This window comes from Syzygium oleosum, unplaced genomic scaffold, assembly GCF_021117445.2.
Source record: "Syzygium oleosum isolate NSW1041296 unplaced genomic scaffold, Sole_v2.1 Sole_v2.03, whole genome shotgun sequence".
In the NCBI taxonomy this organism is placed as follows: Eukaryota; Viridiplantae; Streptophyta; class Magnoliopsida; order Myrtales; family Myrtaceae; genus Syzygium; species Syzygium oleosum.
In genome coordinates this window covers 17,304,512-17,583,208 of record NW_026607487.1, presented here as the reverse complement: position 1 = coordinate 17,583,208, position 278,697 = coordinate 17,304,512, and the positions used below count along the sequence as shown (strand labels likewise).

Below are 278,697 nucleotides of genomic sequence, written 5' to 3'. Positions count from 1 at the left end.
CGTGCCAGAGAGTCCAAAGATTGATGTGGAAGCACGAGACGAGCTGCGGGAACTGATGGAAGCAAGGGAAGCTGGAGTTTCCTACATATTGGGACACTCGTACGTGAGAGCGAAGCAAGGTTCGAGCTTTTTTAGGAAGATGGTAATTAACTTAGGGTACGACTTTTTGAGCAGAAATTGCAGGGCACCCACCAACGCATTTAGTGCGCCTCATGCCTCAACTTTGCAGGTAGGCATGGTCTACCCTATTTAATTTTGGCATTATTCAGATGTATGTATATAAGGAATTGCAATATCAAAAGGAAAGATGAAAAGAAAGCCTGGAAAAAAGAGGAAAATGAAATCTTCTATCCAGTTCAGTTTTGGCCAAATAATGCGCGAGAAGAGACGATGAGCATGCTACTTGGGCGATGCGATGATGGTCGGCGTAGACGGCCAAACAAATTTTTCGTGTAGAGTTTTGGGAAATTTCAAACGGTGCGGATGATTTTATACATCGTATAAGCTACGCATCTTTATAGTAATGCAGCATGGATGTTACTGGGTCTCATGTTTTAATTGGGCCATCGCGTGTCGGTCCCTCTTGATCTGGCACATCCAAAACCAATGGTAAATGGTTGCAGCGTTGCGACTTGTGAGGACTCATGCAATCAGAGAACTACTGAACTTATGCATTCTCTTTGTTTCCCAATCTTGAACTATTGTAGAAAGATTCATGATTGGCCGGACTTGGTGAAACTATGGACACTTTCTCCGACCCGATCGAGTCTATTTGCTGTTTGCTGCAATGAGAATCTACCACCGATGGGTTTCCGCGTAATATTATAATTATTGTTTCATGATGTCGAAGGAATGACTATTTCACAGGAAGAGCTATTTCTATACAGTTCTTGAAGTAAGGATACAGCAATTCGTGCGAACCAAACGTGCCATTAGTTGCGGGCACTTCCAGCTCTCTCGAAATTGAATTCGATCAATCCAGGCCCACGGGAGGCGTGAATGCTCTCCGACTTTCGGCCTCTTTGGGCAAAAGGGATCTTGATAAAGACAAGCTAAAAGATCTGGATACTCATTCTTCTGCCCTCAAATTTCAGTACTTTTAATTCGACGGGGATTTGACTACCCCATTGGCATTTCCGTTCCTAGTGCTCAACGGAAGGACTAACATCGACACAAGTTGAAAAAGTTGGAGAACCCGGCTCGGCCGGAAAAACAGTCCAGGGAGGATTATTGCACAGATCCGAAAAGTTCACGGTGCCCCCTTGCCATTATCCCTTGTTTTACGTCTGTAAAGAGAAGAAGCAGGAATTTCATAGAATAAGCAAGGAGATAACAATCGATTCGCCTAGCATCATGATTTCTGCTCTGTTTCTCCCTCCAATGACTAAGGTCAGAGTATGAAACGGAAACGAGAACCTCGATGTTAATGGCGACTACGACTTCAGTCTTGAGGCACAAGCTAGGTGTTCCATCACAAATCTCTCAAGATATCTTAAAAATGGAATCACCGTTACATGCCTTAGAATGCACCATTTCCGGTTGATTCTTAATCTGCGATTTCGAACTATCTGCTCCACTGAAATCATCAATTCAAATGTGCTGATACAAACATAATCGTCTCACTTTCATGCAATACATGCAATTCTTCAATGCTGTCTTGATCTACACATACATTTTAACAAAGAATTTCTAATTTTAATGAGGAATCTGGTCTTTCTTTTAGCTATGCATCAGGCACGTTAGTACAAATATTACCTTGACTCTTGAATAAGATCAATGAATCCCATCTTCAAGTACATCATCCGAAGAAGACTATGCCTCTCGTTCTTCTTCATGATGTCGCATGATCACTTCATGTGTAGTTCTCTTGGCAAATGATAGGCATCAAATTACAGAAAGATAAGCTCAAAAAATCCCCGTCGATTCAAATTTGGAAACAAATTGCAGACTCCAACTAAAGACACATTTCTTCGCAACCAGAATTCTGCGATTCCAACTTTCTCGATTGTGAAAGGAACAATAACAGCCCGATGTCAAGAACAAAATGGAGAAATGATAATGCTCGGTACCCATGTCTCTTTATCTAGACGAAACTCATTAGATTAAGCCCAAGAAAAGGAAAGACAATGGAGAGATCAAACTCATTAGCTCAGTGTCAAAAGTGCATTTGTCAATTAGAGAAGCTCTAAGAGTAGTACCCAGAAGTTGACTCAATTTATTATGGTATTCATAACTGTATGAAAGATCTGTGTCCAGGGAACAAATTGTGCTGGGGTATCATGGGGGGACAAGCTTATGTAGGCGGCTTCAAGCAAAAAAGAGAAAACCGAAAATATCTTCAAAAGATGATCGAAAATTCAAGAATGCGGTCCATATGCGGTACCATATAGTTAGATGCGCTTCAACTATCTCGCCTGACACAAAAAGCATAGGCCAAACTTGCATATCATAGAGGCCTAAAGGTAAGCGAAGAACACTGCAGCTGTAATTGCAAAATTCTTGCAGTAGATGATGTTTTATGTCAAAGCTGGAGTTCACAAGTACGATTTTCCTCCATCGATTGGATAATGGGTGTTGCTAATGATTTCGACACATAGCATGACATAGGAATCTAGTTACATAATCGTCTAAATTCGATGTCAACTTTGGGAGTCTCCTAGCATTTCAACTCATGAACAGACAGAAGACTCAGATCATCCCCCCACCCCCAAACCCCCCCCCCCCCCCCCCCCACACACACACACACACACAAAAAGAAGATTGAAGGAGACTAAAAAGAAAGGAAAGTTGCATATAGGAGGGGAAGGATAAACGAAATGACCTTGTTTAGCTTATAAATTCATGCATGTAAGTTTTTTGGTAGAGAGTCTTAAACGAGTTGAAGTCTGCCAAAAGCATAACCTCATAATCTTATCCTGTTCAGCTTCGACCAAGAAGTAAAATATATCCTGTTCAGCCACATACCTGAGATCAAGAATTCTTATAAAAAAAGGAATAAAAATGACATGAACCGAATGAACAAGCTTCCAGGTCCTATATAGGATGCACAGTAAACCCTAGAAATGCAACTTCTTGGACAAAAGAACAGAAGAGAGCACTTATATGAGTAAATATTTAAAAACGAGAGAAAAATGAATGGATAAAATTAAACGTGAGTTCTATTATTCTTAGTGTAGAAGGGGCTCGTCAGAACATAAATTCAAGAAAGCGCGTATTCAAAACCAATTATAACAAGAGTATAGCCGGAAGAAATATTAACCAGACAATATATAATTCATGATTGAATGAACAACTTACATTTGCACAAATAAAAAGGGAGAGAGCATCAGAGTTTTTGCAACGGATGGACCCTTTTTATGTCATACCGTAATATATATATCCCCTTGAACATGGGCGAAGAAAAAGCAACAACAATACGATAAACAACTGACTTTGTTGAAATGGGGGATGTACAATGCACATCTTAATGGGGTTATATGTGATCGTAAAGCTTGGAAAGAGCTTGCAAGACATTGACTTGAGACCTCAAATGCAGGATGTAATCAGCTGTTCTCAAGAGAAGGCGATCCGGCTGCAACTCTCGGCCTCCCGGAATCAGCTTCTGAAGCTTCTTCACCTTCATCCGGACTGTTAAATCATGAGCGGTCATTGACGACGGCGGCAGCGGTGCTCGCCTCGTGGGTCTTCTCTTGCGCAGCGGCTTAGGCTTGCTAGAGAATGTTCTGCATCTAATGGACATTCTCATTTGCAGAGACAGAAAGAAAGGAGAGGAAAACGCAAAGGGCAATGAAAAGCAGTTGGGTCGATATTGTTTTGGGGGCGTGTGTGTGAAAAGCGAACGAGAGATGAGAGAGAGCCTTAAATGATGAGAAGTTTACGAGGACGGGCCATGTGAGCCGAGCCATGTTGTCTTTTGGCACATTTGAGAGAGAGAGAGAGAGAGAGAGAGAGAGAGAGAGAGAGAGAGAGAGAGAGAGCCCATAATTACTTGTTTAGGGTTTATTCTGCTGATATAACTTTGGAAAACTTTATGTCGTTTCCTTTTGTAAGGTTATATGCTTTATTTTGCCATTTTTCTCTGGCTAAGTTAAAGAATATGGCTCAGAATAACGTATCCTCTCCTCCCAGTAATACACTTCACTAATGAGAGGACTTAAAACCAAAGAGGAGCAGAAGAAGAAGAAGAAGAAGAAGAAGAAGAAGAAGAAGAAGAAGCATTTGCTCTCATCTTTTAAGAACAATAAAGTTAAAAACTTAGCTAATTTCTTTACATAAACAAAAGGATAGGATGAATGAAACAACCAGAGTTACCGAAAGCATGCATGCATGCATGCATGTAGTGGAGTACGCACGGCCAAAAGCTGATGCAGTCGTTTAACCCGGCTCGCGGAGAGATCTCACGAACGAACAGAACGACCGTGCGCACCAGAATCCTATGTTCCAGCTGTTCCCTTCCCTTTGCGCGGCCACGCCGTCCGCGTTCATCGCGTCACATCAGACGTTAGTGCCGTCGCAACGACGTCGCTGGCGTCGAACTGGTTTTCGTCGCGTAGCGGGGCCCGCCGAGCAGCACGCACGGTGTCTGACAGCTCTTCTCTCTCGCGCGCGGCCGCGCCAGCCACTCCCCCCCGGGCCGGGTCGACATCATCCGTTCTGTCCTCGTAATCCCCGAATCCCGACCGCCGCGGAGGCCCCCTCGCACGTGTCCCGATCTCGACGCGTTCCCGCTTGACGGGGGCCCCACCGCCACGTGCGTCGAGGCTAGCGAGGGAGGGAGGGAGGGAGGCGAGGCCGTCCCCAGCTCGCCGGAGGGGGGGGGGGGGGGGTTGGGCATTTTCGATTCAAGTCGGCTGGGCTTACGTGTGCGGCGCAGAACGCGTGTGGGGCCCACAAGCGGGAGGCTGGTGGGGAGATGCGATGCGATCCTGGCCGTTGGTGCTCTAGTGATCGAAATCTGCGAAGCTCCGGTGGGGCCCCGCTCATGACTTCTCTCTCCGAAGAGCTTCTTTTCTTTTACCGCAGTTTTGAGCTGGAAATACGGTGGAATCTTTCAATCGTCGTACGAAAGTCTACGTACTCTTTCTCTTCTTCAATGTTCAAGGTCGCCGTAAGGTCGAAATCGCCCCTAGCTTCGATTGAAGTAGATGCTGACGATATATGAATTTTGTAGCTCGAGTTTCGCATGACGTGGCTGATTTAAGAATTCGTTGTTCATGATAGATTTTATGACAATAAACTTAACAATTTATTGCCTTTGGGTTTTGGGTATATTACGGCAACAAATTATTTATTTTTTTTGTTGAAGAAACTTTTGTTCGCTCGTGGTGTTTTTCTTGCGGTGATTGTTGATGTGGCTGTCGATACATGCAAAAACATCAAAAAGTAGGAGTCTTGTGGCCGAGTTGGATTTCGACGTCCGATGCCGACCGAACCAAGTTTACTTAAACGTGAGGGATGGAATCGGTTCCATCGTTAAGAAAAGTTTGAAAATCAAGTCGACTACAACTGAAGTTGAATGACCAATTTGAGTATTGAAATACTCCTCTTGACGGCGTCCCAAGAAAAGACGAAACCGAGCCATAGTCCAGCCGAGCTCAGAACTCGGAAGCCATATGTGCGATGCACAATGAAAAACCAAGAAAAGAAAATGAAAACCAAAGAACAGAACAAGAACTGCAAAGGCAGCACGAGTCAACCTAGTGGATCGCTAGAGAAGGACGAAGAAAACAAAGGATGTGCGGGGACGATCATGGGGGGAATATTTGGTGAATGGGCAACATGCAAAGATTAGGCACTCTACCGTAACATGCATTGAGCGGTCCCCTACGGCACCCACAAACACGTTATTCAGAAACTTCCAGGGTTCGAGAGAAGACACACAACTTCAAGTTGCAATCCATTCCCATGTGAAGTAGAATGATGAATGATAGCTCTCTCTCTCTCTCTCTCTCTCTCTCTCTCTCTCTCTCCCGAGCACTTAAAATAACCCTAGACATGATCACGTGTATGAAAACAAGGTGCGATTCGTGCATAGCGTACTACACGTAAAGCTTGATATATCGCAGTGGCGCTTGGGCTCACAGCATGGTACTGCTGTGATAGCCATACGTGCGTGTAGTGTTGTGTGTACCGTATTTGTACTTATGTATACGTGATAGTGGTGGCCTCGTGCAGTGAGTTAATGCAGTGCGCAGGCAAGTTGGGAGTAGGCCGTGTGGGTCGAAGATGATGGCCAGAGGAAAATAAGAAAGAACCCACATGTGCTTTTGTCCCCGAAGCTAACATGCCATGCCTTGCTCTCTCTCTTTCTCGCGTATGTATCCTCTTACGACCCATTAAGGGTCGTGTTACGAAACGCTCGAATTTTGTCACTCCCATGATATCTCCAACTATCATTATGTCACGAAACAACCCCTTATGGGGATGTCCACGTTAAGGCTTTATCAAGGAGAGCACTTGGGGGGTTACCCACCTCTAAAGAGGAATGCTTAGGCCAGCTTAATTTGTCCGCCGGATCGGCTTCCCGGCCCCTTCACCACATGAGCTTGTGGCCCCTCCGATTGTGGCTGCTTGTGCGGTCGTGTTGTTGCCTTTTTTTTTTTTTATATTTCCTCCCCAGTGTCGACTTCTTGGCCTTCGACGTGGGACTCCATGGTTGAGGATTGTATCCATGGAAATGAGAGAAAGGGAATGTCCTAGCCTTAAAGGTTAAGATCAAGCTAACATGGCAAGTTGCATCTATTTTGCTGGCTAAAAAGAATCGGTATCTTTTCAAATACATTGAATGGACGAACGCCTCATAAAGTAATCTTGGAACCATATAACTTTACGACAGTACCCGTCAAACTTGCCCATAGGGGCGCGGTCGTGGCGCGCTTTGCCGACTGTACTTGAGCAATTCATGCGACAGATCCTCAACCATATAGTTGGTGCACCTAGAGAGATACGTCCAGTCGGCCATCTTTTTCTTTTAGAGGGTTTTCATGACGATGTGCATCATGGGGACCCTCGAGCTGGTTTAGACCGCAAACCCCATACCGCGCATGTGGTTTGACAACTCATTGATCTTGACCGTTCCATCGGTTGAATCGAACATATGATGTGATCCTCTCCGCGGGTCACGTGTTGATCATATATGATATGATTCTCTCCGCGGGCTACGTGTTGACCATATCAGCGATAAAAGATCACCAACCTGGAAAAGTAAAGGTACCTGCATTGCATTTACAAAAGCTGGTGCGTCATCGCGTCGAGGAGGTGCACTCCCACTGCTTCGCTTGCGGGGCAGGCTTGAATCCACGAAACATGCAGTCAAATTGATGCTTCCTTTTCGGCCCAAAAACTTATGTTCTTTTTGTACAGAGTACGATGTTGTCGAGGCCCATGGGCTCGAGTGATCGTGGGTCGTGGAAGTCGAGAGTGGATTTGGACTGATGATGGTGGATTTGGACTGATGATGATGATGCGATGAGGCATCGCAAAAGGCCACTGCTTGTGCTTGACGCCCACGCAACAGACACCCCCCCCCCCCCCCAAAGAACTTGTCGATCCCTCCTCTCGGCTCATGCAGTCAATTTGGTGAATTTGATTTTGTGATCTGTGATAGGTTTTTTCAGCACATTTTAAAGCACTGAAATGTTACTTTCTCTTTCCCACGGGTGTACGTGGACTGAACTTGTCCTCTCCAAAGCAATCACCTTTGGAAGCGAGCATCAAGAGGCGAGGAGAGGTATCTATTTGTCGTCGGAACTCGGAAATTGTAATCAATTTTTTAAGATTTTTCTTTAGCTACACTACCAAATGAGGTGAAACTAACCGCTTTCTTCCTCGAGTGTAATTTTTTAAGAAAACATTTTCCTCTTATAAATACAATCAAGTTATTGCTTAAATATTTCTTATATTCTATTTACAGGCATCAAACAACAATTGGGACTCAGTTCCCAAAAATAACTCATACTTCTCTTTCTTTATTAACTCTCTTTTTTCCATTTTTGTAGGCACCCATAAAAGTGTGCCTTAAGGCTAAATTCCATCCGCAAGCAATCAAATTTAGTACATTTTGGTAATAAAACCCATTCACCCGTAATTTCAATGACTCGATATATTAAACCTTCATTTTCTTTTCGATCGATGCAAGAACTCACTAGAAAAATGCTGATTTGACATATACTAAAATGTTACTTGGATTTTAGTCAAATGCATCGATTGCGCACAAAAAAAAAAAAACGGAACAAAATTAGTGCAGCGAATACTTGGAAAATAAAATTCAGTGAAAAAACAGTAAAACAAAAAAGCCCAAGAGCTCCGGTGGAGAAAAGCCCTAATGAAAAGCACAAGAACCCCCGCATTTCCCCCAAAATAACCACGCCGGCCATATGCTATGTGCTAAAACCTTGGGAGGTTTCCGTTGCCGCCGTTTCGCTCTCTCCTCCGCGTCCGATCTCCTCCTGCGCAACCGCCCCCTCTCCTCCGCCGCCCCCGCCTCCGCCTCCGCCGCCGCCCGGCCGGCACCTCCGCCCTGTCCGTCGCCGTCGCCGTCGCCTTCGGGGCCCGCCATGGCAGCTGCTCGCCCGAAGGACGAGAACTACCTGCAACTCGTGATTCCCAAGCGCATCGCTCTCTTCGAGTCCATCAAAGCGCGGCAGCTCGCCCAGCGCCAATCCTTCGCCGGCGAACCTATCAAGTATGTTCTCGATGCTCCTTCGCTTACCGTGCATCTGCATACGCGGGGATAATGCCCCGTGGTTTCGGCAAGTCTTCGTTATGCCCTTGTTTCGTGAATCTGTTTGCTGGACGAGGACGCATTGCGCGCATGAGTAAATGTATTGTAATTGATGCGGGGTCATGTATGGGGCCTTGCTTGTGTTTGTGCGTTTGTAATGTTATGTTGGGGTACGGTCGTATCTGATTGTGACAATGTGGATTCCTTTATGTTCTCGGATTTAAGGATAACATTGCCGGATGGGACGGTGAAGGAAGGGAAGAAATGGGAGACTTCTCCACTGGATGTTGCTAGGGAATTATCGAAGAGCTTGGCAGCGAATGCTTTGATAGCGCAGGTGGATGGAGTCCTGTGGGACATGTCGAGGCCACTTGAGTGTGATTGCGAGCTTAAGATATTCACATTTGATAGCGATGAAGGGCGCGACACTTTCTGGCACTCGAGTGCCCACATTTTGGGCCAGGTTTATGAGCATTTTTATTTATCTGTTTCTGCGGTTGTTTAAGGACATTTGAGTTTCTGTACATATCTCTGATGGTGAATCTTACTTTCCATGTAGTCACTTGAAATGGAGTATGGTTGTAAGCTTTGCATTGGGCCCTGCACCACCAGAGGAGAGGTACCTACACCTGCTAATTGCATTTTGCTATTTGTTGCTTCATTTTTTGCTGTCTCATAGGTTATGTATGCTGCACAAAATTTCCTGTTGCTGTCAGTATGCAGTATGCAGCATGCATATCTAGGTTCTTGAGATGAGCTAAAGAGACCAAGTTTGGGTTATGTCTGCCATCAGAATTTGGCTAGATATATCCACATAAATCGTTCATGTATACAATGGCGCCTTCGATTTTTTCATGCAATTTTATTTGTATTTATAGCTATAAAATGTGCAGTACTGCATGCAGTAGTTGTAAGATATTGGAGATTCTTAAGCTATACCATGTATGAAAAGGACATGCACGTTTGCATCATGTGAATTGCATGTCTAAGTGGTCATTGACCTGCATATTCAGCATTACATTTATCTTAGATTTTAATGATGGAATTTAAAGTTTGTTTTCTTGTTTTATCACTTTTCCTTGGTCATCTAGTTTTCCTTTTTATTAGATTTTATGTATAGAATGCTTCACTTAAAAACAATGAAATGGTTATACAGGGATTCTACTATGATGCTTTCTATGGTGATTTGGGCTTGAATGATGACCACTTCAAGCAAATTGAGTCTGGGGCAAGTAAAGCTGTTGCGGTAATAATCATCCATCAGAGATTTATTATCTTTATAGTAGCTTTGTCTCTTTTGTAATCCATTGAAACCTGCCGAGTGGAAAACCACAAGTCCACAATTATGTTGTTATAAGTAGCTTCAGAGAAACATTTAAAAGTTCATGCTGTGAAGATGTTGACAAATCTTATGCTCATTAAACATTTTTTCATCAAGTGAGGTCTCAACTTCGTAATTGATATAAACGTGGAGGGAGGATTGCGGTCCTGGTCATAAGACTTCTTAGAGGATCCCTATGTTATTGAACATTGTACCTCATTCAATAAACCTCTGTAGTTGGATTGTGGCCTCATTTTCACTAACTCATGGACTTCTTGGTCCACCACCGGCCAAATTTAGTAATTAGAATTTTTCTGCGTAGATTAAGTGCAGGAAAGCTACTATACAAATAAGCTGCCTCTCTCCATTGTAGTAATAGAGTAAGCTGTGCTATTAAACTGGATTTAAGCCTAATCGACATGATGCTGCTGTTCTACTTTATCATGCCCCCATTCATACCCACTCTAGTATGTGTCACTGATCTGTGGACCAGATTTCTTGTAAGCCTTAATCTTTGCGATAATGCCTTTGGTACATTGAATGATTATTCTGTTACTATCTTGATCCAGGAAAAACAGCCATTTGAACGCATTGAGGTGTCAAGGGATCAGGCACTGGATATGTTTTCAGATAATCCTTTTAAGGTCAGTAAGCTGACAAATGACCTCGTTTGAATTTTTCTCCTCTCTTTTCAAGTACTTTCTTTTAAATTTTGCAAACATGAAAACCTAACATCAAGTCTCTCTCTCTCTCTCTCTTCTGCTTATGCAATCAGGTTGAAATCATTAAAGATTTGCCTGCCGACAAAACTATCACTGTGTACAGGTGCGGTCCCTTGGTGGATTTGTGTCGAGGGCCACACATACCAAATACTTCTTTTGTTAAGGCATTTGCCTGTTTGAAGGTGATTGATCACAAATGTGCATAGTGATGTTATTTTTTAGACCAAGGTGTCATTTGATACTCTCAATTGCATGTAAGCTGGTTGAACGTCTTTTCATTCACTATTCCAATTTCAGGCTTCTTCAGCATATTGGAGGGGAAATAAAGATCGGGAAAGTCTGCAAAGAGTATATGGGATATCTTACCCAGATCAGAAAAGATTGAAGGTAACATTGTTTGTTTGTCCTTTGTACTTTCTGAAACAGTTGTGTTAGGACGTGCAATTGAACAATAGTCTAGTGTCTTCTTTCACAGCTCAAACTTGTGCTAGAACGTGCTCTACTGTGCAGCCATCTTTGCCCAAGTCTTAATGTGGTGCCGAAGGAATTTTCTTTTTATGCATGTAATTTTTAGTTGATCGATTGAAATGATTTATCTACACTTGAGTGGAGCGGGCCTATACTGTTTGGTGTGTTCATTTTCGGGCTTCATGCAAATCTTCCCTATGTGTGCACAGCCTCAAAGATTTGCATCAGAAAAAGAAAAATAACTAAACTCTGTTAGTGGCAGTGCCTTGACTTTTTATGACATGAGAGAAGTTGACATCTGGCAGTCTTAAGTTAACTAATTCCAGGTGCTAGCTTTAGTTTGCTTATTTGATATTTGTGCAGGAATATATTCGTCAGCTTGAAGAAGCAAAGAAATATGATCATAGGTTATTAGGTACTAAACAAGAGCTTTTCTTTTGCCACCCATTAAGGTAAGCTATATGCCTTGATATCTGGAATTGACAGTGCCTGCTGATTTCCCACTGTTCTGATGCTTAACTTGTTATGGATTTCAGTCCTGGAAGTTGGTTCTTCCTTCCTCATGGAGCACGAATCTACAGCAAACTTGTTGAGTTTATAAAATCCCAATATAGAGATCGAGGGTACCAGGAGGTTGATATCCTGATGAGTTGTCATATTACTTGAACATAAACACTACTATTTACTAATCAATCAACTTATTGTTCCAGGTCCTGTCACCAAATATGTATAACATGCAACTGTGGGAAACATCTGGTCATGCTGCGAATTACAAGGAGAACATGTTTGTTTTTGAGGTGAGGTTCATACTGCTTTGTGAAATAATGGCTATGACTTCTAGAGAGAGCTTCCAGGGAATATGTATCACTACGAGAGGCGTCGAATGGCAGGTGGTTTTTGACAAGTTGTGATTTAAACTATCAATTATTTTCATTCGTGTAGAAAATAGCTTGAAAAATCAAATCGAGAAGAACCAAATGTCTGGAAGAGAGTAATCGGTTGAGTGACGTTTTCCTGTTTTGCTGAATGGGCATTGAATAACAATCTGTTCTTAATTGAAATTGAAGATTCATATTAAGATAAACTTTTTCTAATGTTCTTTGCCCTTTTACCATAATTTAATTTGTGATAAAATTTATTGAATTTGTTGTAATTTTAATTGAAAATTGTTTTGTACACATAAAAGTATGCTGTTAATAGAAGACTCTTTTCTAAAAAATTCTTTTGGATCCTCTGTTTCAAAACTAGCCAGTACACAATTTATTGGGCTGGTCCAGAGCTACATCTTTTACTGCCTAGTTCCTACTGTGATACTTAAAATTTTGAAAAATATACTCCAATGTGCCCATACATATAGCCCCAGTTTCATTAGACAATCTCAGTCCTTTGGTTATGTATTTTATGCTTTGAGAAACTGACATTCTTCCAGAGGATCAACTTCGGTGTCATAATGCTACAAACACTTGACTAGTTGGGCTGTGTTGACTGTAATTAAAGAGTTGTTATACCTAGCCCACCTTTCTGAAGAGGTTGTTCAATAGTTGCCAATTGATTGGGACTTTTGTCATGATATGATGGAATATTCCCCGAGATAACAAAATAGGTGAATTGATGGCAGAGGTATACATGCTGTCCCTAAGCTGTTGAGGGCTTATTAACTTTATATCTTGATTGACATCTTATAATACTCCAATTGATATTCCTCATGGATTATATGTTGGTAGTGAATGTTTCCTTTTGTTGCACAGATTGAAAAACAAGAATTTGGATTGAAGCCAATGAATTGCCCGGGCCACTGCTTGATGTTTAAACATAGAGTTCGTTCATATAGAGGTGAGCTGATGTGATCCTGGTTGTTTTAACTACCTTTTTAGGAGTTGCTTAGAAATGTATAGTTTTAATCTCTGATGTGCTTAATCTTCTTAAGCTGAGCAATAGCTTTACTGCCTTGTGAGATAAAAGGTGCATGCTGTAAGGTGAAATGACTTTGCATAGGTGAAATATTTGCACATAATGGATATACTAAATCTTTGCAATTTGCAAACGATACTTTAGGAAATGCAAACAACTTTCTTTGGTTCTGATTTTTTATTTACATCTCCACTTCTTTTATGTCATAGGTTGTGACTTTTTTTGTAACGACTATGGTACAACGAGAAATTTCCTTTGTGCTAGATCTTTTTTTAGGTTTTCATGGTGAAAATTTTGCTATACAGATCCTTTTGACTTTTGCAATAAACTGCAATTTCTTCCACGATGGTTAATTTTATTTAGTTGTCATGGCAATGTTTTTATTCTCATTTTCCATCATTGTTTCACAGAACTTCCTCTTAGGATTGCTGATTTTGGTGTCTTGCATCGTAACGAGGCCAGTGGTGCTCTTACTGGATTGACAAGAGTCAGGAGATTTCAGCAGGTGTTCTTTTGTTCAATCTACTGACAATATTGCTCCTTGGTTATCATAACACTAGTTTGATCCCAACCTTAATTTAAGTTTCCTCGTTGAGCTTCTCCAGTACTATCTTTTAGGGAAAGATGTTCTGTGGAGGAACGTGCTACTTAGGTTTTTAGATTTTACATCACTTACAGTGCAGATGAAAAATATTTGATTGGCTTATAGATGGTTTTTTCGCCTGAACCTCATACTAGCTTGCTAGCTGTTTCCCTGTTTAAGAGTGTTTTTCTGTTGTTTGCTACAGGATGATGCTCACATCTTTTGCAGGGAGTCACAGGTGAGTGTGATGTTTCTTGACATGAATTTGCTGGACCTCTTGATACCATTTCTTGGCATAATTCTTGATTCTTGTAAATGCAGATAAAAGATGAAGTTACGAGCGTCTTAGAGTTTATCAGTTATACCTATAAAGTATTTGGGTTCACTTTTGACCTCAAGTTGTCTACAGTAAGTAATTTCTCTTTATCTGCTTTTGGTATTGAGCTATTCTTATGTATTGTTTCCTGTGAGTGTTTGTGCTAATAATGATTTGTGGTGGAACTCTTGATTTTGTCATCTTTTTCAGTAGAAATTAATTCAAGGACATCCTGTGCAAGATGCAGGGGAACTGGAAAAAACTGATTAAAACTATTAGATGAATATGGGATGATTAGTTACCCAATTCCCTGCCTAATATTCTCGGAACCTTCCATGTGAGTGAGCAGTTCCGCAGCACACGTATAGGGCACCATTTCTAGATGTATATTGTCATTCCTACTGAAGCTGCTAAGAGGGACATTTCTGCTAAAAGCAAACCTTTGTAGTTTGTCTTCGCAAGTCTCAATTTAAATTTATTTGCTGCTGCATAGGTGTCCTGAAATATTTCTTGCTTACCTGTTTTTAAGTATGTGGACATCCCAGGAGTTATAACAGGTTCTTTATGGTCAAGAAATGCCCTTTCTCCCACCATCTATATAGAACATGGCACTTTTCCCTGTATAGATCATTGATGCAGTGCAGATGGAATCCTCTTATGGTGGATGCAATTCATGTGCTGAATACTTTCCTAGTTTACGTATTTGGCTTTTAAATTCTAAAATACTTTTTGTGAAAGAAAGTTGATTATTGGCTTCTTGAGGATTTAAATTAAGGCTCCGTTTGTTTCGTGAAAAATGGAAAATATGGAAAACATTTTCCTAAAAGTGATTGCTCTTGTATCGCTTAAAATAATTAGTCAATGAAAAATGTTTCATTATTGACAACAATTTATATCTTTACATTTTCGTGGACGACGAAATTTTTTTTCCTTTGTTCATTTTGTAAGCAACATAAGCAATTATTTTTAGGAAAATGTACTCTAAATCATTCTTTTTTCGCGAAACAAATGCACCCTTAATCTCTACACTCGCCCTTTCAATTGGAATGTGGGATGCAGTTGTGTTGTTTGTTTGTCTACTATTGTGTCTTGTCTACTAATTATGTCACAGTCTATTGTGTCTATATGTTGTTACAATAATTTATTATGTCTTGGACATTTTTGATGTGTAGAGACCTGAGAAATACCTTGGAGATTTAGCAACATGGGAAAAAGCTGAGGCCGCCCTTGCCGAAGCATTAAATGAGTTTGGGAAGCCATGGCAGGTAACCTTATAGTTCTTTTTGTCCTTAATCAAGTTAGGCAACAATTTTTCACAATTAAGTTTGGTTTTTTGTAATAGGAAGGGAACTATAGGTTCATAACTGTGAATTTGTCACGAAATTATCATAATCAATTTGTTACTGCTTTTGATCAAAGGTGTTGCATAATCTTTTAGAACATCTGCTTCCATTACCTCATTTTGTCGCTCTTTTACTTGATTCTTTCACAATGAATGCTTCGAGGATATGTTGCCTTACTCCCATTTGCCTCCCTCTTTAAATCTATCGTTGAGTTGCCTGTCTACATCTATCTGCAGAACCTAATACTTTTGCGGAAAAAACTATTCTGCTCTTGCAATATATATCTGTCTGTGACACTCTTATGCATATGATCTATACCACTCTATTTTTCTTTATCGATTCTTACTCATAGGTCACATTTCGCAGATAAATGAAGCAGATGGTGCATTCTATGGACCAAAGATAGATATCAGTGTTTCTGATGCCTTGAATAGGAAATTTCAGTGTGCGACATTGCAGGTATTCATTCTTTTCATTTTGTACATTCAACTTTCTTGCTTGGTCATTGATACTCTTCAGGGTTTGAGACAGATGAATCCTTGTGATTGCAGTTGGATTTCCAGCTCCCCGCCCGTTTCGAGCTGTCTTACTCAGCGGAAGATGAAGGCAAGACAGAGACTCCTGTTATGATACACAGAGCCATCCTCGGTTCTGTTGAGCGCATGTTTGCTATACTATTGGAGCATTACAAGGGGAAATGGCCCTTCTGGCTTAGTCCGCGTCAAGCAATTGTTTGCCCTGTGTCAGAGAAGTCTCTCTCCTATTCTCTAAAGGTAATTTATTTAACGGTCCTTAGCTTGTTAACAACTGAGTACTTAAATGTGTGTGATTTTGCTACTTGGTATTGTCCTCTTTTTCCTGTCTTATAGCATTTAATGTTCTCTCAGAAATATAGGAGGGAGAAAAACATATGGCATCATTATAAATTCAATGTCAATTCAAATAATACTGGTTTTATTGTATCTGTCGCTATTTGAAGGTTTTATGTTGATCCTAGGTGGTGATCAACGTAGCTTCAAATATTTGTTTGCATCACTCTCCTATGAAGTGCTCTCTAATGGTATATTTACTAGCTTTTTAGATAGATGTAGGCTGTAGCAGCGCTCCTCTAGTTATTTACAGTTGCATGAGATGCCATGCGTGGATATTATTGGTTTTCCCGAGTTGTGAATGATATCTCTTCTTGAGCTCTCCAGTTTCGTAATTATCAGCCATGTGCCAAGGTTCTATGGAATAATCAGGAAAATGCTTCTTACACTTGTTAAAATTGTCACCTTATAGGTGCGGGATCAAATTCATGATGCTGGTTATTATGTTGACGTTGATGAAACCGATAGAAAGATTCAGAAAAAGGTACACTCAGAACTCCTTTTTCCACTGAGGTTGAGCCTTGCAGATTCCATAGCTTACTTTTGAAATTATCAATCTGCTTGCATAGCATTTAAATTGGATTTGTCTCCAGGAAATCTTTTCTTAACTTGAACTATTGAAGCTTTCAGTAGCAGATGAAGGGACGAAGGATGATATTTTAAAAGGGAGTAGGGTAATTGCTCTAATTGTGGAATGTGAAATTATCTTCACAATGGAGAGCTTCTGTATTTGTTATGGCACTTGGAGGATGTTGGTTTAAAATGGAATAAGAATTAATTTGCTGTTGTAGATATCCTGTCCAATATTACCTGATTTATTTTGACTCCAATTTTTCCTTTTCACCTGCTTTCATAGTATGATCCTTCTGTTTTTGTCATATTCTAGCCACTTATTGTTGTGCTGTATGTGCCTGCAGGTAAGGGAAGCTCAATTGGCCCAATACAATTATATACTTGTAGTTGGTGAGGAGGAGGCAAACACTGGACAGGTATTCAATCACATTAATTAGTGCAACACCTTCTCTGTGTAGACTTGCTTTGGCAAAGGTTGCCCCCTGAAAATTAGGTTTCCTTATGGAGTAATGCTGATGCTGTTTTTCTATCAGTTAATCATTTCGCGTTTTCCTAGTTGGCCTTCTCAGAAATTATTCTTCTAGTTTTACTGATGTCTGCATTGGTAAATAGGCATTATTGATTAGCATTTGCTTTCCAATTTGTTAAAATCATTTATTGCAAACATTTAGCTTGTCATCTTTACAAGTAATTTCCTGGCAATTCACGTTCAGTTGCTTAGGCCCTAAACATGTCAGTTGCCTTTTCAGTATAGCAAGAGTAGACAAGATGACTCAACTTCCTCTCGAAGGAGGGCCATAAGTTTATGTCCTTTACAAACTCTGTGGCATCCCATTTTGACTCGCTGAACCAGAATTTGTGGAAATTTTGGAGTTCATTCAACTTGAAATCCCAGTTTATAATTACTTAGACAATTAGGTTTTGCTTTAGCAATTTATGTTGATTGCATTATCTCATCGTAGCTTGTTCGTCTGGTGTGCTATTCTCCAGGTTAGTGTTCGGGTGAGAGACAAATCCGACCATTCTGTCATGAGTGTTGGGGACTTGCTGAAGTTCTTCAAGGAGGAAGTTGCAGCTTTTCACTGAAGAAAAAATGATTTCAAAGTATGATCCAGTATTTCCTTTCCGCATTGGAGTTTCAGAGATACACAAATATTTATCTTAATGTTAATTTTATCTCCATTTAGTGGTCCACATCACCTCGTATTGTAGATTACTTGTAGGTTTTTGCTTTTGGTTTGAAATTTAATTTAATTAGTCATCAACTGATTGACGGGCTTTTACCCTGTTATAAATGGACAAATATTGTTACTTTAGAATGATGCTGGATATCATTTCTGCTTGCATTGAGGTTTTGTATCATCTTCGCATTGCTGGGGAAACTTGGTGATGGTATTCTTCGTTGCTATTGTTTTTAGCTCATTTTAAGTCTCGGGTTTCACTCACATTCTAGTTTATCTGCTATGCATCCCATAATGTGAATTAGTCAGCCTACCCGTTTCTCACAGCTTCCCGATAAATTCTATTTAGTCCAGAATTTTATATTTGTACGTTGTCCTGATTTCATAAGATCATTCCACCAATTACTTCCACATGTAGGATTGATAATGGTATTCTAGTCCGTATATCGCAGGAAAAATTACCAAAATAGTTCTAAACATATTAATTTAGTCTTAAGTTTTTTTTTTGTGCCATTTCAGCCCTAAATCTTTTGCATTTGTGTCAATTCAGTCTATCCAGCCGATTTTGGTCGGCCAGTATTGACGTGGACATCAGCCGTTCAGTGTTGATGTGGACATCGGCTATCTGGTCAATGTTGACGTGGATATCGGCTGTATGGCCAATATAATTTTTATAATTTTTTTATTAATTTATTTTCCTTTTTTTTTTTTCCGTTTCTCTACACTTCATCTTCAACCTCTAGGCCAACGCCCAGCTAGAGGCGGAGGCCGGTGAGGTTGGCCCCGCTGGCCACTGGTGAGATAAAACAATGGATTTTTGACTCAACCTACACTCAAACCCGATCCGAATTCGACACATGAACAGGACGCAAACCACAGTCAGGCATGGGACGGACGAGGACCAAAGCCGCGTGTGCCGGACGGCCATGAGCTCCAATTCGAGCTACCCAAAAAAACAGGGCCAAAACAGGGGGGGGGGGGGGGTCGATGGAGCAAAACAGGGGCGCGGTGGTCGCCGGCTTGACCCGGCTCGGCGTAGGGAGAAGACGCGGCAGGGAAGGAGGCGTCAGCCGCGGCTGAGACGTGGTGGTCGCCGGCGAGGGCCTTTCCTCCTCTGGTTCTCTCTCTGCTCAGCCCTCTCTCGCCTCGACTCTGTCTCCTCTCTTTCTCGGTTTCTCTATCTCTCACGGCTCTCACCAAAAACCGACTCCCCACCAGTGTTCTCTCCCTCTCCTTTTAAGGTCGCTGGCCACTTGCTCTGCTCCTGTCCTTTGCCCCTCTACTCTGCCCCTGCTCTGCTCCGCAGCCTGCTTTGTTTCGCTCGTTTTTGCTTGCGCTGAACGTTGGCCATCCCTTGGCTGTGGACCATCCAGCGCACAGGGAAGAAGGAGCGAGGAAAGAGAGGAGAGGGAAAGAGAGAGAAGCTGGGCTGGGCTGGGGGAGAAAGAGGCACAGACGGGGCCGGCCTTGGCCCGGCCCGGTCTGATTTTTTTTATTAATTTTTTTAATAATAAATTTTTAATTTTTTCAATTAAAAAAAGAAAAGAAAATATACATTTTAAAAGTGCAAAATGTACCTATTTCTGTATACATTGCAATTAAAAAAAATTATTTTAGGAATTAAAAATATTAATTCTTAAAATTTTACATAATTAATTTTTATATAATTAAAAAATAGATATCAACAACCGTTCGATTTCCTCGGCAGAGAAAAGGAAAGAGCGCAAAGCGGCGGAGGAAGAAAGATAAGCTGAAAAGGCATTGCATATTCATATACAAGGAATCCAAAGTCATTATAAATGACAACGACCGGAGCAACACAACTAGAGGATGACCAGTGCATAGAGGGAAGAAGTAGTCAATAATTAACAAAAAGAATGAATAAAAAATCAAATGGCATAAAGAACGAAGAACAAAACCAATAATGGCCAGTTGGCTAGCAAGCCAAAAAGCCACACCATTATTGGAGGTTCTGATTTCTTCGTGTGCGAGATTTTTTCTTCCTCCAGCCGCGTCTCTATCTGCTCCCAGTGAACCAGGAGCGATCTGCACCTTGTGATTCTTCGGAGGAGACACATCATCTCCTTCCCTGCGAAACCAAAGTAGAGACCAAACAGCGAACTTTCACTTGGATTGAGAAGAAGGGACAAAGGGACAAAGAGAAAGGAAAGGAAAGGAAATGGTGGGTGGTGGTGGTGCGGGGCTAGTGATGGTGCTGGTGGTGATAGAGTTCTTGGAACAGGGGCTGAGCACCATGAGCAAAGCGGCCATGAGCAGAGGCATGAGCAACTTCGTCTTCGTTGCTTACTCCAATGCTCTCGCCATCTTCTTCCTTTTCTCCGCTTCTATCCTCTTTTACAGGTTAGTAATAGACTAGTTTCCAGCTACTAGCTCCTCAGGTCACGCCATTCATCTTGAGGACTTGCTAAAAATACGCTCTTTGTTTTCTTCCTTCTTTCCTTTTCTCGCAAATTTTCCAGGAAAAGAAGGCTTCCCAGACTCACAATCTCCATAGCTCTCAGAATCTTTCTTTTGGGTCTGATAGCGTACGAATTATTCCGTTTCTTGATTTGTTGGCTTGCGGTTGTTTTGTATATTTAGCATAGATATGTCTAATTGAATGTTGCCGTGGTGGTGACTGGTGATGGGGCATAAATGAATTTGATACATGGGAATTTGTGAAACTGCAAAACAAGCAGGACGTGTTTGCAACTGTTGATGTATGTGGGGATCGGATATAGCTCTCCTACTTTGGCCTCGGTCATGACCGATCTCGCTCCTGCGTTCACTTTCATTCTTGCTCTCGTCTCCAGGTATGCTCTTATCCAATGTTCCTCCACTTTCTATTCATCATAATCATTCAAGCAAAAGCTTATCCTTTTTCTCTGGGTAGAAAGTTAGATATATACCAATTGTTAAGACCGGTTTACAATGTAGGTGTACGAAAACGATGAGACGAACTCTCATCGAGTGTCAGATATGGTTAATTTGTTTGAAGGTTCACTCGCAGTTTGTCACTTCAGTTGATGTACTTTGTAAACCAATCTTAGCACAGTAAGATTAGCATTACCCAAAGAAGATTTTATGTACTTTGTTAGTAGTGTCACACAGCTTCAACAAGTAATGGAGCATGCTCCTAAACACTCCAGCTGATGTATAGTGCTCTAGATTCCTTCTTCTTTGTTAACTTTGAGTATGTTTGACATGGATGATTGATCACTGCCGCGCTAATTCAAGCAAGAGAATGCTCTAGATTCCTTTTTCTTTGTTAACTTTGAGTATGTTTGACATGGGTGATTGATCACTGCCACACTAATTCAAACAAGAGAGTGGAATGTGATTCCGGAAAAAAATGAATATAACTTGCCCTTACCAAGACATGAAACAATTGGTTAATAATGCAGGATGGAAAAGATTGACTTGAGAGTGCAAAGCAGCATGGCTAAATTCATGGGCACAATAGTATGCATCACCGGTGCTCTCACTGTTACACTCTACAAAGGCCTACCGCTCACAAATGTTTCACCATCGATGCATCAAGAGCTCCTTCTTCAGCCGCACTCCAGCTGGATTATCGGCGGCTTTCTTCTCGCGTGCGCTGCCTTCTTGCTCTCGGTTTTACTAGTTGTTCAGGTATGTCGATCAAAGTGTGTAAATTACTCGATCATTTGTGTAATTAATTATATGAATATGATAAGGTCTAAGTATACCAACATCACCAAAATAACATTGACGTTACGATGCTCAATTGTGAATGGTGTGGATAAAAATTAGTTCCAACAAATCTGATGGGATCAGAGCTATTTCCAAAGTCAGGACACAAAAACCCTTGAACATCGGCCAAGTACAAGGACAGTCTATAATATACCATCTCGTTGAGCATTCCAACACACACGGAGGGTACTGCAAAGTCCCTCAATCTCTCTAAACCATTGAGCATACAGTGACTAAGTTTCTATTACAATCTGCAGACATGGATAGTGAGGGATTATCCTGCAGAGCTAATGTTGACACTCCTAGCTTGCGTCATCGTGACAATACAGTCCACCATCGTGGCTCTGATCGTGGAGAAAGACGTGAATGCTTGGATGTTGAAGCCCGACGTAGAGTTGTTGACCATAGTTTATGCGGTAAGCACCAAGCACAGAGAATGCAACTATTGCAAATGTTAAAGCTAAAAGCACTCCTGACTATTAAGTTTGAGCTTGATTACTTCATGGGCAATTGATCTTTTATAGGCATTTTTCGTGGTAGCTATAAGGAGTGTGACTTACACATGGGTGTGCAAGACCAAAGGGCCTCTCTACATCTCCATGTTTAAGCCACTTGGCATGATCATTGCCTCTGCGATGGGGGTTTCTTTGCTTGGCGACACTCTTTATCTCGGAAGGTATGAGCAAATTAAATCTTTTTCTAAACAAAAAAAGAAAACCTGGGTTAAAATATCCGTTGCATGGACTAGAGTCAATGTCTTGTTAATCTTTTTTCAAGACAGTAATATATGCAACTTGATTCAATTTGTGGGTGTGCAGTGTGATTGGAGGAGTCATAATAGCTATTGGGTTTTATGCTGTCATATGGGGGAAAGCCCAGGAAGAGAAGGCGGTCCAAGAAAGTGGAAGTTTCAGCTTCGAGTCTTCCTCTCCTAAAGTTCCTCTTTTGAGCAAACACGTGGAAGCATAGCACTTCTCTCGACTTGACTGCTGTCTGGTTTCAGATTCAGATTTGGATACATAGCCAGGCTCAAATAGGAAACTTTTACAGAACAATATTTTTGTTAGTTCATATGTTTGTATGGTTAGATGCTTTTTTGAGATAAAGCAGACTAGCTTGTAAGGCTTATGACTGCTGATACTTGTAAAGTTGCCATTGCCAAGAATCTTTCTGACATCTTGGCATCGTAATGGTTTTTTCTTTTTGATTAACCACCGGTGGATGAAAGAAGAACTTTTGTCTTTGGTTGCGAAATATAGTTCAACAGGAAGTCAATTTTCCCTTAACGTTAAGCAGGACTGTTTAACTGATGTTGACTGAAGAACCGAATGAAAAGGTCCTTTCAACTGATACCTTTTTCCTTTTCTTGGAAGCAAACAAAAAAGCAACCAAAGTTGAGAGATTTGTGAAATTGTTGGTTCACAAGCAAAATACAATAAACAACTCACAATCCAAATGGAGTATGAGCAATGCCAACTCTTTTCCTTCTTTTCCTCAATCTTTTTCTTAAAGCACAATTCTACTCCGTGTATGTGTGTGTGTTTATGGTGGTTGAAAATGGAGGATGTTAGTTCTTTTGACCCATCTCCTAACCTGTCTTCATCTATACATACTAAAGAGCTTATTCATGTTCTGATGACCAATTTCACTCTCTTTATAAATCTCATCCCTCTTTTTATCATACTTCTATATCTAGTCCAACCCATTCCCTTTTGATGTTATGTGAATCGTGATTTGTCGTCTGACTTCTCACCACCAAGAATTTGGTCCACCTCCTGTAGACAAAACTATGCCATTTGGGTTAGTTTCGGCTTGGAACAAGCGCAGGCGAAGCAAGTCTCAAGATTGCAACGAACCCTGTATGTTCGTCCCGCTCCCGTTACATCCAATTTTGTCCATCCCTACAATTTTGCTTATTATTCTCTTTTGTGCATACAATCACAGAATGGAGACGCATTTTTTCTTAGCATAATGTGTTTGAGTTAATATGAAGATGTGTAGCTCATAGTTTAGAGTCCTATGGACCTCACAGGGACTTATAAGCCCGTTGAGTTGTGGCAGCTGGACGATCAAGCTCTACGACCTGCAAAAAGACACCATGTATCATCAGTCTTTACTCTCAAGGAAATGGAAGAGGCAACTTCTTCTTTTAGCGATGAGAATTTTCTCGGCAAAGGAGGCTTTGGACGAGTTTACAAGGGAACCTTGAAGTCGGGAGAGGTATAAATTAAACCAAGGGCAAAATAATTTAGAGAACCAAAGAGAACTCTCTAGTGGCCTGTTTGCACAATTCAGAATGCTAAGGGTAAAAGAGCCGAAAAATTTAGGGGAAAAAGGGAACCTGTGAGTGTTCTTGCAATATGAGACACTCAGAATGAATGTCATGCTGAAGAAAGAATTAAAATGTGATTTCTGGAGTCTTCATAATCCAGTTAATGTGATTTCTCGCTTTGTCTATATCCAGATTGTTGCAATTAAGAAGATGGACCTACCACACTTTAAAGAAGCCGAGGGCGAGCGTGAGTTCCGTGTGGAAGTTGATATATTGAGCAGGCTTGACCACCCAAACCTGGTTTCCTTAATTGGCTATTCTGCTGATGGAAAGAACAGATTCTTGGTATATGAATATATGTCTAACGGAAACCTCCAAGACCACTTGAATGGTTGGTTTTTCAGCCCATAATCTCTACGTAGGTGCATAATTTGTGGTCGAATTCATGCTAATTGCTAACTGTAAGCGTAGGAATCAGAGAAAAGAAGATGGAGTGGCCTCTAAGGCTCAAAGTGGCACTCGGTGCAGCAAGGGGACTTGCTTATCTCCATTCAGGTTCTTCCATTGGGATTCCGATTATTCATAGAGATATGAAGTCCACTAACATTCTTTTGACAGCTGATTTTGAAGCAAAGGTATGTAGCTGAAAATCGGTTTTACAGATAATACAGTAGTATTTTTCTTTGGAATGAGATTCACCTACGGTTTCAACAGATATCTGATTTCGGGCTCGCAAAATTTATGCCGGAGGGCAGCGAGACATACGCCACAGCCAGAGTGCTTGGCACTTTTGGCTATTTTGATCCTGAATATGCATCGGTATGCAGTTGCTACTTCCACCATTTCTTAGTGTAAAGCATGGTCACAAAGCATCAAAAGGCATTTCCACAGACTTGGTTGTTTTTTTGGATTGCCAGAGTCTCTTATCTTGCCAATAAAAAGTTGGCACGAAGGCATCTGCGTAAGAACTCATATTTGAACTTTGATACTATCTGTAAGGATAATAAGATGCGTTCCTAAGAAAAACTGCTACGCCATCCGCATGTTTATCTATTTAAATCACAATACCTGCCGCACTTAGAATACAGAATCTGGAACTGTAAACTTGACTGGTGGATAAAGAAAAGTGTCAACCGAACATCAGTCTCAAACAATGTTATATGAGACAATCATTGGGGCTAAAATGTTTCGGTTTATTTACACTTGGCGCGTGCTCGCATGTGTGTTTCATTTTCGCTTCAAGTGCCGAAACAGATTCACTGTCTCTCTTCTGGCAACAGACGGGAAAACTCACATTGCAAAGCGATGTTTATGCATTTGGCGTGGTGCTTCTCGAGCTCTTGACGGGGCGAAGAGCCGTGGACTTAAACCAAGGACCGAATGACCAAAATCTGGTCCTACAGGTAAAATATTAACATTTCTAACGATTTCAAGAAAAATTTGACACTCCGTATTTCATACAAAAATCAAGTGACTAAACAATGCGCGGCGAATTTCAGGTGAGGCACACATTGAATGACCGGAAGAAGTTGCGGACGCTGATAGATCCCGAGATGAACCGGACTTCATATACAATGGAGTCCATAACCATGTTCGCGAACTTGGCATCACGCTGCGTCCGTCCTGACAGTGGGGAGAGACCACTGATGGCCGAATGCGTCAAAGAGCTTCAGCTGATACTGTACACGAACTCGAAAGGCTTAAACATGGCTTTGCATAAATCTGGTTATCAATGGCTCAGACCTAGTTCTGGAGGTTTTCTTGTATAGAGACAGAAGAAGATAGAAAAACAGGACACGATCTAGAATATACGCTAAAAATATGGTTTTTTTTTCCCACTGTTTCCATGTATTATGGAAAGCTTTACCCCGCGGCAATTGTTTTCGAATATGCAACGGTGTATAACATGAACTTATGCGTTCTACCAAAAAAAAAAGAAGAATTTTATGGTACTTTTGAAAAGTTGCCAACGTGTCTTGAAAAGTACTTAGCACATTTGAAGAAATCCTTAATCTCAATTCAGGAATTAATGAATCTTCCGCAGATATGAGCTCAATGAAGAAACTAGGATATCTGAACGGCAGTGCAAGAGATGTGCAGTTGTGAGGAATAGAGAGCGTGAGATATATTACAACTCAAAAGATTTCACTCCACACTAGGGCCACATTTGCAAAAATCAATTTCTTTTTTCAAGTGGTGCTAAATTACATCAAAACTGTCCTCTTCAATTCTCTGTATAATTGGAGACTTACGTCGACTTATTGCGAAGATCAAGCTTCTTCGAATCACCCAGATGTTAAATTAAGACCAGGAAGATATGGCCAGGCATAGGTTCTGGCTTTAATTTGTTGAGGTGCTCACAGCACACGTCTTTGTTTGTCATTCACATTGTGAGACCCTGATCTGATAGCCTTACAAGACGATGAACCCTTTCACTCAAACAATCTGGCAGGAATAGGATGGTCCCATTATGAACCTGTTGACTTGATATCAGTCCCACAAGAAGGACATGGACATGGACATGGACACCCAAAAGTAGCAAAAGGTAAAAAAGAAAAAGACATGACCTTCAGCTTTCTTGTAGATGACGACGCTACATGGCTAATGTAACTATTTCTTCTTTCTTGTTTTCTCTCCTTGGGAGCAACTAAAGTCATGTGTTTTGTTGATATCTGAAAATGGGAAATAAAAAAAGGTTGCCTTGGATTCCAATGGCTAGAACCTAAAACCGAACCATAGGGCCCACCGAAGATTTTGATTGCTTTTCTGGACTTTTGGGAGCAAAAGGCAAAAAGCAGATGAACAGAAGACTCGTGAAATTTGCCCCAGCTCCCTTCGCTTGTGGTTCCTCGTACTAAACCCCGGAGTGGAGAATGAGATTTTACTAAAGAATAAGATAAGTCCTCACGAAATAACAGTAATACCGAACGAGATTAGTCCAAATCAGCGAAACATCATAGAAGAATGTGCTGCATGAAAGATAAAAAGGAAATAAAGTGAGAAAATCCGATGTGCAGATCGAGCCACGCGGTGTCCGAATCATGGTATTAGCATTCGACCGACCAGTACATACTCGCTGGAATTTGGAAGAACATCTTGTGGATCTACAGATAGCGGCGCTCGTGTCCCATGAGTAATCTCAGAGTAATCTAAACTTCAGATGGAGGGTGGAAAATTCAAGAGCCAGAAGAAGTTTGAATTCTCAAAATAAGACAAACAAGTGTGGTGGAGCCACGACTTCCTTTCAAGACAAAACTGAATACGAGCATATTTGCCCAAAACTAACCGAGATGAAACTTTCTGTACACGAACAGGACAAAAGAACTGGCCAAGGACAATCGGTTTATGATTTTAGCTGTGGAATCATTTTGTGCACAAGGCAAAGAGCACACTATCATCCAAACAATCCCTTTCTCTGGCAACATTAGAACCTTCTTCCTTTAGTTTCCTCAATCATTCCCGTTGTCTTCCTTCTCAGTGATCAATATTTGGTCACCGAATTTCATCGGAGACAGAGCTGCATCATCATTCTACCTCATCTATTTGTCTCGTTCCAGAGATAAAAATCACCACCATGCTGCTGCCAAAGTCATCGAATGATCGATAATCTCGTCATGCTTGACCTAGAGATCACTTGTTCATCTCTCCGCCGTTCCATCTCTTGATCACCTCTAACAATATCTCGTTCCATGTGTCTATGGGCCCTGGCAAGCACCAATGGACGCAATCATTCTGCACGCGATCCTTTACCCCGTCAGCGAACGGGAACGGGTACATGTACGGTCCCGGGTGGCCGTCTGGCCGCATCAACGACAATTTGGTTATGTCCAAGGCATCGAACCTAAACCCCGAGAAATCTCTTGCATCTGCCTTCGCAGCCTCCACTTCCTCCACCTCCATTTTTCTCATCTCTGCATCCATTCCTTCAAGCAGCTTTTCACCTTCTTGATAAGGCTTCGTCTTGGGACAAGCGCCGAACTTGTCCCAGTCGCCCTCAAAATGCGAGGGCGAAAACGTCGTCACAAGCACATCCGTCGCTCTACCACTAGCCCTGGTCCTAGCAATCAGGGCCTTAAGCGTTGTCCTCAAGGCCTTCCTCAACACATCGTAGAAGCCGATTTCGGTATGGTTCAAGCCGGGGCAGTAATGGCAACCCAGGGCAGAACCACCCTCGTAATACACAGCAGGATGAAGAAACCAATGCCCAACTGACAGAACCACCATGTCCAGTGAACCCAAATCACCTGCCCACCTCTCATCCACAGAGTCCAAATACAACTTGTTGTGATCAGGCCCTGAGCTTGATTTCTCCACACCCTTAACTAGAAAAGGTGACCAGTAAACCGAAATGGTCATGTTGTGACCGGCAAAGTTCCACTTCCTAAATTTGTTGTCCTCTCCATCTCTATACACAAGGGTGGGGTCAGAAACGGAGGACAGCATGCAGAGGAGGGACTCCAGCTGGTTCCTGGCCATGGAGTCACCAACAAAGGCGACATTTTTGTTCCTGAGAAGTTGGAGAAATTTGGTTGGCTCAAACCTGGGCAGGTAGCATTGATGTGGCTTCCACCTCCAATAGAGGTACTCCACATCAGGCCTGCCGTGTGCGATGCAATTCTGGCCATCCTTTATCGTGCCACAAGTCGTCCCATTGTACAGAGGGCCCGACTTGTCGCGGACCCACTTGCCATTGGTGTAGTCACAGGGAGGAGGAGGACGAGGAGGAGGAGGAAGAAGAAGAGGATGGGCTTCAGTGATGGCAGCACCTCCTGCCTCTTCAGCTGAAACGAAGAGAAGAACACAAGATGGGTGTTAAGAGTCGTTACCCAAATCCCAGGTTCCACGAAGCAAACCACACCCAGCATTGCAAATGCGGTCCCATCATCCTAGAACTAAAAAAAGGCGAGAACTTGGCGAGCGAACCGCGAGAATGTTACCTTGAGGGGGAGAGGAGAGAGAAGGCGTGACGAGGATGTGATCGGAGCCAGGGAGGTGGTCCGTGGGGGACCAGGGGAGAGGGAGAGTGTAGAAGTAGAGGCGGAAGAGAGCCAGGGGAAGGATGGCGTAGATGGTGTAAGGCAAGAACCTCCAGAAGGAGAACAAGATCGAGTGTTGTTGGTGTTTCTGGTCGTTGAATGGGCCCGAACCACCCATCTTCTGCATCTCTCTCTCTCTCTCTCTCTCTCTCTCTCTCTCTGGGGAGAGGGCGCTGTCTTGCTTACGGTTCAGCTACGTTAGCGGTTGGTGTTGAAAGTTTCAGGCTTCAAACGCAGAGGAAAGCTGAGGGAAGGAGAACGAGAGGGAGGGAGGATGGATGGATGGAGTCGAGACGCAGGGGGAAGCGGCATCTCTCCAATCCAAGGATTCCTCGCCCGCTATCTATGGGGGGGGGGGGGGGGAGTTGGCCAACTAAACCAATACTAAAGAAACGAGGGATCTGTCGCGTGCTTTTGGCCTCTGCTCTTTCGGAACGTGTCCTTCTCTCTCTCTCTCTCTCTGTGCTCCGGTGCTGTCGAGTGTCATCATCACTGCCATCATACATTACGTACCCACAGTTCCTTCTGGTTCATCTTCTCCTTTCGTTTTTGCTCATCTTGTTGTTGTGCCCCTCCCGAGTAATCAATCCGTCGTCGTCCCCCCCATCGTTCTGCGAGCGATCTGTTTTAGGCTGGGTCGGTCGGGCTCCGATTCTTCAATAATTGACTTTTGGAAAAGTAAGGAAAAGAATATCGAAAGACTCAATCATTAGGTTACAGAAGCACCCTGATGAGTAGCCAAAACAATCCGTCCGATTATGGTAAATCATTGGTGAAATTTAATCAAGTCCGAATTTTGAAAAACTCCGCGTTACTGAAAGAAGCGATAAAATAATGTCCCCGAGTCGATAATGTACAACATCCAAGACTCAGACAGGATAAAAGAAAAGCTCTCATATTTACCGCTCTAGCCGGAGAACACGGTAACAAAGAACGCTCGAAATATCGCGCGCGGCTTGAAATTCGGATGCGACCGACTCGCATTTCCAAAAGAAAACTCATCGCACCCAAAAGAAAGTTTCGATCGACATGATCAAAACATTTCGTACGTACAGTTCTTCCGGTTCATCTTCTTCTTTCATTTTTGCCATATTATCAGGGTTAATACCACGAAATATCTCGAACTAATGTATTTATAATAAATTAAGTACTAATTGATTTTTTTGACCACAAAAAGTCACAAACTGGTGTACTTATTGCAAATTTACCCCGAAATAAAACTCATCGCACCCAAAAAAAACTTCGATCGACATAATCAAAACCGCCGCCGTGGCACATATAGAGATACATATATATCATCGGATCGAAGTCTACAAACATTGCTTAGCCTTTACATTCGATAACACCTTTTGACAACAAGAAAAAAAAAAAATCGACGACATATTTATTTTTCAAAGAACCAAAAGTCCGCCAGCTCAGCATTCCTATTATTTGGGGGGGAGGCATGTCGTACGATGTATTTGTCGCAGCGGCGACTTGTCGGGCTCGGGGAGCGGAGTGGGATTTTCTCGTAGGAGAAGAAGCCTTTTTAAGACCACAAAGTTCGGTCCATTTATTATTGCAATCATTTTCCCACAACCCCTGATGCTTGCTAGGGTCACCGCGCTCCCTCCGAAAGCTCCCAATCGCCCGGTGCCACGTGCCCCGTCCCACCCCGGGCGCGGGTGCCGTGGGCCCCGCCTTCGGCATCACAATGACACCGTCCGTCCTGCGATGCCATGGCGCGAGGTCGGCCGGAAGAAGTGCCGATCCCCCCCCCCCCCCCTGCCAAAACCTTCGCATCAATCAAGCCGCTAGTTTATGATTATCTATTCGTCGTTTTATCGATTTTTATGAGAATTTATATTTAATTACCGATCTATCACTTATCGCCGGCTATGCGATTCTCGATCCCTTGCAAGCCTCGTGCTTCGCATAGGAACGACACAAGTGGACAACGGTTACGTGTCGACGGAAATAGAAAATAACCTGTAACGACGCCAATGTACGCCGATATGATGCATATATATATTCATACATTTTCCATTAAAAGCGTGAATTTCATAAGGTACAAGACTCGACCAAAAGCGAGTTATTATGTAATTGGAGACGATGCACATTGAGATTTCGCAATATTTAGTTTGGAATAATGTGCACAATCTTTTCCCGCCTTGACGGTTCGATCCTACAACACCGCGATCCCTTAACCCCGAACCGATCGAATGAAATCTCGTACGCTCATAACTAATATTCTCCTTATTTATTTCTCCCGCAAATTATTTTGCTAGCTAGTGCCGCAACACTTGTAGTGGGATTGAGATTAATTAGGTGTTTATGTCCAGTGCTCCACGTTCTGACAGCTAAGGCACGACGTAACTATGGCTTAAAATATAGCATTAATCAAATTGCTCGGCATGCTCGAGATTGGATCTACACCAAATTAAATAATAGACATTGGTTATAATCATGGAGTGCACTGCTTACAGTCGACATCGATAAGCTCGATATTCATTATTTAAATCCGACGGAGGATGTCCTCATGAGATCTATCTTACCGACACAATTATGAGGTGCTGCTAGTAAACCTTAATTACGTTTGATTTTGTTTTTGCTTAGCAATATTATAATCGCTCTCTCCACTCATAGGTTCCTTATTTCTCTTTAATTACGGAAAATCCCTTCTCGATTTGTTCTCAAGGTTTAAACTGCTGGTAAAGAATTCAAATTCATGTATTCGGTCTTACAAAACCCTAATGGTCACCCCGTGGGCTTCGGGCTTCGAGAGGGTCGAGACATTCACCGGCATCGTAAAAGCCCTCGGCGATACTCTTCCCGGGAGACGTGCGAAACGGAACTCGTTCCCGCGTAACGCGTCGAGGATTAATCCGTGACTTCGCAGGCGAAGTGAACCCATCCGTTGATCGCGAGATCGGTGATCCAGGACGGTATCACGTGGTTCGCGAGGCACGAGCGAAATGGCTTTGACTTTGGCGCGCTCATCCGCGCCCAACCCACGATGCGTGAATGCGATTTCGAGGAAGGATGGAGCAAATGCATCGTGCATGTGACCCACAAACGTACGCTCTTGCTTTCTCCTTAATTTATTGCGTCCCAGGATAGGACCACGCCTCGTGCACGAACCCGAATTGCAAGGCCGGAAAAACAAGAGACGAAAATCGACAAAGCGGTATTGCATTTCGGTGCTCCATCTTCCTCGGTCACGAGAGGCATCGTGGACCGCCGGCTAGCTACACTTAACGGCCATTCTAATGATGCTCCTCTTGCGGTACCTAATAATAATAACTGCGTCGATGGAGACGTGCTGAAGACAGAAGACGACCTGCTCGAAAGGCGTGGTGTACCGATTCTGCTCAGATGTCGCCCTCGCCACGAGACAGAGAGAACTGGGACATTGACATTTGGAGGGGACCCAAGCGTGGTTTAATGGGTTTTAGCTTTGCTTACGAAAGACATTGACATTTGGAGGGGACCCAAGCGTGGTTTAATGGGTTTTAGCTTTGCTTACGAAAGACATTGATCATCTTTGGCCTTCTGCTTTGGATCCACATGAAGAGAGAGCCGATGGATACGCCGATGCAGAGATGCATGGTTTAGCTGCACTGCATGTTGCCATCAGCAACGTCATGCTAACGCGGTATTTCCAAGAATACGTAGCTAGCGTGACACAGAAATGCTTGATTTTCAAAGTATCGATTTCAAAAAATTGCACAAGAGAATAGCAAACCTGTTAAAATAAGCCATAAACCCATTTTTTAACCCATATATAATGGGCACGGTTGTAATATTCAATAATGGGTCATAAATGGGTTTAAACATAATATGAGTATTGAATGGGTTATAAATGGAAGACCCAACCCACCTCTATGACTCTCTATTCGTTCTCTCCCGATCTCGCACTCACCCATTCTGCACTCTCACCTCAGTTTGGCTATGAATTTTCGTAAATTGGGTTGAATATGGAAGTGTTTTAGTAATATAGGTTTGAACGGATATGTGTTAGGTATGAGTTGGGTCTGGTATGGGTCACTATATTTGCATTGCATAGAAATGTGTTAAAACGGGTTAAATGGATCTATTTGGGTCGGACCATATTTGTCCTTACCCAATCCGCCCATTTGACGGGTCTAAAAAATAATGCAATCTATCCAACAGGGGTCATAGGAACCTCTCTCTTTTTTTTACAACCATGGATCGGGCTGACAAGATAATCAGGCATTGGGTGGCCCAAGAGATGTATAATGTAGAAGCTTTTTCTCGGCATATTGTCTGTGTTCATGGCATGGCCCAATCTCTCTCAGGAAGAGCCCAAAGGAAAGGATCTTAATCCAAGCTGTCCCACCATTACTCTAACTTGAAAGACAATGATGCATCACACAAATTATTATCGATAATAATTTATGTCTAAGTATTTTCATAAATGATAAAAAATATTGTTCGTTTATTCATTTTTGTAAGTGATACAAACAATCATTTTTTAGGAAAATATTTTCTAAATCATTATTTTCCGCGAAACAAACGAAGTCCTAAATGAAAATTATCGATATTGCAAAACCTCTTGCCATCTTCTCTCTCCTTTTCCCTCTCGCTAATTAACTAGGTGACTGCCACCGCCGACCTCCGAGAATCGGAGCTCATTTTTTGTTTGGGGAGAACTTTTAAGCTAGAGCCTCCTTCGTTGGCACCAAATTGTGGTGGAGCTTGATATGGACAATATCCTTGTCCACAAGATCTTGAACTTTCTACATAGAATTGGTCGGACTGGTCCAACAGTCAAGGTCGGCAAGTTGGGCTTGGGAAGGGAATTGGTTGCTCAGAGGACCCATTTTCCATCCGGATCCATCAGGTCGGGGCGAGCCCATCTTGCCCATAGATCACGTCGGGGTTAATCATGTATTTGATCAAACATATCATCCGTTAATATATAAGATTGACACGATACATAGAGTCCGAAATTGATAAGTATATACGATTCATATGACTAACGACAAAATTGCATTGTTTGATGGTTTATTTAGACAATGATGAAGATCAAATCGAGATCCTCGGCCATTAAAAAGATCAATAGATCGGATAGACGTATGTAAGAGCAAAAAAAGAGTGAAAAGTATCAAAAAAGTTTCAAACATATTGTATTGGTACCAATTCAATCACAAATCTTTCAATTTAACAAATTTAGTCATAAACCTTTTGCATTTATGTCAATTTAGTTCATTCGACTAATTTAGACCGGAAATCACTAATATTGACAGCAGCCGTGTCACAATCGACATCGACGTGGACAAATTTTACAAATTTTTTTCCCTTTCTTTTTTTCTTTCTCTTTTCTTTTTGGCAGTGGCCGGTTGCCGGCCACAAGCCATGGCTGATGAGGGTGAGGGCCCCCCTTGCCAGATTTGGCGAGGCTGACCCTAGCCCAAGCCAGGGCAACCTCGCCCTCGCCCACGCTCTCAAGGTCGATCTTTGGCCAAAGTCAGGGCGACCTCAGCCTTGCCCAGATGACGCCCGGCGAGGCCGCCCTTGCCCTCGTCGGCCATGGCCTGTGGCCAGCGACTGGCTACTGCCTAAAGAAGAGGGAAAGGAAAATTTTAAAAATTAGTAAAAATTACAAAAACAAATATCCACTTTAGTGCCCACGTAGTATCATCGGCATTCACATCAACGATTATCGGCTTGAATTGGGCGGGTGGACTGAATTGACACGAATCCAAAATGTTTATGACTAAATTGATCAAATTAAAAGGTTTATGACTGAATTGGTATCAATGCAATAGATTTAAAACTTTTTTTTTTGTACTTTTTAAAAAAATTTGACAATAATGTCATGATTTTAATGCAATCTTCACTTATTTTTTGACATGAGGATAAGGTTCTTGTGGGATTGTAGAACCTTTAAGCAAATTGGCCAAGCAAAGACAGGAAAATGAAGAGCAGCCCAACCAAAACGCACGGAACTGGGGAACTAATTAAAGGCACAAATCGATCGATCAGCTGGGGCACTGTGCTAACCATCATGATGGACACACGGTCCCAATTGTCGCCACGAAGGAGCTCCATTATTGCCTAATGATGTTGAACTGTCTCCGAAACCTCAGGCAACCTCCGCCTACGATGTGATCAGACAATGAGCACGGAGGGGACACGACGACCGACACCCGTCTCGTCGCCCTTTGTTCTTTTCTAGGATTAAAGCTCCACGACGTGTCGTCTCGCGTCCCTGCGCCCAGCCCCTCGTTCAACTTTGCAATCATCGTGCCAGTTCAGGTCGCCCAATTTGCTTCCCCCATGCATGCAGAGGGACGATAAAAGTCCCGTACGTAAAGTGAAGCTCGGAAAGAAAAGGAAAGGGGGGGGAAAAAGTTGGTGCCGCTTTTCATCGTGCGTGAATTTGCCTAGGAGCATCGTGTCCCCAACATGGATCGAAAGTGCTGAACAAACGTCAATCGAGCCATTATTGCCATCGTCTGATTGCTGCTTTTGTTTTTTGTCTCCTTTTCGAATGATGTTAAATGTTGAACTGTTATTTATCGAGTTACGAGCGTCCTTCTGTCAAGATAATATTATATAATTACTAAAGCTAAGAATCCTCCAATATAATCCCAATAAAGTTGCCTTCGCTAAATTTCAAACCCAGGAAACTCGCGACGTTTGAGTCGATATAGAAACTATTTTGAACACTATCCGCGCAACGTGGGGACACATCATAAGAAAAAAGTGTCAGAAAAGTTATAAATTTATTACATTGATTCAAATTGAGTCATTCAAGCTAATTTTAACCTAATAATGCTAACATGGACGCTGACCAGCCTACGTGGCACGGCTGGCGCCAGCACTGATTCGAACAACTTTTTAATAAAATTTTACTATTTTTTTCTTGTTTTTTCTTTCTTTTGTTTCTCTTCCCTTCCTTCTTCCTCCAACAAGTTGTTGGACCTCGTCGACCCTCACGTTCGGCCGGTTGCCGAGGTCCAACAACCAACTAAAGGAAGAAGGAATGGAAGGAAAAAAAAAAAAGAAAAAAAGGAAAAATAAATAAAAAAATTCGAAAATATATATAAATATTATTAAAAGTTGTCCATGTTAGCACCGGCTGGCCACGTTCTGGCCAAATTTAGTTGGAAGGACTAAATTGGCTCCAGGTCAAAATGTTTAGGACTAAATTGGATCTAAGTCAAATTGTTTAGGACTAAATTGGCTCTAGGTCAAAATGTTTAAGATTAAATTGGCATCATTAAAAGGATTAGAACTAAATTAGCACAAATGCAATACGTTTATGACTTTTCCGATAATTTTCCCCACATTATAGTTTAAGATAGGACCGAGCCTTAATGGGCAAAATAAATGGTATCTTCACTAGTTTTTCTTCATTTTGTTTGAGCACAGTATCTAATGATTCCTCATTAATTATTCTAGTCCCCAATCTTGGCTCTCCCACAAAATAATCCTGGATTTTCCCATGTGCTATGAACTTATGGGCACGACTTTTCCTCGGCGGCATAATCTTATTATTCCTTGTAATTTAGATAAGTCATTTGCTCTCTTTTTTTTTTCTTTAATTTGCTCTCTTGTACCTCGTGTAAATACATTTAATATATTGCGATTGCGACGCAGGATCGGACCAAGTCCAATTCAATCTGGAATAAAGCTGCGCAGGTTAATCTTCACTGGAATTTGATTCCATGGACACTTTATGAGAGTCCTTATCCGTTTGTTTGTTCATAGAGTCATGTAGAAGCGAGAACCTTAATCTTTTGGCACGGATGCTTTATTAAAAAAAGTTATCCAACAAAGGGATTAGCGCAAAGATAAGCAACACTCGCCCTTATTAAGTTCGTAACATTATAATGTGCGAAATTGAGGTTCGTTGCTTGGTGGAAACCGGTACTAGTAGTATTCATTAGCGAAGGGTTGTCGATCATAACGAAGTTTGGTATTATTATCCGCTCAAACCTATGCTTAAGATGACATTTATTGCACAACTTCTATGCTCTGTAGATATAGTTCTTGTTACGCAGTCATGTATCTACGAAAAGATGACTTTTACATCAAATATGTTCTGAACTATTGATTTTGAGTTAAAATTGGCATCGAAAATTTTCTGGCCTTTCGTCTAGCTGGAAAGCATTGGATAATGGTGCATTATCGGATTAAAATAACCTTTTTACTAGCACTAAACCACACGAGAATAGGATCCACCAATCAGATCAATCACATTCATGACATAGAATTGATTCTTTCCTTGGTTCTACCGCCATCTTTATGTGTTTTTTTATGCTTGAACATTCTGTAGAGAAGTTGGACGGATATGGATTAGAGGATTAAATGAAACCCATGATATCAAAAGTTGCACTCCGCAAAATAATAATTTGGAATAAACGGCGGATAAGCTCAACAGATATATTCGAGAAAATCGATTAGTTGTATTTGTCTTAAAGGGTTCGAAGTGTTAAAAAATAACTCACATCACTTAAATACGAGGTAATAATGGGTCCCGTAAAAGTCTAATATTCGCCTACGAATATTTGGAAAGAGCGAATGAGAAAAATACTTTATGCATCTACTCTAGCAGAGCTAGGGTTCTCTTTGCAGAACAATGTAGCTGCAAAATTGTGGGATCGATTAGTCCCCGCTGTATCTAAGCTCTTGGTCTCTTCCGAAGTGTTCCTTAGGTTGATTCCAAATTAAGGTGGTCCTTTGGAATAAATACAATGTCCATGGACAGATGCAACCACCGTTTCTCTGTCCTTCTTAGATTTATAGTATCCTGAGGCCTGCATTGTAGTTATTCTTCATCGCTTCAGCTTCAGACATTCTTAAAGACCCTTCAAATCAGTTGCAGTTTAATTGTTGGGTGTGTGTAAGGGAATGTAGAGAAAGCAACTGGCAAGTCAATTCTGCTCATTTAGATGGAAAACAATGTGTCCCCCTCCCCCACTGGCTTGGTCCTGTTGCTAGGTATTTAAAAGCTTTTCATTTAGTTCTCTGAATTAAAGTAGTCATACATACCGATCGACGTCAGGGCCATTGCTCAGTGCCGGGTGAAACGAGGGTCAAAATCAAGTGAAACCCCAGACCCATGACATACCCTACCTATATCATGGACTAGATAAGACGTGGTTCAAAACTCGAATTGATAATTTATATGCAGAATTGTTTGTAGTTGGTATGGACCCTTTTGTTTTGGCAAAATGTCCTACTAAGAGTACTTAGAACTTGACTATCTAACTCTCTAGACATTGCGAGATTATTAGAAACTCCTCGTATATACTTCCTTCCTCTCCCATGTAATATAATTTTAATCACATATGATCGACGATCATATGAGAGGAGGAGGGTGTATACACCAGATGTATAAGAGATTAAGTCCTTCAATGATGGCCCTAAACATTCTCAAATCAATTAAATACTAGTGGCAGTGGGAAAAGTACAAATCTTTTAATTGTACCAATTGAGTCATAAAATTTACGACGATTTGCCAAAATAGTTCATCCGGCTAATTTTGACCGAAAATCTCTAACATGGACATCAGCCGTTTTACATAACACAACCAACGCTGACCAGACAAATTTTACAAATTTTTAATATTTTTCAAATTTTTTTAATATTCTTTTCTTCTCTTTTCTTCCTTTATTTCTTTTAGAACTCTGGGTTGGTGAGGTCGCTGGCCACAAGCGAGGGCCAACGACCCTCATTGACCACAAGCGCGGGCGTTGGGCCCTCACTTGTTGGTCGGCATTCAGTAAGGGCTCCGATGCCCTCGCTTTGTCTGGGTGAGGGCATCGCCGCCCTTGCCAAGATCCTGCGAGGGTCGCCACACCCTCGTTAGCCACAAGCGAAGGGCTCATGGCCCTCGACCGGCGAGGGGTGGAGGCCTTCTCCTGTGGCCGACGAGTGTTGACTGGCGACCTTGCCGGCCCATAGTTGGGAAAAAAAAAAGAAATAAAAAAAAGAAAAAGTAATAATAAATTACGAAATTTTTTTAAAAACTTAAAAAATTGTCCATGTCCATGTCGGTGATTACCAGTTAAAATTTGTCGGATGGATTATTTGGCAAATCTTCAAAAATTTTGGGATTCAATTAGCACAATTAAAAATTTTAGGATTGAATCGATACAAATATAATAAATTTAGGATTTTTTTTTTGTGCTTTTCCATGTAGGCAGTAGTCCCCTACACTAGTCATGGTATAAGTTTAAAGAATTGAAACCGGTCCATTCGTTCATTTAATGCTGGAGCCACATATACCGGCACATCACATGGCCTTACATTTGAGTAAGGCTTATCAGATATATACGATGGTCCATGTGAATCATTGGCGCAATCTCAAACACTTGGATTCAGCTAATTAATTTAGGATGATCAGCCTGATTTACAGGAGTCAAAGATCCTCCCCAAGATTTACTTCCTCTTAATTAATTAGTTATTCAATTAAGTTATGCATTCTCTCGTAATCAACCCGGCCGGATAGAGAATTTTTTTTTTTTAACATTCAAAGATTTTTTTCGCGACATAAGGGTTTTAAGAACTTTCATCGATGATAGCCCTAAGGTTATTCTTTGCATGGACAATGACATGTAGACGTTGCTTTGTTTTTAGGGAAAATACCACAAAAAATTTCGAACTATGCCACTTGTGATAAATTTACCGTGAATTTTTTTTTGTGACACGAAAAATCCCATACTATGCCACTTGTGACACATTTACCCCACAATACTTTAGCCCAAGGGCATTTTCGTCTTTTTCCTTTTTTCTATTTTTTTTTTTCCTTTCTTCTCTCTCCCCTCCGCCGGCCATGGCGGAGGGAAGCCGGCGCGGGCGATCCTCGCCAGTGTTGGGGTTGGGCGAGGGCGACCCTCGCCGGCTTCGGGCAAGAGTCGGCCTCACTTGGGTAGGCGAGGGCAGCTCTCATCCGACGCCGGCGAGGATCGCCTGAGTCGGGCGAGGGTGACTCTCGCCCGACGCCAGCGAGGGCAGCCCTCGCCCAACCAGCGCCGATGAGGGCCGCCCTTGCCAGCTTCCCTTCGTCATGGCCGCCGGAGGGAAGAGAGAAGAAAGAAAAAAAAAGGAAGAAAAAATAGAAAAAGGAAAAAGACAAAAATGCTCTTGGGCCAAAGTATTGTGGGGTAAATGTATCACAAGTGGCATAGTTTTGAGTTTTTCGTGTCAAAAAAAAAATTAAGGGTAAATTTATCATAAGTGGCATAGTTTAGGATTTTTGGTGATGTTTTACTTTGTTTTTATCATTAAATTCACGAGATATGCGAAAGTTGACCTGGACACCGCCCAACCGTTAAGCTAGACAAAGGAACTAATGAAAGCAATTTTGGCGATATTAGCGGGGCATTCTTTTGGCTTCAAAAAGTCTCATCAATCAAAAGATGGCTCAGACAAAAAGTCGAGAGTTCGATAAACTAGCTAGGTTCAGCTCATTCGGAGAGATGGATTGCTCATCGTTTCAATCACTTGATTTGATTAATCAAAAGACACGGTACTGAAAAAGATAAAAGGAAAGGGTCTCGTGGATTACTGGATTGTAATAAACATCAGCCGATCATAATGAGACCATCCCGCAAATTATTTGTGCATAATTTACGGAGCATGTTGCATTCCATCAGATTAATTCTAGTTGGCCTCTAGCTTATTTATTTTTGTTTACATCATTGCATCTAATACCGAGTTGTGGTCACTATTGCTATGTCGATCGAGACATGGCTAGGAACATTGAAACTTCAACTTAGATCATAATTCTTCACAAATTATGCAAAATCCATAGACGACATTCGACGATCAATCTCTGTACGTGCTAAAGAACAAACAATTATATTGAGAGTAACTAATAATCAGCACATATATACTTTTTGGAAAGACCCTTTTGATTCTAACCTATAAGACTGAATTATGCTTATAATTACCGTAAACCCACTAAACAAAAACCAAATGAAGTCTCTCTTTTTCCTCTTTTTAAAAGGAAAATCGACCTAGATAGATAGGATGTTAGGTTGTTGTTGTTGTCCTTCCAAAGGAATCTGATTCTCGTTCCCCACGCATGGTTTTTCGTGTCATTACTCATAATACTTAATTTGTTTCACTTTTTAATCAAATTTGAAACCCAGAAACAAGATCTAATCATGCCCTAAAATGCAAATCTTGACCCTGTCGACAGTTCCAGGCACACCCCTCCAAGTTTTGCATATCCTGACAATTGACGTCACGCCATATGGCAACCTCACCAGCTTCCAAGACCGGTGCCGCTGACCGTTTTCTAATACAATTATTTTTTCCAAAAAAAGATTAATCAATTGTGTACACTCATATTATCTTATTATGATAAGCTCTCCTATTAATCTTGACACCCATTGTAATATAATATGATATGATATAAAGTTTTATATGCCGTGCCGCTTTGATGTCAACTTGATTAGAACTCGGCCTGTGCATGCCAATATTGTTAGTTGGGAATCGAGGGACGGCCTTCCTTATGTTAAAAAAAAACAAAGAAAAAAACCTCAATTTTTCCAATTTTTTTATAAATTTTTTCAGCGTTTTTGGAAATAAGGGATGGTGGTATGATAATTGGTGGGTTGTGCGAGTGCATAGAGATAAGAGACTCTTGTTCCTTTCTTAACCCTCCTTCCTCTCTTCTTCCTTCTTGTCTATCTTCACTCTCTTCTTCTTCTTCTTCTTGAGAGCGACAGAGAAAATGGGGAATTGCCAGGCTATAGATGCCGCGGCTCTAGTGATACAGCACCCTGATGGGAGGATAGAGAGGCTGTATTGGCCCGTGATGGCGAGCGAGGTCATGAGGAACAACCCCGGCCACTACGTCTCCCTGATAATCCCGCTCCCGTCGCCGACGTTCGAGGAAGATAACGGCGACCCGAAGGCCGTGCGGTTCACCCGCGTGAAGCTTCTCCGGCCAAGCGAAACTCTCGCTCTTGGTCATGCCTATCGCCTTATTACTTCTCAAGGTATCATCGACATCCTCTTGCTCTTTTTACTTAACAGCTTTTACGAAGAGACATACTTGCCATCCCAGAACATCAGAGCGAGGTGTTCGTTTTGTTCTTCTCATCTGCTCACAATAACTTCATGAGAAGCTCAATGCAAGAGCAGCTGCTAAATTTTCATGAACTCTGGTTTTTTAGAGGTGATGAAAGTCCTGAGAGCCAAGAAGTATGCAAAGATGAAGAAGCAGCAACAGCAGCCAGAGACATTTGAGGAATCAGAATCCGAGGTGGGGGTATCAGCACTTAGGGACGCAAGTTGTCAGACAGGAGGAGGAGGAGGAGGAGGAGAGAGCTCTGACACACAAAAGACCAACCAGGTATCTGTCACTAAGCAACTAAGGCTTTTCATTACATTATCGAGTCCTCAACTTTCCAAGATCTGTCAGCATCTTCCCAATGTTTTTAACAGTCTGTATTGCATCACTTTGTGGTCCATCGCTACCGCTTTCTCTCCAGACAAGAGAATCATATAACTTGAATCCTTACAAGCAGCTAGGGAGGAAATATATCAAACAGATTTGCACGAGTCTCAATACTCCTCACGATCAGCAAGTCATGTGTAATTCATGATCTTTCTTTGCAAGTGCTTTCGGTAGAATGAGATTAGAAAATGAAAACCTCAAGGACACGTGACAAATTCGATTCATTGTGGACACTGCAATCTGAATTAACTCTTACTTTTGACTTGCAGGATGGTCGGTTGCGGAAACATCAGAACCTAAAAAACCAGAACAACAGGCCGACAAACTCTGCCTTGGCGAAGTCAAAACTATGGCGCCCAACTCTACAGAGCATTTCCGAGGCAGGGAGCTGACCACTGCTGAAGTATACATGTGCCAAGTTCTTGTGGAGATAAATGTCATGTGCCAGAATTTGTCTTAATGGGTATGCAGAGAATGATTAATTGCTGCAGAACCTTTGCCTTGTTAGGTGTTACCAGCCCTCTGTACAGTCAAGTCATAAGCAGCAGCAATCGAATATGTTTTCATGAAAATTCACGAATACTCTATTGTTTAATCATTATCACGGTCATAATGCATTAAGTGTACAACATTTGAGACAGCACAATAATACAATTCAGCTCGATCGTCTCGTGTTCCAAATTTCCCAGTCCTGATCAACAAAGTTTTGAGCCCACAGCATCGATGCTCGCACAGCGAGAGTAGCTCCAGTCAAATTGTTCTCCTTAAGGGCGACGAGCATATCTGTAAAAGGATCCACCAGCAATGTCCCAGGTCCTCCATATTCCTCATGGAGAAATTCGCTGGATAGCTGAGCTTGAAGACACAGCAGTCTAAGTTAACAATCCTGTGAATCTGAAGTTAAAGTTCTTATGAAGATTTGAATCTTCTGCAAAAAACAACGGATGAAGATATGAAAAAGTTTGCGAGCGCTGGCCCAAGCATGTACAAAAAGCAAGGACAATTTGATGGCTATGTCTGAGGAATAGTGGTTAACTTGATGTCAGGTCGTATTTCCTCTTTCAGGCCTCAATTATTTAACACTTTCCAATTTGAACACGAGGACCTTCACATGACAACCGACATGTCGCATGGATTTGAAGAGGTAGAGTATTGTCAATGTTTTTCCAATCAAGTTGCCTTGTAACGAACAAGATGACCTCAACTAGTTCAATCGGCAAAGCTCCGAAGAGCCCTGCTAGAAATGCAAACTCGTTCCAGAGTAAAGTATCGATTTTCACTCCTTAAACGCATCCGCTGCGTGATTGTGCAATGCATTCCATAAGAATTCTCAGCAGGATAACCCAAATGAAAAGAATTAACGGGCCGTTACACACCGAGAAAACACAAATCAAATTAGCCTCGCTGAAAAAACAGAAAAACCAAGAGGCAGCAGGAGTAAAAATACCTGAGAGCGTTTCTCCAACTTAACCAATATCCCCTAATCGTGGGACCTCATGTTTCTCGTAACACGCACATCCATATATATATATATATGCAGATTACTATGTACACATGAATCACCCAAGTTCCACATGGAGATATAAGACCACAATGATCGACTCGGACCCTGTTACTCATTTGTCACGCTCTAGGCGTTCAGTCCCATCGTCCTAGAGTGAGCTGGAGGGGTAAATATTGCCCGAGACCCGTGCAAATAGTAACAAATCGAGCCAACCATTTTTCAAGAGCGCTCAACCCCCGACCGACCCCACAAAATAATGTGCTACGCTAATAATGGCATGAATCTTTCGTCGGCCACATTAACCATGAAATGGGTCTGTAGTATCCAACGTTTTCCCCAGACAGGGTAAAAGAATGCCCATCCATGATAACTTTTCACCCACTTCTTGAAAGTGTAATATATGCTCATCAACCATCCACACCAGAGCCGGCTTACAATTGTACAGTCGTTCTAGGCGCAAGTTTTCCAAAGAAAAGCAAAGAGAATGCTCGTGCGCTTCATGTACCGGTGAGAATACGAAACCAATCGCAGCAAAAGTGAGAATTGCGACGATTATACTCTTCCCAAAACTGCGAACATATCAACCAAAGACATAAGAACAAGAACTAGAAACAGTGTTGAACCTGGGTGCGCACTCGTATGACCGAATCAAGATCCTCCCCAATTGTGTCAACGTCCCCGGACAGCTTCTCCCTGAGCTCACCCTCGAACTTGCGCGTCTCCTTGTGGAACGCAACACATTCACAGACCACACACGACTCATCAGGTCAAAAAACGAAAAAGAAAAGACAAGAATCGCGAAATTCAGGCACATGACGCGACCACGAGCAGGAGAGGTTTATGAAGGAATAGGAAACACACAGATGCTGCGAATTCCGGGATGGGATCAGGGTACACGTGCTTCTGAGAAGATGTGGCCCTCACCCAGCTCGGAGAGTTTCTGGGTCTTCTTGACAAGATGGGCTTGACTTGAAAACGCGAAGGAACGCCATGTGAGCTCATCTCGGGGTCGCATGTGGACGGAGGGAGCGGAGGAGGAGATGATAAGAAGAGAAGAGGAGCTTGAAGAGCCATCGCCGGTAGCTCTCGCGGCGGCTCGCTCGACCGAGCCAAAGCATCGGCGGCGGACGCGCCGATGAAGATAAGCGCGCGAGCGCGAGCCTCGCGACTGGGCCTTTTGAGCCGGTTCAAGTTGAAATGGGCCGCATCTGCTTGTCCTGCACAAGCCCACTGGCGCTCGAGCTTTCTGGATGGCGGTCCTCTTTTCGGCCTTCAGGAGGTTCCGGTCGGAGGCCTTCATGTCGCGCGGACTTGAGCTCGTTCTTGATGTGCCGCTTGGCCTCCTGCAGCGTGTCGATCTCGTCGGAGGTCTTTGTGTAGCTCGCCGCGAGCTCGTCCAGGTCGTGCACGAGGCGAGAGATCTTCTGGATCGCCGACATTTCTTCTCGTTCAGGTCGGAGTCTGTCGTCGAGCGAGAGAGACTGATACTGCAGAAGGGCATATATAGCGAGACAGAAGGACATGGATAGGGCTGAAAATTTGTCGTCCTGGCGGCGGAAAGACTTCGCCCCCCATGAGGACACGTGTCACGGCTCATCTTAAGTCGGTGCTATTCCGCTTGCTGGTGTTTGGAGAAGAAGTGGCAAGCATTTTTCAATCTCGAGACCGATCTATTTGAATCCAATGATCCTCTAGACAATTGATTTATGTACAGCGTGTGTAATTTAAATGTTAAAGAACTTAAAGACACTTCGATTCTCAGTTTGGCTCAATGACCGCGTGTTCTATCCGTCTTTCGAGTCGTATCGATGAGCAATCTCTAGCGTACTTGCACCTTTGAGCCCTCTTATCTTGTGTGATATCTAGAGTGTCTTGCGAACGGTTAAAAAGCAAGTCGGTTCATGCCGATAGCTCGTCAATCTCATACCTTAATATTCGAGAGTGTGAAGTAGCTATAAGTCCAAATGAACAGAGCGCGAGCCTTCTAAAGAAATTCACCGAATAGACGATCAACACCGGTCTATACTTTTAACTTCTAAAAAGAGCATATCTAGTTAAATCGATCATTGGTCCGAATAGCAACATCGATCAACTTATAAAGTACTTCCTATCCATAGAGATTTTGATAAGTTTCTAAAGCGTCGTCTAACTGTTTCATTAGAAGGAAGTATATCGTGTATCTATTATAGGCTCGTGCCTTACAGGCTTTTTTCAGTTAAAACAATTCCTTGTTATGAAATGAATATCTATTTCTTATAATCTTAAAGATGGCAAGTCTACCTAAGCTCCGTCAAGTTAAAAATGGTCAATCATGATAAATTATTTACTTTAAGCATGAATTGGGTGCACTCAAATTATGTGAGCTCTTTTATCAAAAAGAAAAATTACGTGAGTTCAAACTCACATTCATCGTTAAATCATGTGGGTCTCACGTGGAACTCATTTCAATTAAAGAATGCATGTATGTCGGGCTCATATGCACCGGGCCTAATTATTATTATTATTATTTTTTCGTGCTTCCATTCAACCTCACAATGTTTACATTTAACATGTATACTTTCTTAATTTCTGTTTTTTGATACGGAATAAGGCTTTTTAGGCTTGATCTCAACTGGATCCGCTGGAGCCGCGAACCCGCGTCCGCCCCCGGAAGAGAGGATCCACCCGACCCGCAATAAAACCCAATCGCAGCCCAACCGCCGGATCAACGGCCGGAGCTCCGAAGCCCCAAAATGGGGTCGATCGACGGCGGAGCTTTGTAGCTGTTCCAACGCAGAAGGCGCGGGGTTTAAGCTTAAACCCTAGAAATTCCAATCCTCCGCTCCCAAATTCAATCGCATGAAATTGAGAGAGATTTGCCCAAAGATCCCGAAGCGTTTTCCATCTTCAATCTCAGATGCTTCTCCATCGATCTACCTTGATCCTCCATCTCCACAAGCTCCCGCCGCCGCCTCACCACCTTCTCGCCGCCCAGTTCAACCTCTCTCGTTCCTCCTCCCTCTTCCGTTCGTTCTCTCCTCCCTCCTCTCCTCGCCGATCGCCGTCGCTTTGGCTTATCGGACCTCGCCACAGCCGGGCCAGGAGCTCCGCGGCGGCCGCCTCCGCCGGGGATGGCGGGGAGACGTTTTACGCCGGAGAAGGCGTCTCGTGGAAGTCCCTCGGCGTGTCCGACAGGCTCTCGCGAGCTCTCTCGGACGCCGGCATCGGCAGGCCATCTCTTGTTCAGGTCCTCCTCCTTCGATTGTTCAATTCTGGCCTTCGTAGAATTTGTCAATGTGTCGAACCTATGCTGATTGTTCTTGTTCTCGATTTAGGCGTCAAGCGTACCGTCCATACTTTCAGGGAAGGACGTGATCATAGCTGCAGAGACTGGTAGCGGCAAAACGCATAGCTATCTGGTCCCTTTGATAGATAGACTGTGCGATGCACATGATGTCGGTGCGGGCGAGGAGTCGATTCTACATTCTAAGACTCTTCTCGTCCTTTGCCCGAACGTGATGCTATGCGAACAAGTGGTGCGTATGGCTAGTGATCTTTTCGGGGAAGATGGCGAGCCGCTTCTCAGGGTTGCTGCTGTATGCGGGCGAAATGTAAGGATGATCTGTTTGACCTGCTTCTGCACGCTTACTCTGCCCGTGCATCCGATATCTGTGTAGCAAGCTTGTGGAGTTTACTGTCAGTCGAAGGTTCTTGACTCGCTTACACTGCACATGCATGGCATTTCTTGTTGATGTCGGAACATTGTTTCAATGTGGTTCTCATTATTAAACCGAAAAATTTAATGCAGGGATGGCCAGTTAACAAGCAAGATATTATTGTGTCGACACCGGCTGCGCTGTTGAACAATATTGACCATAAAACCCATTGTACAGATTTTTTGCGAGGAGTTAAGTACGTGGTATGTTTTCATCATCCACTCTTTTTCTTTATTTACTTCCAGAAATATATTAGCAAGAAGTATAGAGAAGTTTGGATATTTTTAGTTAATCTATATGTGTTTACATTGGCAGGTGTTTGATGAAGCTGACATGCTTCTCTGTGGAAGTTTCCAGAACCAAGTCATTCGTCTCTTTAATATGCTGCGGTTTGATGAGAAATTACTGTCTCGGAACAAAAGTTCTGTCCTCCATCAACCCATAGCAACGAGTCTTGATTCTGCACTTCCCTCAGTTTTGGAAGACGATGAAGAAATAGAATCAGATGCTCACATCACTTCAGATGAAGAGGAAGATTTTGAGGATGTCGTTCCTGCAGAATTAGGAGACGAAAATAAAGAGGGACATCTGAAGAGAAGAGACTGGAGGAGAGTGAGGAAACACTACGAAAGGAGTAAGCAGTACATCTTTGTTGCAGCTACACTTCCGACAAATGGCAAGAAAACTGCAGGAGCAGTGTTGAAGAAGATGTTTCCAGATGCTAGTTGGATTAGTGGAAACTACCTCCACTATCACAACCCCAGGTGCCTTATATTTGGAGAACAAGTTATTTTTGTCAATTTATGCTTCTTGGATGGCCCTCTCTTCTTGCCGTTGCCCTTTTTACTCCTCCATTTGCTTGACAACAGCATGTTATCCTTGACAAATTCAAGCTTTAAATTATTATGCGTGTATTCAGGGGCTGTTTAAGACGTGGTGAATGATTCATAACAAGAACATTTTCAAGATAATGTTTTTGAGTTAACTTAAGGCATATAATCTATTGCCAAGATTTTGTTTGTCTTAAGCAGGATTCTTTTCCAATCACTATTCTGTTGACATTACACTGTACTTATGTCATTCCCTCTTATAAGGTTTGTGTGTGTGTGTGTAATTTCTGAGATGGTACCTATGTTTGCAATGTTTTGGTCAATTGCATGCCTTGTCTTTCGAGTGTATATTGATACTAGGATTCTCTTCTTCTTTTTTCCAGATTGGAGCACCGGTGGATCGAGGTTGATGTTGATACACAGGTTGATGCACTAATAGAAGCTGTAAAGAAAGGTTCGAAAACTTCAACTGATTGCTCTGGTGTAAGCCGAACCATGGTATTTGCAAACACTGTTGAGTCTGTTGAAGCAGTGGCAAATATACTGGAAAGAGCTGGGATAGATTGTTACCGGTACCACAAGGATAGTTCTCTTGAGCAGCGTGCAGAGACCATAGTTTGTTTCCGGGAGAGAGGTGGAATTCTTGTGTGCACCGATGCTGCAGCACGAGGCCTTGATGTTCCAAATGTATCACACGTTATTCAGGTGCATTTGTGAAACCACCTTTTTTCCTCTTTGTCCTTTGATCAATTCTTCATGATTGGCCAGGCTTAGAAAAGGGGAAATAAGATATCATCTATTATAAATCCGATGAGTATGTTTTTTACACCATGGCACCACCTGCTGATAGTTTGCTAATAGTCTAGTACAGTGTTCTTTCACTGATGCCTTCTCTGGTCGAACTTTTATACTAACATCTTCATAAGCAATCAATTTGGAGATTCTGAGACGACTGTTTTACCTATAATCGTTCTAATTTCAGATGAACTAACTTTGTTTCTAATTTATAATGCACGCTGATGCAGTCCTAGCTTGGGAATTTTAGACAAATTTGTTAAGTCCCTGCTAGTGCTGATGTGGAATTTTTTCCCTTTTCTGCAGGCAGATTTTGCTACTTCTGCGGTGGATTTTTTGCATAGGGTCGGCCGTACTGCTCGAGCTGGTCATTTTGGAGTGATCACAAGTCTCTATACTCAATCAAATCGGGATCTTGTTGATGCAGTTCGTCAAGCGGGGAAGCTGGGTCAGCCACTGGTAAATTTTTGTTCATTTCAACTCTCTATATGGATCACTTGGGTACCTGCTCTTCGCATCACGACTAAAATTTGTCTTGGACACAGGAAATGGCTTTCAGCAGGAAAAGAAGCTTTAGAAATAAGCTCAAGAAGCGAGGTAAACATTTTGAATCTCTATGCATCTGTATTTTTAATCCCATCATCATAAAACCACTGGACAGTATGTGGTGTAATCACGTGGTTCCATGCAATGGTGTCCACCTTTGGGCTGTTACAATTAGAACTTGTAATTTAGGCCTTTGAAATCCAATAACTGATGTTTTGTATGATTTTTTACTCCCAGTGGATTTTTCGGTTCAGATTTGACATATACTTTTGGTTGGCAGGTCTATTAAAGTCGGGAGCATCTGGGGTTGAAATGTCACATGCGTAAGAAATTTGGTGGGAGATTACAGCAGGTGCAAGTGTGTACATTGCTTTTGTTGCTTCAAGGTCATCACCTCTTGTAACATAGCTTTTAAGTGATTATATAATCAAAAGCATGCAAGCCCACTGAATTATTAAAATTTCTCTTTGTTGAATCGATTATGAATCGCAGTTTTATCTCTGTTTCAAGTCTGTTGTCATCTTTCTGTATTGTAATATATTTGCGGTTCTCAATTGCTCCACTCTGCCACAACTCTGACCATATTGGTGAAATGAGATGGCTTGGACCTTCCTTTTGTGAAATCTGCTTAATGACCTGAAGAATAAGAAGACTGAGAAAGAGAAAAAAGGATCTGCTAAGAGTTGCAGGAGCTTCAAGATTGATTCCTTTTGAGTTCCTTACGATGTGGTTTGGACTGCGGGGAGGGTGCTCTAAGCTATTTCATCATACTATCTGACAGTACAGTAGGTTATATTTCTCGTGGGCCTGTGTTAGTGTTGATTTTACAAAATTAGATGCCAGAAGTCGGAAAAACAAGAGAAACGTCTTGTTTGATTCGTTAACCAGCAATTCTGGTTTGCTCTTCAACCTTTCTGTCCACAGAAGTCCTGGTGGCACCTTGGACATATCGGTCAACTCTGTATGAGCCATTTCATTAGCGAAGGATATTCAGCTAAAACACAGTCCAAGATTGGACTCGGGGCAAATTGCGCAGTTCGCACGCGTTGCAGTCATAAGTTCCATGTCTGTCACGTTAGAAAAACCGACTTGGATGCACTTTCAAAGAGTAGCGTAGATCATACATCCACAATTTCTACTGAAATAGATGACATTACAAAGTTGGTCTCGAGCAGTGCTTACTAGCATAGAACACACCATATATACTAATGCCACTGTCACAACATTACAACAGGATAGAGAGGATCCGTGGACGCAACAGTTAAGGGCACTTGGTCTGATTGTTGTGAGTGGTCATATCGGTGTAGCACTTGCCGCACACCTCTCTGTTTCCTGAAGTCCCCGGAGGAACGCATTTGCACCTGTAGCAGCAAGTTCCGCAGGCCCTCGTGCACACGTTGGGCCTCGAGTGCAGGCTACATCTCTCCTTGCACAGCCCTCCACAGTCTGCACATTGGAGTGGTGGAAAGCTTATTAGCGAAAAGGCCGGGCATGTTATTCCTTGAAATTTAATTATCGAGGAAGTTTATTAATCATGGGATCCTGTTTTTTTCCCCTAACGATCCTGGTTTTCTGTACGTGCTGATGCGACGATGTTGTGTAGGTGCGGTTCATGTTCTTGCTCTAATGGTCCGCTAGTAGTCGAGAATGACTACACATGCTTTATATTAGTGGAATTCGAGTCTCAAAGTAAGTGACTAGGTAACTACTATAATCTAGATTAATTTAGCAAGATCAAGACGATCCCATAACATGAAATGATCATGTTCACGCGGGAAGTAAAACGCATCGCGTATTTTAACAAGATAACTGACTTTGTCAATCCAAGAGCAAAATAAGATAATTTTTTGGACCGAAAGATTTGATTTTCCTTTTTGGGACAAGACGGGGTTGGTGAGGTGGTGACTTCTCTTGGTATGTAAGCCTTCCAGAGACAAAAAAAAGTTGCTTGCATGAGTGTAGATGCTCATTCATGTTAACGGGGGAAAAACAAAACCTCAAACGTGGAATGAAGAGTAAATTGAGTGCTCTAGATTACAGACGAGTGAAGATGAGCACATACCCATGGTCTGCAAAAGCCTCCTGTTAGCTCCCTTCACAATCTGAAAAAAGAGAAAAAGAACCACTGAAAACCTTAGTCACAACACCACTTACAATTTCAAAGATTGGAAGTGCTGGTCGAGGTGTAATAAAGTCGAGATCAAAAGAAGGTTTGGTTTAAAAAAAGAAAGAAAAAGACCTGGGCGTGAGAGTTCTCTAGGTCGATATCCGATGACACCTGCAAGTTTTTTGTTCAAGGAAAATATAAGTTGTCACCTCAAATCAAAAGAAGGAAAGAGACCCAAATGAATTTCGAAGATGAGAATGGCGTTCTTCTTTACTTGTATTGTGCAGACGAGCAGAAATGCGACAAGAAGAAGCAAGCGCAGTGCCATGACTTCAGGTATCTCCACACTTCAACACTTCCACCAAGTGAACAGTCAGAGAGCCAAGCTGGGATTTTTCAAGTGGGGGTTTGACAGTGAAGACCAGGGTTTAAGTAGTTGCCTTGGTGCACATGAGTTTACAGGATTGGCCAATCCACTTGCTCTTATTTACAGGATGACCCGGAAGATCAGAATCTCTGTCTTCCAAAATAAAAAAATCAATAAATAAATAAAGAAACGAAACATAACATAACATAACAAAACGTGCAAACTGGGGCTTGTCAGCTTAGTGGGGCAAACAAATTTCTCCCTTTGTTTTCTTTATGCATTGATGATACATATATCCCAAATAATTTCACTTGCACCGTATTTCTTCGTGCTTTTTCCGCGGTTCGAACCGGGGACCGCATGCCCTCTCCAACCCCTACCGCTAAACCAACCTCCATTTGTATTCTTTTAGCTCTTCATACCTCTCTACTCACAACATCATTGTGCAATTATGTCTGACCCAATGTCTCACGGGCAGCTTCGAATGGTCACTTCCTCTCTCTTTTATGGCTAGGTAATCGTCACTTGCTGCCACCGTGTGAAGAAAGTATGTTAGCACGGTGTCGTAATTTTTTTACTCTCTCTTTTCCCCTTTAGACTCGTGTACGGATCATAGCAGTTTAGTTAAAAAAAAAATAAAACCACTGTCGAATCACGTGTTCTCACGAAACTGCGACTCTCGCAGCTTGAAACAATACCAAGTGGGTGAGCAGCACGGTAGTAGCAAGGCAAGATCAGTGCGCGCACGAGAGAGAACTACTGTTTTTTTCTCTCTCTGGTCTCGTACAACAAGGGGAAAAAAGAAACAAATATATAGTGGACTGTCGTACGTATGATGAATATTGTTAGAGATGGGTCAGTGGGGTACATAAATTTATTCTGGGTTTCAGTGTTCACACTTTACGGCCTTTGACCGCCGGGTCTTCCTCTGCAATGTTTTTTTTCCATCTGATTCGTATTTCCGGCTTAGAATGATGCTCGAGTTCTCGATTTTCTGACTCCGTGAAGGTTTCTTTAGCCCTTCCGTTGCTACATTTAGAGATGGGAGTTTTTCGCATATACTATCGCGAAACAAATTCGTACTCGACCCTAGTATCCTCCTACCTAATCATCTAACATCTAATCATTTCTTCGTAAACAATCCGACGGGTGCCCACTACCATCTGGGAAGCAGATCCGAATGATTAAGAGTCATTCACTGGGCATGAACATTTTGCAATGCGAATGAAAGACGAGTCATGTACCGGCCTCGTATTAAATACTGCTGAGTGTCCTTGGTCCGAACCTATGAACCCCACAGGTGGGGCTGGATAACTGAGCTCGGGGACACCGATCAGGAGGAAATATGGATGGACATCACCCATCTATTCTCTATTTAGAGGACAGCTCTGCTCCAGCTGGAAGGAGGTTAGCATAAAAAACACACACAGAGACGTGGGGAAGCGTGAAGAAGACGTTCCAGCTCATGCCTCCACTTCCAGAAATAATTATCTTCGATAGGACCCCAAGTCGCCTGTCCATCTTACCAACCGCGCCGCGGCCCACGGTCCAGTGGGCGCTGTATAGTAAATGGGCACGAATCCTTAACCATGAGGAGGTGACCTAGTTTGACTACCTCATACCTTGCACCTTCCCCTGATCTCACCTTGATACGTGGGGGATTCCTCTTATGCTGGCCAGATCGAATGAACTGAAAAGAGCACACGATGATGACAGCAACCGCGTCCCTCCCTCCTGCTCATGCGTAGCTGGCTCCGATTTCATCCAGGACGGCGATCTCACACTACAACCGAGCTGCAGGTTTAACACTGAAGACGACGTTAAATAGAACATATCAAACATAAATCAGTAGCAGCAGGCATACTGAGTGACCAAGTGGAATGATTCGATGAGAAATGAGAAGGAGATTTTATTATATCCTTGCGCGTTTATTATCTGCAAAACACAACTGTCATATCCTTTGAACTAAAAATTACATTTCCCGAAGCTAACTATGATCTCTCACAACTCAAAAATTTTCCAACTCTAACTCCTCTTGGTCAATCTAAAGACCACAACCACTACAACCAAGAAGAGCTTTGGGTCTTCTCCTTTACGAGAGAACTGCCGAAAGAAGAACGAGTGAAAGAATGGGAATTCCTGCTATACTGTCAGGACAGATGCATTTTAGTAAAAGGACTGGCTACCGTCTAGAAGAAGATGTTGATTTCCTTTTCGCTCATCTCAAAAACATGGTCCCTCGCATCTGTCAGAGCACTCTGCAAAATATTAAAGTCAATACAACCAAAGGGCAATGATGATGCGCACGATAAGCAATTTAAGCACACAAAAAGAACAGTCTGAAAAAATTACCTGTCCAAATTTAGTAAACAAGTTGCTGGCAAGATTTAAGGCGGCAACTGCCACATCTTCATTGGTCTTAAGTGCTTGGGCAATGGCAAAAGCACCATCATCCTATATGAGAAAGACAAATATTATTCGCAAGCATGCATGTCATCCTTGCTAAAAACTCCACAAATGAAACATTCACAATACCCTTATTTCATTAAATCCTAAGTCAAGTGAAGTCAAAGCTTCATTAACCACTTTTAAGCTTCGAGCGAGGCAAACTGCACCCTGCAAAATCGAGAGCACTGCAGAATTAGGAAGTGCACTGAACATCAACAACTAACATGACATCATCGTCGGCAACTAACCTCATCTCTTAATCCATTAGCCCGCAAGTCCAGAACGGATATGGTAGTATTATATCTCAACATATCTGCAATAGACTCAGCACCCTTGGCTCCAATCTGCAAGGCAATTTACTTAGATCCCTTGGGGATAGATTAGTAAGGCAAAGTTAGGAACTTCTGAATTACCTGACACCAACCAAGCTTTAGGGTTTTTATATTTCCATGAAACTTGAGAACTTCAGCCAAAGCCTGTGCTCCATCTGGACCGATAGGATTATAACCAATTTCCAACTGTGGAAACGAGGAAGAGAGAAGTGGAACGCAGTAAGATAAAAAAAAATGTCCAACCATAAAATCAGGGATCAAGATTTAAAAAACTATTAGATGCTATCGGGATTACAGTTGTAATAACACTGTTGTCTTTCAACACTCGAGATATGGCTGCAGCTCCCTTTGCACGGATGTTATTTCCCCCCTGCAATATTTTGAGTCAACAAGCTGCTGTTATCAACCTTAGGCCATATTTGGTGCACAAGTATTTAAGAAGGTAGATCCGGTGATCATGTAGTTAAGAAGATAGCACATATTCATTACCAGGTCTATTGTCGTTAAAGTCCGGTTGTCCTTCAAAGCATCAGCAATCTTCTCTGCTCCCTGGCAAGCTAGATATTAATCAGAATGTAATGATGAGGGGCGAAAAAACAGAAATTCGGAGTCTTCAGACCACAGCAGAACATATACTAACACCAACAAATTACAGGACTTACTCCTAGTGAATTTGTAAATGGAACACTCAAATTGATGTCAATAAACTAGTGCTTTCCTTTGGTAACAATGGCTTGGGAAAAAGGAGCGCTTTATGTGATCTTCAAGTATCTCCACTAATTAAAACAGGAGGAAGTCTTATAGCAGAATTAAATGACGCCAGAATGTGAACTTCCTAGCAAAGATATACACTTGAATGCTGACCCAGAAACAAAACACTAGAAATGAATATAGTGAAATTTTTCGAGGGAGCAGCATGCTAAACTAGATCATAGGTGGATAAGACCATGTGACAAAAATATCACCAGGGGCATGATACGAACTTAAGGAAAGAATCTGTTGTTACCTCGTCACCTATATCATTCATGTAGAGATTCAACCATAACAAGCTCTTGCTTTTCTTGATATATTCGGCAGCATGAAAGGCACCTTTTGAGCTAATTGAGTTGTTGCCAATATCTAAAAGAGCGAGTTTGCCTGTAGACAGACATGTGACAATTGAAACCGCTAGTTTTGAAGCTAAAACGAAATGCATAGCTCAGAACACCAGCCAATATGACAAAGGTGCAAACCTTTGTGTGAGGATAAACCAGACATTAGAGCACGTGCTCCTTCGTCTCCAATGGAATTACCATGCAGATGAAGTTCCTGAGTATTTCATCTTGACAAAGTCATGATCTCACAGTATAGAGCTGGGAAGGGCCATCTTAGGAATGTTATAGTTGTATTAAAAGTAGAAGACAACAATAACATTCATCTCCAAACAAATAGATGATCAACTAAAGACAAGTACAACTAAAGCGTCTACATGCACTAGCAGCACCAGTAAGTAAATTTATTTTCTACTAATGTAAGTAAAACAAGAAATCGAATAAACATACATATACGAATACACTTAATGGTTTTCAACATTATCGAAGCTTCACACAATATCACAAGAGACGGAATTTTTTTACTCCTGAGTTGAAAAGTTGCCCATCTTTTTCTGTCCTACTGGTTGGTTTTTCTTTTACTTCTTCACTGACTGGGAGTTGAGGATGGAGGAAAGAAAGTACAGATGGCCAACCAAGTCTAATTCCATTGGCTCAAAAAAGCAGCCCACATAGTTAGCACGATATATATAAGTCAGTCAATTCTACCATCTTATACCTTATTGACAAGACATTCATAAAAGGGACAGCACCAAAGACAATCTGAGTAAACCAGCTTTTCCGGTTTCTCCTCTTAAGACCTTAAGGCAATCCATTATATTACGACTGACGAGAACAATAGCAAGTCAAACAACATCGTATGAATACAAAGATATAGAACCTGTTGACAGGAGCATGCGCTACATTCTCATGACAGAATTCCCATCTAAAATTCGAATTGTTTATCCTTAAGAAAGCAAAAAGGAAGAAATAAGTAGTTTACCCTCAATGACTTGTTTCCCTCCAGCCCTTTACCCAAAGCATTGGCCCCCAGTGCACCACCATAGTTGTTGCTGAAATTACATCCATTACAATCTTCAGTAAAGCATGCCACTAGACACATATCAAAGATGTGCCAACCATGGAAATGCAAATCCACACATGCAAACCAAACTCAGAAGCATCTTTGTAGTGGAGACTAAGATTCGCAGATAAACTTAACTGATGCAAATATTAAGATTCGCGGAAAAACTTAACTGACGTAGATAAGACAACAAGAAGTTTCAAAACGGTGAGGTACAATTTTTTAGGGGCCATCATTGGAAAGTTAACTTACTTTAGATGTAAATTTCGTATGGTATTATTCTCGAGCAATGCTCCTGCAAGACTTGTAAATCCCTGACACCAGCGAATAAATGATGAACAATTGATAAACAGAATAGCCTGGCAAACCTTTGGTTGCTAACAAATAACAACTGGTTAAAATCTTAGATGATAAAGTAAATACATACAGAATAATCAATCATATTGTTGTTGAGTTCAAGAATTCGCAACGTTGAGTTTTTCTTCAACAACTCTGCAATAGCCTTAGCTCCCTGCACAAAAAAGTACGATGACATCCACAGCCTGTCACTATTTGGAAGGCTTCAATCTTCATCGAAAATTCAATACTTATTGAACATGTTGCAGTCAAGACAAAGAATACCTCATCCCCCAAATCAGTACTGTTCAGTAGGAGCTTTTGGATACCCGTATTATTCACCAATACATCACACAGACTCTGTCAACAAGAACGTGTCACTAAAGAGCTGTTCCGAAAACAAGAAAGTTCAAATGAAATGGGGCAAAGAAACACATATACTAGAGAACCAATGTGATCAACCATGTTGTTATTAGCAAAAGTAAGCCATAATAAAATAATGGAAACACTTAAATTGATCCATCGCGAGCTCTTGCAGAAACATTCTTTGAAGTCAGGTATGGCAAAGGATAGGAACTCTCCAAGCACCATAAACATATTGGCAGATTAGAAAGTGTGTGGCCCAAATTTAAGATGACCCAGAAAGTTTATCCCAACAGGATTGATCAGCAACTGATACAAGCATCTCCAAATCAAGAAAGAATTTTAGCAATATTATGTCTATAAACCACAAGGAGTTCAAAAATATTTCCAGGGAACAGTAAGCTAGGAAAATATATAACTAGGGATGAATCTGACATTTTAAGGAGAAACGGGAAACCAGGACTGACCTTCACTCCTTCATCTCCAATTGGATTTCCAGATAGATCAAGAGTCTTTAATACAATATTTGATTGAAGAACACCATCGAAGGCCTTTATTCCAGCGGCTGTAATTCCATTGGCAGCAAAACTTACTTCCTCTGCAGTCTGATAAATACAGGGTGATATCATGTTTTTTTTTTTGGTCGAAGATATCATGTTCAAGAGCACATTATATGCACATTCAACTCCTTACGCAAGAGTCAATTAACATTAAGGCTCAGGACCCTCTCAACGTAGAAGATACGTTGACATCCTCAATTAACTTCGTTGGAGGTCATCATATTACTTTTTGAAGGATCCTATGTATCCGCATCAGGAGAATAACTACCACGCAACTTTGAAATTTAAAATTGGGGTTAGTTTGTCTATGTTTCCGTCGGGAAAAAAAAATGCTCTCAATATCCTTCCACTAGACATTTCCAAGGAGATGTTTGTCTCTAAGGAGGTAAATTAGGTGAAGATGCCAATTTATCCCTTACGGAATCATAAATTAAGGTGCATATAGAGGCATGGTTAACATAACACACCAAAGTTGATAACTCTCATCATAACATCTGAAGGATATACTGGTGGCTTACTTAAAGTACCTGATTGTAACCCAAACTCTCTGCCAGGAAAAATAAACCTTCATCTCCAAAGTTACGACCTGATTAAGCAAGTTTAATCACAAAAAATGGTTATAACACGTTCAAAATATGACAAAAGCCACAAGCAGATGATGTGGAGCCAGTTCTAAAAAAATCAAAATATGCATGAAGAATAGGAAAAACAGGGGGAAATCTGACAGACTGTAAGAAATCTACCAAGCTTGCGGTAAGTCAATATCCGGAAATAGCACTCCAGTTGAGTGATTGAAAGCTCTCAAGTTCTTAGTAAATATGTAGATCTTTGACAGGGTTACATTAAAGTTCATAAATTATCATTCAGTAAGTTATCGGCAACCGATTTCCTTCTTCACAATGACCCCAACAGCATACCTGACATGTCAACGCTACTGAATGACCTAAGTTCCTTAGCAAACTCATTGATCTTCAGATTTGACTGTCTTTCAATCTTTGCATTGAGGTTAGATAAGAGATTTGTGCCCGCAGCAAAGGACCATTTCATTCCCTGTGTAGGAGATTTATTTTCAATTTTTGAAGGCGTCCCCTGCTTTGGCATCATAAGTTTTTCCACCAGCTTCCATAAAACTGTCAGCTGAAGACATTAATTAGTACAACAGATATACAAGACAACGCATACAAAATATTAAAACAGGGCGATGCATGGTTTTAGATACATAAATGAATCATGCAATGCCTCTCTAACCAAAAGTCAACCACGTGTAGATGTTATTTTACAAGGTGAATGCTAAGAAAGGATATAATCCTGAACAAGCAACTAATAAAAACAAATAGACTTCAAAATTACAAAGTTGATCAAGCATAGTAAAGTGTACAGAATTTTTCCTGCCCTTGTCACTTTGCTGGAAGTACTAAATCACAGAATTCAGTTGTAGGAACCGTCATACTGAAACTTCATTTGTCTGCATTCCTTGGGACTAGCTATCCCTAAATTGCTTTCAAGAATAGATAACTCTATTTCCCATCTTCCAGTTCCCAACGCATTCCCCAAATGAAACAGATTTCCCCACTGCCCTTCTATCCCAGGCAACCCAAATCAAACCATATTCTCAGTCCGCATGCCACCCACATAAGCACACTTTTCTCCCCATTCAGCAGGGATGGATCTGTATAATGGAATGTGGGGGCTCTTGCCCCAACTCACTTCTCTAATATTTGGAAACAGTTGAAGGTTTTAGAGTTATGCTCCAATATTTTGAACCCAAAAAAAGGTTTTGCCCCCATCAAAATTTCCCAAAAGATACATTCCTAAGCCAATATTTTCAATTCCCTTCCTGTAAAGGAAAGCGAGGGTGAAAAGCGCATAGACCTTATTGATCAAGGTTTATGACATATAGATGAATTCACGCTCACCATGCCCGTTATATGCAGTTCCTTTACTTACGAAACTCCACACTCATAGCCGCAGCTAATCTTAAACTTGTCGCAAGGACTCACAAGCTCTTGACTATGGAAGATGCAACGCCAAACCTTAAACAACCATGTTCTAAGCGGTTCCAAACAGGAAAAGATTTCTCATTATAGACAATAATCACTCCTATTGTCTTCGTCACAGCAAATCAACTATAACATCAAAACTTTCATACCAAAGGTCACGAAGACAAATACTCCGGCGGGAACAGCAAAGGACGCGACCTGCTTCACGGGAGCAGCAGCAGCCAGCGAAGAACCCTCCCGATACGCTCTCCGACTCCGGCCGGACCTAGAAGCCGAAGCCGCCACTATCACCAAGCCTCCGTACCTGAGAAACCTCGGTTCATCTCGCGACGGCGGCCCCGGCCGAGCACGCAACCCGCCGCGCGCGCGGTGGCCGGAGCACGGCACGCCGAAGAACCCGAGCTCCGGCCCACGGCTCCGGCAGCTCGCCCGCAGCGTCAACTGTAGTAGATGCAGGAACAAATGAATCCGATAGGCGAGAAGCGAACAGGATTGCGAGCATGCGAGCGAGCGAGAGAGAGAGAGGATTACCTTGGGAAGGGAGTGGAGAGAGATGGAGGAAGTGGAGGCCATGAACGTGTAAGCCCGCTTCACATGTGCATCGACGAAGAAGAAGAAGGAAGAAGACGACGACGACGACGCCGGTGTTGTCGATGCTCCGACTGCTGGAAATGGCGAGGAGCTGCGCAGGGAGAGGGAGAGGGGATAGAGAAAGCGGCAGGCTCGGCAGTGTTCTCTCCTCCTCTGAGAGTCAGCGAGGCGTTGTTGAGTCCGGACCCGATGGACCCGGGTCACGGGTCAATCTCGGTCAAATCGGGTTTGCTCCCTCTGCGGCCCGTTTGGGTGGGCTTCTCTTGACGGGCCCAATCTCTGATCTGGGCCATTCATCTAATTGGTGTAGGAACCAAAAGGATATAGACAAACTCTGAACATTTTGGTGAGGAGCACACAAATATACAAACAAGAGAGAATAATATTCCAAATGCCTTTTTCCTAGGCTTTACATAGAGAAATACAAGCTTAGCTCTCACAATTCTCAACTCTCTTTTTCTATGGCTTTTCACACACTAACACAAATGAGGAGGAGACAATCTATTTATACTACTCTTAAGGTGGTGAAGTTTTTTTGAAGACCAAGTTTGACTTGTTAAACTTGAAGACCAAGTTTGATCTACAAGCTTGAGGACCAAGTTTGATCTACAAGCTTGAGGACCAAGTTTGATAAAGACAAAAACAATTTTAATATTTCTAATAGCCTCCCTTAAAATTGATTTTGGAAATCAACGACACCAAGCAACGTCTTCAATTTCTCGAACAAATCTGCCTTCAATGGTTTCATTAAAATATCTGCAATATAATGCTCGCATCTACAGAAATCAAGTTCAATCTCTCCATCTTTGACCAGCTCACGAATATAATGATACTTGATATCTATGTTTTTGCTCCTGCCATGAAAAACAGGATTATTGGCTAATGCAATCGCCGACTTGTTATCACACTTAAATTTTGTGGGAGCTTTCTGTTCATGCATCAGTTCACAAAGCCATATCCCTTGACACGCTGCCGAAGCTATTGCCATGTATTTTGCTTCAATTGTTGAGAGCGCAATAACTTGTTTTTTCGAGGACCACGAAATTACTCTTGATTCGAGAAAGAACACATATCCAGAAGTACTCTTCCGCATTTTAATATCTCATGCCCAATCAGTATCTATATACCCCACTAAATTGAAATTGTCAGTGTAAGAATATAAAATTCCATGATCACGAGTTCCACTGACATACTGTAGAATTCTTTTTGCTGCTTGCAAATGTGATTGGTATGGTTTTTTCATGAACCGACTAATAATTTCCACGCCAAAAGTAATATATGGCTTAGTAGAAGTCAAATATCTTAAACTGCCAACAATACTTTTAAAATAAGTGGGATTTACTAGTTCACCGGTTCCTTCTTTCTTCAGATCCAACCGTTCTGCTACGGGGGTCTGAATTGATTTGAGCGATTCCATATTGAGTCGCTTCAAAATATCATTAGCATATTTTTGCTGTGAAACAAATATGCCATCATTTGTCTGCTTCACTTCAAGGCCTAGAAAATATGACATCAATCTCAAATCTGTCATCTCAAACTGGCTCGTCATGGCCTCCCCGAATTCAACAAACATCATTTCACAGTTTCCTGTAAATATCAAGTCATCAACATAAATGCATATAATTATAATATTACCATTAGTATTTGACTTGATATATAATGTAAAACCATGCTCCAACAGGTATGTGTCGATCCTTGTGTACCAAGCTCGAGGTGCCTGTTTTAGCCCATACAGTGCTTTCTTCAATTTGTAAACTTGATTTTCATGCCCTTTCTTCTCATAGCCTTATGGTTGCTCCACATACACTTCCTCTCATCAAGGAACTCATTTAGAAAGGGAAAATTTCAAATCAGTACCCAAAGTGGGGTCATTTTCTCAAAAAGGGGTTTAAAGTGGACATAATATCAAATAAGGGCATGAAGTGATCAATTAGTCTCAAATAGGGGCTCGAAATGCCCAATTAGTCTTAAGTAAGGATCTGGGTTTGCCAGCCGGTCAAATGCTTACCAGCCGGTGAGCACGTCACTATTCTGACGATCAGAACAAGGGCAATTTTGTCTTTTACTTTTACTTTTTTTTTTTTTCTCTTTTCCTTTTCCTTTTCTTCTTCTTCTTTTTTTCCTCTTATCCCTCCGCCAGCCATAGCCGGGGCCGGCGGAGGTTGCCGGCCTCAAGCAGAGGTCGCCCAACGCCGGTGAGGGCTGACCCTGGGTTTCCCTCGCCTACCCACCCCAGGCGAGGGCGACCCTCGCTCGACGCCGGCGAGGGCGACCCAAGGTCGGCCCTCGCCCGACGCCGGCGAGGGCGACCCTCGCTCGACGCCGGCGAGGGTGACCCAAGGTCGGCCCTCGCCCGACGCCGGCGAGGGCGGCCTTCGCCTGAGGCCGGCAACCTCCGCCGGCCCCGGCTATGGCCGGCGGAGGGAAAAGAGGAAAAAAAGAAGAAGAAGAAAAGGAAAAGGAAAAGAGAAAAAAAGAGAGTAAAAGACGAAATTGCTCTTGTTCCAATCGCCAGAACAGTGACGTGCTCGTCGGCCGGTGAGCATTTGACCGCCCGGCGAACTCAAGCTCTTACTTGAGACTAATTGAGCACTTCGGGCCCCTATTTGAGACTGATTGGGCACTTCAGGCCCTTATTTGACACTATGTTCACTTTGGACCCCTTTTTTAGAAAATGACCCCACTTTGGGTACTGATTTGAAATTTTCCCATTTAGAAATGCTGATTTCACATTCATTTGATGGATCTTCCAATGGTTATGAGCTGCGAGTGCTAAGACTATCCGAATGGTATCCATTCGAGCTACTGGTGCAAATACTTCAAAATAATCAATCTTTGGCCCAGTCTGGCTTTGTAACGATCCACCTGACTGTCGGATTTGTACTTTGTCTTGTACACCCACTTAATACCAATGGGCTTCTTACCAGATGATAAAGAAGTTAGCACCCATGTGTCATTCTTTTCAATGGAGTGGATTTCTTCATCCATTACTTGGATCCACCTTTCATCTACAGCGGCTTTATCATAGGATATAGGGTTACATTCAACAAATAACAAAAGTTTATCATAGTTTCATCAATGATTTCATCACTATCACTGTTATCGTTCCTTGTGACCACATAATCCCTGAATTTTGCTGGAGTCTCTCGCAATCACTGTGAACGACGTAAAGGTGGTTCTGAAACTGCTGTTGGGGAAGAAAATGCACCACCAGTCGAAGATGATGAAGAAGATGCACCACTGGTCGAAGATGATGGAGGTTTTTCTGTATCTCCCTCCAATGGTTCATCTTCGATGGAAATGTTTTTCTGGTCACCTTTTTGGTTCCAGTCCTAAGCTTCATCTTCTAAAAACTGGACATCCCTATAGATGATTTTCTTTTCAGTGACTGGGTTATACAGCTTATAACCTTTAGTTGTGTCACTATAGCTAATGAAGATGCACTTCTCGCTTTTGTCATCCAACTTCTTCCTCCGTTCGTCTAGTATATGGGGTTATGCCAAACACCCAAATACTCGTAGGAACGAAACATTTGGCTTGTTGTCGCTCCAAGCCTCTTCTGGGGTTCTTTCAAGAACACTCCTTGTTGGACACCTGTTTAGCACAAATACAGCACAAGCAACGGCTTCTGCCCAAAACTTCTTTGGTAAATCTTTAGCCTTTAGCATACTCTTTGCCATTTCAAAAATCGTTATAGTCTTTCTTTCTGCTTTACCATTTTACTGAGGAGTATAGCTAGCAGTTAACTGACGTTTCACTCCATGAATTTTACAATATTTGCCAAATTCATTTGAGGTAAATTCTCCACCTCTATCTGATCTCAATGTCTTCAGATTAAAGACACTATGTTTTTCAACATAGACTTTAAATTCTTTAAACTTACCAAAAGCTTCAGATTTTTCTCTCAAGAAATATATCCAAGTTTTTCTGGTAAAATCATCCACAAAAATTAACATGTACCTTTTTTGTCCAAATGATTCAACCTCAAGAAGGTCACATATGTCAGTATGTATTAACTCCAATAGTTGTTTTGCTCTTCTGGCTTTTCCAACTGGAAAAGTTTCTCGATGTTGTTTTCTAACAAGATATTCTTCGCATGGACGATCCGAACAGTCAATATAAGGCATGCCGATCATCATCTTTTTTTGGACAAGTAATTTTAGTTCACGAAAATTTAGGTGCCTGAATCGAAGATGCTACAACCAATTGCTATCTTTCATCATCGCTTGAAGACTCAAGAGATCATCGTCTAAAGAGTCAGGGGAAACATCCGGTTCTTTGTCATTTGCACCTTCGTGATCAACTTGTCGTTGACACTTTTGATGGTGCAAACTCCATTTTCAATATGAACCTTGTAGCCTTTTTCGGAAAGTTGCCCAACACTTAGCAAATTCCAAAAAAGTCCTGGCACAAAGTAAACGTCTGCAATAGTAACATTAGTACCATCTTTTGACTTGATATTTATGTTACCTTTGCCTATCAAGGGAACTTTTGATTTATCCCCGAAGTTGATTTCACCTCGACTTGTCTCGTCCAGCTGCGAGAACAACTCCTTCCGGCCAGTCATATGATTGCTGCAACCAGTATCTAGGTACCACATGTTGGTGTCTTCGATACTCAAGTCATCCTTCTTACACGCTAGTAGCATGTGTTCTTTTAGCACCAATGGCATGTGCATGTTCCACATGTTCATACGTCACCTTTGCCTGGCATTTGGATTTGTAATGTCCGAATTTATTGCATTTAAAACACTTGACTTTTGATTTGTCATGTGGTTTAAATTTTCCGGTGAAATTTGGATTTCCATCTCTACCTCGGCCTCCTCCGCGACCTTGATTGCCTTGATAGCCTCATTGACTTGATGGAAAGAACCGACTATACCGATGGACTTTTGATTCATTCTTTGCTCATGCGAGCACAATGAACCCATCAAGTGCTCCAACGTCATGGTTGATATATCTTGGCTTTCTTCAATCGTTGCAACAACGTAGTCAAATCTCTCAGTCAAAGACCTTAAGATTTTTTCTACAATCCGAACATCTTGAAGTTCTTCACCATTAACCTTCAGTTGGTTAATAATGATTTGCACACGATCAAAGTACGACGAGATAGATTCAGAGTCATTCATGCGTAAAGACTCGATATCTCCTCGAAGTGTTTGGAGCCGCACCCACCTGACACGATCATCGCCTTTGTAGGATTTTGCAAAATATCTCATGCTTCTTTTGCGGTCTCCGCTCGATATTTTTTCAAATATCGTTTCATCCACAGCTTCAAAGATCACATATAATGCTTTCTGATCTTTCTTCCGAAACTCCACCAAAGAGTCTTTCTCCTCCTTTCTTAAAGCCTCAAATTCTTTAGCATCGGCTACTTCAGTGTAGCCATTTTCCACTAGATTCCACAAATCCTGCAATTTGAAGAGAACCTTCATCTGGACGGACCAATTGTTGAAATTATTTCCGTTCAACTTTGGAAGTTATAATTGAACGGAACCGGTGGATGTCATTGCTAGCTTTGATACCAATTGTAGGAACCAAAAGGATATAGACAAACTTTGAAGATTTGGTAAGGAGCACACAAATACACAAACGAGAGAGAATAATATTCCAAATGCCTTTTTTCTAGGCTTTACACATAGAAATACAAGCTTAGCTCTACAAACTTAGCTATCACAATTCTCAACTCTCTCTTTCTATGGCTTTTCACACACTAACACAAATGGGGAGGAGACAACCTATTTATACTCCTAAGGTGGTGAAGTTTTCTTGAAGACCAAGTTTGACTTGTTAAACTTGAAGACCAAGTTTGATCTACAACCTTGAGGACCAAGTTTGATAAAGACAAAAACAATTTTAATATTTCTAACAATTGGGCCTTAGCAAAGGCCCAATAAAAAGCAGGACTGATAAGATGATTTGCCCTGATATTACTTTTCAACACCATCTTAAACTTTGTGGGTAGATTTACTATAACAATATGATGGGCCTCCTTTTCTCTAAGTGCATCATCAACTCTTAATAAGCTTGTATTTCTTGGTTAAGTAGATTGGGGAATTTCATATTTCAAAATTTCCGAGGCATACAATGTGCGGAAGAGAATTGCACGATTTTTGTGTGTTTCATAATGAATAATGGTATTTATAGGCTCGACAAGACGACAGTTTAAGGTAACAAGATATTATGACAAAGAAAAAGGTAACAAGATATGACGATATCAATTACAATTAATTAGGATGAATCGAGGATATGCATAATCAAGAAAGCTATATGCACAATCGTAAGAGATATGGAAAATCTCCTAATTATCTTAAACATCTGGCTTTGCAAGATAAGTTTTAAATGTGATGGGCCTCCTAATCGTAAGAGATATGGAAAATCACCATATTATGTACGCGGCTTTCTCGATCAATTTGACAATTAACCGACTTTGTTTCTAGACAATTACCGGGAATTTTCACTCACCCGACCAAGTAATCCTCATTAGGCGCGACAATCTCCAAACTCAATGTACTTTCGAGTGATTATCAAAATTGACGGGTCGTATCCATAGAGTTGTCCCAAAAAAGAAAGTGAAAATCCGATAAGTCAATCCAACCGTCGAATTGAACGAGAAAGATAAAACACGTTTATTGCAAAATGTCAACGTATACTATGGCATATCTACATGCCATTATTGATTAAGCATATGAGTAGTCAGTCATCAAAGTATCTCATTTGCCATGGCACATCACCTCTTGACATATAAAAGAAAAAACCTTCATCATCATCTCAAGTCTCACCATATAAGAAAGCAATTTTATAATTTTGATAACTAGAAAGTCAATTTCACCTGATCACATTGCTATATCCAGGAACAACTCAACTCAAGGCCAACTTCATGCCGTCCCTCCCTCGATGCGCAATCTCTTTGTACTTTCTCCTGAACGTTCGTATGTTCTATCTCGCCCCCCCGCCTGCCTTGACTCGAGTATATATAGCAGCTTTTCATTCGTTCTACATCAGTAGAATGGTCGGAGAAAGAGAGAGAGAGAGAGATCATGGCTAAGGTGGCGATGGCGAAGATGGCGGCGGCGGCCTTGGCCGTCTGCTTGTTGGCTTTGGCGTTGGCGGTTGCCAATGCTCATGATGGTCCGCACGATATGACCCTGGGCATGGTCATGCCTCCGGGCATGGACATGGCTCCTTCCCCATCAGACCACAACCACGGCAGGGCGAGCGCCTCCACTCTCCCGTCCATGGCGGCCGCGTTGCTCGCCGCCGTCGTCTGTCTCTTAGTACACGGGAAGAGGATCTAACGGAGAAGGGATTTCCGATGCCGGTTTGGATTGTATCATGTGTTTCCATGTCGCAACGATTACCGGCAGCGATGCTTTTGTTATTTCTTTTCCTGCATTGGTGGTATATTGTGCATGTTCGCGATGGTCGCCAACCGAATTTGGTTCTTTTCTGGAGTTGATCTGATCTTCATTTGAACTTGGGTGAAACATGTTTGACAAGCAAAACTGAACTCCTATTCTCACTTTTCCTTACAGAGAGCTGATTGAAATGCTGGTGTTAACAAGCGATGTGAGCATATCTGTCTATATAAAGAACAACATTCCTGAAAGAAATTTCCATCAAACTTGCAAGGAACAAACATATGAACGAACATAAGTAAGTTTTATGTATTGACAACGCTAATTTAGCGGACTACATTGGCTGCTCTTGTCGAATCGGAGATATACGAAAGAGCAAACGTGGCATGTATCGCGGCCCCGATCAAGAGCACGTCCTCGTCGATGGTGTAATAAGGGCTGTGCGGAGGGTGGACGGACCCGATCTTCTCATTCCTGATGCCTAGGAAGAGGAAGGACCCCGGGACCTCGTTCAGATAGAAGGCAAAATCCTCGCTCCCCGTGAAGCTCGGAGACAGCACCGTGTTGTCTTCCCCGACGATCTCGGTCGAGACGCGGTGGACGTGATTGTAGATCCTCTCGTCGTTCACGGTCGGAGGGACAGAGGGTTGATCGTTCCCCTCCAGGTCGACCTCCGCGGAGCAGCGGTGTACCGCCGCCTGCGCTTTTATCACCTGGCATTGTGAAGAGAAAGCAGTAGCATAAGAATGGCTGATTTTCTCGGCATACAATAGAAGAAAACGGGATCATTCCGCGTTAGGTTCTCTCTTTTGATTCCATTGAAACCTGGACTCATCTAACTTTTCTGTTGTGTCCGTCTTTTGGCCAAACATATGTTAAATCATGGGAGAAATTACCAAAAAAGTCCTAAACATATATTACACCCGTGTTAATTCAATCCTAAACCTTTCGATTGTGTCAATTAAATTATAAATATTTTCAAATTTTTCCGGTCAATTTTAGCCAAAAATCATTGACGTAGACACTGGCTATCCTGCATGGCACGATCAAAGCTAGAATGGAGAATTTCTGATTTTTTTTATTTTTTTTTCTTCTTTTTTCTTTCTTCGTTTTCTTCCCGCCCAGCGAGGGTCGCTGGCCTCGCTGGCCAACCTTCGCCGGTCACAAGCGAGGGCCGGCTAACCCTTGCCAACAAGGGTCGACCAACCCTCACCTATGGTCGGTGAAGGTCGGCCGGCCTTCGTTTGTGAATGGCGAGGGTCGACGGTCGGCCCTCGCCGAACTTGCTAGAAAGAAAAAGAAAAGAATATAACATTATAAATAAAATATTATTTCTTTCATAAAATTTGTTCATGTTAATGCCGATTGTCTTAAGTAGCACTACTGGCATCCAAGTCAGTGATTTCCGAATAAAATTGGACGAATGGACTCAATTGACAAAACGTGAAAATATTTAGGACTTAATTAGCACAATTAAAAGGTTTATGACCGAATTAACACAAGTGCAATAGGTTTAAAACTTTTTTTTGTATTCTCCCCATAATTCATTCATATGAGCCCCAAAGTTTCTCAGGACTTGGCAACTGTGCATCCTCCTAGTATACATAGCACAAGAAGTTCATATAAATTACCTCTTCTATTCTCTCCCCTAAACCATAGAAGCTCTTCCTGCTGAAAGCTCGGAAAGTCCCGCCGATCGTGGCCGCGTCGGGGATCACGTTGAATGCAGTCCCGCCTTGTATCATTGCTACCGAAACTACCTGCATGAATTGCTCTGTGAACAAAATGAATCGTGCAATTCAAATGCATGCACTGTTGCCAGAATTTCATCGAACTAGCTCTATCGGTTCAATCTTCGATCCCATTGACATGTAGCAAGTGAAGTACCTGAGATTCCAAAGGGTCCACCTCCCTGGAAACAATGTTCTGCAAGCTGACCACCGCGGCCGAAGCAGCCAAAATCGGGTCGATCGAGAGATGCGGGATCGCCGCGTGACCCCCTTTCCCCTTGATCCTAGCCTCGAAGCTGCCGCACCCTGCTAGGAATTCCCCGGGCCGGGACGCGACGACCCCGATTGGGTACTTGTGGACCAAGTGCAAGCCGAAGATTGCTTCCACGTTCTCGAGGGCACCATCTCGGATCATATCCTTTGCGCCTCGGCCGCTCTCTTCGGCCGGCTGGAAAATAAGAACCACCGTTCCCTGTGAATTTCGTAGACATCCCGTGAGCACGAGAAAATTATATGTGACCGCTGCTTGATAACAGTAAGGCCGGTCTGGAATTGATTTTACGTTTCTAAACAGGTGACCCATACTAGACATTCAATAAAACTCCCTCCACATCACTTAGCAAACCAATTTAGTAAAAAGTATACGATCGATCGATCTGAGAATTCGACATTATCATGTCGATGATTACGATCCTGAAATGACCTGCAAATGGTCTCGGACTTCTTGCAATATCTTGGCAGCTCCAAGGAGCATGGCGACATGAGCATCATGGCCACAAGCGTGCATTTTCCCATCTACCTTGCTCTTGTGCTCCCACTCCACCAACTCCTGATGAATATAAACAAATTTCATCATGTATTTTGAGTGAAAACAGATGGCAAAAATTCGGAGTTGTTCTAATCGTGACCAGACAATACATCTAGCTCTCTCTAACCAATGAGCCATTCATCAATCAATTTCCCCACGCCCGAATTAGAATCACGAAGTTTTTGCTCATCCTCAATCTGTAATTGATGTACGCAAAGCTTAGCAAGTTGTGGTTCTAAGAACACATTGCCAACAACGCGTGACATATCCGTTGCCTACGGTGCTTTCTTGTGTCGACAAGAGGAACAGTTAATCGAAATGACGATGTCTATTACGCGAACTGCCACTGATCTTTGCTTGAGTCCTGCCAAATGGCGGACGGAAACAGAAAAAGTTGTGGCTCACCAATGCTCCAAGAAAAGAAAAGGAGCCTGTCATGTTCTTGTAAAGTGTTGGGTTTTGGGTTTGATTCAGTTGTCAGGCTTGATTAGTTTTCTCGTGAAAAGGTTTGGTGATAAGTGATGGGATTCTTTCTTCTTGCTCATTCATTGACGTCTGAACTCTGCAAAGTTCATCATCAATTTCCTTTCTTCAACTATATATGGTCGGTTGCTGTATCAGTCGATCAAGAGGCATCGCTCATTGATGCTAACATCTCTTGTTTTTTATTTCTCGAAAACAAGACACGGGAAAGTGCTCGTTTGGCAAACGCTGATGACACCCGACCAAATCACGTACCTGAATAGGCAAAGCGTCCATGTCGGCCCTGAGGGCGACGAACGGCGGCGACCCCGAGCCGACCGTGGCCACGACCCCCGTCCCGGCCACGGGCCACCGGTACGTGATGCCCAGCCGGTCGAGCTCGCGCCTGACGAGCGCGCTCGTCTCGAACTCCTCGTGAGCGAGCTCGGGGTTCTCGTGGATCTCCCTCCTTATCTTCTTCATCCAATCCGCCAGGCTCGCATCCTTAGCCCTCCTAACCACATATTCTCTCAACGAAGACTCGGAAGAAGAGGAAGAAGAAGCAGAAGAAGAAGAAGAAGAGTTGAGCGACGTGAAGAGCTGCTTTTCATGAGCTGAGGCTTGAAGGTCCAAGCGACGGCACAAGAGGAAGAAGGAGAGGAGTGGGAGGACGATGAGGAGCTGAGGAATCTCCATGAGCTGCAGAAGACGAAGTTTTGTGTGGAGCGTGCTCGCTTCAATGCGTCCTTCCCATACTTATAAAATTGCAAACTGACAGTGCACTTCCGACCATCGCGTCATATGTTACGTAAAAACGACGTGGTGAGGCACTCCGATCAATAAAGAAAACGTCAATTCTCTTTTCTCGGTTTTCTCGTGGACCCACGTTTTTTTAAGTGAACAATATCATAAATCGGGCGCCACGGGTTAGCGACTCCTTTTCGACATGTGAAATGATTTTGCGGTATTTTCTTTTCCATGAGTAAAAAGTTTCTCTCCACTTACGTCGCCAAGTTTAATTCTTTGTCCAGAGTCAGACGATGATGAAAAGGGTTCCGAAATCGTTTCTCTATTTTCTTCTCATAAAAACAAATGTCGAATTATCGTTTGATCTCCCGCATTCCCTTCCCTATTTGTTTCTAGAAACCAAAATCGAAGTTTTCGGATCTCGATACACGTCCCTTTAAACCAGTTTAGAACATGGTTGAGGTAGGAACCTATTTGAGGAACGCCGGTCCTAGGTTAAACTGATATTTATCTGAACCGGGTCCATAGAAGCCGTCGATTACATGGTCTCCACATTGAATCTCGCACGGCCGCCCATTGTGATTGCGTAGAATCCGGAGACCCTTCCAAATTCAGCTAAGAGTGCTTTTTACCATTTCGGGGCGTGGCTACGCTGTCATGAGGAAAAGCACAAGTTCCAACATATAACATACATATATAGTCACGTGTTTTGACAGAATGGGCACGCCGGGATTGCACATTTATGGCGTGGACCACGTGCTGGAATACCCAACGCCGTGGTGTTTCCTGCTTCTCGTCGAACTTTTCCTCGGCGGTCGTTTCGAGACATCTTCTTCTGCTTCATCTTGGCCGGGTCGGTGGCGTGGAAGTAGAAATTGACTTCGTATCGTGCGGTGACTTTTCATCCCTCCATCTTAAGCCAAATCGTGGATAACTCTTGCTGCATAGATATATCCCTTGTCAAGCGTTGTGCTTAGCATGAAGTAGTATCTTGTTTCGTAGCTTCAAACCACTAGAGTAATATCCAGGAATCGTGCCCTATACACACACGCTTGCGCACGCGCGAAAATAAGTGTGAATTCCGCAATCAGAAGATATTAAGAAATAGCGTGCGTGAAAAGAAAATGGAAAGCCCGACGAGATAACTATCCGAAAAGTCTTGAACCTATTATACAGTGGCCAATTTAAACTTAAACCTTTCAGTTATGTCAATTTAGTTCTGGATAATTGGTCGAAAGGATTATATTAACAAATCGTTCAAAAGGTTTAGGACTCAATTGGCACAATTGAGAAGTTTATGATTAAATTGACAAGTTGTTAAAAAATTTAGGACTAAATTACCGTAATTAAAAGGTTTCGGATTGAACTGACCACCGTAAGATAAGTTTAAGACTTTTTGGATAGTTTTCCCTGAGCATGACTTATTAATGCACTCTGTGAGAATTGAGGGCGAGGATGGTGAGATGTTTAGGTGCTTTTGAGAGCCCTTCATGCATTCAATTAATGACTAGGCTCAAATGCTACGTTACTAGCTTCCCTTCGATAAATGTTATCGCCCGACATCTCCTCCTCCTCGATTCGCTGAGTGAAGAGATGGCGTGGTCCTCGGCGTACCTAGAGGGTTGGCACAGTGGATTAAGAAGTCAAAAACAATTTTTTTTAAGCATTGCTCGTACTTTCGGATAATCGGGTCTCTGCATTCGTGTTTCTAGATTAAAATAAATAAATAAAAAGAAAGCTCACGCTTATTTTAGGGACAAGTATAGAAAAGACGATTATACCAACGCTATCGAATGTGGAAATATCTATATTATTTAATGTTCAACAAATCATCATAGTTTGTTTGTTTGGAGTGAGCTTTTCCTTTTGATTTTTTTACTTTCTGCAGTTCGTGCGGCGCACGCACATTGACCTTTTATTTTTCAAACTTAAAACACTCGAAACTTCTCATAATATATGTACATGTACACATAAATTCACATATAAATTGCTATAAACTTTTGGGTTAATACCGCGAAAAAATCTAAACTGGTACACTTGTGACAAATTTACCTTAAACTAATTTTTTGACCACGAAAAGCTTCAAATCGGTACGCTTGTGACAATTTTACCCTTCGTTAGTTTCCGTTAAATTATACTCTCAAATTTCTTAGTTAGATGACACGTGGCAGTTGTTTGGAGTTTTACCCTCCGTTTGCCACACGTGTACAAGTTCGTGATTTTTCGTGATATTAGTCTAATTTAATAGATGGCAAATTCGTCACAAATGTACCAGTTTTGAATTTTTTATGGTTAAAAAATTAATTTTGAGTAAATTTATCATAAGTGTATCAGTTTACAATTTTTTGTAATATTAATTCTAATTTTTTTGAAATTAGAGTAATGGCGTGGATGGATATTGACAAATCACCTTTATCAAGGGACTTAGAAACGCCATCCCACCAACAATCAGTCACGCGTGCAATTTAATGAATGGACGAGAATGAAACAACGAGACGAGACCGAACCATTATTTCATTAGCTTAGGTAGCATCTCAAGGCATTTTCCGACTAAGTACCAAAAACTTTAGGGCACCACATACATATATGCACGTGAAGATGATGCGCCATATGTGGTTTCTTCATTCATTGATGATATCCGCAAGACGTAACGATGTTCTCGAGTATAGGGTGCCACGATTTTTCCAGGAAGTTAATCAAAAGAAATTGGAATGTGGAAAATTACCAAAAAAGTGGTAATTATAGTGCGCTTGTACCAATTCAGTCCTAAACCTTTTAATTTGACAAATTTAGTCATAAACCTTTTGATAGTTTGCCAATGCAGTCCATTCAGCCAATTTTGATCAGAAATTGATAACATGGAAGCCGACCGTTGTGCATAACATGACCAACGCTAACGTTTTTTTTGAATTTTTTTCGTTTTTTTCATTTTCTTTTGTTATTGTTAAGGGCTTGAGGGGGCCGCCGGGCCTCAGCCACTGGGGGAGGGCTCGCAACCCTCGCCTAGATTCAAGCGAGGGCCGTGCCCCTCATCAAGAGCCTTCTCCAGCCACTAGGTGAGGGCTCACTACTCTCGCAAGTGGCTAGCAAGGGCCACGAGCCCTCACTCAGTGGCTGGCAGCCCCCACAGGCCCTTAACAATAAAAGAAAGAAAAGAAAAGAAAAGAATTCGAAAAAATTAATAAAATAATTCAAAAAAAATTCGCGTCAACGTGACCGCACCACGTACAACGGCCAGCTTCTGCGTCATCAATTTTCAGATAAAATTGATCGGATAGACTATATTGGTACATTATCAAAAGGTATATAACTAAATTGGCCAAATTGAATGGTTTAAAACTGAATTGGCACTAACGCAATAAATTTAGGACTTTTTTTATAGTTTCTCCTCCATTATTTCATTAGCTTGTGTAGGCATCTCAAGGCAATTTCCAAATAAGTACCAAAAACTTTAGGGTACCACATATATATATATATATGTATATGCACGTGAATATGATGCGCCAGATGTTGTTTCTTCATTCATTGATGATATCCGCAGGACGTAACGATGTTCTCGAGTACAAACTTTAGTGCCCCGATTTTCCAGGAAGTTAACAAAAAGATATAGGACTCTTTGCTATAAGGTCCCTACGGGTACAAATTGAAAAGTCTTCGATGTGACATATTTGCAAATTTGGCTTTTTTTATTTATTTCATTTTGCCCCCTCTTAATTGTGACTTTACTTGGTAATGGGAATGCTCTTCCCTTTCGGTTGCATATGTAACCATCACGATTCAATGTGCTCGGCGTTGGGGTCGCGCTCGAACTTTATGATGAATCAAGTTGCCATAGTTCATCCACGTCACTCGGAGTACCGGGGGCATAAAGAGTTTCGCGCTCGATACTGTTGGAGTCGGCCACGGTCAGACACTACCCCCTAATCCAACTCGGCTCGAATTGAGAAATTCACAAAAAGAAATTCAAATTCAATACGAGATATGTTATGTCAATAAGGATGAGAGGTTTTAAATGAACTTCAATACGAGCCGGCGAAAATTGAGAATTACGAAAATGAAGTTTCGAAAGGACTCTGGCGGTTTTTCTTGAAAGATGTACAGAATCTTTTCCGACACAAACCTAGACTAGACTGCCATTGAAGGGGACTTAGCTTAGCCACAAAAATGCAACAAACATGTTGTCGTTGTTGGACCACCGTAGCATCCTATTACCACCTAACTTCACCAACAAGACGGATGCATTACTGAATATGGCCGGGGCCCAGTAAAAATAAAGATTGGAAAAATTATCCAAAACGGCTTAAATTTATGAGTTAATATCACGAAAAATCATAAACTGATATATTTATGATAAATTTATTCCAAACTATTTTTTCGACCCCTCGCCAGATCTGGCAAGGCTTGAACTCACCGGCAACTGGCGAGGTCGGCCTCACCCAGAAGCGGCGAGGTTGAGCCTCGGCTGACCTCAACTGTTGCCGGTGGGCCGAGCCTCACTAGGGACGGCAAGGACAACCCCTTGCCAAGGGCGGGCAAGGCCGACCTCACTAATTGTCGGCGAGGTCGACCTCGCCAGCGGCCGCCGGCGCCGACCTCGCCGGACCGGCAACCCGCCAAAGGTTGAAGATGAAGGAAAAAAAAAAGGAAAGTAAAAATAAAAGAAAATAAAAAAAATAAAAAAATTCGAAAAAATAAAAAATTATATTAAAAAATTAATTTTGGGTAAAATTATCGCAAGTGTACCAGTTTGGGGTTTTTTATGGTCAAAAAAATAGTTCGGGGTAAAATTGTCACGGGTGTACCAGTTTGGGGTTTTTTATGGTCAAAAAAATTGTTTTTGGTAAATTTGTCACACGTGTACCAGTTTGGGATTTTTCGTGGTATTAACCCTAAATTTATTGTACGACGGGCCAATTTAGTTTTGAACTTTTCAATTGTGCTAATTTAATTATAAACTTTTTGACGGTTTGTCAATTTAGTCATTCTGACCAAATTTGGCCGGAAATCGCTGACGTAACGATCTAGTCAGTGTCGACCATCCTATGTGATACGGCTAGCGTTAACGTAGATAATTTTTTTAAATTTTCTAATATTTTTCCTTTCCATTCTTTTCTTTTCGTTTCTTTTTCTTTTTTTCTTTTCCTTTTCTTTTTTTCCCTTTTCCCTCCATCGGACATCATCGAGCCTCATCGATGGCCAACGACGGCCTGAGGCCAACCCTCGCCAAATCCATCACCGGATGTGGCGAGGGCAGCCCTCGCCTAAGAAAAAGGGACAAAAGAAAAAAGAAAAGAAAACAAGAAAAAAATTCATAAAATTTTAAAAAAAATTTAAAAAATTGTCCACGACAGCATTGGCCGTGCCATGCAGAACGGTTGACGCTGACTAAATCGCCATGTCAGCCATTTCCTGCCAAAATTAACATGAAAGACCAAATTGGTAAATCGTCAAAAGGTTTAGGACTAAATTGGCATAATTAAAAAGTATATGACTATATTAGCAAATCATCAAAATGTTTAGAACTGAATTTGCATGATTGAAAGGTTTAGAACTGAATTAAAAGCTGTAAAATAGGTTCAAGACTTTTTACACAATTTTCCCCATTAAGATTGATATGCAAAATTAATCAACAAAATGATGTATTAATTAGATTTTGTATATCGAAATTCGAATGCACTTATTTAGCCTATCTAAACATATGCTCAATTTTAATGGAATTTTGTGACTTCATATTGTACATCAATTTTGATAGCTCCACATAACAACTCTAGCATATGATTTTAGCCAATCTCATACTACGTCGGCTCAGCTCATGTGAGCCAACAAAATCTTCGATCTCAACCCTTCAATTAACCAAACTTTTATGCATCTCGACGAAATGTGCAATCACTGGCAATGTCTAAATCATATAGTACCAATCAAATCTCGCACGAGATTCACTTGATCTTAGGCCAGTTGCACCCCACGTTTGAGCCAACAAAATCTTCGATCTCAACCCTTCAATTTGCATGAATGAACCAAACTTTTATGCATCTCGACGAAATGTGCAATCACTAGCAATGTCTAAATCATATAGTACCAATCAAATCTCGCACGAGATTCACTTGATCTTAGGCCAGTTGGACCCCACGTTTTTGTTCTAAGGGCTGAACAACATGCGATAAAAAGGGTCCACACACTTTTGTAATGTGTCAACTGCCAAACATACTATGTTGTGTTATAGCCTTTCGAAATGGAAAAAATGGTTTTCTCGTTCATTCCACATCAGAACCAGGACAAAAAGAAGATGAATGCGCTTGAAAGTCGAAGAGGGTTTGCTTGAAGAAATGCTATTTGCCCTTCAAGGCAAGTGTTACATTTTTCTTTTTGTGGAAAGGATACGGAAGGCGAATTTGAAAATCTCGTACCCATTTTCAATCCTCATCTATCAAATTGTCCCCTTCCCAATTTCCACACAGAACCCTGACATCGTGCAAGTTAATAATTGAGGGAGAATAGAATAAGGAACCTCTTTCACCTTTACTTTGGATGAGTCTCATTCACCTAACATTGATGCTTCCTCTTAGAATGAGATTCCTCTGTAGTTAAACAGGTAAGACTATATCCAGCTATTTCAAAATAACGAAAATAGTCCTATGTTTTGTGAAAATAATCACAAAGTTCCAGAAACCCTAATTCTCTTTTCCTTATCAGTTAATTCTCCGACGTAAAACTATTGCATCTGAGACGAGTAGAGGCTCGCGACCTTTAATTCGAGGTCGTGGACCTCCAATGCTCCTCCATCAGCGACCACGATTAGGTCATGATGGGGATTGATGACACTTGATAACCCGATCATGTTCAAGGGCAAAAACTAATGTCGAGAGAGAGAGAGAGGAACGGAGGAACCCTCCCCTCCGGTGGTAAGTTGGAGGACCGGCGAAGGCAATGACGCAATAAAGGGTGGCAATGGCGCGGCGTCACGGGGAAGAAGGGAGAAAAGGGTTTAAAAAAAGGGAAAAAAGGAGTAAAATTGACAACAACAAAAAAAAAGGTGAAAAACACTTCTTAATCAAGTTTAAATTGTCTAATAATGGAGAGGATCCTCTCTCTCTCTCTCTCTCTCTCTCTCTCTCTCTCTCTCTCTCTCTCTCTCTCTCTCTCTCTCTCATATGTTTTATTTAGTAATTCCAACAGACAAACAACCCCCCAACCTCACTAACCTCTATTGAACCCACAAATCTCTATTTCTCTCTCTCCCTCCTTCAATCACTCTCTTCCACAATGCATGCAGCCTGTACAAACAACCCCCATGCAAGTTTTTTCTTTCTTTAATTTTTCTTCAAACCACAGAAAAAAAGAAGAAGAGGTTTTCCTTTTTACGTTAATTCGCCACCTCCAAATATTACATTCTCCCTCTCTCTCTCTCTCTCTCTCTCTCTCTCTCTCTCTCGGGACAAAGCGCAAAGAAATGACGCCCTTTTACCTCCTCTTCTTCCTTGTTTTCTTCAACATTGCAACCTCGGAATCGAAGCTCACGCTCGACTACTACAGCAAGACATGCCCCCGTCTCCAGGACATCATCCGACAAGTCGTCACCGACAAGCAGATTGCCGCCTCCTCCACCGCGGCCGCCACCCTCCGCCTCTTCTTCCATGATTGCATGGTGATTGTAGTTAGCGAACCTTCTATTGTCTTGAATTTTTGTAGTCTTGTTTGTGGGTTAGCATCGCTCCATTTTTTAGGCATACGAAACTGATTTACAAGATCATGTTGATGACTGTGTATCGATTCGATTGTGTTCGTATCATGCCGGGCTACATGTTAAGGTTGTTCTGAGTCTTCCGGTCCAATTTAGATTCATCTTGATCGGGGACATAGATCGACGCTTTGCCAACGTAATGATACATGGAGAAAAGAATCTTGATAGCACATGCAAAAAATGCAACTATTGATTTGTTGCGGGAAATTTGCACTAAATAGAAATAAGTGATCTTGACAAAATTAAGGATGTCTTTCTACATAATATGAGATTCGATCTGCAAGTTATTGATGAATCAATGGCACGCACTTTGATTGGGAGTGAGCCCTGATAGTACGTGGATTCGATGGATATTAAACTTTGTCTTCGTTTAATCAAACAAGGTGAAACTGAATTATCCCAACAGGTAAATGGTTGCGATGGCTCCATCCTCATCTCCTCCAACGCGTTCAACACTGCCGAGCGCGATGCCGAGATCAACCTCTCCCTCCCCGGCGACGGTTTCGACGTCATCACGCGTGCCAAAACCGCCCTCGAGCTCGAATGCCCCGGCGTCGTCTCATGCGCGGATATCCTCGCCCTCGCGGCCCGCGACCTCGTGACCATGGTCGGCGGCCCCTACTACAACATCCGCTTGGGCCGAAAGGACGGCTTCATTTCGAAAGCATCCGAAGCCGAGGCTGCCATGGCGAAGCCGACGATGCCCCTGACTCAAATCATCAAAATCTTCCAGTCGCGAGGGTTCAACACGCAAGAGATGGTGGCTCTGAGCGGAGCGCACACGATCGGCTTCGCGCACTGCAAGGAATTCAGCAAAAGGCTGTTCAATTTCAGCAAGAAATCGGACTACGATCCCACGCTCTACCCCAAGTACGCGGAAGGACTGAGGAAGCTCTGCGAGAACTACACCAAGGATCCCACGATGTCGGCATTCAATGACGTGATGACGCCGAACAAGTTCGACAACATGTACTACCAGAACCTCCAGAAAGGGCTGGGGCTGCTGGCCTCGGATCAAGCGATGGCAGTGGACAAGAGGACGAAGCCGTACGTGGACCTGTACGCGGCGAACCAGACGGCGTTCTTCCAGGCGTTTACTCACGCCATCGAGAAAGTGAGCGTGTATCAGGTGAAGACGGGGAGGAAGGGAGAGGTGAGGCACAGATGCGATGCTTTCAACTCTCTCAAGACTTGAAATCTCAAAAGGTTCGATGGATCTACAAGTAATTTTACTACGTGTGATGATGAGGACATAAAAGCAAAGCAAAACAGCAATGTTGATGAGATGAATGGCAATGTTTTACTATTACACGAGCGATGGTATCCTCGCAGATGCTGCCCGATCATAGACTGCTTTCAATTGGCCTCTCTTTTTCCTCCATTTTTCCTTGATTAAATACAGCTTTCTAGTGTTATTGCTATTTTCGCCATGGCAGCATGAGTCTTCAGAAAAACTGAACTGATGGTCCATCGAGACCACCTTAGATCACCATTTGGATAGAGAGTAGTTGAAAAGCTATGTGTATGAATTGATCCACGAACAACTCTTTTATTTTCTCTCTTCTTCTTTTTTGATAATAACGTAGAGTGAACGTAATCATGGTTACTTGTATCGTGGCAAAATTAGTATTAGGAAAATTTTAAAGTTAAGTATCAACTGTAGAGCATCAACGCCAAAGATCTTATTGAATTTTATTTTGGGTTGCTGCTGCAATACCAAAGGCATATACGCACACCCTTGTAATTGTATTCTTTTATCACGTTCAAGTCTTCTTGCTTACTAGATCGATTTTAAACCCCAAGATACTTTTGAAACTTATATTCTCTAGTATTCTCTTTTATTTACAAAATAAATTATCACAAAAAAAGTCCGTGGAGAAATCATGAAGTTTAATGATAATAATTGATTAGATGTTTGACAATGGAATACTAATTGTTTAATTTTCAAACAAGAATGAATTGTTCAGGCAAAAGATATTACATTTATATAGGCACACCAGCAATGAAAGAAATATATCTGCACAATCGCCGACACAAAACGTGCAAGTAGAAAAATTGCAAAGCTCACTTGGCTATATTTAAATCATTTGTTTGAGGAAATATTTTTGAAATAATATGTTTTCAAAATTAATTTAATTTTGATTAAATAGATTAATCCACTTTACCTAAAGTTGATACTTAACACTGGGCAAAGCCCTTCTATGATCCCTCAAACAACAGATTTCGATTCCGAACACGTGGCATGAATGTATTCTATGGCGACGTACAAATGCTTGAAAAGTTTTTGAATGAACAACTAAAATGTATTCTTTTGTTATCAGACCGCTACCGATCCTCCGAGCAACCGTTCCATGGGAATCTAAAAGCGCCCGTCATTCAATAGCGAGTCAAGCTGTTCCTTACTTCTATTGCCTGTTTCTGAGACTTCAGCGATTGAAATTCAGTTTTCATCTATAGCCGCCGGGAGATTTAGACAAAACAGTGATCCAGTTTCAGAACATGAGACAAGATTGCAAGAGGATCTTCCAGAATATTAACGAGAGGACAGGAAGATAAATGTATGCAAACACATCACCGGGACACCCAGAGTCCGCAAAGAGAATCTATTTGTCCAAAGTGAAGAAGCTTCATGAATAAGTTAAGCGATTTACAGGTGTTACCAGCTCAAATACTGATAACAAGAGATCAAGGGAATGAATGAAGGAAAAGGGGAGGAACTTTACAATAACAATGAGCTGCTGTCGCCTTTTAAGCAGTAAACTAAAGATTTTCGCAGAACCATAACCTCCACAGCATCATTGACATCTCAGCCAACAAGCATATGTCTTTTAGCCTGCATGGATAAACCAACGGGTAGCATTTTGTTGAAACAACAATATGAAGACTTAAGTTGTCCGTCCATTATTGCAAATATAGCTCCGTCGAGCTCATTATCTCCTGCGGTTATGCAATGCCGATACTATTGTAAATAAAATCGTCGACTAATAACTCTTACCCTCTAACAAGCCTTCCTCTTTTCAACTTTTAGATGAATATTGTACCATTTCTTCTTCCTTGGCCTCTCCCTTGCTGTGGACTTCTTCTCTCTCACTTGGCTTTCTTCTCTAGCCTCCTTAGAAGATCCTCTACTCTTGCTTTTACTTGTACTTCGCTTCAAGGGTGGACAAGTTGTGTAAGAGGAGTGAATTTCATTTCTCTGCTTTAGAAGCTCATCAATCTGCAAAATAACATAGACAATTAGTCGAGAAAATTGAAGCACGTCATTGAGCACATTAAGTGAACGAAGAAAGACAACTATTAAGTGCTCAGCTTCTGCTATCGACACTCACTGCTTGCATTTCTTGTGCATATCTACTAGTCATCTCTGTAAATTGTGCCAGCACCTGTCAATAGCCTTCATGAGAATCAAGAAACAACATTATCCCGAAGAAAATGATGGTTGCTTGAATTGACATGAAAACCTCTCTGTATTCAGTTTCAAACTTCGACAACTCGGCCCTTTTTGTCAAAATTTGAGCTTCCACAGCTCTAAGGTGTTCCTTCTCTTCTATAAAAGGTGCCGCACAAAGAGCTTCAATTGTGTAGCTTGCACTTTTGAAGAAGTTGTCACCTAATGCAATTAAAAAGAAGATCAACTAAAACTTACAGATGCCACTGAAATCCTTCCTACTGCAAACTCAATGGAGAATAAGCCGAAAGAAAGTATTATAAGCACCAACCATAAACAGCAAATACATGCGTGCCAGCCTTCAGTTCAGTTATTTCACATGGCTGAAATCCATCCAACTTTTTGAAGAAGGCAGCGTCTGGATCCTTGGCAGCAGTCATCTACAGCGATCCGAAATAAAAATCCTAAGCAGTGAAGCAGATTTAAAATTGGGATTGACTAGGGCTCTTTTTATTTAAATCATTAGCTCACTGAATTGACTGTCTGATCCAACCGATAAACGGGAAAGCCAAGAAAAAACATTCCAGCAGATGTAGTTTTTCCGGTTTTCGCACCATCCTCCTGCACAAGAATGACAAAGGTTTAAAGTACTTGATCACCTAAACATAATTCTGCACAAAAAAGTAGCAACTAATGAAGCTATAAAACAAAAAAAGTTTATTTGAGAAAAATACAATAGGGTGTTACCTGTAGAGCGAGGTTCAATCCACCATTACCTTCCTGATCGAAATACAACAACTGCAACAAACCAACCAAATAGGATAAGATGGTAGTTCGTTAATAGCTGTACAATCCATTAGATTTTCTTTATCAATATCAACTGAAGCAAAATGTCCACCAATATCAAATGAGAAATAACTACTGAAAACCAAAAATTATAGAGATAAAAAAAAAAAAGGCATAACACGGCAAAACTCTAGGTGATTGAGAAGTACTCTCCTCATATAGAGTCATAGTGAAGGTAGTGGATGAAAAAAAGCAGTTATAGAGATTCAGCATGGGACAAATATTTCCACCAAATGATAACAGGTAAGTCACCCAATTAGCTAAGACACATTAGACACTAAAATAGTCAATATCCAGACCCTTTCATGTTAACCAAATGCTGATAGTGTCGAGCAAATATTTGAAATTGCATGGACAATGAAGGCGATTCTATGTTCATTAACATGTCAACTGATAGGACACGTAAATAAAAAAAGATAAGCTATCAGAAGCTTGAAAGTTCAGTAATTTAATTGGTCCCACGATTCATTTTAACATTTCGACAGATCAAAGAAAATGTGGATACTTAACTCATTTGACACGACAAGTATAATTCCCGATAGGATATTATATTTGATGAGTAAAACTTCAGCATATAGCTACACAGCTATCCAGAATTTTAAGCTCGTTACAGGGTGTTAACGTCTGGCATTTACTTCCCTTGGTAAAACATACGGTTGGCAGAAAAGATATGAAGGGTATTCAGAGACCATACAAACAGAGACTTTGGCAATAAGACCATAACATGCAAGCAATTGCCTTCTTTACAGTATTAGTGAACTTTTCATTGCCTACTTGGAAAAAATCACATGGTATATGCAACTCTACAAAAGTACTTCTATTAGGAAAGTGTGAGGTGAATGGACCTTGAATTTGCTTTTGTCGGATGATTGAACTCGGCATACAAATCCAGATTGGGCTTCCTCCTCTGTTATTGTGACAGAATAGAAGTGAGCACATTGCTTTTCAACCTGTTTGTTCACAAAACATACACTTGAGCATCATAACACCAGCAAATACAAAATAAAACATTTAAAAGAGCACCTCACTTTCTTAGAAATAGGCTTCCCAAGCAGAAGTGGACGAATGGTGACCATGCCATTGAGAGCTTCCTCCAGAACAGTTGCAGATACAGTTGTCTTAATCGGTACACCAAGTTTACTAAAAGCCCGAACATAGATAATAATCAGAACTATTACTTATTTTTACATCATATAGCTCATGAATGATGAGGATCATCCAGTGATATACTTGGTAAAACATTACCTGAACAATGCAGCAAACATGGTATTCACAGCTCCCAAGCTTGAAAGATCTAATTCTAGCTCTTGACTTTCTGATTCAACAGCCTACAAACACAACAGCGATATCTCAAGCGGCATCAAACAACACAAAAGATCAGGAGAAATTCTGGTAAGCTTATCTCACCTCAAAACCAGCAGTGTCATATTGGCGCCTTTTGTCAGGATCAGACAGGATGTTATATGAAAATGTAACCTCTTTAAACATATCGGCAGCTTTAGGATCATTTGCATTCTTGTCAGGATGATACCTAAAATTGCAATCATCTATTTCATATTAAGCACTATCTCCAACAATGAGAAAATATTGAAGAATCATCTCGAGACAAAATGGAAAAGGAAACAGAAACTTCTTTAGCATGCTCTTCCCATCAGAAATATATTTCCCACAGTAGAAGCTTTCACACTACAAGAGAGTTAGTCAAAACCATATCCTATGAAACAAGCAACATAAGAAAGTATGGGATGTCAGAGACATTAAATTCAAGAAGCAGATCGCCGCCGCCACATGGTTCACGTATAGCTAGCCAATATCCCAACACAAAATACTCTAGCCACTAGCAACCAATTGCCCATTATCAACCAAGTTTGTAAGGACCGTCAAGATGTAGATTCTGAGATTATTTTATGTCCATCAAATCTAGTTCTCGTGTCTTCATTAATTTCATGAGAACAAATAATCATAACTTACTTCCACCTCGATTGCATGGAGAACATTCTGCTCAAGATGATTGATTAAGCTTCAGAGATCATACAAGCTTGAGTCCATTGATCAATATGGGCATCTCCTTAATACGATACCAGTCTTTTCTTTTCTTCACGAAATGAACAAATAGCATAACACTCTGGGATGGGCTTATTGGTACAGCGACAAACTTGTGTGTGTGGATTAGGCACACAAAATGGGTTTTATTCTCCACACCACCAAATGCAAACGACCGAACTTTGGCTCGCCTTATGTAATTGATGATATTAATAGGCATCTCATGAACTCAGGGTCTACCGACCTAAGGTGGATTTCCTTGTGATAGACCGTGGATTTCCTTGTGATTGCAAAAAAAAAAAAATAGCATTTCACTTTCAAAGTAGCTTAATCAAGGAGTCAATTCACCAAATCAATCTCCCGTAGTGGGCTAAAATACCTCCAGATATAAATTAGCCAGGTGAAACAACTCAGAGCTCTAGCTAGAACCCAATTTTCAGCAAGTGGATGGAAAATAATCATGTGATTAAATGTCAGGCTATTAGACTCACGGGATATCTGTCTGATGCATAGATGAAAGCATCAAGTCCTTAGCAGACAATCATCGTGAAGTTGCTCTGATCAGGTATAAACCCAGAAAAACAAGATAAAGAGCTGCACTAAGTTTTGTTCAAATTCTTCATCCGGGTACACAGACCGTAGCAAACTTCAGCTCACCGTACATCCTTTTCAAGATCAAATAAACTACCTGAACAGCACACCTCCACATTCTTCTATTTACAGGACAAACAGAAAACAAGCCAAGCTAACACTAAAACCATACGAGTGAAGCATGACTGCTGACCAATCGCCGTAATCAAGAAATAAAGCCCGGAATGCTCTCTGGTAAATGTTCCACAGCAGCTTCACTATATCTTCCCGAAGCTCACCTCTTTCCACTATAAATCAAACTCGGCTTTTCGACACAAGCTCGTCGTACTCTAGAACTAGACAAGATCTGCCCACTTAGAATTCACCGCACATCGTATATATGCATCGCCATAAGGCTACTCTTCTCCACTGGCTACACACACAACTCAAATAAAAAACCTTATGTTCGATACAAATTAGACCAGTTCTAGCAATTGATAATCACAGATGTTAATAGAACTGGTTCCAGAAACCAATGAGAGGCCGCTAACGGCTCGTCGGCATCTACAAGCAGGCATAGTTGTCGATCGCCAACCCTCGAACAGTGACTCATTCAGTCACAAGGAAGACAAATCCAACCACACATACGCACGAATCCCCCCGGAGCAACACGCATCCAAAGAACGAGTTAGGGGAAGGGAAAACACGGCAGAGAAGGCCATTAACGTACTTGAGAGCCATCCTGCGGTATGCGCTCTTGATTTCCTGATCCGTGGAGTTCTTGGCGACGCCGAGGACCTCGTAAGGGTCCCGCCGGATCTGCCCCGCCGCATCGTGCTTCTCCGACCTCGACCTGTGAGCGGGCATTCTCGCGGAGCGGGGCGGCCTCCGGAAACCCTAGAAATCGCTCCGGCGACTCCAGAATCGGCGCGGGATCCGCCGGTCGCCCCCCATCTCCAGCCCTGCCGCGGCGGCGCGTGGTTGCTTCGGACGGGACTGCGGACGGAACGGGCGGCGCCGTAGGGCGGCGGAGGACGGCGGAGAGAGAGGGAGAGGGAGAGGGCGAGAGAGAGCAGCGACGCCGCGAAGATCTCTCCGAGCTAGAGCTCGAGAGAGAGGGGAAAAGAGACAGAGAGGAGCGAGAATTTGGAGGGGAACTTAGGTGCTAAAATGTTTGTTTGTTTGTTTGTTTTTCGTTTTTCCGTTTTTTTCTTTTTTATTTTTTCGGGTTCAAAATTTATGTCTCAAAATCTCCAGGAGCTGATGAGTGTGGGGCCGTGGGGGCTGGGGACGTTACGTTGCGCCCCCGTGCGCACTGCGCCACCGCGTGAGGTGCTCGCCGCACGCGCCACGCACGTGGTGCGATGCTTCCGTGATACGAAACTTTAATGGCGAAATCCCCTGCGAAATTAATTTTTTTGGGGTGAATGTGAGATTAATAAATTTCGGTTACTGCTGAATGCAATTTCCTCCTTTAGAAGAAGTGATCTTCTTATAAAAGCATTGATTCTGTTTCGATCTTTTTATAGAGAAAAGTTATTTATTGCCTTTTTGGTCTAGATTAAAAATACTTTGAGAATACACACGACCCTATATTGATCAATATTATCAATTCGGAAAAAAATTTAATGTTCCGTTGAAAATAAATTACGGGTTTTGAGAATCGTAAAATATTGCTACTTTTTTTGGTCAGAAAAAAATATATATATTGCATGATGGAGTTAAATCTTTAGAAGCAAAACATTCCAAACCATTTTTTTGTCTCTTCAAAAGCCATTTGGATACATTTATTTTTGTCTATATCTTGAAAATGATAAAATCATTTAACTTGTATCTAGTAAGGGTGAGTAAAAGAACCGGACCGAACCGGCCAATTATGGACAGTTCCCACGGGAACCAGTCCGATATCCAGTTCCTAAAATTTGAATCGATGAATATCGATATGGTTCCCTATTTCAAGCGTGGACTGAACCACCCAAACAGGACCGATATATTAATTCTTATTATTCAATAACCTTAATTCACATTCTTTTCTCGCGACTCGGTCACGCTCGTTGCTCTTGCTTCTCACTCTCACTTCTTTCAGTCACACAGCATCACGCCTCTATCACAGCTCGACGCCTCTCACTCACACCTAAGTCGTGTCCCTCTCACTCAATGCCTCCCTCTCATGGTCTCATTTCGAGACTCGACTCTCACCTTCCTCTCTTGGTCTTGCCTCTTATCACCAGTTCAACAACTGATAGTGACCACAATCGCATCTTGTCAAGGTAAATACTCAATGCTCTGTTTTTTTTCCATTCTTCGTACAAGGTATAGGTTAAGAATTACAGTTGAGATTTATGTGAAATACTATTCAATTTAGGATTTGTTAATGATCTCCACTCATTTTATGCAGCTGTGATAAGCTTGGATCGTAATAATTGTTTCAATGTTGCGTTTAGATATCTTCTTTGAACCAATTAGTTAAAATGTATTCTTGTGCTTAGTGTCTGGATTGATTATTGTTCGGTATAGACGTGTAGTTAACTCGTTGGAACTTCAAATTACGACACTACAATCCACAGCCGATACCTTACACGATTCGTGTTAAATTGTTTGGATACATGTTACCATTGATTCTGGCTAGCTTTTGCACCTATATGACACATTTACCCCCTTCAAGATCCTGTCAATGAGCACCGTTAAAAATTTACTTACCTAGACAACGAAAGGTAAACGATATTGACATGGTGCGTCACGTGACTTAAGTGAAATAAGAACGACATCGTTTCAGCTGCAAAAATCATCTAAACTTTGATGGAGTGCAAATGTGTCATACGAGTACAAGCTTGTAGTTTTTGCCGTTATAAATATAAAAAAAATTTAGGGTAAATATGTCGCAATAAATATTATTTGATGTTTTTTGCGTCAAAAAAATTTTTTTTAGATAAATTTGTCACAAGAATTCGGATTTTTGGCGGTTTCTTTTATTTTTGCCCGAAGAGGAATTTTCGTTTCTTGTTGTGCGGCGCTCCTACTGGCGCCAGCCTCATCACCGAGATGCGCAGTGCGCACCGGGGGCGCACGGAGAGCGGAGCGCGAGGCACCAGAGGCGGGGCCGGGCGCAACCAGTAAAAATACAGAGTTTCAAAAATCGCCCCCGAGGGGAGGGGGAGGAAGGGGGGGGGGGGGAGGAGGGGTAAAATCGGGAATCCGCAACAACAAAACAAAGACAGATAGGGTTGATTGGATTGGACGTTGAGCCTATTACAATCGAAAGGCGGAAATCGCAATCGATGCGGTGGACTGACGATGAAACCTCATCCCGTAACACAACCATCGATTTCCATCGTGATTATCAAAAATCATTGCCTATTTTTTCACCGTATATTATTATTATATGTGTCTGTGTGTTGTTGTGTCGATCAATGATGACGCAATAATTTTTGCTGGGGGCCCGCGTTGGAAATCGTTGTTGTGACGTTTTCCCATGCTGTCTAATCCAACTTATGTTCAATTTTAGTGGCGGGGTGACGCAAAAGCTTCGTGGGGATTAAAGCTCCGATGATTAGGACGTTTCATCCTCTTCTGCACAGGAGCTGGTTGGGGTTGGGTTGGGTGGAGTGACGATGTGTTTTTTTTATTGAGTTCCTCTTTTTTTTTCCTTGAGGGGATTACAAAAATTATAAATAAAAACTATCCTCCTAAAATTGAGAGACGATATGTATATAACAGGTCTATAAACTTCGTAGATGGGAGGGGTAATTCTCATCTTGCACGCAAGTCGGGTCACAAACAAACACGTGGAATTTTGACGTATTGGGGGTCATGCACTCGAAATAAGTTACGGCGAAATTGACTCTAACATTATGTTAGAAAATCCAATCGAAATACTTAACCTAATAGGTGGTGAAAGATACGATATGAATACCGTAAAATAGTGTGATATATTATGGCAACGCGTATTCATTATCATGTAAGTCCGTGACAAAAAGAAAGAACTAGACGTGGAATTAGGGTTAAGGGTCGGGGTGGCATTGACGTAATTGCATGGCACGATTTGGTCGATTCATTTTAGTTTCAAAATTTCATCAAAGCGCAACAAAGTGGATTCCATACTTTGTGTAAGCTTTTCAGAGATAATTTCTTTTTTTAATCTCCACTCCATAGAGCAATATAGAATGGCATTGCTAATGAATGTGTGAGTCAAATTACATAAACTAGGGACTAAACTACGTACCATGTCGAAATTAGGTAATGCAAGGTGCATTAGTAAAGATGAAAATTCGATGTAAATTGTAACGACCCAATTTTTCGTATTTATTTTATCAATTGATTTGAATTGAGTTTGACTTTTCGTTTGCATTTACAACCCTAAAGGTTCCTAATGACCCACCTAATGCCTTGACCCCTGCCAAACAAGTAATTACATGTCTCGTGCATTAATTATCCGTAATTACAATTTAAAAGAACCTCACAGCGTATTTTAGGTTTGAAAGCCTCTAGATGTTAAACACATATGTACCTGCTAATTCTATCATATCTTCTTATAATTACGGGGCGAGATACTCTATAAAACAGCTTGAATTGTATTATTTTATGATTAATAACATACTTAACGAAAAATGATCTCGGTGTGGTGATTATACTGTAATCGCCTCTCATCGTTGTGATTGATCAACCGCATCATTCAAGATAATACCAAGGGGTCCCTTTACTTTACGAGAAATGAACGATTTGGAAAATATTTTCTTAAAAAATGACCGATTATATCGCTTATAAAAACGAATAAACGAAAAATATATTTATCGTCCCGAAAATTATTTAAACATAAATTTGTTGTCGATAATGACAACATTATTTATTGACTACTTATTTCAAGCAATCATTTTTACGAAAATATTTTTCAAATCATTCGTTTTCCGTAAAACAAACGAAGCCTTAGTCAACATAGGATTCGTGTATTTTGGTTTGAATAATCTCTATATATTAGTATATATATCATGTGCGCATGTATATTATTAAATAAGACTCTATTCATAAGGTGTCGCGCATGTGTTCCAAAGTTACTTTAAGTGGATGTTGTCATGATCAAATTATGGGATCGGGCGCATTCAAATCAAGCACTTAACCATTTGATATTGTCCCGGAAATTGTCGAAATATAAATTATTGTTGATAAGGAAAACATTTTTTATGTATTAAATATTTCAAGCAATACATACGATCATTTTTAGGAAAAAATCACGAATTTTCTACGAAACAAATGGAGCCTCAGTATCAAAATTTTTTTTGTGAACACATGATTCGAGTATTTTGGTTTGACTAATCTCTATATATTCGTACATATATCATGTTCACGTGCATATTGAATAAGACTCCATTCATAAAGTGTCGTGCATTTGTTCCAAAGTTACTTTGAGTGGATGTTGTCATGATCAAATTATAGGGTCAAACATATTCAAATTAAAGCACTTAACCACTCGATATTGAGGTTTATTAATCTCAAAGTTTCTGCCTTCACCTTGGAAAACAAAAACGGTGTTTCCAAGATCTTTTTTGACGAAACCTCAACTTTACTCGCGTTTCGATGAGTGTGGTCACCCCGAAATCAAATTGCAACAATTTAATAATAAAAGGCAGGACTTATGTGAGCACTGAAGCTGATGCAACCATGGAATCCGCTCCTCACGTTAATCCGACAATACATGTCTAATCCTACCCAAAGGAGTTGGAGACTTTAAGCTAACCCAACGTCACAAGCAACTTAAATTAAAAGCGTGTCGGTGCCAAAAACAATTTACACGAGCGGCTTTATACACTAGTAGTTTAAGATAGTAGCAGTTGTTGATACCAAAAAATGCCCAAATTCCTGACCGACGGCACGACTTAGGAGAGGCCGAGCGATGCATAGCAGAAGTAAACTTTGCTAAGCGCTGGGAGCTATTAATCGGTAAATATGGACGGTTGACGGGACAATGAAAGTCATTGCCGGCATCAACAACGAAGGGAAGTTACTAACTCCTGAGGTGCGAGCGTCGACAAATGAGGCTTGGTTTAGTCGACAAGAGACTCGAGACTGAAGTAATTTGCAATGGATTAGAAACAGAGCAGTTGTCCAAGCTGCGGAGCCGGCAATCTCGAGAGCAGTTGTGAAGATCGACACGGTTATAGGATCAGCACAATCATCAGATCACGGAGCCGCTGATTTCGAAAGCCACTAGCCGTAGTGGCCAAGAAATATGGGTTGTTGTAACCATCATGAAGTAGAATTGTAGGAGTTGCGGCCGGTGTTGGGCACAATTCAAAGAGGGTTTGTTTAGTAACTGCTTGTAAATACATGTTGCCGAATTTTAGGAGTCGCATAGTGTGTGTTTTGTTCTTTTTTGTAACTATTATTAACCGTCGGTAGTAGCCATAAGTATTAGAAATGTAATTCGAGCAAAATACCATCAATCGATCAATGTATACTGCTTGTTCAAATATATCTTCTTGTTATCTTTACATTCCACTGCTCTTTATATGATTATTCGCGATTGCCTCCAGTTCCCGTGCTTTTAACTTTCTTGTCAAATCGCGTTTCCTGTCCAAGAATCGACAAAGCACCCCTTCGCATCCTTTGTCAGTTCTCATATCAATCGACAGTTTGAAAGGTCTTTCATTGATAACTTTTCGACGAAACAGTAGTTATAATCTTCAAATCAACGACGGATAGGGTCGTGTATAGAATTTTCTTTACACCCTTTCCACAGACGGTGTATGGTCCATCTCTTCCTAAGTTTAATCCAACAATCGACGTCAGGCAAATGATGAACAATTTTCTAGTGCACACTTATAACAGGAAGCGTGATTTCAGCTCACGGTCCATTATCGAATTAACATGTGGTTCCACAACTAACGGGTTGTCATTTTGCACAGGGGCATATGAAGCACGAAGATTATTATAATTAGCACAAAATAAGAATATAGTATGAAGCACGAAGATCAATATTATACGCTTAGTGATTTTTAGGTTGTTGTTGGATGTCGATTAGAGTTGACTTGTTTAGATGCTAATTTAGTATATTAATTTTAGTATACCTAATGTTACACTTTTTAGTATCTATATGGGATAATGACACAAATAATCCTCGAACTTTGACCCATTATGCAATGTGGTTCATGAACTCTTAATTTGTTCAATGTAGTCCCTGAACTTTGGCCCAATATGCAATGTGGCCCCTAAACTTTTAATTTGCTTAACGTGATCCCTGAACTTTTGGTACATGTTTAGTTTGGTCATTGAACTATATGAAAATGTTAAATGTTGTCAACATTGAACATTTTTATACAGTCCAAAGGCTAAATTAAACATGTATTAACAGTCCATGGACCATATTGAATAATTTGAAAGTTCGAGAATGACAAGTACATTAGGCTAACTTTTCAATTGCGTCTGGTATTGTTCACTCGGAACTGTGCAGCTTTCTCTCCCGTTTCTGGCGATTCTGGCACTATTCATCCGCTTGGATGTTCATCGATTCTGGGCTCTTTGACCGATGATTCTTGCTGTTCCTTGGTGTTGGGCCTCACCAGCAGCTGTTCTAACTCTGGACCGGAGGATTTCGCTTGAGGAAGCCCTTGTTATTCTGGTAAACAGATCTGGGAATCAGTTTCTTCACTGTTCTTAGTCCCTATTCACTCGACTGGTTTCTTCCTCCGATTCTGGTAGTTCAGATAGTCGAATATTGTTGTTCCCTGGGTCTGGGCTTTGCCAGTTGCTAGATTGCCTCTTGTCCAAAGGATTTCTCATAAGGTGGCCTCTGGTAGTTGGGTCTGCAGTTCTGGGTTTTTCTGGGTTTCGTTGCTGTTCTTCGGCTACTGTTCACCCGACTGGTCTCTCTTCGATTTTGGTCATTCAGACTGGCTTTTCTGTTTGATTTTGGTTCTAGGCTTGGCCAGTTGCTGTGTTGTATCGGTGGTATTCACTCAAAGTAACCCCTGTTAATCGGTGTGTCAAGATTCTCGGTGGCCTTCCTTCTGGTTTGCCCTTCGAATTGCTCATGGCATTTCTGTTCTAAGCTTGGCCATGGCTGGAAATCAGTGCATTGGGGGGTCTCTCCTTCAATCGAAGGCACCTATGGAATTGGCAGAACCTGTGCAAGACAAGGTACTCTCAAAGATCCCTAAGCATCATTCTGTTGCTAAGACTGGCTCATCCAAAGCCATTCAGAGAATCGCACCTTCTGTGGAAATTGCGAAAGTTGATGTCCCTGGTGCTTCAATGGAAACTGGTAATTCCGATGCTGTGGCTCGTCAGTCACAACGTCCCGGTAGTCGTGGACATAGCAGGCCCCAATCGGCCGCTGTGGAAGCTATGGCAGTAAATCCCCCTAATGCTTTAGATGTCCCGGGTACCTCTAATGCCCAAACCCAGCAGGTACAGAAGCCTTCTAGGCGAAGCAGAAGCCGGGGAAGAAATCTGTACAAGCATCCTCGAAATGACTCAGCTGTTGCTAGGCAAAATAGCAGAGATGAAGCGGTGGCTAAGCCACCCAGTAGGGACCCAACACAGCAAACCCAACGTTCATTGGCAGCTGTTGCTAAGTCAGCAGTGAAGGGGTATTCTCTGTCCTATATTCCTCCATCTATGGTAGATGGAAAACCGGTTGTTAGAATCTCAGAGGAAATTCTAGAGGATACTAACCCGATGTGGTTGGAGTGTATTGTTGGCTATTTCGTTGGCAAGAAATTGCCCTTTAAATTGACGGAGAGTACAGTTCAAAATCTATGGGGGACACAAGTGGTAGATGTCCTAGCAAATGTAGATGGATTCTTTTTCTTCCATATACCTGATAAAGCCTTTCGTCGGAAAATATTGGATAGTGGCCCGATTACTATCCTTAGGGTGCCTATGATACTCCAACAGTGGAACCCGGCATTGAAGCTCAACAAAAACCAACACTAGGCTCTCCCGGTCTGGATTAAATTAAGGAACTTCTCTTATGCCTTGTGGTCGGCTTCGGGCATCAGCGCGGTGGCCAGTCCAATTGGGAAACCGCTGCATGTTGATATGCAGACGGAAAAAATGAGAATGATCTCCTACGCTAGAGTGTGCGTAGAGATCAAGGCGTCCCAGCCTCTTCTTGATTCTGTGGATGTTATCTTAAATGGGGAAACTTGGTCGATAAAAGTGGAGTATGAGTGGCGCCCAATATCCTGTATGACTTGTGGTACTTTTGGCCATAGGTGTGCTACTCCCACTGAGGCGCCCATGGAGAGTCCTAAAGTTAGTCCAATTCCTGATGCTGCTATTAACAAGCCCTCTCTCGTGGATGGTGCTTGGGAGACGGTTAAAAAGAAGCGGGGACCAGCGAATCCGTCCTCTGCATTGGTGCCCCCCCCCCCCCCGATCTCTAATGCACCCACTCTAAGTCTTGCAAATGAGGCTGTTAATACGTTCCCTGTCCCAGAACCTGATATGTCCTCTCGGGATTCTTCTAACGCCTCCTCTGTATCAGAAGCTAATGAAGAGGACTCAGCCAGCAGTGTTGGTAGTGATAAGGAGGAGGACTCTTCCTCCCCTGTCCCGACGGTTAGATTGAAAGTGCCCCTACGTGATTCTGTCATTCCTACTCAGTCCAGGGACGCCCCTAATGCTCATGGTAATGCGCCCAGGGGTATTGACCCTATCCAGGGCGATTTTGTAGCCCCCGTGTCTGCTCCAGTGGAAAACCCCAGTGCAGCTTCCAATCCTCCTTCCACCAAGGTGGCCAAACCGAAACCAAGAAATCGGGGCGGCTCTAAAAGGCGGTAGTCCCATCCTCTTATCTCTATATGTTTTTTGGTATTTAGAATATTAGGGGCCTTGGTGTCCCCCTTAAGCATGCCGAAATTAGAGCCCTTGTTAGAGCTCATAATATCTCTTGTATTGGTATACTTGAGACGAAAATTAGTCCGACTCTTTTTGAAAAGATCTCTACTGGGCTTTTACCTGGCTGGGTGTGGACTGCCAATTATAATTGTTCTCCTCATGGAAGAATTTGGATTGGATGGAAACCTCATGAGGTAGACCTGGAAGTTATCTCTTTGTCCTCTCAAGTTATCCACGGCCATGTCCGTATTTTGGCTCTCAATAAGACTTGCTTCTTCTCGGTTGTGTATGGGGAGCATACCTTTATTGCTAGGCGTTCTCTATGGGCTAATCTTATTAGGTCCAGCGAATTTTTTGAGGCTGAACCTTGGCTGGTAGCAGGCGATTTTAATGCAATCCGATTCAACTCGGATAGATTGGGTAGTTCTAATACCTGGATACTGGCGTTTGATGAACTTGGCCATTGTTTAGATCAAGCTGGCCTTGATGACTTAAGATATATTGGCCATCGGTTTTCTTGGGCGACATCTTTTGGTGTCTCTCGCAAGCAAAGGAAAATTGATAGAGCATTGATTAACGATCAATGGCTCAGCTCGTTCTCCTTCTCGGAGGCCAACTTTCTAGCCCAAGGAGTCTCTGACCATACTCCCATAATTGTTAGAATTGCTCTCGCCACCTTCTCAAGGAAACCATTCAAATTTTTCAACTGTTGGATGACTCATCCTTGTTTCCTACGATTGTAGCCCAGGTATGGGATTCTCGCATTGGTGGAACCCCTATGTATGTCCTCTACCAAAAACTTAAACTGCTCGAAGGGCGTCTCAGGCAGCTCAATAGGGATTCTTTTTCGGATATCTCAACGCGTACTTCTCAAGCCAGGGCTAATCTTACGTCCACTCAAAACGCCCTCGCTCTGGACCCTCTTAGCATGGACTTGGCAAACCTGGAAAAGGAGCATCTTCAGGTATTTTCGGATCTTAGACTCCAGGAGGAAAGTTTCTTTAAACAGAAATCAAGGATTAAATGGTTGAAAGAGGGGGACATGAACTCCAAATATTTCCACCATTTCGTTAACAAGAGACAACTTCATAATCGGATCCTTTCGGTGTCGGATGATGATGGAGCTGTTCTCTCTGACCCGAGATTGATTCACAGTCATATCGTCTCATTCTTTGAGACTCTTCTTAAGGCGAACTCTCCAACCTTGCGTCCTACGTGTGCAGAAGTTCGGGCTGTGGTGGATCGTGCCCTTAGTGCTAATCAGATTCTCTTTCTCTCTAGAGAAGTAACTGACATTGAAATTCGGAACTCTTTGTTCTCCCTTGCAAAAGGTAAGGCCCCTGGGCCCGATGGTTTTAATGTTGATTTCTTTATATCTTCCTGGGAAACTGTGGGTCCTTCGGTTGTGCTGGCTATTAAGGATTTCTTTCGGTCATGATCGCTTCTAAAGGAGATCAATACTACGATTCTCACTCTTGTGCCGAAGATTCCTAATGCCTCGTCTATGAATGATTTTAGGCCTATTGCTTGTTGCAACACAGTCTATAAATGTATTACCAAGATCTTGGCTAATAGGCTAGCCTTTGTTCTGCCGTCCATTATTAGCAACTCCCAAAATGCTTTTGTTAAGGGACGGAGGATAGGAGACAATATTCTTCTTGCTCAGGAGCTCTTTGCGGGGTTTCATCATGAGCCTTATCGGCCAAAGTGTGCAATTAAGGTTGATTTTCAGAAGGCCTATGACACAGTAGATTGGGCTTTCTTGGAAACGGTTTTGCAAACCTTTGGTTTCCCTCAGTTGTTTGTTAAACTTATCATGGAGTGTGTTACCTCTCCAAAATTCTCCATTGCTATTAATGGGGAGTTACATGGATTCTTTGCAAGTGATAGAGGTATTCGTCAAGGGGATCCTATGTCTCCCTACCTTTTTACACTAGTGATGGAAGTACTCTCTGGGATTCTCGACACTTAGGCGTGGCGTCCGGGTTTCAAATATTTCTGGAGGTGTAAACCCATGGGTTTAACCCATTTGTTCTTTGCTGATGATGTCCTATTATTTATTGAGGGGAATATAAACTCTTCTACCTTGTTGAAGGAAGGCCTGGACCTATTTTCTAAGTGGTCTGGATTGAAGCCTAATGCCAACAAAAGTGACATATTTTTCTCTGGTGGGACACCGGAAATTCGAGGACAGATCCGGAATGTGTTTGGCTTCAATGAAGGTATGATTCCCTTTAGATACCTTGGGGTTCCTATTATCTCGACCAGGTTGAGTAAGGCGGATTGTATTTCATTAGTGAACTCCATTACTGCACGTGCTCGTTCTTGGTCCCAAAGATTTCTATCCTTTGTTGGCCGATTACAACTCATTAAGTCAGTCCTTCATGCTATTCAAGTATTCTGGGCAAGTGTATTCACGCTCCCACTGTCTGTTCTGTCTAGAATTGAATTGATCCTTAGACAATTCCTCTGGAAGGGTCCGGACCTTGGCGTTGGTGGGGCTAAAGTCCCCTGGTCTGATGTTTGTCTCCCTAAAGAGGAAGGTGGCTTGGGTATTCGTAGACTCCTTGATTGTAATCATTCAGCAATGCTCAAACATATATGGACTCTTTTCACGGATAAAGAATCTTTATGGTGTAAGTGGATTCACTCCACCTTTCTGAAGAACAAGAATTTTTGGATAGCGCCCAAGCCGACTTGTTGTTCTTGGGCTTCGAAAAAAATTCTCGACATCCGCCGGGATTTTCAAATGTTCTTCAAATGGCAAATTGGTGATGGTGCAACCACATCATTCTAGTTTGATTCTTGGCATCCCAAAGGTCCTCTTTCAGATCTCTTTTCCAATAGGGACATTTATTGCTCTGGTATCCCGAGGGAGGCCTCTGTTCGGGAGTTCTTTTCCGGTTCCTGGCATAGCTCGTATATGCTTCAAACCTTCAACTCCTGGCCGGATGCTATCCCTGATCTGGATGTACAGAGACCTGATCGATTACTGTGGAAGGGCCACTTGTCGGGTATCTTCTCTGTGGCCTCGGCATGGGAGCTGATCAGAATCAGCAGACCTATTGTCCCTTGGTGTTCCTTCGTTTGGGACCAGAGCATTGCGCTGAGGTATGGCTTTTTGTTGTGGCTTATATCACTGAATAGGCTCCCAACACAGGTCGTTTTGCTTAATTATCGCAGAATATCGGAAGGTGTTTGTGCCTTTTGTAAATGTAGACCCGATTCTGTTGATCATCTATTTTTTAGGTGTCCTATCATGGGTACCCTTGCACTACTCTGGGCGGATAAATGTAATCTTTCTTGGAGAAACCAGTCATGGCAAGATAATCTCCAATGGGCCATCCGCTTCATAGGCGGCCACAGTTTCCACCAGCGAATTGCTCGCTTCTCATTTGGAGCATTATGACATATTATCTGGATGACACGGAACAATATCCTCTTCAGAAATCAACCCCTCTTTGTGCCGGCCCTACGGCAACATCTTGCTAAGCTCATAAGGGATAGAGGTGTAGGGTTCAACAACGAAAAACAATGCAGCGGAATATAGAACCCTAGACAGGATCCATGTGTATATTGAAATCGAGACTGAAGTTCGATACGTACCTTTTACAGATCGAAGATAAATCAGTAACTGATTGTGTCTGGATGAGCGCCCCAAGTGTTGCGCCTCTACCGGTATCCACACACACGAACGGAATTCTCCAACGATCCACGTGCTAGCGAAAGATCTTGAAGTTCCTTTTCTTGAACGCCTTTTGATTTTCGATACTCTTTCGAAAAAACCCTAGACAGAGAACGATTCTCTATCTATTTATACAGCCTCATTATCTAGAGGAATTAAAAGAAGTGGGCCGGGCTATTTGGGCCCGCCAAACCGTCCACCTTCAATCGTACGTTTAATCGTTATCTCATAACGCGTACGACCGCATAGATAATTTAAATAGGAGAATAAATTAAAATCTACTTCTTAAGTAGATCAAGGCGCATAGACAATATTAAGTCCGTTCGCTATTGTGTGCGACCCTGTAGGTTCACTAAACATTAGCAGTGTGCCCAAAACTCTTTTGGCCCACAAGTCATAAGCGGTCTCTAGCAACACATTATGACTACCTAAGTATAGTGAAGATCGGTTTTCCGACACAACCTAATCCACAACTAATATTAGAGTATCAACCTTGATTGATTCCTAGGGCAGACCACTAACAATCTCCCACTTGCACTAGAACCAATCATATAAACTAAGTCTCTTTTGTCACTTGATTTCCGAGTTAAGCATAAGGCAGGACAAGTGTCATTCTTATATAGCTTAAACTCATTTTCCCGATACCGCAGTTAGACTGTCAAAACAAGTAGTTGACTCTTCAACTCACTTGAGCATGGCCATGCATTTCACAGTCTCAACTCTACGGGAGGCCAGGAAATCATACCCTCGTTATATGAGAGGGACAAATCCCATCTTGTCTACTCACATCACTCAGCACGCTTCATGACATACCCAGTCATTACCTTTATAATCACCTGTTACGGCTGACGTTTGGCAATGTTAAAGCATGCCAATCCATGTCTAGTAAACTATGGCAGACTCAGGTCAAAGGACTATACTCTATAGCTGTGATGAGAAATATTGATGACATTATATAACAATCCTACAGTATTCTCATAGCGGGTCGGTCCAATACAATGTTCTCCAACATGTATTCCATGTGATCAACTTTATATCTCTATATTCATGACCCGTGAAACTTGGTCATCAGTTGACTCACATGCTAGTCTCATATGCCATTTGCGTCCCAATGCACAATGGCAAATTGACTAGGGACATTTAGAACATTAATAACCACTCTATCAATAGAATTTCACGATCAAATCACGTATTTGATTATCTATTAAGGATATTCAATATTCAGGGGATAAAGATTTCGCATTCAACTATATACTCAAATTAAATCGAAATCAAATATAATATATATATTATTAATGAACAATGAAAATGTATATCACATATACTCCCACTCACATCAAGACCAATCACTAATGTGTCTAAGGCCTAAAGCGTTACAATGACGCTCATGCTTAGGTTGTGGAAGAGCCTTCGTCAACGGATCAGCTGTATTCAACTCCGTTGCAACTTTACACAACTTGACATCACCTCTTTCAATGAATTCTCGAATGAGATGATACTTCCTGAGTATGTGTTTGGTCTTCTGGTGAGACCTAGGCTCTTTACCCAAAGCTATGGCCCCATTGCTGTCACAATAGAGGTCCACTGGAATCGAACTAGTGGGACTGATTCTCAGTTCTTCTATGAACTTTCGAATCCAAATAGCTTCCTTTGATGCTTCTGAAGCAGCAATATACTCAGCTTCTGTTGTAGAATCTGCAAGAGTTTCCTGCTTGGAACTTTTCCAGAGACACCGCTCCACCATTCACGCAAAAGACAAAACCTGACTGCGATCGAAGGTCGTCTTTGTCGGTTTGAAAACTAGCATCAGTGTAACCATTTACAGTGATCTGTTCCTCACCTCCATAGACTAAGAATAAATCCTTAGTTCTTCTCAAGTACTTAAGGATATTCTTGACAAAGAATCCAGTGAGGTTCCCCGGATCTCGATCGGTATCTACTTGTCATGCTCAATGCATAAGCAACGTCGGGACGAGTGCATAACATAGCATACATGATGGATCCCACGTGATGCATAAGGAATCCTACTCATGCGGTCTCGCTCATCTTGTGTTGAAGGACACTGAGTCTTGCTAAGACTTATGCCATGTGTCATTGGGAGAAAACCTTTCTTGGAATCTTGCATATTAAACCTATTGATGACTTTGTCAACATATGTACTTTGACTCAGTCCAATAAGTCTCTTAGATCTATCTCTATAGATCCCGATCCCCAAGATATAGTTTGCTTCTCCCATGTCCTTCATGGAGAAAAATTTTCCTAGCGATGTCTTAACCGGCGAAGCATAGGAATGTCGTTTCCAATGAGTAGTATGTCATCCACATACAACACTAGAAACACAATTGCACTCCTACTAGACTTCTTGTATACACAAGCTTCTTCTTTGTTTCTGATGAAGCCAAACTCTTTGACAGTTTCATCGAAACGAATATTCCAGCTCCGTGATGCCTGCTTCAATCCATAAATAGAACGTTGAAGCTTGCATATCTTCCCAGTGTTATCTGGTGATGTAAAGCCTTCAGGTTGTGTCATATACACATCCTCCTCAAGATTTCCGTTAAGGAAAGCTGTCTTTACATCCATTTGCCATATTTCATAGTCATAATATGCAACAAACGCTAGGATAATCCGAATGGACTTAAGCATGGCCACTGGCGAAAAGGTCTCGTCATAGTCAATACCATGAGTTTGTTTGAAACCTTTAGCTACTAGCCGTGCTTTATAGATGTGAACATTTCCATCCATATCAGTTTTCTTCTTGAAAACCCACTTGCACCCTATAGGTTTGACACCTTCGGGTGGATCAATCAAAGTCCAAACTTTGTTTTGATACATCGAGTCCATTTCGGATTTCATGGCCTGAAGCCATTTATCGGAGTCTGGGCCCATCATAGCTTCTGTATAGGTCGTAGGTTCGTCATTTTCTATTAACAATAGATGACGGTGTTCTGTCACGTGAAAACCATATCTCATAGGCTCACGATGTGTTCTTTCAGACCTACGAACTATAGGTGCCACTGGAGTAGACTCTACAACTCTTTGTAGATCTAATTGAGGTTCCTCATGAACTGGAACATCCTCTTGTGGCACAATAACTTCTTCGAGGTTTACCTTACTCCCACTGGTTCCTTTAGTAAGAAACTCTTTCTCTAAAAAGACACCATTTCGAGCAACAAACACTTTGTTCTCTGATGGATTATAAAAGTAATATCCTTTCGTTTCTTTAGGATATCCGACAAAGAAGCATTTATCATATTTGGGTCCAAGCTTATCAGAAAATAAACGTTTTACATAGGCTTCACAACCCCAAATCTTTAGAAAAGACATACTAGGAACTTTTCCTGTCCACATCTCATATGGTGTCTTCTCTACAGCTTTTGATGGACTTCTATTTAGTGTAAACGTAGGCTGTCTCGAGTGCATATCCCCAGAAAGATAATGGAAGATCTGAATGACTCATCATTGATCGAACCATGTCTAACAAAGTTCGATTTCTCCTCTCAGAGACACCATTCCACTGTGGTGTTCCAGGGGGAGTGAGCTGTGAAACAATTCCACACTCTTTGAGATGGTCATTGAACTCTTGGCTTAAATATTCTCCTCCTCGATCAGATCGAAGAGCCTTGATATTCTTGCCAAGTTGATTTTGTACTTCATTCTGAAATTCCTTGAACTTTTCAAATGAGTCAGATTTATGTTTCATCAAGTAAACATATCCATATCTACCGAAATCATCGTAAATGTAATGAAGTACCGATAACCTCCTCTGGTAGAACTTAGTGGTCCACACACATCGGTATGTATAAGGGCCAATAATTCTTTTGTCCTCTCACTTTGATTAGTAAAAGGAGCTTTTGTCATTTTTCCAACTAAACAAGATTCACATGTATCAAATGATTCAAAATCAAATGAATTTAATAGTCCATCGCTATGAAGCTTGTGAATTCGTTTCTCGTTTATGTGGCCTAATCGACAATGCCATACGTAGGTTGGATTCAAATCATTAGATTTAAACCTTTTTGTATTTATATTATAAATTGGCACATCAAGACTTAGAACATATATCCCATCCACAATATGGGCGCTACCATAAAATAATCCATTAAGATAAAACGAACAACTATTGTTCTTTATATCAAAACAGAAACCTTCCTTGTCCAAACAAGAAACAGAAATAATATTCTGCGTATAGCAGGTACAGAGTAGCAATTATTCAGTTCTAAAAACATGCCAGAAGGTAAAGCTACATCATATGTTCCTACGGCTAATGCAGCAACTCTTGCTCCATTCCCAACACGTAGCTCCACTTCACCTTTTGTAAGTGTTCTACTTTGTTTTAGTCCCTGCACATTCATACAAATGTGAGTACCACAACCGGTATCCAATACCCATGAAGTAGAACTAGTAGTAGCATTTACTTCTATAACATAAATACCTGAATCGGAAGTCTCACTTCCCTTTTTCTTCAGATCCTCCAAATATTTCTTGCAATTCCTCTTCCAATGTCCATTCTCCCCACAATGGAAGCATACAGCAGCAGCAGTCGGACCCGGTTTGGTCTTGGATTTGGGTTTAGGCTTAGTGCCCTTGCCCTTACCCTTGACCTTACCTGGCTTCTTAAAGCCTTTCCCCTTTTGAACCATGAGAACATTAGGGGTAGGGTCCTTCTTGATATTCTCGCTCAGCGAGCTTTGAGCATCCCATGCAGTTCGTCAAAGACTTATTCAAATTATGCATGTTATAGTTCATAACAAACGTGTCATAATCTTGAGGCAATGACCGAAGAATAATGTCGTAGCCAACTCTTGGCTAATGGGAGAGCCCGATCGCTCCAGGTTTTCAATATAACCTATCATCTTTATGACATGTGGGCTAACTGAGCTCCCACTTGCTAGCTTGCACTCAATTAAGGTCTTTACCGTTTGGTATCTTTCAGTGCGTGCCTGCTCCTGAAACAAATTTTTCAGGTTCATGATCATATCATAGGCATCCACGTTCTCAAACTGCTTCTGAAGGTCTGAGTTCATGGTAGCTAACATTAGACATGATGCATCCAATGCATCATCTTTATGCTTCTGATAAGCATTCCTTTCAGCATGGGGAGCATTGGAAGGAGGTGCCTTCTGAGGGAGTGGTTTCTCCAGGACATAATCCTTTTTCTCTTGCTTGAGAACAATTCTCAAGCTTCTATACCAGTCCAAAAAGTTTGAACCATTCAATTTGTCCTTCTCAAGGACAGATCGCAGTGAAAAGTGTGATGCAGAGCTATTTGCCATTATCTACAATAAATATGCCAAGTGAATTGTTCATTAATATTACTTATAATAAACTCCCACTATACTTTTATAATATGTGTCCCAATAAGTATAGTGGACCAAGACCCATATTTTACCAAGACTCGAGTAAACTTTGGCTTACCGCTCAAGACTAAGTTATTTAGGTAGACAACCCTTTGTCAATTGTATCGAATACAACTCTTGGTTGTTGGGGTTGATATCTCATATCATATCCCCAAACACTATGCCTCAAGGCCCAAAACCGTTTTGATAGCCTCGTTAAGTAAACCAATCTTAACATATGGATAACCATTATCCATCCTATTTTACTCAAATAGTTAAAGACACCCTGCTTTGGCAGGCCCATCTTTTGACGATTCGAGTCTTAATAGGTGTATGATTGGAAAGGCATCATATTATTACTTAATTTTATTAGGGACTCTTAATGTTTATTTAGCGATGAATGCATGCATGTTATAAACAAAAACGAAACATCACTTATAATAACAAAGGTACATCAATCATACGGGAACGACCAATTCCATGCAGGGGTCAAGGGGGCTGCGCCCCCTTGCGGGGTCGAGGGGCAGCGCCCCTCGCGGGGTCAAGGGGCAGAGCGCCTTGCGGTGGTCTCACAATTCTGTTTCCTAGGAGAGTCCCGAAAACATAAACAGAAGTCTCAATTCTGTGTTCTCGGGAGACTATCCGTCGCTGCCGCCTCCCGCGCCCTCACCGTATGCAACTGGCCGAACGCCTCGAGTCCTCGACGCGCCGGAAGACTAGGCGCGCTGCCGTCTCCGCCTCGGGCAACAGACCCAGACGCGCCCCCGTCTCCGACCGCCGTCTCAGCCTCGCGCAACAGCCCAGACGCGCCGCCATCTCCGCCCACTGTCTCCGCCCGTGCGTCCCCGCCTCGGGCAATAGCCCAGGCGCGACGCCGTTTCCGCCTGCCGTCTTCGCTTCGCCGTCTCCGCCTCGGGCAACAGCCCAGGCGCGACGCCGTCACTGCCTCGACGCGAGCGGAACAGGATCGACATCGACCCATCCACCTTCGTTCCTTTCCGAATTGATCATATCAATTCGTATTTCAAATTCTTCTAACCCTAATTTAGACTCACTTCAGGCATACATCATATGTATCAACAATTAGGGTTTCCAATTCAACTTCAATATATCACAAGCAGCTCTGATACCACTGTAGGGTTCAACAACGAAAAACAACGCAGTGGAATATAGAACCCTAGACAGGATCCATGTGTATATTGAAATCAAGACTGAAGTTCGATACGTACCTTTTTCAGATCGAAGATAAATCAGCAACTGATTGTGTCTGGATGAGCGCCCCAAGTGTTGCGCCTCTACCGGTATCCACACACACGAACGGAATTCTCCAACGATCCACGTGCTAGCGAAAGATCTTGAAGTTCCTTTTCTTGAACGCCTTTTGATTTTCGATACTCTTTCGAAAAAACCCTAGACAGAGAACGATTCTCTATCTATTTATACAGCCTCATTATCTAGCGGAATTAAAAGAAGTGGGCCGGGCTATTTGGGCCCGCCAAACCGTCCACCTTCAATCGTACGTTTAATCGTTATCTCATAACGCGTACGACCGCATAGATAATTTAAATAGGAGAATAAATTAAAATCTACTTCTTAAGTAGATCAAGGCGCATAGACAATATTAAGTCCGTTCACTATTGTGTGCGACCCTGTAGGTTCACTAAACATTAGCAGTGTACCCAAAACTCTTTTGGCCCACAAGTCATAAGCGGTCTCTAGCAACACATTATGACTACCTAAGTATAGTGAAGATCGGTTTTCCGACACAACCTAATCCACAACTAATATTAGAGTATCAACCTTGATTGATTCCTAGGGCAGACCACTAACAAGAGGTCTGTCATTCAAGCCTGTTGAAGATAATCCTCGCAACAGAAGGATCCAAGTCAATTGGGGCATCTCGCCTACCATCTTTGATTAATCCTCTTTGGTTGTTGTTGGCTCTCTTTTGTAGTCGGTTGGTCGTTTTTCGGCCCTGCTGTATTTTGCGTTTGATGCTTTTGAGCTCACTATCCGTTACACCTTTGCACCTGTTAGGACACCTTGGGTGTCGTTTCAGGTACGAGGTTTTTGTGTTTCGGTTACATCATATGTAGGTTACGCTTTGAAAAGTCAATATACATCTTACCTTACCAAAAAAAAAAAGTACATTAGGCTAAAGTTCATGAATCACACTGTACATTGAGCCAAAGTTCAGAGACTATTTGTGTCATTTACTATATGTACATTAAAAGCTGCCATTGCAAATCTGAACATTAATCCTGAATATTGTCTGAACTGATTTCGAATTCGGGATAAGTCTGTAAATCCAAATGAAGTTTGGACACATTCCAATTAAGTGTGGAAGAACCCAAAGCCCGCCTGTAACCTGACTAATGGTTTTTTTTTTCACTATTTCGAATAATTAAATCTACTAATTAGGACATAAACAATATGAGTAATGATGGAACATAATGTATCTTATAAGAATAATAGTATCTTCGATGATTTTGGCTAATCTAAGATAGGGGCGAGGTCGTCATGTGCTGATACAGTAAAGGCTCACAAAAAGCCATTAACGAGGTTCTCCTTTTAGGGATTTAGCCCAACCACGCGAACAATGTCAAGTCGTGACAAGTTCATTTCGAAATTCGGGCTACCCCTTATTAAATCCCCTAATCGTCCTAGGCCCCGAAGAATTTAATTTTCAAGCAAGGCCTAACATCGATTCCGCGATTAAATCCGACTATACTTTTACTAATGTTGAGGTATTCGCTAAGCGCGTACGTGATCATTGGAAGGCTTACGTATAAAGAAAAAATAAATCATTTTATTATGGAATCGAATAATTGTTTAATCGAGTGTTAACTTGACGAAAGAGCGGATGATCGATAGTTTTACCTTTTGATGCGAGGATAATTGCGGAAATATGACTTAAACATATAGGTAAGAGCCCAATTTATGGGCTTGGATTTAGCCTCCTAGTAAGCAGCCCATTAGTGCTTTTCTTACTGCTTGGTCGAGCAGCAGATGATATCACAGAACCCAGGTCGTTTATTCGAACATGGGAACATTGAGCATAGAGTATATTGAGTTCCATAAGCTTAAAATCGGTTTGTGCGAGTCGAGCTCGAGTACGTTTAAGTTTAAAAAAACAACTACTCGATCAAGTTCAAATTGAGTTTCGAGCTTTGAGTTTACAACTTGAGTCGGAGTTGAGCTCGAGCCCGGTATCGTATCGACCCAATTCGACTCGACTTGATTGCACAGTATGTCCCAACTCCGGACCTAATCTACATGGACAAAGTTTAGACACAGAGTAATCAGGTGTCGATCTTGAGATGATTTGATATTCATGTGTCTCATGCAACATCGTACCTCCCTTCATGCGGGAGATGAGGTCAATACTAGCGGGTTCGAAAATGGCACAAATTAGCGATAAATTCATCTCTTAGGATATATATATATATATATATATATATATATTTAGAACAGTATTGACACGAATGAATAACTCGGGTTTGACAAGTAATCACAAACGTGCAATTGCCACTGCCATCCCAGTCAGAGTCGCTCCTTCGTAAAGGTTAGATATGCTACGTATGTCTCTACTACATTGCAAAGGTTCAGGATGCTCCGTGGTCACATTGACCAATATCCCAAAAGATAATGCTCAATCAAGTGGTCATCTTTTAGATACTTGTGCATTAACTATACTTATAAGGAAGAGGAAAATTACCAAAATATTCCTAAACCTATTATATTTGTGTTAAATCAATCGTATACCTTTTAATTTGACCAATTTTAATCCTAAATCTTTTGACTAGTTATTAATTCAGTCTTAAACCTTTCAATTGTGTTAATTTAATCCTAAAACTTTTGACAATTTACCGATTTAGTCCTAAATCTTTTGACGATTTGCCAATTTAGTCATTCTGGCCAATTTTGGCTGAAAATCGCTGACGTGGTGGTCCAGTTAGCGCTGGCCATGGTACGTAGGCACGGACGGCGCTGACATGGACAGTTTAATTTAAATTGTTTTGAATTTTTTATCATTTTTTTTCTTTTTCTTTTTTCTTCTAACCCAAATTTGGGTGAGGGCCAGGCCCTCACTTGCGGTTGACAAGGGTCCCCGGCCACTGGCCAAGGCTCGGCAACCCTCACTGGCATGGTGGGCTGGTGATGATGAGGGCCGTGCAAGTCCTTGCCGCTTGGTTCTCCACCATTCGTTTTTTTTTTAATTCTAGCTTATTTTTAAATTTAATTTATATAAAATTTGTATTAAAATAAGATTTGGGCCAAACCGATATTATTTTAGTCATATCATCGCCACGTAAGAGAGAAAATAATATAGAAAAGCTAAGTTGGCATTTTCCATTAACCAGGTTGGACACTTGGTTAACGGAAGAATTCGCTTGCATCAATTTGAAAAATTTTAGAACTTGATTATACTTTTTACAAGTTTTAGGACTCAATTGCATTTTCGTAATAAGTTTTAGGATTTCCAGTATACATGTTGCTTAATTATACCTATAAAGAAGGTACCTAATTAAAGACAAATGTCCATTTCAAAGTTCAAACTCAAAATTAACTATCTTCATATTTGAGGGATGCGTCGACCTGTTCGTCGTGATAAGTAAATTGTCTGTCATTTTTTTAGGTGCCTATCACTTGCTTAGATATCATTCGACACGGTCTCTCTCTTGTTCCGAGTGAAACGTGAGTTTCCTATACAAAAAGAAATTATTGCATGCATCCCAAGACATCTGAACCATTCAATTTGTTGGAAATATGGGATAAATTGATGGGTGAATGAATGAGAAATTGATGCTCAAAGAACACCCTTGAGTTGGAAGTGGGAAGTGGGAAGTGGAAAAACACTATTCCCACATCGGAAAAGAAAGAAGGCTATGGAGTGCTTTATATACAGTTACACTTATTTGAAGTGGTAATTATCATAGCACAAACTCTCTGCCTCGCGCGCAGGCGCAGGGGGTGCAAATCCGACGCCCGACAAGTTGAAACTTGGGCGCGAGCGCACATCCCGCGTACACGATTGCAGGACCGAAAAGTGGGCCTCGCGACGAGCCCAATTTTGCCTTCTGATTTATTTTTTCAAGTCAAACTGTTACGAATTTCGTAACGTGCGGCAGATTTAATCAACCGTTATTCCCATGCGTATTGATTTTATAACGGCAGAATTAATCGTCCGTTATTCGTATTGATTTTATAACGGCAGATTTAATCGTCTGTTATTCGTATTGATTTTGTAACGACAGATTTAATCGGCCGTTATTATTCCCGAATTGCTCTCCCCTCTGTTCCTTTTTATCGAAATCATTCTTCCTCTGGTTTTAAACTCTCTCTGCATTTGCACTGTTTTTCGGTAGTGTTCATTTCGAGTTTGTTCAAGTTCGCCGGAAGCTTGGAAGTGCCGTGCTCTCTTCTTCGCTGTCAACCGTTGTATCCTGGGAGACAGACGTTCACGAAACCTCGGTCGCGTACTGGAGGGAACGAATCTGTTTTAAGGAAACTGTGTCAAACACAGGCCTCGGTATTCATTTGTATCGATTCCAACTTTGTTATTGCAATTTCGTTTCTTTACAATACTGTATTGTTTGTAAAATTTATGCTAACGCCGATTTGAATTTTCGCAACACAATTTAGGGTAGATACGCGTGTTTTTGGACGTCCAAGACTCGGACACAATTTCCCAACATGTAAATGTTTGAACACTTCGTGCAAAGTTATCTACTGCAGCTGCTGGAGTTAGAGACCAAAATAATTTGTATAAATAAATCTCAAAGTCATTACATGACAATACAACTGTCAACGATGATCTACCTTGTCCATGTTTCAGCAGACATTCATTTCTTATGCTGATAATAACCGGTATTAGCCGGCAGTACAGCAGGAGCATGCCAGGTTTGAACTCGAGTCGATCCTCCGAAAGGAAGACCTTCTCGACGATCTGCCGCGTCGCCAAAGCTAATCTGGGGCGCCTGATCGCAGAGCGCAAACTGATGATCAGGACCAGAGACATAGCATGAGGAAGAGTCAAGAGACCACTGATCATCATTGGACCCTCCGAAATTAAGAACCCCATTCGAATTGCAATAGTAATAATCTCGATACGCTTGGAGGTAACTGTTGAGGCTCGCTCTCCTGGCCTGGAGCTGCAACTTCTTCTTCCTCATCCTCTCCTTCTTGTGGGCGTTCTGGTGACCGCCCAAGGCCTGCGAGTTCGCGAACGTCTTGGCACAGTATTGGCACTCGAAGAGCTTCTTCACTCGGTCGTCGTCGTGCAGGTCGGAGGTCGAAGCAGACGGTGATCTCTCGTTGTTGTTGTTGTTGGCCGGAGGTGTCTTGCTCTTGTTGTCTCTCGATGAAGATGGGACCGTGTTTGATGAGTTCACGCTCTCGTGCTCATCTCTCTCCACAAGATCTGATTTTGGGGTGTCTTCTTCTTCATCTTGGTACTTGCAGGGTCCGATCGTCGTTAGGTCAAACCCGAACAGCTTGACCTTCTTCTTCTGCTGCTTCTGAATGCAAGAAGACGAATCATCATCACGAAAAGAGCTACTGTCGTGTCTAATATCAACGTCCCATGTAGGAGGAGTGAGATTGGAGACTGATTTGCTTGACATGATGATAATCGAAAGGAGCAGAAAAAAATTGTGTTTGTAGGCGGCTAGTATGTAGGTAGGTTTGATTAGCACTTCCGCTTGTGTGTTTATAGCTTCATCACTGCCTTTTTATAGGATAACCCACGTCTTCCAACCATTAATAAATTAAGACTATGATGAATAAACAAAATCGACGAATGAGTTGTGTATTTCATGCGAGCACCCTATTTTATTCGTGGATACAGTAGCCGCACCCTTTGGTCAAGGCAGATGAAAAGTAGGAAGAAGGAATAGGAAATGATCTATTTTGAACATGAAAATGAGTAATTTTTGCATCGAGCCTATTCGTGCGAGTCCGATACGCACGAGCCCTTAAATCATGTGCGTATCGAGTGAGTCCTACAGAATTTGACGACTCACATTAATCTAGTGCATGCTATATGAAGGCTCGCATCATGTGGACTTGAAGTTAAGTTCTATTTCCAAATAAAAAAGGTTTCAAAATGGACCAAGATCAATGGCATTATCGATCAACCTTTCAATTAAATGGCCACCACACAACTAAGCAAGCAAACAAGAACTATTATATGGGTCATACTTTGTGTGACCCATTTGTTATGTAATTGTTTTTGGTACGAGCAATTATAATTTAAAAGTTTGATCAACCGATTAAATCAATAGGAGGTACAATTTTACTTTATAATAATTTGTTTTCGTCCATTTATTAATATGTTACAAAACCAGAGGTACACTAAGCTGGTAAATCGTAATGAAGAAAATGTTGCGGTGCTGCATAGGAACTTAAACGATATGTGATGTGTAATATTTTATTACTTAAAGTCGGAATTTTGTTTTTTTTTTTTGGTTATCTTGCAAATTGGCAGCTGGACATTTGAAACAAATATTCCATGTGCGAAAAGACAAAAAAACAAAAGGCAAATATTATAATATTTATAGTCACGGAAAAAAAGTCAAAGAAGATGGGAACGTAATCACCCCTAAAGTAAAGAGGATCTAACTTTTGCAACAAAATCTAATAGTGACTAAATTGACACCCAACAGATTAGTTGACTGTAATTCCAACCCAAGAAAAAAGATTAGCTCGAGTTAAACTAATCGATTTCGTTTGTCCTCTTTGGAAGCTTATATTTAATAAATTATAAAAAAATAAACCAAGAAAAAAAATTACTTGTTTTGGTGCACGAGGGTGCACATTTCCGTCGTCCCCACTTCCACTAATGGATATAAAAATCACGAAATCGTGTCTAATTCTCGTATTCAACTCAAAAATGATTTCTTTGGCAACATTTCCTGTCGAAAAACATTATTAAATAGGCGCAAAAGAATTTGCCCATGTTGACCCTTTTCGGAGTTGCTCTTAGGATACCCGAATTTAATGATAAAATAATGAATTCGCGAACAAATTAAAGCAAGCGTTGGCGCTTGATGTAAGCATATATGCTACTAAAGGTCCTCACGAGATCTTGGCAAATCTTCCGAAAGCGGGCTAACCCTCTATTCTAAGCACCTAAAACCATGTTTTTCTCGGATTAAACTAGTCTTCAACTAACATCATTATCGATAAAATTATGCCTTGTTACACGACATTTGGCCTAGGTTTGGACCCCACCTTGTGTAACTTTAGGAACATATAGTTAAATAAAAAAAAGAGCCTAGATTCTGCTGTGTTTTTCTATCGTCTCTATCCATATCTTTCAAGGTGGACTTATCCTCCTCCAATCGATCACTCTCTCTCAAGCTCATCTATTCCCACTCCTTTTTTCTTGCCTTTGAAGTTTAATGAAAATTCGATTCTTTCTTTAAGGGAGGGAATCCCAAGTAGGCATGCGGTTCATAAAGCATCAGTTCAATATGCTAACGTGTGAAATAAATTAATAAACGAGGTGAGGCTATTGAGATGAGGGGGAGATTAGATTATGGTGCTCTTGGTTGGTTGGTTGATCGATTGATTAATTTGACCATACTATTTGATATTATACTTAAGATGATAATTAAAGAATCGACCAGATAGTTGTCCCTACTATCAGCTTTTGGGGAGACCCACGAGAATGCCAAATTTGACAAACGCCAAAAAAAAAGCAAGAGAAGGACCGGGCATTTACGAGGACTAGTCTATATTAGAGTCGAGCATGCGCTATGCGCTTGTAAAATGTTGAATCATATGTAAAAAGGAAAAAAAATAGATCAAGAATTGCCTCAATTTGCAAATGGATCATTTACATGGATCATTACTCAGTTCTCTTCGCTTCATTGCCTTCCAATGATTGTGAGTTCTGATGCTACGATGTGATTAGTTCAATCAGCAATTGTTGGTTTTGCTTTGTGGAACATGCTCGCCTGGGAATGTCCACCTCGATCAGGACTAATGTTAACTGGTTTTCATGTTGCTTTGGTCTTTATTAGGATGAGATGGAAGCAGCAATGGCTCAAGGGTTTGAAAAGGAGGGAGCAAAAGCTAATACTTGTGAAGAAGAGGGGAGCAGAGGGTAAGAGTCGTGAAGATGAAAAATACGATTAGGGCTTGTGAAAGAGTGAGCAATAGAGGGTATAAGTAAGGATCAAGCAGAGGGTAAGATGAAGAACATTATTAGGGCCTTTTAGTTTTTACAGATTTCGAAGAAATTAAAAAAAAAAAAAATCGTTCTGGTCCTGATGGGCAGTTCCATACATGGAATCGGGAACTGTTCAGAACTAACCGGTTTAGTCCTATCCGGATGATTCTTTTTGCTCACCCCTAATTTTGTATAATTTAATTGCTAATTTTTTCCTTCTTAGTGCATTAAGGGTAGTTTTGAAATGAATAAAAAGTAAGTCAATCGAGTTTTGTTGAACGGTCCATATGTGCTTCATTATTGGCAAAGTTATCTAATGTTCGCATGGCTAACTGCCAAGATGACCCACCTGACATTATATGGTATTCAAGTATATACCTAGGCATAGCAATATGATCTACCTAACATTAAATTTCTTCATCTGGGGGATGCTTTTTCTCTTCTAAATAATGTGGCTTCGCATTTTGGAGTTGAACTGCGTGCCAGTCCCCTCTTTTTCCCGATCTGTTGTTTTTAATTGCTTGGATAAAGTGATGTGACAAGTGGAGATATATATCGATTATCTAATTCTTAAACTATATTGGAATGCTTGCACATATCATTGAGGATTGCTAGGAACATGAAGTGGCATGATAGCTCTTTGCCCATGGTATTCGGATGATTTTGAGATGGATTTTTTAGAGATATTAGATTTTGCAAAGTGCTCGCCAAAATAGCGTTTCTCTTGTAGGTGAAAAGAAGACAAATATATGTTCCATTTATCTTCATTAGTGTTGACACCTAAATTTTAACGACCTAGTAGTCGTTCGTTGCATAAAAAAATTAGGAATCGATCCCGGTCCCTAGACAAAAAAAAATTAGTTAAATTGCATATAAATTAGGAGCATTTGAATTAGTATTTAGGCTCATATAGTTTCATTTACATTGGACTAGCGGCGGATGGACTTAAGTGAATGGTTTTGAGCTTAATTGATTGAACTCAGCCCAAAAGATTAAATGATTGTCCAAGCCCATTGAATACATGTATGGCCGAAATTTGCATTATAGAGCAAGTTGGAATAATTGAATTATCGAATTATTAAATAATATACTTGGAAAATAATTCATATTATTCTATGAACATTCAGCTAGAGAAAAAAAGCAGAAAATTGCCTAAGTTGAGCATCAGAATTAGGAAATAATATATCTTGGCTCTTGCAAGATAATCCTGGCTAACTCTTATAAATAGATATGTTAGGGTTCATAATTGGGAGGTCACAGAATTTCATACACGGCCACCATTGAGAGAAAAAGAGAGAGAGCTTGAGAAAAGGAGTCGTGACGGAGCATCCTCCTTCTCAGTCGTGACCTTGTGCCGTCCGCTCAGTCGTGACCTTGTGCCGTCCGTCGAGTTTCGCTGCCGTTCCCGACCCCATTGATTGCCCTTGAGTCGCTTTCGAAGACAAACGACGGTCGCCCATAGTATAGTTGGTCATATCTAGAGCATCCCGTTGCTTCACGCATTGACGAATTTGAACAAATTCTTATGCAAAGACACCCAAGCATCACAGCCACTTGACAACTCCATTACGTGTGAATTTCTTCTTGTAGGACTTTTGGAGAACTGAGCGGGTGGCTGTCCTTGGCCGCGCGTCCCCTATCAGCACCACATCCTTCCAGCGATCCAAGTGCTTCATTGAATAATCCAAGTGAACTTCACCACCACCGCGAGTCCAGCCACGTCGTTGACCGCCCACCGTCGCTTGTGAACTGCCGCGAGCTACCGGTCCCAAATCGTGAATTGCCGTGTGAATCATCGACAGTCCCCGTCCCTTCCGTCGCCCATCGGGTTTGGATTTGGAAGCAATATCCACGAAATAGGTAATAATCCCTATCCGATTCGGTTTGAATATTTCGTCGCCTGTTTTGATGGATTGTTATCTAACTTGATATTCTTTGAGATGTTAGGCATTATCCAATTAGAATTTTATTGGTAAAAATCACTATAATTATTAATTTGATCCGCAAGACTTCGGATCATTTTATTAATTATTTTGATTTCTCGTGGGTATTGGTGATGTTAAGGTTATGATAATTGTTAATTTAATCCGTAAGATGATGGATTATTTTTTCCATTATCGTAATCTTTTGTTTGGAATCTTGATGAATATCTTGAGGTGGATTGGATATTTTGTTTATCTTTAATGTTTTTAAAATACAAAAAGATTGCATGTTAGATAGAATAGACCAGATAGAGTTTTCCTCTATACGTTGGGATAATTTAGATATCTTTCTTGTTGAATTAAAATTACATGTCTAGATGATATTTAGGTTAGATAAGTTTTTCTCCATAGAATTCCGTGTTGAGATAGGTTTCTAAGTTAAGACAGGGTTAAGGATATCCGATTTCCTAACTTAAACTTGATAATATCTTGATTTAGATAGACTTTCATTTTTATTAATTTCTAATTACGAATTTTAATAAAAATGCCAAAAATATCATATGCATGTCATATAGTTTGCATGTTAGGAAATTGCATGTAATGTAGATTAAACTTTATTTTAAGATGAAAGAAAATCCCAAAAATATTTGATTGTTTTGATGTGACCAATTTCTTTACTTTCTTGCAATTTGCTTGCTTTGTTATTTGAGTGTTAATTTCATTGATTGCGCACCGCATGATCACCTCTCGCATGATAGTAAAAAAGTTAAAATCAATTCAAGCTACCTGTAAAATATTTTTTTGAAAATAAAAGAGAAAATGTGCCGAAAGGGCGTTACAGTAATCTAGCGTAATCAAGTCCCCGAACTCATTGAATCTCTGATTCGTAGGAGTAAAGTAAATCTCCCAATACTTTACTTGGGTTTCTAATCTACCCACCAAGAAATAGATTAGTGGCGACTCCAAACTGAAATAATTTGCATGTTAATAACTTGAACTATAAGTCACGAATTGGTATGAGCTTAGGAGAGCCCGAGCTAGGTTTAGACTTAGTAATCCATTAGCTGAACCCTTAGCGGTGCCATCCCAAGGATACGTCGCGACAATTAGAATATTTAATATAAATCACGCATTCATCTAAAATCTTAAATTTTTAGAATAGTTGGTAGCGGTCCCACAAAAATTTTCACATGATATTAAAGCATGAGATTCCGGCAAAAATTGTCGAAAAAGTTATAAACCTATTACATTTTTGTCAATTTAATTTTATACCTTTCAATTGTGCCAATTGAGTATTAAACATTTTCACATTTTGCCAACTGAGTCCATCCGGCCTATTTTGGCCGAAAATCGCTAGCCGTCCTACGTATCATGGCTGACACTAACGTCGATATTTTTTTAAAAATTTTAAATTTTTTTTTTTTTTATATTTTTCATTTATTTTTCCTATCTCCTCTTTTCGTTCTTTTCTTTTTTACTGTGGCTGGTGAGGGTCGCCAAGCAGCACTCGACAAGGGCGACGAAGCCCTTGCCAGTTGCTAGCGAGGGCCACAACGCCCTTGCAGGCAGCGGGTGAGGCCAGCCTAGCCATGGCCTCGCCTAGACAATCGCGACCGCAACCCTTGCTCGCGGCTAGCGAGGGCTCGGCGACCCTCCCCTTGTAGTCAATGAGGGCCCGGCGATCCTCGCCAAAATAGGAAAGAAAAGAGAAGAAAAGAAAAAAAAAGGAAAAAGAAGAAAAGAAAAAAATTGAAAAAATATTAAAACATTATTAAAATTTTCTATGTCAACGTTGGCCATGTCATGTAGGATGCTTGGCGTCCATATCAGTTATTTCCGACTAAATTAATTGGACAGATTCAAATAGTAAAATGTGAAAATGTTTAGACTCAATTGCAAAATTGAAATGTTTAAGACCGAATTGGCACAAGTGCAATAGATTTAAGACTTTTTTTGTAATTTCCCATGATATCCCAAGTTCAAATCGTCCAGGCCCCTAATTACCTTCCCAATTACATATTTTCACGCTTAGGACAAAATATAGCCTACGCGCAAGGGGGAATCAAAGCCTTACAAGTGACGGGGAGTGTAAGAATAATTAAATATTAACAGGATAAGTGCATTGAAAATTTTAAAGCTTATCAAGAAAGTGCAATTAAGTCTTAAAACTTACAAAATGTGTAATCAAGTCCTAAAAAATTAGTGTAATCGAGTCTTTCCGTTACCTTCTTCTAACTTGGCTAACAAAAATTATTGATGTGATTTTTTAAAAATATTTTTATCGTCCTACGTGGCGATCAAGCAACTAAAACACGAAACATAAGGCTAAAACGACGTCTTTTTGGTTTAAATATGAATTTTAACATAAATTTTAAAATAAGTTAAAATTTTAAATAGAGAGAAAGAGGTGAAAAACTAAGCGACTTGCCTCCCTGACCACTGTCGTCCCACTATCGCCAGGAAGGGCCAGCGATGGTGGCGGATGACTAGCAAGGGTCACTGGTCCTCTGCCAATGGCCGACGATCCTTGCCGGCTGCAAGCAAAGGTCGCCATTGGTGAGGATCTGCCGCCAGTGGTGGCCCTCGCTCGATCTAAGGGAGGCTGCGTTCCTTGGCTAGATATGGGCAAGGGCCTACAAGCCCTCGCCTGCGGTCGGCGAGGATTGCCGGCACTTCCAAGCGATGGTGGGGTGACGGAGCGCTCACCGCTAGGTTTCTCACCTCTTTTATTTTTCAATTAGGTTATTTTTTAATTTAATTTAAGTAAAATTTGTATTAAAAATCCGATTTGGACCAAAACGATATCGTTTTAGTCACGTCATCGCCATGCATGATAGATAAAATAATGAAAAAAAATCACGTTACCATTTTCCGTTAGTTAAGTTGGATGGAATTAACAGAATGACTCAATTATACCAATTTGACAAGTTTTAGGATTTGATTGCATTTTTTATAAGTTTTATGACTCAATTGTACTTTTGTGACAAGTTTTAAGACTTTCAGTACACTTATCCCAATATTAAACTACCCTTTATCTAATAACTCAAACTATTAAAACATTTAGCAGTGGTACCACAAAATTCTTACGTAATATCAAAGTGTGAGGTCCTTCAAATCTCTCCAAATCCCTCTTTACCTCCCCATTTACATATTTCTACCTCCCCAACTTCATATTTCACGGGTTAGTTTTAAGCCAAAAACCAACATATGCGTGAGAGAGAGTGTTAGAATATTTAAATATTAAATTTCGAAAGTCACTGCTCCCAGGTTCGATTCCCCAGCTGAGCACTTGTGATTTAAGTGGAGGGTCATGGCGGTGGGTTGCTGTGCTAGTCTCCCCCGAGGAATAGTTGAGGTGCGCGCAAGCTGGTCCGGACACCTCAGTTACAAAAAAAAAAAAATAGTGATCTTACAAAATCTCATAATGATCTCTCCTTTTTTTGTTGGTTGGGTGCGAAATTTGCATGTTTATCTCGTACTTGTATTATAGAAGCATATATCTCGGTATTTCGATAGAATAATATTTTACTCACGACGGGCACCTTAACTTTTTTGCTATCTTTAAACCCTCATTCCCATTAGCCAACCATGGCCAAACGAATAACCCTCGGTGCAACTGCCTCAAACTCACTCGAACAACCCTGAAGTCATGATACATAAATACTTTTAATCGTAAAGATCATTTGGACTGTATGCAGTTAATGAAAAGATTAACAAATAAGCGACAAATTAATGCAATTGGCTTCGACAAGCTTTATGCATTGAAAGGAGGCATCACTTTGGCATATCAGCCTTTGAAATTTTACAAAAAGATGTGGTTATAAGTAATCTTATGGTAAACGAAGAAAAGCACGTGCTGATGCTTTTGTGTCGTGGTAGGCGATTTGCACCAATCAGTGAATTCTTTTGAGGCCATCTTTGCACCCGTTTTGGAATGGCATCTAGCGATTTTATTCCTGATAGTGGGATTATTATGTCCCTAAGTGGAGGGGCCTGGATTATTGTTAATAAAAGACGCCAGTTGGACTAAAAATTAGTGGGTTTCTTTTGGTACATGTGGCTCATTGTGTAGTGTTGTACAAGGTTGACTGAAGCAATTCAAAACAAAGTCAAAGCACGCTTTGCTTACTACTGGGAGAACGAACAGATAGCCGCCAATCTGATAGCAAATTTCAGCACATCTGTGGGCATCTTAGGCTGGCTCTTGCTGAATATCAAGAGTTATAAATCTTATTTCTTGTGAAATTCGATGGGAGATTAGTTTTCAGTTCTTTTTCAGATAATAATATCAATGATGATAATAACGATAATAATAATGGATAATAAAGAACAGAATTAGTCAACTTTTTTGTTTTTGGGGTACAGAACAAACTTGGAATCAGCCATAATATAAAGAAGTATATGTTGGCAATGGGACTTTGCGGGCCTATTTTGCAGACTAGCCTGCTCATCTATATCTAAATAACTACATAGTTAGAGACTGTAACCTTATTTGTTATCCTCAATGGTTGTCGCGCGGATTGTTAAAAACTCACGAAAGAGCTTAAGCGTGTCTGCAGAGAGAGGGTTTCTAGAGTTCTCCTTATTTTATGCAAATTTTCTTAATCGCATCGAAGAAATCTACACGTTAGGGGATACGCCCCTCATGGGGCACAATGCTTTTGCAATCTTTATAGAGTTCTCCTTATTTTATGTAGTTTTCTGAAGTGCATGCTTTCTCTCTCTCTCTCTCTCTCTCTCTCTCTCTCTCTCTCTCTCTCTCTCTCCAATTTAGCTGCTGTCGTCAGGCATCACCGCCATGCAATCCATAGTCAGCATGTCTCTAGTTTTTGGACAGATGCGAACGCGAGATAGCAGCAACTCTCCATCAACTCGGAAGCGACAACAAAGTAGTGGAGGCGGGGGCATCGGCAACCGCCATGTAGAACAACAGTTAATCATCTTCGCGCTCATCTTTGCACATTAGAAGAAAGGACGGGCAACGTACTTCAGAAGTAGCTAACCAGAGAGCACATTTCATGACCTCAATTACAGAACTTCAACTTCTGGTCGAAATATATCAATAAGCAGCATGTGTCAATTGCATAACATTCCGCATAACTAGGGACGCTCTTTGATCGGCTGCTGAAACATCAACTTGTGCATGCAATCATTTGGTGGCCATAAAGTGGACTAACTTTATATGGAGCTAAGCTGGAAGTAGCTCTAACCCGATTCGATTGTAGCTGGCGGGAGTGAGCGCCTCAAGATCCTTGAATTAAATATTTAAATTTTCTATTTCAATAAGTATTTATTCTCTACAAAATTTTTTTTTTTTAAATCATCATCAACTTTCCCCTTAACTACAGTTGCACCATCTAGTTTCAAAAGATATATGAACTTTGAGGACTATGGCCCCGTTTGGTTCAGCATTCCCAATGCTCATTTGGCCTCTAAAGTCCCTTGGCCAAATGCAAATAGCGTTTGGCAATTTTTTTTACTCACTTTGGGGAAATGCAATTGCATTTGGAATGCTGGCCAAGGGACCTTTGGCCAATGCACCTCTGAAGGTGCTTTTGGGAAGTTGCATTTTCGGAATGCAACTTGCACTATTCATCGACACTGTTCATCTTCCCCAAATCGACGTCCGGCAGCCGGCGGCCGCCGCCTGAGGGCTAGCCCGACTCCGGCGACCACTTGCCCGGGGTCGCGCGACCCGGCGACCGCCGCCCGGGGTCGCCAGAACCTCGGCGGTCGCCTAGGTCGCGCGACCCAGTAACGCTCGCCTAGGTCGCGAGACCCAGGCGACCGCCCGAGGTCCGGTGACCCAGGCGGCGGTCGCCGGGGTCGCGCGACCCCGGCGGTGGTCGCCGGAGGGTCGCGCGACCCGGCGACCGCCGCCTGGGTCGCCGGACCTCGGGCGGTCGCCCGGGTCGCGCGACCTAGACAACGCTGCTGGGTCGCGAGACCCGGCGACGCCCGAGGTCCGGCGACCCAGCGGCGGTCGCCGGGTCGCGCGACCCCGGCGGTGGTCGCCCGAGGGTCGCGCGACCCGGCGACCGCCGCCCGGGGTCGCGGACCTCGGGCGTCGCCCGGGTCTCGCGACCCAGTAACGCTTCGCCCGGGTCGCGCGACCCGTGCGACCGCCCGAGGTCCGGCGACCCCAGTGCGTCGGCTGGGGTCTCGCGACCCCAGGCGGTGGTCGCCGGCGACCAGATCTGGCCGTCGGCGGTTGGCCGGCGACCAGATCTGGCCGGAGGCGGTGGCCGGCGATGTAGCTCCACCGGAGTTTTTTTTTAAAAAAAAAATAACCCAAAGGTCCTTTAGCCCAAGTTGATTTTATAAAACACTTACCAAACACTACTTGCATTTCGGAAAACCCCTTTAGCCCAAAGGTATTTGCATTCCCCCAAATGCATTCCCCCAAAGCCGAACCAAACGGGCCCTATTTATGTGCCCATTTAAAAGCTGTCTATTGCTGTGTTTTCTGCATGGATATTTGTGCCTATATTAAGCTAGATGATGTCGTTTTAATCACCATGTCAACGGTCAAGGAGACAATGCTACCAAGTGACAATATAGAATGCGGGAGAATTAAAGAAACATTATGGTCAGAATCTGAATAATGCAGTATCTCAGGCAAAACCTTTGTTATGTGGAAACGATCAATAAAAGGAAACGTCGCATGGAATATTGCAAGATAATTGATGCATGCACGCACTACAATATAGTTTGAATTGATGGTGTCAAATAGATTGCAATCTATGTTTGATTAATTTGTTTGATTGAGAATAACCCTGCATGCAATGGCATTGTTACACCTAAGAGGAAAGAATATAAATATAAATATATATAAAAGATTAAAGATTGTAATTCTCTAAATTTAGAAGGCAAATGTATATGTTTTAAAGTGTTCCTCCTTGAGTGACGTATCAGCAACCCAAATGAAGCTCATATTAACCTTCATCGTCAAACAAAATATATTAACATTATAGAAAGAGCATTGCTAGTATAACGGCATTTTTACTGGCTTGCTTCCAATTAGTAACGGTGCAAGTTGGACCACACATTCTATTTTGTATAGGATGGGCAACCGGAGCACAATATCTGTGAGTGAGCAATAGTTTCAAAATTTCATATTCATGTAGATTTCATATAGATTTGGGTTTTACGCTGAGAGATACTTTAACCGGTGTCATTATTCTAGCCCAAAAAAAGGCACTCCATAGGAAATTCTATAGTAAATTTAGGTGATATTGCCAAAAATGGAAAAGAATAATAAAATTTACGAATTAATAAATTCCAAAAGTAGATATCCTATTGATACGCTTAAACCATTTTTTCCTAGTTTGTTTTCGATTTGGAGTTCCTTTTACAATAATTGGGTTGATGAAAATATTTTGCAAGAATGGCTGAGACGAATATTCAATTAAAGATGCTAACGAAGAAGATATCACTACAATAAGGAACAAGGAACCCGTCTTATCTTAAATAGGTATAGAGTTCGACTCTTATCAGGTGACATATTTAATTATATCTATGCCAGAAAGCTAAATTTGGCATTAGAGTTTTAAACTCTAACAAAAGGAAAAATAATAATGAAAGTATAATTCTTTAGCATGTGATAGAAGATTGATGTAATGAAAAAAGAAAAATCAACTCAAAATGTAACATAAGAATTAGATCTAATGTAAGCCGAATATTAGTTACACATGAAACATGTGATATATGGACATAATTTAATCTAATGATTAAGTGACTGTCGTTAATCCACTGTGAGATTAACAAACTATTCTATGTCAAAAAAAAAAATATCAAATAATTATAAATTATTGTGAGGTATACTCGTTTAAGAATTTGTGGCTCACAATATACCGTTACTCCCATAGTAGCCTAAAGACTGTTATGCTAGCAAAGCCCATAAATAGACAATCGACAGTAGGAAAATACTGGATATCAAGAGTGATAAACTAAAATACATGAAAGAGATAGTTGGGATTTGAACCCATGAATGTAGCCAAATACCCCTGTAAAAAAAGACAAGCAACATATTCTAAAAGTTTGGCTATCAAGAAACCGAGAACATATACTACACAATCATTTGCATTCTCCTTCTAAAGTGTTTAGTCACAGTTCAATAACAGACCGACTTGATATCGGGGTGTGTTTGTTTCGATGAAGATTTCACGATAAAAGAAAATATTTTCCGAAAAATGCATTCCGCTTTGCAGATTACAGAATTCATTTTTCTAACTTTAAGCATGTGTATTTTCCTTACCCATAAATGATTTTCTGTTAACCGATCATTTTCAGCAAACCAAACGAGTGAAAATCCAGAAAACGAATTTATGGAAAATTCTTTCACTCAAACAAATACGCCCTTATTTTCATATCTTCTACCACACACGTGTGTTTTGCGAACCTTCAAATCACCTTCCAGTAAAGTAGCGATCAATCTGAAACAAGATGACAGGAGAACACATATCCAAGGACATCAAGCACGATAAGATGAAAATCAGGTATTAAACACTAGTATCGTATATAAATCTAGAGTGTAGAAACAAAATAAATACCTAAGAAATGCTAAAACACCAACAGTTACAGCTTGGACATATACTGAAGGTAATCGTTGAATCCATAAGAGATACAGAAACAAATCCAACTTTCATTTCCATAGTCTTCTTGTTCTTCTGTTGCCTTTGAGATCAAACAATACATACTACAGTCCCTAGACAAACCGTTTGAAGTCAGAGAATCACAATACGCAGACTAGGAGGAAATACACACAACAAGCTCTCGCACTCTCTCACACTCGCACATAGTTCAAAAGGTCACATAATAATGATTCAAAACATAATCGACATACCTTAGTAAGTTGATGCATCTTCCTTAATAACAACCTAATTAAACCACCTCAGACATGATTCAGATTTAAAGACAATATTAGATCCGTAAATATAAGGCAAAGCTCCAACTTTATAGATGTAGATTTGCTTCAAACGGGACAAAATAAACAAATCGATCGGACCGTGATGCTTCGATTCCCCGGATAGAGAGAAGAGACGATGACTAGAGAAAATGAACTGAAGTTCCTTGATCTGGAAGAAGCAAAGTCCTTCCACTCACGAAAGATAGGGTTTCTTCTTCTTCAGCGAACCCATCCTCATCTCCTATCAAGCCTCGTTCGAATCTGATCCTTTCCCTCTTCCTAGTTCTGAAATTTGGAGCGAATGATGGTGATGGTGACTTTTGTGGGCTTGGTGGAGGTTGAGAGATGGTGTGTGGCGGACTAATGTGAGGGGTTAATGATGAGAGAAAGGAGGAGGAGGAAGGGGAGGAGGAGAAGCTGGAGAACATGATGATGATGATTGCTTCAGGCTGTGTTTTGCCTTTGAGTAGATGAGATATGGGTGGATATACGAGAAAGAATTTCTTTTCTTTTGCCTGCTAATATTGTCAAGCCTTTTGATTCCCACACATGGAGGTAATTATCTCTCTCTCGGGTCAAACAACCCTTTCACCTATATATATATATATATATATAGAGAGAGAGAGAGAGAGAGAGAGAGAGAGAGAGAGAGAGAGAGAGATCACATTGCTATAATCTCTTTTCATGAAAAGGAACAAAGGAACTTATGTGCGTTTTGTTGGCGGACAATAGAAAAACCTGCAAAATTTTTTGTGGAAATAGTTCATTACAGATTTTTTCTTCCATCGATTCTAATGAATTCAAATGCATCTCTTAGAGTATGAATTGAGAGTCTATTCACACTGCATCTTGAAAACTTTTTCAGTTTAACCCGACTGGTTTGTCTAGCACGGTATTCTTTTTGAGCATGGCACTGATTGAAAAGGGTGTTCTTCTTTGAAAATCTGCGGTAGATAGGGAATGGCCAAGCTGAAACTAATTGCTTAGGTTATTAGAACTTCCAGTGTAAGTTTTGCCATGCATCCACCGTTTGTGTTGCAGTAGAGATCGTAGTAAGTTGTGAGAGATCTCGATGTGTATGGGCAAGTAGGGTAATACCCGTAGAGATGGAGAGGCTCGCGGCTAAATCACTGGGTGTTTCCTTACGATTTATCTTGCATTTTTCACTTTTCATTTGTTGCGTCATTTTTGCCCAACAAAATGGAAACATGTGCTTTGTACATGCGGTATCCTGACCTAGATTTCAGAATTACTCACGAGATTTTTTCACTCAACTTAATGTTGATGAAACCCTAATCTCGTTCTTTTATCGTTTTGCATTTGAATCACTTCAATCTCCTTTTGCCAACCGATGTGCTGGTATTAAGTGTACAAATTTCATTCAAGTCGGTCGTATTAATTATCTACATTTCTTTAATCTGTGTTTATGTTGATTGGAAAATGTTAAACTCAAGGGAAAGAGAATCACTTCCTCCGCAGCAGGTCCGAGGTCAGCGCTTAGCCCTAACGCGTGAGATCTCAGAAGTAAACATTACATACAGTGAAATTAGACTAGCCCGGTTCAATCCCCAACTAAACTTTAGAGTTGACCCTTTACAAAGTTACCATTTTCACCGGCTTTTGTCATCTATCTGCTTGACTCTGGGGACTCTCTGGCGTGCCTCTTCTCCCTTAACTTTAAGCAACAGATTGATCATTGTTGGCTTGGCCCTACAAGGTTAAAAGGACAAGAAGACATCGAATGATCAAGCGGCTGTTAGTAAAGCTTGTACTGTGAGTTGTGCATCTTAGACTGAAAAAAGTGAGTCCAACCAAAAATGTCAACTACAGTGGTTTATATTTGGAAGCAAGATTCGCGGAAGTATATAACAAGATCGTTCGAGATAGATCGTATTCTTATCGGTCGTGAAGGCCATGAGGCAATGAGCTGGTGGAGTCAAGTCTTTGGTATATACATATAATAAGAAATATTAATGACATTGGTTCTAAGCTTTCCATTCATCTATAGAAGTGCCTTTTCAAGATGAGCCTCGGAATCGACCCATCTCGAATATCACAAGTATCAACGATCAAACTATCTTGCGGCGCTCATCTTAGAATCAACCAATTTCGCACAACCGGCGTATTGAACATGTCTTACTAAATGTGATTAAGGAGAGCACTTCAGATCACTCGTTAACAAGGGAATTCTGCAAACCTCGACGGAGAAGAACATACCCATCCCTACGTCAACCCACTTTGTCATTTATGAAGGCAATGATGATGCCTCCATTTGCTGGGGCAAGCAAGAAAAGGTGAAGGGAATGTAGCTTTTTTTGTGGTGGGCGAGGTGAAAAATGATTGATGTTTGGGACCGGTGAGAGGAGCCATGAGGCTTGTTGCTTCCCCCAATCATGGTGTTTTGCGGTTCCACTCAACTTATCGTACCCCTCCCCACTCGATGTTTGTGTTGTTCCTTGGCATATTTTGGCTCCCATTTCAAGCAAGAGCTACTCATAAGATAGGAAAAAAGATGCCTCTATTTCTTTTTACCCCTTTGAAATTATGGTTCTTTCTAGATTTATCATTCGCTTGACCAAGTTTTCGAGATAAATCACCTCAACACTTGCTGAAGTCTAATGAAGATATATTGACAGATAGCTTTTGTCGAATTCGAAATTCTTGCCCTCGAATGAAAGCATGCCCAGTTCATGAAATTTCAAAGGGTATAGATTTAAGTGACGTTGAAACGGTCACTTCAACAGCTCAGCATATTATTTGTCTTTCGTGGTTGAACCACCTCTGGAAAATGTTGCAGTTCCCCTTGACATACTTCATTTATAATTTTATTCGAAAGTGTAAATTTTATTACGTGGTAAGGTGCAAGTGGGTTTTTTTTCCTTTCCTTGCATCATACGTTATTTTTCAAGTTTCAAAGTATGTCGATGAGCGTATTTTGACTAATTTCAATCGCCTACACAGTGCTTTATATAGGCATTTTCAACGCAGAGTGAAAGAGAACTCACACATTTACTGAAAAATTTCAATTGACAAAGAGCTTCACAGCTGTCAACGCACCACAATTTCAACCCTTCAAAATGTTACCTCCGTGAAGAAGTAATGTTTCGTGACTCATTTCGCGAGTTATGTCGTCGATAGGCAGTATAGGAACTATACGATAATTTCTATTTCTTCCAAATGAATTTCAATTACAAATTCTCGATTTCAATATAGGATCTAACTTGTTCTAGTATAACCGGCCGAGATAAAATCTTGAAAATAATCCCAGAAATCTCTATCTCCTGTGGGATTATTGTCAGCTGGACTCCTTTTCGATATGGCGATGCTGGATAGTTGCGACTCGCTTTCGCAACAATAAGAATGTTGGGTTAAAGTGGGGAAAATGATTGCGGGGTTAGACTCAAAGGGCTCTTGATTAGCACGGACGAAAAGTCACAAAAACGCCATCGTTGACTTGAATGCTCCGCCATTTCCTTCTTTTGTCAGCTTCTGCAAAAAATTTCGAATCTTTACCATTGTTAGAAATCTGTGCAGACGATGATGTGGTAAGTGGGCGATTCTAAAGCAAGGACATAACGTAAGATGAGGATTTTTCTGCCGACACATGTAACATTTTGCTCCCTAATTGCAATGGTAAGAAAATGTATAGGTTAGTCGAGCTGATGAGATGACTATAACTTTGCATCCTAGGTAAGAACCTGTCTCGAACTGAATTTTCCACTCGACGCCGCATCTTTGAATCGCGTCACAGACCTAAACTTTCCAAAAGTCTCCACGTCCATGACCTGCACCTGTTTTTCGCGACTTTTCCGGCACTTATTCCCCATGCAAGAGGAAAAGAAATTCATTGGTTATTTGATATTTATCATTCCAGAGAAATTTCATACGCTGTCTAAAAATATGAATACAGAGTCATGGAAAATACCGGAAATGTTCGCAATCGGTAATTTGTAACATTAGAACTCATCAAAACTCTTTTTTTCATTTATGTATTTATGCATATAGCTTTTGTCTTCCCCTTGCAGGGAGACCACATGTGCATGAGCATCATTAGCTTCCTATATTTGAACTTCAGCAATTGCACCGGAATGTGTACTTGCTGGAGCTATTTGGTGAAAACCTAGCATAGCTCCCTCCATTGAAATTTCTCACCTTACCAAGAGGATTTTAGGTGAGACTCCATCATAAGCTGTCCCAAACATGGCCCCTCAAAGGAAAATAAGGAAATCTTTGGATACCCATTTGTCAAATGATATCGTCGAAAAAGCATTATTTTTCCATTTACACTATTTGGTATAAACTCTTTCTGATTGTACCTCTGGCCAGTTGTGGATATCAGGCACATACAAATTCTTAATTGTACGTGAGGGGCGATGTTCATGCTTATAACTGACCAGTCAAAAACATGATTGGAGCGAATTTTCTCTAATTAGGGTTATAGTCATACCACGAAAAACGCAGAGAGAATCATCTCCATTTGTTTTGCGAAAAATGAATGATTCAGAAAATATTTTTTTTAAAAAAATGATTGCTTAAGATATGGATAAACAAAAAATATTTTCATCGTTCGCAAAAATGTTTAGATATAAATTGTTGTCGACGATAAAAATATTTTCCATCGAGTAGTTATTTTAAGCGATATAAATAATCATTTTTAGAAAAATATTTTCTGAATCACTCATTTTTCGCATGACAAAGGGAGCCCAAGTCATTATGTCATTAACTTCGTATTATCACAGCAGCTTGTCAATGATGTTCATTTGCTAATGGGCTGAATGGGGAGCTGTCGCATATTCAGTGGAACATATACAGGCTTTAAATTCCATCGAAGAATCCGTACGGGCCATTGGGCCTTATGGGCCGAAAAGACGGGCTTGAAGGCCGGTTGTTCTGGGCCGACCTTAACCGAACGGGCTCTGACCCGTCCGACCCGATCACATTCTTTCTTGCCTAATCACTGATTTAATAGTAGCAGTAGTAGCTGTTAAAAGCTGATTATGAGATCTCGTTATCTTTTTAATCAACGTTATGCTGATGACTCAGCACTCACCACCAGATCTTTGTGGAGTATCCCGGTACGGAATCCATGTTATTTTATGCCGATAATATATCAGAATTCTCTTGACGGGGATGAAGCGCGATGTAACGTGGCGAATCATCGAAAGTCTGTGTACACTTTGCATGCGTGTTTTTCGATTCCAAAGTTGACATGACAAATCCAACAAAATTGAAGTTAAGACGGTGTGAAAAATCATTGCCGCCTCTCTAGCTCCGGACATATCACAAAGCGTACATTTTCAGTTGATTCTTAATTGATCTTGAAATTGGTCTCTTGCAATCAATAACGGACCGAGGTGGTGGTTGGCAAGAGGAGCCATTGCATCCCCCCTCGGTCTACTTGGTGTTTGGTATAGTTTCTCACGAATATATTCTATTATATGAAATTCAAATGAATAAAAAATTGTCAAAAAAAGTCATAATCCTATTATATAGTGGCCAATTCAGTCATAAACTTTTTAATTTTGCTAATTTAGTCATAAACCTATTGTACGCTCTCGCCCAGGGACCGATGGGGGTCGCTGGCCCTTGGCCAGTGGTCGGCGGCCCTGCAGGCTCAATAAGAAGAAAAGAAAAGAATAAAAAAATATATAAAAAATTGAATTTTTTTTAAAAATAAAAAGTTATCAACGTCAACGCCGGCCGCGCCACGTAGGATGGCCTGTGCCGAATGCACCGCCACATCGGCAATTTCTGACCAAAATTAGCCGGAAAGACTACATTGGCAATTCATTAAATGGGTTAGGATTAAATTGGCAAATTGTTAAAAGATTTATGATTAAATTAGCACAATTGAAATGTTTAAAACTGAATTAGCAAAATTGAAAAGTTTAGAACTGAATTAACTACCGTACAATAGATTTAGGATTTTTTTGACAATTTCTTCAAATGAATTTTCTTTATATCCGTCTCTTCGCCAAAATTTCTGCATCTGTCACCATTGTAAAAGTTAAGGATCATCTTTTGGCAAGGATCAATCGGCACCGTCCACGTGCACAAGATATAAATATTACGTGGACGCCAATAAACATCGGATAGTTCATCAACATGATATCGAACGGAAAAAGAAAATCCGGATAACCTCGTAGTCTCTTCGACAAATCATTTCTTTATCTCTTCACCATATATGCTTCCAGCTTTAGGTGATCGTGTTTGAAAAGAAGGGAGAGGATTGATTGCTTGTCTGGCAAAGAGATCCAAAGTTTCCCCCAAACAAAATTCGATTAGTACAAAGAAAACACGAAGGGAGACAAAACAAAAAAACAAAACAAAACAAAACAAAATCGAAAATATGATGCTCCATATCACGCTCAAATATGCGAAAAAGCAGATGCAAATCTTCCACGACATGATAGACAGACAGACCCCGAACCCAAATTTCAATCTTTTCCTCTTCACCCCTCATTCCAAACTTTTCTTTAACAAAAGAAGGAAGAAAGAATACGACTTTGGTGAGCTAATTCTAGCTACGCTTGTGTCAACTCGCCAAGATCCTCCTCATAGTTTTCCATATCCTCCGTAAAGAAACACGGGATCTCTTTTGATCTATACAGTTAGTTCAGTTGGTCGGCCATACATCCAACTCTCACATAGGCCAAGCATCGCCATCATCATGCAACGCATACAAACATAAAATAGTTCTCGAAAGTCTTGCGTGGTGGCGATCTATAAGACCACCCATGAAACCAAGCCGGTGAACCGGATCCTATGTATCTCCATCTCTCTCCCTGTGGTTGGACAGGCCCCCACGAGATTTCGATTGGGTCAAATTTGATAATCATGGAAAAGTAAACGGGACAATATAAATTTGGTGGGGTCGAGGGAGAGATTCTGTTTGACTTGAGGGACAGAATTTGTTTATTAATCTTTTGATTGAGCAATTTGGGATAAGCTGTAATTGATCATCATCGGTCGGTTTAGCTTTTTGCTTTTCGTGAGATTAAAATTAGGAAGTCAACTCATTGTTAATGCCCTCGATGAGGAGAACTTCTGCTGGGGGAGCTTGTGATGTGGCGCCATAGATTTGGTGGGACTGTTCAATCCGTTGCGCATTGTATTCGCTAGAGATAATGAAATCTACTAAGGGCATATATATATATATATATATATATATATATATATATATATATATATATATAATAAAAGGCAGGTCAAAATGCGTGCACCTGTCCAAACATGAAAAGCTTGAAATTTTACGAATGGGCATGGGATATGGCTGTCTTCTAAAGCTCGAACTCTAATTGGTTTAGTGAAATTAATGCGGGTCTTAGTGTCCTCCCCCAATAGTATATGTTCAATGGTCAATGATGCTTTATTTTAGTTCAGCAATAAAATTGATGAAAAGAAGAAAAGGTGAGAAGACCTAGAAAGGAGGAAATAACCAGAGTCTATGTGACTCCAAAAACCCCGCCGAAAGATAACGTAGGAATCTGTTTGTTTCACGGAAAATGAATCATTTGAAAAGTATTTTTTTCAAAAAATAATTGCTTGTATAGCTTGAAATAATCAGCCAATGAATAATATTTTTAGCATCAATAACAATTTATGTACAAATAATTTCATAAACAATGAAAACAGCTTCGTTCATTCATTTTTGTAAGTACTTCAAGCAATCGTTTTTCGAAAAATATTTTTCAAATTATTCATTTTCCGTGAAACAAACGCACACTAAATTTGTTCTATGGGCGACATAAACATTCACGATATGAGGAGTGTGTTCGGACTTGTGTTCCTAGGGAACTTATTTTAGATTCTTTCTATTTTCCGGATATGATTTGTTTGATTTAGTGAGATGCTTATATTTATACATAGTAAGTTTTAGCCTCTGTTGCGCAAATATGTGGTCAAGCTTTAAGTGACGGGTCATAATACACACAATTGATAATTCTAGTCACAAAATTCGCCAACCGTAATAAATCCTATTCTTTTCTCTCTCTCTCTCTCTCTCTCCTCAACCTCTAGAATAAATCCAAGTATAGAGCAGTGAGAATAAAATCTTATAGAGTGTGAAAAAGCTCAGGATTGTTAATCTAATGAAGATCATATAGCAAATTTACATATCGCCTACCAAAGAGAATTGCTGGCAGTGAGAGTCGAACTTGAGCATGGTGCACGGAGCATTCAAATCTTATCAGTTGGGTCAATCCACTATTGGCTGATTTCTTACATACTACAACTTAAATTCAATTACAATCTCATATTTGCTATCTTTACAATAGTAGATTCTTTACCATTGCATTCGGATCAACCTGCCATCTAAGTGATGGAAGCAAGTTTGCTTATTCAAGGTTCTCATCTTATGCCCACTCTAATTGGGCTTAAACATGTTTCAAGTACTTCAAGGAGACAGAGTTGAGATCTTATGTCCAAATTTGTAATGAGTTTTTTCGGGGCGACAACCGAGAGTCACTAGGGACATATATTGGGTGAGGTTAACCCTCTCAAATTCGTTCCGCTTGCACTGTCTCTTCGGCTTGTGAGTCTATGTCGAATTTGTTTTTGTGATGGACACAGAAATCTAACTTACTCGATTTATTTAGCGCCAGACAACAAATTTATCTAAGAAGGCCCGAGATAAAAGATTTCCTCTCTCTCTCTCTCTATATGACAACAGGAGCTTCTCGACCTCGCGAATCTCAAGGCCACTTCACAACTCTGGAGAAGGTGCTTCTTTCTACATTCCAATGTCGTTGGGACCCTGTCGATATCTTGATGACAATAGCTATATGCCGATTGAGCGAGCAAGAGAGACCTTTTAAAAATGGGATGTCGAGAGAGAGGGATCTAAATAGTCTCTATGGTGAAATCGGGGTGACTATCTTTACACATCGAAATTGTAATTTGGTGCGGCAATTTCGAACACGATATGATAATACGACATGAAGTTAGTAGATCTAGGTTAAGGCGGCTTTTTCATATGGGCCTCCGGTAAAATCTCAAGAATCAAGCTCCGTAATTAGTGAAGCAAATAGGGACGAGTCCCGATTGATTGCTTTGGGATAACATCGACATGAATATTTCCTCGGGGGAGAGAATCTAGGGTGGACCGTACAAACGATCTCCAAAAGATTTGATCCAGGCGAGATGCCTTGGGCCCCGCTCCCAGATCGTCCCCCACCTCCTCCTCCTCCTCCTCCTCCTTTGTCCTTTTGCCTCCTCCTTTCCCACCCCCAAATTCAATTAACCCCCTTCCCCCCACTTGCTTCCCATGAGCCTTATTTTGAGACATTTTCCTCGGGTTAGTTTAATCATCCATGGCCGGTCGATCAAACTAACAGCAAAAAAAACAAAATAAAGAAAGAAATGGAAAAGAGATGCATCACGGCCCTCGGCGAGCTTCCCTGAGGTCGGCCGCGACCCATGGGGTGCTTGCAGAACCGTTGTGGTGGCCGGACCGTTACTACTGAGCATCTTTCTCGCTGTGATGAACAGTGCAAATTGAAGAAGATGAGGGTATTTTTGGGATTGAAAAATCATTTCTATGATAAAGTGCGAGATAGAAATCTTTAATTCTTTTGTCGAAAGTAAATATCATTCGTATATCAAGAACTCAAGATGATACGTGGAAAACAAAACAAATGCATAAAATGCCAAGATAAGCATACTCTCATCCCACTAAAACAAATCTGTTTTCATATCAAAACCGAACGAATGGCGTGAGCACACATCATAATCTCCTTCTCCAATAGTTACGGCTTGCTCAGTGGGTGGTGCATGCTTAGATTTAGCATCCCCAACACCATCACCATACGAAGACACCAAAAACATGTTGTACATGCTCCCAAATCTAGATCTAGTTTGGGAGCGATAAAATGCGCATGGAAATGTATCTAGAGAACTCCGGATCTAAATTTAGATTGGGAGAGAAATGCTCTCAGATTTAAATCTAGATCAAGAGATGAGAGCTTTCAAAACTCAGAGAAGTCGTAAAATTGCTTCCAATGTAGTATGAACCCATCGCCTTCCTCCTCGATCCTGTTGGACTTCTTGGTTTAGAGGATTTAGTGTAGTAGATTGTAGAGGTGAGCGGTTCCAGGTTGTAGGTTTCCAAGTTCCTTACTGGTTTCACCTGCGACCTGGAACTTACCATCGGGTACAAATTGCTCATTTTTTGGAACTTGGAACCTACTCGTCGGAACTAGAACCTAGAACCTACCCTATCACAAATTCTAAAGTCGGTTCCAGGGTCCCATAAGTTCTTTTTTTTTTTTTTTTGGTTTCATTTTTAGTCAAACAAAACGAAAACGAATGCAACAATACCGAACAAGCTTATTATTCACCAAAGAGAATACAAAAGACTAGTTTTCCTAGCATTATAGTTCAAATAAATACAATTAAAATGATAAAGTCATTGCATAAATCGATGTGCAATAGAATTCATGAGGGGTTAGCATGTCGATCAAGACAATATCCATATCTAGAACCACAAACAAAATGGAAAGCAGGATAAAGGAAAGAAAGATGAGCTTTTGGTCCTCAAACATCCATGAAAATCTATTCCAAATTCTGACCACCTAAAATCAAAAGAAACAATAATTATAGTTGATAACTTGATAATAGTTTTAAATTTAAAATTAAAGTGTCATGTATCGATTATTTGCAACTGCAGCTACAACTTTTTCTTTTCTCCTTCCACCATCCATTATCACCATGATTCTAACTATACAACCATCAAGCCTAAAATGTTTCTTGAAAGAGTGAATAACGAAAGCAATCGACCTCACTAAAGAACAAAAAAACATAACAAGTTAAGTAAAGCAATGAGGATGCACATGGTGGGTACTCCAAAATCACAATAAATCAAAGGTCTAAACAAACCTTAGGAAATGTTCTACATGACAAGTTAAGCAAAGTAATGAATATGCGGACAGAGATGAGAATTTTTTAGAGTTAAGAAATGAGAAGTGAGGACTAGCTAGGTTGATTCCTAACAGTGGAAGCGGAAGATACTCCCCCCAGCGAGCAGAGAAGAGCATCGGTAGCGAGATGCTCTCGGGAGTGAATATTAATTCAAGTCAAGAAGATCTAGCCTCCTTTGACCGAGAGCTATTTCTCAGTCAAGAGAACTTGGAGCGGAGGAGAAAAAAGGAACCAGAGAGAAGTGGGTGAGTAAAAGAAGCAACTAGGGTTTTTCTATTGCATGATTAAAAAAAAAAAAATTCCCGAAGCCAAAGCAATAGGTAACTGCCTTGGGTTTTGCCAAAGCAAATTTTAACCCAAGTGGTCCAAAGTTTTTTTATCAAACACAAAAAACTTTCACTTGAAAGACTCCAGAGGGTGAAAACTATTATATAAAGCGCTCCCAAATGCACCTTACGTCGTTGTCAAATTCAATTCTTATTTGGCACAACTACTTGAGATCATTCTGCAAAGAGGCAAATTCTTTGAGACTCTTTAGTTTCGAGATGAGTATTTTTCTATATTTGACCGGACCAGGGAGATCGAATTGAGGTGAGCTTGCCAAAAGATAATTAAAATATGAGTTTGGATTCTCAAAGCAACTACTCTTTGCTCTTGCTCAAAGTTTAAAATTGTTTTGGAAAATTCTTTCGAACTCGTCCCGAATCGGGTGCGTGAAGCAACAAGCTAACTCATGATCACAACATCAAAAAAATCAAAAGGTGATTTTTTATTTATTTTGTGAACAACTAACTAAGAATCTATATAATGTGCATAAGCTTTATAAAATCTACCATTAAAAATAGTCGTAAGTGTGTTTTCAATGATTCATTGATTTCCACCTTTTTTAATTTTTGTTTCTCTATAGAGTCTTTTTAATAAATGCCGTGAGGGCACTTATTAAGGCTACATTTATTTAGCGAGGAATGAGTGGTGCTGAAAACATTTTCCTAAATTACTTGTATCTCTCAAAATAATTAGTTAATGAAAATATTTTCATTATAAATAATAATTTATATCTAAACGTTTTCACAGACAATGTAAATACTTTTCGTTCATTGATTTTTATAAACGATACAAGCGATCATTTCTTGAAAAATATTTTCAAAATTATTCATCTTTTTCACTAAAGAAACGGAGCATAAATTATTTTAGGGAAAAAAACGAAGGCATTTTAGTATGATTTGCATTACATCTTTTTAATAAGGGAAAAAACTACTAAAATTCAAAACTATGTTTACTATGACACATTTATTCTAAACTTTTTTAAGACTTGCACTTGAGGGATACATTTACTCTCTGTCAAGGTTCTGTCAATAAGTACCATTAAAATCTACCTGTGTGGATGGCAGAAGGCAAAAGGTATTGACATGGTGGGCTGAAATAAAAACGACGTTATTTTGGCCGGAAAATCATTTGACGGAACCTTAATGGAACGAAAATGTGTCACATAAGTACAAATTTAGGGTTTTAGAAAAAGTTTAGGATAAATGGATCACAATAGATATAATTTGGAGGTTTTGGTATAAAAAAAATTAGAGTAAATGTGTCATGGTGGATATAATTTATGATTTTTGGTTTCTTTTTTGCTTTAAAGATATACAACAACTTCCTTTGCCCGTTTGAAAAGCGTTGAGCATGAGCCTGTTCACCTTGTTGTCCGGTTTGCTCGAAAGCCAAGGCAACACGTGTACATATGTGATGCATTTACCTTCTGTTAATGAGTATTATGATAATTTATCATGAACTTTTTTTCTAAGTAATGCAAAATATCCCAAATTTGTACATGCGCAATATATTTTATCCTCCATCAATGAGTACCCTTACAAATCTGTTTCCATAGATGTAGGAAGGCAATCTGTACTGAAATGTAAAAACAGATGTTATTTTAACTATAAAACTATCTGATGAAAAGTAAAAGTTTAGGATATAATTTAGAATTTTTTTGTGATTTATTTATTTAAAGAAATACAGCAACTTCTTTTGCCCGTCTGAAAAGCGTTGAGCACAGGGGCAAAATAATGAATGAGAGGGAAAAAGGAAACGAGCCTCTGTGCTGTGGGACTCTGTTGTCCGGTCCGCCCGGAGGCCGAGGCAACACGTGTAAGGCAGGCGCACTGACCAGTGGGTAGATGGCAAAAATCACAGAGATCGTGTTAAGATCCTGTCTGTCCCCCTCCCTCAACCCAACGCTGTCCAAAAGCCCTCGAGAATCTGAACTGTTCAGCTCAGCTCGAGTGTGAAATTACAGTACAGGATCGCAAGTGGGGGCGAGCGAAGCAGAAGAAAAGATTTAAATCCCAATATGAACTCGCGACCCCTTTTCAATGCCGCCGATTAGGAAACCGCGTATCGCTCGTTTCCGAGTTCCTTGATTTGACGGCGGTGGTCCTCCTCTTTTGACCCCTGGTCAACCCCCCCTGCCCCTCCCCTGTTCCTCCGACCCGACCAATTTCGCTGACACCCATCTCGAGATTGACCCCAGCGTCTTTTGTCGAGACGCCACAGGACAAGCGATGGGGCGTGAAACACACGGGGGCTTTAGTTGATTTCGGAGATCTCACCAAAACCGGAGAAGAAAGAAAGAAAAGAAGAAAGGAAAAAGAAAAGAAAAGTTGGATTTCGGAATCTCAGCGCTGTTGTTGTTTAATCAGAGCTGGCTTTCGGGAAATGAATAAATAAAGGAGAGGGAGATTTGAGATTTTCTCTGAAAGTGAAAGAATCGGAAGATTTTGGATTTCGGTATTCTTTCCTCACGATCTTGTCTGAAAAGAAAATAAGGACACTGACACTGACATTGACATTGAGTCTGTGTTATTTACAATTACACTCTTATTAAAGAGGGTGTATATAAAGCGAAGGGCACCTAACGGCACGGCCCTGTTTTTGCTCTGCTTCGGAGGAAAGAGCTTCGAAAGAGAAGCCCGAAAAGGAAGGGAAAGAAAGAGAGAGCCCCGGGATCATTTCTGCCTGCGCTTCTTCAGTAACTAGTATTATGGCCAGGAACGGGGTGGTCTCGTGGCGGAGGAGGTCGTCGGACCAGCTCGACGGCAGCGACCCGTCGCCCTGCGGCTCCGAGGAGGTCCACGTCCTCGCCGTCGACGACAGTCTCGTCGATCGGAAGGTCATCGAGCGCTTGCTTAAAATCTCTTCCTGCAAAGGTACCACTCGTGCATGGATTTGCTAGAGATATAGTGCCATTTCCTTGAGCTCTTTTAAGAAAAAGATCGTTCTGTTTTTCAATGGAATCCGCAGTTACAGCAGTGGATAGTGGAATCAGAGCCCTGCAATTTCTTGGCCTGGATGAGGAGAAAACGGCTGGAGATTTTAACGTGAGCCCAAATTTTCATTCTTTCTCCTCGTTAAAGATTGCACCTATGAAGCTTAGAACAGGCTTCCTGAACCGGAATTTGATGATTATTCCTGTGTGCTCTGCTTCGAAACAGGGGTTGAAGGTGGATCTGATAATAACAGACTATTGTATGCCTGGGATGACTGGCTACGAGCTCCTCAAGAAAATCAAGGTAATTCAATCATTTCTTTTTATAAATATTTCTTCGAAGTGGGCATCAGAGCTTCGGAAATTCCTCGAATGCATGAGAATCGCCTCCACATGTATCGAGTGGAAACAGATTGTGGGACGATCGTTTGCTAAATGAGGAATCATTTGTTGTTGAGCAGGAATCCTCTGCTCTGAGGGAAATTCCGGTGGTGATCATGTCGTCCGAGAACGTCGTGGCACGAATCGACAGGTACGTCTTTCTTTTCACGCACCAAATTTCGAGTCTTCGGTAAAAAATTTGATCTTTTTAAGGATCTAACACATGGGATGCAGGTGTCTGGAGGAAGGTGCGGAGGATTTCATCGTGAAGCCGGTGAAACTGTCGGACGTGAAGCGGCTGAGGGATTTCATGACGAGAGACGTCGGGGACAGAGCGAGGAGCGACGGGGGAGGCACGACCCACAAGAGGAAGCTGCACGAGAGCTCCGACGCGTCCTCGTCCTCGCCGTCCGTCTCGTCCGCGTCGTCACTGTCGTCCTCACAGCCTACCACGCCGTCTCGGTCGCCATCGCCGTCGGTTTCTTCGTCCGATCCGTCGTCCCCGTCGCCGCCGTCCACGAGGTCGTCGGGCCCGTGTTCGCCGTCGTCGCTGGAATCTCCGACGAGACGGCTCAAAATGACTAGCGGCTGTGACTAGCATCGTCCCAAATTACATATATATTTTTTCCTTTATCTTAGAATTTTTTTGGGGTTTGGGCTGTAATTTTGGCAGCTCAAGTTTTACAGTTATATTGTCTGTTGCATCTTCCTCTGTCCCCTCGATCTCTTTCTTTTTCGGGGTTTCCCACTGCCCATATTTCTATAATTCTTTCGCTTCTTAATATGACAACTTTAGAAATAGAAATGAAATGTGGATGGATCGATCGATATCGGTCACTTTTTTCCTCTTCTTGCTAGTGACACATAATGTGATCGAGATAGTCGAATTTATTTCCGCTAAATTGACAAACGGGTCCTTTTGAAAAATTGAATGGACGGGTTTCATAGAACCTCATATGTCATTTAAGTAATTGGAAAAATCTCAATCCGTACATAATCTGATATATAATTCACATGAAGGAGATGAACAGGTTCTCTTCTTTACAAGAAAATTTGCTAAAAATGAGAGACAGAGACAGAAGGAGACTAGAGAGGGAAGAAAGAAGAGGGGTTTGATATGATATGATATGATATGGTATGATATGTCTGGTGGGAAAGAATATTTGGGGATGGGAATGGGATCATATGAGATGTGGACAAATCTCTGGACGAGCATGTCATGTGTTGCTGCACTGATCCGAGGTGGGACAGCGTTTTGTGTCCCGATTGTCTCTTGCTGCGATGCATCGCATAACAAGCACGCACGCGCGCACCGGCAGCTGCTGTCCTGAAGTGGGTAAAAAGAGCAGACAAGGCAGATAAGAAGAAGGAGGGCATGCGTTGGAATGGCCCATGACTTTGCCCCTTCACACCTTCAACAGCTTCGAAAACAGCTACAGGTGCACCCAGAAACAGGGCGTGGAAAAAGAAGAGAAAGGAAGATCTTCGGACCCTACAAATATATCACACACAGAGAGAAGAGAGAGAGAGATTGGTTATGATTGTGAATGTGGGGGGATGGTGTTGATTTTTCCCCTCAAACAAGGGATGTGCTGGGGGGGTCTCGAAGATCGGACAGCTCACAAAGGAGGAGGAGTGGACCATCTAGAAAGATATGAAAGCAACTCCCCTTGTGTTGGTACATCCACTTACATCCCTGATCCTTCCTGTGTGTTTTCCTTTTCCCCCTCCCAATTCCCCTGTTCTAGCCTGTTAAATCTTTAGAGTGTTTGGACAAAAGTAGAAAAATGAGCACATCACTTTTTGATTCTTCTCATTCATGCGTGATATAAAATGAAATATGAATTTGGTCTGCTTTATTTCCGCTAGTTTGTTTGGAGCAATATTTGTTTGTAACTCTCTTCTCCTTCTTCTTTTTTGTTGAAATTCTTGGACTCGCTATTTGATATTTATTCGGTGGGAAACGCAAAAATCTCGACATGTTAAATCATATGCATCTTTTTCATAGCATTTGAAAACATAACACGATCTCATTTTTTTTTAGGAAAGTAAAATGTTAGAGAAAGCACTTTTTTATGAACAGACGAACCAATTTTTCAAGATCTTGGTACTTTTGTTTTTGCTTCTCCTAAATGGTACGACTTAAAGAAACATTTAACATATCATGCCCTGTTCACCAAAAATACCTTCACATTGTGGGCACCATTCGATTGAGCAAGATGGTAGGGGTGAGCATGGTCCGAGTTGGATTGATCCCACACCTAACCCTGGGACCAACCCGTACAGTGTTGGTACTTTTGTTTTTGCTTCTCCCAAATGGTACGACTTCAAGAAACATTTAACATATCATGCCCTGTTCACCAAAAATACTTTCACATTGTGGGCACCATTCGATCGAGCAAGATGGTAGGGGTGAGCATGGTCCGAGTTGGATTGATCCAACACCTAACCCTGGGACCAACACGTACAGTGTTGGCCCCCAATTTTTTGGACCAAGGACCGACCCTATTGAGCTTGGGATCGAGGCCTAGACCAATTCTATGGGTCTGGTCCGGTTCTAGGGTCAACTCTAGACCAATTGATTTTTTTTATGTTTCATTTTTTTTATTCCATGAAAGGACAAACGGTACACTTTGAAAATACATATTAATCGACAATGCAATATTAAGTAACCAAACTATGGACCCCGTACAAATCAAATAAAAATCTAAGATAAGGGTACAACAAAAATCTCCACTTAATAGTATACAAACACGTGAAATAAAATTAAAAAATAGAATGGTAAAAATACATAACATAAACCATGAATTATACAATTTCATTTATTGTTCATTCTCAAAAGATTGCTTCAATTTCTAAAGACCTGAAAACAAAACAAACAACTTCATATCTTGTTCATTTGTGAGGTTCGCCGTTCGTGAGGTACCAAGGAGGGCCAAGTGAGGTGACTTGCGTTCGCCATTCGTGAGGTGTCGAGACGGGCCAAGAGAGGCAAGCTGGTTCATGAGGCGAGCAAGGAGAGGCAGATCTAGCGAGCAGCACAGAGAAGCAAGGGAAGAAGAGAGGTGATGCTCAATAATCAGTAGTGTTTCTATTTTCAACGCTAGAAGAAGAGGAGGGAGGGACCTTAGGTTATTTAGAAAATAAATAAATAAATATATATATATATATATATATAGGGTTGGTCCGAATTGGACCAACCCTAAACTCCTAGGACTGAGGACTGACGCGCACAGTGCAGGGTCCAGGGGACCTAGGGCCAAGGATCGACCCAATCCCCTTGGAAACCGGACTAGGACCGGCTGGGTTGGGCTGGTCCAGGGTCGGTCCCGGGTCAACTCCGGACCATTGCTCACCCCTACAAGATAGGTCCGTCGTCGCGCTTGATAGACAAAATTAATCACTTTACGAAATCGCAGAGTCGCGAGTCTCAAATGTAGCCACCCTGCTTTTTCTCTTTCTATTTGGTCGTAAACCTTCCCATCCCAATCATGCTATTCTGTCCATCGATCTTTACAATATCGCAAGCACTCCCCGTTTTCCCCCATTTAGTTAGCTGGGCCGAGTAATTGGGCTCACGGCCCAAAAGTTTGAAAGGAGATGATGGGCTTCCTCATGCCTTTCGTTTTTTCAGCAATTAGCTGTTCAGTGAGGGTTCGAGTTTGAGCGATTTCTCATGGCTTTCTCTTCTAGTACAAGAGCTCGGTCAGAAACTGAATGTAAAGCGCCAAAGTACAATTTTGACTCTTTCCCTCATTTTTCTAAAAAGAATAGAATGTTGGTTGCTCTTTGCGATATAAATGGATAAACACCACAATAGAACGTAGTTTTTTCATTACGAAAAGTGTGTGCAAATCAACCGAAGCGTGAATCGGTCGAGAGGCACGCGATCATAAGGCCCGCGCCACACACCTCCTCGACTAATGACGCCATTGATTCGCCGGACTTTCATCGAAAACCTTGCTGGATTCACAAGTAATAGCCAATGAAAACCATAGTCCCTAAAACCGATCGAGAGGTCCGAGTTCACCTTCCCTAACCATGCCGTGTAATTTGCAACAACCAAATGATCTCCGCAAGGAAATCCATAAATGTATCCTTCTAGAGCCAACCCCGTCAATGGGAGCAGTGATTGCATCATGGCTTTTCCACACGACAAGCAAGTGGAATCAAGAATCAAACTGAATCAGTCGCTGCCGCGCGTAGTCCGGAAGTTGCAGAACTTGGAAGGGTCTAATGGAAACAAAATAAAGTGGGGTAGGCAGATGGCGGTGTTCGAAGGGGCAAGAGGTGCTTTACAATAAGGAACCCATAAGCGAAATTGCATCAAGTGGCCTTTCAATGAGTCATCGTGTACATCGAAATCCCAATGGCCAATAGCCTTTCGAGCAAGCACCTTAGTCAAATTGTCCAAAAAGTCACCAAACTTATTGCATTTTTGTATTCGATTCTAAACTTTTTAATTCTGCCAATTGAGTGATAAAACTTTTCACTTTTTGCCAATTGAGTCAATCCGATCAATTTTGGTCAGCCGAACTACGTGGAACTAACATAGACAAATTTTAATAATATTTTAATATTTTTCGATTTTTTTTTTATTATTTTCCTCCCCTTTTTCCTCCTCTAGCTAGTCGCCAGGCCTCGGCAACCGGCCAAAGGTGAGGGCCGGCGAGGTCAAGCCCTGCCCAGCAACGGCGAGGCTCGACCTTGCCCAGCCATGGCGAGGCTTGCCATCGCTGAGGCGAGGTTGGCCTCACTCTCGCCGGTGGCTGGCGGGAACGAGGCTCGGTGATCAACTAGAGGAGAGGAAGAAGGGGAGGAAAGTACAGAAAAAAAGTATAGAAAAAAGAAAAGAATTTTCAGATTAAAAAAATTATTAAAAATTATCCACGTCAGCGCCACGTACACCCCCGGCATCCACATCCAAAATTATCCGGATGAACTCAATTTGCAAGAAGCGAAAATATTTATGACTCAATTGACAAAATTGAAAGGTTTGTGACTGAATTGGTAAAATTGCAATAGGTTATAGGAATTTTTGGGCAATTTGGCCGTCAAATCGAAGTACAAGCGCCTAGAGGAGAGATAATCACGGCGATTCAGTTCTTGCGTATCAGAAACTCTCCCGTCCGTTCAGCGATACGTCAGGCTTTTGTAGCAATTTAAAGAATTTCTCTTTGTTGCTCCACCTCGAGAGGTGAAGTTTGCGCAAACATGGAGATAGCAGAGAACGAAGCTTAATTAGCCAGCATGAAAAAAAATTCGTGAAATCCCAGTTCCGATCTTGAGTCCTAGAATCTGAGGATGACAAATTTTACTGTTGTTTTTTCTCAACCGTCTTGCTACAGTTCCTCAGTCAGTAGCAGTATTCAACCTTCGTCAACCAAATTTTCCATTTTGACCAACATTTATGTGGTTCCTTAACTAACACACAAACTCCAGATTTGTCAACTTGCACCTGCGATCTTGGGCTGCCACTTTTCATGGCCGGTTGGTACTTCGCCATTACAACAGTTGAGAACACCGAAGGTGAATGGAGAGCAAAGTCCAGTTATTAGGTAAACGGAACGAAGTCTTCTGGTTTTTGGTTTCTTATTCCGACGTCCACTTCGGAGCAGAAGTCGTTTCGTTAGTTTAATCCAATGGCATGTGAATTTTTGCCCGCGATGCAAGCTTATTAGATTAGTCGTCATCGGCACACCCACGGCAGTGACGAATCGATGGGACCGGAAATTATGTCTTTGTACCTCTTTAGGTACCATTTCAACTCCTCCTCATCCTCGTCTGACGGAGTAATCACCGACCATTTCTAGAATGACATCGCGTGCCTTTCTCGAGGTGAATATAAAGAACAAAGCCAGAGTCACAATGCGCGACCGATTCCGTGTCAGTAACAACGGTCGTTCTTAGCGTGAATTGCTGCACTGATGAATTGGGTATTGACCAAAAGGGAAACGAAAGAAAAGGTCAACCGGATGACTGGGGTCGCTGCAGTTAGGAACAGAACCACGTAACGATAAAAATAAGGTGAAAAGGGTTTTCGAAGTGCATGATGCTTTGTGCCGAACCGGTCAACGCTGCGTAACGCGACGATGGCTTTGAAGTTGAAGTCGAGCCTCCCTCATTGCTGCGTGTGACTAGAAAAGCAGACGACTTGGTACCAGATGTTTTCTCTTCCTGTTCGACCCAGATAGCAAATTACCATGTCTCTGATTCTTCATCTTGAGCCCAGGTGGTTATTGCTCTGCAGGTTTTTACTTCTTTCAGCTTGCTGGGTCGGCCTCGCTTGTTCTCAACAGAACATCGAAACTTTCTTTCCTCTAACCCCCGCCACCACCACCACCACCGCCATTACCACCACCAACTCTACTCCTCCTCCCTTCAGAGGCCCGTGCCAAGCCCCTCTGCCTCCACCTCCGCCGCCGCCGCCCCTGCCCTCGTTGTCCTCACTCAAGACGGTCATCAAGGCCGTGGCAGCCGCCGCGGCCAGCTCGCTGGTTGTCGCCACGCTGTTCTTCTTTGTGATCCAGAGGTGGAGACGCCGACGGGGTCCGGATCATGGATCGGCGGAGATGGGGCGCTTTGCGCCGATGCCTCGCGGGGACTTCATGAGATTCGGAGGAGGTATCAAGGGGCTGATTGTGGATGAGAATGGATTGGACGTTCTTTATTGGCGGAGGCTCCAGATGCAGGGGGAGAGGACCGGGAGTTTCTTGGAGAAGAGCCCGAGCAAAGTGTTCGTGCGGAGTCCAAGAGGCCATAAAGAGGAAGATGTGAGCGAAAGGAGAGACGGGGACACGAGTTTTGACAAGCACATTCAAGAAGTGCCCTTACTGAGAGAGAAGCGATCATCATCCCGTGAAGATAACGATGTTCAAGTTAGACAAGTAGATGAGGATGCAATCGGCGTGAATGCAGCTTTGTATCCATTACCACCCCCTCCATCAGCCCGAGTAGCTGCCCTCAAGGCTGTTGAGAGACCCAGACCATTTCAACAGCCGACGCCGACGCCGCCTAGGAAACCATGGGAGGCATTGACTTTCTCTGCGGTTTCCGCTGCTGAACTGCCACCGCCACCAATACCAGCAGCACCACCACGTCCACCATCAGCAGTGCCACCGCCCACGGCACCACTTCAAAAACGTCCGCCATTAGCAGCGTCACCACCAGTGCCAGGGTCCCCGGCAGCCCGAGTAGCTGTCCTCGAGGCCGTTGAGAGACCCGGACCGATTGAACCGCCAACGCCGCCACCAACGCTGCCTAGGAAACCACGGGGGCCATTGACTTTCTCTGCGGTTTCAACTGCCGAACCACCAATGCGACCAATACCAGCAGCACCACCACGTCCACCGTCAGCAGTGCCACCGCTGATGGTACCACCTCAACCACTTCTGCCATTAGCAGCGTCACCACCGCTGCCGCAGTCCGTGGCAGCCCCATCACATCCACCATCAGAGGTGCCGCCACCGCCACCGCCTAGGAAACCACAGGAGACATTGACTTTCTCTGCGGTTTCAACTGCTGAACCACCACGGCAATCCCTACCAGCAGCACCACCACGCCCACCATCAGCAGTGCCACCGCTGCCTGCACGACCAACACCACGTCTGCCATCAGCAGCGCCGCCGCCGCCGCCCCCACCCCCGGCAGCATCATCACGTCCGCTATCGGCAGCACCACCGCCTCCCACACCGCCAGCAAGACCGTCACCAGTAGCACCACCACCACCTCCGCCAAGTAAACTGCGCGGTTTGGAATCATCAAAAATACCACCCACTCCAACAAAAGGACTAGAAAAGCAGGGGAAACAGGGAGAGCCTTCAGCTTCACCTGGTCAGGTGAAACTGAAGCCTCTTCACTGGGAGAAGTTTGAGGCCAATGCGGATCACTCCATGGTTTGGGACAAGGTCGGCGACGGTTCTTTCAGGTAAAACCCGATTCTTTTCACATACTTTACAGAGTTGTTTCTGAATCAATGTGTCTGCAAGCAGTCACATTTATAAACATCACACCAATACATGTAGACTTTGATCGAAACCTCAAGTTGTGACAATTCAACACTGAAGGCTCAGATAGTGTAACAGTTAAGACTATGTCCATAATTATGCAGGCTCGACAAATCTAGGATTAATGTAATTTTGGGTGCACTTGCAGGTTCGACGATGATCTTATGGAAGATCTGTTTGGGTTCGTTCCGGGCAATCGGAACTCCACTCGAGAAAAGGAGACCTCCTCGGGTTTGGCTTTGACCGGCAAAACCAACTCGAATCCATCGTCAAAAATTTTCATCCTGGACCCTCGCAAGTCGCAGAACATTGCGATTGTGCTCAAGACCCTGGGAGTTTCCCGCAACGAGATCCTCTATGCGGTCACGGAAGATCAAGGCCTAAGCATAGACGTCCTCGAGAAGCTCAACAAGGTTGCGCCAACAGCAGAAGAACAGTCTCAAATCCTTCAATTCGACGGAGACACCACCAGGCTCGCGGATGCGGAGTCCTACCTGTACCACCTCCTAAAATCAGTTCCATCGGCCTTTGCTCGCTTTAACGCCATGCTTTTCAGATCGAACTTCAAGTCGGACATCCTTCACCTGAAGGAATCTATCCGGACACTGGAATTCGCATGCGAGGAGCTTCGTACTCGTGGACTCTTTGTAAAGCTACTAGAAGCGATCCTTAAAGCCGGAAACCGAATGAATGCAGGAACTTCCAGAGGCAACGCGCAAGCATTCAACCTCGACGCGCTTAGAAAGCTGTCGGATGTCAAAAGCATTGACGGGAAAACCACGTTGCTTCACTTCGTAGTGGAACAAGTCGTGCGATCCGAGGGGAAGCGGTGTGCTCTCAATCGGGATTATAGTTTGAGCCGAACGAGCAGTCGTAGAAGCACCAGCTCGAGCACAGATTCGGAGAATTCGAAACCCAAAGATGAAAGAGAGAACGAGTACATCATGCTGGGATTACCAGTAGTAGGAGGACTTAGTGCCGAGTTCTCTAACGTGAAGAAAGCAGCAATGATCGACTACGACAGCTTCGCCTCCTCATGCGCAGAGCTAGCACGCGGTATTGCCGAGATTCGGCAGGTTACGGATCTATGCGTGAGCGACGGCAGTGGATTAGGCGAGGAACTAAGGAGATTCATCGAGTCGGCAGAAGAAGAATTAAGCTCTTTAAGGGAAGAGCAGAGGAAAGCGATGGAATTTGTGAAGAGGACGACTGAGTATTATCAATCGGGAGCATCTAGACGAAATGGAGAAAAACCGCTTCACTTATTCATCGTGGTCAAAGATTTTCTGGGCATGGTCGATCAGGTGTGCGTCGAAATCACTCGGAACTTGCAGAGGAGGAAGACCGCCATGGCGAGCTCCGCACCATCGTCGGTGTCGCCAAAGTCACCGACGAGGTCTCCCGCAAGGTTTCCAAACTTGTCGCATATCATGTTGGAGAAGCTTAGGCGCAGCACTTCCAGCGATTCTGATGCAGAGTTCTAAGGAAGAACCTCGACGATGACGAATCGATTGCTGTACATAGTTCTCATCACCATATCTCTCATCACCATATCGATGAACTTTTATATTTTGGTCGAACATATTGATGAATTGACCAAGTGATTTTTTCCCCTCCATATAGACATCAGATTCTTTCATAAATCATCAATGTACATTGGCCCATTCGGTGATTGTCAACAATTTGGATCATATCTACCAAAATTCTTTCATTTTGTCTCAGCTTCAACATGGTGTCTCCCACTCTTTTTTAATTTACGGCTCGATTACAGAAATACACATGAACTTGTTTTCTTACTGAACAGAACTCAGATGGTATTCACATCATTTCCATGATGTTTATATGTCGAATCAAGATCATGAGAAGAAATCTTTCATAATTGATATCATATAGACATCAAAGTTCACTTGCTCAGTGCATATGATTTCATGATTAACTACAGACATGTAATGTCACTAATGACACTAGAAAGAGAGCTAAACCTTAACTTCATTAAATTATTAAGATAGACACTGACTTATCGACTTTGACTTATATTATTGTCTGTTCTAGGTATTCCTATGTACAATCCGCCACTCACCCTCGACTCAACGTCGGATAACAGAGTCAGGGCATCGGTCCAACTTGTTCAGATATATTTCCTGTCTGCTTGACCAGTCCGTGCTTCGTATCAGTAACACACCTTTCGGTCTCTCTTAACAACCATCTGTTCATGGAGAGCTTGTCCTTCTCCCCAAATCAACTTTCGTCAACCACGGGTTTCACTCTTGTAACCTTCCTGTAAACAAACAAGCGCCCATCTTGTGAAATTGAATTCATAACCATCTTCTTCAGCAGTGTTAATTCTGTTTCTGAAAACGGCAAAGCTTGAAACACCATAAACTGAATTCATGCCAAAATTATGTGATGTTCGAAAACTTACTGGTGGTTCTTTGTAATGTGTAATTGTAGATTCTCTTTCTCTCTCTTCAGAGAGATTAACAAAATCAAAAGAAAATAAAACCACTATATTCTTATTGGGGACATTAGGGCAACTAGTTAATAAATAAGGATTCCCGATCTCTTGGAATTTGAGTAGCAAGGGCCTAGAAAAATCAGGGTTGAATTTTTACTTACTCTGAATTGGCAAAGCAACGAGGGGTTGCACCAAATATGACAGAATGAAACTTTCAGCCTCACCCATACCCAAGTCATACATTGGTCGCTAAGTCTTACTAGATGATAGTAGTTGTCAATGTTCCAGAGCTCAAGAACAATACAATACGATGCCCACTCTGTGTAAACTACATAAATAGAGATAATTTACCTTAGCAAGATAGTTCTTTGATTTAGTTTGCCCGTGGTAAAAAGCCGGCAAGGGCGTAGCCTTGAAATTGAGACTTTGCCTTAATTTTTTCATCTCCTCCTCCTTTTTTTCCTGGAAAGAATCACTCAGGTTCAGGAAAAAAGGCCGTGAATCATATACTTATTGCACGACCATATGGACAGAAGCAGTGGATCAAAGGAAAAGAAATCATCCAAAATCATCCAGGCAAGAGTCATAAAAGGCTTCATCACGAAGACTTTCAAAATATACCACGACCAACAAAATCATGTGAATTGTTTATTTGTACCTTTGGTTTTGAATGAAGGCGTATCTTCTCTACTTCCTTGATAGTAGATTTCTCCTCCAGGTTCTTCCTAAACTGGTGTGTAGTCATAAAGAGAGATAAATTTACACACGATGACAAAATAACAAGAGGGGAATTATAAATGATATTTCCTACGATACCTCTTTCCTCTTCTCTGCCCGTTCATCACTTCTTGACCCAAAAGAAGACGGGAGAATCTTAGGAACCTTTTTACCCACACTTCCAGCTTTGGTTTGCCTGTTGTACGAGTTTTCCACAGCGAGATTTTGAGAGAATAGAAAGATAACACCGAAACTCTAGACCGACGAGCAAATCGACTCTTGCAAACAGAAATGTGCGTCTTATAAAGTCTTCAGCCATAATATGGACCACGTTTTTGACATATGTCAACATCAGGAATGGTGTAAATAGGGATCAAGAGAAGTTCATAATTTCCCAAACTATTGTGTTGTTGATGCATCAAACCCATGCAATGGGACCATTAACAAACAAAGAAATGACAAAAGCAGATGCAGACACATTTTGACATAATATGGTTGCTAAATGTCAAATAACAGGAAGAAACAGACAATTCTCAAGAATGGATATAGTATGAACGCAGTTATTCATGCTGGACCAGATTAGGAGGAAAAAACAACAATAGGAATAAAAAAATTTAAACTGGACAGTCTCTCATAATCCAAGAGGCTGAAATGAAAAACATGTATATTACCCATTACATAAAAAGAAACACTAATCATATATGGGGCGCTCGAGGGACCAAGTCCCATGAACCAACAATCTTGCTATAAAAGGAGAAAATCTCATAAACTTTTGGAAATTTATTTGCAAAAGCCAGTACTGGATCCATAATTTCGTCATCATTATTATTGTAAAGGAACTGAGACTATTTTCCTTTTCAGTCCAATAACAAAGTAAGCCTGCCAGCTCTTTCTATGAGCAATTAAACTTTCCAAACAAGACTTCTTGTAAACTTGAATAAGGTAAATGATTGTTTCAGTTTGAACGTAGGGAAAAACACCATATGACTATATATTATTAGCTGGTCCGTTTTATATTAACAACACAGAGGAAGACAAGTTGCTCAGATACATCACATTGCCCCCTTTCAGTAGTTTCAGTTTCTGTTAGTTGCCCTATATCCGAGATTGCACTAAGGCCTTACGACGCTGGGTTAAGAAATAGCTGCTATTTACAAATTCAAAGGGACTATCATAATTTTCTATAAGCAAGCAAGCTTCTTCAACATAATCTCCAATTATTGTATTCTAACTTTACCCTTCTTTGCATTTCCGTTCGGTCGCAGAATTAGAATTCCTCGCTTCAGTCACCAGTGAAGGGGCCTGCACATGAAAAAATTCCAAGAGAATTACACATTAGAAGTCTGGTTCGACTTCTTGCAGAGTAACATACACCAAAGTCTGGAAATGCAAACTAGAGCCGCTCAAGAGTTCTTTTCATGGGAATATATGACAACTCACTGGCTTTGGCACGGAAGATCTCTCTCCACAGAACGATTTCGACAGCGCCGGACTGCCCTGAAAAGTCTTGAATGCCCGTTTAACAATGTCTTTATCGCCCATTGTCTCCATAATTAGAGATTTCCTCGACATGGAGATATCGGATCGACTGAAATTTGTAAAATCCGAACTAACGGACATGTTCAGTGATTTAGAAGGAACTTTCTTGATCTCTACATTGAGAGTGTTCTTCTTCCGGGGTAACGTCGGGACTGTTTCCTTCTTTGCCGAAGGCTTTGCTGTAGATCTTGCAGTGGAAGCGGAAGTTGGCTTAGATAACCTCAGGGCAGATGCTCGTAACGATGACTTGACAACCAGCGAATCCGGCGTTTTCTTTGTTTTCGTCATGTTTCTCTCCTTATTTGTTGGATTAAGCTATACAAAACATAAGCACAAGGAGATTAATGACCAGGTCAAACTTAGAAAGCATATAAAACCTGATTATATACAGCCAAAATTTAGTAGAGAAAGAAAAAGAAAGCAAAAGAAAGACACTTGATTGCCTCACCTTTTGAGGTTTTCTGATCAGATTCAATTTCACATTTTCCTGTTGAACCTTTTCAGTCTTGACCATGTCATTCTTAACATTATGATGAAGTTCCTTCACTTCTGAAGATCCAATTTGAACTTCTTGTACTACCTCCTTCACAAATTCATCGTCTTCTAGCTTTTCCAAGTTTAGGCCGTGTGCGCTCCGGCTCGAATCTGGTTCTTCTTTGACTCCCTCGACCGGTACCATTTGGTCTTCTACTGCGACGACAACATCATGAATCTGCTTTTCAAGAGAACTTTGACCCACTTCATCAACCGAGTCCTCGACTTGCTCGATCACCGCACCCAAATTCTCATCCTTCGACCCATCAATCTCAAAAACGCCCTCGTTAATTTCACTCCCCGGATCTTCGCATCTTCCGTCATCTGATCCGGAAGAGCCATCCTCCATCTGCTTCTCCTGATTCAGCAGCTCTGCTTTTCGAGCAGCAATCTTCTTGTAATGGGCTTCAAAGTAGGCCTTCTTCTGGGCAACTGATCCGGGAGTTGCACACTTCTCGACCTCTTCCAAGTACTTATTCGGCGAAAAAGACGACCATTTTTCCCAGGAGAGCGAATCATTCTCGAACCTACCGAACGAAACCGACACCTCAAGAGCAGCATTTGAAGCTACACTCTCACCCATCTGTTCGGATCACGTCCCATGAAAAAGAACCACAAGATGGACAGAGTTCACCAACAGTCCAAAACTAATCAGAACAAAGATATGCTCATATAACAGTGACTAAACCAAGATTCAACCAACTGGGTTCTTTTACTAAACAAATTCAGAGCACAAACGGGTGTTACCTTGATCAAGATTTGCACTGCCAGGGGGGTTAACTAGACAAGGGACAAACTTTATTCAGCTAAACGCACGGTGACACGATGATGAATCATGGGCCATTTTTTTTTTTTTCCCATGAGTCAGAAGAAGGAGAGATCATCGAGAACAGTGAGGACAAGAAGAAGAAGAAGAAGAAGAAGCACATGAACATGTGTTCTTTTTTATTTTTTTGGTCAAAACATGAACATGTGTTCGCGTAGTGTTGCTTGTCCGAGAGACTTGCACCCCGTCTCTCTCTCTGTCGCTCCTCTCCCCCACAGGCTTTTTTTATTTTTTTTTGACCAAAAAAAAAAAAAGAGACCCTTGTCCGCTTGTGGTACTTTGTGGAGGACACCTAAGATGATGAATCCCATGATAAGAAAGGGAGAGATTTTTCACCACCACCTTTTTTAACTTTTGTCATGCTTTGCTTACTGCTTTTCACACCAAGGAAGGGTGACATCGTTTTAGTAATAAATCTCGTGAAGACATTTATTTGAGAAATCAAATAATAAATACTTATAATTTTTAATGTGCTGCTTTTTCAGTGGTATGGGTGACTAATGCTATGAAAATCAAGAAATCTATTATTAAGTAGATTTAACGAGCGTCGAAATCATTGCTTAAAAGATGCCCATTTCCAATGCCTAAATCTCTTGAATTACCATAGTAATCTAATCGAGTAACAACAATCCCTTGTCTCATGGTAATGAATAAAATACTCGACCATGTGTTTCTAGTGCCGATTGTGTGAAAGTCGCCTTCGCCGGAATTCGGACCACCCCTTCCACGCTTCCTCGAGCGCAATCTCTCGAGTCGAGTCAAAGAGCGGTTTCCATAATCGGAAATTAAGCATTTTTCCCTTAGTTGCTACTACGAACTGTTCGGTTCAATGATGAAGCTGAGCAACACGAACTTCTACCAAAATTCCAAATATAGGGTGACCTCTTCTTGCAACCCTTTTTCTATGGCTCCCCTTTTAACTCTTCTGCATCATATTCGTGGGGATCAGCTGAGGCCCATCTTCTGAGATCAGGGAGAAAAGCGAGGCCCACCACTGAAATTATGAGCCAGTGATTTAATGACGGATCTTGCGTCTCAACTCCTGTGGGCCGCGAGATTGAATTGCTTCAACTAATACGACGTGGACACTTTATCCCCCTTCAAAAAAAATTGAAAATTTTTATCATGATCATGACCACGAATGCCCAAAAACCAAAAGGGTCGTTCCATCAACGCATCTGAAATGGCGAAATACCGTGAGCTCGCCTCCATCTCTCGTAAGGAAATTTTCTCAGGATAGCCAGTGGTTTCATAAATACAAAAGACAGCTTTAGATTGATTGCGGTCGATGGAGGGTTAGGAAAGGCGTGAGCTGCGCAGGAAAAAGGACAGCTCACTAGTGTGAAAGAATCTCTGTGCATACTTCAACGTGATGCAACTACGAGAATTGAAGTGTAAGTCCAGCAGAAATGGAAAAGAAATGAAAGTCGAAGCGTAAGCAAGAGTGGGGTACAAATGGGATGTTATTGGTACATTTATCGCTGTGGCATTACTTTGGCAATAAGCTCTAATCCAACCGAGATCGCGGTAAAGACCCGTTAATTGTTCTTGCTAATTTCTTTTAGAGCGAGTCAAAATCGATGCACTTTGAAAAGTTGGGTGTTTGACGTTGGACAAATGGAAGATTTGACCTTTCTTTCACTTATTACCGAGATCTTGAAGCAAAGGCCGCGTCCAAATTTCCAACTTGTGTTTCTGACTTTTGCGCTCCTGGTCGTGTGCTCCTGAAAAAGCTTATTAAACGCCGGATTACAACCAACAGCATAAACCGCAGAAAAGGTTGAGTTATGCAAGATCTTTAGTTGGGCACTTATGTCTGTTTGATTAGTGTTTATGGAATGGTCGTAAGTCGTACGTAGTGTAACATGTGGAATTTGCACAAACAGATTAGATCCAAGCATACTAACTTTAAGGGTCCGTTCGTTTATTGTGTTGGTTATTGCAGTACCTCATGTTCTAGTTCTGAAGTAATTAGCTTTTAATTTGGCTATTATCTTAAAGTTATTAGATGAAATTAGAAAATATCGTTCGCTCTCTACAGAAATAATGCTAGGCATACAAAGACCAATTAGTAGTATACGAATTGGGAGATTACATATGGGTATCGAGACAAGTGGGTTATACTCGACCACTAATAAGGATCGGCAATTTCTTGATATACTAACTTAAAGGGTCCATCCGTTTGAAGGAAAAACGTTTTCACGGAAATTGTTTTTCGACTTTCCGATGTTTGGAAGATAGAAAACTAATCGATTTACGAAGAACATTTACCACAAATTGAAAATAACAAATTTAGATTAGAGGAAAACGACTTCCTCTTCTAACAAGAAGGAAACCGCTTTTTCTAAATCACTAAACAAATAATAATTAATAATTAATTTTCAGTAAAACAAACGCATCCTAAGATACGCACCGAACATTATCCCTCAGAGTGAGCACAGTTGATTCCACCATTTCACTCCACGAGGGACGTACTAAGACCCAATTATTTTGACTCTGTGTATGGCTTTGTCTGGTTATTTGTTTGCCCCCACGCACATGTCAAACACACTTTTATTTCCTCCTTTGCCTTTCTTTTGGCTGCAGACATTGAAGGGAGAGCATGCTAAAGAAGCTTCTGCTGGTCTGATCCACTTGGCCAATGAACACAGAGCACATGCTATCACAACTTGTGGCCTTTTTGTGACTTGAAACTCAATCCCTTAAAACTTGCCTTTGCTCCTTTTTCCCCTCTTTTTCATGCTCTTAAGTTACTCAATCCCATGACATCAGAACATATTCATTTTCATTCCATCAAAGCATCACTCTCCCACAGCTTCTATATATAACATGTCACAGCTTCTCTTAAATCCTATCCAGGCACCGAAAACCCACATCATTTACACAAGGCCAATGGCCGTCATTAGGATTACACCTTCCCGTCTTCCGACGCTGGTCGTCCTAGCTCTTATATTGAGCCAGGCCCAAACTGACCCCGATCCGCTTCAAGATTACTGCATTGCGGACATGAGAAACCGGCATTCTTTTTGGGTCAATGGTGCACCCTGCATTGACCCAGATTCAGCTAGCATTTCCCACTTCACCACCTCTGCTCTATCCAAGCCAGGCAACCCAAAGGCCAACCGATTTGGGTTCAATGTCACGCTCACAAACATGGCCAATTTGCCGGGGCTCAATACGATGGGCTTGACCATGGCTAGAATCGATATTGTGGGCAGCGGGCTGGTGCCACCCCACTCGCACCCGAGGGCCTCGGAGGTGACCATTTGCCTCGAGGGGGTGATCGGTGTCGGCTTTGTGGACACTTCCAACCGCCTGTTTACGCAAATACTGCGACCGGGCGAGTCATTTGTATTCCCTAAAGGTCTGATTCACTACCTCTACAACTTTGATTCGACAAACTCAGCATTGGCCATCTCAGGGCTCAGTAGTCAAAACCCAGGTGTCCAAATTGCTTCACTTGCTGCGTTCATGTCAAAACCAGGGATACCTGACGAAGTATTAGGAACAGCGTTCCAGATTACGCGGCAAGACATAGCCAAAATCCGCAAGAACCTTGGAGGATGAAAACTGTTAGGGTTTAATTGTGTAGGATGGATTTGATCAGTTGACTTGTATTAATGGTGAGCTTGAATATGAGAGCTTGTTACGTTGTGCTATGGCTTAATATTTACAGGATTGTGGTGTGAAAATGCTTTGCACTACTTAAAAAGCATCGCAAATGACGACATGACCAACAAGAATATATGAGACCGACCAAACAGAAGCCAGGATGAACTCCATGCATTTCATTTTCATGCATTAAAGTTTTCACTGCAATTTTCCGAATTCTTGCAACCATTACTTTTTTCTTAGGAAGAATATGTATTTCTACACTCAAATCAAGATAATTGCAATTATAGCTATGATGATATATGTTGCGAATCGACAACAACGAATCCATCAAAGACCTAATTCCTCCCATTACATCGTCAAGCTTCAGAAATTCCACACTGATATACTTGTGACAATTTTACCCCAAACTAATTTTTTGACCACTAAAAATCCTAAACTAGTACACCTGTAACAAATTTACCCTCTGTTAGTGTCGGTAAATTGGATTAATATCATGAAAAATTACAAATTAATAAACTTGTGACAAACAGAGTGGTAAAACCCCAAACTGATACACCCGTCAACTACCACGTGTCATCAAACTTAGCAATTTGACAGTAAAATTTAACGGAAACTAACGGAGAGTAAATTTGTCACAGGTGTACCAGTTTGGGTTTTTGGTGGCCAAAAAATTAGTTCGGGTGAAATTATCACAAGTGTACTAGTTTGGGATTTTTTGTGATTAAAAAAGTAGTTTGGGGTAAATTTATCACAGGTGTACCAGTTTGGGATTTTTCGTGGTATTAACCCAAAAGAAAATTGATTGTTTAATTTTTAGGTGGAAGTCGACTAATCTCTTTTCAGACACGACCAAGAGCAAGAAGTGAACAGCATTACCCCTCAACCAAATATCAACAGATTCGCCAGTGGCTACTTGGTGCATTGTTTGCATGTACTTATCGTTTTTTCATGGAAAGCCAGTAAGGACACGGCGAGACTCAGAAACCACTAGAAAGAATACTCTCTACAGAGTAGACCTACCCTTTATCTCACTATGAATCATCTGCCACAAAATTATAAGCAGCAGACTCTTCAGTGCCGCTTGTAAAGTATGAGAACATGCCCAACCGTTTTCTTTCCAACTTCTTTAGCTGTTAGCATGGATTTGACAGAGAAAAATGAGCAGAAGTCCAGAAGCCTATTGGATGAAGAGCGCCTACTGCTTGTACTTGGTGGAAAGAAAGAATTAAATTAGAATATGTTTACTTAGTTATCTATTAAACGAAGCATATTATTACGCAAACACTGCTCAGGATTTCCAGGTGACCGCGCCACTATCACAACAGTTTCAGCTAGCAAACATAAATTAAGTGAATTGAAAGGTACTGACTAAATTAACACGAGGAAGGTAACATTAAAAGATGAGAGATCCCCAGAATTGCAACAAGGATGGCCAAGGAAATATTCAAGTCCTACACGGGAAAATCAAGAGTCTGCTCACTTCAAAGCAATATAAGCTGGGACAAATTCACTGGACTTCATAGTGGCACCCCTATCCAACCAATAAATGAAAAAAAAAAAAAAAAAGGGAACCAGATGTCTCCTACTAGGGGCCCGTGCAAGCAATATCCATACCAAAGGACCACGGCCCAAAGAATGTGAGAAATAAATTCATAGCCCTCAACGGCTGGTCCCAAACTCTTATTGTGCTCGGAGTAAAAGTGAATTCCATTAATGCTCTTTTATTTTTACAGAGCACAAACAGCATGGCAACTGCTAAATCAAACGGACCTTTTTAGAAGGTCACTACAATGTGTTCAAAACATCCTTGGCACATTCATTGAACTTTTCGAACCCAAGAAAAGAAGTAACCGAGAAAACCACAAAAAATAGACAAAGCGTAAAAGGAAAAGCGAAAAGTAAAAAATAATTTTAGTTCACCTCTGCTGCACATACCAAAAGAAAAAAAAAAAAAAAAAGACAACAAGGAGGCCACAAATTGGCAGTCATCTTGGTCCCACCTGTTATTCTTCCTTTTGTTCGTGACTTTGGCATCTGCAGAGGTCAAAATACCTTTTTGATACTTCCCAAAAAAATCCGATTTCATGGAAGCACGGCTCTCACTTCTTTCCTATCTGCTCCAAAGCTCTGCAATAGATCCAGAAACCCAGGATTACAGATTGAAATATAAAGATAGTCATCTACAGCATGTCTGGACCTTATACACACACTTATCTTCTCTACGAGGGGTACATAGTGAAAACAAATTAATTAATCTTGATACCAAATTTATTTGCAGTAAGTCTCCAAGTTAACCACGTTAAAATTCGATCTTCACTCGCTCATTCCCTGATTGCAGATTTCTTCTGCATATACAAGTAACTTCATACATCCAGGTGCAGAAATTGACCCTATTCCACTCTTTGATTTGCCTCATTCATACAAAAGAATTAATTCAAATCCTAAAAAAGAAAAGTTCCAACAACTTCACTTGTATAGTATTCTTATCCAAAAAAAATATTAGTTGGACTACAAAGAACACTAAGATCTCGTGTTCATCTGATGCAAAAACTAATACCAGAGCATTCTGGCACTCAGATAGCTATGAACAACATCACATTCTTCACTGACCCAACTGATTTCATTACGCATCCTCAATTCATGTTGCTAGTTTGTTATAGAAAAAGACACACTTTTAACAAATAAAGTTTGACGGTATAGCTATGCGAACACGGAATTGTTTCTTTTTCAAGACAAAAAGCAATTTTTCAAGTTAACCCTTCAAAATGATGGACCAAAGGAGACGTATCTCCAATAACTTGGCCCACAGATTGTGTGTAAACCTTATCACACAAAATATTCAGACAATATTTGATTGAAAAATATCTGTACAAGCATGTTTCAGCATATCAAGTATCTGCTCTAATAAGCAAAACACATTTCGTTGTAGTTGGAATTTGGAAGCACTACCAACTACCATATCGCATTGTGCCCCATCTCACTGGCGAAGCCAACAGCAGGCCCTAATGAATGATAAATGACATGAAACAAATCTAATAAGAATTACCTCAACTCCGTAACCTTTCACGTACACATTGGTGAACAGTTCAGATGGTTCAGGCATTGGACTTTCCTGGAGAAGAGGAAAAAACACATGTTATGGTGTCAACAATAACAAGTGAGGGCAATTACTTCCAACAAATGCTAAGCAAAATGACCAATTAGATTATTGATTTTGCTCAAGATAGTTACCTCCCAACAATCAGAATAATCTAAACATAATTCTTACCTTGGCTTGAGCAATAGCTTCATCAACCTCTTTTCTTACTTCCTTCTCGATATCCTAACAGATGGAAATATGGACAGCAAATTAGAATGAGAAAGGAAGGTAAAGGCTTCAGTATCCGCATTGCACCATTCTTTTGAACCATAAATGCTTCTTCACTATCTTCGGCATAGATGAACTTTTTAGACATTTAAACGTGCAATTTACAGAATATTCAGTGCTAACCATGTGCTACGTATACATAAATCCAAATCGAGAAAGTTACCTTCAGCTCCTTTTCTGTTGCCAGGTCAAGAGATAATAGCAGCTTTCTAATCCTTTCAATTGGATCACGCTCCTAAAGGGGAAACATTATAAATATTAAATCCCAAAATAAAAAATGGGACAAATCCTTATCAAACATAACCATGTATTCACCTGTCGTACACCACTGATTTCGTCACGAGTACGGTATGTGCTCCCCGGGTCTGACATGGAGTGGCCATGATACCTATAGGTGTCCATTTCAAGAATCTGAACACAGCATCAAATGTGATGATGAATTGGTATTTGCACTAGTTTGTAGACACAGAAAAATCCTTACTATCCATCCACTGTGGACACACGATAAAGAACTCTCTTAGCTCAGCATGGCTATAAATAAGTAGGTTATATCAAACTTAAAATGTTTTTAAATATGAGATTGAAGGTACAGACTACAAATATCAAAGAAGAAAGTTAAACATAAGCTAACAATAAGTTGCCCTGCAGCCTCAAGTATTCTCTCACTCACGCAAAGCAAGAGCAGATGGCAAAGAAAGGACACTGATGCTTCCTGGTGTCGCAAGACCAGAAAAGAAAAATGCGAAATAGCGAGAGAAGCTTTGCTAAGCATCAGACAGCTGGAAGGATCCGCTGCTTGAGAGGATCTTGCATACGATGCCACCAATTCAGCACCTAATAACATCTTTCTTTCTTGGATTGAAGATACAGGTGCCATGAGAAAATGGCTTGTCAGAGTTCTCTAATTCTAAGTTTGATCGCATGAATCCACAAAAGAGTATTTAGAAACCTGGATCTGTGGATACATTCCCCTGTCAGAGAACATCTACATGGTGTGGATGATCTCCTGAAACTCTGTAAACTTCAGTATTTCTCTTCATCATTTAAGCATGGCGTGATTTCATGCAAGAGTGATTTCACAATGAATTCTCAAAAGGCATGCCCAACCTTGAGATAGAGAGACGAAGTAGATCCATACTCCTACCTATTATCTAATTCCTATCATGTCAAAACAAGTGTGTGGGGCCAAACAGTTGAACTAACAGAGGTCAGAGGAAAACTCGAGTACAGCCAAGGCAAGTATTTATCAGTCGGAGTAACTGACTACTTACATCTCAATTTGCACCTAACTAGAAACCTCAAGCAAACACCAGAAATTCCATACTAAACCTTCCCGTAAGAAAAGAGTGGACAGAGAACAAGCCAAGAACCATGAGTCTTTGGGTTGCATTCCTATGAACAGGACAATATGACAACGAGGATGCGATGACAATAGCCAATCACCCACTTAACTCCAGGAACTTCTTATTCTTCGGCGTATCTATAATGATATTAATGAATGAACATGTATCCTCCTTGGCCATTCCTGGCTCTACGTTAGCAAATTTGTTTGTGTACTTAGTCACAGAATGACACCCTGACTATGCAGCACCGGAAGGGGAAAAAATGGATGCTGCATCAATAAAACCCAGCTCCCATGTCCAAACATGCTCAACACTTGTCAAGCCCACACGTTCCCATGAAGTTGGGCTGAGTAACAACTCACCTGCCACTATTCCCTCCCAAGAATGTCCTAGATATCACATCCTTAATTGAACATTACCTCAAACATTTTATTTCTGTACTGCTTGATGCTGGTAATGACCATTTAATAGCTCCTTAACACAATCCACATCATCTAGGAACCAACACATACCTTCAATTTCTGTGTTGCAGGTGACTCGTTTATGTTGTTGGAATCTCAAGCAAATGCCAGTTCACATCTCTAAATTCGATCGAACCTCTATCCATGTGATTCACTTTCAGTAACATGGGTGCTAGAAGCCTCCAACCTATTCTCAAGTCATCGAGATAATATACCCTCATCATTCTCCACTTCCTTACTTTGCAGAATCCAGAAGTCTATCTTTTATTGTGGAACAAATCCTGGCAACTATGGTAGCAATTTGAATATCTCGAGAGGGCACTAACTAATAGTAGTAAGAGACTACCGGTTAGTCGACCAGATACTAAAGAAGTGTCACTTTTACTTTGATGAGTCTAACAAATAGGGGTGCATGCCTGCATGGCGGGCAAATCAAGGGAAACATATAGATTGCACCGATTGCAAACAAATTGAAACTGTCCTCGTCTCAATGACTAACAGCCTCCTCGTATAACTAGTGGACAGCTCTAAGAGGAAGAAGATGCTATCTCTAAAGCTGACACTAGTAGCAACTAGCAAGTACAAGCATCAAGATCGTGAAAACACCAGTTGATGATGATTAACGAGCAGATAAACATGTAAAAACAAAATAAATCACTCACAATAGGGCCATTCTTCAAAGCATGCTCCTTAGCAAATTTGCATGCCTGTTTCACAGCAAGGGCATCCATGCCGTCCACCTGCAGTAAAGGATAAACACTGAACTAAATGAGTCTGAAGAGAGTGAACATTGCAAAAATACTCAAGTGTGGGAAGAAGTGTATCACAAAAACTTGGGTCTATGAACAATGATTTAGCGCTAGAATTGTTACAAAAGTAGAGTACATGTTCCACCGACCAGTTAAGAAGATAAGGGTATACCTTTGAACCACCACTATTCCACAACATCAAAAATCATAGTAAACTGCTAGCTGTTTTCTTCATAAATATAACCTAGCCTCGTAAATTCTGTGCACTACCTAACTTCCCAAAAATCATTCAATTCAGAACTTCAGCTGTCAGCACGCCAAACAATTCGTATAAAAAATTTGGACCTCCATAACAGCTACAGGGCAAGATCAATTAAAGGTCCTCCCAAATCGTGAAGATTAGATACAATTTTGAATTCAAAGCCAGCACATACTGAGTCACTCTTTGAGGTGATATCATCAATATGCTACTATTTTGAACAGCATAGGATCTACGCTCCTGTAACTGGAACAACTTTAAGAGCAAGGCCAGTAACGTAGAACTTGCCTACATATGATTTATTCCCACCCCTCCCTCATTTATCTGCTAACAGTACAGGACCACTCAACACAAGGGAGATCCCATCTCATTGACATCAATCAATTCACCTTAGCACCTAGTAATATTGTAATATGCATACTACTGCTCAGAAAGATCAGAATCCAAACAATCCTCTCGACGTATATGCACACGAGCGCAGTGCACCCACAACAACTTAGAGAGTTAAAATTACATATACTAACCCATCTACAATTACACATTGCACCAACTCCGAAACAATTGGAACAGCCAGCCGCAAAAACAAAAAAGTAGGACAAAAGTAACGAAAATGCAATTCATTAAACAAACAGAAAGCTTATTGATGTGAATGCGAACAACCGTTTGGAAAGAATCGAATGAAACTCAGAAATCACCTTTAAACCCGGTACATAATCCCCACGTTTGTAATATGAAGGACTCTTCGCAGCTCTCCACTCGGCCGTCCCCATTCCATCTGCAAAATACATACGATTGCATGACTGACCATCCACCAACGCAAAAGCAATCGCACAAATCAAGACCCTCAAAATCTTACAGTGATTGTTCTCGCAGACCAAAATAGCTGGCAAATCCCATAGCGCGGCCATGTTAAGCGCCTCGAACAACTGCCCTTGGTTCGCAGCCCCGTCGCCATACAAAGCAAAACTCACGCTCTCGTCCTTATTATACTTCTGCGCAAAGGCCAATCCAACACCCAACGGAACCTGAGCCCCGACGATTCCATGACCGCCGTAGAATCCAGCTTCCTTCCTGTAAAAATGCATCGATCCTCCCTTTCCCTTGGAGCAGCCGGCCTGCCTCCCCATGAGCTCCGAGAACACCTCCAGGAGGCTACCCCCGCGGCCGAGGAAGGTGCAGTGGTCGCGGTACGCGGTGATGATGCAGTCCTTCTTGGTGATGGCGGCCTCCATGCCGATGGCGACGGCCTCCTGCCCGTCGTAGAGGTGGCAGAACCCTCGGATCAGCTTGGCCTTGTAGAGGGAGTCGGCGGCGATCTCCGAGCGGCGCATCAGGGCCATGATGCGGAAGAATCCGACCAGCTCCTGGGCGGTCGTCTCGACGGTCCGGGAGGGGGCCTCGCATCGGTGGGCGGTGAAGGGGACGGAGGTCTCGACGGTGATGGGGGTGGCGTCCGTGGAGATCGGGCGGCGGAGGAAGGGGGAGGAAATGGCGGCGGCGAGGGGCTTGAGGAGGCCGGCGTGCGACGGAGACGAAGCTGCCCGCGACAAGGCCATGTCCGGTTGAGCAGAGCCGAACGGGGGGAGGGAGCGTCGGGATGCGGACGCGAGCGACGGGAATGGAGGGGAGGGGAGGTCTGGTTTGGTGGGCGTGAAGAGGCAGGTGGAGAAGAAGCAGCACGCGAGAATAAATTAAAAAAAAACAAGAAATTGCGCTGCCGTTGGACGATTTCGGAGTTGAAATGACATCGTTGCCCTTGTGGGCTTTTTCAAGCACTGAACGCTGACTCCCGGCGTTTGGTATTGGTCACGTGTCGCGCCAACTGCTTATGTTATAGAAAAAATTGACACCGATAGACCCTGAATTTTGATATAGTATATAGTATGTTCTCTGAAATTTTAATTTATTTAATGTGATTCCTGAAAATTAATTCAACGTGCAATACCGTTTCTGAACTTTTTGTACGTATGGAATGATAACGCTTGAGAACTAGTTTAAATATTTATCAAAAATGCAAAGACCGTATTGAAAAAAAAATTAAAAGTTCATGGATAATATTACATGTTAGGTTAAAGTTTATGGATCACATTGAAAAAATTAAAAGTTTATGGACCACATTACATACTGAACAAAAAATTCGGAGATCATTTAAGTCATTATCCTTATGTTATATTCGTGCAATCAACCTAAACTCGTCGGCGGCGATGTTCAAGCTTCGCAAGATTCCAACCTTTCATTAAATTAAGCATGAGTTCGATCAATCCAACCTTTCGCCAAATTAAGCATGAGCTTGACCATAACAATGTAAATTTAGGCATGGGTCAGGGATTCCTAGATAAAGAGCAGAACTCTGTCATTGGTGGTGTTCGGGCTTCACAAGATTCCAACCTTCCAACAAATTAAGCACAAGTTTGATCAATCCAACCTTTCACCAAATTAAGATGAGCTTGACCATAACGATGTAAAATTAGGCGTGCATGATCATCTGAACCGACCCCATAACTGATTAATTGAACCTTAATCATTCTTCTTGATTGATCGCGATATCCAAGTCTTATTCTCGATTTATTCTCGTGATCAACACTAACAATAATGGACGGTAAAAAGTAAAAGCCCTAAGTTCTTTTGCAATGTAGTGATTGAATTAATGCTTAATTTGCTCTTGACAACTGGGGGTCATCTATGGCGAGCTTAGAAATTGAATGCATGCATTTGAAAAAAATACAAGTTTTGATTGTACGTTTTGGAATGTTTAGCACTTAATTATGTTCCGTACTATTTTTTTTAGGATTTCTATTGTAGTATTTCCTAATTCAAAAAAATAGGCAGCACTTTTATAAAAATAAAATTATCATTATACTTCCAAAATAGCCTTTGTGCTAAGGTCCCCGGTTTTTCCTAATTATGAATGTTGTTGACATGGATTATGGAATTAGTTTTGTTGTTTTATAGTTAATGGTGAAAAAGGCTGCAAATGATTTATATACTTCTTAAAGTTTACCGAAAAGTACGTGTGCATTTTATTGAAGCCGTGCCACGGTGTTGTTAAATGAGAAATGGGCTAACCTAGGTATGGCATGGCTCAGTTGTTGTTGAGCCGTGCTGGCTAGCTCGATGGTGATCGGTTCCCTGGATCGCGTCAGACTGGCCGGCCCCATCTTGTGTCGTGGTCCATATTTTCGTATATTTTTATCATCCCCACTTTTCGTTTTTCTCCCGAACGTTGTTTCTTAGCTTCTTTGCTTCCATTACGATGCCGAAGTTTTATTCATTTGGATGTCAGCCGAGTTCTCGTCCCATTTGCAATTTACATTTTGAAATTTTTTCAACGCCGGGAGTTGACCTTTGACCATTCCAATCAACAGGGGCAGGATGGGGAAGCCGAAGCGCCCTCACATCCGGACCCGCCGCGACGATACTTTTTCTCAATCCCGAAACGACGTCGTTTCGCACACGTCCCCCCCTGGAAGTAAAACAAAGATGTGCTAGCCTGGCATTTTGGCAAATGGTTGGTCTCCCACGGTCCCACGGACAAGGGACAGACCGCGACAGATGCGCCCCAAGTCGAGAAGTATAAAAAAAAGAACATGAAGAGGCTCGTGGGGCCCAAAGCCGTGATGGATGATGCGCTAAGTTATTTGGGCTCCAAAGAAGAGCAAGAAGACCAAAGCCCACATGAACAACATGGGCTCGTTTTACGATTTTCCGGCCCATTTAGATCCGTCGACGTGTTGCGGTATCCGACGGGATGTTCCTTTGTTTTCATTTCCACGCTATTTGATTCTAGCGTTAATACCGTGAAAAACTTCAAACCGCTACATTTATTATAAATTTATATCGAATTAACTTTTTAATCATAAAAAAACCCTAAATTGGTACATTTACGATAAATTTATTCTCCATTAGTCTCTGTTAAATTTTAACGTCAAATTACTGAGTTAGATGGCACTTGGCAACTGACGGGTGTACCAATTTAGGGTTTTACCCTCCATTTGTCACTAGTGTACCGGTTTATGATTTTTCGTGGTATTAATCCAATTTAACGGAAACTAACGTAGGATAAATTTGTCACAAATGTGCCAGTTTAAAGTTTTAGATGGTCAAAAAATTAGTTTATGATAAATTTATCATAGATGTACCGATTTGAGATTTTTGGTAGTACAAAAATTAGTTTGGAATAAATTTCTCACGGACATACTTATTTGAAGTTTTTCATGTATTAAACCTTGATTCCATTGTACATTTGGGTAGCAATTCCTTATGTTAAGGCGAGAATCTGACTAGAGGCAATTGAGAATGCAAAACTCAAATTCGAAATTTCACGCTGTGATCTGCTCTACACAAAAAAAAGCCTTGAAGCAACGGCAAACTCGCGAAAATTTAAAAGAACCGAAAGTGTAAACACAGGTAGAAAATAAAGTTCAAGAAATTCAAGTGCTAGAAACCATAAATTGCAGAGAGAAAAACTTTGCCCATATAGGAAATATTTTCCAAATCATTCATTTTTCACGAAACAAATAGAGCTTAAATTGAAAACTAAAGGCATTCACTAGTGAAGTGAAAGGTGCCCACGGGGGTTGAAGCTCTCCGATTTCATTCCTTGTGTAATCGTGGATCAGGCTTTGCCGAATTATGAACCTTGATTTTGATCCTGAACATGTATCGAATATTCGTAGAATTTGATTACACATTTTGAAAGTTTTATAGCTCAATTGCATTTTCGTGATAAGGTTTAGGACTCGATTGCACTTTTTAAAAGTTTGGGAACTTGTTTGCACTTTTATGACAAGTTTTAAAATTCAGTACACTTATCCCCTTTACTTATTATTAAGGGTATGCAACCAGATCGGGTTTACCCGGGAACCGAATCGAACCGCTCGACAAACAGGTCCAGGAACTGCTTCTATTTTTCGGGAACCGGTTAAAACCAGTCCAGTTTTCGATTCTAAGTGAAGACCCACTTGGGAATCGGACCGGTTTCGAAAGCGGTTTTTAACTTGTGGTAAAAAAAACCTGGATCATACTATTACTATATCTTGGATGGTTGGTTTTGGTATATAGTAATTTCCATTGCTTATCTCGAGGATTGTTGCTTTTGGCGGATATGACTGTTATTATTCATCTTTTACTTTAAACTGTTTTATTATTACTCATATTATTTTGCTAGAAAAAATGAAACCGAACTGGAAAAACATGGTAGGTTCAAAAAACAGATTTCGGGGAAAATACGATAAGTTTTTCTAAAAATTAGAAATCGGTTATAACCTATCAATTTTCAGGACTAGAATCTATTCATTCTTGAATCGATCACCCCTACTTTATTATTATGCCTTGAAAGCGGACTGAACAACTATGGTACGAGACCTTGTGATTTTGCTATTTCAAAGTTGATTATTCACAAACAATTCTATTCATCAGTAATTAGAATCGAACGTGAAGATCACTTGTGTAAAATCATTTTTAGCTTCAAAAAAAAGAAAAAGAAAAAGAAAAAGAAAAAGAAAGAAACGACTAATTTCCGGAATAAAAGTCACATGGAGTTTCTGCGGCGCCGGAAAAATCTCCCGCCATGCGCAGCCTCTCCTCTATCCTCTCGCCCCTTCCTCTCTCCCTCCCGATCCCCCGGAACAAGGCCGGCCACCTCCCCCTCCGCCACCTTCCCTCCCTAGGGTTTTCGCGCACCGGACCGCTTCTTCGCGCTCGCTACGGGACCCCGACCCCCCTGCTTCCCGACGATTCCCAGCTCTCCGATGCCGACGACGACGAGGACGAGGACGAGGAGGACGAGGAGGAGGATGGAGAAGAGTTCGCCGCGGATGAGTACGACGACATCTCCGGCGACGCTTACGAGGACGCCGAACAGAGCGAGGGCGAGATCGAGGCCTCGTCCGATGATGCCGCGGCGAGCATGCGCGCCTCGTTTAGCGAATCCAAGCTGCGGAGAGTGGAAAAGCTCTGCAGCGAAGTGAGGGAGTTCGGCGCTGAGCTCATCGACGTCGACGAGCTCGCTTCGGTCTATGACTTTCGCATCGACAAATTTCAGGTTCACATCTTCATCGAGTATTGCCGCTTATGCGTAGTGAAATTTGTGCTTTTTTTTTTTTGGAGTATTTTGTCTTGTAGGCAAGACTCATAGAGCTTTCTTCGAACTTTCCGGTTTTTGTAGTGATTTGTGAATTGGTTTTGGTAGCGATTGGCGATCAAAGCGTTTCTAAGAGGATCTTCTGTTGTGGTTTCGGCGCCTACTAGCAGCGGAAAGACATTGATTGCTGAAGCTGCGGCAGTGGCCACAGTAGCCAGAGGGAGGCGGTTGTTCTACACCACTCCTCTCAAGGCACTATCTAATCAGAAGTTTCGCGAGTTTCGGTTTGTGGATTGGAGTTTCATCATCTGTTTCCATCACAGCCACAGTTAATAATCTGCCATTTTTCATTCTCCGTACTTGCTTGTTGCAGCGAAACATTTGGAGACAATTATGTTGGCCTTCTAACAGGAGATAGTGCAGTAAACAAGGATGCTCAAGTAATAATCATGACTACAGAGATACTGCGGAATATGCTGTATCAGAGGTGCACATCTTGTTAAGGAAGCTGTTATTTCAGTATAGCCGTACCAATTTATGACTTCGTGGGTTTATTTTGGTCGTGTGCGACTAGGATGTTTAGGTGTAATGATGGCTCGATCGGAGAACAGGCTTTAGGTATCGTGGAAATATCTCTCTCTTGCTTAGGATTCACAAATTCATTCAGCAGTGCTTTTTGGGTTCTTGATTGTTGTGCCTACTCCTTGTATATGAGGGGTGGGTTAAGTTCGTAATCATCATTTCGACATTGCTATATTGAATTTTGATTTTCCTTGCATAACTTTGTCTTGCTTTGTATATTTTGAATAATGTAATCTTTCTTCTCGCATAGTGTTGGAGAGGCCTCTTCAAGGAGTGGACTTTTTCAGGTGGATGCTATTGTCTTGGATGAAGTTCACTATTTAAGTGATATTTCTCGGGGGACAGTGTGGGAAGAAATAGTGCGTAATCTCCCTCCCTCCCTCCCTCATCCTCGTCCTCCTCCTCTTCTTTTATCCCCATTCTATTCAGCAGCTCGCAAATTTTCTACTTAAGCTTTTATCCATGGAAACTCAATAGTCATGAACGTGCCAGGTTATTTATTCCCCAAAAGAAGTCCAACTTATATGTCTATCAGCAACAGTTGCAAATGCAGATGAGCTTGCTGGCTGGATTTCCCAGGTACTGCTAAGTACTCTTCAATGCTTATATTTTGAAATTGTCAATATGCTGCCCAGAAAAGGTTTCATTTTGCTTAAGCAGTCCTGTAATAAACTAATTCAAATGTTTGTTAGATTGCTTTCCTTTAGCAATTACCAAGTTGCTTGTGTTGTATATGGAATCTTCTTTAAAAAGATTTCAGATTTTCCAATTGAACAAACAATGAGGAAACTGCCGATCTCTTGGGTCAACTGAACTCCTTAATGGAAACATGGTAAAAACTGGTTTACCGACTAATTGGTAACTTTGGTAAATCAATCAACTTTGTCGAGCCCATTCAGAATCTTCTTTTCGTCCTAAAAAAACTCAAGCATGAAAACTACTATGTCATCCTAACAGAAAGTATTAATGTGGGAATACAATAGTAAAAAATGTAGGACAACACATAGCTGAAGTGTTCTTACTAATACTTGTGTTCTTCTGCCTCCAGTGATATTATGGCAATGGCATGGATAATTTGCTGTGAGCTCAGAGCAGACAGTTGATCTTGGCCTTGCCTCTAACTGTTTATTTGACTGGGCTAGTTTCAAATAGTCGTCATTTGCTGTGAAATCTAGTGAATGATTATAGTCAAACCATGCTCTAAAACTTCTCCTATGTTTTCTGGCAAAGTTAGTCTGCTGACTAATGATATCTATGTGAAAGATAGATTAAAGGTTGCAGCTTCACGTGGAATACAGATTACATTTGCATCAATTATTTTCTTCTTTCCACAACCTTGAAAAGGGAGTCATTTATTTTTGAGGGAGAGTTCCAGATCCAGAAATCTGTTTGAATGCATACTAGGAAGACAATAATGCCACTAATATGAGGAGTATTTGTTACATTTAATTTCTAACCGAAGCTCCTGACACCATTTTCTTTCTCAGCAACATGGTACTTTGCCATGACTCACCCCTTTATCTCGCCAGCCTTTCTTATTTGGGCTGACGTTAGCGATGTTCCCTGTCAATTTTTGAGATATTGGAAACTTGAAAATGTCACCCTCCCTCAGGGTATACTTGTAAAGAAATTCACTAGTTCAAGTAAGTTGCTTGTGCTACGTCAAATGATGGTAAGTCAAAAATGATATTGTTAAAATCGCAGTCTGTTAAACTGACTCTTCGTGGAGGTAGGAGATAATTAACTGAGTAAAACTTGAGGATAAATATCGCGTGAATTTGTTCATGGACCAGTTGGCAAGGACATTTAGAATTATGTCTTTAGTAAATTTAGAGTGGGAAGGACCATCCGGAGCTGGAGTTTGGAGTTACAACAGGCTTCTCAATATATGAAACGGAAGCCCATCTCTCTTTTGATATTTCAGATAGCTTGGTATGCTGCAGTTTGTTATATTTGGGATGCTAGGAATTTATTGATTCATGTGGCTAGCTTCAATTTTGACGGTAAATCTATTTTTGCAAAGATTCATACCGATGTATTGTATAGATTGACTGATGTTAAAGGAGATAGGTCTCAGTTTGCAGCATGTTGAGATGTGCGGGAATTAGAGGCCGCTATAGTTTTGTTTGCTTACACATCATATGTACATATAAAAAAGTAAGACATAGGTTGATGATGAGCAGATTGTAAGAGTTACTGTAATTGTAACAGGCTTATTCCACCTGTTAATGAGTAACTATTTGGAATACAACACTTGCTTACCAAGTAAAAAAGAAAAAAGAAAAAAGAAAAAAGAAAAAAGAGATCTCGTGATTTTCCTGGAGCCGAGAGGTCTAGAGCTGATTGGTAGAGATTGATGGTCTTACTCTATTCATCTGCACCCCTTGGGGTTGTGCCCAATCCAAACAGATTGATTCACACACATGTACATTCGCTTAAAAATTTCCTGGGGTAGAATCATTTACATGCTTGCATTATTGTTGTCAGATCCATGGTAGAACAGAGTTGGTTACATCATCAAGACGTCCAGTCCCTCTGACTTGGCATTTCTCCACAAAAACTTCCGTGTTACCCCTTCTTGATGAAAAAGGAAGGCAGATGAACCGGTATGTTATAGTTAATTGCAGGGCTTTATATTAACCTTGAACGCATATAGAAATTTTACTCCTTCGCTTAGATGCTCTACATGAACATTCTATTCCGGTCTACTCACTCTTAGGCTGTGGTATTCATTAGATGATGCTCTTTTTGTAGTTCTTACAAATTTTCCAAGTATGGTAGATTTAGAGAAGTGAAATGAAATAACAACCATTTTTTCTCCCAGATGGTTGTTCAAAATGAGTTAGTGGCTGCAGCCATGGCAGTTTTCTTTCATGGTTTTGTGTGCACACAGCTGATTATAATCCTTTGTAATGAAAATTTTTTGCAGTGTTGGTGATGTGCTTTTCTTCTCTGCGTAGCTTATGTTCTGTACTCTCCCCCTAACCCTCCCAAAAGGAAAATTATTCATCATAGTTTTCGTGATTCTTGGAACAGGAAACTATCACTTAATTATCTGCAACTTTATGCCATGGAACGTAACTCATACAAGGAGGATAGTATCAAAAGAAGGAAATCAAGAAGACGGGGGGGTGATATTAACATCAACAATGTTGATAGTATCACCATGGAGGCGCCTCTTTCAAAGAATGACATGAATGCTATTCGCCGCTCACAAGTATGGACTAAGTTCATCAATGGGTTAAAAGAAATAGTCTTATGTGGCCGCAGAAAAGAAAGAGTCATCTATAGTCTTTATCTCTTGTCTCTCTTCTTCTCAAGTAGTATTAAAGAATTTATATTTATCCAATTCATATAGGGTTAAAAAGCACGATCATACCAATAAAAAAAAGTATATATTTCAGGTTCCTCAGGTGATTGACACTCTGCATCAAATCAAAGCAAGGGATATGCTCCCAGCCATTTGGTTCATATTCAGCCGGAGAGGCTGTGATGCAGCTGTTCAGTACCTTGAAGGATGCAACCTCCTGGATGGCTGCGAGATGAGTGAAGTTGAACTGGCTTTGAAGCGGTTCAGTATTCAGTATCCTGATGCTGTTAGGGATTCAGCTGTGAAAGGACTTATGCACGGTGTTGCTGCACATCATGCAGGGTGTTTGCCTCTATGGAAATCATTTATTGAAGAACTTTTTGGACGAGGACTTGTCAAGGTTGTCTTTGCTACAGAAACACTGGCTGCGGGAATCAACATGCCTGCTAGGACAGCAGTAATTGCAGCTCTCTGCAAGAGAAGTAGCAGTGGACGTATTCAATTAACCTCAAATGAACTGCTTCAAATGGCCGGTCGTGCTGGTCGTAGAGGCATTGACAAAAGTGGTAATGTCGTCCTTGTCCAAACTGCTTATGAGGGTGCTGAAGAGTGCTGTAAGCTTCTTTTTGCTGGGGTAGAGCCTCTGGTGTCACAGTTTACTGCTTCATATGGAATGGTGCTGAACCTTTTGGCTGGTGCAAAACTTACAAGTCACTCAAGTGAGTCAGGTGAAGTGAAAATTTCTCGAGCAGGACGAACACTGGAAGAAGCTAGGAAGTTAGTGGAGCAAAGTTTTGGTAACTATGTGGGCAGCAATGTTATGCTTGCTGCCAAGGAGGAGCTCTCAAAAATAGACAAGGAGATTCAGAAGTTAACATCTGAAATTACTGACGATGCTATAGACCGAAAAGCGAGAAGTCTTTTGTCAGACGCAGCTTATAAGGAGATCGCTGATCTACAGGAAGAATTAAGGGCTGAAAAATGCCTCCGGACTGAACTACGCAAAAAAATGGAATTGAAGAGAATATCTGCTGTGAAACCTCTACTTGAGGAGTTGGAGAATGGACAGTTGCCCTTTATATGCTTGCAATATAAGGATTCTGAAGGAGTTTTACACTCTATTCCGGCTGTTTACTTGGGAAAAGTTGACTCTTTGAATGGGTCAAAAGTCAAGAACAGAATTCTTGGTGACGATTCTTTTGCGATAAATGTAGTTGGAGTGGAGTCGAGTGATGGTCATCTGGCAAGACATGAAGGATTTGAACCATCTTATCACGCGGCCCTTGGTTCAGATAACTCATGGTACTTATTTACGGAACAGTGGATTAGAACAGTCTATCGGACTGGTCTTCCTAACGTGGCCCTAACTGAAGGAGATGCTTTGCCTCGGGAACTTATGGTGACACTTCTAGATAAGGATGATATGCAGTGGGATAAGCTTAGTGACAGTGAATTTGGGGGTTTATGGTACAGAGAAGGGTCACTGGAAACGTGGTCGTGGAGTTTAAATGTGCCCGTCTTGAATAGTCTTTCTGACAAAGACGAGGCATTATTCATGTCTCAGGATTTCCATGATGCTGTAGAATGCTACAAAGCACAAAGGACTAAGGTTGCACGGTTGAAGAAAAAGATAGCGCGTACAGAAGGCTTTAGAGAATATAAGAAGATCGTAGACATGACCAAGTTCACTGAGGAAAAGATAAAACGCTTGAAGACTAGATCGAAGCGCCTAATTAATCGTATAGAGCAAATCGAACCGTCTGGATGGAAGGATTTTTTGCAGGTAAGCCACGTTATACATGAAATTAGAGCACTTGATATCAACACAAACATTATATTTCCTCTTGGAGAAACTGCCGCTGCGATAAGGGGAGAAAACGAGCTCTGGCTTGCGATGGTTTTGAGAAGTAAAATTTTACTGTGTTTGAAACCAGCCCAGCTTGCTGCTGTCTGCGCTGGTTTAGTTTCAGAAGGGATCAAAGTCCGACCTTGGAAAAACAACGCCTATATATTTGAACCATCCACGACAGTGACTGATGTCATTGATCTCTTGGATGATCAAAGAAGTTCCCTTTTGAATCTGCAAGAGAAACATGGAGTGCAGATTTCTTGCTGTTTAGATAGTCAATTCTCGGGTATGGTCGAAGCATGGGCATCTGGATTGACATGGAGGGAGATAATGATGGATTGTGCGATGGACGAGGGAGATTTGGCTCGTCTCTTACGGCGAACGATTGATCTACTTGCCCAGATTCCTAAGCTGCCCGATGTTGATCCGCAGTTGCAGAGGAACGCGCTTGCAGCATCCAATGTAATGGATCGTCCACCCATAAGTGAGTTGGCAGGTTAAATTGGTGCTCACCACTCAACATTTGTAACAGTTCTTCCGAATTGTTTATCACAGAAAAAAAAAGGCTTATGCTGCGATTATCCACTGACAACAACCTGAGCTAGTATTTCCCGTTAAGATTTTGCATCTTCATCGAAAGAGTTGATGCGTAGATTTCCTATCAAGATTTTGCAGTTCATGTATTTCCTGTCTGGTTCTGACTTGCCGAGTGCTCTTTCAGATGAGCCCGCAACTTTGAAGACAAAATAGAGTAGGACCAAGTAAAGCGTGCATCAAGCTTTCTTCCCTGCTCATCTAAATCAGCACGTTATGTCAATCCACCGTTTAAAATCACTGTACGCTATACATTGTCCCAAGTGGATCCACTCTATCGCGTGTTAGTTCTGCCTCAATTTTGCACAGGAAAAAGAACACAGGCGCAAATGCAACCGATTGCACAAACAATAAGAGGCGCAAGAAACGGTCAAATAACTGCAAGATCCTTCATTAGCTTAGTGACAAAATGATGTCTAACCAAGCATAGTTGATGAATGAAAAGAACCGAGTATCTCAATTTTACATCACAATATGACATTATTTACACAATGGTGGATCAAAACCCCCCCACGAGATTATGCTACTCTACAAATTCTGAACAAGGTTTGCCCTTTCCTCTCGATCCCTTATTCTGTTGGCGAGACAGTAAAATGACCCGTCTGAGTGAAAGATAAAAAACCTGAAAATCTTACAATTCCCACGAAAGGATTTCCCAACGTGGCACCATCAATAAGTTTGTATGGCTCCCGTGTACTCAATGCTCGCGGAATGATTCTGCAGAAAAAAAGATATCAAGAATCCGGATCTAATGTCTTCAAACTTTGACAAGCCGAAAACAAAATGACCACAATATACAACAAAACCCCATGAATGATACAATCCACGGGAAATCAAAAGCATCATTCTGTCATTTGAGACGTTCACAGTTTCCATATTGTCAAATATCGCTGAACTGAAGAAAATAGTATAGGATGGGACTTTCATCTGGATATTAGGACATACCTAATTGGAGAGACAGTGACATCACGTCCAACTATGAGCCGCAGAGCAATCTATGAAACCTCTGTATTCTAATTGAATCACCATTCTCGGACTTCATCTGGTCCTGACACGAGTTCTTTCTAATGGAAGCTTTCCTTTTCCTTTTTGTGCGGAACAAAAAATCTTCCGTATCCAAAACATATGACACCTGCTACATTCAGAATTCCAACTCACAATGCGGCAGTGATCTCCACCGGTAGATTTCTATAAGAATTGACAGTTATATCTAAAAATAATGGAGAGACTGAGGAATCAGAGACCTTCGATGAAGTGCAAGCAATCTTACACTCCAAACCATTGATGACTTTAACTCCTTCCAGAGCATGACTGTCATCATCATGCACAGATTTCCGTTTGTTTCTGCAACCATGTGCAAAGGTTAGCCACAGCCAGATGGCAAAGTCCGTTAAAAATTCACAATTTTCTACCTCTTCAAGAAAATCCCAAATTTCTCCTTTTTATCAGGAACAATAGAGAGAAAGTCAGTTTGCAGATACGTCGCAAAATTAGGATCCATGGACACTGGAGTCACTTCAGGTTTATCATGTCCATTATCCATAAGTTGTATCGACAAATGCGCCGTTGACTGGAAGTAAATAAGATTTATTAAAAATTCAGCTTCATGCAGAAATCAGAAGAAAATCAGTATCAACGACATTAGACCTACACATTCAACGCGGTATATGTTCTCGTCGTGAAGGAGAAAGCGTGCATTTTCGTGATAAATAATATCGACAAATCTTCCACGTTTTCTGGATTTTTCATACGAATATAGTTGGAGCAGCTTGTTGTCCATCTCATCAGTCGCAATGGTTTGAAGCTGGAAAACACAAGATTGAGAAAAATATGCATTGGAAAAAGGAGGAACGTCTAAAGGTTTGGAAAAGAGAGAATACTAGCTCACCTGTTTAACTACCTTGTATATCAACTTGTCTAAAGTGAACAGAACGTAGGACTGAGTTCCAATAATAGCTCGGCAGTCATCCTCAAATTTTGTATTATCCGAAGAACCATCAAGCAAGTTGTAGAGAGCACTCATAAACCTAGGAAAAAAAATAAAAATGAGCTCCAATTTTACATGCACACTTATGACCCCTTTTTTTTGGGTCATACAGTCATGACCTCTTTTGACACACCAAATTTTGTCAATTTTCCAGTCTCAATTCAGTTCCCCCACCAAAAAGGAAAAAAGAAAAGAAAAACACGCATGCTACCTGGCATAGCAATCAGTAGGACAAGTGTCACTTGAAGCCCTCCATTTCTTCTCAGCAGATGATGAATTGATTTTTGCTGATTGTATTCGCTCGTACAATGTCTATAGTGTAACAAAATGTTAACACAGTAACATAATAATATTAAACACTTCAATAGATAAAAAAAGGAATATAGACAAGAATTTGAAGAGCCATACTTGATGAAGCCTAAAAAGAACATAAAAGGAATCATTTCCATAGAAAATCCGAGAATCCCCTTCTTTTTCACGCAAAGCCATCGGTACATGCTTCACCATAGGCTTCACTGTTTGCAGGAAACGTTCTGAACCTGGTAATATAATTCCTTCTCCTTCAGGATCATGAGCATCCGCCACCCCTTCAGCCTCACCTTCACTCTCTGCCCTGTTGTCATGTTCATCATGATCGCCATCTTCTTCATGCTCTTCACGAGAGCATTCATCACTGCCTGAGACCTCCCCATTCTCAGAAGCATTATCACTGTCCTCTGATGACCTCTGTGCACTTTCCTCGCCTTCATCATCTGCATCCTCATCATTTTCTGCCGCCACCTCAGGACAGCTAATAACTTCTCCGTTTCTGGTTTGGTATTGCCTACTGGTCGCACCATCCTTCACTTTATGTACAGCTTCTAAAGTAGCTTCCCCATAAGCGGCAAAATTATCCTCCTCAAAATCCCCATTAGGAGATAATTCACCCTCTTCTCTTTCAACTTTCAAGTGCCCAACTGATTCTTCATGGTATCTATGAATGCTGCTGGTATCCTTCACCACACCATTGGCAGACAGATTGGCCCGCGTACAGTCATCACCCTAACCATTGCAAAGAGAGACAGATCAACAAACACAAGACATCAAATGCAAATGCTGAGATTTTGCCTCTACAAAAACGTAATCTACAACCCCAACACAAATTAAGCAATCTTTACAACCATCTGCCCTGACTCACAAACCATGCTCACACCTGTCGCTCTCAATTTTAGCAAGACTGTAGTTCCTTGGTACCCAACTCAAAAATCAAAAGTCCAATTAAAGGAACAGATATAAGTGGTAAACCAAAATCTATCCTTTAAAAAAACTGCTTTCCGTGTTGAAGAAAAAATTGTATTAATCATACCTCCGATGAATGTAAGTTATCATTACTTGATCGCATATCAACAGCAGTCTCTGCAGCAACAGTACCCGGTCTAGAAGGAGCAGCATTTAGCCCTTTAAAATCAGCGTAAAAAAAACTCTTCAGAAGTTCAGCCATCATATGAGAAACCAAATGGTTTCATGATAAGTTAAGGCAGCTAGTCCAAGATCAATCAGCAAAGTGCAAACCTGGTGTATTCTCAATGCCAGATTTCCCCTTACTTTGCTCCACCCCCGCCAATCTTTCATTTGAGTTGACTGGTCTACTGACACCCGACATTTCATCAGCTAGAGATGCAATATCATGTATTTTTCCTTGTTCAGAAGTTCTACAAGCAACATGATCCACACCAAGTGAAGGGACTTCGGCATCCCTGCCATCTCCATTATCCAATGCCCTGCAAGTAATTGATGGTTCTGGTGGAATTACATCATCCCCATTTTTTAGAGGATTAACCTGTCTTCTGTTCAGGACAGTGGCACTACCATCCAGAACACTGTCATCGTGGCCACCATTGGCAGTACCACTTCTGCCAGCTTGTCTTTTAGCCTTTACCCCATCTTCTGTGTCTTCGACACCCTGAGGCCGGGAACGAACACCCAACATTGGTTCCAAAAAAGTGGTCCAAATCTTCAAAACTTTATCCACTTGCTCAGTTGTACAAACTTCTCCACAGGAAAATTTGATAATCGTGTACAAATCTTCATGAATGTCAGGATCTGGGAACTCAAATTCTAAATCTGGAGCAACGCTTCGTCGATTTCCAGCAGCAATGGCCAGAAGTATATCATCTTCGTTACGTTTTTTCTCATTAATTTCTTTTATCTCAGCCAACAGGGCTGCAAAACATAACAGGGGAAAAGTGGACATCAGAATTTGAAAAACTATTCAATGTTTCACGTCATCAGGCAAATTGGACAAACTAGTCCTCCAAAAATTTCAATAGGCATGTTCAGGACACTCATACTACCTCAATTTCAACAAGTAACTAATAAAATCATTTATGCAAATAAAACAGCTTATAGAAGCGGACAAGCTACTGAAAAATGAGAGGTACACAAGGATAATTTAGCCCAAGCCCAGGAAGAGCAATTTAAAAAAGGAACATATTAAGCTTTGAAATGTTCAACGGGTCATGTACTTGCTTTTAACAAGCTGGCCATGAGCTTCTGGTATATTAACAGGAATTACAAATCACGAAGAGGTTGTGCATTGTACTAAGTAGACATTATAGCAAAATCACTATATTTCCGATACCATTACCTTTTGTGCTCAAACTTTTGGTATCCTGCTGCTTAAAGTAGAAACTGCGATGATCAAGTGATTTGTGATAGTTCTTGGCATAAATTTCAGCCCAAACTTTATTGAAATCCGAACGACATCTTGCCCACTCTTCTTGCTTCTGCTTCAAACGAGTTATTATTACAGGCAGAGCAAGAAGAGCATTCTTCCTTAGTACATCCATCACATCAAGCCCATGGTCACCATACAAGCGCTCAACGCATCTCAAATTAAGAGCTGAAAGAACAACAAAACAGGAGAACCACATCAGAATATGACATAAAAAGGACATAACTAGACTATTTACACATAAAAGATCAATCGGCTATGACCTGTAAAGTGCTCCTCAATACGAACTGGGCTGTCCTGTTTGATCGTGTTATTATTAATCTTCTCTAGCAGTTCTTCAACACGCTTAGTAGTTACATTCACAGACTCCAACAACATGTCCAATTCAAACCTGAAAAGATTGTCACAGACAAAATAAAAAAAACGCAACGAAAATTGCCCATATCAATTCAAGCAAATCATGCAATCAGAGTGACTAGAATGCACATTGTTTGTAAACCATGTTGCCGGCAACTTCTGACCTGTCATCTTCACAACGAAACAGGCTTTCTTCATATTGGTTTTTGCGCATGTGTTTGAATGAGTAGTCCTCACTTCCAGAAGTTACAGACACCCAATAGTCATTCAACACTTCAACACCAAGCTCTGTTCTATCGCTCACGGAGGGAATAGGATACTGAAGGATGCAGGTGATGAAAAGTTTTAGTTCCCACATCAATAACTCATCACTTGGGTATAAAGATTATAAGATGTAAGTTCACATACATTCTTAGGCAGTAGGCGATAACTGGGAGTGCAGCGCTCACAGTTAGAGAGGTCAAGTTCGTTAATTGGTTTAGCCATATACTTATCCTTGCTTGAAAACAAGGACGTCTTGTGAGCATCTCTGGACCTATCAAGCCTATCCCTTTCACGTGTTTCACGATCCTTATCCTTAACTCCTCCATCCTTCTCACGATCTCGGTCTCTATCTCTTTCCTCGGACTTCACCGATCTGGGCAGGTGTCCTTCATCAATTAAAATGCACAGAAAATAAGCATCAGCAATCATCATGACCCGGAAATTGCGACTGCGGAAATCGGAAATCATGCTTTCATAGAACAAATCTCTCCAACTGAAATGGAAGGACCACGCAAAGAAACAGTAACAAATGAAAGGATTTGTTCACGTACTCTTGCTCATGAAATCAGCAAGAAACCCTTCTGCAAACAAACAAAGAGAAACCATTTAACATATACATGTTCAAGAACAAATCGCTGAATGCTCATGTCTTCAAATCTTACCATTCTTGTCACAATGTGCCAAAAATTCATTTAACCCATCCATAAGTTCCGGATATTTGCCAAGTAGATCACTCGCCTGGAGAAATGGAATTCCAACAAATCATCATGAATTGAACAAGATACACGGTAGTTAAAAAAATTCTCAGGAAGGTGACAGGCAGAAGACAACATCATCCGGAACAAAACAACTTTGAGGCACTAATGGTGATAAAACTAGAATTATACAAAAAGAAAAACGTTATTTTACTACGCGTCTAAAGTTTGTTGGTTTACAAGGGCAAAGAGACTATTGCAATTGCTAAGTGAGAACATTATTTCACGGTCTTTGATCTAGATCCCCCTATCTTAGAGTATTGAGGATTACACTGCATCATCCATCCCCAAGGCACCAATAGCACCCCTAAAACGAGCATTCTCTACCAAATGAACGCCTTCTTCAACTTTCTACATCTACTCAGGCTTAGTTAGATTAAGGGCTAACTACAAATAATTCCCCGCCCTGAGGAGTCCATTGCTAATACCTCCACGTCCTCTTAATTTTTACATAACATCTGATCCTTAAATTTCCTGTCTCAATGAAACTTCAAATTGTTCCCACCTGACCTTTTCAACCTCTTTAAAGGCCTTTTTTTTCATGATAAGTGGAAGAAAAACCATTCAATATGAGTGAAGGAGGGTTCAAAAGCTACGCGTGTATTAGTTTAAATCTATAGGATGGTGGTTTTTGCAACAAACGTCATTACTGGGAGGGTCTGTGCAACTAAGCCTTGAGTTAATTAGAATTTTAATACCGAGACTTCCAGTACAATCAAGGAACTACAATTACAGAATCTACAATAAGGATGCATTCCAGCCAAACGTGCCGTTCAAGCGCAAAAAGTTTTTATAGTCAAAATCCAGAGGTCTGTGGCAACTTCAGTTTGGTATAGCGTGGTGGTTACGAGCATATTAACGTCAAGACATGGAGTTGTACTCTATAAGAGAAAGTTATATTTTAGCCGGCCACATGCTGAAGTCAATCATATATACCAGCTGAAGTAACAAGCATAAACAAATTTTTGCTACAAAGAGTCTAAAAAATTGACGAAATAAAATCACTTGTAACAAGTATGTTCACAGCCATACCAGTGTTTGCAATTCTAGCCGTGAAATTATCCCCTCACTGAAAATATGAAGGCACCTCAAAAATTCCTGGTGATCCTCGGGATTTCGTAACTTTTCCTTTACTTTATCGAAGAAAGCAAATTCTTTGCTATAGATATCTGCAATGACACAAGAATCAGCAGTAAGCGGCAGTCAATCAATTTTTGTATGAATTCAATAAGGAAGAAGCTGATCTATAGCATAATATTTCTCTGGAAAAAGAAAAAATATCCACAAAGCAGGCTTTTCACACTGGATATGGACAAGATCCGTCTTCCTAATTCCAAAACCAGTGGCTTGTAGATTAGGTACAGCATGTAAAAACTCACTTTTAACAGTGCTTTTATCATCATATGAGGATGAACTGGGAAGTGTACTGAAGTTCTCTTCTACTTCGCCATCTTGATGCAATTGATCAGCAGCCAAGTGAAATGCTCTCCGTTTGTTGGAAAACTGCTGCAGGTTGATGTCCCTAGTGCTATCATGTTCAAATTCTCTCTCATCATGCCCCCGTTCTCTCCTATCTCTATCGTCTCTTCTATCCTTTTCTCTTTCCCCACGCCTTCTCTGCTCCTTTTCTGCTTTCAGCAAAGCTCTGTCATGGTCTAAATCAGGTCGGTCTACACTGTGATCATGATCAGCATGCGAAGCAGATATCCTCTCCTTCTGAAAATCAATTCATCATGGTATAAGCCAGGGTAAGATAGGAATTGAGAAAATCGGCAAGGTTGGATGCATGAGAACCTTGTCAATGTGCATTTGCCGCATGGACAGCATGGTGGAGCTCCTATCACGGAGCAAAGAGTTCCTTCCAGATTGAGGATACATATTAGACGCTGCAGAGGAAGTATCAGGTAGAAAGTGTGTGAACTCCTCAAGGAGGTCAGCGTGGTCTTTAAAAAGTGTGGCAACCTGTAGAGGGAAAATAGCCATCGCAAGTGAGGAACACGCCACTAATGGCAAAGACAAAGAGGAAGTAATACCGGGAAATAGAAATCTGATAACTTTTTCATTGACAGATGCGATTTGCTTGCAAACTGAGAACAAAGAATTAATCTGAAACTATAGTAATAAGTGAGGTTGAGAGTGCATCTGCCTTACCTCCTGATAGACCTCAGTAATGGACTTATTTTCCTTTCTATACATATTCAAAATGTCTAAAAACGACTTGTAAACACGATCGTCCCCTTGAAACCTTGTCTACAAACAAAATGCATGTTGTTAGACCTCAAAAGCATCAGTGCATCGCGTTTGATAGCGACATCCATCTCTACCTTAATCTTGTTCACAAAGTTAATAGCTTCTTCAAATTCAACAGGCTTCTTTTGTGGAGGTGGTTGCTCTTGCTCTTGCTCATCTTCAGGAGGAAGAGTTATCTCAAATCCCTTAGGCAGGAAAGTATTGAAACCTAAAATCAGTTGCCTATATCCCTTAAATAACTCTTTGACCCTTGCTATGACACCCACAGTGTCGATTCTGTCAGCACAATCAACTATTTGTTCAGAAAGTTATTCAGATCATGCTCGCAGGCCCAGAATAAAGAAAACATCGTCGCACTATCTTACCTCTGAGCCTTAAAATCTTTCATAACTTCAAGGAAGTCATCGTACTTCTCTCTATTGTGCTCAAAAATGTCTTTCACTGCTTTAAGGTATGCCAAGGCATCATTTGTAGTCAGCTTTTGTGCACTTCCACTTCCCATGACCTGGGCTTGCCCAGAGCTTCACATAAAAAGAAAGGAAATCAGTACTTTAGAGATTTACAAACCCTGCCCTCATATCAACACCCCGGCCACATCTTTCTGTACAGATGTAAACGTGAGCTCTCCTGAAATAAATCCTCAACCAACAATCATGCAAAAGTCCATCCGTGCAAGAATAGCTTCTACTTTAGACTTTCAGTGAGCATAGGACCTATAAGAAGAGACAGAACATGCTAGATATCTAAGCAATCCGATGCTGACAAAAATCTGATCTTGTTCCAGCAGGTCGTGAGCAAGAAATTCGCTGGAACTTCATCCAAAAAAATCCAATTTTAATCAAGCGGAAGCGGAAACACGAGCATATAGAAGACGGATGCACTAACAATGCCCTGATCAGAAGGACCAAATCTCATCCTCAACGAGGCAAGTCTTGTTGAGCTCGTGCAATCAAATCCTCGACAAACAAGTCGATCCACACGACAAAACCCAAAACATACAGAGATAGGGAGAGATGAAACTTACTTCTCTCCGCGAGAAGAGACCACAGGCCTCTTCAGTTGAGAGCCCATGTAAACATCATCCCTAGACCTCTTCATGTTCACCACCGGAGGTGAAAAAAAACAAGCTAAGCCCTCTTCGCTTCCACTATCTCAACGCCGCATCACGCTCGCCGCTACAATCAAATCCGAAATCCCGCAATCAAACGACCTCACCATCAAAAACCAGAACCAGCGCGCGCGCCGAAGCAGATCTAACCGCGCGGATTTTTTAAGAAGCCGAGAAAGCAAAAAAACGACACGCCGGGAAATTGAACCTGGAGCCGCCAGCTCCGATCGCCTCCCCAGCACAAGCAATCCTCCAGGCGCGTCCAGAAACTCAACGCCGATGAGCGGTTCTCACATTGCTTGAAGACAAAGGCAACGAACGACAAAGCACGTAGACAGAGAGAGAGAGAGAGACGAACGCGCAGAGCAGAGAGAGAATGTCGAAAAACAGGAAGCTATCGCGAAACGAGCCGGGAGGATCGTGGAGCGGCGGAACGAGCACTCGCCGGAAGAAGCAGAAGCAGAAGAAGAGGAGGAGGAGGAGGAGGAGGAAGAAGGAGAAGACCACGACTTTGTCCGCTTTGCTTCTGCAGAAAGCGCAGCGAAACCAGAAAGAAGGACGAAGGGAAGAGGAGATTGCTGCAGAGCAGAGAGAGAGAGATGGAGAGTTTCGTGTGAAGATGATGAACGACGCTGTTCGCCAAGATATGTGAAGAACCTAACGGGGAAAGAGAGAGAGAAAGAGAAAGAAAGAGACACAAAAGAGGGAGGGAATAGGATAATTAAAAATCGCTGTTTTTAATTTTCTTCCTCTCTCTCTCTCTCTCTCTCTCTCTCTCGGAGAAAAACAATGTTAAGAGTTGTTACGTGTTTTTGAGATGGAGGAGGGGAGTGGAGATAGCCATTTTCTGGAGGGGGGAGGACCGCCTTTCGCCGGTCGCGGTCCCTGGCGGTTTACCGGCTGCAGGCGGTCGGCGTCGCCCCCTGCCCACCTCTCGTGAATTTTAGGGCAGCCCGGTCGGGGCTCTTCGTTTAGCGTCGGTCTCTTTGCCAGTCTGCGTTCCGCTTGCGAGATTGCGATAACGAAAGAAATGAAAATGGGGAGAGAAAAGGTAGGAAGATTGGCGAAGAGGGGCTGCGGTGGTGGAGGTGGCAGTCTGGTGATTTAGTCAAAGATAAAAAACGTGTGTTAAAGGGATGCTGTGGAGAGGGGGCGTGGGAGACGGAAGGTGCGCACCGAACGACCTCTTTGAATTCCTTGTTTATGATTCTTACTTTAAGCATCTATGATTAGATTATCGCTTTGTGCTGTACCGTTTTTTCATGACCAAAGTTGTTCTGACGAGAAATGAGAAGAAATGAGAAAATACATAGACCGGCGATCGTGATTGAGCTCAAACCCAAAGTAGGCGAGAAGTTTCGTGGTATTTGATGTTGAGTTCATCAACGAAGAAAGCTGGTTTCGGCGATTAGGGTTGACCTGTGATTTTTGTGGAGGATTCAGAGGGCGGGGGTAAGTTGTAAAATTGGTACGGTAAGATTTTGAAGTCGATAGGTGAATAAAGATGGAACTAGAATTAACTCGAGTCTTGGCCGAGGTTTGAGTAGTGTTTGAAAGACTAGCTCAAATTTATGTGGGATATTTTGATAGTGAACGCAAATTGCCATTGTATGACCTAACAAAGCTTGGTAGCAAATAATAAAAGAATGATTAGCTACTTACTAGTCTAAGGCTGGAGGAAAGTGGTTTGATTCGTCTTCCCAAATCACAAGCCTGGATGCGGTCAAATGGAGTGGACCGATGCTTTCGGGCTGGGCTTTTGCGTCTTGGGCCTATGGAAAGTAGGGCTCTGTAGGAGAGAGAATCTCTTTTTTAGTCCACTGTCGATGTAAAAAAAAAAACGGTTTTACAGGATCGTTAATCGGATAACTTACGTGTTTCGTATTCTCTCGCATATCGACCCTCCAGTGGTAAATGCGCAAATGTTTTTCCATGCCGAGGGTAAACTTAATAGAACTCCTTTTGTTTCCACTCGATTGCCACTTTTGCAAAAGGCGAAATTTTGTAAATCAAACGACGTACTGGAGCAAAAGAGGAGAGGAAAAGAAGTCGGATGCCAAATGACATTTCCGGGGTTGCACAGGACATTCAAGATAATACCGACATTAGGGTTTGTCAGGCAATAGAGTTTTAACCAAAACCGTATTGGTCCGTTTGTCGTCTTGACATTGAGCAAAAAAGAAGGAAGAAGGAAGAAGGGAACTGGAGTTTACGTACTACTTAAGCTACGTTTGGTAGTCGGGATAAAATTCATTATAGGATAATTTTTATCCTATCTCGTATTTAGTACCCGCCCAAGATAGGATACAGTCGGATATAAGAGGGAAATAACCCGGATAAAATTATCCCATTGGAGAGGTGGGATAAGGGTGGATAGGATTTCTAACATGCATAATATAAAAGTTATTTTTCTAGAATAACAAACTTGTTAGATTAATAAAATTGAAATAATATTTGAATTTTAATATAAAAAATTCGAAATAACAAAAAAATAACAATATTTTTAATTTTATTTATTCTTATTTTTATTAGTATATTCAAATTTGTGCATATCTTATGATAAAAATTTCATATATGTAAATAAATACATTTATATTTATATTTATTACCTATTTTAGGTATATTAGTATAGTTTACTATTGAATAAAATTTTATTAGAGATGATGGAAGTGGAAAAAAGAAATAAAAAAAGAAAATAATTAGAAAAGAGGGAAAATAATAAAAAATTAAGCAAATAAAACGAAGTAGGTAATAATATCGTGAGAGATTTTTATCATCTCCGTCTATGCAATTTTTAGGATCATTTACATTGATATAACGTTTGTAACAAATAATGGACATAATAAGGTGTGAAAATATCCGGCTTTATTACTGCGATTTATCAAACAGTAAATAGGATATAGCAAATCCTTTGGATTTCATATCATATCCTATCCAGTCCTATCCTAGCTAAAAATCTAGACTACCAAACGCAGCCTTAAGGTTTCTTCGTCGACCTACACATGATTCATTTTCTAAGTTACATGTGGTCACAGAATAGAAATGTTGTACATCTTAAGGTTTCAAGGACCATTAATCGATGAGTCCGATGAAACCTTACTCGGAGCCTAGGTATCCTTCTCGTTACGATCGAGAAACCCGACCCAGATACGAGTCTCGTTGAACAATCCATTTAGTAGGGGACACAAGGTTCGGTCGATGGGCTATGACGGTGTGCCCAATTCGTGCTTTGCAAGCCTAGGCTCATCTTATTGCAAGATAGCTATGGACTATCATTCCGGCCCAATTCGAAGCTGCGTGTCGGGTTTTGTAAATCCACAGCCCAATAATCATGGGTGAACGTTGCTTCTCTAACATGAAAATGGGCATTGTTATCCATGGAGTACAAGATAATTTGTTCGCTACAATACGTAATGGAGAAACCGAGCGTGACACAACCGGCCTTATTCGCCCTTAGTTTAAAGATTATAATTCCCGCTCTATTGAATGCCGTATAAAGTTGCTCGTATACACCTCATGAGTATGCTGTAATTGATCGAATATCGATCTTTATAGGAGATAGAGACTGTAACAACCCGGTCCCACGAGGGATGGGAGTACGACTTCGCCTCAAGGATGGCGAAGGGGGGCATGAATGCACCGAATTCCACATCACCTGGGGACAGTGTAGTACCGGTCTTAACTACCAACGAGGCATTTTCTGGGTGAAGTTCAGAGGAACAAAACCGTGCGGGCTGCGGTCCAAAATGGACAATATCATTGACAAGTGGGGTTAGAGGTCGGCCCTTACAGAGACCATCAAGACCATGTGATGCTCCCATTGAGGATGTCTCAACTGATTCTCGATCATCGGCGCATAGAATTGTCATGTGCGTCGATTATTCTCGATCATTGGCACATAAAACTATCATGTGCGTCGCCGTGTAGAATACATAATTCACGCGCCTGCAGGAAGCCAAGTTTGAGATTTTACGTCAAATTCTATAACGGACTCGGAACTGGTTTGTTGAGGGATAATTAAGATTTCTTCCAACGGAATTGGGTCCCACGTCCATTCCTAAATGCGATGTATGTAATCGGCAAATATGTATCTCCCCAAGATAGATGGAGAAATAAAAGAACAAGAACAAATTTCAAATCCAACCATATGTAAATTTCCATTACATCGAGAAAAAATTTACCCGGTTAGACCCAATTGTTTCGTTAATATTCTCTCTAACTACGTATATGCAAAATGATAAAAACAGTACAACTGTAGATCATCACGTTGCCTCATGCGAAGAAACAAATGATTCTAATTAGTCCTTATTAAATAAGGATTACGGAAAAGTTTGAAGTCAAAGTAGGCGAAAAGTTGTAAAATTGATATTGAGTTCATCAACGAAGAAAGCTGGTTTTGTCGATTAGGGTTAACCTGTAATTTTTGTGGAGGGTGTAAAGGGTGGGGGTAAGTTATAAAATTGGTATCGGTAAATCTTGAAGTCAATAGGTGGATAGAGATGGAAATAGAATTAACTCGAGTCTTGGCGGAGGTTTGAGTAGCGTTTGGAAGAGTAGCTCAAATTTGTTTGGGATATTTCGATAGTGAAACGCAAATTGCCATTGGATGACCTAACAAGGCTTGGTAGCAAATAATAAAAGAATGATTAGTTATTTGGTCCAAGGCTGGAGCAAAATGGTTTGATTCGTCTTCCCAAATCACAAGCCTGGATGTGGTCAAATGGAGTGGACCGATGCTTTCGGGCTGGGCTTCTGCGTCTTGGGCCTACGGAAAGTAGGGCTCTGCAGGAGAGAGAGTCTCTGTTTTTAGTCCACTGTCGATGTAAAAAAAAAACGGTTTTACATGATCGTTAATCGGATAACTTACGTGTTCGTATTCTTTCGCATATCGATCCTGCAGTGGTAAATGCGTAAATGTTTTTCCATGCCGAGAGTAAACTTAATAGAACTCCTTTTGTTTCCACTCGATTGCCACCTGCAAAAGGCGAAATTTTGTAAATCAAACGACGTACTGGAGCAAAAGAGAAGAGGAAAAGAAGTCGGATGCCAAATGACATTTCCGGGGTTGCACAGGACATTCAAGATAATACCGACGTTAGGGTTTGTCAGGCTATATGGTTTTAACCGAAACCGTATTGGTCCATTTGTCGTCTTGACATTGAGGAAATAGGAAGGAAGAAGGGAACCGGAGTTTACGTACTGCTTAAGGTTTCTTCGTCGGCCTGCAGAGGATTCATTTTCCAAATTAGATGTGGTTACAAAATGGAAATGAAGGCCATTGGGCTTTGTACATTCAAGGTTTCAAGGACCATCGGTCGATGAGTCCGATAAGCCCTTACTCGGAGTCCAAGTATCCCCCTCGTTACGAACGAGATACCCGACCCAGATACGGATCTCGTCGAACGATCCATTAGCAGGGGAAACACGGTTCGGTCAATGGGCTATGATGCTAGGCCCAATTCGTGCTTTGCAAGCCCATGCTCGTCTTATTGCAAGACAGCTTTGGACTATGATTCCGGCCCAGTTTAGAGCTGCGTATCGAGTTTCGTAAATCCACGGCCCAATAATCATGGGCGAACATTGCTTCTCTAACATGACAATGGGCATTGTTATCCGTGGAGTACGAGATAATTTGGTCGCTACAGATACGTAACGGAGAAACCGAGCAGGGCACAACCGGCCTTCTTCGCCCTTAATTTAAGGATTATAATCACCCGCTCTATCGAATGGCGTATGAAGTTGCTTGTATACACCACCAGAGTATGCTGTAATCACTCTAACATCAGTCTGGACAGGAGATAGGGACCATCAAGACCTCACAATGCTCCCATTGAGGACGTCTCAACCGGTTCTCAACCATTGGCACGTAGAAATGTCATGTGCGTCGATAGGTTGAGATATGTTAAGATATCCATCGAAGCTGTGTAGAGCACAGAATCCATGCGCCTGCAGTAAGTCGAGTTTGCGATTTTATGCCAAATTCCGTAACGGACTCAGAACGGGTTTGAGGGATAATTAAGATTTCTTCCAACGGGATTGAGTCCCGCGTACATTCCTAGATGGGATGTATGTAATCGGCAAACATGTATTTCCCCAAAGATAGATCCAATCATGTGTAAATTTCCATTACATTGAGAAAAAACTTACCCGGTCATCCTTGGTTGTTTCCTTAATATTTTCTCTAGCCACGTATATGCAAAATGATAAAAACAGTACAACTGTAGATCATCACGTTGCCTCATACGAGAAACAAATGATGCTATTTAGTCCTTATTAAATAGGGATAATGGAAATTAAATGTAGGCAAGCAAAATCAAACCAAAAAAGTAAAAAAAAAAAAGAGAAAAAACCGACAGATTGAGATTGGGTGTACCGTCTCCTTAAATTGCGAAGAATGAGTGTTTCTGCCGTACCCAACTTCGGATACCTTCCAATTAGGTTGCCTACGCCTTTCATTAATGTAATCTCTTTTGCATTAATTGGGTTTCAAAATCATTGCACTCGAATAATACACCACCCTAATTCCCTAACTAATAATGCGACTGTGGGTTTAGGCTTAGCCCTGCCTTCCTCCTAATTAGGTTATTTAATTAAATAATTACGCGATTATTTGCCCCCCTAAATAAATAAAAAAACCCTTCGTGCGCTGTCGGAATCTGAGCATATATCTTCTGTAGTGCAGGAAAAAGAAGTATGCAGACCATAGAATGAAGCCAAGAGAACTGTGCCATGATTGTTTTTTTGCAGCTTCCATGTGGAATATGGAGAGGCCTGAGCAACATGGGACTTTTAACTATTCATCCTGCCATTGGCATGTTTGAGTAATTAAACTATATTTTTTTTCATATTCTTTTCTGTGATGATTTTTTTTTTTTTGGGGTTTAATTGACTGACGCTTTCCTGTTGTAAGCTCAAGGATAAATCGATCAATTCATAAATGAATGTAATGTAATGTACATAGATTCTGAAAAGAGTATATGCAATCATTTTTTATTTTTTAAAGTTTTGGATTTTAGGAACTTCTGAAGGACTTTTGCTTGAGCATATAACAACAAGAAAGGGAGGACTATGAAATTCATGGACTCGAGTTAAAGTCGAACGTGGTCTTTACGCTTTGAATTGCAAATGCCGGGACTTTTTTGCAACTGGGCGTAAAATATATACAATTCTGCGAAAAGTAACGTGTCGGAGAATGTGGACGCATGCATACGCTAAATAGCACAAAGCATTCGTAAAAAAAGAATTGGATAATTATCAATGCCTTTCGCTATTGATGGCGGTAACCTGCCGGAACGTCGCTAATCAAATACTTTTTCTTTCGCGAAAAATTAATAATTTAGATTTTTTTTTTGAAACGGATAGCTAGTTTTGCTTGCAAAGTAAATGGACAAAAGATATTTCCATCGTCCGCAAAAATGTTCTTGGCAAACAATGTAGTTAAATGATGGGAACATTTTTCATTAACTAACTTTTGGAAGGGAGGGTTTGAGCTAGATATCTCCCTCCTCTCCATTTTTTCTTTCTTTTTTGGCTGATTTGGTTCTCTATTCTCTTTTTCTTTCTTTTTTTCCGTTTTGCGGAGCTTTTCTTTGATACTTTTCTCTCCCGTTTTAGGAAGGTTTCTATCCCGATCTACTATGGATCTGGGAATTGTGGCGGAGCTTTTCTATGATACTTTTCTCTCCCGTTTTAGGAAAGTTTCTATCATGATCTAGTATGGATTTGGGGATTTTTGCGTAATAAACTCAGGGTTTCCCTTCCCTCGAGTTTCATAGGTAAGGGGATCGGATGAGTTTTGTAAATGTTTCACTCTCACAGGTGTCAAAAATATGCCCGTCGAACTTTATTACTCCGAATGGCAATGGTATTGGGGACGCCGAACCTAAATGTGCACCGCTAAAAGGCAAAGACGTAATAACGGATGGAGATATCGGTACATGCTCATTACAGATTTAGTGATCGGCCGCCAATTTTGATCAAATTTGTTCTTTGAGCGTGTGACCCCTAATCTCATTCCCGGAGCTTGTTTTGTTTTAAAGTTATTTGGGATTTGTCTTAGTTTGCAATTAGATTGTGTTGTTTTACTCTTATATTTTCGTGGAAATGAATGGAGATATTAATTACTCTGACAAAAAAAATTTCCCAGAGCGATGGAAACAATAGTTTTCAAGAAAAATCTTTGCTTGCAAAGGGGGGAAAAAAGAAAGATGACGTGCAAACGAAGAAAAAGCGGTGGTCTCTCTCATCATCCTGTGCATAGAGAGCCTCGTCCAATGCATCAAACAACAACATGTGCAAAAGTAAATTCGTAGTGAATGCAAGCGATGTACGCCCATCCCTCGAGCTTGCTCAATTTGATTCTCTCTTTCTTTCTTTTCTTGGCTCTACTGGAGCATGTGCAGAGGCGGCATGTGCAGGTGTCGCGCGACGCACATGGAGAACACGGACAAAAAACCAAAACCACGGGACGTTTTATCGGATCGAATTCAATGGACTTTCGATGCGCGAATGTGGCCCTTGCCCCCTTTGCCCCCCGCCCCCCCATGTGAACCGGGGTGCGTGCCTCTCGGTCAAACAACACCAACATAGGCCACTAAGCACAACGACATTCAAAAGCCTAACATGTCGCCTTCCTTCTTTCCTTCCCATCTGCCTATCTACATCCATGCGCATATATCTCTAGATATATCTCTATATCATGTCTCCTACCATTCTCATATCTAGGCCTACCGTTATGAGATGTCATAGTTTTCGGTCTATAGGATGTGTAGTTACGGCTCAACTTGACTTCGATTGACGACGGCATGTAGGCCTCTCGAAAGGCCGATCGAACGATTATGCGACGTTCTCGATGCATTCGCTGTCCTCCTTGGGTTGATCCCTTGTTTTTTTTATTCGTGACATCGAGGGTCATATATATAACTCAATGTACCCGGCTGTGATGCCGGCTGATCTATATACGCATCTTAGGATTTAGTTTTGTGTGAAAAATCCGGATCCATCTCTAAAGTTCATTAACGACACGCCATGCTTGAGGATCCTTTGCTTTTTCCTAATCTTCTTGATACTTAGTTATAAGCACCATAAATGCATCTCAATCATCTCTAACGGACATCTCTTGTTGTGTGATCATCTTCACGAATAATTCTAAGCTTCCAACTGACGAGCATCATCAAATTTTCTAAACTTTGTCACCCAACATTCTGGGTGGTACCCAGACGAGAGTAATCATTCAGGGACGTACGAAGAGTGATAGTTGGTGTCTGCATATATGGAGGCAAAGCTACTTGACCTGTCTGCGTCTGAAGTCAAATGATGCTGCGGGAACTTATGGCCAGATGAATGTGCAGACGAATTTCTTACGAAAAAAGAGCTTATGGTCACTTATAGCGCGGGAGCTTCTCCGGGTAGTTCATCTCAGAGGAAGCTCTCCATCTTTTTGGACCAAAGTTTGCATGAAGATTACAGAAGATATCTAAGGACATAGATTAAACAACAAACACGAGCAGTTGCATTTTGCAACTTTCTCGTTCCCAAATGAAATATTGATAAAGAAAGTCCGAGAAGATTCCGATGTTTATAGGGTCGGTCAGACCCCGTGAGCATACAAAAATCATTTTTATGTATTGGAGTGAATTATATTGTCAGCATGAACATGTCATTGCCATAAGTATCTTTTGTATCGACGTCGTCGTTATTTGGACCGTTAGACTAAGCAAATGCACGATTAACGATTCGACTCGATTAATATGGACCAAGCACTCCCAAGTACACTACTTCCATCTCAATAGTTGTGCTTAATTCGGGGGCACATAAATTCTGGACTCTCCTCTAAAAGTATGCAAAAGAACAGGGAACCGGACCAAACCGAACTGGTCAGTTCTGCGCGGTTCCCATTGGAATTGGTCCGGTTCTAGGTGTGGAACCGCCCATCCGGACCGAACCAGTACATATATATATTTTAATTTTTATGTTTTTCAATCAAATCCTAATTCCTAATTCTCTCGCCTCATCTCACTCTCGATCGCCTCCCAGCTGAGCTCTCACCTCCGGCCCTCTATTGCGGCATCACAGTCACAACCTCGTCTCTCTCGACTCTTGCAACTTGCTCTCGGGGTTCGCGTGTCGCATCCTTGCTCGCCGTTGAGGCGAAACCTTGTCCCCGAAGCCAGGGCACTCGCGTATGCCAACGAGGACTCGTCTCACGTCTTCATAAAAAATCTCCGCGGCCGGCGCGTTTTTTCTCTCAGTCCAAAGCCAAAGTTGAGCGGGTTCAGTTCGGATCGCGGGGAGGGAAAGTTTGAGGAATACAATTAGCCGTGCTGAGATGAGGGCGAGGCCTGTAAGGATGATGTGAACACTACTTTGTCTTCGATTTTTAGGGAATATTGCTCCAAGAAGGACAGTGGGATGGATTTGTACAAGGATGATGATGATGAGATGTCGAAGGACGAAGGACTCGAAAAGGCGGATTTTCAAGCTGAATGTGGTGGAGTGAAACAAAAGGAAAACAATCAGACACCTCCTGATTCGCCCAAGAAGGATGTCGCTGCTACTGAGATGGCGAAGGGATCGGACGATTCTAGCGACAATTGCGTTCAGACCACTCCCCCTGAAGCAACGGATGTAATTCTGAGCCCCGATGTAGAAGAAAATGGAGGCAAGTGCGATCTCCAAAGGGCATATCAGCTTTCGGTTGAGCCGCTGCAGGTATCCTCCCTAGATGGAGGTTATGGAGCTGAAATTAGTAAAAGAAACGACTATGCTTTTGGAGCCTCCCAGGACACGACTGGTTCCATGGACCCTTTGAGAATTGGAACCGGACCATCCGGTTCCTAAGTGGGTCCATGGGCGATACCCGGTTCCTATTTTGTGAAACCGACCCTTAGTGGGCCGTTCCCGATTCTAGAGTGGGAACCGTTCGCCCTTGCTCTCCTCGTCCGATCCTTTTTTGTTTTTTTGGTTCGATTCCTACCATGTTCCTACCACTAAGGAAAACTAAGAATGAGCTGGCCAAACCGATTACCCGAAAACAACAGCTCGAGCCCAAAAATGGCCAAACATCCATACGACACATCATGATCAAAGAATGGGTCACATGCACTCACGAGCTCATTTCGCGTCTCCATCCTCCTTCCTTACCCTTCAATTAAGGGGACAGATACCATGACATAGATACGACACAACCCTCCCCCAAGTTTTTCACACATCTATCGGGTCACCCATCGCCATCTTCATGCTCGAACTCATTATTGAGCTGTTCCCACTCAATTCACGGGCCATCTCTATTCCTCCCCCTTTGGCACCTAACGATGCCCTCGATGTTTCACCTTTGATTCTTCCAACTGAAAGGTTATTTATATGCTCTTGCTTATGCTACTCAATAGCCATGATTAGGCTAAGTAGTTAGTTAGGTAGGTGGCAAGTGGATGATATTGATGACCCGTTCACGTTGGACCCACCTCGGTTATCTCGCATAATGTTGCTTATCATACGTGCACAGACCTAATTACATCTAGGGAAAAATTATCAAAAAAATCCTAAATCTTTTGCAATTGTGCCAATTCAGTCCTAAACCTTTTTTTTTTGGTCAATTCAGTCCTAAACCTTTTGCAATTGTGCCAATTCAGTCCTAAACCTTTTTTTTTTGGCCAATTCAGTCCTAAACCTTTTGCAATTGTGCCAATTTAGTCCATCCGGCCACTTTTGGCCGGCCGGCGCTGACGTGGCCGCCGGGCGGCTGACGTGGCGCCGGCCGGCGTCCACGTGGCAATATTTTAATATTTTTTTTATTTTCGAATTTTTTTTTCCTTTTTTCTTTTTTTTTTCTTTTCCTTCTCCCCACTGGCCTGTCTGGCCGGGGGGGGAGGCTCACTGGCGAGGGTCCAGCTCCGGCGAGGCGAGATGGGCCCTCGCCGCCTCGGGCGAGCTCCGCCTCGCCCCGGATCCGGCGAGGCGGAGCTCGCCCGGCTCCGGCGAGGCGAAGCTCGCCTTGGCCGGGCGAGCTCCACCTCGCCCGTATCCGGCGAGGCGGAGCTCGCCCGGCGCGTGAGGGCCCGGCTCGCCTCGCCGGAGCCGGGCCCTCGCGGCGAGCCTCCCGGCCGAACAGGCCGGGGGAGAAGGAAAAGAAAAAAAAAGAAAAAAGGAAAAAAATTCGAAAATAAAAAATTATTAAAATATTGCCACGTGGACGCGGCCGGCGCCACGCTCAGCCGCCCGGCGGCCACGCCGCCAGTAGGCCGGCCAAAAGTGGCCGATGGGATCGAATTGGCACAATTGCAAAAGGTTTAACTCGAATCAAGAAAAAAAAAAAAGGTTTATGACTGAATTGGCACAATTACAAAAGGTTTAGGACTTTTTTGGTAATTTTCCCTTACATCTAGCATGTCATTTTTCTTCCTTTGCTTTCCTTTTCTTGTGTGAGAATATGATCGTGCTGTTATAGACATCATACCTCTGTCGAAAAGGCAGTATTCTCACGGGAAAGTATGAAACCTCGGACAAACGATTGCCAAGGCGCCAAAGGTTTTAGTGCTTTTCGAGGTAATTTTTTTTCTACTTTTCGAGGTAACTTAATATTATGCAGGAATAGGGAATTTTTTAAGGAGGTCAGTCAATTTTAGGCTTCCTATAATGCTGACGCAGTACTTACCCTTGATTCTTGCTTAGCTTTACCATGCCCCTGTCAACATAGCACGAGTAATCTATAAGTAAAAAAAAAAAATGGAAAATATTTAACAAAGGAAGAAAAGGTGTGGTGTGAATTGCTTTTAAAAATGAATTTAAGTCGTTGGACAATATAAATATCTAATTAATTATAGTATTAACGAGAGATTTATAAAATAAGACGAGAGTCGTTTCAGCTTTGGTAATTTCAAATTACTACGTATAAGCAAATTGATCGAGTGTGCTTATCCTATCAGTTAATCAGACGATGCTAAATAAAAGAACAAGGACCCAATTCCCGTCCCGCTCACCGCTTTTCGGACGACCTGATTAATCAAGATTTGCTAGGAAGAGGCGTCGAATTCGGAACTTGCCCTCGGAGGTACAAAAGTTTTGCAATTTCACCCCTTTATTTGCGGTGAGACTCCTACCAAAGCACCGAGCTAAATAGATAACTGAGCAAAAAACAAAAGCTTACCAAGGCCGGTTGCTAACCAAGCAAAACAAAAGCCAAGCACGAACTGGGGATGATTCCTAAAATCTACTCTATAGAAACGGGACAGCATCTTCGCCCAACACACTTTATACAGAATAATAGAGATGGTACGTTGAACATGCACTCCCAATGTCACGTGATTGCCTGTTTGAGTTCGTTCTTACCAATGTCACCTTCAAAAAGCATTGACCCCTCACGTGATCCATGTTCTCTGCTTTACTCATTGTTATCTTCAGGGAAAATTGTCCAAAAAGTCTCAAACTTATTATATAGAGGTCAATTTAGTCATAAATATTTCAATTGTGTCAATTTAATCTTAAATCTTTTGATGCCGATTTAATCATAAATCTTTCGATTGTGTCAATTTAGTCGTAAATCTTTTGATGAATTGTCAATATAGTCCTAAACCTTTGGATGATTTGTCAATATAATCTTTTCGACCAAATATCCAAATAATAGGTTTAGGACTAAATCAGCAAATCTTCGAAAAGTTACGACTAAATTGATACAAAGGAAAAGTTTAAGGTTAAATTTGCAAATCGTCAAGAGGTACGGAATTAAATTGGTACAATTAAAAGGTTTATATCTGAAGTAACTACCATACAATAGGTTTTATGACTTTTTGGATAATTATCCCGTTATCTCTATATACCGTAGTTTCTACGGTCTCGATGGATCAACCCGTTATCGCTGCACATCCAAATGTATTGTATCAATGTCTTAACATACAGACACCCAGAAGATCTCCAACAAAAGATTGAGATCACGTGCGAGAAACGATAGCTCGTGAGATCGCAAGACCCTTCTGTATACATAGTCCCGATATTTACTCCTCAAATCCACTTATTACTTAAAAAAAAAAACCGTTGATTGATCTCTCAACATAGGAGTACAATCACTCAAGAGCAAAAGGGCTCGATATAATCCCCCTTCCCACAAAATATGAGAACACTCGCCGTATGACTTGAGGTTATACACGCACCCTCGTATAATAAAGAGAGAATATACTTGAAAAGTACCCAATGATTTGTCAATCACTCGAGGTGATGCCTCTCGACCATTTGATGAATACCCAAATGAAATCGCCTCAGAGGAAGATGCACCCAACAATGTCATGAGCCATCGCAATCGCACGTGATCCGCACATGGTTAAGGTTGTGTCTTCATTTGACATTTGGATCCATTGGGGGTTGGGAGTGTCCATTCCGTATCACCCGGCACATGACAATCTCCGTAAAAAAACTTAAAACTAAACGTCCGACCCAATATATATATATATATATTGTGTTTCGTCAAGCCCAAGTAGCGATCGGACCGTGAATGTAACGCCGATGATGGCAGAAAATCGCCATTACTTCTCTGGCGCGGAAAAAGAAAGAAAAGAAATTCATTTCTATGATTAGAGAAGATTACCCAATTGATCATAAATCTATCGTGCGAATGTCAATTCAGTCCTAAACATTTCGATTTTACCAATATAGTTATAACTCCCGTTAGAAGCCTTTATGCCAAATTCCAATATAGTCATTTAGACCAATTATCGATCGAAAACTGCTGACGTGTGTCTATCCACAAATATGTCAGCTTGCCATGTAGGACGACCGGTGGTGACCGGACGCCACGTAAGCGATTTCCGGCAGCAATTGGTTGGAAAGATTATGTTGGAATTTTCGTGCAAATGTTTAGGACCGAATTGACATCCGCACAATAAATATAGGATTGGTTTGAGTAATTTTCTCTTTTATCATCCCGTGTACAGGTCAAACAAATTCTAGGAAGACTTAATTTTCCTTATATATATATATATATATTGGGGGGGTATGAGACTGACGATTAGATGACAACTGGACAAGCTGGAGACTCCCCATGATGAGCTTTGTCTTTTCGGCCGTCTATGATAAGCTCGTGGATATACTCAATTCTTAATTTCATATGATCATACTGTCTGGCCTGCATTTTTATTATTGTTTTTTTTAAAAAGTCTATGTATGTATTTCCGCGTACAGCGAGGTCCGAGCTTTCGAGCCAATCGAAGATTTGCAATATAATACGTGCTCTTCGTGCAGGGCTACGCCACGCATAACCTCCAATTGGACATCGTGGACCGGCTCTAGGAGGAGCATGCGAACCGATGGAATTTATCACAGAGGAAAAAAAAAAAATACATTTATGGATCGATCGCACGAATGATATGACGTGATCGATTAGTCGCATTTGTTTACGTAATATGCGTTCCAAGATCAGGAATTCCAATATTGAAATACAACTTAAAATTGTTTCTTCCCATCGTTGTTGTCATCATCATCGGGATTCAAACATTCTCGACGACCCTCAGCCAGTGCGCCGTGTGCTTAAGTGGTTATGTAAATATATATCACGTTTGTACCGAGCGTATAAAATCTCGAAAAAGCAAAGGACGTATATAACATGGCATATGCCAGAATCGCTCTCAACGCCCGAAATTTGTGCGCGAAAGTCATTAAAGAGTATCATAAAAAAAGAGGATTTGCAAAAAATCCTCGCGTGATTTCGTGAGTTAAAAAAATCACGCGTCGGATGCTATGGAAGGCTCTTTTTCGTAAGTTATCACGCCGTACTCTTTTGACGAAAATTGGATCGTATTCAGAAACTTTCGATATTCACGATACGTCTCCGATCGGTACCCCTCATGAGGATGATATATTATTCGTCGTGGCAAAAAAGAAAAAAGGAAAAAAAAAAAGAAGGTAGGGGAAAGAGAGAGAGAGAGAGAGTGGGGCCCACCTGCCACCCCCCACTCTTCTTCTTCTGCACGAACATATTTATAAACCGGCGCTTCACTCACGTCACCAAATCTCTCCCGTTTTCCTTCCTTCCTCCCTCCCTCCTCGAGAGCACCTCGCAACCACCGTGCATCGCCGATCGCCGGCGGTACAGCCGCCGCGCAGCGGCTCCGGCGGCGCCAAGTAGATGATCGAAGCCCTGCCTCCACAATGTCCTCCCGCCGGAAGTCTCCGTCTTCAAGCCCGCCGGCGGCGGCGGCGGCGGCGGCTCGAGACCTCAAATCTCGGGTCATCTCCTGCCTCAACCGCCTCTCCGATCGCGACACGCTCGCCCTCGCCACCGCCGAGCTCGAGTCCATCGCCCTCGGCCTCACTAACGACGGCTTCTCCTCCTTCCTCAGCTGCATCCACAGCACCGACGACGCGTCCCGGTCGCCCGTCCGCCGCCAGTGCGTCAGCATCCTCGCCCTCCTCTCTCGCTCCCACGGGGACGCCCTGTCCCAGCACCTGCCGAAGATCGTCTCCATCATCACCCGCCGCCTCCGCGACGCCGACTCCGCCGTCAGGTCGGCCTGCGTCGCCGCCGCCGCCGCCGTGGCGGCGGAGATCACGACGCCCCCGTTCTCGTCGCTGATGAGGCCCCTGATGGAGACGCTCACGGCGGAGCAGGACGCGAACTCGCAGATCGGCGCGGCGATGTGCATCGCGGCGGCGGTGGGGGCGGCGCCGGAGCCGGAGGTGGAGGTGCTGAGGAGGGCGTTGCCGAGGGTCGCGAAGTTGTTGAAGAGCGAGGGCTTTAAGGCGAAGGCAGCTGCAATGGGGATGATAGGGAGCATCGTAGGTGTTAGTGGAGTGTTGAATAAGGGGATTTTGGATTGGCTGGTGCCGTGTGCGCTGGAGTTTTTGAGTAACGAGGATTGGAATGCGAGGAAGGCGGCAGCAGAGGCGCTGGGGAGAGTCGCCAACGTGGCGGAGAGGGAGCTGGTGGTGGAACACAAGGCTTCCTGCGTGAAGTGCTTGGAGAGTCGGAGATTCGACAAGGTATGGTTAAATTGTTTGGCTTCTCCGAGTTAGGAATGCGCATGTATATGAAGATTCGTGATGGAGATGAGACGATAAATTTGGGTTTGGGCTCTCATTTTCGAGAGCCGATCCGAGAATAACGCTCTAGAAAATCAAAGAGTTGGTTTATCCTGTACTTTTTTCTTTTTTGGTCGGAAGTTTATCCTGTATCTTAGAACCTGACTTTGACTCCGATTTTGCAGGTTAAAATTGTTCGGGAAACAATGAATCGCACTTTGGAGTCGTGGAAGGAGGTTGCAGATCTTTGCGAGGACGTCTCGGCCGTTTCCCACCCCCTGTCTGCTCCGTCCGGTAAAAATGATTAATCCTGCCGTTCATTCGACTGTTTTAGGGCATCTTATTGGGCAGAGAAAAAAAGAAGATGGGTTCTTTCAGTGACTAGTGTGGTAGATGGAGCTAATCATCGGGGACATGTGGCATCAGCGTGGGTCCCATTTTTTCTTGAATACTATTTTCTTGATCTATTAAGATCAGCTTAGCAACATGAGTTGTATCTCAGTTTTCAGATGGATCAGTCGGATACAATCAGTTCAATTTTATCTGCTATCACTTCATCGAGGCTTAACCTGCGTGATCATGAAATAGGGATTAGAGACTTGTGCGAATCATGTTTCATACTGTTCTGGAAAAATAATGTCCTACTTAAAACACAGTATTCTTGCTTCTCTTATTCGTCGCTCTTTCTAATTTGCAATGAATGGAGTAAGGTCTTTGGGTGAGAATTTAAACTGTTAACAACTTTAAATCGAATTCAAAAAGAAGATTATGTTGTGTACCCCGACATTGTTATGGCTTTGCCCCTTTGATTTTCTTACAGTCGAGCATTAACTTGCATGAGTTTTTATACTTCATTTTACTAATGGTTTTTTTGGGTTTCTTGTGTGCCCAGGTAGTGGCATCGCTGATTGCCTGCCTGCCTTGTCAAAAAGTTTGCAAGACATTAGCGTTACAACTCCTGAGCCAAAGAAACAGATCAACAGGTCGTCTCCGTCGAGTAGTCTGTCGTCTCTGTCCAAAAAGTTCACCAAAAAGGAAATACCCCTAAAGTACAGTGATAAAAGTTCTTCCATCTCATCTGCTTTGGATCAGGCGAGATCAACTGATTCGAAAGTTCAAAATACACAGCCACACTTAACCTCCTTCAAGTTGGATCACGAGCATGACAATACGATAACTGAGATCAAAGTTTTAGAAACAGGAGAGCGGGATGAGAAAGAAGACACCAAAGGAAAAGTGAGACGTGCTCTCTTCGGTAAGATTGCAGATGACAAAGTTCAGAAGTCTGTGGCTTCTAAATCTGGTTCTCGTGTGGTACCATTTGATGATCTAAAGGATTCAGATTTAAGTGCTGCAGTCAGAGACGAGGAAATGGAAGACTTATCATTGATCCGAAAACAACTTGCGCAAATTGAAAATCAGCAGTCCAGTCTGTTTGACCTTCTTCAGGTACATCACAGGCCCTGTGCATTATTCTGGTTAAAGTTCCTTAAGATTTTCTCTTTTCATGTCGAGTGCTGTATATGTAAATTCTAAGGCAAGACTATACTGTGAGATTCATTCATCATTTCATTGTTGAAACTATAGCCTATGCGCCACTTTCTCTGCTCGATGCGTTATTGTGATGTCATTTCTCTGCTTATAGCAATTGAATCATTGCCATGATGGAAAGTATAAGCTTTGGTTGCTGGTTACCTCTGTACTTCCATGAAACAAAAGTCAGCCTTTCTCTAGCTTGGGCCTTTCTTTTTTTATGTACCATAAATAATTATGGGTAAGGAAGCACTTGTCGACTTTTCCCATTGGTTGGTTTTGGAATCTCATTGTGAACATTGCAGTAGGTGGCTTCTGTTGCCGCCATCTTGTAGTTTATATTAATGTATATTTAACCCTGGACAAAGCACCTGACCTTCTTACTAAATTTCGTACTTTGTTAAATCCAGAATTATATTGGAAGGTCTCAAAGTGGGATGAACTCTCTGGAGACTCGTGTACATGGTCTAGAGATGGCAATAGAGGAGATTTCATATGATATAGCATTATCTACTGGAAGGTTTCCAAATGTGGAAAGTGCAGACTACACATGTTGTAAGTTGCCTGGCGCAGAATTCTTGAGTTCCAAATTCTGGAGGAGGGCAGATGGCCGGTGTTCAACTACAAGATTATCTTCTTCTGATGGTGTCCCATCGACAACTATGTTGCATGGCATTAGCAATAAAAGTGCTGATGCAGAAAATCATGAAGTAGGGAGTCAACGGGTACATAACCAATACAATGGATCATCTGTTGTAAATCAGGAAACGGATGTTCAAAGTAATTCCAGGGAAAGTTTGGAGTCATGTTCATACAAAACATCAAAGAGGATGGTCCTAAGCACCGAGAGAATGCAATTTCACATGGCCAGTGGGATCAATGGGTCTTCATCTGGTAGTTTTAGGGCACTGGGAAATCTACGCAGCAGGTAGACTTTTTGTGTTTCTTTCCTTTGTTTTTCTTTACCAGGTCTTTCCTTCATTCTAATAGAAATTTTTCTTGTTAAGATTGTCTCGACATCTTAAAATTCCCTTTGCATGTATGATCTTGTCTTAATGGGCTCAAAATCATCGTTAGCAAGTTTTAAATTTAAACTGTATTTTTGCTAAATTCCTATGCAAGTTTTGTGATCTCGCGTCGTCTCCTTTGTCAATATATGTTGAATAATCTACTATGATTTACAATCTGCAAGCTTGTGAGTTGTTACTTCAATCTGGTTCCATTATCAATTGTAAATATTTCCTCTGTTTCATTGTCAGGTTGTCTGCATAGTTTTTGGATGGACTGATCCATTTCAATGTTCATCATCACTGCTGAGAGACGACGATACTCAATCCTTAACGAATGACTGCATCACAAATGAGAAGCGCCGCAGGCTGACAATGGTTCTAGAAATAAGTATTGCCTATCATTTTGAAGTGACATGAAAGAGGCAACACCTAACTCTGAGGCTGCTCCCAGGATTAGGATGATTGGAATCAAGACAAACCACCTCGCAGGTGTAAGATTGACCACGTGAAAAAAGCAGCCTTTGAGTGTGCAGGATGAATGAGTTATTTCATTTACGGTTCATTCCAATATTAAGTAGAATCGATCTGCGCGGAATGCAATGCTTCATCTGTCTAGTTGCTCGCTGACATTATGGTAAGCGGATACCGCGATGAATTTAGTGCCAAGAAATAGATCGAGTTTTGCTGCATTTGTCATGTTTTTATGGACTAATGCGATATGCGACTGATACAACGTGATGGGATGCGCAGTATTTTGCTATTCGACAGCTCCACGGAGGTGTGTTAAGCCAACAAGGTCGACATGTGCTGGTGAGTAAAATTTTAGCTAAATGGTTTGGTAAATGTACTAGCGTGTTTAGCCAACGTTGGGCATGGCAGATGCTGGACCTCGCCATGTAGGATTTTGAAACGCTTCTGACCGGGACTACCAGGATTCTTGGGTCTACGGTTGAAGCTACACAGGGGCGTGGACTCTGGTATTATTTGAATAGTGGTTGTAACAGAGCAAAAATAAAAGAAAAAAATATGGCCTAAATTCACACAACAGTAATTAATGCGGCCGCACGTTCCGATTTAGCTGTGGAAAAGCTTGGGCAGCGGTATTAAAGTAGAGATCCATCACCAAGGCCATAAGTTGAGTAGTCTTCTAAAGGATGGAACGAACTAGATTGGCCTGGATCATAAGGGTTTTCTATCACCGGTCTTTCCAATTTTTCTTGAAATATGATGGGCTTGTTCTATAGCATAATTCGATATAGATAACCAAAATTTTAATTTATGGATGGAGTTGCCTTGAGACCTTGACTTCTAGAAGACCGATCAGTGCGATACATTGGAGACGATTTAAACTAGAGCGGCTGTTTGACCCAAAAATAAAAAAAACTACAGCGGCTGAGTATACTCATCAGCTTTCGTGCTCGACAATTGTGGCTGTCATTCCTCCGGCGAATTATCTGAACACTTTCTATTTGGGCTACTTTTAAGATACTTAAGTACAAAGCAGATGACAATCAGCTTCAATCTCGTGGAGGCATATGTTCTTAACTTCGAGATAAAAGCAAGCTCGCAATACAGCACGGGGTTGAAGAAGCCTAATTCAAAGGACGCACATGTTCCTCTTAGTTTGAGTCTGAGCCCAACTCGCACGTAGGTTAACCAATCTATGCGCCGAGGCCACGCTATGAGAGCGAAGCTCGCTCATCCGGCTAATTTCTTTGTCCCTTTCGATCCCATTCAGTGAAGATCTACCGATGCCTTTTCGTAATCACTGCGGTGGAATCAGCTTTTGTTTGTCGATCGGAAGAGCTCCACGGCAATTGGTCTTCCAAGTAGTCTGTCCGGGCCAAGGAGAACTTATCCCATTCACCTCGTGGGCTAGGAAACCAGCAGGCTATGGTCCGGAGAAGCGGCACAAACATCGGACGTATCCAAAACGTATTTTGCCCCTAATCTAGTTAAATTCCTTATCCCACTTCTTGTGGTAAATGGCCTCCACCTGTCGGTCATGAATCTTTTAGCGGACAAAGAAACTGATCGGTCCGTGACCGACAGAGTGGATCGGACGCGCAGGGGTTGGTGGGTAAGGTCTTTACTTAACTGCCTTTTTTCTGGTATAATTGGGTTTCCACCAACTCTTTCGATATTCTAACTAGTACATTTCATGCAATCCCCCGTCATTTCATGCAAAGATATGGCTGTGGAACTCAATAGCTGTCCAGATTTGCTGCGTCACAGGACAGAAGAACCATCGTGCCATTGCGGGAATTCGATTTCGAACAGTCAATTTTTGTCGCCAAACTTAATATTGCTGAAAATCTCGTGTTCCCGTTCCTCCACATGTCTTTACATTGGCGAGTCAAACATGAGTTATGTTACTACACGGCGAACCCACGTTGGGTGAATGACAAAAAGTCCCGTCGACTCGGCTTCATTGTATCGATTGACAAAGATGGGATCGCCGACGTGCCAAAACCCAACGCCACATCGCCGCTACTCCCTCGAGCCACTTATTCCATATAACTAATTAGAAAGATGGACGGAAGCAATCATACGCACGAGCTTTGTTTGCTGTCAACGTTTCCTCGCACCTTGGAAACACGACACGTGGAAATTCGGTGGGAACTTTTACTCTTACCTAAAAAAAACATGGGTCGGAATTTTGAACTGCCGTTTAGAAACATAAAGGATCTATGAACGCGAACATTGCTATGCGCGATTTCTTCTACAGAGGCCGACGCTCCGGCTCATCTTAGGGCACACGCTGTTTGGTTGATATAATTCAACAAGAAGACAGAGAGAGACAGCCAAATGCGCTGCTCACACGTTAATCTTAATTTCTTGTTCGCGATGTGAACGTAGATCGCGAACGTAGACCAGAACCTGAAATTGAATTGAAGAGGAGTGTTCTTGCACTCCCCGTCCTATTCGGGAAACGTATAAAAAAAGAAGTCTTATACCTATTACATTGATACCAATTCAGTCTCAAAACTTTTCAATTGAACCATTTAGTTCTAGACATTTTCATATTATTATCATTTCGGTCCATCCGGTCAATTTAGGCTATAAATCACTGACATGTACGTCGGCCCTCTTATGTGAATAGTTGGTGTTAACGTGGACAAATTTTAATATTTTTCTTGAATTATTTTTAAATTTTTTTTTAATAGTTTGGACCGGCGAGGTCGCCAGCCACAAGTAAGGGTCGGCGAGGGCGCTCGATGAGGGTTGGCAAGTTACCTCGCGGCCCACAATTTGGGGGAAAAAAAACAGAAAGGAATGAAAAAAAAGTAATAAAACTTCAGAAAAATTAAAAAAATAATTTAGAAAATTATCTACCTTAGTATTAGTAGTGCCACGTAGGATGGCTAGCGCCCGCGTTTGCAATTTTCAGCATAAATTTATTGGATGGACTGAATTAATATCAATGTGAAATTTTTTAAATTAAATTAAATAAATCAAAAAATTTAGAATTAAATTTATACTAATTAATAAGTTACGGACCTTTTAGGTACTTTTCGCCGTCCAATTCTGATAGAGAGAGGCCTTTTATTTGCCCCAGTGACAAATGCCAACGAACCGAGAAAATGTCACAGATCGAAATTAATGTTCCCCCAGCGGTGCATCCTGTGGAAGCCCACACACTCAACTAAACCCAAATGAATCCAGAATTAAAAAGAAAAAAAAAAGTAAAAAAAATAGCAGTCTCTCGTGCATCTTTTGAAAGTTGTCTCCCACTAGTTGTCCACAAGGAAGTAGAAAATTCCCAAAATGAAAGAACGCAATTTCTCAAATCCCATTTTATATTCACGTGTGACGTGATTTTTAAATTTTTAATTTATTTAATGTGATTCATAAATTTTTGGTACATATTCAATTTAATTCTTGAAATATTTAAAAATGTTGAATGTTGTCCTAAAGGATTAAATTGAATGTACATTAAAAGTTTAGGGATCATATTGAATAATTTAAAAGTTCAGGGGTCACGTTGCATATTAGGCTAAAGTTGAATGACTACATTTAATTAATTAAAAATTCATGGATCACATTACACATTTGGCTAAAATTCATTGACCAGTAATCGTTGTTGCTCTTTCTCAATGCTAAATTTTTGAAAAAAATTTCCTCACTGATGTGGTTCGTAGGGGTGATCGGTTCCAGGGTGGGTAGGGTCCAGACCTAGAACCTGGAACCTACCCTGTTATAACCGGTTCTCAATTTTTGGAACCTAGAACCTACCCTGTTTTCCCTAAACCCTGTTTTGGAACCTACCCGTTTTTCCGTCCTGGTTTCGGGCTACCCGATAACCTGTTTTTTTTTTTTTTCCTTTTTCGGTTTCAGAAATTTGAAGCAAAATAAACAATCACAAGCACTATCCAGCAATTGGCATGCTCCCACCAAACGCAGCATGTTTTCTCTTTTCTCTCAAATGCAGCAATCAGACCGACCAAACCGCCATGGATACCCTAGAGCTTACCCCCACCAAACGAACACACAGCTTGAACGATGGCCCAAAAAATCAAGAGAATACAGTCGCCCACCATCCCGAACACAACCCCCCACAAGCAAACAACAATCACCACAAAAACACAGCACCAAAACACATCGAACAAGAACTCGAAAATCGCAAGAATTGTACTACTCACAAGGAGCATTCCCTTCTTTCCTCTCAAATGCAGCACAATCAAACCGAAAAATTTTACAACGAGAATTATCAAAAATTTGTTTGAACCCCTAGTCCCTTTTCCCCCCTCCGTCCGAAAAATTTTACAACAAAAACCTCGTCACCTAACAAAAAAGTACCAAAAAAAATTCAATTGCGGACTCACCTTTCTCTCAATAGTTGCGTCGGAGTCGGCCACAACAAGGCGAGAGGCGACGAGAGGGGTTGCGTTCTTGCGAGCCGCGGCAACGAGAGGCAACGAGCTGGGTTGCGGGGACTGAGATAGCGATCAGCCGCGACGATGAGTTGGGTTGCGGCAAGAACGAGCAGCCGCGGCGATGAGCTGCGAGCGGCCATGGCGCGACGAGTGGCGAGCCGCGCAGCGACGAGCGCGGCGGCGTGGCGACGCAGCCATGCGCGACGAGCGGCGAGCGGCCCGCGGCGATGAGCGGCGAGCAGCCGCGGCGGCAGCAGCCAAGCCGCAGGCGCGGACGAGCGGCGAGCAGCCGCGGCGGCGAGCTATTGCGAGCGACCGATAAGGGCAAGAAGGAAGGGGAATCGCTCGCAAACCGGAAGAGAGTCAAGACTCGAGGCGAGAAGTGAGAGGCCGAGAAGTGAGAGTCTAATGTTAGGGTTTTTACTTTTTTACAAGAACTTAAAACCGGTTCTAAAAATCGGTCCGTGGGTTTTCACTTAGACCGGAACCGGACCGGTTTCAATCGGTTCCAAAATATAGAACCGGTTCCGGACGGTTCAAACGGAACCGGTTCCCGGACCTGTTTTCCGGGTGGGCCGGTCCGGTTTCCGGGTAAACCCGGTCCGGTTGCACACCCCTAGTGGTTCGTGCTGCACCATATAAGTCACACAAGCGCCACACTCATACGTTAGAACGGGACATCCCTAATCAATTTGTCTACGACAGAGCAATTTTACCCAAAAGCCTAATTGCAAACTTGTTTAAAAGAGCAATGCCATGTTTATTAAAATGAATTACTAAGTAACGTGATAGGATTTAATTGGATGCGGAATATGGACCCCTTGTTTTAAGGCTCTTTACAATCAGACTTGTCACTTAGTATACCAGCAGAGTAGATTAGTCTTAGTACACCTAGTATTACGCATTACTCTCATTAAAAAGTGCACGGACCATTTTAAATAATAAAAGACAAATAAACTATTCCGGATTTCGATCTAGACAAGATAGACATCAGGTGGCAAAACGAGAAAATTGCAAAGCCTTAATCTTAAGAGCACACGAGCTCTTTTCCAAATAAAGCTTTGCATGTTTTTCCACATCGCAATTTGGCCTCCGAAAATCTACTTGCTTCAATCATCAATTGCTAAAGAGCCTCGAACACTTCATTATTAGCCAGACAATAAAGATTGCCATAAAGTGGCTCGCTTTTCTTTTCCTGTTTTTTTGGGTCGAAAGGGTATGTACAAAGACGCATAAGGGGGGTGGTGATATGGCATTATCACTCCTTTTATCCTTGTGGGTCTTATTAATCGTCGGCTTATTTATGGCGGAAGATTGGCCCCGTTTCAATGACGTGATGGGGGAGTGGAAGTGAATGAAGCGATGTGCCACCCGGAAGACGAGGTGCTACCTACACATCCAACAAAGACGTCACAAGCAGAGGTTGCTCTCAAGCAAGAGAGAGAAACTCATTAGGAATACATCAAAATGTCACCCGTCCGTCCACACGAAACTTCGAGGATCACACCCCGCACCAGGCGCTTTTAACCAACGAGACCTAATGCCCCCCCCCCCCCCCTCCTCAATGTGTGTTTTTTTTTTATTACCACGAACGGCTTCGCGTGCTCGCCCGAGCTCCTTTGGACTCTCTTACGCTCCTTCCCTAAAACAGCCGCAAGCTGGCAGATTTCTTCAGACATGGGGGACCTGTGGAGACCGTTGCCTGAACATTGCAAAAGAAGCTAACATCATGTTTTATCTTTAAAACCAAGGGGTTTATGTTTTAATAAGTTAAGTAGAGATCTTTCACCGTCCTCCACGCAGCTTAAGAGTTACGTTTGAGGGTATTGATTAGAGAGAAACCATCCAGTGCGGATTCTTAAACATTCAAGTACCTCATGAAAATCTCATTTTCCACTAGTCAAACACTCCCTTGATTATTTTCTTTTTCCTCCTATGGTCTAATATTAATTATTGGGTTGTTTATGATTAATTAAACAACTAAGGTGGAATCTTTCTACCAAAATAAAAAAAAATTAATATATATATATATATAGAGGTGGAATCGATTCATATGCAGATACCAAAATAGACAAATAAATATTCTGAATTAAATTAATCAATGATATAATTTCTTTGAGCAGGGTCAATTAATGCCTGACAGGTCTCCGTCCCATCCCAATGATTCAATCGCATCCATAGGGCGAACCATTCTTAAAAAAGAATTAGTCCATGACACGGGCTCCTGAGAAAGCGCCAAACCGATCGATTAAATAAATAAGCAAATATATTATTCAATCACCCGAATATTCAATTCCTCGGAACGAATAATTCAGCGGTCAACAATAATTGACAGATAATAGCAGCAAGGAATTCAAAAAAACCAGAAGAAAAGAAGGGTAAGGAAAGAGCGGTGATGCCGGCGGATGGGATTGCAATTTAATTTATCAGAAACAGACGGCAAAATTTAAAAAAAAAAGATCTGAAATGCCGTTATTTTTTCAAATAAAGAGCTGAAGTAACAATATTAATTTAAAAAAAGAGCCTGAGCTAAGAGCATTTTCGTCATTTACTTTTTTCTTTTCTTTTCGTGAAAAAGGCTAAAAAATTTTAAAAAATAAAACGCAAAAAATACTAGGCGGGAGGGCCTATCGTCGCCAGCGACCCTCGCCAGTACTCAGGAGAGGGCTGCGACCCTCTTCGAGATCTGGGCGAGAGTCGCCAATCCTCACCCAGGTTGAGGTTAGGGCCATGGTCGATGCCCCACCGGCGATGAGGCGGCGGCCACAGCCCTCCTCCTCGGTTTTTTTTTTTTTTGTGTTTTTTTAATTTTAGCCTTTTTTTGTGGAAAGAAAAAAATAAAAAGGAAAGAAAATTAAAAAAAGAAAATGACAAAAATGCCTTTAACCAACCGATGAGATTAGGCTTTTATTTGAGATTGGCATTAGAAGTGATCGATTCTCAATCCGATCTAGTTTTAAGGTGGAATCGGGAATCGGGAACCGGACCGGGAGGACCAATTTCCAAAATTAGGAACTGGGGATCGGATCGGTTAGTCCTAGAACTGAAAACTGGATCGGACCACCAGTTTCAATCTAATGGAACCGGTCATTTTTTTTCTTATTACTTGATGCCGTCTCTTCATGTTATCCATTACTTGTTTAGAAAAAGATCGGAGTAAAAGGACCCTAACTATGTGCTTATATATCCTCTACGATAAACAAAAATTAAAAAGCAAATTTATAAATTGTAGATCGAAAACAATAAACTAAATCTACAAATCATCGAGAGATAAGGATTATTTGCAACCATGAATAATCAAACATCAATTATAATCCTCAAATTGAAAAGACGAACCAAAAAACATACTTCACTCAGGGTTTAGTTCACGTTTTAATTATTTTTTTGAAGAAATAAAAAAATATATATATACGGTTCGAGTCGGTCCGATTTCATGCACTCATTTGGAACTTTCCCTAAACAGCCCGATAGTTAAAATTGGACCGTAGGAGGTGAAAAAAAGAAAGGAATCAATTTCACAAAGCGAAACCGAACCCGACAAAGAGGTGAAACTGTGCCAGCAGCGCCGTCCCCCCCAATCCCCCAGTCCCCACAGTCCCCACCTCTTCCCCTTCCAAGCCTATCTGACACTGAGAGACGAAGAGGGTCTGTCTCTCTCTCTCTCTCTCTCTCTGTGTCCGCACAAGCCCAGAGAGATGTATACAAACCAGTTTCCGTAAGGGAGCCACATGTTCTCAGAAGCTGGCAGTGTCGTCCCCCCCACCGCTTATTCTCTTCGACACGCTTTTCCAATCGGTGTTCGCGTTTGGGGGCGACTATCTTATTGTTAGCCCACTACGGCCGCACCAGTCCTCTCCCACCCCCCCTCCCCTCACCCACCTTTTCCTTTTCCTTTTCCTTTTCCTTTTCTTTCTTCTTTTCTTCTTTTCTTATTTCCTTGGCAAAAGGAAAACGCAAAAGGCCGACAAGATTACCGGAAAGGAATCTGCGACGGAGGCCATTGAACCTCCACCTCACCCTTCCTCGCTCGTTACCTCGCTTCTTCGGGAAGCTTTTATCGAGAATAATTTGTTCCGTTCTTTGCCTCTCTGCCCTTTTGCTTTTGGTTCAAGATAAGCCCGAGTGTGCAATGACAGAGAGGCAGAGAGAGAGAGAGAGAGAGAGAGAGAGCTATCTTTCTTCCTTTCTTTCTGGCGAAACAAAGAGCCATTTTGTTCCTGTCAATCAGTCCATGGCGACTTTAATTGACTGCGAACCGCAAAAAATAAACATATCCCATTTCCCCCTTCCGTGGAAAAAGAGGTAAAAACTCTCCCTTTCTCTCTCTCTCTCTCTCTCTCTCTCTCTCTCTCGGGGACACGCATCATAGTCCGAGAACACGCATCAACGCAATCTCTACTGCCCTCGAGCAACAACTGCTGTCCGTCCGCCTCCAGATCTGCACATCCCCAGTCCAACCCGTACTACTGCTCCTCTTTCTTCTCCTTCTTTCTTTCTTTCGTTCTTCTTCCTCCTCGTTCTATCTCTGAAACCGTTCGGCTTTTGTTGCTGTCGTTGCCGATAGTTGTCATTCGTCGTTACAGAGCCGTTAGAGATGGAGTCGGAGCAGCGGCGGAGGCGGAAGCGCAGCGCCTCCGCCAAGCCTTACTCGAGCGGCTCCCAGCTGTTCTCCCTCAGATCCCTTGCCCTCTGCCTCTCCTTCCTCGTCTTCCTCCTCTTCCTGTCCTACTCCTCCTCCTCCGACCGCGGCCTCAGCGTCTCCGCCGCGTCCTTCCGCCCCGTCCTCAGCGCCTCCACCTTGTCGCTCCTGTCCTCTTCCGCCGGCAACTCCGTTCTCGACTCCCTCAAGCACCGCCCGCTCTCGTCGTCGTCGGCGCAGCCGAGGGTCAAGGATCGGGTTCTGTTCCCCGACCACGTGTTGCTCCTCGTGTCCGACGGAGTGATCCTCCTCCGCCGCCGCCGCGAGGACTTGGAGTGCGTGTACCACGCACCGGCTTCGAATGGTTCCGATCGGCACGCCGAGGCTGCGCTGTCCGTTGATGTTTACAATGAGCATAGGTCCATTGTCAGGTGTCCGCTACCGCCGGCGAATTTCTCAGCTGCCGAGGTGGATTTGCGCAGGCGCGGCGGCGGCGGCGCCGCTGCTCCGGCGGACGGTTGGGAACGAGCGCGGTCCAATCGGACGGCGGCGGCGGTCCGGGCGTGGGACAGGGTGGTGTATGGGGCCGAGCTGGACGGAGAGACTGCGGTGGTGTTTGTGAAGGGGCTGAATCTGAGGCCGCACCGGAGATCCAACCCGGCGCAATTCAGCTGCCACTTCGGGTGGGCCAAATGGGACAAGGACGAGACTTCCGTGCGGACGACGAGGGCGGTCTCGGCGGCTCAGGAGGTGATCAGGTGTCCGCTGCCACGGAGCATTCGGAGCAACCCGATCAAAGCTCAGGGGGTTCGGGTCACGATCGGGTTGCCCTCCAATTTCCACTCGCACGGCAGGTCCTCAGTTCACGTTCCCATGCCTTCTGTGGCCAGGATTTACAGTTCCAAGGGGACCAGCGAGGAAGCGGGGAGGAAGAAGATGACGACGAAGCACGAGCTCTGCGCTTGTACCATGGTTTGGAACCAAGCCGCGTCGTTGCGGGAGTGGATAATGTACCACGCCTGGCTCGGCATCGACCGCTGGTTCATCTACGACAACAACAGCGACGACGATATCAAGGAAGTGATCGGAGAGCTCAACTCACAGAACTACAATGTGAGCAGGCAGAGCTGGCCGTGGATAAAGACCCAAGAAGCCGGGTTCTCGCATTGCGTGCTGAGGGCGAGGGATGAGTGCAATTGGGTGGGATTCTTCGACGTCGACGAGTTCTTCTACTTCCCGTTCCCGAGCAACCCCCGCAGGGGCCTCGGCATCCCGGGCAAAGGCACGCTGAGGGCTATGGTCGCCAACTTCTCGAGCGCATCCTCGATAATCGCGGAGATAAGGACGGTTTGCCATAGCTTCGGGCCGTCGGGGTTGACCTCGCCGCCTCCGCGCGGAGTGACGGTCGGGTACACCTGTAGGCTGCAGCAGCCAGAGCGGCACAAGTCTATCGTGCGGCCCGACGCACTCGACCCGACCCTCCTCAATGAGGTGCACCATTTCAGGTTGAAGGAAGGGTTCAGGTACTTGAATGTGCCGGAGAGCATTGCGGTGATCAACCACTACAAGTACCAGGTGTGGGAGACGTTTAGGACCAAGTTCTTCCGGAGGGTCGCCACATACGTGGCGGATTGGCGGGAGGATCAGAACAAGGGCTCTAAGGACAGGGCGCCGGGCCTCGGGACCGAGGCCATCGAGCCTCACAACTGGAGATTGCAGTTCTGTGAGCTTTGGGACACGGGGTTGAGAGACTTTGTTTTGGCTAACTTTGCTCATCCTGCAACCAGTACGATGCTGCCATGGGAGAGGTCTTCACCTTCGAGGTGACACAAAGTACAGTCGAGTTCATATAGATTGTTCGCCTGCATTTGTAAAACAGAGAGACATTATACAGAGAACCAATTCTTTTTTTGTTGATTCTTTTTTTCGGGGAGCCCATCCTTTTGTATCTTACCTTTCTTTCTTTCTTCCTGCCACGAAGATGTACTGTTAGATCATAGAGATCTCACACAGATGTAATATTTTGACGACATGAATTGATTCTTTCGTTCTTATGCTTATTACTGGCTGAATTCTTGATCCGATTTTGTTGCTTCTTGCTGGGCATTGCCTGCACTGCAGCAGTATAGTCGAGTGAAGTTGATCAGAGGTTCAGGTTCAACACGTACACCTCTCTTTCCAATATTATAATCTCAGAGGCTATCACAAGAGATGGGAAATGCTGAACTCAATCCATGTCACCTGAAAACGTTGATCCATTACGTTTTCCCGAAGAAAATTCAAGATTAGGTGATGCTTGTTCTTTTGTTCTTTTGCTCAAGAGGAAGAAAGAAGTGGGCTCGCTCAGTTGTTCAAGTTGCAAAAGGAATCATGAAATTAAAATACAATGATGGGTACACTCGATGACAATTACACCATCCAATCAAGTTTTGACAAAAGAAAAAAAGGAACTTTCGGCCTGAAGACAAAACTCATAAATTTTAGGTTTTAATGTACGGCAACTGGTGAAGGTGGTAACTGCCACGAGAAAAGAGACGCCTCATCTTCAAATAAAGGTTTGACGGCATCTTGGCAAGTGGATCTAAAGCCTAAAAGACACTAATATGAGCCTGGACTTTCATATGAAAGAAGAGAATATGATGAAGATATGACCCCAGCCTTTGACAACGAGGCTTGATGAGGACAGAATTGACTAGCAAGAGTGACAATTTCTTCGTGCCAGTGACATGTGATAAGAAGAGCATCAGAAGCAACTACTTACTAGCATAAAAAAAGTATAAAGTCGAAACTTTATGCCTTGACTAATTGAATGATGAAGCTTTGGCAGCCTATATGTTGGCATTATATTGGAAGTCTCTCTTGCTCATCTTAGTAAAATTTTGTCACTTGATGTGGTAATTCAGCACTGAAAACAGTTAACAACCAGAATTGTGACATTAATCCAGATAAGTCATTGATGCCCGTAATTTGAAGAGACCTTTCTTCCAGTGTATACACGCAACCATTTGTTAGATCAGATCTTTACCTCCCACATTAAGGTCTGACGCAAAGTGGACTTATGTGTTTTAACTTCATGTATTGAAAACAGGAGTTAGAGTTCAGTCTCAATTTCACAAAGAATCTTACCAAGATCAACCAAAAACCAATGTTGCATACACAGGTAAACCATTCATTGGTGTCAGAGTCAAACTCTTTCCTGCATAAGTAGCGTGTTGTTATCTACATAATTTGCAAGTGCCGCATCCAGCTTCTCGCCAATATATGTTATCCATGTCTGAAAGTGGCAAAGTATAATCAGAGGGCAGAAATAGGACCACTACATTATTATGTCTAGATATACTTTAAAAAGGTTAAAATCTGAGGGTCCTTTGGTCTCAAAGCAAGAACATGAATGCAAACTTCAGGCCACTTCTGACCACATGAATTAACATTATGAATTGTTCGACCCTGTTGTTATCAATATAGGGTGTCAAAGAAAAGGATGAGGAGGTAAATAAGTTGTAATTAGACAACTAAGCTTGCCTGGGCAAACCCTCGAATTTAGGTTTGCCTAACCCAAGGTCATTTAATCTAACGAAAGGGCAGTCAAATGCTTCAACCAAAGACATTATATGGGGATAAACAGAAGGGCTCTGCTAACAGATAATTAAAAGCCTCGCTCCAGAAATAAATTGAATGAAGAGAAATATAGACTTCGAGTTCATGCAAATATATCACATGAGGCATCTTGTGCCAAAAAAAAAAAAAGATGAGAGATAACATTGTATTTCAAGGCCGCGTTAATGACTTGTGAATGTCCCAGATATATAAGTTACTAAAGCACAGATGAGCATTGGGCATCTGTTCATCATAAAACAGATGGACAAGAAATTTAGAGATGAAGTGGATACCTGATCAGACGTAGTGAAGCCCCTGATTGTGTCACCCCCAATTACTGCAATGCCTTTGTCTCCAAGTGGTTGCAAGATAACTGCCTGGTTAAGTCAAAATTTGATTCACTTTTAAATGCGACAAACAGACAATACTTTCGCTGTCTCCACTAGTCCAAATGCTAAAGTTTATCATGAGAAAGATATCCAAGAAGAAAAAATCATGTGCTCATATAAATCTATTACATTCACCTGAGTGTTTGTGGGAAGAAATGGCAGCTCAGACCTCCCAGGATAAAGAGATAGGTTGGCCAGGTAACTCTCTGAAAATTATAGTAAAACAACAGTCAGCTTTTTCTATGCATTCGATAGAATGCTTCTCTTATTGAAATTGTAGTAAAATAAGAGTCGGACAGCTGATTAAACAAGAACCGTCCCCGAAAATTACTTACGTGCTCTCGAATTTATAATGCCTTGATAAAGAGATCCTTGCATCAGTTTATTTGCATCCACGTCCTCTGCTTGACCATCATTAGCAGATGATTTAGCTCCCATGCCAATTTGCATGATGCAATGGCCATCATATATAATGGCCAAAGACCTGCAGCAGGTCACCGTAGACAGAGATTCCCACACCCTGAGAAGGAACAGTTTAAGACAAAACAGAAAATCTAATGAAGCAAGAGGAACAATTTATTACTCTACTCAGGTCACCATTAATCTCTTTCAAATCCAACTTCACAGCCCATTCATATATAAAACCAAACATGATGATATAGAGACAATGCTGGCATTTAAAAGACATTTGGCACAAGCAAAGTTCAAAGAAGCAGAAAATGCCACCCACAAGAATACTGCATGAAGGCACATACTCGTATGAGAAAATTATAATGATGATGAATGCAACTAATGAACCCAAATTAAGATGCCATCAGTTAGTGATGTGGCTCTTAAACTTGAGATCCCTAGGATAAGCTCTCGAACAATTTGGATCAGCAACTTCTTTCTTCAGAGAACCTGAAACTTTATTGGATCGGATGCAAAACCTATATACAACCACCGTCTCCTGCAGCATTTGGTCATGTAACACAAGTTCCCGATCGATCCTTTCTAACAACACCGCAACAGCAATGAGAAACCAGGCGGTTCATTCAGTTTATAGTTCAATTTTCCCTATTCACCTTCATACTTAGAGAGAGAGATTCTGCACGAGCACCAAGCAATTCGCTCGACATTCATACAAATTGAGAAAGCGCCACGCCACCCGAATGCAAGAACATCGAATGCATGATGTGGCAGTGATTGGTGAGAGTTCTAGTTAAAGTCAGCAATACAGGAAGCAACCATGGCAGGCCGATACCGAGAGAGAGCAGCTGGTAATGATAAATATAAGTTCACATCCACAAGAGCTATGGATATTCGACAAAGCACCAATGAGTAAAGTATTCACCACAACAACTCGGACACTACTGATTCAGGCAAGTCCGACCGTATTCTCCGACATTCCGCACCCAGCGGTTCCACCTGAAATCAAGCTCAAAACTCACTGCTAGATATGTAAATGTCACGTACATCACAGAAACGAACTGAATTAGCTGACGGAAAGAGGCGAGACAGCTTACAGAATGGAAGATAGCTCACCGCAGATACAGATTTCGGCCTAATAGACAGCCAGACGAGTCCGGCCAGTATATTGGTGACGGCGATCCCGAGCGTCAACAAATCCGCTCTCGACTGCGAGCTGCTCGCGTCGGCCACGGGGGCGATGCCGGAGACGGTGCGATTGAAGAGGACGGCCAACAGGGACGCGCCGCCGACGTAGATAGGCAAGCTCCGGACGAGACCGTCGTTGTTCGGGACCCAGTCGGCGATGAGATCCCTCTTCGGCTGCGGCCCTCTGTACTGTCCCTGCGCTCGAAAAAACGAACACACGAAGCACGTGAATAACGAGCGCGAATCGAAAGGATCCTGCGCACAAGCGAAGCGACGCGCAAGCGCCTCTACCGGCGGAGATGAGGAGGCCCTGACGGAGCGCGGGAAAGAAGGGCTCGGACGACGGCGGAGGAGGCGGAGGCGGAGGCGGAGGCGGAGGCGGCGGGGGTCGGAGGGAAGGAAGCCGCGGAGGAGAGCGGTTCCCGCTTCCATGGACAGGAAGGAAAGCTTCTTTTTTTCTTTTTTTTTGGTTGGAGCTGATGAAATATTTTTAAGAAAAGAAAAAAAAAGGGGGAATAAAAATAAAATGAAATGGATATGGGCTTTTGCAATCCATCGTGGGCCGAAATTGCTGGGCCTTTTCGTCAAGGAAAAGAACATATATGGCTGGAAGAACAGAACAGAACAGAACAGGGGAGCAGAGAGAATACAGAGGAAAACGCAAGGGAGAGATCCATGAAGAAGTCTTGGAAATCTACACTGCTCCTGTCGTGCCTCTCCTGCTTAATCTTCACGTCGCTTCACGTTCCGGCGTCTTCTCAGCGATCTCCAGGGCGACGCAGGTAAAGCCCCAAGCTCCGAATCCTTTTGGATCGTGTGTCTGCGTGGTTCGTACCCGTTTGTTGCAGGAGAATCGGGGGCAATTGAGTTGTGGAGTAGTTGCTGAAGACCCGATTTTTCTTTCCCTTTGTTCTGGTAGATCAATCGTCGAGGGTCGGGCTCTCCTCAGCTTCAGGGAGACTCCAAAGGGTAGCAACAGCTCCTTCGATTGCTCTCCTTCTGGGGCTTGCGTTCCCTGCCTTTATTCCGAGAAGGTTTCTCTCTTCTTCTTCTTTTTGGCATCATTTCCTTTGTTTTTTCAGTGAAAACGTTTCTTTTATGGTATGCTTTATGATTTCTTGTTGAATTGAAATAGCTTAATTTGTTCCTGAACTGCTATGATGTTAAGCCTTGCGAACAAAGTTCCCTGGATTGTGTTTATTGGTAAATTCGCGAGTGAGAATCGGGCGACGTCTTCTTATGTGTGCCTTGTTATTTTAGGTATGAATCTCAATAGTCACATTGCCTGAACTTATTTGGATTTCATCACCAAGTGTACGGACTCGTTAAATATTTCAAATCCGGGAAATTTATGGTTCTTGTGATATGTGGAGTCGAAGCTTTGAAAAGCGAATGAGTGTCTTGGGACACTCATTGACAAGACCCGTTGTACTTTGCTCTTGTTTTGGTTCTTGCTGATGGTGGAGTGCTGGCAAAATCTTTTTAGCATAAGGACCAGAATTAGTTGCCCAGGAAAGATAATGTAACAAGCCAAGGCGGTGTCTTGTGGAACCGTAGCTTCCATTCAGTCAGGTAGACGGCATGATACGCAACAACTAACAGTTTAAGTGTTCTGAAGGGTGTTAGACACCGAAATAGTAGATTTAAAAGTGTGGTATGGGTGCAAGAATGAGTAGAGAAAATAATCTTTGTTTAACATAAGAACCATTCATTCAATGAGTATTCGGTGCGCATAACAATCTGCCTTTATATCTAGTATGGTCTACTAAACGACTAATGAAGACACATATGATTAGCTACTTTCGATTTTGGTTTCTTCAATTGGTTGGCACCATAAAAATGCATACTTGTTACTTGCAGTGAAGAAAAAGGCTTAGGGTTGTTAAAACACCTATTTACAGATTAAACTGTCTACCTAGATTTGCTTGATGTCTTTTGGTTGAAATTTGACAGCACAGGACATTGGATTGCCATTGCCAATTTAGGAAATCAATGACTTGAAATTCCTTAAAGACTGGAAGAGACATTGATGGGTGTTCAATAGAGAAATGGCTATGGATCTTGGTGTCTATGCTTCGACTTATTAGTTAAAAGCAATTTGCTGCTTCAAAAATTGCATTTTTACTCCTTATCTGTGAAATCAATGATTAACCTTCAGCATACACCAACAGAGGTCCTTACAAGCTTCTTAAATTTTGGTTCTTCTTACTAAGCCAATATCCTATTCTTTTCATCCTGCTGTTATTAAAATTTCTGAGTGAGATTTTGCTTGTTTGATGGGGCGAAAGAGGTTTTTATGTAAGTGTATATGAGCTGCAGAAGCAGATTATGGAATTTGATGTAAGCACCTACTCTGTTTAAACATTCAGAACTTTCAGCAGGTCCAAGTTCTTTTTTTCAGATTCTGGCTGGTAAAATTGTCAAATCATTGCATATATAGTTTAGCTTCTTTTGGATTGAAAGGTCTTGGCAGTGAACCACTATTTTAAGAGTTGGATAAGGAGTAAGCTTCTGGTACCAGCACATCTCTAAAATTAATGAATTACCTTAGCTTGCCTCTTGTCTTTTGTCATTTCGTGGTAAAGTTCTAGCCATTTTTTAATCGGCATTATTTTCTTGTAGAAAGATGAAAAATACCACTGCAGTGAGACCGGCTATCGTATCCCTTTGAAATGTGTAAAGATAGGGAATAGTAAGGTTGTTAATGGCAAAACTCAAAAGGGCCGCCTGGTGATGGATACCTTTCATAAGAAAGTAAAGGGACTTGATATGCTCCATGAAGATGCTGAGCCTACTAAGTCGATGAGTGTCAGAGCTTTACTGGATGACTCATCCAAATCAAAAGATAGGCAGGGAGAATACATCACTTTCAGAAGCTGTATACCACCTTTAAACGAGGAGAAGTTGTCAGTCATTGGGTTTGAGGTACGTGATTTTGTGATCCTTTTCTCTTGTCATTATGGTTGCTTGTTGCACGTCTTCCGATAAATGTCATCTAAGAGAAATTCCTGCTCAAGCCTTTGCCATGTACATTGTGTTGCAACACGAAGTGTGATGAGTTTCCATTTTGACTTCCTGTAGCTGCAACCAAGTCCAATAAAGTTTGTTCTTCACATCGTACAAGTTGCATGTAATTCGTAATATCATACATCGGCATTACCACGTGATGCATTTTGAGGCTTAAAGGAGTTATAGATTGATTAGGTCCGAATTTTCAGGTGCATGTAAATGTGTAGCATTCGGTACATATGCATAAAAGAACATAAGAATAAGAGACAGGATTTTCTCGAGCAACCTTAGTTTTGATGCATATCCATTGTACTTCTTTGACAGGTCATCCTATTATGTCTATTACTCGCGAGTGGCTCATTTATCTACCTCAGGAAAAAACGGTCTGTCACTACAATGCCAGGGGTTGCAGCAGTAAGGATCGCAACGAATTCTAGATTTTAGGTCGCATAGTTGGTGGCATCTTGAGGCGTGTCTCATAAATAACTGACATGTCAAAAAGTGCATGCAAGTTGCTTGTGATTTTTGCATGCACTTGGAATCGCTGATGGCAGGTCTGTGCGTGATCTGCGAATGATTCAACTGGAACATATTGCAAGCGGTCATTCTTTCAGATTTCGTCCAGTCTTTTGAGAATGAGGAGACAGTAGGCTAGCCAAACAGAATGATATAATAGTGTTTTGGGGCAATTTTACGTTTTCTCTCCAGTTTTCTGTAAGTTCTTCCAGCTTCAGTTTCTACGGTGTAAACCCTTGTAAAGATGAGAAGTGCTCGATTGCATATGCATTTGTGGTTTGGACCTGGAATACTACAAACCTGACTTGTTGAGATGAATTTTTTGCTGCCTATTCTTTTTCAGAGTTGTAACTTCCGTTTCTCTTCATTCTTGTAACTCAAACCCTCACTTGGGTGGCGGATGGAGATATACGTTCGATGGGACAGATGTGATACGTCACATGGCATCACGGCTACAGGTTTTAATTTGATTTATCCGAAAAACACCGAGTGCGAAACCATTTCCTTCCGCTTGCTCAATTTCACGTTAAACATAACCATCTAGCATGCACCTGCTCAAGATCGCTGGTGTAAAGGAACAATTCACCGGACGGTTGGAAAACCCCTTTTAAACTGAACTGTCTAAAAGGAAGAAAGAATTGACCCAAGGCTTAGTGATTTTGTGATTCAATTTCATCAATCTCTCTCATGTAAACTAACGGATAAACCAGAATTCTAAGTAGTGATCAGAGTGGGGAACATCCCCTGAGCTGGATAAACTCATAGGGAGCTTGGAGGATGGCAATGACGATGAGTCATTACTCGCACACAAGAAGATTCGTCATCATTGAGAAAGGCATGCATCGGCTTCTGAAGATCAGTGGATGGTCTTCTAACGTTCTAACTGTAACCTGATATCAAACTCTATCTGCACTGCAAGTCCAGATATGGGAACTGGAGTAATCTAACAACCAGTGAATCATTAAATGCATTATAAAGGTAGATCTGCTCATCTGCTGTATAGATACATTCGGATCCACAAATTGCAAAAGATAGCAGCAGACGAAAAGTTTTGTTGAAGAGTCCCCGGCCATTAAAAAGCCATCTCCTCGGCCAATCTGGAGAACCCAAACCCGGAACTAGTAAAGAACACGTGTGGAAACCAAAAGACCTCAAAATTTTGCTTTCTACCTTCAAATCATCCAACACATCACAAGGTATTGTGTTATTGCTGCTTCCTACTCTCACTAAATATACAAGGAAATAGTAAGGCAATTAGTGCCTTCTCTCTGTTCTTCCTGAGTGTCAACAAGACAGCAGAGCATACTCAAAACGAAAGAATGAAATTGACAATCACCCTCAATTTAAATAACAAACTCCTCTTTCTTAAAACACATCTACACTGATATGGCTGTGAACAAGGATTACAAACTCGCAAATATGTTGAAATTACAAAAAATAATCAGGAGTCTTGCGTGTGGTGTCAGGTTCAATCTGACGTGGAGCAGGGTCAAACTGTAGGAAATTCTGGTCCATGTTCTCTCCAATTTCCAATATTGCAGCCATATTACCACATCGGTAACAGTAGTTCGGGGCGCTGAATACAGTCACCACATTCTTCTCCTGGATGGAAAAAAAAAATCCAAAACTTGAGATGAACATCCCTGGATTGTCCTGGATTTCAACAAAAAAGGATAGGAGTTGTGCCCTAGTTCACAGACCTGACACCAATTGTATCCTTCCATGACAAGCTGGTGGGCTCTTGATATCAGAGTGAGACCATTAGTATGATTGAAATTAGCCGCGATATCCTGTCCAAATGTATAGCCAGCACCTCGAGGAGATATGCCCCACCCGCAGCGATCGTCTGGATCAGACCACAAGAGGTCACACATTGGCCCTTCATGCGGAACCTACACTCCACGCACAACTGAGTCAGGTGGCGGCTCACCACATCAGATAAACCTTTTAAAATGCTCCACATTATTCAAAAAGAACACCTTGGACGTAGATTTTATGATGAGGACAGTAACTTCACGAAAATAAAAGATGTTTCTGCTGGTGCCCACAACCAACAGTCAAACCACCAATCAGAATGATAATTACTGTTTTGTATTTCGAAATCAGTCAGAAGTTAAGGAAAGTAACTCGGCAATTGCACTGACAAACTCCAAATTCCAGGCGCATAAGACCCTTGTCAGACTACAAGTCCAAAACAGTAGCTTCCTCTATTCTCTCAAACATGGGCATAAAAGAGAAGAATTGCAGGTTTATGCTGACGTAGGACAGTGGTCCAAAACATACCTCTTGTATGCGGTCCAAAGCTCGAATGTTATCTAAAGTATCCAAAGAAGGCGATAGACCTCCATGCAAACAAAAGATCTACAACACAAGAAGAAGCATGATCATTCAGAATCCACATTATTGATATATATTTTTTGCTTGTAGCATCAATGATAATGTTACAAAGTAATCTGGAGGTGTATCCAATACCTGACTCTCAATGAGGGCGGTGAGGGGAAGATAATCAAATAAATCAGTGAAGTACTTCCACACATTCGCATTTCCGTATTTTCTTAAACATTCATCATAGAAACCATACCTGAAATTGGCAATAAGAGATACATAAGAAAGAGAAATCAAAGGTTGAGTTGATTACAGCATGTTTTATATTTTTCCACTTTTCATATGTCACGGGAGTATGCTTCCTCTAAAATCAAATCATAGGAAAGTAACATCTATCTTGACCAATGAATATACCCAGACACAGCCATAAACTACTTAAGCCCTAAACATGTGACCGGTAATAAGTGTGATCGACCATATGAATCCCGTTATGCCATTGCTCTCGATTCTATATCAAGTCTTAATAGGCAAAGTTTAAGCATCAAGTACGAACCAAACACTTGATCATATTACAGTTGCCCACAATTTACTGGGCCACTTATTAACTATCATCCCACTGGGAAAAATGTCTTCAGAGTTTACGTTAAGCAATATACTTTTCTTTCTCAAAATAAGCACACATATTGATCAGGAAACACTATATGCAGAACGGTAAGCAGGTTACTATTCAAAAAGTCAACTTCCCTGTGCTTCTTTCGAGGCAAATGTTAAGTTCTTAATGTCATGATACAAAAGATGCACTCAAAACTACAGTCTTACACTTGAGTTATTTGCCGGCTCTCATGATTTCCTCTAAGGATTGTGATTCTATCTCTATAACGAACTTTCAGAGCAACTAAAAGAGTGACAGTCTCCACTGAGTAGTACCCTCGATCTGCATTAATGTAATCAACAGAATTAGATGATGCACTTTACAGCATTAATCCTGATGAGATAAAACATGAATTTGACCCCTTAAAAAATAATCTTACAAGTCTAAGAGAAAAACACTGACGATCAAGATCACTCAAGGCTACTGATTACCAAAAAAAAATCAACATACTCTAGAAAAACTTTCATGCTACTAAGCCCAAACCAATACCGTATTCTCTGCGTGTTTAAGAGTTCCTATTTTCTCTTGCTCCCCAAATTGACTTGTCGATCCCAAATATGCAATAGTTGACAAATTCAAGCCAGAAATTGCAAGGCAAAAAAATACTTTTATGACACATGGATATGAAAGAACACAGAAAAGAGAGAAAAAGGCGTTTAGAACATGTGAACGAGGGAGGTGGAGAGAGATTATTGGATCTTCGATGTGCTTTCATAATATGAAAAGACAGTTTGGAGTATCATTCTAGATTGTACATCATCCGGTACATAGGAAACCTTGGATATTACTCTAAGAGAGTCTTCTGTCTCGGTTTCCAGGGATCATTATCTATTGCTTCGCTGAACTGAGATGGTGCCAGTGCTTCTTGCAGTAGACCGAAGTAGACCAAAGCATCGATCGATAGAGGAACATCTTGTCCACTTGCTAACAGCTTCCCAAAAAAACGTCCACGATCATTCTCAAAGTGAGTAAAGTCTTTCAATGGAGATAACAAGTGCATCATTGATGCCACCAAATCGGTACTCTAAAGACATCTCGAGGGGGAACACGCAGAACTCCATAATTTCAAACCTAAGCCATGCCATTTCCATCACACGAGGAGCTTCATTTCATGCTACCACCATAAGCTCCGTGCACCTTAATCTAGTATTGGAATAGAAAACACTAAAAGCTCCAATAGTTTCAGCAAAAATCCCAAATACACAAAAATTAGCATGTCCGCCGAGGCTCCAAAGACACGAATTGCAATTCGCAACACAGCAACCTCGCCAATCCTAGCCGCAGATTCCACTTCATCGACGCAAAGAACTACCGAATTCGTTCCACATGGACAAAAATGGAAAGCCCGTCGACTACAACAAAGATCAAGCTGAAACTGACCTACATAATCGCCCATGAAGAGATAATTGGTGTCGGGCGCGTTGCCTCCTATCCTGAACAGCTCGATCAGATCGTAGAACTGGCCGTGGATGTCGCCGCAGACGGTGACGGGGCACTTCACCGGCTGGACGTTCCACTCCTCGACCAGGATCGCCCTCGCCTGATCGCAGAGCGTCTTGACCTCCGCCTCCGAGAGCGGCTTGCACTCCATCAGCTGCTCGATCTGACGGTCCAGATCCGCGTGCGACGGCATCGTTCAAGCGCTGGATCGCGGACGGACAGGAGGAGCCGGCGGCGGATCGATCGGTCGGTCGGTCGGTCGGGTGGGGGCTCGCTCGGCTCTCCGTCGTCGCGGTCAACCGAATCGAACAGAAGCTCCGTGGGGAGCTCCGAAACTAGGGTTTGATGACGGAGAGGAGGGAGACGGGCCAAAACGCGGCGTTCGAAGGTGCGAAGCGAGTTTTAAAAGATCTCTCCGAGGCTTCCAGCATTGCTCTCTATTTTACTCATTTTCTCTCCTGGTTATCATCCTCTCTTTTCACCTGTGATTGAAATAGTAACATATTTTTCTCCAGGAATTTTGTTAACCAACACATTTTTCAATACTGGTTAATGATAAAAAAAAAAGAAATTAAATTATATATCAAATGCCGAGCCACACATGTTTGGACCCGGCATATCCAAACAATTAATTTCGATACCACATGTTGGGATGCACGATAAAAACCTAATAATACCTTCATCGGGAAATTAGAGACATCATCGCCGTAGTCCGGCTATGTTCAATGGAAAACAAGGGACGCTGTTCGTAACCTTCGATTAGGGAGTCACTTCTGAAATTCTATCCCTTGAGATAATCATCAAATGTCGAGCCATGCATTTTTGGACCCAGCCTGTCCAAAAAATTAATTTCGACACCACATGTTGAAATGTGTACTAGAAACCCAATACCTTTAGCAGGGAAGCGCAAGTCTAACTTTATCAATACATCCAGGCCAACCCAACAAGTTCAAGTTAATGAGTCATGGATCAAATATGATATCCTCAGCATGAGACTTCTTTTGCGTAACACTCTAGCACATGCATCCCTTACAGATTATGTCTATTGGGCGTCTCCTGGACACTTAGGGCGCGCATGGAATCCATTCTGGAGTAGAAATTCTGCTCCAGAATGCATTCTGGAACAGAAATGCGTTTGTTAAAAAATTTCTGGAATGCATTCTGGAACAATTTTTGCATTCTGGAATAAAAATCCGTTTGTTAAAAATACTTGATTCCAGAATGCATTCTTGATTCCAGAATGCATTTTTTATTCCAGAATGAGTTTTGGGCAAAAAAAAGAGAAGTTACTTTTTGTAGCTTCTCTCTTCCAGAATGCATTCTCCCTATTTTCTCTCTTTTTCGTGGCCTTTACAACACATTTTGAGATCTCACTAATTTTTTTTTTCAGAAAATGCATAAAAATTGAAAAATTCCAGAAAAATTCATAAAAATTTCCAGAAAATAAAAAAAAGTCAGATTTCGGGAAAATAGGAAATTTAGTGAATTTTTTTCAAAAAATATAAAAAAATCAAAAATTTCAAAATTTCACAGAATGGCTTAGAATACCTTTGGGCACCCACTTTGAGCGAAATTTAATATTTTTGAGGTGCCAAAAAAATCAAAAAATCAAAAATTTCAAAACTTCACAAAATGACTTAGAATACCTTTGAAACAAATCAAAATAGATTTCTGTTCCAGAAATTAATTTCTGGAGCAGAATTAGTCATGTTTTATCAAACAGATTTCTCCTCTAAAAATCAATTTCTGGCAAGAATTTCGAAAATCAATTTCTGGCAAGAATTTGATTTCTGGAGCAGAATGGTTACCATTCGCGCCCTTATAAATAAGAATTTCTTGAGTACTAGATTTGGGGCCTATGCAATGCACGGACACCCGTTTGCTTTAATTTCCGGTATTAATTTTTTAACTTCTAGAATAGTATTGAAACTTTTCTTGATTAAAGTAATTGTAATTTAGTAATATATAAATTGAAATATCGTTATCCATATTGAAAATATCGAAATGTCTCCAATTTTCATAACTATAAGTGGATGGATAGAAAAAAGAATCCGCAAATAAAAAAGAAAATATGTGTAATTCAGTCGTCATCAGATGGCATATAAAAATAAACTAAAGAGTTTCTCAATTTTTGTCCATGGCGAGTTTTAAGCTGCGAGTTACGATCTATATTGTTTTGAGACAGGAAAATTCCCAATAATCACTATAAACTTTAGTGGATTGTTAAGCTTTAACTTTAATCATCCGATGGGTTGAACTTCACTATTTCTTCTTATAAACAAATCACATCGATTAAAATTCAACCGTCCTTTCGGCGAACGGTGACGGGACAATGGGGCGGCACGACATGTAAGAAGAAGCAAATGGAAAGCCGACGTGGCCCGAGAGCCTGTCTCTTATTAGAAAATGTCCGAGTCAAAACATCGAAAGAACCGAGACTTTTCAATGGTTTCCCGCCAGGTGGCCCAATGGCTCCCTCGGGGTCAAAACTCCCGTGGCCGAAAGAAAGCGATGCTCGTCCAATAAGTGGAGCTGGAGCTGGAGCTGCCTCCTTTTTGGACGGGTTCGCGCAGCTTCCGATGCTTGCCAGTATTTCTTCAAAGATCGAATCTTGACGTTTTACTCATTCGCAGTTCAATTCGACTTGAGTTTTCTTCTATCCTTCTTTCTTTCTTTCTCTCTCTCTCTTGTTTTTGCCGGACCAATTCAAATCGAGTTATAACAACAAAAGTAAAGGTTCCATCAAAACATATTTATAACGTTGAAAATGGAACATATATTATCAACATGTTATTTGCTGATCCGACTTAATCATTTGTCGAGTCACAGGATCCTTTACTTTATTTTTAACTAAGACAACCCGCGCTGTACACTTGCAGAGGAGTTTTGATTGCATACGCCTCGTTGACTATCTAAGGACGGTATCTTTCTCAAAATAGGAGAAAGAGGAGGAGGAGGATTTCTTCTTTTGGTTGAAAAGTTGACAAGAAAATCATTTTTCATCTTGTTGGATTTCGTTTTTTTATAAGAATAAAAGACATGTTGAATGATAGTCGTTGACATAAAAAGAAAAAATCAATACAGATCGATTTGATAAGATGATCTTTTGGCTTAATTCAATTTTACTGGGTAGTGACGCGAATATGAGATGCTCAAATATCTCTATCAAAAAAAAAAATCTCGATCTCATCTGAGAAAATATTTAGAGGCATCACAATTCTACGTTAGTAGTTGATGTGGCAAACATCTATTTTACTCAGATCCACTTGAGGTATGTCCATTAACTTGGAATCAAACAAAAAAAAAATTAATATCTGATTTTTCTCTCTCTTCCTTCTCCATCCACAGCACCTCTGAGCCCAATCTCCGCACCTTCCCCAACGTCGCCGCTGTTGCTAGGCCGACCCATGCTGCGCGTCCAAGCCGAGCCAGCCCTTCCATTGTCTTCATGGTTGGCTCCATCTTCCTTAGCATCACCTCTGTTTCTCTATTTTTTGTTTTGCTATTTGAGCTCGCAATCATTGTCCGTCGCAGCAGCTCTTCCATGGCCATCGGGATCTTGACCTTGCCTTCAAGGCTCGTAGCCATGGACTAGCCAGCGTCGCCAGACCTGGAGCCATGTCTCTAGATCTAGAAGTTCGTTCAGGTGAGAGGCACAACTTCAAATCTAGACTAGTGGCGTCGTTAGCCAAAGTGGAGCTTGACGCGGCATCAATCTTCGTCACTGGCAACAAAGCTCAACGATGACGTCAACTAGAACATATAAACAATAGCGAGTTTTGAAAGAGAGGGGGATGGTACATGGTGGTGCGGCAAAAGAGCCGGAGAGAGGGAACTCGCTGCTCGGTGCAGCAGTCACATCAGGGCAACCAAGTTGGATTCTCAAGTCAATGGATGGTCGGACGGGACGGTGGCTATGAATGGAGGAGAAAGAGAGAGAAAATTTAGATTTTAAATTTTTTGTTTGATTTTAAGTTAATGATATGTGACCATTCGCAGATGGACATGAGTAATTCGGTTTTTACCGCATCAACTATTGAGTAGTACTATGATGTTTGTAAAATGTAGTTGGAGAATACCAACTATTCTAAAAGTTTAAGTTGCAAGATTAATGCGTGATTTATTTTTTAAATATTATAACACTCCTCCTCACGCGTAGGTTAGACTTTGGCTAAGCCTAACGTGTGCAATTGGGGAGGACAAATAAGGATTTGGAAAGATTCGAACTCAGGAGCTCCAATGCCAATGTATGAAAAGATTTAAACTCATAATCTCCTTGCTCTTATACCATGTGAGATTTAATGAAATCACTGTCAATTATTTTAAAAGTTCAAACTAATAGATGGAAGCGTGATTTAATATTTAATTATCTAACAATGTTACTAAATATTTTCTGGATGGAGAGAGATTAGGAGTGTGTCGGATCACATGAGCATGAAATTAATTCCTAGGTACATAAATAATTATTCTAATTGTGTCCGCGACAAAGATACGTTATGATCCAACTCATTTAATAGTCCACAAGAATAGATGCCCAAAATCATCAAATTTTGCTAGACTAATTTTCTAAACCTAAACAAAGAGCATCATAGGTTTTCATCTATTTGTCAAAAAATTGTTTCAGCAAAATATAATTGTGTTGCAAAGAGAAAAAAGCAGTAATGGCCATGCCATTCAACCGGCCCAGCCCTATTGAATTTCAAGGGGGGTTTGGCCTGTTGAATTGCAGTCCGGCCCTACTTTTTCTTAGTAATTCGTTCGCCTTCCGTAGTAATTTATAGTGATAAATAACTATTACCTAATTACAATAAAAAGGAACTATCACCAATTTTAGCTGAAACTGCGATTTGTTTCGCTTGATATAAGTTGTGCGAATTACGCAAACACCTCCCCAACTTTGTCGAAAGAAAAAATGGGTTGGCCTTAGAAAATATTCCAAAGTACGAAGAAACTTAGAACACAGAAACAATCACGTCACATGAATTTGATCGGCGTTTTTTTAAAGACTTTAGTTGTTCACGTTCTCGAGCGAAACACCATTATTGATCAGCTAAGCATGCGTGCTTATACGATTGGAGAGTTCATACCATGAAAAATCCTAAATTGATATATCTGTGACAAATTTACCAAAAACTAATTTTTTAACTACAAAAAACCCCAAACTGATACACTTATGATAAATTTACCAAAAACTAAACTTTTGATCATCAAAAATTCCAAACTGGTACACTTGTGAAAAATTTACTCTCCGTTAAATTGGATTAATACCATGAAAAGCTACAAATTGGTAAACCTGTGACAAACAGAGGGGTAGAACCCCAAATTGGTACACTCTTCAACTGTCATGTGTCATCTCACTCAATAATTTAACGGTAAAATTAAACGGAAACTAACATAGGGTAAATTCTTCACTGATATATTAGTTTGTGGTTATTAATTTGGGATAAATTTATTACAAGTGTATCAGTTTGGAGTTTTTCGTGATATAAACTTTACGATTGGGTCATACGAGGATGTTTTGAGGCACTTGTCAAACATAATTATCGAAAGGGAAAGCTATGGCTCGTGCAGCTTTTAAGATAGCTTGGTGTGCCGCCATCTATCACATCTGATTTGCTAGCACATAATACGTAACACCTCAGATTTACACTGTGTAATATTGTTCATTTTGGGCCCACTGATCCTCATGATTTTTAAAACATGTTACACAGATATAGAATACTAAGTATTATAAGCTAATCCAGGACTCCCCCTAGGTGATGTAGGACAAAAGAGGCTCCCCTTCCCTTCTTTACGCACGTCCGAGGACTGAGGCGCGGACGCATCGCCATTTCTCCTTCTCGCGCACTGCCGCCTGGGCCGTCACACTCTCCACCCCTTACGAGCACAGTGCCCTCGCTGTGTCCGCATATCGGCTCTAATACTACTTGTAACATCTCGGGTCTATACTGTGTAATATTATCCGCTTTTGATCCACTAACCCTCACGGCTTTAAAACGCGTTTCACACTAACTTCCGCTGTGCTGAGAACAAAGCCTTGAGGGGATAAGGCAAGTGAGTCCTGCACCCTAAAGCGGACAATATTACACAGTGTAGACCCAGGGTGTTATAGGTGGTATGTGACGGCCTAGGCGGCGGTTTGCGGGGAGGAGGGATGGCAGTGCATCCACGCCTCAGTCCTCAGACGTGCGCAGGGAAGGGAGCGGGAGCCTCTCTTGTCCCACATTGTCTAGGAGGGAGTCCTAGATTGGCTTATAAGGCCTGAAATTCTATATCCGTGTAACGTGCTTTAAAGCCGTGAGGGTCAATGGGCCAAAAAAGGACAATATTATACAATGTAGACACAGGAAGTTACGGGTGGTATCAAAGTCGACTCCCTACCGCGTGTGGGCCCACAACGAAGCCGTTGTGCCCGTAAAGGGTGGAGAGTGTGACGACCCAGGCGGCAGTGTGCGGGGAGGAGGGATGGCGGTGCGTCCGCGCCTCGACCCTCGGATGTGCCCAGGGACGGGGGGAGCCTCTCTTGTCCCATATCGCCTAGGGGGAGTCCTGGACTAGATTATAAAGTTTGGAGTTCTCTATCTATACATACGCGTTTTTTGGGCAAGATCCAAAGGAACAAAACCATGAGGGCCCAGTGAGGCCCAAAGCGGACAATATGTGTACAGTGATGGACCCCTGGGCGTTACAAGTGATAGGTTTACACTGTGTAATATTATCCGCTTTGGGCTCACTGACTCTCACGGCTTTAAAACGCGTTACACAAATATAGAACTCCAGGCTTTATAAGCCAGTCTATCACTCCCCCTTAGGGGATGTGGGATAAGAGGGGCTCCCCCTTTCTTCCCTGCGCATGTCCGATGCGGTCAGGAGTCGGCTCTAATACCACCTGTAACACCATGTATCTACACTGTGTAATATTATCCGTTTTGGGCCAATTGATCCTCACGGCTTTTAAAATGCGTTTCACACAAGCTTCCGCTGTGTTGAGAACAAAGACTTGAGGGAGGCTCCGTAGCTGGGATGGCAGTGCATCCATGCTAGTGCGGGAGGCCTAAAGAGGACAATAATGGGCTGGGATGAGGGATGGCAGTGTGGCTGTGCCTCTACCCTAGACAACACGTTTCAAAGCCGTGAGGGTCAGTGGGCCCAAAGCGGACAATATTACACAGTGTAGATCTTGGGTGTTGCATAAGAGGTTGCATGCTAATGATTAAATGTTTCTAATTGTGCCATTTTCTCTGGAATGCGGTGCGATGTTTTGTACAGGATCGGTAGTATGCGCATTAGTAGCTGTATCATGCAAAAGCTCGATGTGGAGAAATTTGTAGAAGATGGATGCTGTCGAGTCGAGTGCTGCTTCTGTTTGAATTGTAGCAGTGGGACAATTCTTAGTTTGTTCAAATCAGTTTTAAACCTATTTTACGAAAGTTATTTAATCCTAAACTTTCTTATTTTGCTAATTTAGTTAACCTTCTCGCGAAACTCCAATGCAGTTCTTCCAGTCAATCTTGTCGGAAATCGTTGACATGGCAGTGTAACACGTAAGATGCCCGTTGATGATTAGACCGCCACGTCAGCGATCTCCGACGAAAATTGACTGGAATGACTGCATTGGAATTTCACACAAATTTTTATAATTAAATTGGCAAAATTGAAAAAATCTAAATTAGAATCCGTATAATAAGTTTAAGATTGATTGGGTAATTTTTCCGTTTGCACTAGGTTCCCAGATTTATTGTTGAGAAAATTCACTTACATACTTACTTCTGTCTCATCTTCTAGAAACCTAAAAATAGGAATCGCAGGCTTTGGCACTTTTGCGCGGTTCCTGGCGAAGACCATGATTAGACAAGGTCACTCTCCCCTAGAGCGACTTCGAGGACTGATTATTCTCAGCTATGTGCTGATTTGGGCATCGCGTTTTTCAGGTATATTGTCACGCCCCGAACCCCATCGAGCTCGTGGCATCCTTCTTTGGTCGAATTAGTGCGACGTCCCAGGAAACGCCGCCGACCCAAACCAACACATCAGAGATAAAGCACTAGCGAAAGCCACAAACACCCAGACAATATTTAACTAGGGGTAAAAGGAAGAATACACATCCATTCCCAATTCAAACTTATACAATACATCACTTATAATCCACATAATATACATGCACACCGAGTTTCTAGACTTTACACCACCGATATAAAAAAAGGATCAGTAGCCTGGGTATACCCTAACTCCAAAAATGGGACACTTCAAAAAGGTTCACCCTACCCCTAAACTAGCCCCTACGCCCTCTAGACGGCGTCCACTCCGAGTCAGACTTCCCAGAACTCGAGTCTGAATCCTCCTGAGCCACTTGCTCCTCTGAGGACTCAGAATCCGCCTCGATCTCAATCGGGTTATCCTCATCACCTGACTCTAGCGAAACCTCAATCCGCTCCTCCTCTTCAGACTCCTCTTCTGGCTCATCCTCTGGCTCATCCTCTGGTTCTACCTCTGGCTCATCTTCTGGTTCTTCCTCTGGTGCCTCCTCTGGCTCTTCTTCTTCGGGTTCCTCCTCTGGCACTGCACCTAGATCCACATCCATCGGGTCGAACCCTGCTTGTGATTCTTCCGGCTCCGGATCAGGCTCAGCCACTGTGGATTCGGGTGCTGCAGGTACATGCTGATGTCCTGACTGTGCGAGGCTGGTGTCAAGACTAGTCATCTCGCCATCAGGAGGGGGTATGGCTGACGGATCCTAATCTCCCACTCCGTCAAAATGGACATCAAAACCTCAAACGGGACTGAACTTGTCCAGACCATCCCGGAAACACCGGGCTGTATAAGTGTGGGCTTGCCAAAGGGGTTGTCCTATATCTACCTAGACTACTATAGTATGCTTGATCCATGCCATATTATCATCTATCGGGTACTCTACCACGTCATGATCGGTGTACATTGGTATACCAAAACGCTGAGGCGGTGGCGGTGGAAGATTCATGGTCCAGGCCGGGGTTCTGAAATTATTTGGTTAAACAACCATGAGACACATATCAGCAAGTAAACACCCTAAATCCCACCTAGGCTAACACGTACCTCCAGACAAGTCTAAACACAATAACACTCAACAACCACATAACAGGCACACAATTGCACTTATCTGGGCTTTTAATGCGCACAATCTGCATGTTAGTCTCAATTACACAAATTCCAACCACATGCACATTCCAAATAAATTTTCATGTCCAGAGACAAAAGTCAAACGTATGGCATTTCCAATTCCGCATTACACATACTCGTTCACGTCTCACCACACTATTCTCATTAAACTTGTCAACGACCCGCGTAACTACGCCTCAGGTCCACTTTCAATCCACGGTTCGCATACGACCGTCTCAAATTCACAACATTCCTTAGCCCGCGTTACAGTACACGCCTCAGGTTATGTCTCTTGCCCGCGTTATAGTACACGCCTCAGGCTCAACATCCTCCACTTACGGCACAACCCGCGTTACAGTACACGCCTCAGGTTGGCGGTCTTCTGGTAATACCGGACATCGTCCCGCGTTAAAGTACACGCCTCAGGACGGCTCAATTCCCCGCGTTACACTACACGCCTCAAGGATTTTCGTGACCACACGCACGACATATCACATAAATTTTTCACCCATTCACTCGCTCGAACAACATACGAACATGCTCAATTGACACGCCAACATGCCAAATTACCAACCGATCCAATTCAACCCATGCACGCATCGAACCTCACGCATTTCACATGCTCAATTGGCACACGAACAAGCCCAATTTCCAGCCAATCCAATCCAGTTCGCTCGTGCACAATTTAACTCAAATTTTTGCAATTTAAGCCAAATTTCACCATTCACGGGCGTCGTACTCCTACCGACAACCCCAAACCAACATGTACTATATCTTAATCACCAATATATATCAATTCGGCCACAGAATGAACAGTGATTCGGCCACCACAGAAAATCACTATAACGGCACATTTAGGCCCGTTTTTCACGTAATAAGCCACCATAATCACTCGCAATCATTCCAATCACAAAATCAATCAATTCTAATCTCCAATCCACCTAAAAAATCATCACAATTTCCTCCCAACAACTCAGCCAAAGCAGTCCAACCATTCCTCTACGATTAACCCCTAAAACTTGCTAAAACGGGCCCGAACTAATCCGAAAATACCCGTTATCCTAGGCGAGAGTTAGGATATCACTTACTTGTGATCCTACGCGAAATCGAGGCCTCAACGGTGGCTGGACAGAGAGCAAACAGCAGCGGCGGCGGCGACAAGCGGTAAGGTTTATCGGCGACTCACCGGCGGTCACGAGCGGCGGCGAACGGCGGCGATTGGCTGCTGGCTTTCTCGGCTGTTCTTGGCTGAAAAAGGGTGGCTGGTGATGGTGTTTTACGGTGGGAAAAGAGAGAGAGAGACGGTGAGGTGGTGGTGGCGAGGCCGCGGCGTCGGGAACGACCGAACGGCGGCTATCCAGCACGGCGGTTGAACGGCGGCGAAGGGTGTGGCCGGCTGGCCACTTCACGGTGGGAGAGAGGGAAAGGGGGAGGTCGGCCGAGAGAGAGGGGTGAGGGAGAGAGAGATTGCCGAGAGTGAGAGAATGAGAGGGAGAGAGAGAAAATGAGAGAAATAGTCTAATTTACACCAATAATTGATGTCTAACCCCCTAGGAAAAGACCATCCTACCCTCCTCTCTATTTTCCAATCAACGGCCACAATTACACCTTATCCTAAGATCGACGGCCAAGATTAACTCTTACCAAAAATATCCAAGGGCAAAATTGGAATTTCACAAAATTTCCAAGGGCAAAATTGTCCAAAAATTTTTATCTCTAAAGTTGGTGTGAAATGACCAAAATGCCCCTCTCACATTATACTTGGCCTTAACAAAGTCCCAGGGGTAAAACGGTCATTTTTCATTTCTTGCCAAAATTCGAATTTTCTGAAGAATCCGGACGAATCGGAGGCTGACCGTGCTAATGACAACGTCGTCCAATTATCCTGTCGTGACTTTCGAAATTTTCAATGCCCAAACTTGGTCTCTAATTAATGACTAAATTTAAATGACGTAACTTGAGCGTATCTCGAACTAACGGGTGGCTTTCGGGAAATTCGCATATTCGACCCGTGACTGATACTGAATCAAGCCACGTTTAAGTTCACTCGAGTCGTGACGAGCTCGGTGGTAACGTAATCGCAAGGATCGATCGCTAGTTCCGACGGGCGCGATCGTTTGGTATAGGTTTAGGGTCATTCGTCAATTCATCTCGTGGTCAAGCGGAATCACCCGCGGTCCACTCGTATGACAACGACGAATTGATCCCTAACTATCCTTGGATCGGCCTACATTGGCTCAAAATGTCATCTCGACAATTTTTGTGGTCAAAAGTCGGTTCACGATCGAGTTTCTTTGGTCGCGCGAATTTAAATCCCTAATTAGCCATTCCCTAATGGTTAGTATCCCAGGAGTGATCAGTTCCGGGCGAGATCAAACTACAAGCACGTCCATAAAATCATCTATTTCATAAATCCCAAGTGGTTCGGATTTCAGAATGTCACATATATGCTTATGTTCGATATTGGTTTTGACGATTCGCAAACATACACGAATACATACGCATGCGAGTTTTCAGTTTTCTGCAGATATGCAAATGCCCAATGAATGAGTGTCTTATTGTAGCGATGTGGCTGCATTTCTTGGAGCAGATAATGATGTGATAATGATATGAACATCGATATGAATTCTCTCCCAAGTTCTAAAGTCGATGCCGTTCCATTCACTGAAGCAGCCATCGCTATTCGTTGATGTACCGTCAATCAAAAAGCATGCAAGAGACACTCTCTTACAAGTATAAGAGATACCCTACACATTGGACATGCCTATTCATACACGACGAATTCCTGTGTAAAAACACCAAATATCCGTACAGATCACCGTACTCAATTAAAAAACTGCAATCTGTCGGTACTTCCAGAAGATTCAGATGTGATGTGCACTCACCCGATGTTTGGGCCAGAGAGTGGTAAACATGGGTGGAGATCTTAACTTCATGTATAAGAGAGTTCGAGTGAGGGACGAGAAAACATGCACAAGCTTCCTCAAGATTTTCGAAATCGAGGTACCCTCTAAAGCATATCCTCGGCTAGCCTCGTACTTCCGCGTGAATAAGAAGATTTCAAACATTTTATCATTTCCTTCACAATCTAACTATGAAATACACTTACCGACAATACACTTCAGTGAGATAGATTAATAGAGAGCTAAGTTTATGCTCTGCCGTGTGTCTTTCATACTGCCCAACCAGCATATTCGAGGTCAAAAGCCAAGATTGCAGCCCCGAACCTTAATTTTTCTTAATTTTACTTTTTTGCTTTTCAGGTAAAACAGGTAAGACAAGGTTACTTACCACAAGTTTCTGCATAAAAGAACTATGCAATCTTTCAAGACCTCATAATCCATTTAGATTGGTCCTGGATAGATATTTAGTGAAAGGGTCATCAATGTCTAGAACCTGATACAAATTGGTCATAGATTCCATGTGCAGATCCTCAGCCAGACTTTCTCTGGGTGAACTGAGAATCCATTTAAATAAAAAATAAGTGGTGTACTTGATAGTTAATAAAACTAAACAACTCAACAAACTCTATCGCATGCTCAACCCTTGCCGATTGCCATCGATCGCTATTTCGGCAGACCAACGTGAGGCATATCTTCCAATTACAAAGTGAACAACCACTCTTTATGAATGTCAGGTATGTAGGATGCTTCAAATGTCTTGCACAAAACATGATGACCTGGCTGCTAAGAGTCAATTTATCACCCACGCTATTGGCAGGTATTTCCCATTCCCAGCTGACTAATTATCTGACAAGATTATTTCCAACCGCCAACAAACTGATTATCTTACAATAAGAACTGATATTTCCGTACTTGGATAGAATCTTGTCAGAAATAGACATCGAATAAACACCTATAGATACAAAGGGTTTCAAAGCTCTTGTTCAGCTGGTAATGTCAACTAGCAAATTCTCCATTTTTGGTGTATTGTCGTCGTTGTTGGTTTTTCTTATTTTCGTGTCTTTTCAAATGGACCTATCATAAAAGTGCATCATGTGTAAGGAAGTAGAAGACAAAAAATGAGAGCAGCAGGGTGTGAAAAAGCGAAGTTTGGATTTTCGTAATTCCAAGTCTTCTTTTTTCTCTGTTAGCTCTGGCAATAAAATACCATAAGACTTTTGATACGACATGCTGATAGTTTACATAACCGCAGAGGAAAGAACACAGAGAGCAATAGTTTTGATCCGTTCAGTGGGTTATACATCCACAACAGGTTTGCGCAGCAGGTACGGAGCTGATGCATTTCACTCGGAAATGATACATCTCAAGTTTCAGTTTGATCCTACTTTTGAAGAAGGAATTTACATTTTAACTGAGCTCATTAATGAAAAGAAATTTTTGTAATGCAACTAAAGAACCTAGAGTTTGCCTTTGAGAAGTTGAAACACAAGCTGCCGCAGAGGAATGATGAGGAACCGGAAGTAAACCAGTAGTGCTAGTATGATGAGGAACAGCTGCTGATAAATTTCTTTATCAATACAAAGTTACTGCTTATCAGGACAGTCTCTTAGCTGTAGAAACTGTAAACAAAGTGCAACTCAATTCACTTCAGAGAGATATTTTACTGAGAGATACATTGTCAAATATCTATTTATGGAGAAATACAAGCTCTGTCATTTGCTAATGATAAGATGTTTCTCAGAAGCTAAACAGGAAATAATTGGTCGATAGCAGCCAAAACCACGGGTAACCAATGCTTCAGAGCAAGGCAAGGAAGAAGAGACAGAAGTTTTGGGATGTTTATGATGAAACTCACCTGGATAGAGTAGCAAGTGGCGTTCCCAGATAAGCATATCAGGTGAAGAACCCATAGGGAACTGAGAAACATCCCTATACCAGTTTGTTCTCCATAATGAGCCATCCTACGCAGAATTCAACACATTATGTTAGTTGCATTATATTATGTATGCAAAGAATGCCGCAACCACATCCTCACAAGGTTCCGCATATTTACCTTGTAAGCACCAGCATAGAATTCATTCCCAAACATGTCTTGTATCATACCACGAAAGGGCACAAGCGTATTGGGCTGAACATGTCTGATAGTGCTTGCAATTGCTACTGAGAGTTCTATAAGCTAGAGATTCTCTAGGCATAAGCATAATATTTAATAAAGGGAGAACACATTACATAACCATTCCTGCATCTTTATTACGGATCAGAACTTAATGATATTTGTTAGACCCATGTGCGGCAGCTATTAGGTGATAAATGCCAAAAACTGGACTGTATTAAATATTAGAAAGAGTGTTTCAAAACTCCAAGAGAGTTGCAAGTCTGCAGAGAGCATAATTATAATGAAGGTCCAGGGATTTAGCACTCAGCCACTCGAGGAAGGCCGAAAGTACATGCAGATAGGGGGGCTGATCCTAAAGATAGAAAGTATTGACGAAGGAATGGTCCATATACCATCACCGCATATTAGACCTGAAGCAACAGCTCCTCCATAGTCCCCTGCGTCCTTCTTATTAATTCTCTCCCAGATGAACAATATTACGGTTCCCACAAACATATCGATTGCAAAGTAGGCTCCAATGTAGAATGGGAAAGCCATAGCCATTGGAATCGGGATGAACTGCGAGACCTTCTTGGGTGTCATGTCCCTCAGGAGGTTAATAACCAGAGCTGCCACGAAAAACCCTAGGCACATGGCGAGACAGTTCTTGGGAAGCTCAGAGAAGCCCTCACTGCCCAAGATTGCCATTTCCCTGTATATTATGGCATTTGGTGCTTTGTATGGTCCGTCCGATGAACCGATATCAAAAGCAGTCCAAAACAACCAAAATGTGAGTGGGCCGACGATACAACCCATGGCAATTCCTACTAGCTGACTCACGAACATTGATCTTGCAGATGATAAAGTTAGATAACCGGTCTTGAAATCTTGCATAAGATCAGCGGCTGTCGTGACAATGGACATCATAACCCCACATGCTGCTAAACCAGCTATCACGCCCCCATTAGACCCAACCAAAGATGCAATGATGAAGAGTCCAATCTTTCCATAAATCGAGCCCAAGTTACAGTCTGTTAGCCCAGTACCATAAGAATTGCAGAAGGCAAGGGCAGGAGCAATGATGTACGAACCTAGAACCAAATACCACCGAAGAGGTGGAAAGATCATCGGTACCGTCACTGTGGATATTGCGACAAGGCCCACATAACCAGATGCTGCAAACCAGAAGGGCATTCGGTCTTTCAAAAATATCTGATCTCTTTTCCATTGCTCCATCACTATCCTGGAACTCTCGTCATCTGCAAAAATCACAAGAATCAAACAGTACACAAGGGCTATCTAAGGGGAAAAAAGAGAGCCTATGCATAGATGATCAACGACAACGTTCTTCCACAGGCACTAAATAAAAGTGAAATGAAATGACTATCGCACTAATAGAGAAGATGCGTGCATGTTACAGTACAACTAAATAATGAATGCTCATTTTCGAGAAAGTGGAACTAAAGATGTCCAAAACAACCGGACGAAGATAACAGATGCATTCAGAGTATACTACCATCCCGAGCAGGTACCCAGAATCCATAATAGAAGCTTGAGATTTATATCTTTTTTGGTCAGTTCTGATTAGATAACCTGATCTCAAGATCAATTCAGCAATCAGATGAAACATCTAATATTTGATGCACAGCGATACAGATTCATTCATGCATGCTGAACAATAGTGACTCCAAGAGGCAGCAGGTATAATACGGGGTGCCCACTAGAATATGCAACCGATTGGCCACATTAATTATAGGAAGAATTTCTTAGCAACTTTTACCACTTTAATAAACCTTTTAGCTCAAATATAGCTTTCAGATGTTGATTTTTAAGAATTCATTATCTGAGCAATCATCCTAGATAATAGAAGAGAAAGCCGTACCATCGTGAAATAGATATAAGTAGGCTAAGTTCTCATCCACTAGCTTCAATTATAAATAAGCAACATAGTTTATGTCCTTACCAAGAGACTCCATGATGATCGGCAGGTTGCTAGTCTCACTGCCTTTGTTGAACATCTCTTTAACAGTTATTCTTATTACCTTGATCAAATTGTAGAGACCGTCCCCGAGAATAAGTGAAATAGCTATGAAAACCTGAAACAGAAAGGAAACAGAGAGGAAAGTTGCTTCAAAGTCAGTAAAGCAAAGAGAAAATTTCACAAAAATGTGCCATCTCCCTGTGGCCGCACAGGCTCACCCTAAGTATTTGCTGGTGGGATGTCTCCATCTAATGGAGATCTTTCTCCCTTTTTACCTTGATGTGGGCCAGTACTCATCTTCATCACACAAAACAACATTTTGCAAGCAAGCACACTTGAAGTGTTTGTTGTGAATAACATAAATGTTCTCGTGCAGTACCTGATACCCGTAGAGACCTTTGAAGTCATTGCTGCCAAGATCAGCTGGATACCAATCCCCAGCATGTTTTGAAATGAAAGGGCAGAGGAAACCCCATGATATAATTGCCCCAAGTAGAACCGAACAGTTAACTATGTGGGGACAGATGAGACCACATCCAACATAAGTTGGGCTAAAGTCAAAATAGAACCTGCATAAAGAGCATGATGCGTGATCAGCAAGGAAGATACACATATTAGCAATCTTAGCATGTAAGAGAAAACCAAATACTAGAGATAAACGACTAGCAAATATATCTATTTTATTGAACGAAAATGCATGTGCTAGACGTTAGAAAACTAGCAAGCATATCCATTTGACTCTACCTATGATAGTACATGGCACAAACTCCTCGGAAAGCAGTTTAATGAGTGAGTGCCAGAAGTAAAACATGCAAATGACATTGAGAGGCAGGTAAGCATGTGTGTATGAGAGAGAGAGAGAGAGAGAGAGAGAGAGAGAGAGAGAGAGAGAGAGAGAGAGAGAGAGAGAGAGAGAGAGAGAGAGAGAGAGAGAGAGAGAGAGAAAGAGTTACGTGTTCTTAAACAGAGTCAAGCCAAGGCTGGGAAAATGATCAAATCCACATGAATTGCCAATACCACTGAAGAACCACTTGAAGCAGCTCCATAACAGACTTATGCTCAACCATTTTCCGAGGCAACCAACTTGCTTGCTGGGAAATCAACACAGCAGTCGCATAACTAGTTAAGAGAGATATCCAAAGTGAAGAAAAGAATTGTACAGAGTCGAAAGACTAAAGTTACGTTAGCTGTTCACACTACTTTCCTGATTAGTAATTTTTTAACAGTTTGTATAAGGAACCTTTTAACCCTTCAAGACTAAATCTGGCGAACGCAGACTACAGATGGGAAATGTTTTCCACCTCCATCATTTTAATAAAATCCCAATCATCTGAGCTTCATAGCTGCAAGCTTGAAGCTCTATAAAGCATATGGTTTCCCTCAGCCTCGCTTACCCAGCAAGTTCAGCTCTGCTGTTTGTGTGAAAGCTGTTTATTAGCGTAGCTGTTGCAGTACCACTTGGATAAGCAAGCTTATAATCCATGATCATAACCTGTGATAATTGGACAGAAAAAGAGAAGATTAGAAAAGGATGACATGCGCTGCTGGTCGTGATACTTGCAAATATATATATTTACAGCAGTATACTTCAGATTTTAGCATTGTAAACCTACAAATCAAGTATGTGCATTCACCGACCTTTTGAAGAGGAACAAGGCTAAAGACTCCCACAAAGCTGACAACAAACGAGAACCCGATCATCCATCCCAAGCCTAGGTTTTTAACATCTTCTGCCCGATTACCAGGATAATCAGCACCAATGCGCTGATATATCTTTTCATCCATTGCAATCAAGTATGAACCTCCACCTGTCAATAATCAAACGGGAAGTTAAACCCCAAAAAAAAAAGTTGTGATTATCAAAATTTAGGGGGAATGCTAAGAAGATGTTCCAAATGTGAAGTTGCTTGGACCAGTTCACCAATCAAGCATCTGTATCTACTCGATGACCTAACCAAACATCAGAGTCATGCAACAGTCATCAATGCGAACCCGATGCCATCCATCTACATGCATTAGCAGATATACTCTTCTAACAATCTCAAGTATGGAGCCTCGTGTTTTACTATTCTAAGCAGGAAACTTAGGGTGCGTATGGTAACGTTTCTATTTCTGGGAACAATTTCTTTTCAGAAATAGTTTTTTCTATTTCTATTTCCCGGAAGAGTTTCTGAGCAAAATAATGCGTTTGGTAACTGCACAAAATTTCTATTTCTAGAACAGAAATGTGTTTGGTAACTGCACAAAATTTCTATTCCTGGAATAGAAAAAGAACAGAAATGCGTTTGGTAACTGCACAAAATTTCTATTCTCAATTTTTTGCATTCAAATCTATATCTTTTATTTAACTATAAGTACAAGTTATAAGTGAAAAAAATCAATAAGCATGATTTATTGGTTTGTCTAATCCTTTTCAGGGGTATAAAACCCCTTTTAATCCCTAAACTAAGGAATCTTCAAAAATACCACTTGGGCATCTCAAAAATTTAAATTTCACTCAAAGTGGGTGGCCACAGGTATTCTAAGCCATTATGTTAATTTTTTTATATTTTTTGGGGTAAAATTTATTAAAATTTTTTACTTTCCCTAAATCTGTTTCTTTTTATTTTTCCGAAATTTTTTTATGAAATTTGTTTAATTTTTTCAATTTCGGAATTTTGCAAATATTTAAGGGTTTTTGAGTTTTTCTGATTTTTGTGGATTTTCTGAGAATTTTTCTGATTTATATGAATTTCGGGAATTTTTTAATTTTCTAATTTTTTATGGGATTTTTCTGAAATTTTTCTAATTTTTATGAATTTTCGGAATTTTTTAATTTATTCTAAGCCATTATGTGAATTTTTTATTTTTGATTTTTTTTGGGGAAAAGTTTATTAAAACTTTTTACTTTCCCGAAATTTGTCTCTTTTTATTTTCCAGAAAGCTTTTTATGAATTTTTTTTAATTTCGAAATTTTGCAAATTTTTATGGATTTTCTGAGTTTTTCTGATTTTTATGGATTTTCTAAGAATTTTTTTGATTTTTTTGAATTTTTTGAATTTTTTTTATTTAATTAATTTTTTATAATTTTTTTTATTATTTCCGCCGAGGATGGACCGGTGCTTTGAGATGATTTGCAGACGACGGAGGATGGAGGAGGAGCTGAGATCGCGGCTTGAGGACCGGACCTTTCTATTTCTATTTCTAGGAACTAAGAAGTAGATTTTTTCTACTTCTTATTTCTACTCCAAATCTATTTCTTGGCCACTTTTCTATTCCAGGAAATAGAAAAATAAAATGCGTTACCAAACGGATTTCTGTTCTTTTTTTGTTCTAGGGAACAGAAGAACAGAAAAATAGAGAAACAGAAGCATTATCAAACGCGCCCTTACTTTCCTTTTGATTAGAAGGAAGATTATCCGAATAGACTCACCGCCAGAAATCATCAGCAACATTAAAGGCTCGACGGTCATAAAGTGGATAAAAGAAAGGGTTAATACCATGAAAAACCCTAAACTGGTACACTTGTGACACATTTACCCCAAACTATTTTTTTGACCATAAAAAACCCCAAACTGGTACACCTGTGACAATTTTACCCCGAACATACCACAAAAAATCCCAAACTGGTACACATGTGACAATTTTACCCTAACTAATTTTTAATATTAATTTTTTATTTTTTTGAATTTTTTCTTTTTCTTTTTTCTTCACTTCAACCTCTGGCCGGTCCGGCGACCGGCCATAGGCGGAAGCCGGCGAGGGCCGCCCTCGGCAGCCGCTGGCGAGGGCCGCCCTCGCTCGACTCGGCAAGGGCGACCCTCGCCGGATCTAGCGAGGGCGGCCCTCGCCGGCGTCGGGCCGCCCTCGCTCGACTCGGCAAGGGCGGCCCGACGCGAGGGCCGCCTCGCTCGACTCGGCAAGGGCGACCCTCGCCGGATCTAGCGAGGGCGGCCCTCGCCGACGTCGGGCGAGGGCCGTCCTCGCTCGGACGCCGACGAGGGCCGCCCTCGCCCGACTCGAGCGAGGGCCGTCCTTGCCCGCCAGCGAGGGGCCGCCTCGCCGACGCAGCGAGGGTCGCCTCGCCTAAGTCGGGCGAGGGTCGCCCTTGCCCGGGCGGGCGAGGACGGCCCTCGCCCGACGCCGGCGAGGGCAACCCTCGCCCGACATAGGCGAGGGTCGCCTCGCGATCCGGCGAGGGTAGCCTCGCCAAGCCGGGCGAGGATCGCCTTGCCCCTGGGCCGTGAGGACGCCCTCGCCCGACGCCGGCGAGGGCGGCTCGCCGACGCAGCGAGGGCGCCCTCGCCGATACGGCGAGGTCGCCCTCGCCGGATCTGGGGAGGACGGCCTCGTCCGACGCCGGCGAGGGCGGCCCTCGCTCAACGCCGGCGAGGGCGACCCTCGCCTGCTTCCGCCGGCTGGCCGGTCCGGCGACCGGCCAGAGGTTGAAGATAAAGAAAAAAAAAATAAAAGGAAAAAAATAAAAAAATAAATAAAAGTTCGAAAAAAAATAAAAAAAATAATATTAAAATTTTAATTCAGGGTAAAATTGTCACATATGTATCAGTTTGGGGTTTTTTGTGGTAAGTTCAGGATAAAATTGTCACAGATGTACCAGTTTGGGGTTTTTGATGGTCAAAAAAATAGTTCGGGGTAAAATTGTCACAGGTGTACCAGTTTGGGGTTTTTTATGGTCAAAAAAATAATTTGAGGTAAATGTGTCACAAGTGTACCAGTTTAGGGTTTTTCGTGGTATTAACCTAAAAGAAATCACACAACAGAACTTTAGTTTCATAATATTGCCAGCGATAGCAGCAACCAATGTTGACTGGACAGAAACGCATAGCTATTCCGACAGTGAAATTAAGCTTTTTATCAACCATTTGATTGCTTAATGCAGCTGAGGGTAACAGCAACAACAGAAAACCACACATGATGCCGAATCTGACTATGCCAAAAAAGAAAAACTGACCACCCAAAGCGAGACCATAGCACGCGACCACGCAGGTCTGGATCACCGTATTTTCCTGGCAAGTGAAGGGCATGACCGAGAGGCCCAGCCGCGACAGGAACCCCGTCCATGACTTGACAAAGAAAAACCCTAGCAGCCCGGAGGCAATGTTCAGGGACGGTATCATGCCGACAGTCAGGCTGAGCTTGTGGGTGATGATGCAGAACAAGCTCCCCAGGACAGCGCTCACGGCAAGCGCTCGGACCGTGATCTGGTCCCTCCAATTGGGAATCCTCTCCTTCTCGCTGTCGTCATCGATGCTCTCGCGCTGTTGGGATATCTGAGAGCGCGGATCCAAAAGCCGTTCCGATATGTCAGTATCCATATGGAGAGAGGCTTAATAGAGTTGAAGAAGCGGCGGCTCGGGCTCAATGGCACCGGGGTAGAGGCGAAGGCGTAATGGCGGCAATCGGCGGCTGCGGCTTTGGAAATCTCACACAAAAAGGAGTTGATCTACCTCAGCTTTCCAAGAAACAGACTGAGCCTGAACCTGAGCCTGAGCCTGAGCCTGGAGATGGTGTCGTCGGAGGGGGGATGAGGGCAGGGCAGCCTGCTCTGCACGTCCCTCAGGGCGAAGTCGTGTGGGGCTGGAGGATGGAGCAGGTGGACATGGCGGCGTCGAGAAGACTAGACGACGACCTTTGCGCTTGGCGGAGTCGATGGAATGGGACCTTTTGTAGTCACCGGTTCCTACTATATATGAGCACACAGTAGGGTCCTTTTCGCGGATTGTTTGGAGCTTATTTCGGCCCCACCTGCGCATTCGTCCAGCCCAGCCCATTGTCCGAAGGAGTCCAATTTAGCAGGGGGTGATCAGTTCCGGTCCGATGGAACCGGTCACTTTTTCTTTCCCACTACTACTTGACGTCATCTCTTCGTATTCTCCACTACTTTTTTAGAAAATAGATATGAGTAAAAGGACCCTACTATGTGCTCATATATCTTCTACAATAGACAAAATTTTTTTTAAAAAAAAAAAACAGATTTATTATAAATCGCAGATAGAAAACAAGAAATAAACCCACCAATCATCGAGAGATAAGGATTATTTTGCAACCATGAATGATCAAATATTAGTAATGATCCTCAAATTGAAAAGACGAACCAAAAAACGTACTTCACTTAAGGTTTAATTCACATTTTATTAATTTTTTTGAAATTTTTTTTTTAAAAAAATATATGTGTGTGTGTAGTCGGTCCGGTTCCAGTTTTAGGAATCGGGAATCGGATTGACACTCCCAGGAACCGGACCAAACCGGCCCGTCCTGGTGATTTCCGATTTGGGCGGTCCATTTTGCACACCCCTATAATTTAGTTGTCAATTGGATTGTGAAATCGCAGAGATTAGTTCGTCTTCCACAAAATTGGCTTGTTGCCCCTCTTCAAGCCCTATAGGCTCTTCTTTGTCTAGACACTCCCTGTATGGGTTTCTCAAGAGCTTGCCAATAATGAAATATTTCTTTTGCGACCAATATATAAGTTGGTCATTTTTTACTTATTGTGATTGAATATCACGTATTGTCAAATTATTTTGCTATAATAAGATGATGGACTAAAATAAGAAATTAGATTTTAGGGATGATAAAAATAGATATTTGATTAAATCTAACTATGAATATTCTATTGGTGGGATGGACTTCCACCAAAATTTTCCTAAACCAACACAAGGTGTCATTTTTATTTGCCCTGGTCAAGAACCGTTCCATAAGAAAACACCCGCAAAACAAATTTGTCCTTAGCCACAAAGATTCCCAAATTATGTCAATCGTGACACATTTGTAACAACCCGGGGTCTACACTGTGTAATATTATCCGCTTTGGGCCCACTGACCCTCACAGCTTTAAAACGCGTTGTCTTGGGCAGAGGCGCTCTCTGGCCCTTCCTCTCCCAAGCCCAATATTGTCCTCTTTGGGGCGCAAGCCCACAGGCCAGATCTACCCCTCAAGGCTTTGTTCTCAGCACAGCGGAAGCTTGTGTGAAACGCGTACCCCTAAGCGATGTGGGACAGAGAGATGCCCCCTTGCCATCCTAGAAGCCTGCCAGGAGCCGCTCCTTGTCCAGGCCCTCTGGCCCCGGCGACCACTCCCCGCCCTCGTCGGACCGGGTCGTTACATTCTCCCCTCCTTCGAGCACAGCGTCCTTGCTGTGGCCCCACACGCGGTCGGGAGTCGGCTTTGATACCATTTGTAACAACCCGGGGTCTACACTGTGTTATATTGTCCGCTTTGGGCCCACTGACCCTCACGGCTTTAAAACGCGTTGTCTTGGGCAGAGGCGCTCTCTGGCCCTTCCTCTCCCAAGCCCAATATTGTCCTCTTTGGGGCGCAAGCCCACAGGCCAGACCCACCCCTCAAGGCTTTGTTCTCAGCACAACGGAAGCTTGTGTGAAACGCGTTACACAGGATAGGCCACCCAGGTCTTATAAGCAACCCCAGGACTCTCCCCCTAAGCGATGTGGGACAGAGAGATGCCCCCTTGCCATTCTAGAAGCCTGCCAGGAGCCGCTCCTTGTCCAGGTCCTTGAACCCCGGCGACCACTCCCCGCCTCGTCGGACCGGGTCATTACACATTTATCCCTAACTTTTTTTTTTGTGACACCAATAACCCTTATCATGTGATACATTTATCCTAAACTTTTTTATGATACAAAAAATCTCAAATGTGTACCCATACAACATATTTACCCTCAACTCATTGTATGTTTTTTTCTCATTTTCCTTTTCCTTTTTTTTTCTTTCTCCTTTGTTTACTTCCTTTGTTTGGCGACAATGAGGATGGTGGCGATGGCGATGGCAATGGCAATGGCAACGGTGAGGGCGGCGACAATGAGGGATTTTTGGTGTCACGGAAACAAATGTTAGAGTAAATGTGTCACACTGGTAAAAATTTTAGGATTTCTGATATCACAAAAAACGTTTGGGTAAATGTGTCATGCCGGAACAAATTTGAAGTTTTTTTGTATCACACAAAAAATTTTAGGGTAAATGTGTCACAATGAGCATTGTTTGGGATTTTTTGTGGATTTCTCTCTATTTAATGAGTATACTGAGAAATATTCGTTTATAACATCCTAGATAATTCATGATCAAAGTCACTTAAAAGATTGTATACGAGTAAAATCGTACCAGACATGTTGTTAAGAAACATAGGATTCTTTGATTGGTGAAGTTAACAAAGAAAAGGAGAGATGTAATTTGAAAGGCGAGTGCATTGTGAGAAAAGAATATCCAGGTTACGACCCCCCACCTACGAAAAAAGGAAAGGCATAATAGGAGAAGCAAAGCAGGCAAGAAAGGCACATGAGAAGAAAAGCAAGCAAAAGAGAGAAACGAATGGTATTATTATTTTCCTTGATAGTTTGGAGAATCGCTTCTTCGAATCCGAGCTTGAGTACATAGTTGATTTTGTGCGCCTAACCCTTGCCTATTGTTGGGTCCCATCAAATGAATGATTGTCATGAATTCGGTCGATGGAGCTACCATTAGAGAAAAAAAAAAAAAAAGAAGGTGCGAAACCCACCTTTATTGAAACTTTCCATTAAACAATCTAATGTATAAACCTAGAAAGTATAGTAGGGAAAATTTGTGGTTTCATGAAATCTTATATGAATTCCGTTATCAATCCTCGTAGTAGATTGGTCTTGGCCAATAAAATTTCTCACGAGACAATATTTATTTTCAAATTTCTCATATAAATTTTGTCTGATGAATCATTGATTCGAAATCACGAGATTAGACGAATTGCAGTCCGTCTACAATTTATAAACGAATCTAATAAATGCAAAAGACACACACACACATAGTTTTAAAGTGGCTCGAGATGAATGTGCAAATGTGAAAATATTGAATAATAGATCTTAAACAAAGAAGACCAACATGTTCGAGCAACCCTTCGGGTATGTATTTCTTAAGTTGTTAATTCATGAGGACGTGAAGAGTTTTCGATGAAAAGTTAAGACAGACCACACATTTCACGTACGAGGTAGCATCGGTGCATTGTAGAAATCGCTTTGCTCGCCGCGACACGCAACGAAGGGAACCGAAACAGGAACCCGTCAGTACGTTGATGCTCATTGCTCCTTTAGTCATCGTCACGAAGCGCTTTAGGCTGTTATTAAAGCTGGCCATTAGTCTCTGCGATCGCCGCCTCCGTCGTCAAAGAGACCTCGCGAAGCGAAAACAACGACGATGGTGCTGGACGATCCTGAAGAGGACGACGCTCTGTCCTCCTCTCGCTACCGCTACGACGTCTTCCTCAGCTTCCGCGGCGTCGACACCCGCCATGGCATCACCGAGCGCCTCTACCGCGAGCTCGTGCTCAACGGCGTCCGCGCCTTCCGCGACGAAGAAGGCCTCGAGGGAGGGGAGGAGATAGACTCGAGCCTCCTGGATGCAATCGACGACTCCGCGGCCGCCGTGGCCATCATCTCCGAGAACTACGCCACCTCGAGGTGGTGCCTGGAGGAGCTCGCGCGGATCGTCGAGCGCCGGAAGCTGTTGCTCCCGGTGTTCTACAACGTGGAACCCTGGCAAGTGCGGAGGCAGGCAGGCCCGTTCAAGGAGGGGTTTGAGAAGCACGAGAAGAGGTACGAGTCGGAGAAGGTCAACCGGTGGAAGACCGCCATGGAGAAGGCTGGTAATATCTCCGGCTGGGATTCGAAGGTCAGGTGAGTAATTAATAATTATAACCGCGCGATCGTCTACATCTTACCTACTCTGAAAGTTCATGTTGAAAACGGTTTAGAATCAGCAGTCGATTGAACTCATACCTTCTTCTTCGATCTTTCATCAGTTGCTTCTGATCAGAACTCGGAAACTGTGCTGCGGTTGTTGTGAACTAACAATTGGCATTAACAACTCTTACCAAAAATGATTTTGAAAGATTAATTTTCAGTAACGGAAAATAAATTGAATATAGTTGGACCCGAGCAAGTCTTTAAAAGGCTCAAGGGGAAACAAGAAAAGAAATTTCCCGATACGGTGGAGGGATCTTCCCATAAGCTTTCTTTCACGTCAGCTTCGATTGTTTATCGCCGGACAGGATAATATAGTGGTTATCCGCACCTGGAATGATGAGTGGGGAGTTTCGGCTCCTGTTGGTTTGCCTGTACTTCGCACAGTGTTTGGAAACCAACATGCCAACCAGTACTCCTGGTTACCGAACAGGACAATAAATTGAATATGGTGAATAAAAAGCAAAGACAGAAATAAGATGTTGGAAAAATTTAGGGGTCAAGAAGGTTTTCTTTCTTTAAATTGGATCACCATTAAAAAGTTGATGTCGTCATCAAACGGGCTCGCAAGCGTTATGGAGAACACTTTGCTATTTTGCTAACGAGTATCATTCAAACACTTGCCGGATATCGTCGTATCACAAAACTGAAAATCAATGCATGGGTTACTAGGAGCCTTATTGGGTATTGTATCATGAATTAGGTCGGATAAAGGACACATGTACTTTTTACCGTGGGGGAATTAAGTTTGGCTATTCGTATTTTCTATTTGAAAATTACAATGAACTCATTGCTTAAAAGCACGTAAAGCTACTCATGAAGAAATTTGAGGAAAATCAGTAAAATGTGTTTAATATGAAATCCATCCTTAGTTTATGGTAATGTTAATACCGTTTGCCATTATCTTATGTGTGAGTATTTCCGGGCACAGACGATGTGTCTACGAAAAGAAGCTTTTAGGTGCATCCGACTCATATTATGTGAGCTAAGGTACACAAACGTTGCTTGTCTGAGTTCCTTATGGGAGAGAAGTTCGGAAGAGCAACAACCAGTTCCTAAGTGGACATACATTTATCCAAAATTGTGGTAAATTTGAGATTTTTTTGGTGGTTAAATGTGGCATAGGTGCATCAATTTAGAGTAAATGTGGCACGGGTATATCCATTTGAGATTTTTTGCGACACAAAATTAATTTGGGGTAACTGTTATACGGATGTATGGGTTTGAGGTTTTTGATGGTATTAGCCCCGTTTTTATTTGATTTTATATAACGAACTTTCATTCAAATGCATCATTATAATTCACACAATACTCAGTATATACTAATTTTGCATACCAATTTTTGCGTAACTTGCAGCTATGTATTCAATTTCTAAATTAATGCTGGGAATTCAAAAATCGTTTTAGAATATTATTTCATGAACTTTGCTAGTGTAACAGTTTTTTAGCTACTATTAGAAAAATAGCATGTTGTGAGCCTTAAATTCTTGAAGAAGTGGACCGTACAACAATTTCTAATTATCTGTTATTTATTTTTTAGTTGTCCAAAACAAACTGTTATTCTCATAATAGATTCAGGACAGTTACATAAGCATTTCTCTTATTTCATTAAGTGCGGACTGTGATTGAATGTTTAAATAAGCGTGCCACAATTCCATTCTCTAGAACCCCGCTTTTAAGTTGACTCTCGACCTCACTTACATGGTGATCACATTTATGACAGAAATGAAGCGGATATAATCCAATCTCTAGTGAAGAGAATCTTGACTAAATTGAAGAACACACCCTTGGGTGTGGCCAAGTATCCCGTTGGACTCGATCGTCGCTTTGAAGAGCTGAAGAGGATTATGGACGTTAATTTGAATGGTGTCCTGATCTTGGGGTTCCATGGAATGGGCGGAGTTGGCAAGACAACCCTCGCCAAGGCTCTTTACAATAAGCTCGTGGCTCGCTTCCAACGTCGCAGCTTTGTTCCAAAGATAAGAGAGTCTTCACAGGTGGAAGGTGGCTTAGAATCTCTCCAAGCCAAACTGATCGGTGATCTTTCCTCAAGTAAAGAGTCGGGACGGCAAATCGAAGACATTAGCGCTGGCATCAATCAGATCAAACAGCTAGTGTACGAGGAACCGGTGCTCATTGTGCTTGATGACGTGAACGACATAAGGCAACTTAAGGCACTGGCGGGTAGTAGAGACTGGTTCTACGATGGAACTCGAATCATCGTGACCACACGAGACAAAGAGGTCCTCCCGGAGAGCATTGTGAATGAGTTTTATGAGGTGAAGGAGTTGACTTTCCCCGAGGCACTTCAACTCTTCAGTTACCATGCCTTTGGAAGGGACCAACCGAATAAAAATTTAAAGGGCGTGGCAGAGCAAATTGTGCTTCTCACGGGGAGACTCCCGCTGGCTCTGGAAGTTTTTGGATCCTTCTTGTATGACAAGAGGAGGGCAGAGGAATGGCAAGATGCATTGCAGAAGCTGAGTCGGATTCGACCTGGGCATTTGCAAGATGTTCTTGAGATAAGCTTTCATGCGCTCGATGACCAAGAGAAGTGCGTTTTCCTCGATATTGCATGCTTCTTCGTTCAGATGAAGATGACAAGAGAAGATGCTATATACGTATTGAGGGGTTGTGGTCTAAATCCCGAGATAACAATCAAGGTCCTAACAGCGAAATCGCTCCTTAAAATCATTGAGGATGGCGTCTTGTGGATGCATGACCAAATAAGAGACATGGGAAGAGAGATCGTTCAGAGAGAAAACTATGAACACCCTAGTATGCGCAGCAGATTATGGGACCGCAATGAAATCCTCAAGGTTCTCAAGAACAAGAAGGTAGGGAAGACCATTTTTCAATCTTGACTTGTACAAATGAATTGCTTAAACCTTAGGAGCATTTATCTCTCACAAACTTCTATAGTGGCTGATCCGAAAATCTTCTTGAAGTAGATTGATAACTGATGCAGGCTTAGTTCGATACTTGTTTTTTCTCATACATATGTTGCTTACTTGTCCAACAAACACGCTACAAGTAATTTTGAGTCAAGAGGTTGGCAGTGACGACAATTTTCTTCTAATTTCTCACAAGATGAGGTTTTTAAGCTTTTATATCTATCAGGTACTTGCGTCACTCCTTTTCACAAATTAATATATCAATTTCGGCCTTCCCTTTTTGTGAACTTGATTTGATTTCTTGTCTGAAATTCCTTTTTGTCGAATGGTCACAGGGAACAAGAAATATTCAGGGAATTGCATTGGACATGGGAAAAAGGGAGGAGATAAGCACTACAGCTGGATTAAGACATAACTTCATGATCCACCGCTCTTTTCAGTCGGGATTTGCATACTTCAGGGAAATGTGCAAGACATGGTTTCCACGGAAGCAAGACAATGAGAAGGTGGTGACTCTGCAAACTGCTTGTTTTACGCCAATGGTCGACCTTAGGCTGCTTCAAATTAATTATGTGGCACTGGACGGAGGTTTCGAGCATATACCAGCAGAATTGAAGTGGCTTCAGTGGAAAGGGTGCCCTATGAAGACATTTCCTTTCGACAGTTGCCCCCAGGATCTTGGAGTCCTTGACCTCTCGGAAAGCAAAATCAATAGTATGCAGAAGCGGAGACATTCTAAGAAACAGGTATGCTATACAAAAATCTCATAACATGTAAGATGATTCTACATTCTTTTCTCCGTGCTGCCTAGACCTTAGTAGCAGTCAACTATTTTGATGTGATGAGAGTATGTAGCACTGGAGTCGACATCTGGCCTCGTGATAATGAATACTAAAGTACCTTCTAGACAAGATTTGTGTATAATCGATTAAAACGTTATATTGTTTGGGCTGAACTTAAGACTTTTTCCTGGTTTATTACTGTTTGTAGAATAGGTACAGAATGCGACAAACCCTTTGACACGGGTGCGCTTCTTATCCTGTCTTCCTTCTTTGAATGGCTTCAAGAAATCCATTAAGTTTACTCGCCGGAAAAAAAAAAAAAACTGAATTATGCTCCTTATATTCCATCTGTCAGCTTGGCCTTTGCATCCATACAGATACCAATTGCTTCTACCGCTTGCTTCTTGGCTCTTTTCTTACATGGGCAATTTATGTATATGCTCCTCTACTTTCCATTTGTGCCCTCTATTTTTTTCAATAGTCTGTTTCCCTCAAAATTTTCTACCATAATTATTTTGCTTCCAAAATACTCTTGTGGGCAGTTGGCTAAGAAATTGTTGGTCATGGATCTCCGTGATTGCTACGGCCTTACTGATATCCCCGATTTATCTGGGTTTGATATCTTGGAGAAACTGATTCTTGTGCGTTGCAAAGGACTTCTGAAGATTCATGAGTCAGTCGGTGACCTGACCAAGTTAATATATTTGAACCTCAGTGACTGCTCCAATCTTTTGGAATTTCCAAGTGATGTCTCTGGATTGAAATGCCTTGAAACGCTTGTCCTCTCTGGTTGTTCAAAGCTGAAGGAACTGCCGACAGACCTTAGCAGCATGAGATCTTTGAAGGAGCTTTTCATTGATTACACAGCGATAGCGCAACTTCCTCAGTCAATCTTTCGTCTAAAAAAATTAGAGAATTTCAGTTTGAAAAGATGCAGTGCACTGGAACAACTTCCTGATTGCATAGGAGAACTGAGTTCTCTAAAGGACATTGCTCTTGATGGTTCAGCAATCAAAGAACTTCCTAGTTCAATAAAGTCCTGGACAGAACTTGAGAAATTAAGTCTCGTGTTGTGCAAATCGCTCACGGCACTTCCTGATACTATTGGGAATCTCAGATCATTGACACATCTTTTCCTTGGTTGCAGTTCGCTGACACAGCTACCTGCTTCTGTGGGTCAATTATCCCGGCTAAAATGCCTATCCCTCAATCTTTGTAGACATCTAAGCAAATTGCCTGACACAATTGATGGCTTATCATCTTTGGTTTGGTTAGATTTAGAGGGGACAGGAATTGAAGAAGTTCCGAGTCAGGTTGGGGCTTTGAACATGCTCGAAAAGCTTGAGATGAGATCGTGTCGTTCGCTTAAAACTTTACCCAAGTCCATTGGAAATATGTCGAGCCTCATCGATCTGTTCTTGGATAACACCATGATAACATCACTGCCAGAGTCCATAGGAATGCTTGAAAGGCTTCGCACCTTAAGACTAAGTCAATGCACGCAACTCCGGCAACTACCTGCTTCACTTGGGAAGTTGAAAAGTCTGGTTTACTTAGTAATGCCAGGAACTTGTGTCACAGAATTACCGCAGGAATTTGGGATGCTCACAAGCCTGACATCATTGAAAATGAGAAAAGAGCCGAATAGAGGACAGCCTCTAAATGTGGAAGACAATCCAGAACTGGCCAATGCCCTAAAACATATCGTTCTTCCAGAGTCCTTTGCAAATCTCTGTTCATTGAAAGAGATGGATGCTCATGCTTGGGGATTTTCGGGAAGCATCTCCAATAATTTTGATAGGCTGTTGTCTTTGGAGGATTTGAATTTGGGTCGTAACGATTTTTCTAGCTTGCCATCCAGTCTGAGGGGCCTTGTGCTTCTGAAAAAACTCAACTTGTCTCATTGTAACAAGCTCACATATCTGCCTCCACTTCCCTCGAGCTTGCTTGAGTTGATTATGGCGAACTGTACTGCATTGGAGAGTATATATGACTTGACAAATGTGGAGGATTTAAAGGAGCTGAATTTTACTAATTGCAGCAATTTAGTTGACATCCCCGGTCTCCAGGCATTGAAGTCTCTAAGACGTTTATTCTTGGGTGGTTGCAAGGCATGCTTCCCAGCAGTGAAGAGAAGAATTGAAAAGGTAATAACATGACTCATAGCTCCCACTTTGAGAAAACTATTCTACTGTAGCTAAAAGATGGATGAAGATCAGTTTTCAGTTATTTCCTCCTTCGTTTAATATCTTCAATCATGAATGCAGAAAGTTTGACCTTAAATGTGTTTTTAATGGAAAATGCAGGTTGCTTTAAAGCATTTGTACAACTTGTGTGTCCCTGGGAGCGAGATTCCCCGATGGTTTCGTCAAGAAGTTTCTCATTTTATTGCTCCGAAGAACCGCGAGATTAGAGGAATAATTTTCGCTGTTGTTGTCTCTCTGGACAGTGTAAACCGGGGAAACATTTCACTACCAGCAATCGTGGACATTAAAGGAAGGCTTCTCAGGATTGAAGATCCAATACACACCACGGTATTAAACCTGATGGGGGTCCCTGACACAAGTGAAGACCAGCTTTACTTAATTAGATTTCCAGAATTCAGGCCAATGGTTCGGATGTTAAAAGAAGGAGACAGGATAGATATAGTGCTGCGAGACCCGCCCTACTTTCCTGGGCTCTCACTGAAAAAGCGCGGGATATATCTGGTTTTTGAGAATGATGATGATTATGTTGATAATGAAGAATGGTTGGACGAATCCCAGCAGTCAGTGTCTCATAAACTGGCCAAGTTCATCAGCTCCTTGTGAAATATTTTTTCTTTATCCTCACAATTTAGTGACAAAAAAGCTACTCTAAACTTCTATTTTAGAAATTCGTTTGTCCCTCCACCACTTCATAACATGCCTCTTCCGGCAATATTTGGTCCAGGGTTCATCCCAAGACTTGGAATAAGAATTGTGTATGTAAGGTGATTGTGTTATAATTATATTATCTATAATGTGATCCCACATTTAGTTTATTATTGCTCACAGTAATTAATTTCGTCAACGTTTATTGAGCGCATTAAAATACGTGATAACTATGATCACCCAATATTAAGATAATTATCGTGATGGGAGAAGTTATCTATAAGAGTATGAATTAGGATATAAATAGGTCATCTAAGCCAAACTCTCTCATAACAAGAAGATCAATCTCTCATTAATTGATCTGAGATATCGAAAAACACACCATCGACGTTGAGAGAGCAATTGGCTAGAAGTACCTATCGACGATCGTCAAAGCTCTGCGTATCAGGTTCTCGATTTCATCAATAGCTGGAGGTTAGTACAAATTTTTCAACATTTCCGCACTCGATTATGATTATGCATGATTATAGTTTATACATGAATAATTGAAATCTTCAGTCTTCCGCTATAGTTAAATTTCTAACAATTGGTATCAGAGCATGTTTATATCTCTACCTTGATGATTTTTCATGAGTTTTGAATAAATTAAAAATCGAGGCAATTTATGAGCAAAAGAGAAATTGGCGATTCCGGCCAAATTTGGACAACCCATCACCCGACTTTGGACCAGCACAGTCGCACCGCCATGAGCAACAAAAGCCCTAAGTTAATTCGGCATTATGATGTTCGTTGGACGTGAATTAGGCGGCGAAAGTCGTGGTGGTTAGGGTTTGCAGTTTGGCTAAATTTTGATTGATTCGGGGCAATTTCTTGACCGTTTTCACCAATTCTTGGACCTATGCGGTTGTGCCAACATGATCTCGAAAACTCACCAATTATTTTGGTCCATGGTGGCTTGCCAGAGGAGAATCGGGCGGAGGAAGGCACGGCGGAGGAAGGATCGCGCGGCTAGGCAGGCGTGTGTGACACACGTGCCCGTGCGAAGGCCAGGCACGTGTGATCCACGCGCCTGCACAGTGGATCCCGTGCGTGTTGTTCACGCGGTAGCGTGGTGGCTTGGGTGCATGTAGCACACGCGCCCATACGGGGTCCCAATGCTTAATTACTATTCTGCCCTTCCCGTTCGATTTTACTATTTTGCCCCTCTTCGTTAAAAAAAAATTCCTGTTTTGCCGCTTTGGCCACTAGATTTTACTGTTCTTCCCTTGTCCGCGTGATTTTTACAGTTTTGCCCTTGCATGCAATTTGGTGATTTTTATGCATGTAATTAAATGTCTAGTGATCCATATAGTTTTAATTAATTAGAAAGTAGCCACAGTATCTTTAATTAGTTAAAATTATATATTAAGAGCATCCGGATCACATTTAGAAAAGGACATTGATTGTAATTAATCGTATGAATATAATGAATTTTGTCACACAGGAATTTTCATTGTATTAATATGATTAATTATGATGAAATATCATATTATTTTTCTTAATTTACCTACAGGGATTAAGAAAAGGAATATAATATGGTAGTTTCTTCATAAAGTAATTATGAATCTATTTAAATTAAAAACTTAGCCTACAAGCAATTTTTACGTTATGTGATTCATATTTGTGACATGTTTTACATTAGTAAAGCATGATATATGTTTGATACGCCTCAAATTGGTGACATGAGCATGTATGTTTGATATGCAGTTATACAATCTGTGAATTTCTTTGAATTTAAGAATGATATTCCTGTGCTGAATGGTGAAAACTATAAAGTTTGGAAGGAGTTAATCCTTCTTCAATTGGGGTGCATGGATATTGACTATATTATACGGAAAGACGAATCGCTTGCTCCTTTTGACACGAGCACTGTAGCTGAAATAGCCCTTTTTGAACAATGGGAGCGGTCCAACCGCCTTAGTGTGATTTGAACCAATGCCCGAGGAATGATTTAGAAAAGGGAACGGATGAATAACATCACATATGCTTCTGCTGTTGGAAGCTTGATATATGCTCAGGTTTGCACTCGACCTGACATTGCTTTTGCTGTGGAAATGTTGGAAAAATATCATAGTAATCTAGGAATGGACCACTGGAGAGCTGCAAAAAAGATGATGAGGTACCTTTAAGGTACAAAAGATTAGATGCTTATGTATAGACAAACTGACAACCTGGAGGTAGTTGGTTATTCGGATTCGGATTTCGCTGGTTGCGTTGATTCTCGAAAATCAACATCTGGATATATTTTTATGTTAGCTAGCGGAGCCGTATCTTGGAGGAGTGCGAAGCAGACTTTGGTTGCTACTTCCACTATGGAGGTTGAGTTCATTTCCTGTTTTGAGGCTACCTCATATGGTGTGTAGTTGAAGAGTTTCATATCAAGGCTTAGAGTTGTTGATTCCATTATTAAGCCATTAAGGATATTTTGTGACAATTCAGCTGCTGTTTTCATCGCTAAAAACCACAAAAGTGGTAGTCGAAGCAAGCACATCGACATTAAGTATTTAGCTATAAGGGAACGTGTTAAAAAAAATAAAGTGGTCATTGAACACGTTAGAACTAATTTGATGTTAACTGATCCTTTAACTAAAGGCATGCCACTAATGAGTTACAAGGATCATGTGTTTAGGATAGGAATTGGTCTTATCATGTAAATTTTCGTCATATGGACGAATTGGTGAAACTGTTACTCAATTGTGATGTTATTCTCAATTCTGGTGTATACATTCAGTTATTCTGAGAATAACAATCATTTTTTGACCTAGAATAAACATAAGGTTTATTCATTAAGTTATGTTATCACATATGGGCAGATAAGACGCATTGTGATACATGGAAGATATTACTCGTTCTAAGAGGACTTATTGCCATGATTCATGTGTTTTATTTTCAACATGAAGTTTTTGTGTTTGGTTCAATATTTCATTTGGTGAAATGTTGGGATCAAGTGGGAGAATGTTATAATTATTATATCTATAATGTGATCCCACATTTAGTTTATTATTGCCCACATTGATTAATTTCGTCAACGTATATTGAGCGCATTAAAATACGTGATAACTATGATCGCCCAATATTAAGATAACTATCTTGATGGGAGAAGTTATCTATAAGAGTATGAATTGAGATATAAATAGGTTATTTAAGTCAAACCCTCTCATAACAAGAAGATCGATCTCTCATTCATTGATTTGAGCTATCGGAAAACACAACATCGACGTTGAGAAGGCAATTGGCTAGAAGTACCTATCGATGATCGTCAAAGCTCCGCATATCAGGTTCTCGATTTCATTAATGGCTGAATGTCAGTACAGATTTTTTAACGTTTCCGCACTCGATTATGATTATGCATGGTTATAGTTTATACATGAATAATCGGAATTTTCAGTCTTTCGCTATAGTTAAATTTCTAACATATCGTACCCATTTTCTTGCAAGCAGCTTGTGCTTAGAGAATAGAATAGGATATTGCTCCGACAGATACCCTCTGCCTTTCTCCTGCATTTGACCGAATGATTAAGCACAGAGCCGCTAGTACTTATGCAAGGTGTCAAGGACCAAGTAACAAGTCCATAATTCCTTCTTTAGCAAAACAAAAAATCCATAATTCCTTCTTTGTTGGAAGTAGACCTGTCAAAATGGGTCATAAACCCATTTCTTAATCCATATATCATTAAATGGGTTATAAATGTGTTAGTTATATTCAGTAAATGAGTGGTGTAATCATAATATGTATGTTAAATGAGTCATAAATGATTTTACAACTTGTTGAAATTCAACTCATGCTTTCACTCAATCTTATGCTCACTCATTTTGCACTATCATCTCAATTTGGGTATGAGTTTTCCTAGATTGAGTTAAATATTGAAATATATTAGCAATTTCGATTGGGTCGGGTATGGGTAATTATATTTGCATTACATGGAAATTGATCAAAATAGGTTAAATTGGTCTATTTGGGTCGGACCATTTTCCGACCCAATCCAAACCCGACCCGACCCATCTGTTTGACAGATCTTGTTGGAAGGGGGTCATAGGATAACTTAGAAGTTGAATCAGTTTTGAAAATCCGAGAAAATGTTTCTTCATTCTTCAAGTAATGAGGTACATTCAGCAATCTCATGTTGAGCAATTCCTGATAACCACCACTGACTTTTGACGGAGGTTCGGTTGGCTTGTGTCACCCTCGAACAACTCAGCGATTCAACTGGCGGTAGCTCTCAGAGTAGCACCCAAAATAACCTAACAGATTTCCCACTCATCCAGAGAAAAAACGATCAGAGAATTCATGAAAGAGAATAGGCAAAGGAACTCCTTATTGCCGCCAACCAAGCAGTATGCAAGAAATGAGCAGTGAACCGGTTGTGAATAAAAGGTGAGCCACCATTAAGAAGAAAGCTTTGACAAGAAACAAAGAACAGGAAGACATAACAAGACGTTTCTAGAAAAGCATGCAAAACTTCGCAGTTTGGCTGGAACTAGGCCCCAAGACGCATGTACAGAATGAACGTAAGCAGCATTCCTACCGCTCTGAAACGAGTGATACTCTTGGCATCTGGAAGGAGTCCAGAAGTCTGGTACATCGCATCCCTCCCTTTCCTTCTGTTCAGGGATGTGTACACCCTTTTGTCGAGAAGGGCAATTGCGGAAGGGAGAATCCCTAAGATCGTATGTTTGCGATTCTAATAAGAATAGAGAAACTCAAACAGTCTAAAAATTTCATTTCACAGTAGTAAGAAACATATACATGTACATCCGAGCCAATGACTTGGGAAGCACTAGCCACTGTAACTCCTCTAAGAGAGTGAATCAGGTTTGAAGCACGGAGAGCAACTATTATAATGTCTATGTATAAAAGAAATATATAAAAAAAAGCTACGACTATGATACTGTCACACCCCGAATACAACCAAAACGGGATCGTAACACGGCCGTCCTTTCACCCAAAGGACGCAGCCTAAACTTAAACAAGACTCGAAAACATAGAGCTTTCTAAAACCATCAAAAGGATATATACAAATCCAACAAAAAAACTATTCCAATAGCTCAACGTCAATATGTACAACGTACCCAAAATCCCACAATCAAAAAGAAATCCTCCGACTAACGCCCGCTCACGCCCTACTTGCGGCCAGCAGAAGAACCTGAAAGGTATGTAAGATAAGGGGTGAGCTACCACGGCTCAGTGAGTAACATATTTCTTCTAAGTGGGTCGAACAATTACTGTGCAATAGCATAAAAATATCACAGCTCATAACTCAAACTCAATGTACAATATAACCAAAAATATCTCAAAGGTATAATAACTTTTCAATAAAAGTCATTCGTATCAGATTTCTCAATAAAAACTCACTTAACAACAATAGCCAATCATCAATGGTCTATCCATTGACTAGTCTCATCACATAACACGTTGATGGTCAATCCATCAACCAATCTCATGCTCGTAATCAAACTATGGTCAAGTTTAACGCCGTGACAAAGGCGACCAAGTTTAACCCTCTTGGCAAGGTCTACCACTTATTATAAGCCGGCGGTTCGGCCCAGAAGGATATCCTGACAGTATGCATACTCCCCCCTCAACGGGTTCTCAACATAGTAATACGAGCAGCAGCAACTTATAACTCAATCTAGAAATCCATAATCAACACCAATAAATCCATTTCACAAAACATTTCACAACAAGAATAGCCCGCGGCTAATCCTCTTCACAAAACCTTTAATATAAGCATTCACAAAAGCTTCATTTCAATAACGTCATCAGACTTTTCAACTCATTTCACAATCGACAAAAGGTAGTAAATGATCGATCCAATTTATGCAGAAAACATGCTCCACTGTATTAAAAATTATATCTCATTATCAAAATATGAATTTGTAAATTCATAGAAGATATAATGTCCCTCACCTGGTAATCCACAACTAACCCATATGTGATACTTGAGCCGACGGTTCCAAAATCCTATCAAACATACGGAAAAACGAATCAAAACCGAGTAATACTTACCCCTAACGCGCGACTCGAATAAGCTAAGGCTAACTAGCCAATAATCCGACACCCACGAGCCTACGATGGCTTGCTCAATGGAAAAAATCTAATGCCAACCACAACGAACAACTCGCGCGCCAAATTTCCACGCGCCATAACTTCCTCCACCGGACTCCGTTTTGCGCGCTCTTATAGTCAAAACGAAACCCATCCAGCATACTATGGATGTCCCAACACAGCCAACCCAAACAACAGCCCAAAAACAACAATCAAAGCCCTGGAAAGTACTGTTCACGAAATTTCAGATTATGCTCTCAACTTCAAAATTTGATTCCGGACAAACCGTAACTCCGAATCGATATCCGTCAAAACGCACAGCCCCACAACACCATAATCTTTCATTTTCATGGATATTTAAGACTTGACAACCCAAAAATTGGACTACGCAGCTCAAATCCACATAACTCTTATTTCCGAGCCCTAATCGAAAAATTATTCCGATAGGACTAACGAGGGTTGCGAGTACTTACTAGTCGTTGCGTTACTTAGTCGGAATGGCTCGGCGAGGACCCGCGCGCACAAACCCTCCCTTTCTCTTCTTCCCTTTCTCCTCTCCTTTTTCCTTTTCTTCTCCTCTGTTTTTCTCTTCTGTTTTTCCCGACCAGCCGTTGCTTCTTCCTTTTATCTTTACTTTTTGACTTTTCTTTTCTTTTCTTTTCTTTTTTTTTTTTCCTTCAGCCTAAGTCTTTTGACCTGGTCAAAAGAAGAGGCAAATATTACATTCTACCCTCCTTAAAAAATTTCGTCCTCGAAATTTAGCCTTACCTTAACTTTCAAACAAATGAGGGTATTTGTTTCTTGCTTCTTCCTCAAGCTCCCATGTGGCTTCTCTCTCAGTATGATTTTGCCATTGAATTTTCACATAAGGGATTATACGTCGCCGCAGCACTTGCTCTTTTTTATCCACAATGCGAATAGGCTGTTCTTCATATGTCAGGTTTTCTCTTAACCTCAAAGGAGTGAAATCCAATACGTGTTCAGGATTTGGCACATATTTTCGCAATAAAGATACATGGAATACATTATGAACTCCAGATAACGCTGGTGGCAAGGCCAGTTTATAAGCAACTTCACCAATCTTCTCCAATATCAAGAACGGTCCCACATATCTTGGACTTAGTTTCCCGCGAGTGCCAAATCTCATAACACCCTTCATAGGTGAAACCTTTAGAAACACGTGATCTCCCACATCAAATTCTATCTTGCGCCTTTTAAGGTCTGCATAGCTTTTCTGACGGCTTTGAGCTGTTTTCAGTCGCTCTCGAATCAACCTGACTTTTTCTTCTGATTGTTGTATAAACTCAGGGCCAGTCAACCTCTTCTCACCAACATCGTCCCAACAAACCGGACTTCTGCATTTTCGACCATACATTGCTTCAAAAGGTGCCATCTTAATACTGGAATGGTAGCTGTTATTATAGGAGAATTCTGCCAAGTGCAGATGGTCATCCCATGAACCACCAAAGTTAATAGCACAAGATCGTAGCATATCCTCTAACGTCTGAATCGTTCTCTCCGATTGCCCGTCTGTCTGTGGATGAAAAGCCGTACTGAAGTTGAGTTTAGTACCCAACGCCCCTTGCAAGCTCTTCCAGAAGTTGGATACAAACCTAGGATCTCGATCAGAAACTATGCTCACTGGAACCCCATGAAGTCTCACTATCTCATTGACGTATCGCTTAGCCATGTCTTCAAGTGAAAGGCCAAATCGATACGATAAAAAGTGTGCCGATTTAGTCAACCGGTCGACAATCACCCATATAGCATTCTTACCGCTTGGCGTTCTCGGTAAACCGACGATGAAGTCCATGGTAATATGCTCCCATTTCCACTTAGGTATCTCAAGTGGATGTAGTTGTCCACCTGGTTTCTGATGTTCAATCTTTACTTGCTGACAAACCAGGCATTGATCGACAAACTTTACAATGTCTTTCTTCATGTTGACCCACCAGAAATGTCCTCTCAAATCTCTATACATCTTAGTACTTCCTGGATGAATCGAGTATTTAGTGCTGTGAGCTTCCTGCAATATTTCCTTTTTCAACTCAGGATCATCAGGAATACATAGCCGACCACGAAACCTCAATGACCCATCTACATGAATACTAAAATCCGACTGTCTCCCAGTTTCCACGCCTTCTTTGATCTTTCCCAACTGAGAATCATCATTCTGTTTAGCCTTAATTTTGTCGATCAATGTCGGTTGTACTCGAAGATTAGCTATCTGAGCACCTAATTGATGCACAAACACCTCCAAATCTAGCTTCCTCATATCCTCAAGGATAGGTTGCTGAGAAGTGAGCAACATTGCCATGTTTCCAGAAAATTTACGACTTAAGGCATCCGCTACTACATTTGCCTTACCTGGGTGATAATTGATGGATAAGTCATAATCCTTCAAGAGTTCTAACCATCTCCTCTGCCTCATGTTCAATTCTTTCTGAGTAAAGATGTACTTCAAACTCTTGTGATCAGTAAAGACCTCACATTTCTCACCATACAAGAAGTGTCGCCATATTTTCAAAGCAAATACAACTGCTGCCAATTCAAGATCATGAGTGGGGTAGTTCCTTTCATGTGTCTTCAACTGTCTAGAAGCATAGGCCACCACTTTATCGTCCTGCATAAGAACGCACCCTAAACCTTCTTTAGATGCGTCACAATAAATTGTGAAGCCACTGGTTCCTGAAGGTAAGGTTAATATGGGAGCCGTCACTAACCGCCTTTTCAATTCTTGAAAACTGCGCTCACACTGATCAGACCATACAAACTTAACTCCCTTTTGAGTTAGGCGAGTAAGTGGACCAGCTATTTTGGAGAATCCCTCCACAAATCTCCTGTAATAGCCAGCTAGTCCAAGAAAACTTTTCACTTCTGTTACATTGGTAGGGCGATTCCACTGAACAACCGCTTCAACTTTCTTTGGGTCAACTGCGATGCCATTCTTCGAGATAACATGACCCAAGAACTCAATATGATCAAGCCAGAAAGCGCACTTACTGAATTTAGCAAACAATTTCTGCTCACGCAAGGTCTGCAAGACAAGCTTCAAGTGTTGTTCGTGCTCCTCCAAACTCCTCGAGTACACCAGGATATCATCAATGAACACCACAATGAATTTGTCGAGGTAATGTTTGAATATCCTGTTCATCAAATCCATAAAAGCAGCAGGCGCATTTGTCAATCCAAAAGGCATGACAAGAAATTCGTAATGCCCATACCTCGTTCTGAAAGCAGTTTTAGATACATCATCTGCTTTAATTTTCAATTGATGATATCCAGACCGAAGGTCGATCTTAGAAAATACCCGAGCTCCCTGAAGTTGATCAAACAAATCATCAATCCGTGGCAAAGGATATTTATTCTTGATCGTTACCTTGTTGAGTTCACGGTAATCTATACAAAGCCGCATGCTACTGTCCTTCTTTTTCACAAATAGGACTGGAGCTCCCCAAGGCGAGACGCTGGGCCTAATAAAGCCCTTATCCAATAATTCCTGTAGCTGTGTTTTCAATTCTTTCAATTCAGATGGTGCCATCCGATATGGTGCCTTCGAGATAGGTCCTGTACCAGGCATCAGATCAATAGAGAACTCAATCTCTCTATCGGGTGGCAAGCCGGGCAAATCCTCAGGAAACACATCAGGAAATTCTCTAACAACTGGAACATTTTCCAGTTTCACAACTTCTTTACTGGTGTCTTTTACGCAAGCTAGATATCCATAACCACCTTTCCTTAGAAGCTTCCTCGCTTGCACTGCCGATATTAATCTTGGAAAAGTACCCTTACAACTTCCCGAAAAAGAAAATTCGGGCTCATTTGGGAGTCGAAAGGTAACTTTCTTTGAATGACAATCAACAGTAGCATGATATGTTGATAGCCAATCCATCCCTAAAATAACATCAAAATCTCGAATATTCAACAACATCAAATCTCCAGGCATTTGAACATTATCGACCAAAAGCATACATTGCTTAAATACACGGTCCACCATAACGAAGTCACCCGTAGGAGTCTCAATACGCAATTCATATTCAAGAGGATCAGGTAGCATATCAAGTTTCTTTGCGAATTCAGTTGAAATGAAAGAATGCGTAGCACCAGGGTCAAACAATGCATAAGCATATTGTGAGGTAATTGAGATATTACCGGCAACTACTGTGTTAGATGCTGCCGCATCCTCTTCCGTCATCGCATAAACCTTCCCTGTCGCCCTCTGTCTTGGCTGATTCTCTTGGGGCCTACCAACTGAGGGAACGTCCTTCCTCATGGAACAAAAGCGAGCTATATGACCAGGCTGTCCACAAACGAAGCATAATCTACTACCTGCTGGAGTATCTCTCTGCATTGGACAATTCTGCCGCATGTGTCCTATCTTCCCACATAGAAAACAAGTTCCCCGCTTCCAATAGCATTGGCCACTATGATATTTCCCACAAGTAACGCAAGCACCCTGAACAGTTTGACTCTTCCCCCTTTCAAACCTACTAGTGCTTCTTTGCTTGTTGTTGTCACGAATACGAATCTCTTGGAAATTAGTGAACTTCGGCCTCTTGGGCTGAGGAATACCCTGGGTGCCACTCTCCATGATCTCTTGTTCAATCTTAATTGCTCGCTCCAGGACATCCTCATAAGTGGTGAGTAAAAGAGATGCGAGTGTAAAACGAATCTCAGGTCGAAGTCCTCTAAAAAAATGTTCAGCTTTCTCCTTCTCATTTGCCATAAAATGCCCCGCAAACCTGCTCATCTGATTGAAGCGACCCGCATAGTCTAAAACAGAAGAATCACCTTGCGATATATGCGAAAAAATCGCCCTTCATCTTTGCTTGGAAGGATTTTGGAAAGAACTGGGCATTGAACGCTTCCTTGAAGTACTTCCAAGAAATAGTAGCATCTTCATCTCCAAGAGTGGACCTCTTTCCTTCCCACCAATACTCAGCTTCACCTTCCAAATATTGGGTGGCAAAGTCCACCTTCTTATCATTCGAAACTTCTTCAACTCTGAATATTCCCTCTATCTTCCTAATCCATCGCTCAGCTACAAGAGGATCAGTTTTCCCGTCATAAGTGGGCGGCTTTGACTTTCTAAACTGGGCAAAGGTGTAGCCTCTGCCACTCCCAGGTTCACCAGCTTCAACTACAACGTCTTGGGCCCTTGGCTGTTGACTTTCGCCTCTTATTTCTTGCGAGTCTGCTCCTACGTCATCTCGCCTTCTTGTCGGAGACCTTACTCTCGGACCTCGAGGCACATCTCTCGAGTCAAAGGTGATGGCTCTCTTTCCCTTATTCTTACGAAAAGAGATGAGCGGCTCCGAGTCGGAACTCATGATTACCTAAATCCAGAATCAAGAATACACCTTAGTATCTAAAACTAACGCATTAAAGTCTATCACATAATCTCACAACGTCCCACCCAAAAATCATAACCTATTGCTCTGATACCAACAAATGTCACACCCCGAATACAACCAAAACGGGATCGTAACACGGCCGTCCTTTCACCCAAAGGACGCAGCCTAAACTTAAACAAGACTCGAAAACATCAGAGCTTTCTAAAACCATCAAAAGGATATATACAAATCCAACAAAAAAACTATTCCAATAGCTCAACGTCAATATGTACAACGTACCCAAAATCCCACAATCAAAAAGAAATCCTCCGACTAACGCCCGCTCACGCCCTACTTGCGGCCGCGAAGAACCCGAAAGGTATGTAAGATAAGGGGTGAGCTACCACGGCTCGATGAGTAACATATTTCTTCTAAGTGGGTCGAACAATTACTTGTGCAATAGCATAAAAATATCACAGCTCATAACTCAAACTCAATGTACAATATAACCAAAAATATCTCAAAGGTATAATAACTTTTCAATAAAAGTCATTCGTATCAGATTTCTCAATAAAAACTCACTTAACAACAATAGCCAATCATCAATGGTCTATCCATTGACTAGTCTCATCACATAACACGTTGATGGTCAATCCATCAACCAATCTCATGCTCGTAATCAAACTATGGTCAAGTTTAACGCCGTGACAAAGGCGACCAAGTTTAACCCTCTTGGCAAGGTCTACCACTTATTATAAGCCGGCGGTTCGGCCCGGAAGGATATCCCGACAAGATGCATACTCCCCTCAACGGGTTCTCAACATAGTAATACGAGCAGAAGAACTTATAACTCAATCTAGAAATCCATAATCAACACCAATAAATCCATTTCACAAAACATTTCACAACAAGAATAGCCCGCGGCTAATCCTCTTCACAAAACCTTTAATATAAGCATTCACAAAAGCTTCATTTCAATAACGTCATCAGACTTTTCAACTCATTTCACAATCGACAAAAGGTAGTAAATGATCGATCCAATTTATGCAGAAAACATGCTCCACTGTATTAAAAATTATATCTCATTATCAAAATATGAATTTGTAAATTCATAGAAGATATAATGTCCCTCACCTGGTAATCCACAACTAACCCATATGTGATACTTGAGCCGACGGTTCCAAAATCCTATCAAACATACGGAAAAACGAATCAAAACCGAGTAATACTTACCCCTAACGCGCGACTCGAATAAGCTAAGGCTAACTAGCCAATAATCCGACACCCACGAGCCTACGATGGCTTGCTCAATGGAAAAAATCTAATGCCAACCACAACGAACAACTCGCGCGCCAAATTTCCACGCGCCATAACTTCCTCCACCGGACTCCGTTTTGCGCGCTCTTATAGTCAAAACGAAACCCATCCAGCATACTATGGATGTCCCAACACAGCCAACCCAAACAACAGCCCAAAAACAACAATCAAAGCCCTGGAAAGTACTGTTCACGAAATTTCAGATTATGCTCTCAACTTCAAAATTTGATTCCGGACAAACCGTAACTCCGAATCGATATCCGTCAAAACGCACAGCCCCACAACACCATAATCTTTCATTTTCATGGATATTTAAGACTTGACAACCCAAAAATTGGACTACGCAGCTCAAATCCACATAACTCTTATTTCCGAGCCCTAATCGAAAAATTATTCCGATAGGACTAACGAGGGTTGCGAGTACTTACTAGTCGTTGCGTTACTTAGTCGGAATGGCTCGGCGAGGACCCGCGCGCACAAACCCTCCCTTTCTCTTCTTCCCTTTCTCCTCTCCTTTTTCCTTTTCTTCTCCTCTGTTTTTCTCTTCTGTTTTCCCGACCAGCCGTTGCTTCTTCCTTTTATCTTCACTTTTTGACTTTTCTTTTCTTTTCTTTTCTTTTTTTTTTTTCCTTCAGCCTAAGTCTTTTGACCTGGTCAAAAGAAGAGGCAAATATTACAGATACAGCTAACTATACAACTTTGAATCTATACGGCTCACTACCAAAATCTAAGTGCAGTACTTAAAATTCATTTCTTGGGCAATGTCTTCGGCTTCGTCCTCATGCTGGCTCTTCTTATGACCTGCCAAGCCTTTTGCAGGACGTAGACACCTTGTCGTGAAGCGAAAAGTGACTCATACCCAGGTGAGTCGTAAGCGAACCCAGTGTGCTTAGACGTTGGCTTTCTAGCAGATTATGTAGGATTGAATTCCTGGGTCTATCTTTGCGATAAAATTTCATAGCCAAAAGCTCCATGCGTTTTGCCTACTGTTTCAGTCTGCCCTTGGACTGTTATGTATTTCTTGTGCTGGTCATTTTGTTTTGGCTGCTCCCTGTGTGCTGATCGACATGGGCATTTGGGCACAGAGCCAAGTGGATAATCGTGGTTCATACACGGAAGAGTCGCACAAGCCAAAACATGCTTATGGACAGAGCAGGAATAGTTAAATTCCATATATAACGCACGTACTCGGGAGTGCATGAAACATCTGATGTAGTTGGGACTTTTGGTCGTTTACAAGTGCGGGTGTTACATTAAATTAAACCGATTCTTTTTGGAATTGACTACGTGACTGGTATTCAGCTCGAACACAGCAACTAGCATCTTAACTTTGTCGATGCACCTAGTGGACCGGCGGACCCGTTATGCAACTAGACGAACCGACGGGCTCGAAGTGAACGATCTCGGATTGAGCTCAAATTTGGTCGGCTGAAGCGAAACGGCGTGCTGATCAATACACATTACCGTTGGTTGTGACTAACGATGGATTTTCGCGATTCGGGGTCGTTTAGATGGGTTTTTTTATTATTTTAGTATTTTTTATGGGTTAATTTAGTAAAGGGCAGTTTCGTAATTTTGCGTTTTTATGTTTATTAATCTTAGTAGGGTTAGGTTTGGGGATATATAAGCTTGTTTTAGGGTTTCGTTTGAGCAGACTTTGGATATTTTGATTTGATAATCATACTTGGAGGACGAATTGTTCTTCTGTCGAATTTTCTTGTTTAGTCAATCTTTCTATCGCGCTTCAGCATCAATTGATATCAGAGCATAGGTTACTTGAATCAATGGCTAAACAGAATCGAGGTGGTCGAAGAAAACGTGCTCGTGGAGGCCGGGGGCATTATGACATCCCGAATTTCAGCCCATTTTTGGGATTTATAAAACGTGTAATCCGTCAGTGCGCTTATAATGGAATCTTGCCCGGGAACTGATCACTCTCGGGTTCTCGTTTTTAAAATAGAGATTTCGCTAGAATCGCACTCGATCGAATTTGGCCGTTATTTAGAGCCCAAACTTTGGTGTCGAATTTCTCGGAGTTCTGGGACGAATTTCATTGGACGGTGTCGATATTATTGCGGCCAGCGTCGGTATTACCCGGAGTATGTGAAAAGTGGATTTTTGACAGAGTGCGGATTTGGACTGGTAGACCTCCCTCGTGGTGTGTTTTGGCATATTTTATTTTGGCCATTTTCCTATATTATTAATTAGGATTATTGGGGACCGTTAGATCGTTTTCGGGTTTGAACCGTATCCGTTGGATCGCACTCGAGTGAGAGGTTTGACTTTGAGTCTCTCTCTCTCCTCTCTCCTTTCTCCTCTGCGCGCCGCGTCTCCCCCCCCCCTTGCGCGCACGTCTCCCTCCCCCCTTCCCCATGCAACTCTCTCTCTCCTCTTTCTTTTTCTTTTCTTTTCCTTTCTCTCTCTCTCTCTCTCTCTCTCTCTCTCTCTTCTCCTCTTCTTCTTCGTTGGCTTCTTTTCCCCCCGACTGGTTCTGTTCCACCGTGCCCTGCTTGCCGACCGCCGTTCGACCGCCGTTCCGCCTCCGTCCGACGCCGCCCCACCAGCCGCCGATGTCGCCGTCCTCCCTGCGCCGTCGTCGCGCAGCCGTGTCGCCGGTAGCCCCGCTTCCGCCCGACTACGCCTTCTCCTCCTCCCGAGCGCGTGAGCTCGGCTCGCCGCCGTTCCCGCTGGCGAGTCGCCGCCGCGTCGCTAGTCTCCCCGATCGTCGGCGCTCGCCACGGCTAGCTCGCCCGGTTGCCCGGCTCGTCAGGCCGGCTCGCCGCCGCCGCCCCTTCTCGGCCCCGGCTTCTCTCTCCTCGCCCTCACCGCCCGTAGCCGACCTCCATCTCTCCCTCCAGGCTCGTCGCCGCCGCGTGCCGTGTAATCCATGCCTACCATTGCCGCCGTCAGCCCGCTGTACCGCCGCGTCGCCGCCGCGGTCCGCCACCCCCTCATCTCGCCCCAGCCTCTCTCTCTCTCTCTCCCTCTCGCCCCCACCCCCGACCGACCTCATGCACCCTCCCGTGCGGCTCGTCGTCGCCGCTCGCCACCACCGCTACGGCCGTCGCCGTCGCCCCGCAGTCGCGCCGCCGCCGCCGCCGTCGCCGTAGTCGCCGCCACCGCCGGTCGCCGTAATCCCTTGCGCCGCCGCAGTCGCCGCCCCCCAGACCAGCCTGCCCGGCCCGGCCCCGGCCCGGCCCGGGCCGTAGCCAGCTCCGGTCAGGCCTTCCAGCCGTAGCCAAAGCCGGGGCCGGCCGGGCCCGTGGCCCGAGCTGCGTCAGGCGCCGTGCCCGTCCGACCAGGAAGCTGTCGCCGTCCGTTTTCGCCGTGCGCCCCACAGGCACGCCCGCCGCACGGCCATCGCGCGGCGCGCCTGTGCACGCCCGATCGGCCATTGTGCCCGCGTTGGCCGGCCACCGCGCACATTGACCCGCGCCCGCGCCCAGTCCGGTACTGTTCACCCGGGCCATTTTGGGCCCGAGCCGACTTTTCCCGGGCCAAACTTAGGTAAGTGACTTCCTAAACCCTACCTAGTACTTTAGGTATTTTTAGACTTGTTTAGGATGTGATTAGTATCGGGTTAAGAATTAATTTAGGCGTGGGCTAATTAGATTGAGTGTGCCCAATTTATGAATTATTGTGGTGATAATTGTGTGGCTAATTTAGTGATTGACTGAGGTAAATAGCATGACTGAATTGTCGTGGCGCTTGTGGGTGAATTGGAATCAATTGAATGTGTTGACTTGAATGTCGGGTCGGTGGGCCGATGTGGGGAGCATGAATTGAGTTGACTGATGTGGCGTGCTAGATTGACATTGGTAAAAGGGTGGTGATTGAAATTGATTTATATGACTAAGAGCATGGTGAATTTTGTATTGTGGTGCATGTGCATGAGAAAAGCCCGGATCGATCGGAGGGCTGAGCCTGAGGCGTGTTTACGCGAGCTGTGAAAGGTGAGTTAGACCTGAGGCGTAGGTTACGCGGGTCATTGGAAAGGGAAAAATGTCCTGAGGCGTGGTTACGCGGGACGAAGCCCGGCTTGATCTGAGGGCTGACCTGAGGCGCAGTAGCGCGGGTTTTGGGAAAGTGTGAAATGTCCATTGAGGGACGGAGCCCGGCTTGATCTGAGGGCTGACTTGAGGCGCAGTAGTGCGGGTCGTGGAAAAGTGTAAAATGTCCAGTGAGGGACGGAACCCGACTTGATCTGAGGGCTGACCTGAGGCGCAGTAGCGCGGGTCGTGAGAATGGGCCTGAGGCGCAGTGGCGCGGGCAGTGTGAAAGGACCTGGGAGGTCGTGAGAAAGTTGGCTGGACCACGCATGTTGCATAGTGTTTGATTATGAGGTAAATACTGCTAGGCATGGTATGGGACGTGCCCAAGTGGTTTTACCTTATAATCGAGACACGCGCGAGTGTTATTGTATGATGCATGGAAAATTTCCTTGTGTGATCTGAATATGAGCGCTGCTGGATGCACTAATGTGATTTGACTAATGTACAGTGTGGGCATGTGATTGGATGGCGAGGTAAGTCCATTGATGTGAATTATATATAAGTTATCGGTTAGATTGCATGTTACAACTTGTCTGGGTACGCATTGGCCTATGTGGGGTATAGGGGGTTGCTTATTGAGACTCGTTCTCACGATTATTATATAACCATTTTCAGATTTGCGACCGTGATTGATTGGAGACGCCACCAGGGTATCTCGAGGATGGAGGACGGGTCAAGTTACCCCATATTTTGTGTGCCCCTCTTTTGTATAGCGAAGTAGGATAACCCACCACTATTCCCTTTTGATGTTGTGTATTTGGAATTATTGTTTTGTGCTATCCCTTTGTCATATTTTATTGTCTGGGTTGTTTTAAATTCGCTTCCGCTTGCCTTTATCGTTGGGTGTTTCGTTTGGGTCAGCGACGCGTCCTGGGACGTTGCGATCAATACGACCGTTGAAGGGGTATCGCGAGCCCGTTGGGGTCCGGGGCGTGACATCCCTGTTGATTTGGTATCAGAGCAAGGTTAGCTCGAACCAAGATGGTCGAAACTGGAGTGATAAGGAGCGATGACTTTGGGGTAGTCAGTTAAGGAG

General features: G+C 42.0%; 29 protein-coding genes, 2 long non-coding RNA genes and 1 pseudogene across 44 annotated transcripts in view; 17 read left to right on the top strand and 15 right to left on the bottom strand.

Moving 5' to 3' along the window:
* Positions 1-524, top strand: part of LOC115671980 (potassium transporter 6-like) — a 5,210-nt gene extending 4,686 nt beyond the window's left edge. Inside the window, exon 8 of the mRNA XM_030593709.2 lies at positions 1-524. This exon is cut by the window's left edge and continues 808 nt beyond it. Coding sequence (XP_030449569.1) covers positions 1-253 — 253 coding nt within the window. The 3' untranslated portion in view covers positions 254-524.
* A 7,791-nt stretch (positions 525-8,315) lies between these two features.
* LOC115672066 (threonine--tRNA ligase, mitochondrial 1) lies at positions 8,316-18,174 on the top strand. The gene is made up of 20 exons (XM_056309986.1): positions 8,316-8,683; positions 8,948-9,185; positions 9,282-9,341; positions 9,879-9,968; positions 10,613-10,687; positions 10,819-10,947; positions 11,063-11,152; positions 11,597-11,685; positions 11,770-11,866; positions 11,944-12,030; positions 12,982-13,066; positions 13,555-13,649; positions 13,933-13,965; positions 14,049-14,135; positions 15,216-15,308; positions 15,753-15,845; positions 15,938-16,159; positions 16,668-16,739; positions 17,173-17,244; positions 17,819-18,174. The coding sequence occupies exons 1-20, from the start codon at positions 8,376-8,378 to the stop codon at positions 17,912-17,914; spliced, it is 2,211 nt and encodes a 736-aa protein (XP_056165961.1). The 5' UTR covers positions 8,316-8,375; the 3' UTR covers positions 17,915-18,174.
* A 1,803-nt stretch (positions 18,175-19,977) lies between these two features.
* LOC115672069 (WAT1-related protein At5g40240-like) lies at positions 19,978-22,934 on the top strand. Its single transcript, XM_030593827.2, has 7 exons — positions 19,978-20,370; positions 20,490-20,555; positions 20,709-20,822; positions 21,414-21,642; positions 21,981-22,139; positions 22,248-22,399; positions 22,542-22,934. Exons 1-7 carry the CDS (start codon positions 20,189-20,191, stop codon positions 22,690-22,692), a joined length of 1,053 nt encoding a protein of 350 aa, XP_030449687.1. The 5' UTR covers positions 19,978-20,188; the 3' UTR covers positions 22,693-22,934.
* A 228-nt stretch (positions 22,935-23,162) lies between these two features.
* On the top strand, positions 23,163-25,957 carry LOC115672068 (probable serine/threonine-protein kinase PBL28). Its single transcript, XM_030593826.2, has 7 exons — positions 23,163-23,582; positions 23,756-23,943; positions 24,188-24,386; positions 24,467-24,630; positions 24,710-24,814; positions 25,276-25,398; positions 25,495-25,957. Exons 1-7 carry the CDS (start codon positions 23,513-23,515, stop codon positions 25,762-25,764), a joined length of 1,119 nt encoding a protein of 372 aa, XP_030449686.1. The 5' UTR covers positions 23,163-23,512; the 3' UTR covers positions 25,765-25,957.
* A 1,213-nt stretch (positions 25,958-27,170) lies between these two features.
* LOC115672067 (xyloglucan O-acetyltransferase 1) lies at positions 27,171-29,373 on the bottom strand. Its single transcript, XM_030593825.2, has 2 exons — positions 28,933-29,373; positions 27,171-28,776 (listed from the first exon to the last, which is right to left on the bottom strand). The coding sequence occupies exons 1-2, from the start codon at positions 29,156-29,158 to the stop codon at positions 27,626-27,628; spliced, it is 1,377 nt and encodes a 458-aa protein (XP_030449685.1). The 5' UTR covers positions 29,159-29,373; the 3' UTR covers positions 27,171-27,625.
* Positions 29,374-41,618: 12,245 nt separating this feature from the next.
* On the top strand, positions 41,619-43,138 carry LOC115671704 (uncharacterized). The gene is made up of 3 exons (XM_030593326.2): positions 41,619-41,996; positions 42,174-42,352; positions 42,727-43,138. The coding sequence occupies exons 1-3, from the start codon at positions 41,729-41,731 to the stop codon at positions 42,847-42,849; spliced, it is 570 nt and encodes a 189-aa protein (XP_030449186.1). The 5' UTR covers positions 41,619-41,728; the 3' UTR covers positions 42,850-43,138.
* LOC115671709 (protein PLASTID REDOX INSENSITIVE 2, chloroplastic) lies at positions 42,983-45,449 on the bottom strand. 5 transcript variants are annotated; one of them, XM_056309071.1, is made up of 3 exons: positions 44,823-45,449; positions 44,585-44,683; positions 42,983-43,385 (listed from the first exon to the last, which is right to left on the bottom strand). In XM_056309071.1, exons 1-3 carry the CDS (start codon positions 45,033-45,035, stop codon positions 43,335-43,337), a joined length of 363 nt encoding a protein of 120 aa, XP_056165046.1. In that variant the 5' UTR covers positions 45,036-45,449; the 3' UTR covers positions 42,983-43,334. The 5 variants fall into 5 exon arrangements, 4 of the variants coding, with proteins under 4 accessions (XP_056165046.1, XP_056165045.1, XP_056165044.1 ...); XM_056309070.1 differs by having other exon boundaries at positions 42,983-43,307; positions 44,886-45,445; XM_056309069.1 differs by having other exon boundaries at positions 42,983-43,351; positions 44,823-45,444.
* A 1,200-nt stretch (positions 45,450-46,649) lies between these two features.
* On the top strand, positions 46,650-50,450 carry LOC115671984 (DEAD-box ATP-dependent RNA helicase 22). The gene is made up of 8 exons (XM_030593712.2): positions 46,650-47,187; positions 47,276-47,551; positions 47,749-47,859; positions 47,972-48,420; positions 48,870-49,191; positions 49,588-49,740; positions 49,827-49,878; positions 50,108-50,450. The coding sequence occupies exons 1-8, from the start codon at positions 46,858-46,860 to the stop codon at positions 50,152-50,154; spliced, it is 1,740 nt and encodes a 579-aa protein (XP_030449572.1). The 5' UTR covers positions 46,650-46,857; the 3' UTR covers positions 50,155-50,450.
* Positions 50,451-50,941: 491 nt separating this feature from the next.
* On the bottom strand, positions 50,942-52,350 carry LOC115671985 (snakin-2-like). The gene is made up of 4 exons (XM_030593714.2): positions 52,209-52,350; positions 52,067-52,105; positions 51,890-51,929; positions 50,942-51,273 (listed from the first exon to the last, which is right to left on the bottom strand). Exons 1-4 carry the CDS (start codon positions 52,260-52,262, stop codon positions 51,089-51,091), a joined length of 318 nt encoding a protein of 105 aa, XP_030449574.1. The 5' UTR covers positions 52,263-52,350; the 3' UTR covers positions 50,942-51,088.
* Positions 52,351-54,185: 1,835 nt separating this feature from the next.
* Positions 54,186-61,226, bottom strand: LOC115672024 (uncharacterized). Of its 2 annotated transcripts, XM_030593765.2 has the most exons (18): positions 61,026-61,226; positions 60,644-60,935; positions 59,412-59,624; positions 59,022-59,080; positions 58,402-58,539; positions 57,857-57,931; positions 57,663-57,746; positions 57,488-57,549; positions 57,155-57,224; positions 56,314-56,389; positions 56,088-56,218; positions 55,571-55,630; positions 55,377-55,451; positions 55,163-55,267; positions 54,998-55,093; positions 54,837-54,917; positions 54,654-54,755; positions 54,186-54,559 (listed from the first exon to the last, which is right to left on the bottom strand). In XM_030593765.2, the coding sequence occupies exons 1-18, from the start codon at positions 61,065-61,067 to the stop codon at positions 54,491-54,493; spliced, it is 1,830 nt and encodes a 609-aa protein (XP_030449625.1). In that variant the 5' UTR covers positions 61,068-61,226; the 3' UTR covers positions 54,186-54,490. The 2 variants fall into 2 exon arrangements, with proteins under 2 accessions (XP_030449625.1, XP_030449626.1); XM_030593766.2 differs by lacking the exon at positions 61,026-61,226 and having other exon boundaries at positions 59,412-59,631; positions 60,644-60,785.
* A 7,438-nt stretch (positions 61,227-68,664) lies between these two features.
* Positions 68,665-72,266, bottom strand: LOC115671726 (IAA-amino acid hydrolase ILR1-like 1). Its single transcript, XM_030593354.2, has 5 exons — positions 71,719-72,266; positions 70,876-71,001; positions 70,330-70,644; positions 70,074-70,202; positions 68,665-69,155 (listed from the first exon to the last, which is right to left on the bottom strand). Exons 1-5 carry the CDS (start codon positions 72,136-72,138, stop codon positions 68,769-68,771), a joined length of 1,377 nt encoding a protein of 458 aa, XP_030449214.1. The 5' UTR covers positions 72,139-72,266; the 3' UTR covers positions 68,665-68,768.
* Positions 72,267-79,397: 7,131 nt separating this feature from the next.
* LOC115672059 (peroxidase 31-like) lies at positions 79,398-81,351 on the top strand. Its single transcript, XM_030593818.2, has 2 exons — positions 79,398-79,834; positions 80,337-81,351. Exons 1-2 carry the CDS (start codon positions 79,457-79,459, stop codon positions 81,123-81,125), a joined length of 1,167 nt encoding a protein of 388 aa, XP_030449678.2. The 5' UTR covers positions 79,398-79,456; the 3' UTR covers positions 81,126-81,351.
* A 1,168-nt stretch (positions 81,352-82,519) lies between these two features.
* Positions 82,520-87,865, bottom strand: LOC115671915 (chaperone protein dnaJ 16-like). 3 transcript variants are annotated; one of them, XM_030593602.2, is made up of 12 exons: positions 87,508-87,865; positions 85,572-85,695; positions 85,410-85,492; positions 85,193-85,304; positions 85,010-85,114; positions 84,066-84,116; positions 83,850-83,939; positions 83,650-83,758; positions 83,392-83,540; positions 83,260-83,313; positions 82,926-83,147; positions 82,520-82,763 (listed from the first exon to the last, which is right to left on the bottom strand). In XM_030593602.2, the coding sequence occupies exons 1-11, from the start codon at positions 87,642-87,644 to the stop codon at positions 82,929-82,931; spliced, it is 1,233 nt and encodes a 410-aa protein (XP_030449462.1). In that variant the 5' UTR covers positions 87,645-87,865; the 3' UTR covers positions 82,520-82,763; positions 82,926-82,928. The 3 variants fall into 3 exon arrangements, with proteins under 3 accessions (XP_030449462.1, XP_056165816.1, XP_030449461.1); XM_056309841.1 differs by having other exon boundaries at positions 82,520-83,147; positions 85,572-85,711; XM_030593601.2 differs by having other exon boundaries at positions 82,520-83,147.
* Positions 87,866-95,825: 7,960 nt separating this feature from the next.
* On the top strand, positions 95,826-98,583 carry LOC115671829 (uncharacterized). The gene is made up of 4 exons (XM_030593481.2): positions 95,826-96,506; positions 96,593-97,267; positions 97,360-97,942; positions 98,153-98,583. Exons 1-4 carry the CDS (start codon positions 95,826-95,828, stop codon positions 98,581-98,583), a joined length of 2,370 nt encoding a protein of 789 aa, XP_030449341.2.
* A 12,757-nt stretch (positions 98,584-111,340) lies between these two features.
* Positions 111,341-112,402, bottom strand: LOC115671997 (zinc finger protein 7-like). The gene has a single exon (XM_030593726.2). It carries the CDS (start codon positions 112,259-112,261, stop codon positions 111,482-111,484), a length of 780 nt encoding a protein of 259 aa, XP_030449586.1. The 5' UTR covers positions 112,262-112,402; the 3' UTR covers positions 111,341-111,481.
* A 12,544-nt stretch (positions 112,403-124,946) lies between these two features.
* Positions 124,947-126,260, bottom strand: LOC130137570 (uncharacterized). Its single transcript, XR_008815980.1, has 2 exons — positions 125,288-126,260; positions 124,947-125,170 (listed from the first exon to the last, which is right to left on the bottom strand). It is a non-coding gene; the product is annotated as an uncharacterized LOC130137570 (long non-coding RNA).
* Positions 126,261-139,455: 13,195 nt separating this feature from the next.
* Positions 139,456-141,046, top strand: LOC115671717 (two-component response regulator ARR5). The gene is made up of 5 exons (XM_030593343.2): positions 139,456-139,760; positions 139,855-139,931; positions 140,046-140,123; positions 140,281-140,351; positions 140,435-141,046. The coding sequence occupies exons 1-5, from the start codon at positions 139,595-139,597 to the stop codon at positions 140,796-140,798; spliced, it is 756 nt and encodes a 251-aa protein (XP_030449203.1). The 5' UTR covers positions 139,456-139,594; the 3' UTR covers positions 140,799-141,046.
* Positions 141,047-146,152: 5,106 nt separating this feature from the next.
* On the top strand, positions 146,153-149,739 carry LOC115671881 (formin-like protein 8). Its single transcript, XM_030593552.2, has 2 exons — positions 146,153-148,127; positions 148,355-149,739. The coding sequence occupies exons 1-2, from the start codon at positions 146,404-146,406 to the stop codon at positions 149,688-149,690; spliced, it is 3,060 nt and encodes a 1,019-aa protein (XP_030449412.1). The 5' UTR covers positions 146,153-146,403; the 3' UTR covers positions 149,691-149,739.
* Positions 149,740-150,065: 326 nt separating this feature from the next.
* LOC115671882 (protein WVD2-like 7) lies at positions 150,066-154,468 on the bottom strand. Its single transcript, XM_030593555.2, has 8 exons — positions 154,199-154,468; positions 153,366-154,034; positions 152,819-153,232; positions 152,616-152,680; positions 151,478-151,574; positions 151,320-151,391; positions 151,013-151,123; positions 150,066-150,484 (listed from the first exon to the last, which is right to left on the bottom strand). Exons 2-8 carry the CDS (start codon positions 154,032-154,034, stop codon positions 150,455-150,457), a joined length of 1,458 nt encoding a protein of 485 aa, XP_030449415.1. The 5' UTR covers positions 154,199-154,468; the 3' UTR covers positions 150,066-150,454.
* Positions 154,469-157,117: 2,649 nt separating this feature from the next.
* LOC115671862 (germin-like protein subfamily 1 member 1) lies at positions 157,118-157,936 on the top strand. Its single transcript, XM_030593517.2, has one exon. The coding sequence runs from the start codon at positions 157,170-157,172 to the stop codon at positions 157,842-157,844; it is 675 nt and encodes a 224-aa protein (XP_030449377.1). The 5' UTR covers positions 157,118-157,169; the 3' UTR covers positions 157,845-157,936.
* Positions 157,937-159,559: 1,623 nt separating this feature from the next.
* Positions 159,560-165,745, bottom strand: LOC115671861 (pyruvate dehydrogenase E1 component subunit alpha-1, mitochondrial). Its single transcript, XM_030593516.2, has 8 exons — positions 164,928-165,745; positions 164,767-164,846; positions 163,726-163,803; positions 161,575-161,670; positions 161,423-161,494; positions 161,161-161,214; positions 160,939-161,004; positions 159,560-160,019 (listed from the first exon to the last, which is right to left on the bottom strand). Exons 1-8 carry the CDS (start codon positions 165,625-165,627, stop codon positions 159,975-159,977), a joined length of 1,191 nt encoding a protein of 396 aa, XP_030449376.1. The 5' UTR covers positions 165,628-165,745; the 3' UTR covers positions 159,560-159,974.
* A 3,853-nt stretch (positions 165,746-169,598) lies between these two features.
* LOC115672109 (DExH-box ATP-dependent RNA helicase DExH15 chloroplastic) lies at positions 169,599-176,559 on the top strand (the record flags this gene model as incomplete). Its single annotated transcript, XM_056309651.1, has 8 exons — positions 169,599-170,114; positions 170,262-170,437; positions 170,527-170,640; positions 170,986-171,094; positions 171,228-171,314; positions 173,223-173,341; positions 173,772-173,952; positions 174,140-176,559. Coding segments are annotated over 8 exons (3,558 nt in total), but the record flags the coding sequence as incomplete, so codon positions are not given.
* A 297-nt stretch (positions 176,560-176,856) lies between these two features.
* LOC115672108 (paired amphipathic helix protein Sin3-like 3) lies at positions 176,857-186,671 on the bottom strand. 4 transcript variants are annotated; one of them, XM_056310120.1, is made up of 24 exons: positions 186,073-186,667; positions 185,839-185,989; positions 185,180-185,335; positions 184,889-185,090; positions 184,716-184,814; positions 184,359-184,526; positions 183,944-184,280; positions 183,597-183,733; positions 182,472-182,547; positions 182,361-182,390; positions 181,954-182,195; positions 181,710-181,864; positions 181,452-181,579; positions 181,102-181,356; positions 180,027-180,677; positions 179,821-179,912; positions 178,884-179,516; positions 178,687-178,787; positions 178,377-178,515; positions 178,140-178,292; positions 177,901-178,058; positions 177,733-177,832; positions 177,434-177,620; positions 176,857-177,205 (listed from the first exon to the last, which is right to left on the bottom strand). In XM_056310120.1, the coding sequence occupies exons 2-23, from the start codon at positions 185,910-185,912 to the stop codon at positions 177,465-177,467; spliced, it is 4,242 nt and encodes a 1,413-aa protein (XP_056166095.1). In that variant the 5' UTR covers positions 185,913-185,989; positions 186,073-186,667; the 3' UTR covers positions 176,857-177,205; positions 177,434-177,464. The 4 variants fall into 4 exon arrangements, with proteins under 4 accessions (XP_056166095.1, XP_030449738.1, XP_056166096.1 ...); XM_030593878.2 differs by having other exon boundaries at positions 186,131-186,667; XM_056310121.1 differs by having other exon boundaries at positions 178,389-178,515; positions 185,839-186,671.
* Positions 186,672-201,913: 15,242 nt separating this feature from the next.
* On the top strand, positions 201,914-206,158 carry LOC115671947 (TORTIFOLIA1-like protein 4). The gene is made up of 5 exons (XM_030593650.2): positions 201,914-202,887; positions 203,112-203,220; positions 203,819-204,375; positions 204,870-205,387; positions 205,719-206,158. Exons 1-5 carry the CDS (start codon positions 202,057-202,059, stop codon positions 205,729-205,731), a joined length of 2,028 nt encoding a protein of 675 aa, XP_030449510.1. The 5' UTR covers positions 201,914-202,056; the 3' UTR covers positions 205,732-206,158.
* An 8,096-nt stretch (positions 206,159-214,254) lies between these two features.
* LOC115671913 (glycosyltransferase family 92 protein RCOM_0530710) lies at positions 214,255-217,045 on the top strand. The gene is made up of 2 exons (XM_030593598.2): positions 214,255-214,806; positions 214,911-217,045. The coding sequence occupies exon 2, from the start codon at positions 214,941-214,943 to the stop codon at positions 216,810-216,812; it is 1,872 nt and encodes a 623-aa protein (XP_030449458.1). The 5' UTR covers positions 214,255-214,806; positions 214,911-214,940; the 3' UTR covers positions 216,813-217,045.
* Positions 217,046-218,082: 1,037 nt separating this feature from the next.
* On the bottom strand, positions 218,083-221,028 carry LOC115671914 (protein COFACTOR ASSEMBLY OF COMPLEX C SUBUNIT B CCB4, chloroplastic). Of its 3 annotated transcripts, none has more exons than XM_030593599.2 (7): positions 220,859-221,028; positions 220,496-220,762; positions 220,305-220,378; positions 219,307-219,491; positions 219,107-219,177; positions 218,876-218,959; positions 218,083-218,259 (listed from the first exon to the last, which is right to left on the bottom strand). In XM_030593599.2, exons 1-7 carry the CDS (start codon positions 220,997-220,999, stop codon positions 218,170-218,172), a joined length of 912 nt encoding a protein of 303 aa, XP_030449459.1. In that variant the 5' UTR covers positions 221,000-221,028; the 3' UTR covers positions 218,083-218,169. The 3 variants fall into 3 exon arrangements, with proteins under 3 accessions (XP_030449459.1, XP_056165930.1, XP_056165929.1); XM_056309955.1 differs by having other exon boundaries at positions 218,876-218,955; XM_056309954.1 differs by having other exon boundaries at positions 219,307-219,455.
* Positions 221,029-221,195: 167 nt separating this feature from the next.
* Positions 221,196-224,434, top strand: LOC115671814 (uncharacterized). The gene is made up of 4 exons (XM_030593464.2): positions 221,196-221,349; positions 221,487-221,601; positions 223,190-223,492; positions 223,901-224,434. Exons 1-4 carry the CDS (start codon positions 221,243-221,245, stop codon positions 224,018-224,020), a joined length of 645 nt encoding a protein of 214 aa, XP_030449324.1. The 5' UTR covers positions 221,196-221,242; the 3' UTR covers positions 224,021-224,434.
* Positions 224,435-225,227: 793 nt separating this feature from the next.
* Positions 225,228-228,932, bottom strand: LOC115671813 (serine/threonine-protein phosphatase PP2A catalytic subunit). The gene is made up of 6 exons (XM_030593463.2): positions 228,450-228,932; positions 227,237-227,351; positions 226,565-226,673; positions 226,376-226,453; positions 225,793-225,984; positions 225,228-225,694 (listed from the first exon to the last, which is right to left on the bottom strand). Exons 1-6 carry the CDS (start codon positions 228,700-228,702, stop codon positions 225,521-225,523), a joined length of 921 nt encoding a protein of 306 aa, XP_030449323.1. The 5' UTR covers positions 228,703-228,932; the 3' UTR covers positions 225,228-225,520.
* A 7,106-nt stretch (positions 228,933-236,038) lies between these two features.
* On the top strand, positions 236,039-242,135 carry LOC130137716 (arogenate dehydrogenase 1, chloroplastic-like; annotated as a pseudogene).
* A 772-nt stretch (positions 242,136-242,907) lies between these two features.
* Positions 242,908-250,062, bottom strand: LOC115669667 (probable metal-nicotianamine transporter YSL6). Of its 2 annotated transcripts, none has more exons than XM_056309067.1 (7): positions 249,575-250,062; positions 246,262-246,431; positions 246,018-246,115; positions 245,577-245,714; positions 245,003-245,192; positions 244,606-244,738; positions 242,908-243,901 (listed from the first exon to the last, which is right to left on the bottom strand). In XM_056309067.1, exons 1-7 carry the CDS (start codon positions 249,936-249,938, stop codon positions 242,967-242,969), a joined length of 2,028 nt encoding a protein of 675 aa, XP_056165042.1. In that variant the 5' UTR covers positions 249,939-250,062; the 3' UTR covers positions 242,908-242,966. The 2 variants fall into 2 exon arrangements, with proteins under 2 accessions (XP_056165042.1, XP_056165043.1); XM_056309068.1 differs by lacking the exon at positions 249,575-250,062 and adding an exon at positions 248,036-248,087.
* Positions 250,063-253,671: 3,609 nt separating this feature from the next.
* On the top strand, positions 253,672-261,011 carry LOC115664215 (disease resistance protein RPV1-like). The gene is made up of 5 exons (XM_030586163.2): positions 253,672-254,280; positions 256,070-257,183; positions 257,576-257,986; positions 258,565-260,169; positions 260,329-261,011. Exons 1-5 carry the CDS (start codon positions 253,802-253,804, stop codon positions 260,830-260,832), a joined length of 4,113 nt encoding a protein of 1,370 aa, XP_030442023.1. The 5' UTR covers positions 253,672-253,801; the 3' UTR covers positions 260,833-261,011.
* Positions 261,012-265,800: 4,789 nt separating this feature from the next.
* On the bottom strand, positions 265,801-267,555 carry LOC115684135 (uncharacterized). The gene is made up of 4 exons (XR_008815951.1): positions 267,433-267,555; positions 266,822-266,875; positions 265,984-266,057; positions 265,801-265,870 (listed from the first exon to the last, which is right to left on the bottom strand). It is a non-coding gene; the product is annotated as an uncharacterized LOC115684135 (long non-coding RNA).
* Between the last annotated feature and the right edge of the window lie 11,142 nt (positions 267,556-278,697).

Excerpts from the sequence above, each read along its gene's own strand:
- LOC115671813 (XM_030593463.2), bottom strand. The coding sequence starts at position 228,702 with ATGCCGTCGCACGCGGATCTGGACCGTCAGATCGAGCAGCTGATGGAG. Across the intron at positions 227,352-228,449 it reads CTTCATGGGCGATTATGTAG|ATCGAGGGTACTACTCAGTG; the intron begins GTCAGTTTCAGC and ends ACATTAATGCAG. Across the intron at positions 226,674-227,236 it reads AGCCGGCAAATAACTCAAGT|GTATGGTTTCTATGATGAAT; the intron begins GTAAGACTGTAG and ends TGCCAATTTCAG.
- LOC115671997 (XM_030593726.2), bottom strand. The coding sequence starts at position 112,261 with ATGTCAAGCAAATCAGTCTCCAATCTCACTCCTCCTACATGGGACGTT.
- LOC115671913 (XM_030593598.2), top strand. The coding sequence starts at position 214,941 with ATGGAGTCGGAGCAGCGGCGGAGGCGGAAGCGCAGCGCCTCCGCCAAG.
- LOC115671882 (XM_030593555.2), bottom strand. The coding sequence starts at position 154,034 with ATGGGTGAGAGTGTAGCTTCAAATGCTGCTCTTGAGGTGTCGGTTTCG. Across the intron at positions 152,681-152,818 it reads GATCTTCCGTGCCAAAGCCA|GCCCCTTCACTGGTGACTGA; the intron begins GTGAGTTGTCAT and ends TTTCATGTGCAG. Across the intron at positions 151,575-152,615 it reads GAACGGAAATGCAAAGAAGG|GCAAACCAAAGCTGGAAGTG; the intron begins GTAAAGTTAGAA and ends CTCGTACAACAG.
- LOC115671829 (XM_030593481.2), top strand. The coding sequence starts at position 95,826 with ATGAGAATGATCTCCTACGCTAGAGTGTGCGTAGAGATCAAGGCGTCC. Across the intron at positions 96,507-96,592 it reads CCAATCCTCCTTCCACCAAG|AATATTAGGGGCCTTGGTGT; the intron begins GTGGCCAAACCG and ends TTTGGTATTTAG. Across the intron at positions 97,943-98,152 it reads TTTGTTCTCCCTTGCAAAAG|TCTATAAATGTATTACCAAG; the intron begins GTAAGGCCCCTG and ends GTTGCAACACAG.
- LOC115672024 (XM_030593765.2), bottom strand. The coding sequence starts at position 61,067 with ATGGCCTCCACTTCCTCCATCTCTCTCCACTCCCTTCCCAAG. Across the intron at positions 57,225-57,487 it reads ATACGAAATTTACATCTAAA|CAACAACTATGGTGGTGCAC; the intron begins GTAAGTTAACTT and ends ATGTAATTTCAG. Across the intron at positions 55,094-55,162 it reads TAAAGCTTGGTTGGTGTCAG|ATTGGAGCCAAGGGTGCTGA; the intron begins GTAATTCAGAAG and ends ATTGCCTTGCAG.
- LOC115671915 (XM_030593601.2), bottom strand. The coding sequence starts at position 87,644 with ATGCCCGCTCACAGGTCGAGGTCGGAGAAGCACGATGCGGCGGGGCAG. Across the intron at positions 85,305-85,409 it reads ATGTTTGCTGCATTGTTCAG|TAAACTTGGTGTACCGATTA; the intron begins GTAATGTTTTAC and ends TCGGGCTTTTAG. Across the intron at positions 83,541-83,649 it reads GCATGTATTTGCTGTTTATG|GTGACAACTTCTTCAAAAGT; the intron begins GTTGGTGCTTAT and ends TAATTGCATTAG.
- LOC115671862 (XM_030593517.2), top strand. The coding sequence starts at position 157,170 with ATGGCCGTCATTAGGATTACACCTTCCCGTCTTCCGACGCTGGTCGTC.
- LOC115671709 (XM_030593331.2), bottom strand. The coding sequence starts at position 45,035 with ATGGCTCTTCAAGCTCCTCTTCTCTTCTTATCATCTCCTCCTCCGCTC. Across the intron at positions 44,684-44,822 it reads TCCCGGAATTCGCAGCATCT|GAGACGCGCAAGTTCGAGGG; the intron begins GTGTGTTTCCTA and ends GCGTTCCACAAG. Across the intron at positions 43,308-44,584 it reads TCATACGAGTGCGCACCCAG|CTATCCAGCGAATTTCTCCA; the intron begins GTTCAACACTGT and ends CTTCAAGCTCAG.
- LOC115672059 (XM_030593818.2), top strand. The coding sequence starts at position 79,457 with ATGCAGCCTGTACAAACAACCCCCATGCAAGTTTTTTCTTTCTTTAAT. Across the intron at positions 79,835-80,336 it reads TCTTCTTCCATGATTGCATG|GTAAATGGTTGCGATGGCTC; the intron begins GTGATTGTAGTT and ends TTATCCCAACAG.
- LOC115671861 (XM_030593516.2), bottom strand. The coding sequence starts at position 165,627 with ATGGCCTTGTCGCGGGCAGCTTCGTCTCCGTCGCACGCCGGCCTCCTC. Across the intron at positions 161,005-161,160 it reads AAGCTATTGCTCAAGCCAAG|GAAAGTCCAATGCCTGAACC; the intron begins GTAAGAATTATG and ends CCTCTTCTCCAG. Across the intron at positions 160,020-160,938 it reads TGAAAGGTTACGGAGTTGAG|AGCTTTGGAGCAGATAGGAA; the intron begins GTAATTCTTATT and ends GATCTATTGCAG.
- LOC115672068 (XM_030593826.2), top strand. The coding sequence starts at position 23,513 with ATGCCATTTGGGTTAGTTTCGGCTTGGAACAAGCGCAGGCGAAGCAAG. Across the intron at positions 23,583-23,755 it reads TCAAGATTGCAACGAACCCT|GGACTTATAAGCCCGTTGAG; the intron begins GTATGTTCGTCC and ends TGGACCTCACAG. Across the intron at positions 24,631-24,709 it reads CAGCTGATTTTGAAGCAAAG|ATATCTGATTTCGGGCTCGC; the intron begins GTATGTAGCTGA and ends CGGTTTCAACAG.
- LOC115671704 (XM_030593326.2), top strand. The coding sequence starts at position 41,729 with ATGGGGAATTGCCAGGCTATAGATGCCGCGGCTCTAGTGATACAGCAC. Across the intron at positions 41,997-42,173 it reads TCGCCTTATTACTTCTCAAG|AGGTGATGAAAGTCCTGAGA; the intron begins GTATCATCGACA and ends CTGGTTTTTTAG. Across the intron at positions 42,353-42,726 it reads ACACACAAAAGACCAACCAG|GATGGTCGGTTGCGGAAACA; the intron begins GTATCTGTCACT and ends TTTGACTTGCAG.
- LOC115671726 (XM_030593354.2), bottom strand. The coding sequence starts at position 72,138 with ATGGAGATTCCTCAGCTCCTCATCGTCCTCCCACTCCTCTCCTTCTTC. Across the intron at positions 71,002-71,718 it reads TGGACGCTTTGCCTATTCAG|GAGTTGGTGGAGTGGGAGCA; the intron begins GTACGTGATTTG and ends TATATTCATCAG. Across the intron at positions 70,645-70,875 it reads AAGTCCGAGACCATTTGCAG|GGAACGGTGGTTCTTATTTT; the intron begins GTCATTTCAGGA and ends CGAAATTCACAG.
- LOC115671881 (XM_030593552.2), top strand. The coding sequence starts at position 146,404 with ATGTCTCTGATTCTTCATCTTGAGCCCAGGTGGTTATTGCTCTGCAGG. Across the intron at positions 148,128-148,354 it reads GTCGGCGACGGTTCTTTCAG|GTTCGACGATGATCTTATGG; the intron begins GTAAAACCCGAT and ends GTGCACTTGCAG.
- LOC115669667 (XM_056309067.1), bottom strand. The coding sequence starts at position 249,938 with ATGGATACTGACATATCGGAACGGCTTTTGGATCCGCGCTCTCAGATA. Across the intron at positions 245,193-245,576 it reads TTGACTCTGTTTAAGAACAC|GTTCTATTTTGACTTTAGCC; the intron begins GTAACTCTTTCT and ends CTCTTTATGCAG. Across the intron at positions 244,739-245,002 it reads AAGGTCTCTACGGGTATCAG|GTTTTCATAGCTATTTCACT; the intron begins GTACTGCACGAG and ends TTTCTGTTTCAG.
- LOC115671947 (XM_030593650.2), top strand. The coding sequence starts at position 202,057 with ATGTCCTCCCGCCGGAAGTCTCCGTCTTCAAGCCCGCCGGCGGCGGCG. Across the intron at positions 203,221-203,818 it reads CCCCCTGTCTGCTCCGTCCG|GTAGTGGCATCGCTGATTGC; the intron begins GTAAAAATGATT and ends TTGTGTGCCCAG. Across the intron at positions 204,376-204,869 it reads GTCTGTTTGACCTTCTTCAG|AATTATATTGGAAGGTCTCA; the intron begins GTACATCACAGG and ends TGTTAAATCCAG.
- LOC115672066 (XM_056309986.1), top strand. The coding sequence starts at position 8,376 with ATGCTATGTGCTAAAACCTTGGGAGGTTTCCGTTGCCGCCGTTTCGCT. Across the intron at positions 13,966-14,048 it reads TCTTTTGCAGGGAGTCACAG|ATAAAAGATGAAGTTACGAG; the intron begins GTGAGTGTGATG and ends TTGTAAATGCAG. Across the intron at positions 15,846-15,937 it reads TTCAGTGTGCGACATTGCAG|TTGGATTTCCAGCTCCCCGC; the intron begins GTATTCATTCTT and ends TTGTGATTGCAG.
- LOC115672067 (XM_030593825.2), bottom strand. The coding sequence starts at position 29,158 with ATGCAGAAGATGGGTGGTTCGGGCCCATTCAACGACCAGAAACACCAA. Across the intron at positions 28,777-28,932 it reads TCTCTCCTCTCCCCCTCAAG|CTGAAGAGGCAGGAGGTGCT; the intron begins GTAACATTCTCG and ends TCTTCGTTTCAG.
- LOC115671985 (XM_030593714.2), bottom strand. The coding sequence starts at position 52,262 with ATGGCACTGCGCTTGCTTCTTCTTGTCGCATTTCTGCTCGTCTGCACA. Across the intron at positions 52,106-52,208 it reads TGCTCGTCTGCACAATACAA|GTGTCATCGGATATCGACCT; the intron begins GTAAAGAAGAAC and ends AAAAACTTGCAG. Across the intron at positions 51,930-52,066 it reads TAGAGAACTCTCACGCCCAG|ATTGTGAAGGGAGCTAACAG; the intron begins GTCTTTTTCTTT and ends CTCTTTTTTCAG.
- LOC115671717 (XM_030593343.2), top strand. The coding sequence starts at position 139,595 with ATGGCCAGGAACGGGGTGGTCTCGTGGCGGAGGAGGTCGTCGGACCAG. Across the intron at positions 139,932-140,045 it reads AAACGGCTGGAGATTTTAAC|GGGTTGAAGGTGGATCTGAT; the intron begins GTGAGCCCAAAT and ends GCTTCGAAACAG. Across the intron at positions 140,124-140,280 it reads AGCTCCTCAAGAAAATCAAG|GAATCCTCTGCTCTGAGGGA; the intron begins GTAATTCAATCA and ends GTTGTTGAGCAG.
- LOC115671984 (XM_030593712.2), top strand. The coding sequence starts at position 46,858 with ATGCTTCTCCATCGATCTACCTTGATCCTCCATCTCCACAAGCTCCCG. Across the intron at positions 47,188-47,275 it reads GCAGGCCATCTCTTGTTCAG|GCGTCAAGCGTACCGTCCAT; the intron begins GTCCTCCTCCTT and ends TTCTCGATTTAG. Across the intron at positions 47,552-47,748 it reads CTGCTGTATGCGGGCGAAAT|GGATGGCCAGTTAACAAGCA; the intron begins GTAAGGATGATC and ends AATTTAATGCAG.
- LOC115664215 (XM_030586163.2), top strand. The coding sequence starts at position 253,802 with ATGGTGCTGGACGATCCTGAAGAGGACGACGCTCTGTCCTCCTCTCGC. Across the intron at positions 254,281-256,069 it reads GGCTGGGATTCGAAGGTCAG|AAATGAAGCGGATATAATCC; the intron begins GTGAGTAATTAA and ends CATTTATGACAG. Across the intron at positions 257,987-258,564 it reads GGAGACATTCTAAGAAACAG|TTGGCTAAGAAATTGTTGGT; the intron begins GTATGCTATACA and ends TCTTGTGGGCAG.
- LOC115671814 (XM_030593464.2), top strand. The coding sequence starts at position 221,243 with ATGAAGAAGTCTTGGAAATCTACACTGCTCCTGTCGTGCCTCTCCTGC. Across the intron at positions 221,350-221,486 it reads CGATCTCCAGGGCGACGCAG|ATCAATCGTCGAGGGTCGGG; the intron begins GTAAAGCCCCAA and ends TTGTTCTGGTAG. Across the intron at positions 223,493-223,900 it reads TGTCAGTCATTGGGTTTGAG|GTCATCCTATTATGTCTATT; the intron begins GTACGTGATTTT and ends CTTCTTTGACAG.
- LOC115672069 (XM_030593827.2), top strand. The coding sequence starts at position 20,189 with ATGGTGGGTGGTGGTGGTGCGGGGCTAGTGATGGTGCTGGTGGTGATA. Across the intron at positions 20,823-21,413 it reads ATTCTTGCTCTCGTCTCCAG|GATGGAAAAGATTGACTTGA; the intron begins GTATGCTCTTAT and ends TTAATAATGCAG. Across the intron at positions 22,400-22,541 it reads GACACTCTTTATCTCGGAAG|TGTGATTGGAGGAGTCATAA; the intron begins GTATGAGCAAAT and ends GTGGGTGTGCAG.
- LOC115672108 (XM_056310117.1), bottom strand. The coding sequence starts at position 185,912 with ATGAAGAGGTCTAGGGATGATGTTTACATGGGCTCTCAACTGAAGAGG. Across the intron at positions 182,548-183,596 it reads GGCTAGAATTGCAAACACTG|GCGAGTGATCTACTTGGCAA; the intron begins GTATGGCTGTGA and ends CCATTTCTCCAG. Across the intron at positions 179,517-179,820 it reads ATAACTTACATTCATCGGAG|GGTGATGACTGTACGCGGGC; the intron begins GTATGATTAATA and ends TGCAATGGTTAG.
- LOC115671914 (XM_030593599.2), bottom strand. The coding sequence starts at position 220,999 with ATGGAAGCGGGAACCGCTCTCCTCCGCGGCTTCCTTCCCTCCGACCCC. Across the intron at positions 220,763-220,858 it reads GGGCCTCCTCATCTCCGCCG|GGACAGTACAGAGGGCCGCA; the intron begins GTAGAGGCGCTT and ends TTTCGAGCGCAG. Across the intron at positions 219,178-219,306 it reads CATTATAAATTCGAGAGCAC|AGAGTTACCTGGCCAACCTA; the intron begins GTAAGTAATTTT and ends TATAATTTTCAG.